The sequence below is a fragment of the Dendrobates tinctorius genome, unplaced genomic scaffold (assembly GCF_039654945.1).
Source record: "Dendrobates tinctorius isolate UK_male_01 unplaced genomic scaffold, ASM3965494v1 ptg000049l, whole genome shotgun sequence".
Lineage (NCBI taxonomy): Eukaryota > Metazoa > Chordata > Amphibia > Anura > Dendrobatidae > Dendrobates > Dendrobates tinctorius.
In genome coordinates, this window is record NW_027361717.1 from 23,992,692 (window position 1) to 24,244,814 (window position 252,123).

General features: G+C 44.7%; 1 protein-coding gene across 1 annotated transcript; it reads left to right on the plus strand.

Moving 5' to 3' along the window:
- Positions 1–105,169: 105,169 nt before the first annotated feature.
- LOC141091146 (saxiphilin-like) lies at positions 105,170–242,361 on the plus strand. Its single transcript, XM_073576544.1, has 20 exons — positions 105,170–105,314; positions 124,538–124,701; positions 126,313–126,418; positions 127,398–127,613; positions 137,884–138,090; positions 139,491–139,706; positions 145,159–145,350; positions 147,672–147,807; positions 161,999–162,054; positions 166,273–166,436; positions 174,917–175,064; positions 175,168–175,319; positions 175,432–175,528; positions 177,354–177,395; positions 183,202–183,366; positions 203,804–203,954; positions 220,522–220,586; positions 221,547–221,731; positions 223,661–223,862; positions 242,153–242,361. Exons 1-20 carry the CDS (start codon positions 105,272–105,274, stop codon positions 242,182–242,184), a joined length of 2,739 nt encoding a protein of 912 aa, XP_073432645.1. The 5' UTR covers positions 105,170–105,271; the 3' UTR covers positions 242,185–242,361.
- Positions 242,362–252,123: the final 9,762 nt, after the last annotated feature.

Consider the following 252,123-nt stretch of genomic DNA (forward strand, 5'->3'; position numbering starts at 1 on the left):
ATTACTTTCTACAGTAGAGACAAAATTTGGAGGGCACATGCACAGGAAATTAAAATTTTCTAGGCAGCAATTTTACCATCTAGAGAGAACAAAGGAGGCATTATTACAATGTAAGGGACACAGTGGTGGCATTACTATGTGGGGCAGTAAGAGGAGCTCTGTTTTTGTACCACACAGCAGGTGCAATAATAGGGACACATACGGCAGTAGCGGCTCAGTATTGGGATATCGGTAGGATGAGGAGTTTGTGCAGGTTGGGAATACATTTGCACATGGAAACATGAGAAGCTATGGGATGAGACTGAAAGAGAGAAGATACACATTAGATATCAGAAAACACTTTTTGACAGTAAGGGTGATCAATGAGTGGAACAGGCTGCCATGAGAGTTGGTGAGTTCTCCTTCCATGGAATTGTTGGCACAGAAGCTGGACAGACATCTGTCTGGGATGATTTAATGAATCCTGCATTGCTGCATTGAGCAAGGGGTTGGACTTGATGACCCCGGAGGTCCCTTACAACTCGAACATTCTAGAATTTCATGACTCTACATGTGAATGCTGCTGGAAATGTGAGATGTGTCTTTGTTGTAATCTCTGCAGATGAGTCCTGGCTGGAGAAGTCGACATGTCGGTCTGGGCCAGATGGAAAAGATGGGAAAAGTGAATAACTCCACCATAAAGAATGTCAGCTGTAAGTCACCATCTGTAACTGTGCAGTAATCTCTATATGTCCTGCAGGACTGGAATCTAACACTATATGTCACCATAAGGAGGTAATATCAGTGCTGGTCTTTGTATAGACTTTTATTTTCACTAACAGGGCGGTCATCTCCTGAGGTTCCCCTATACCACCAGTTATAATCATGATTACCTGGTTAGGGGCCACAGGTGGACACGGACAGAAAGGGCCCCTGTGCAAAAACAATATGTGATCCCTTCGCAGCCCAAGAGCTCCTAAAAATGCAAAATTGCACCTTTTTTGGAGTTAGAAATGGGCCCCTTATCAACTGATATGCCCTCCTGTTAGGGGCCCACTCAGATGTTTTGCCCCCCCCTGAGCTGAACCCCTAGCTACACCTCTGCTCCTACATCTATAGCTTTCACGCACAGTGCAAGTACAGTAACCTAGCTGCATGACTCATACTGTCACGTCTACTCCACCAGTGTCACCACTGATGAGAATTTTATCTAGACCCTACCAGATGCAGACCCCAGTGATAAGTCAGCCAGGGCCATATCATGGGCAGATGATAATGGGGGGTTTGACCCCCCCCATGTCTCCACAAATGTCAAATAGCCTGTTTGTGTATAACACCTCTATCCCCAAATATTATGTTGGAAATCATTACCCTGGTCTGACGGAGGAATCAACAGATTGTTTCTCACAGGGGTGAAGAAAACTATGTTAGTAATTCCCATGTGAGTCAGAATCCACAGTTACACAATTTGACACAATTTGACCCCAACTTCTATAAGAAATGAAGAAACATTTAACTTACAAACAAGCCCTACCCCTCCACAGAGTGACTAAAGGGTGGTATCAAAATTAGCTCTGGAGAAGGTAGAAGATGAGTGGAGATGTAAGGATGAAAGTCAGCTGTCAGTAGAGGCCCCTCACACACAAACTATAAATGATAGGGATGGGGGAACAGATCCATGCAATCCACAACATGGATCTGTGAGAAATGCGATAAGCAACAGAACAAGGATAAGACCCAATGTGAACATTGTGGCAATGGCAGGGAAAGAGACACAGTACCTACTTTCCCAGTCATAACACAAACCACTAGTAGACCCCCTGAGGGTGTAGGAGAAGATGTCCAGACAGATACCACTGCTTGATATATTCAGCCATGGAATACATCTGAACAGCTAGCCATGGCACAGTTTCCCAGATTCATATAAAAGCCCCCTTGGGTTCTAAAAGGCAGTGGAAGGGACAGCTGACAAATATGATGCTGCCTGGAATGACCTGGAACCTTTATGCCACATATCTGATGGAGTACTGCTAATTGATAAAATTAAGGCAGTGCCAGCTAATAGTGGAATAAAGGTAATCCCAGAAAACAAAAAGGAAATAGAGATATTACACAATGCCTTGGCAGAAATCTAAGTTATTCAATAGCTTGTCAAATACATCCTTGAACAAGTTGGATTAAAGGCCCCGTCACACTCAGCGACGCACCAGTGATCACGACAACGACACGACTTGGCAAAGATCGTTTGTTCGTCGTTACTTGGTCGCTAGTTAGCTGCCAAACAGGCAGATCTCCTAAACGATGCAGCAGCGATCAGCGATCTGTATAACGACCTCGGCGGTCGTTGGGAGCATGTAGTGTTTTAACGATTCAACCTAGTCCCGCCTGCGCCGCAGAGATATTAGTCGCCAACGAGGTCGCTCGTCGTTTATAAAGGGTGTCAAACTCAGCGATCCAGGCGCACCAGTGGGACGCCAACGATCAAAAAACAGCCCAGGACATTCGAGCACAATTAGCGACATCGCAGCGGGGGCCACATCGCCGCTGCATGTCACACATAGCGACATCGCTGACGATGTCGCTGTTGCGTCATCAAATTGGTGACGCTTAAGCGATCTCGCTAGCGATCTCGCTTAGTGTGACGGGGCCTTTAGTGTAAGAAATCTGGGCTAATTTCCTCTATGTCAAAATGACCCTGTACAAAGGTTGAAGTAAACAACAAGGCTTTTGGGGTGACATCCCATAACATCCCATGGCAAAAAATCCTTGGAATAAACAGCTTGCTGCGCTTTTACACGTTTGCTTTGCTTTTAATGGTGAAAAAAAACTTTGTACAGGAAATGTAATTTTATTATTTTAATACCTTATCTGGCCATGTGGTGTGTGAAACATGATCAGACACATCCTGTTTAATTTATGAAGGAGGGACTCTGAAAGTCAATTTTTTTTTCAGGGCTATTAGGCCGCTCTTACTATTGCTAGAGGGCCATCAGGTGGCACTCACTATTGTCAGAGGGCCAGCAGCCAGTCCTCACTGGGCATTTATGGAAGGCCAGTAGACGGATCTAAGGTGGGCATATTTTCTCTTTTGTATTAATACTGTAAAGTTTGGAACTTGGAAGGCCAGCAGGCAGCCCTCACATGCTGTATAAAATTTCACTGTTCAAAAAAAAACAAACCAGTATTACAATGCCAGCAAAATTTGCCCACTTCAGTTAGATGCATAAGATGAAAGATTTAACATAAATCTTTATTGTTATTTGACCAGAACAAGAAAGGAGGACAAGAGCATGGAAACAAAAATGGTAAGCACCAGCAATCTTATGCAAGCAGAGTACTCAAAAGACTCAAGTGAGAAGTAAACCTTAAATTGAGATTGTGAGCTATGTGTTATATGGAAATAAATCAATACCAATTCATGAATGAAATGTAAAGTGCATAGTGCATGAAGTAAATATTCATTATAAATCAGTATATTACCAAAGAAAACATGACTAAATCAGTATAAAAAAAGTGACCAATGCATGGACCGAACATGGCCACTATATATCTTATGATAAAGAATTATACCGAAATCAGTGCGAGTCACAGTAAGCCACAGACAAAATAAGGACGTTAACCCCTTCATCACCCAGCCTATTTTGACCTTAATGACCAGGCCATTTTTTGCAATTCTGACCAGTGTCCCAATATGAGGTAATAACTCAGGAACGCTTCAATGGATCCTAGCGATTCTGAGATTTTTTTTCGTGACATATTGGGCTTCATGTTAGTGGAAAATTTAGGTCAATAATTTTTGCATTTATTTATGAAAAAATCGGAAATTTGGTGAAAATTTTTAAAATTTAGCAATTTTCAAATTTTGAATTTTTATTCTGTTAAACCAAAGAGTTTTGTGACACAAAATAGATAATAAATAATAATTCCCACATCTCTACTTTACATCAGCACAATTTTGGAAACAAATTTTTTTTTGTTAAGTAGTTATAAGGGTTAAAACTTGACCAGCAATTTCTCATTTTTACAACAAAATTTACAAAACCATTTTTTTTAGGGACCACCTCACATTTGAAGTCAGTTTGAGGGGTCTATATAGAAAGAACACCGCGAGCACAACTCGAGATGGTGCTAAGGTTAGGTTCCCAAACCGTTAAAGCAACAAATATAAACCTAGCACTCAACATAAAGGTATTCGCAAGGCGGTTTATTGTAGTACACGAAAAAAGACGTTTCGGTCAATGTGACCTTCTTCAGTTACGTGTGGTCATCCCGGCCACCACATCTGGAGGCACGTTTGCCCCTCTCCTATATACTGACAAGCTCATTAAAGAGATTATTCTCCTCAATGCTTAAAGCACCATCGTCCTTTCTGATAGATGCCTATAAGCTCTACACAATCTATATACCACACGTAACTGAAGAAGTGCTAGGTTTATATTTGTTGCTTTAACGTTGAGGGGTCTATATGACTGAAAATACCCAAAAGTGACACCATTCTAAAAACTACACCCCTCAAGCTGATCAAAACCACATTCAAGAAGTTTATTAACCCTTCAGGTGTTTCACAGCAGCAGAAGCAGCATGGACATGGAAGGAAAAAATGAACAATTCTTTATCTTTATTGATACCAACACTGGAATTTTACTCAGTAATATTAAAGTGTCTTGGGTGCAACTTGGCTCCTTCTGCTGGTAGGTCAACATATATTAAGTCTTAGCACCATGAACAGCATATATATATATAGAGAGAGAGAGAGTTGAGCGACTTTGGTCTGATCGGGTTTCGTGAAACCCGAATGAAACAAAAGTCGCTCAACTCTACATATATATATGTATAAGCTTTATCTGTGTTTGCTATGGATAGATGTGGTGCCCCTGAAGCTCAGTCACCACAGAGGTACTGCACCTTCTCCTAAGGTGTGTTGCCCCACCATCCAGGTAAGGTGGGAACTCCTGACCACGCTCCAACACTCGCACCCCACACAATAGAGTTCAGCAAAACCACATTGCGGCTCCTTGCTTAGAGAGAGGCAGAACACCTTTGGTGGTTCCCTGCTTGGAACACTAAACGTGCTGGGAGGTGGGTGGAGTTGATGATACATAAAAGAGTGGGAAGGTTTAGGATTACAAGTCAGTCTGACAGGAGGTCAGTGAGGAAGGAAGCCACTCGGAGAGGAGTGTGGATCCCTGGAAGAGGGATGGAGGAAGGAGTGCTGCAGCAGGCCTGAGTGACCCGGGTCTGCTGGCATGGGAAACGAAAGAAGGAGAAAGATGTAGAACTGAAACCTGAACTTCCATAAGAAAGAGAGATTAGTAAGGAATGAAGGAGAAAGAGAACAGAGAGGACGTGGGTTAGGAGAGAACCCTGCCTAGAAGTTCTAAGCGCAAAGCCGGGGCCCAGTCGCCGAGGTTGTATGGACACTAATGGTTCTGCAGCAGACACCGGTGGAGTAGTGGGCTGTAAATGCACTACTCCCATCTAAGACTTGGGGGCACAACAGCAACACAGATAGAGAGCTGGGACTCAGGAGTAAGGAGTCCCCGAAGCAGGCTACAGCTGTCTGCTGTACAAGTAGAGTTCTTGGGAACATCTGATAGGAGGAACTCCAGTGTAACTCAGTACTAGGAGATCTTCACACTTAAAGGCACTATAGAGGAGACGTTCAGAAAAGGCACATAAGTTGGCGGAGTGTTGGAAGGGAGCATTCCATCTTGCCTGGAGGTTGACTGGGCCCCTCACCCGGAGGACACGGTACAGAAGCGGGCACTACAGACTGTGAGTAAAGCTTTGGAACTACATGCCCTGGTGTCCTCCATTCCTTCCTGCGTCTGCCAGCCTGGCACTGCTACATCCCCTGCGTCGGACACTACATCTAAGTGTCCCTTCACCTACACTGCCCTGGGACAACAGCCCTGCCTGTGGAGGGCTATACCATCATTTCTGCACCACACCATCTGTCCCAGAGGACCTGTCTGCAGCGTCGGCCTAACACCACACTTGCCGATCACCACAGGTGGCGTCACGAACTATTCATCTAATTGCATTCCCCGCCATTACTTGGGCGCCCAGGGCCACGGACCGGATCACCGCTGCTGTGACACATCCCGCTGACACCGGCCCGGTATCGAGTACCCCACAGCCCTGGGAGTATGACCCATAGAACACGTACCTATTATAGTCTATGAGGCTGTTAACATTACTGTTAATATTTTTTAGACCAAGTGGTCTGCGCCCAAAAAAATTACATATGTTCTTTTTTTTTTTTTTTTTTTTATAAATTATTTAAGAAATTTTTAACAAACAGGAAAAACATAACAGAAAGAATATATAGCATCTTTTCCAAGTCATGTAGAACAACCTACTATTTGAATGGCCAAATGTATTCAGAAAATAAACAGAGTTCACTAACTAAGGGAGAGTATAGAGGTAGAGGGGGTGGGGGTTGACTCTTGGGGAAAGTTGGAGGGTGGGGAGGGTTAAGAGTTTCAGAGTGTCCTGTTTAAAATTATACTGCTGAATAAGAGGTTTGAGAGTGCAGTCTTTCCAGCGAAGGTATAGACATGAGGAAATGATAGGATTGTAAAGGGCCTGTCACACTAAGCGATATCGTTAGCAATATCGCTATAACGTCACTGGTTTTGTGACGTAGCAGCTGGTGCATCGCTAAGTGTGACAGTACCTTAAGGCTATGTGCACATGCTGAGGATTCACCAGCGGATTTTTCCGTGTGGATCGGTAGGTGAAACCGCAGGTAAAGTGACTGCGGTTTTCACGCGGATTGGCCAGCGGTTTTCCCATGTAGTTTGACACCTTGACAATGGAATAGGTGTCAAACCGCAGCGGAATCCGAAGAAAGAATTGACATGTCAATTCTTTCTGCGGATTTAAAACCGCAGCTTTTCCGCAGTGAAAAACCGCAGCATATGCACTGCGGATTGCAAATCCCATAGACTTACATGGTACTGTACACTGTCTGCGGAACTGCTGCTGATCCGCAGAGGCCAAATCCGCATCAGATCCACAGCACAATACGCAGCATGTGCACATAGCCTTTAAGGTTTATGAATTTTCTTCTGGTGCTTTTTCTGAAGTAATTAGCCACTGGGTTCAGGAGTCAATAATTTCTGAGTTTTTGAAATTAGATAGTCTAAGTTTTTCATATATGCCTATTTGATTTGTTTCTTTTAGCCATTCTTTACATGAAGGGGTTTCAGCTTCTTTCCAATGTCGTGCAATAGTTATTTTGGCTGCATTGATCAAATGTGGAATTAGTGATTTCCTGCTTAGCAATGTATTGGAGGGGTCCAAGTTGAGAAGAATACAGATGGGTGTTATTGGTATGTCTATATTAAGGACCTTTTTAATAAATGCTTTAATATTTACCCAAAATTGTTTGATTTTTGCGCACTCTAGCCAAATGTGTGTTGGGGTACCTCTTTCTCAGGTGCATCTCCAACTTACATATGTTCTGAGTCATGGATCATATGCTCCAATAAAAGTCCACATTACCATAACAACATCGAACAGCACTCGAATGCCATCCGTTTGCAGTCAATGTGCTGCCCAATGTTCGTGTTTCATAGGAGACGCTTGAGAAAACTTTTTATACATAAAAAAATGAAACTTTGATGCTAAAAACTGGCACACTGACCAGAGACTGATGAAAATTTGATCCAAAACACCCAATAAAAATCGGTTCATTTCTTGCATATGACAAAAATAACTGACTTTAGAATTAGCGCATACAAAGGGTGTGCAAACTTTTTTAGTGTTTTTTTTTTTGTAGTGTAAATTGGACCCATTTTGGGCAGCCACAACAGAATGTTATTAATTTTGAGCTAAGCCGGACTCCTATTTGTTCCCCCGTTCAGTAGAGGTTTGGAAAGGCAAACAGAGAGGTGAGTCAATAGTTGTAGTGACCATCCAAAATAAGGTACACCTTTTCGTGTTTGGATGGCTTTTTTGTAACATCAATACTGCAGAAAATAACTGACACTGACAGCAGCGGCTAAGACTCAATGATGGACCTGAGAAGGTTGACTAAAACTCAGGTGTTTTTTAAAGAAACTGTAGACAGAGGTTTTCCAAAACTATAGATCCTTTTTTTAAAGCTTAAAGAGAATCTGTGAGCATGATTTTGTAATGTAGAATAGATGCATGGCTGTAATGGGGCTGTGATACTGATTAAATTTATACCTTTGGTGAAGAAATACTCTTAGTGGTTGTTCTTTAACCACAATTTGAAGTTTTCTGCTAATTAGATTTCGGTGCACAGGGGCCGGACTGTGCACTGGGACGTCTCCTCCCTGTCTGTGGTTTAGCCTGTCTGCCTGCCTTCAGCCTATGAATGATCTGCCTTTTCTCTTTGAAATGTCAGCAGTAACCTGTTAATCAAAGACCTGAGGCAGATGGAGAGGCCGGGGAATCACAGACCGGAGGCAGGTGAAGGGGAATCACAGACAGGGAGGAGAAGACCCAGTGCACAGTCTGGCCTCTGTGCACCAAAATCTAATTAGCAGAAAACTTCAAATGGTAATTAAAGACGAACAACAAAGTAATTTCTTCACCAAAGGTATTAATGTAATCAGTATTACAGCAACATCACAACAATGTCTTTACTTTACATTACAAAATCATGCTGACAGGTTCTCTTTAAATATCGAACTGTTCACTATAGTAGAGAGTCCCATGATATGTATATCATGCGGGCTGCCCTGTCCTGCGATTAACTGTTTCACCATATTATTTTGCATAGTGAGAAACTTGTCCATTTCCGGAGGATGGCATAATCAGAATATCATACATATCATTGAATAAACTAAAGCAATAAAACAAATTCGAAAGGGTTGGCCAGGGTCCATACTGTGTCATCACCACTAGGACATTGGTGTGGGATCAGGGAACATGATGAGCAGACCCATGGACGTTCGGTAGGTTTAACGAATACACTTGACCCCAAACTCAATACAAGTCAAAGGGAATCCAAAGTTTGGTACTGTAAAATGGTTGTAGTAAAAGCTAGGGGTCTGTAAAGAAAGCAAAATGGGGGTAGGAGCAGGACAACTGCCCTGCAAACAAATGTGGATAGGGAAATGACTTAAATTCCTTAGTCAGTAAATACTTAGTTAAGTAGTTTACCCAACAGACTAGATAGAATCAATAGAATGGTGTGAGGCAAGTAAACATACAGTCCAAAAACAATGTAAGTCAATGTAGACTATTCTTATCAATGTCATCCTTTCACTGAAACCAACCCAGAGTTAAATATACAGCAAAGGCCCCGTCTTACATAGTGAGATCATTAGCGAGATCGCTAAAACGTCACCAATTTTGCGACGCAACAGCGACCTCGCCAGCGATCTCGTTACGTGTGACATTTAGCAGCGACCGGGGCCCTGCTGCAATGTCGCTGATCGTGCTCCAATGTCCTGGGCCATTTTTTGATCGCTGGTGTCCCGCTGGCCAGCACGCATCGCTGTGTTTGACACCGATGAGCGACCTCATCAGCGACTCAGAAATCATGGACGCAGGCGTGAGGTTGTTATACGGATCGCTGGATCATTGCCGCTTCTTTGGATAAATCTGACTGTTTGACAGCTTACTAGCGACCATTTAGCGACGCACCAGCGATCCTTACCAGGTCGTATCGTTGTCGGGATCGCTGTTGCGGTGCTAAGTGTAACGGTACCCTAAGTAAGCAGACTGCTGTGAGATGGTGTTATTATCCTGGGAAGATGCCAATATCCATAAAGATTCCCAGTCTATTAACCCCTTCACTACCAAGGGTGGTTTGCACGTTAACTCCCGGGCCAATTTTTACAATTCTGACCACTGTACCTTTATGAGGTAATAACTCTGAAATGCTTCCATGGATCCCGGTGATTCTGACATTGTTTTCTCGTGACATATTGTACTTCATGTTAGTGGTAAAATTTCATTCAAATAACTTGCGTTTATTTGTGAAAAAAACGGAAATTTGGCGAAAATTTTTAAAATTTCGCAATATTCCAAATTTGAATTTTTATGCCCTTAAATCACAGAGATATGGCACACAAAAAATTTTACATCAGCACAATTTTGGAACCAAAATTTTTTTTTGTTAGGAAGTTATAAGGGTTAAAAATTGACCAGCGATTTCTCATTTTTGCAACATCATTTTATTTTTACGGACCACATCACATTTGAAGTCACTTTGCGGGGTGTATATGATAGAAAATACCCAAAAGTGACACCATTCTAAAAACTGCACCCCTTAAGGTGCTCAAAACCTCATACAAGAAGTTTATTAACCCTTTAGGTGCGTCACAGGAATTTTTTAAATATTTTAAAAAAAATTAACATTTAACTTTTTTTCACAAAAAAAATACTTCAGGTTCAATTTTTTTTATTTTACCAAGGGTAACAGGAGAAATTGGACTGCAAAGGTTATTGTGCAATTTGTCTTGAGTACGCTGATACCCGATATGTGGGGGGGAATCACTGTTTCGGCGCATGGCAGAGCTCAGAAGGGAAGGAGCGCCGTTTGACTTTTTCAATGCAAAAGTGGCTGGAATTCAGATCGGACGCCATGTCGCGTTTGGAGAGCCCCTGATGTGCCTAAACAGTGGAAACCCCCCACAAGTGACCCCATTTTGGAAACTAGACCCCACAAGGAACTGATCTAGATATGTGGTGAGAACTTTGAACCCACAAGGGCTTCACAGCAGTTTATAACGTACAGCGGTACAATTAAAAAATCATATTTTTTCCACAAAAATGATCTTTTCACCCCCAATTTTCATTTTATCAAGGGTAACAGGACCCTAAAACTTATTGTGCAATTTGTCCTGAGTACGCTGATACCCCACATGTTGGGGTAAACCACTATTTGGGCGCAAGGCAGAGCTCGGAAGGGAAGGAGCGCCATTTGACGTTTTTTGCTGGAATTGAGATCGGACACCATGTCGCGATTGGAAAACCCCTGATGTACCAAAACAGTGGAAACCCCCCACAAATGACACCATTTTGGAAACTAGACCCCCCAAGGAACTTATCTAGATGTGTGGTGAGAACTTTGAACCCACAAGGGCTTCACAGAAGTTTATAATGTCTGGGCATGAAAATAAAAAAATCGTATTTTTTCCACAAACATAATCTTTTAGTCACCAACTTTTTTATTTTCCCAATGGTACTAGGAGAAATTGGACCCCAAAAGTTGTTGTCCAATTTGTCCTGAGTACGCTGACACCCCATATGTGGGAGAAAACTACTGTATGGGCACATGTCGGGGCTCAGAAGGGAAGTAGTGACGTTTTGGAATGCAGACTTTGAAGGAATGGTCTGGGGGTGTCATGTTGCTTTTGGAGAGCCCCTGATGTACCTAAATTATTGAAACTCCCCACAAGTGACCCCATTTTGGAAACTAGACCCCCCATGGAACTTATCTAGATGTGTGGTGAGCACTTTGAACCCCCAAGTGCTTCACAGAAGTTTATAACGCCCGGGCGTGAAAATAAAAAAATCATTTTTTTCCACAAAAATGATATTTTTGCCCCCAATTTTTTATTTTCCTAAGGGTAACAGGAGAAATTGGACCCCAAAAGTTGTTTTGCAATTTGTCCTGAGTAGGCTGATACCCCATATGTGGGGGTAAAACACTGTTTAGGCGCATGGCAGAGTTTGGAAGGAGCACCATTTGACTTTTTCAACGCAGAATTGGCCAGAATTGAGATCAGACGCCATGTTGCATTTGGAGAGCACCTGATGTGCCCAAACAGTGGAAACCCCTAATTCTAACTCCAACCCTAACCCCAACACACCCCTAACCCTAATCCTAGCCCTAATCCTAGCCCTAATCCTAACCCTAGCCCTAACCCTAGCCCTAACCCTAGCCCTAACCCTAGCCTTAACCCTAACCCTAACCCTAACCCTAATGGGAAAATGGAAATAAATACATTTTAATTTTATTATTTTCCCTAACTAAGGGGGTGATAACAGGGGGTTTGATTTACTATTTATGGCGGTTTTTATGTTTGGAAGCGGTCACACGCTAAAAGACACTTTTATAGTTTTTGCAGCACCACATATTGAGAGCTATAATTTTTCCATATTTTGATCCACCGAGTCATGTGAGGTCTTATTTTTTGCGGGACGAGTTGACGTTTTTATTGGTACCATTTTCGGGCACGTGACATTTTTTGATCGCTTTTTATTTTGTTTTTTGGGACGCAGAATTTACAAAAACCAGCGTTTCATGAATTTCTTTTGGGTGGTGCGTTTACGCCGTTCCGGGTGCGGTAAAATTTATAAGGCGGTTTTATTCTTCGGGTCAGTACGGTTACAGCGATACCTCATTTAGGTTGTTTTTTTTATGTTTTGGTGCTTTTATGCTATGAAAACAATTTTATATAAAAAATAATTATTTTTGCATCACTTTATTCTGCGAGCTATAACTTTTTTATTTTTTTGCTGATGATGCTGTATGGTGGCTCGTTTTGTGCGGGACAAGATGAAGTTTTCAGCGGTACCATGGATATTTATATGCGTCTTTTTGATCGCGCGTTATTGCACTTTTTGTTCGGCGGTATGATAATAAATCATTATTTTTTGCTTTGTTTTTTATTTTTATTTTTTAAAGGGTTCGCTTAAGGGGTTAACTATTGGGACAGTTTTATAGGGCGGGTCGTTACGGACACAGCGATACCTAATATGTGTACTTTTATTGTTTTTTTTTTTATTTCCAAAAAATGAATTTATTGGGGAATTTTTTTTTTTTAATTTATTTAGCGATTTTTTTTTATTTTTACACTTTTTTTTTTTTTTTTACTTTATTACAATGTCCCAGGGGGGACATCACTGTCCTGTGACAGATCGCTGATCTGTCACATCACAGATCACTGTGACAGATCAGCGATCTGTCACAGGCAGTCCAGAAGGCTTCCTCATGCCTGCGCTTTGCAGGCACTGAGGAAGCCAGCTTCCTGCAGGCCCCCGGAGGTCCCCGCCGCCATATTGGATCCGGGGACCTGCAGGAAAGGAGCCCCCCGCAGCAGCGCTGCACATTGCGCTGCCGTGGGGGGCTCAGGGAAGCACGGAGGGAGCCCCCTCCCTGCCGATGCTTCCCTTTAACCCCCGGTACACCGCGATCGTGTTTGATCGCGGTGTGCAAGAGGTTAACGTGTCGGGGGCGGTCCGTGACCACCCCTGACACATTGTGCCGGGTGTCAGCTGTGATAATCAGCTGACACCCCGCCGCGATCAGCGGCGTTCACCACGTGGGCGCCGCTGATCGCTGTGATGTAATATTCCGTCCATGGTAATTAGGTCCAGGGTCACATGGATGGAATATTACGTCCATTGTAGGTAAGGGGTTAATAACAGGTCACAGCTGTCTGCATAGCCTTTACAGGTTATTAAAAGGTGGTCCCAAAAATGATGTGTAGTTCCCGTCTTTTTAAAAAAAAAAAAACAGCTAGGGGAATATTGACAGCTGTAAGCTGGTGTTATTATTCTGGGAAGGGTGCAATATCCATAAAGGTTCCCAGCCTATTAACCCCTTTACTCCCAAGGGTGGTTTGCATGTTAATGCCCTGGCCAATTTTTACAATTCTGACCACTGTCCCTTTATGAAGTAATAACTCTGGAACGCTTCAATGGATCCCGGTGATTCTGACATTGTTTTCTAGTGACATATTGTACTTCATGTTAGTGGTAAAATTTCATTCATATAACTTGCGTTTATTTGTGAAATAAACAGAAAGGGAACGAGCGCCCTTGGCACATTAACCCCTGGCACACTGCGATCAAACATGATCGCAGTGTACCGGGGGCACAGAGAAGAATCACACAAGGAGGGTGCTTAAACAGTAGTTTTCTCCCACATATGGGGTATCAGCGTACTCAGGAAAAATTGGACAACAACTTTTGTGGTCCAACTTCTCCTGTTACCCTTGGGAAAATAAAAAAATTGGGGACTAAAAGGTCATGTTTATGGAAAAAATGATTTTTTTATTTTCACGCCTGGGCCTTATAAAGTTCTGTGAAGCACTTGGGGGTTCAAAGTGCTCACCACACATCTAGATAAGTTCTTTGGGGGTCTAGTTTCCAAAATGGGGTCACTTGCGTGGGGTTTCCACGGTTTAGGCACATCAGGGGCTCTCCAAACGCGACATGACACCCACAGACCATTCCATCAAAGTCTGCATTCCAAAACGTCACTACTTCCCTTCCAAGTCCCAATGTGTGCCCATACAGTAGTTTTCTCCCACATATGGGGTATTAGCGTACTCAGGACAAATTGGACAACAACTTTTGGGGTCCAATTTCTCCTGTTACCCTTGGGAAAATTAAAAAATTGGGGACTAAAAGGTCATGTTTATGGAAAAAAAAATTTCATTTTCACACCCGGGCGTTATAAACTTCTGTGAAGCACTTGGGGGTTCAAAGTGCTCACCACACATCTAGATAAGTTCCTTGGAGGGTCTAGTTTCCAAAATGGGGTCACTTATGGGGGGGTTTCCACTGTTCAGGCACATCAGGGGCTCTCCAAATACGATATGGCACTCAATGTCAATTCCAGCCAATTTTGCGTCAAATGGCGCACTGTGACGACTCCTGGAGTGGACCCTCTGGGTCGTGGCACCAACCCTCCCAGGGTGAGCTGACCTAGTGAAGACCACTCCCTATACAGGGAGTGTCAGGGGCAAGCCCCAGGGGCTGAGGTACCATGACTGCTGGCACCAGGCGGCCGGCTCACAGGAGATACGAGTGACTGAGTGTGTCGGCAGGAACGTGTAAAGCATGGGCATGGGAACACGTGGTATACAGCGTCCGGGTGTGAGCAAAGCAGGATGCGTGCAAAGGAGCATGGCAGAGCACTGAGACAGGCCGCAGGTGTGCCAGGAGGTGTAACAGGGTACAGGAGCAGGGTGAGTGCCAGAGGGCACAACAGAGCATAAGACAGAGTGCAGGATTGGAGTATGTGCCTGGAGGCACAGCTGAGTGTAAGACAGAGCAAAGGATCAGAGTATGTGCCAGGAGGCACAACTGAGTATGAGACAGAGCACAGGATAATAATAATAATAATAATAATAATAATAATAATAATTTTTATTTATAAAGCGCCAACATATTCCGCAGCACTTTACAATTATGTGCCAGGAGACACAGCTGAGAGTAAGACAGAGTACAGGATTAGAGTGTGTGCCAGGAGGCACAACTGAGTACAAGACAGAACACAAGATCAGAGTATGTGCCAGGAGGCACAGCTGAGTGTAAGACAGAGCACAGGATCAGAGTATGTGCCAGGAGGCACAACTGAGTATGAGACAGAGCACAGGATCAGAGTATGTGCCAGGAGACACAGCTGAGAGTAAGACAGAGTACAGGGTCAGACCGTGTGCCAGGAGGCACAACCAAGTACAAGGCAGAGTGCAGGTTCAGAGCGTGTGTCAAGAGGCACAATAGAGTGCAAGGCAGAGGACCCAAAAACAGCGCACAGCCAGGCAGGGACACGGCAGACCAAGCCAGGAAGTACAACAATAATCAGGCACCTCCCCTAGGAAGAGGTAGCCTGATATAGGACATGATCGCTAGGGCTTCCGGGTCAAGTCCTCCAGTACCATAGAGAGGACGGACCCGGAGGCCGAACTGAGAGGAGCGCGCAAGCGCACACATAACGTGGGGGAGACAGGAATCTAGGTACGAGAGGTGCGCGTGCATACCCAGCGGGACCCCTGGAGCAACTGCGGACCCGGAAGAGATGATGTCGGGACCAAGGTCCCGCCCCCAGGTGAGCACGGCGTGACAGTACCCCCCCTTTACGCCCCCTCTTTCTAAAACTGGAGAGGAACTTTGACAAAATCTGGGGTGCGTGGATATTCTCCCTGGGTTCCCATGACCTTTCCTCGGGACAAAAACCCTTCCAATCGATCAAGAACATGGTCCTCCCTCTTACCTTCTTCATGGCCAAAATGTCATTCACCTCAAACTCATCCCCCATGCCAACAGGCTGGAGTGTGTGGCCTGGAGAAGGATGAAATTGGTTAAGTACCACAGGTTTAAGGAGTGACACATGGAAGGAATTGGGAATACGGAGTGAAGGATGTAGCTTCAGTTTGTATGCAACATCATTAATCCGCCTGAGGACCTCAAAAGGACCAAAGTAACGGGGACCCAGCTTGTAAGATGGTACCTTAAGGCAGATGTATTTGGTGGAGAGCCACACCTTGTCACCAGGGAGAAATGGAGGAAAGTCCAGGCGCCTCTTTTCAGCGTGTAATTTCATTCTGTCCCGTGCTTTCTCGAGAGCGGTTTTGGTCTCCTGCCATACCCTGGAGAACTCCACAGACACGGAATCGGCAACAGGTACCCCCGAAACAGGAAGTACCGCTGGAGGCACACTGGGATGCTGTCCTAAGATGATGAAGAACGAAGACTTGGTGAACGATTCACTGGAGTCATTATTTTAGGCGAACTCAGCCCAAGGAAGTAGACCGACCCAGTCATTCTGATGAGCATTAGAAAAGTGCCGGAGGTAGGATGTTAGGATCTGGTTGGTACGTTCCACCTGCCCATTGGTCTGGGGGTGATAGGCGGAAGAGAGACCCAATGACACCTTCATGAGTCCGCATAGAGCTCTCCAGAACCGATAGGTGAATTGGACTCCTCTGTCAGACACGATGTGCTGGGGAAAGCCGTGAATCCTGAAGATATGGGAAATGAAGATCTTCGCCAAGTCAGGAGCAGAGGGTAGTCCGGGAAGAGGAATGAAGTGAGCCATCTTTGAAAATCGGTCTACAACCACCAAGACCACAGTACAACCGGAGGAACAAGGCAGATCAGTAATGAAATCCATGGCTATGTGCTGCCATGGAGCCGACAGAACGGGAAGCGGGAGCAGAAGACCGGAGGATGGTTGTCTGGTTATCTTGTTCTGGGCACAGGACGGGCAGGATGCCACAAAGTCTTTAACGTCCTGGAACAGTGAAGGCCACCAATAATAGCGAGAGATTAAGCCCAAAGTCTTTTTGACACCAACATGGCCGGCGATCTTGGACGAATGTCCCCAGTTTAACACTCGTTTTCGGTTAGTCTCAGCCACAAAGGTTCTTCCCGGAGGTAACGTGGCTAACTTGACAGGAGCCACGGTAATTACTTTGGACGGATCAATGATATGAGAGGGTTCTTCCTCTGCATCAGATGACAGAAAAGATCTTGACAACACATCCGCTCTAACATTTTTATCGCCGGGCCGAAAGTGTAATTCAAAGTCAAAGCGGGAGAAGAATAAGGACCACCTGGCTTGCCGAGGATTGAGCCTCTGTGCGGTCTGGATGTACGCCAGGTTCTTATGGTCCGTGAAGATCTTGAATGGATGTATGGCACCTTCCAGTAAGTACGTCCACTCTTCCAAGGCCAATTTAATGGCCAATAGCTCTTTATCGCCAATGGAGTAGTTCTGCTCAGTGGAGGAAAATACTTTAGAAAAGAAGCCACAGCTGACAGAACGTCCAGAAGAGGTTTTCTGTAGAAGACTGCGCCAGCCCCGGTAGAGGATGCGTCCACCTCAAGGGTGAAAGGTCTGCTAACCTCAGGTCGATGAAGCGCCGGAGCAGCGGCAAAGGCTTGTTTCAATGACTGGAAGGCCTCTTCAACCTCAGAGGGCCAAGCCTTTGAGTTAGCCCCTTTGTGAATAAGGGACGAGATGGGGCGAACCAACGAGGAGAAATGGGGAACGAACTGTCGGTAGTAGTTCGCAAAACCAAGGAAAAGTTGGATTGCCTTCACCCCATTGGGCCGTGGCCAATCGAGGACGGTGGACACCTTCGCCGGATCCATGCGTAGGCCCGAGTCTGAGATAATGTACTCCAAGAATGGCAGGGACGTTTGCTCGAAGGCACATTTCTCAAGCTTGGCATAAAGGCGGTTCGCCCTCAGGCGCTGGAGGACTTGACGCATGTTCTTTCTGTGGACGGAGAGGTCTGGAGAAAAAACGAGGATGTCATCCAGGTGGACTACCACGCAGGAGTACAGCATATCCCGGAAGACGTCATTCATAAACTCCTGGAACACCGCTGGGGCATTGCAGAGGCCGAAGGGCATGACCAAGTACTCGTAGTGGCCGTCTCTGGTATTAAAGGCGGTCTTCCACTCATCACCGGCACGAATGCGGATCAAGTTGTAGGCCCCATGAAGATCCAGTTAGGTGAAAATTTGAGCCCCTCTAAGCCGGTCAAAGAGCTCCGGGATCAATGGCAATGGGTACTTGTTCTTGACCATGATAGCGTTCAGGCCTCGGTAGTCTATGTAGGGTGTTGTGAGTTCATTTTCCCCTTCATTACTGAGGCCTGAGGAACTCCCTCTTCTGGTAAAGAAAGGTAGTGAGCCTGATTATCAAACACCTGAGGCTGATGATGATGACTGGCTGAGTGGAGTTACTGACTGGATATAAGGCTGCCAACGCCCTTCTGCCCTGCGGGTGATTTCTCTGTGGGATCCTTGGAGACCAGTCTGAATTCCTGCTCCTCTAAAGCTAAGTTTGCTGCTCGGCCTTTTGCTTTGGTGCTTTGACTTTGTTTTGCTTTGTTTCTCTGGATTTCTGCCATTCCCTGCTGGGGTGTGCTGAATTCATTTAGCTCTGTCTTCTGAAAATACCTGAGTGCTGATTTAGTTTTTGAAGCCTAGCTGCTTCAGGGCCTTTTTCATATCAGCTTGTTGGCTTATGTCTTTGATAGGGTTTTGGCAGATTGCAGACAGCAGCCTTCCTGTCCTTTCCTATCTAGGTAGTTTTGGGCCCCGTCTTTGCTCAAGTCTATCTTTCTGTCTGTGTTAGTATTTTCATCTTGCTTCACCGTCATTATATGTTGGGGGCTGCCTATTGCTTTGGGGTCTGCTCTGGGGCAGTTTAGATTTCAGCTTTCTTTCTTTAGGCCTATGTAATTCTCCGGCTGTGATCGAGGGGTCTAGGGCATCGTAGGAACCCCCCACGGCTACTGCTAGTTGTGTTGATAGGTTCAGGGGTCTGCAATCTGATAGTTGCCAACTTCTCTGGTTTTCTGGACTTAGCTTGTATTTCTGCTTTTGCCTCCTACGGTGACTCATTCATAACAGAATCACCCGCCATACCGCAGATCCTAGGGTACTCAATAGCAGGAAAGAATTGTAAAAAAAAAAAAAAAAAAAAGTGTGTATATTTTTTCCTCTATATCTCTGAGGCCGTAGGGGGAATTTTTTTTTCTCTCAATGGAGATAAAGCAATTGTCTGATCGTGTGGAGCAGCTCGCTGCGGAAGTGCGGGGAATTTCCGCCTACCTTGCTCATTCACATGCTGCTGAACCAAAGATTCCTACACCTGATGTATTTTTTGGGGATCGGTCTAAATTTTTGAATTTCAAAAATTATTGTAAATTATTTTTTGCCTTGAAGCCTAACTCGTCAGGGAGCTCCGCGCAGCAGGTTAAAATTGTCATCTCTTTGCTGCGTGGCGATCCCCAGGATTGGGCGTTTTCTTTGAAACCAGATGATCCTATTCTGACTAATGTGAACGCATTCTATCAAGCTTTGGGGTTGTTGTATGACGAACCTAATGCCATTGATCAGGCTGAAAAGACCCTGCTGGCATTGAGCCAGGGTCGTGATTCTGCAGAATTGTACTGTCAAAAATTCCGAAAGTGGGCAGTACTTACTACCTGGAATGATAATGCCTTGGCTGCTCTCTTTCGGAAGGGGTTGTCAGAAACCATAAAAGATACTATGGTGGGATTTCCTGTTCCCTCTGGTTTTGACGATTCTATGTCATTAGCCATTCAGGTTGATCGGCGTTTGCGCGAACGCAAAGCTGCACGAGAGGTGTTGCCACCTGTTGAACAAGTGTCTGGGCCTATGCAATGTGATAGAGTTTTTTCCAGAGAGCGGCGTCAGGAGTTCAGAAGGCGTAATAAGTTGTGTTTTTTCTGTGGAGATGCCTCGCATATTATTTCTGTCTGTCCTAAACGAGAGAAACGCTTTGCACACACGTTTTCTGTTGGGGGTGTTCAATCTAAGTTTCTTCTGGCTATTACTCTGATCTGCTCCCTGTCCACATTTTCCGCCAAGGCTTTTGTGGATTCGGGAGCAGCCCTAAACCTAATGGACTTGGATTTTGCTAAACGTTGGGTATTTCCGATGACACCTCTCCAGATGCCTATTCCTTTGAGGGGGATTGATGCTACTCCTTTGGCTAAAAATAAACCCCTGTTTTGGACCCAGGTGGTAATGCGGGTCGCCCCAGACCATCAAGAAAATTGCAGATTTTTGGTGTTGCATAATCTGCATGATACTATTGTTCTGGGGTTTCCCTGGTTACAGATTCATAATCCAGTTTTGAATTGGAAATCTGTGTCTGTGGTGAGTTGGGGTTGTCGGTGTGCCTTTAGTGAGGCTCCGGTGTTTTCCACCTCTCCTCAGTCGCATGATGTTCCTGATTATTTGGCGGACTTTTATGATGTATTTAGTGAGAATGAGTCTGCGTCTCTGCCTCCTCATAGGAGTTATGACTGTGCAATTGAACTGAGCCCGGGGTGTAAATTTCCCAAGGGTCGGTTCTTCAATTTATCTGTACCCGAGCACGAGGCTATGCGATCCTATATTAAGGAGGCATTGGAGAAGGGTCATATTAGACCATCCTCGTCACCCTTAGGTGCCGTTTTTTTTTTTTGTAGCCAAAAAGGATGGATCATTAAGACCTTGTATTGATTATCGTGCCCTCAACAAAATTACTGTTAAATATCAGTATCCGTTACCCCTGATTTCTGATCTATTCTCTAGAGTTAAAGGTGCTTGCTGGTTTACCAAGCTTGACCTCAGGGGGCGTATAATCTTATTCGCATTAAGCATGGGGATGAATGGAAGACGGCGTTTAATACTCCGGAGGGACATTTTGAGTACCTGGTGATGCCTTTTGGGCTCACTAATGCCCTTTCTGTCTTCCAGTGCTTCATGAACGATATTTTCCGAGATTTTGTCGATAAATTTTTGATTATCTATCTGGATGATATTTTGATCTTCTCCAAGGATTGGGATTCTCATGTGGAACATATTCGGACTGTGTTCCGGATCTTGAGGGAGAATTCCCTGTATGTCAAAGGATCTAAATGCCTTTTTGGAGTACAGAGGATTTCTTTTTTGGGATTTATTTTGTCCCCGTCAACTATTGAAATGGACCCGGCCAAGGTAGAGGCCATTCACGATTGGGTTCAGCCCACTTCTTTGAAGGCCCTCCAGAAGTTTTTGGGTTTTGCTAATTTTTATCGGAAATTTATAGCAAAATTTTCTAGTATTGCCAAGCCATTGACTGATTTGACTAAAAAGGGTGCTGATGTGTTAAATTGGTCTCCGGAGGCTGTTTCTTCCTTTCAGGAGCTGAAGCGAAGATTCACCTCCGCCCCGGTTTTGCGGCAACCTGATGTCTCACTTCCATTCTAGGTAGAGGTGGATGCTTCTGAGATTGGTGCAGTAGCTGTTTTGTCCCAAAAGGATCCTGTAACATCTAAAATGAATCCCTGTGCTTTCTTTTCCCGAAAGTTCTCTCCATCTGAACGTAACTATGATGTGGGGAATAGGGAACTGTTGGCCATGAAATGGGCATTTGAGGAGTGGAGACATTGGTTGGAGGGAGCTAAGCATCAAGTCGTGGTCCTCACTGACCACAAGTATTTGATTTACCTAGAGTCGGCTAAGCGCTTGAACCTGAGACAGGCTAGGTGGGCCTTGTTTTTTACACGTTTTGATTTTGTGGTTTCTTTTCTTCCTGGAACAAAGAATGTCAAGGCGGACGCCCTCTCTAGGAGCTTCTTTGCTGATTCTCCTGTGGTGACCAAGCCTGCTACCATCTTAGGCGAAGTTCTTTCTGCCATCTCGCCCGATTTGAGACGTGCTCTGGAAGAGTTCCAGGAGGACAAACCTGAGCGTTGTCCCAGTGGAAAGTTGTATGTTCCTGACCAGTGGAAGAAGAGAGTCATGTCTGAAGTTCATTGCTCTGCTTTGGCTGGTCATCCAGGTATTTTTGGTACTAGAGATCTGGTGAGTCGGTTTTTTTGGTGGCCCTCCTTGTCTCGTGATGTCAGGAATTTTGTGCAGTCCTGTGGGACGTGCTCCCGGTCTAAGTCGTGTTCTCGCTCTAGTGGGTTGTTGATGCCTTTGCCTGTCCCCAAGAGGCCATGGACCCATATTTCAATGGATTTCATCTCTGATATGCCTGTCTCTCAGAGGATGACTGTTATTTGGGTGATTTGTGATAGGTTCTCTAAGATGGTTCATCTTGTACCACTCCCTAAGTTGCCGTCTTCCTCTGAGTTGGTGCCCCTGTTTTTACAACAGGTGGTTCGTTTGCACGGGATTCCTGAGAACATTGTATCTGACAGAGGAGTCCAGTTTGTGTCTAGATTTTGGAGAACTTTCTGTTCCAGGCTGGGAATTCAGTTGTCCTTCTCCTCTGCTTTTCACCCTCAGACCAATGGGCAGACGGAGAGAACAAACCAGTCCTTGGAGTCATATTTGAGATGTTTTATTTCTGCTGATCAGGATGATTGGGTTTCATTTTTGCCCTTGGCCGAATTTGCTTTAAATAATAGAGCTAGTTCTGCCACTTTGATGTCACCTTTTTTTTTGTAACTTTGGGTTTCATCCTCGATTTTCTTCAGGGCAGGTGGAGCCCTCTGCCTGCCCAGGTGTTGACACTGTGGTGGAGAGAATGCACCAGATCTGGGACCAAGTGGTGGATAAGTTATCTCTCTCCCAGGAAAAGGCCCAGCGGTTTTCCAACCGACATAGGACCATTGGTCCCCAGTTTAAGGTTGGTGATATGGTGTGGTTATCATCAAAAAATATTGCTATGAAGGTGCCTTCTCCTAAGTTTAAGCCTAGATTTATTGGACCTTACAAGATTGTGGAGATTATTAATCCGGTCTCTTTTCGTTTGGCTCTTCCTGTCACATTTAAAATCCATAATGTGTTCCATAAATCTTTGTTGAAGAGGTTTGTTGAACCTGTTGTTCCGGGGATGGCACCTCCAGACCCTGTATTGGTTGAAGGTAACATGGAATATGAGGTAGAGAAAGTACTGGATTCCCGTCTGGCTAGACGGAGACTCCAGTATTTGGTTAAGTGGAAGGGTTATGGTCAGGAGGATAATTCCTGGGTCTCTGCCTCTGATATTCATGCCAAAAGATTGGTGCGTGCCTTTCATCGGGCTCACCCTGATCGCCCTGGTGGCGTAGTTGAGGGTTCGGTGACCCCTCCTCAAGGGGGAGGTACTGTTGTGAGTTCATTTTCCCCTTCATTACTGAGGCCCGAGGAACTCCCTCTTCTGGTAAAGAAAGGTAGTGAGCCTGATTATCAAACACCTGAGGCTGATGATGATGACTGGCTGAGTGGAGTTACTGACTGGATATAAGGCTGCCGACGCCCTTCTGCCCTGCGGGTGATTTCTCTGTGGGATCCTTGGAGACCAGTCTGAATTCCTGCTCCTCTAAAGCTAAGTTTGCTGCTCGGCCTTTTGCTTTGGTGCTTTGACTTTGTTTTGCTTTGTTTTTCTGGATTTCTGCCATTCCCTGCTGGGGAGTGCTGAATTCATTTAGCTCTGTCTTCTGAAAATACCTGAGTGCTGATTTAGTTTTTGAAGCCTAGCTGCTTCAGGGCCTTTTTCATATCAGCTTGTTGGCTTATGTCTTTGATAGGATTTTGGCAGATTGCAGACAGCAGCCTTCCTGTCCTTTCCTATCTAGGTAGTTTTGGGCCCCGTCTTTGCTCAAGTCTATCTTTCTGTCTGTGTTAGTATTTTCATCTTGCTTCACCGTCATTATATGTTTTGGGCTGCCTATTGCTTTGGGGTCTGCTCTGGGGCAGTTTAGATTTCCCCTTTCTTTCTTTAGGCCTATGTAATTCTCCGGCTGTGATCGAGGGGTCTAGGGCATCGTAGGAACCCCCCACGGCTACTGCTAGTTGTGTTGATAGGTTCAGGGGTCTGCAATCTGATAGTTGCCAACTTCTCTGGTTTTCTGGACTTAGCTTGTATTTCTGCTTTTGCCTCCTACGGTGACTCATTCATAACACAGGGACGGAGGGAGCCATCCTTCTTTTTGACAAAGAAACATCCCGCTCCTGGGGGTGAGGAGGACTTACGGATAAAACCTCTTGCAAGGTTCTCCTGAATATACTCAGACATCGCTTGGGTCTCAGCAGGGGATAGCGGATATATTCTACCCCTGGGTGGCGCAGAACCAGGAATGAGGTCAATCGGACAGTCGTATGGCTGATGGAGGGGCAGAGTCTCGGCCTCCTTCTTGTCGAAGACGTCTGCAAAGGACCAGTAAGCCGACGGCAGACCTGTAGGTGCCGAGGACGGACAGGCAAAGTTCATCGGATGGACAGGCAACAGGCACTTCTCCTGACAGAACGGTCCCCAACGGAGTATTTTGCGCGACCGCCAGTCCAGGGTTGGCTCACGAATCCGTAGCCAAGGGAGACCTAGAAGAAGCGTGTGAGACATAGTAGACAAGACGTGGAAGGAGATCTCCCGATGCAGGGCTCTGATCTGCAGCTCCATCTCTTCGGTGGCCTGGGTAACGGTCTCCTGCAAGGATGTACCATTGACCGAAACTATCGACTGGGGAATCTACAGGGAACTGACAGGAATCCGGTATTTTTTAACCGCCTCGAGTGTAATAAAATTCCCATCCGTGCCAGAACCCAAAAAGCCTCCTCAGAGAAACGTTTGGCACCAAGATTCGGTAGCACGGACACAAGCAGAGAAGGAGAGGAGTCACGTCCACCTAGGGAGGCCTCTCCTACCAATCCTAGGCGGAGAAGTTTCCCGGCCTCTTGGGGCAGAAGTTTCCCGGCCTCTTGGGGCAGGAATGAGAGGAGCTTCTCTCTCTGGCTGATTCCGGGGCACGCTCCTAAAACCGCAGGTCAATGGGTATCGCCAGAGAGATCAGGTCCTCTAACGAGGTGGGAGTATCCCGACCTGCCAGTTCATCTTTGATCCGACCGGCCAGGCCACGCCAAAAGATCCCTATGAGGGCCTCGTTCCAACCGAGTTTGGAGGACAAGGTACGAAAACGGATGGCATACTGTCCCACCGGTAGCATCCCCTGATGGAGGTTAAAGAGGGACTCGGTGGTAGAAGCCAGACGACCCAGCTCGTCGAACACCTTACGGAAGGTGTCCAAAAAGGTGGAAAGCTGAGAAACGAGTGGGTCATTGCGTTCCCAGAGGGGGTTTACCCATGCTAACGCCTCCCCCTCTAAGTGTGAAACAATAAAGGCAACTTTGGCACGCTTGGTGGGATAGTGCTGCAGCAAAATCTCAAAATGTAACCGGCATTGGTTCAAAAATCCTCGACAAAACTTAGGATCCCCACTATATCGAAGCGTGGCAGCGAGTGCGGGACCGAGGGCTGGGCAGAAACGGATTGTATGGAAAGGAGCCGACTGTCTACCGACGCCATGTAGTTGAGGATATGGACCTGGGTGTCGCATTGCTGTGTGAGTTCTTGCTGGAGGCTGGCCAACTGGGAAGCATTCCCAGGGTCAGAGGGCTGCATGGCCGACAAACGGGACTCCATGGATTTCAAAAAGGCCATAATCATAGTTTGATTAGAAGACTGAATAGTCGACAAACGGGACTGCATAGATTTCAGAGAGGACATGATCCTGGTCTGACTCTCCTGTAGGAACACCAGTTCCTTTTGGGCAGAGGAGGTGGTACCAGCGGGGTCCATGGGCTGATTATACTGTGACGACTCCTGGAGTGGATCCTCTGGGTCGTGGCACCAACCCTCCCAGGGCGAGCTGACCTAGTGAAGACCACCCCCTATACAGGGAGTGTCAGGGGCAAGCCCCAGGGTGAGGTACCACGACTGCTGGCACCAGGCGGCCGGCTCACAGGCGACATGAGTGAGTGTGTCTGCAGGAACGTGTAAAGCGTGGGCATGGGAACACGTGGTATACAGCGTCCGGGTGTGAGCAAAGCAGGATGCGTGCAAAGGAGCACGGCAGAGCACTGAGTCAGGCCGCAGGTGTTCCAGGAGGTGTAACAGAGTACAGGAGCAGGGTGTGTGCCAGAGGGCACAACTGAGCATAAGACAAAGAGCAGGATTGGAACGTGTGCCAGTAAGCACAACTGAGTAAGAGACAGAGTACAGGATCAGAGCGTGTGCCAGGAGGCACAACTGAGTATAAGACAAGGCACAGGGTCCGAGTGTGTGCCAGGAGGCACAACTGAGCATAAGACAGCGCACAGGATTAGAGTGTGTGCCAGGAGGCACAACTGAGTACAAGACAGAACACAGGATCAGAGTATGTGCCAGGAGGCACAGCTGAGTGTAAAACAGAGCACAGGATCAGAGTATGTGCCAGGAGGCACAACTGAGTATGAGACAGAGCACAGGATCAGAGTATGTGCCAGGAGGCACAGCTGAGAGTAAGACAGAGTACAGGGTCAGAGCGTGTGCCAGGAGGCACAACCAAGTAAAAGGCAGAGTGCAGGTTCAGAGCATGTGCCAAGAGGCACAATAGAGTGCAAGGCAGAGGACCCGAATACAGCGCACAGCCAGGCAGGGACACGGCAGACCAAGCCAGGAAGTACAACAATAATCAGGCACCTCCCCTAGGAGGAGGTAGCCTGATATAGGACATGATCGCTAGGGTTTCCGGGTCAAGTCCTCCAGTACCATAGAGAGGACAGACCTGGAGGCCGAACTGAGAGGAGCGCACAAGCGCACACATAACGTGGGGGAGACAGGAACCTAGGTACGAGAGGTGCGCGTGTGCACCCGGCAGGACCCCCGGAGCGACCGCGGCTCCGGAAGAGATGACGTCGGGACCAAGGTCCCACTCCCAGTTGAGCGCGGCGTGACACCTGCCTTCCTTTCTGAGCTCTGCCATGCACACAAACAGTAGTTTACCCCACATATGGGGAATTAGCGCATTCAGGACAAATTGCACAATAACTTTTGGGGTCCAATTTCTCCTGTTACTCTTGGGAAAATAAAAATTGGGGTTGAAAAGATCATTTTTGTGGAAAAAATATGATTTTTTTAATTGTACGGCTGTACATTATAATTCTTCTGTGAAGCCCTTGGGGGTTCAAAGTTCTCACCACATATCTAGATAAGTTCCTTGGGGGGTTTAGTTTCCAAAATGGGGTCACTTGTGGGGGGTTTCCACTGTTTAGGCACATCAGGGGCTTTCCAAACGTGACATAGCGTCTGGTCTCAATTCCAGCCAATTTTGCGCTGAAAAAGTCAAACGGCGCTCCTTCCCTTCCAAGCTCTGCTGTGCACCCAAACAGAGGTTCCCCCCAACATTTCAGGTATCAGCGTACTCTTTTGCAATCCAGTTTCTCCTGTTACCCTTGGTAAAGTGAAACAAATTGGACCTGAAGTATTTTTTTTGTGAAAAATAGTTACATGTTAATTTTTTTTTTTTTTTTTTTAAACATTCAAAAAATTCCTGTGAAGCACCTGAAGGGTTAATAAACTTCTTGAATGTGGTTTTGAGCACCTTGAGGGGTGCAGTTTTTAGAATGGTGTCACTTTTGGGTATTTTCTATCACATAAACCCCTCAAAGTGACTTCAAATGTGATGTGGTCCCTAAAAAAAAAAATGGTGTTGTAAAAATGAGAAATCGCTGGTCAAATTTTAACCCTTATAACTTCCTAACAAAAAAAACAAATTTGGCTCCAAAATTGTGCTGATGTAAAGTAAACATATGGGAAATGTTACTTATTATGTGTTTTTTGTCTGCCATATCTCTGTGATTTAAGGGCATTAAAATTCAAAAGTTGGAAAATTGCGAAATTTTCGCCAAATTTCCATTTTTTTTCAAAAATAAACTCAAGTTATATGAAATGTTTCTACTAACAGGAAGTACAATATGTCACAAGAAAACAATGTCAGAATCACCGGGATCCATGGAAGCGTTTCAGAGTTATGACCTCATAAAGGGACAGTGGTCAGAATTGTAAAAATTGGCCCGGTCATGAACGTGCAAACCACCCTTGGGGGTAAGGGGTTAAAAAAATAATAATTTTTGGGCCCTCTGTTCCAGTTGTCACAGCTTCTAAGCAGTCCCACGTAACGTACCTGGATGGCGGGCGTGGAACAGGCCTTGGACACGCTGCGGGCGGCAGCGGCAGGGCAGCCTCCTGGCTGGCTGGAGGCGCAGGTGGCTGTCCCCCGACACATTCCCCGTCCGGGGGTGCGCGGCCTGGGAGGAATCCTTCCGGGCGGCGAGGCCCTGCGGCGGCGTCCGGACCTTCGCCCCGCGGCCGGAAGGGGGCGGGGCCGGCGCGCGCCTGACTTCCGGTTGGACCAGGATCTTCGGGGGGCCGCGGCGGCGGTGGACGAGCCGCGTGGCCTGCCTCGGGGGGCGCTTCGGCCGCGGGTGGAGGAGCGGCCTGCCAGGAGGGAGGGCCGAGCCGGGTCGGGTCCCCTGGCCGTGGGGGGGAGATCGTTGGTTCGGGGGGGCGCTGCTGCGGTGCCCCTGCAGCGGTGCTCGCCTCTGACCCCCCGAGACTGTGCCACAGCCCCATGGCTGCAGCGGGACCGGAGGGCAACCCGGCGGAGTCAGTGCCGGCTGCTAGAAGAATGGAGCGGAGGACACTGTCGGGCTCCCAGTTGCCGTGGGGGGCCTTGAGCGACCGGGTGCCTCGGGATGGCTGGGCCGAATCGACTCTCGGCGGGGGGAGGCAGGTGCCTTCATTTGGGCCCCGGCTCAGTCTGCAGGGGTTTCCGGGCCGCTGCAACGAGGCGGTGAGTTCGCCGCCGGGAGGCGCGAGGTCCACGAGGCGTCATCATCTGGGGATCCAGGATGTCCGGCTGAAGGGCACACAGCCCCCTCGCAGCCCGGTGAGTATGCGTCTATGTCCCCTGTTTGTCACCCGCTTTTGTCTTCGTCTGTGGTGGTAGGGGGCCCCTTAGCAGAGTCTGGGGGTGGTGGGGTTGCGGCTGGTTTTAGCAGTTCAGGATCGGCCGGGGGTGTATGTGATGTGTTGGCGGATGTGCGTAGCTTGCTTTTAAGTCTGGAGCGGGGTTTGGTGGGGTCGTCGCCGGTTGCAGCGTGGGTTGGGCCACAGGGTGGCGGGGTGGTGGGTCAGGGCGCGGCTGCGTCGGGCCCTGGTGTTGGCACGCCGGTTTCGGTGTCGGTGCAAACCGAGAAGGAAAAGGAGTGTCGTGTGCATCTGGATGATCGGGCGCATGGCGAGGTGTATGTGTGCTTTGAGGGTTCGTTAGGTGCCCATTTGAAAAAGGAGGTGAAAGAGCGGATTTGGAAGGATGAATATGTGGACATATTTTCGCTATTGCCGCTTGAGAAATTTAATTTGGACAAAAGTAGAAAAGAGGATAGCAAAAAGGAAGAGGAGGAAAAGCGGAGGTGGCACTTGATTCCTCAGACATTTGTAAATTGGCAGCAGGCTTTTGCTATTTTGGCGAGTGTGATCGGGGAACAGGCCCCTGAAAACTGCTCCGCGTTATTCTGTTATTTGGATGCTATCGGGGAGGCTTATAGAGTATATGGCGGTCAGGCGTGGCTGCGGTATGACGAGCAGTTTCGTCAGAGGAAAGCTGTGCGTCCGGCTATCCGCTGGGATCAAAAAGACATTGGCTTGTGGATGCGGGTGATAGCGCAAAATAAGTTTGGGAGTTCCTTTCTTGGGGGGGCTGGAAGCACCAGCCAGAATAGCGGCACTTCCGGTTCTACGAGTGGCGGGGGTCAAGGGCAGTCGGGAACGCACAAGGCGGGGGTGTGTTGGCAGTTTAACGATGGCCAGTGTAAGTTTGGGGCCAACTGTAAATTTAAACACCTCTGCTCAACCTGCAATGGTGCCTCACACGGGGCATCAAAGTGTTTTAAAAAAGGGAAGTCCAAATCCGGTGGGGGTAATTTGCAAGGGGGAGACTCCAGTGAATCTGGAAAGGATGGTCCCCTATCTAAATAGGTACCCTGATAGGGTAGGAGCGGGGCTGTTGTATTCTGTTTTTCAGGAGGGTTTTCGGATTCCGGATCCTCCGTTTGAAATCCCGTTTGTTTTAAAAAATTTGCGCTCTGCTTTGGAGCATCCGTCAGTCGTTTCGGAGAAGATCCAAAAAGAAGTTTCATTGGGGCGCATGGCGGGCCCTTTCGTGTCTCCTCCTTTTCCGAATTTGGTCGTTTCCCCGTTGGGGGTTGTTCCGAAGAAGGAGCCCAATAAGTTTCAGCTCATTCAGCATTTGTCTTACCCACGGGGGAGGTCGGTTAACGACGGTATTGATCCGGAGATTTGTTCAGTGGTATACTCCTCATTTGATGAAGCGGCAGGTTGGGTCCGGAAATGTGGTCGTGGGGCCCTTATGGCTAAGACTGATGTTGAGTCTGCGTTTCGTTTGCTTCCGGTTCACCCAGACAGCGTGAGGTTGTTGGGCTGTTTCTGGGAAGACAGGTTTTTTGTATATAGGTGTTTACCTATGGGTTGTTCCTTGTCTTGTGCGTATTTTGAGGCTTTTAGTTCTTTTCTTGAGTGGGTCGTGTGCGATGTCTCTGGGTGCGATTCCATAGTTCATTATTTGGACGATTTTTGTGTATCGGCCCGGCGGATTCTTCGCGTTGCCTCAGGATTTTGAAAGCGATTGAGTGGGTGGCGGATCGGTTCGGGGTTCCGTTGGCACCCGGGAAAACGGAGGGCCCTGGTACGTGTTTGCGTTTTCTGGGGATCGTCATCGATAGGGTTGAATGGGAATTCCGGTTGCCGGAGGACAAGCTTGCTGATTTGAGGGCTGAGGTCGTTTGCGCGCGTCGGTTGCGGAAAATATCATTGCGGGATCTTCAGTCGCTGTTGGGAAAGCTTAACTTCGCTTGTCGTGTAATGCCGATGGGTCGAGTTTTTTCACGTAGGCTGGCTAGCGCTACTTCGGGGGTTCGGGCTCCCCATCATTTTGTGAGATTGTCGGCGGAGCTCAGGGCCGATTTGGTGGTTTGGGAGTCCTTTTTGGAGAAGTACAACGGTCGGTCGTTGGTAATGGCTGATGTGGTCTGCAACGATGCTTTGGATTTGTTTACGGATGCGGCAGGCGGATTCGGTTTTGGTGCCTATTTTGGAGGGCAATGGTGCGCCACTCAGTGGCCTGCCGCTTGGGTTGCGGCTGGGTTGGTGCGTAACATCACGTTGTTGGAGATCTTTCCGATTCTGGTGGCAGTTCATTTGTGGGGTCAGGAGTTTCGGAATCGGCGCGTTCGTTTCAATTGCGACAACATGGGGGTTGTTAGCGCGATTAACGGTCTTACTGCGTCGTCGCCTCCAGTGGTCAGAGTTTTGCAGGAGTTGGTACTAGCATGCTTGTCTTTAAATGCGCATGTGACGGCGACACATGTGCCTGGAGTGAAGAACGAGATAGCTGACTCTCTTTCTCGCTTGCAGTGGGATCGTTTTCGTTTTCGTTCCTTGGCCCCAGAGGCAGAGTTCGAGGGTCTGGTTTGTCCAGAGGAGTTGTGGAGTGTGGCTTACGAGCCGCGGAGTCACTGATTGTATCGTCTTTGGCACCGAAAACCTGGGAGGCCTACCGGAATGTGTGGTGTGCGTGGGAAGAGGTCATTTAGGCTGGTTTCACCAGTGGGGCCAGGCTTGAGCAAGAGGGTCTGTTGTTGTCATGGTTGGGGCAGGGCGCAAGCGAAGGTTGGTCTCGGGCTAAGGTGACACGTTTGTTGGCTGGTTTGTCTTTCGGTTTTCGGTTGCGCGGGTACTGGGATTTGACAAAAACGTTTCTGGTTAGACAGGCGGCGAAAGGTTTTCACCGCTTTCGGGGGGGGGGGTGATTTAAGGCGGCCCGTGTCATTTAATATGCTTGAGCAATTGGGCGTGGTTCTGGGATCGGTCTGCGCGGATGGTTATGAGGTTGCGTTGTTTCGGCTGGCTTTTTCCTTTGCATTTTTTGGGGCGCTGCGGATCGGGGAGCTCGTGTCTCACAATAAAGAGTCTGTGGGCGGGTAACAACCCAGGGATGTGATGTTGACCGCCCAGGGCGTTGAATTTTGGCTACGGAGGTCGAAGACGGATCAGGATGGAAAAGGCCGTCGAGTCGTGTTGGGTGTTGTCTCTGACTCTGGAATGTGCCCGGCTCAGTGTTTGCATTGTTTTTGGGACCTTCGTCCTAGTCTGGGTGGATCTTTGTTGTGTCACGCAGACGGGGGAAGTCTGTCTCGATATCAGTTTGGCGCAGTGTTTAAGAAGTCAATTCGGTGTTTGGGATTGGATGAATCTAGGTTTGCTTCGCATTCTTTTCGGATTGGGGCGGCGACTGAGGCAGCTGAGCGTGGTTTGGGTCCCTCTTTCATACAGCGGATCGGGGGGTGGAGGTCTAATCGTTATCGGAGTTATGTTCGGCCTTTCGGCGTGCAGGAGCTGTGTCCGGTTCGTGTGGTCCATGGGGTTGATTAAATATTGCAAGTATTGGAGCGTTTTCTTGCAATATGTTTCTGTGACTGTCGTTTTGTGTTTCAGGTTCGGGGCTGCTGCTGGTTTGGATATTCGGTCACTCCTTTGTTTACTGGGGAGCGGTGAGGGCCGATGTCAGGACCGACGGCAGACAGTTGGGCATTTCCAGATCGGCGGCAGTGGTGCGATGGATCAGTTTTCGGGGCCTGGTGTGGCGTCGGGTGTTGCCGGAGATTCATGAGTGTGTTCGGTTGGACCGGGCACCAGATGTTCTCGTTATTCACGCTGGGGGTAATGATTTGGCTGTCCGTCCCTTCCGGGAGCTGACCAAGGACATTAAGCAGGATTGCTTGCGGCTGTGGGTGACTTATCGGGAAATCACGATTGTGTGGTCGGAGATCGTGCCGCGCAGGCGTTGGCGGTCCATGAGATCGTTGGAGAAGGTCAACCGGGCCAGGATCAAAGTCAACAGGGCGGTGTCCGCTTTTATAGTTAAAAATGGGGGAGTTGCCGTGCGACATTTTGATTTGGAGAAGGGTGATGGCGATTACTGGTTGGCGTACGTGATTCACTTGAATGCCGTCGGTTCCGATATTTGGGCCCTTGCCCTTCAGGAGGGTATAGAGAAGGCTGTCGCTTGGCGGGTTGTGGGGGTCTCGGGTCATTGAGGTGTCAAAGGCCCCTCGTTGTGGCGGTTTGGGGGAGGGGGAGTCATTGAAGTCGGTGGAAATTGGTTTGGGAGACTCTCTGGGTAGGGTCTCCTTCGTTTAAAGGTATGCTGGTCGTGATCTGGTGAGAGGTGGATGGGGAGTTTTCCGTCGGAAGAGGTCGGATCCCCAAGGAGTTTGTGGACAACATCTACTGGTGTGATGGTGCTCCCGAGCCTGTGGGGTAACGGCTGGGAGCAAATGGTTGGGGGTTGTCCACGATATTTGTACTATTTCACCACGATCTTGTGGCTTCAAGGACTCCTCCTTCCTGGGTTAAATTCATTGTATTGTTTATGATACAGTGTTTATTGTTTGTTTATTGTTATAATAAAAGGCTGCTGTGGCCATAAAATTCCAAAAGAAATACCGGTGTCTGTGTATTAGGCTGGTTTCACATTAGCGCTTTTTAAGCGCACGCACGGCCGGGGGTAGCTCCGCCCCCGAGCCGGCTCTCTGCCCGGCGTGCCCGCCCCTTGCTTGTAGCGCCGCCTCCTATCGCACAGCGGCGCCTGCGATCGGCGCACCCTATCTTTAGCATAGGGTGCGCAGATCGTGCGCAGGCCGTGCGCTAGTTGCGCTTTGACCTGCGCTGCGCACTTTTGACGGTGCGCCGTGCGCGCCAAAATCAAACTTTTCGGATTTTGGCGCGCACGGCGCACCGTCAACAGTGCGCAGCGCAGGTCAAAGCGCAACTAGCGCACGGCCTGCGCACGATCTGCGCACCCTATGCTAAAGATAGGGTGCGCCGATCGCAGGCGCCGCTGTGCGATAGGAGGCGGCGCTACAAGCAAGGGGCGGGCACGCCGGGCAGAGAGCCGGCTCGGGGGCGGAGCTACCCCCGGCCGTGCGTGCGCTTAAAAAGCGCTAATGTGAAACCAGCCTTAGTTGGCGCCAAGTTGGGGGTGGTCATTTTATGGTCACGGTGGCGTGGGGTGGGGGTTTTGGGGTAAGTCAAGACGTTTGATATCCCCTTACGAGGTAAATACTTGACAATACCAACGTCAAGGACAATTCATTGCAGTTGCACAAACATAAACTTAACATTGATGCAAATGATCAGAAAGACGACAAGGCAAACAAGAGTGGATTCTTACAGGGCATGTCGAGTCTTGTTAGATGGCAGACCGCTTACAGGAAGCCACTGCCAAATTCCAGAGCAAAGATTATGGCAGCTTGATTTATTTCATAGAAAGACATGGCTCCTTTTTAATAGACAATTATTCTTGGTGTCTGCTGTTTGAGAATAGGGTTTTGCTGTTATATTTTTCTGGGAGAAGGTGATAACCTGCTTAGGTGACCATCCTCCAAATTTCTATAAACTTTACAACTACCCCATACAGGCCTTACTGCACAAAATTTTCTCTAAAAAAATTCAGAACATGGCTATGGCCTCGTTTGTTTCAAAAGGATGTGTGCATTCAGGCTAAAGGCAGGTGCCGACGACAGTATTTTCTCTCATCCGAGAGAATCGGGCAGATTATACTACTTTGATGTGATCACAGAGTGATCCGATCCTCTAGGATGAAGAGAAGATGGAGAAAAAAAAATTAAATTCTGCACCTTCTCCATTCTGTCAGTCTGTGAATATTGGACTGCACTCAGATGTCATCCGAGTGTAGTCCGATGTTTTCCATAGACTCATTGACTGCGATCTGAATATCGGATCCAACGCGGGCATGCTGCAATTTTCCCTTGGATTGACACCGTCTGATGGCAAAAATGGGACATGTGCACAGTCCCATACACTAACCTTAGTCTACGTGCAATCTGATGTTTTGTTGGATCACACTTAGACCGAAACTAAGGTCATGTGCACGAGCCCTAAAAGAGGTCAATTGTCAGGTTAGCATTGTAGCACCTGTTCAGAATACCTTGAGGTGGACTTTCTCATAGGTTTTCAGCACTATTTGACAGATTCCAGACTTGAATTGGTCTTTGAACCTTTGTTTGCAATGTCTTTACTCAAACAGTGATGGCAGCGCATCCAGTCCAGATAAGTCATCGGCTATGTATATGCAGGTGTTACAGAAAGAAGCCACTGACCTGCTTGAAACTGAACTTTGCTTTGGCAAATCATTGATTGGTTTTTCTCTGTTTTTTATTAGTTTTCTTGTAAAAGTGATTCTCATTTACTAATACTGCTTCACGGCTAGTACCAGATTCTTAAAGGGAAAGAGTATTCAGAAAATGACTTAATGTTTAAATGGAGTTTATCTTTTATGTAAGTGGGGGAAATTTCTGATAAGATATAACTAGAGTCCTCCTCAGTAGAAAATTGTAATTTTTCATTTTCGTGGTCTAAGCTGTGAAACACACGTGTCAAAATACTCAATATACCCCTAGATGAATTGCAGTATATAAAATGGGTATCAATTCTGGGATGTGTTTTCTATTCTGGCACCTCAGGGACTTGGCACTTGCAAAGCGTTCCAGCAAATTATGTGCTGAAAAAGCACTCTTCCCCATCTGATCTCTACCGTGTGCCCAAACAGTACAGGGTGGGCCATTTATAGGGATACACCTAAATAAAATGGGAATGGTTGGTGATATCAACTTCCTGCTTGTGGAATATTAGTATATGGGAGGAGAAAACTTTTCAAGATGGGTGGTGACCATGGCGGCCATTTTGAAGTCGGCCATTTTGGACCCAACTTTGCTTTTTTGAATGGGCAGAGGGCCATGTGACACATCAAACTTATTGAGCATTTCACAAGAAAAACAATGTTGTGCTTGATTTTAACGTAACTTTATTCTTTCATGAGTTATTTCCAAGTTTATGATCACTTATAAAATGTGTTCAAAGTGCTGCCCATTGTGTTGAATGGTTAATGCGACCCTCTTCTCCCACTCTTGACACACTGATAGCAACACCGCAGAATAAATGCTAGCACAGGCTTCCAGTATCCGTTGTTTTAGATGCTGCACATCTCGTATCTTCACAGCATGGGCAATTGCCTTCAGATGACCCCAAAGATAAAAGTCTAAGGGGGTCAGATCGGGAGACCTTGGTGGCCATTCGGCTGGCCCACGACAATCAATCCACTTTCCAGGAGACTGTTCATGTAGGAATGCTTGGACCTGACACCCAAAATTGATGGTATGGTGTGGTATATGGGGTACAGAGATAGTGGGGCCATTCTTCATCAATGGAAACCTCAATGCCACTGGATATCTGAAATTGCTACATGATGATGTGTTGCCCTCTTATGTACTGAAGATGGCACGTTCCCTGAGTTTTTCCAGCAAGATGGTGCATCACCACATTATGGGTGTCAGGTCCGAGCATTCCTACAAGGAATCTGACCCACCAGCCATTCCCATTTCATTTAGGTGTATCCATATATATGGCCCACCCTGTAGTTGCCGAGCATAAATGTGAAACTGACATACTCAGGAGAAATTGATTTGCAAATTGTGGCCTTTTTTGCACTTTTGAAAATTAAAAATACAATTTTGGAACTGTAGCAACATTTTAGTCAAAAAATAAAAATGTTTCTTTTTCATGGCTCAATGTTATAAAATTCGGTGAATCACCTGTCAATTCAAAATGCTCAGTTACATAGGACTAAACTACTACCGTATATACTCGACTATAAGCCGAGGCACCTAATTTTGCCATGAAAAGCTTATTGACTTGAGTATAAGCCAGGTATGCTTTATCCCCTCATCTGTCCTTGTATGCATGGCTCCTTAGCCTCTATCCTTGTATGCATGGCTCCCGATCCCTGTACTTGCATGCATGGCTTCCCAATCGCTGTCCTGGTATGCATGGCTCCCCCATCCTTGTCCTTGTATGCATCACTCCCCCATCCCTGTCCTTGTATGCATGGCTCCTTATCCTCTATCCTTGTATGCATGGCTCCCGGGTCCCTGTCCTTGTATGCATGGCTCTTCATCCCCTCTCCTTGTATGCATGTTTCCTATTAAAAAAAAAACATCCTACTCACCCTGCCTACACACCCTCGATGCATCTCATTGGTTCCGGTGCCAGCAGCTCTTCCTGCCGGGCGATGACATGGCCCCGCTCAATAAGGTAATGAATATTCACTCCACGCCTATGGGAGTGGATAGGCGTGCATATTCATTACCTTAATGAGCGGGGCCACGTGATCGCTATTCAGGAAGAGCTGCTGGTGCTGGAACCAACCAGATACAGCAAGGGCGCGCAGGAAGGATGTCTTCTGGAAGCCGGCGGCTGCGTGTGTCACTGTGTGCACTATAAGATAAATTAATATTAATTTCTCCTTAGCAGCGGGCACAGTTACAGCCGCCGGTTCCTGCCTCCTGTGACTTGCTGCTTTGTCGTTTCCCCTCCCCCTGCTGGCCCTCTGGGACAATTGACTTGTGTATAAGCTGAGGGGGTGTTTTCAGCACAAAAAAAACCTCTGCTTATACACGAGTGTATACTGTAAATACATTCTTTAAAGGATGTGGGTGCGTATCCGCTGTTATCAAACCTTAGGTCCTTTGCTAATTCAACATGGCTTCTGCAATCTATTCTGACTAAATTTATATTCCAAAAGTCAATTATTTCTTCTTCCTTTCTGAGCTCTGCCATGTGCCCAAATGCTAGTTTCTAGAGATTAATGAATTGTTTGAGATGCAAGATCACCGGATGTGACAAAAAAGACTTGTATAACACCTTTAGGTCTCCTATGTCTGTCCTGAACCCTTTCAAGCTTTGTTAATCAAACACAGTCATAGAAATGTCCAAGTGATCGCAGCATACTGGTGTCTAGTGCGAGGGGTTGATTCACTCAGCTGCTTCCGAAGGTAGGCACAGGAACACTTCTTGTGGTAAATCACCTGCTGGTTTATTATGAGGCAGCATAAACCATAGCAGGGTTCAGCAAAGTAAACATGGCCTTTCTGGCCTAACGGCAAAACAAAAAGATAATGTATAGCAAAAACTGTATGTATGAGGGATTCACCCGCTCTGACCACCATGTGTCTTCAGCTCCACCTGGAGCCACCGTTTGGCGCCTTTTCCTGTCCAAACTACAACACACAGACTGCCTCTCAAGTCCAGCTATTTAAACCCATAACCTTGTGACTGATCACATGACTGTGACATCACACAGGTCCTATCAGCACACGGCTGTGCCGACTCTGCAGGTGGAGATAAGGTGGACATCTTCCCACCCTCTCTATAGATGTCCACATAAAACCAGCCCATATATGCAACTTTAATTTAACCCTCACAACACATAGTGTGCTGGATGAAAACACTCTGGTTTGGCAGTGTAACTAGCAATACACTGCACTAACAGAGTATTTCTGCATCTTCATTTATTAAAAATATGGTTAAAAATGATAATTTCTGGGGGGGACATATCTTAAACAAATTGTGGGGTACATTTTATCCTGTTATCTGTTATGTGAAAATACATTTTGAAGGTTAAGCAACATTTTAATAGATAAAAATTTAATTTTTCATATCTTTGTTCCACTTTCTGCTATTTCGCGCGAAGTACCTGAAGGTTAAACAAACTTCCTGAATGTGGTTTTCGCTGTTTTGAAGGAAAGAGTTTTCTAAAATTGGGTTCTTGCTTGAAGTTTTTTTTTACGTGTAGATTCCTCAAAGTCACTTCAAAAGAAAAGCGGTCCCTAAAAAAAGGTTCTGTAAATTTCCTTGAAAAAATGAAAAATTGCTGCTAAGTAGAGAGGGGCGAACTCGAACAGTAAAGTTCAGCGTCCGTACCGAACACCTACTGTTCAGTCACGGAAACCAAACACAGACTTCACCAGCAAGTCTGTGTTACTGTTTGGCTTCGGCTGCCTGAACACCGGGCACCCACGGAAGAAGGCTCATCCAGCCGAAACGTACGTAGGGAACTCTTGCACAACAGCACCTTAATGGTAAATACTTTATTTTACTTCCCTGCTTCTTTTCAGTGATTTATCTTCCAGATTTATTGCTACTTTACTTATATTATTACCTTTACCATTCCTGTCACTTTCCATGAGTAGGTTGCAGGCCATTTTTACTTGTACAGTTAGGTCCATATATATTTGGACAGAGCCAACATTTTTTTAATTTTAGTTCTCGACATTACCACAATGAATTTTAAACAAAACAATTCAGATGCAGATGAAGTTCAGAATTTCAGCTTTCATTTGAGGGTATCCACATTAAAATTGGATGAAGGGTTTAGGAGTTTCAGCTCCTTAACATGTGCCACCCTGTTTTTAAAGGGACCAAAAGTAATTGGACAATTGACTCCAAGGCTATTTCTTATGGGTAATCCCTTCATTATGTGATTCTCAGTTAAGCAGATAAAAGGCCTGGAGTTGATTTGAGGTGTGGTGCTTGCATTTGGAAGGTTTTGCTGTGAAGGAAACAAGCGGCCAAAGGAGCTCTCCATGCAGGTGAAACAAGCCATCCTTAGGGTATGTGCACACGTAGTGAAATCTGCTGCGTTGTACAGTACCTTTATTTTCAATGGAAAAAAAAAACGCTGTGCACATGCTGCGGATTTTTCCTTGCGGTTTTGCTGCGGTTTACAATCCGCAGCATGTCAATTGTTTGGTGCAGAAATGCTGCAGTTTTACACCTCATTCATTATGAGGCGTAAAACCGCAGGGCAAAATGGCAGGACTTTTGTCCTGCGGATTTACCTGCGGTTTTCTCTCCAAAATCCGCACACCCAAAAAACTACGTGTGCACATAGCCTTAAGCTGCAAAAACAGAAAAAACCCATCCAAGAAATTTCTACAACATTAGGAGTGGCACAATCTACAATTTGGTACATCGTTTGGTGCATCCTGAGAAAGAAAGAATGCACTGGTAAACTAATCAATGCAAAAAGACCTGGGCGCCCACGGAAGACAACAGTGGTGGATGATCGCAGAATAGTCTCCATGGTGAAGAGAAACCCCTTCACAACAGCCAACCAAGTGAACAACACTCTCCAGGAGGTAGGCGTATCAATATGCAAATCCACCATAAAGAGAAGACTGCATAGTAAATACAGAGGGTTCACTGCACGGTGCAAGCCACTCATAAGCATCAAGAATAAAAAGGCTAGACTGGACTTTGCTAAAAAAGCATCTAAAAAAGCCAGCACAGTTCTGGAAGAACATTCTTTGGACAGATGAAACCAAGATCAACCTCTACCAGAATGACGGAAAGAGAAAAGTATGGCAAAGGCGTGGTACAGCTCATGATCCAAAGCACACCACATCATCTGTAAAACACGGCGGAGGCAGTGTGATGGCTTGGGCATGCATGGCTGCCAGTGGCACTGGGTCACTAGTGTTTATTGATGATGTGACACAGGACAGACGCAGCCGAATGAATTCTGAGGTATTCAGAGCCATACTGTGTGCTCAGATCCAGCCAAATGCAACCAAACTGATTGGTCGTCTTTTCATACTACAGCTGGACAATGATCCAAAACATAAAGCTAAAGCAACCCAGGAGTTTATTAAAGCAAAGAAGTGGAATATTCTTGAATGGCCAAGTCAGTCACCTGATCTCAACCCAATTGAGTATGCATTTCACTTGTTAAAGACTAAACTTCAGACAGAAAGGCCCACAAACAAACAGCAACTGAAAACCACCGCAGTAAAGGCCTGGCAGAGCATCAAAAAGGAGGAAACACAGCGTCTGGTGATGTCCATGAGTTCAAGACTTCAGGCAGTAATTGCCAACAATGCGTTTTCAACCAAGTACTAGAAATTAACATTTTATTTACAATTATTTAATCTGTCCAATTACTTTTGGTCCCTTTAACCCCTTCACCCCCAAGGGTGGTTTGCACGTTCATGACCGGGTCAATTTTTACAATTCTGACCACTGTCCATTTATGAGGTCATAACTCCGGAATGCTTCCATGGATCCCCGTGATTCTGACATTGTTTTCTTGTGACACATTGTACTTCATGATAGTGGTAAAATTTCACTCAAATAACTTGCGTTTATTTGTGAAAAAAATGGAAATTTGGCGAAAATTTTGAAAATTTCGCAATTTTCCAACTTTGAATTTATATGCCCTTAAATCACAGAGATACGGCACACAAAAAACTTGATAACTAACATTTCCCACATGTTTACCTTACATCAGCACAATTTTGGAACCAAAATTTTTTTTTGTTAGTAAGTTATAAGGGTTAAAATTTGACCAGCGATTTCTCATTTTTGCAACACCATTTTATTTTTACGGACCACATCACATTTGAAGCCACTTTGAGGGGTCTATATGATAGAAAATACCCAAAAGTGACACCATTCTAAAAACTGCACCCCCTAAGGTGCTCAAAACCACATTTAAGAAGTTTATCAACCCTTTAGGTGCGTCACAGGAATTTTTTGAATATTTAAAAAAAAAAATGAACATCTAACTTTTTTTCACAAAAAAAATACTTCAGGTTCAATTTTTTTTATTTTACCAAGGGTAACAGGAGAAATTGGACTGCAAAAGTTATTGTGCAATTTGTCCTGAGTACGCTGCTACCTGATATGTGGGAGGGAACCACTGTATCGGTGCATGGCAGAGCTCAGAAGGGAAGGAGCGCCGTTTGACTTTTTCAATGCAAAATTGGCTGGAATTCAGATCGGACGCCATGTCACGTTTGGAGAGCCCCCTGATGTACCTAAACAGTGGAAATCCCCCACAATTGACCCCATTTTGGAAACTAGACCCCCCCCAAGGAACTTATCTAGATGTGTGGTGAGAACTTTGAACCCACATGGGCTTCACAGAAGTTTATAGCGTACAGCGATACAATTAAAAAATCATATTTTTTCCACAAAAATGATCTTTTCACCCCCAATTTTTATTTTCCCATGGGTAACAGGACCCTAAAAGTTATTGTGCAATTTCTCCTGAGTACGCTGATACCCCACATGTGGGGGTAAACCACTATTTGGGCGCATGGCAGAGCTCTGAAGGGAAGGGAAGGGAAGGGAAGCAGCGCCATTTGACATTTTTGGCTGGAATTGAGATCAGACACCATGTCGCGATTGGAAAACCCCTGATGTACCAAAACAGTGGAAACCCCCACAAATGACACCATTTTGGAAACTAGACCCCCCAAGGAACTTATCTAGATGTGTGGTGAGAACTTTGAACCCCCAAGGGCTTCACAGAAGTTTATGACATACATCTGTACAATTAAAAAATCATATTTTTTCCACAAAAATGATCTTTTCACCCCCAATTCTTATTTTTCCAAGGGTAACAGGACCCTAAAAGTTATTGTGCAATTTGTCCTGAGAACGCTGATACCCCACATGTGGGGGTAAACCACTATTTGGGCGCATGGCAGAGCTCGGAAGGGAAGCAGTGACATTTGACGTTTTTGGCTGGAATTGAGATCGGACACCATGTCGCGATTGGAAAACCCCTGATGTACCAAAACAGTGGAAACCCCCCACAAATGACCCCATTTTGGAAACTAGACCCCCCAAGGAACTTATAGGTGTGTGGTGAGCACTTTGAACAACCCAGTGCTTCACAGAAGTTTATAACGCCCGGGCATGAAAATAAAAAATTCGTATTTTTTCCACAAACATGATCTTTTAGTCACCAATTTTTTTTATTTTCCCAAGGGTACCAGGAGAAATTGGACCCCAAAAGTTGTTGTCCAATTTGTACTGAGTATGCTGATACCCAATATGTGGGAGAAAACTACTGTATGGGCACATGTCGGGGCTCGGAATGGAAGTAGTGACGTTTTGGAATGCAGACTTTGATGGAATGGTCTGCGGGTGTCATGTTGCCTTTGGAGAGCCCCTAATGTACCTAAACAGTGGAAACCCCCCACAAATGACCCCATTTTGGAAACTAGACCGCCTAAGGAACTTATCTAGATGTGTGGTGAGCACTCTGAACCCCCAAGGGCTTCACAGAAGTTTATAATGCCCGGGCATGAAAATAAAAAAATTGTATATTTTCCACAAACATGATCAATTAGTCCCCATTTTTTTTTATTTTCCCAAGGGTAACAGGAGAAAATGAACCCCAAAAGTTGTTGTCCAATTTGTCCTGAGTACGCTGACACCCCATATGTGGGAGAAAACTACTGTATGGACACGCGTCGGAGCTCGGAAGGGAAGTAGTGACGTTTTGGAATGCAGACTTTGATGGAATGGTCTGCGGGTGTCATGTGCGTTTGGAGAGCCCCTGATGTACCTAAACTATTGAAACTCCCCACAAGTGACCCCATTTTGGACACTAGACCCCCCATGGAACGTATCTAGATGTGTAGTGAGGACTTTGAATCCCCAAGGGCTTCACAGAAGTTTATAACGCAGAGCCGTGAAAATAAAAAATCATTTTTTCCTCAAAAAATGATTTTTTAGCCCGCATTTTTTATTTTCACAAGAGTAACAGAAGAAATTGGACCCCAAAAGTTGTTGTCCAGTTTGTCCTGTGTACGCTGGTACCACATATGTGGGGGGAACCACTGTTTGGGCACATGTCGGGGCTCGGAAGGGAAGTAGTGACGTTTTGAAATGCCGACTTTGATGGAATGGTCTGTGGGCATCATGTTACATTTGCAGAGCCACTGATGTGCCTAAACAGTAAAAAAAAACACAAGTGACCCCATTTTGGAAACTAGACCCCCCCAAGGAACTCATCTAGATGTGTGGTGAGCACTTTGAATCCCCAAGTGCTTCACAGAAGTTTATAACGCTCGGGCTTAAAAATAAAAAAATCATTTTTTTCCTCAAAAATGATATTTTTGCCCCCAATTTTTTATTTTCCTAAGGGTAACAGGAGAAATTGGACCCCAAAAGTTGTTTTGCAATTTGTCCTGAGTAGGCTGATACCCTACATGTGGGGGAAAAACACTGTTTGGGCGCATGGCAGAGCTTGAAAGGGAAGGAGCACCATTTGACTTTTTCAACTCAGAATTGGCTGGAATTGAGATCAGACGCCATGTTGCATTTGGAGAGCACCTGATGTGCCCAAACAGTGAAAACCCCCAATTCTAACTCCAACCCGAACCCCATCACACCCCTAACCCTAATCTCAGCCCTAACCCTAGCCCTAACCCTAAACCTAGCCGTAACCCTAGCCCTAGCCCTAACCCTAATGGGAAAATGGAAATAAATACATTTTTTTATTTTATTATTTTTCCCTAACTAAGGGGTTGATAACGGGGGGTTTGATTTACTATTTATGGCGGTTTTTATGTTTGGCAGCTGTCACACGCTAAAAGACGCTTTTTATTGTAAAAATAGTTTTTGCATCACCACATATTGAGAGCTATAATTTTTCCACATTTTGACCGACCGAGTCATGTGAGGTCTTATTTTTTGCGGGACGAGTTGACGTTTTTATTGGTACCATTTTCAGGCACATGAAATTTTTTGATCAATTTTTATTCCGATTTTTGGGACGCAGAATGAACAAAAAACAGCATTTCATGAATTTCTTTTGGGGGGTGCGTTTACACCGTTCTGCGTGCGGTAAAATTGATAAAGCAGTTTTATTCATCGGGTCAGTACGGTTACAGCGATACCTCACTTAGGTCATTTTTTTAAGTTTTGGCGGTTTTATGCAATGAAAACTATTTTATATAAAAAATAATTATTTTTGCATTGCTTTCTTCTGCGAGCTATAACTTTTTTATTTTTTCTCTAATGATGTTGCGTGGTGGCTCGTTTTTTGCGGGAGAAGATGACGTATTCAGCGGTACCATGGATATTTATATGCGTCTTTTTGATCGCGCGTTATTGCACTTTTTGTTTGGCAGTATGATAATAAATCATTATTTTTTGCTTCGTTTTTTATTTTTATTTTTTAAGAGGTTCGCTAAAGGAGTTAACTAATGGGACAGTTTTATAGGGCGGGTCGTTACGGACGCGGCAATACCTAATATGTGTACTTTTATTGTTTTGTTTTTTTTTATTTCCAAAAAATGGATTTATTGGGGGAATATTTTTTTTTTTTTTTCGAATTTATTTGGCGATTTTTTTAACACTTTTTTTTTTAACTTTATTACATAGTCCCAGGTAGGACATCACTGTCCTGTGACAGATCGCTGATCTGTCACATCACAGATCACTGTGACAGGTCAGCGATCTGTCACAGGCACTGCTGCAGACTTCCTCTTGCCTGCGCTTTGCAGGCACTGAGGAAGTCAGCTCCCTGCAGGCCCACGAAGGCCCCCGTCGCCATCTTGGATTCGGGGGCCTGTAGGGAAAGAGCCCCCCGCAGCAGCGCTGCACATTGCGCTGCTGTGGGGGGCTCAGGGAAGCACGGAGGGAGCCCCCTCCCTGCCGATGCTTCCCTTTCACCCCTGGTACACCGCAATCATGTTTGATCGCGGTGTGCAAGGGGTTAACGTGTCGGGGGCGGTCCGTGACTGCCCCTGACACATTGTGCCAGGTGTCAGCTGTGATAATCAGCTGACACACGGCCGCGATCAGCGGCGCTCACCACGTGGGCGCCGCTGATCGCGCTAGACGTACTATCCCGTCTATGGGCATAGGGGCCCGGGTCCCATGGACGGGATAGTACGTCTGATGTCAGAAAGGGGTTAAAAACAGGGTGGCACATGTTAAGGAGCTGAAACTCCTAAGGCTACGTGCACACTCTGCGGATTCCGCTGCGGTTCCACAGCGGTGTTGGCCGCTGCGGACCCGCAGCAGTTTTAGCTGCGGTGTACAGTACCATTCAAATGAATGGTAACCAAAAACCACTGTATAGATGGTGCGGATTTATCCGCGCGGTTTTCCTGCGGTTTTGAAACCGCAGAAAGAATTGACATGTCAATTCTTTCTGCGGAATCCGCAGCGGTTTCCTATCTCCACCATTGTGGAGATGGTGAAACCGCAGGACCAAACCGCAGGCTAAACCGCAGATAAACCGCAGGTCTTTTGACCTGCGGTTTTATCTGCGGTTTTTGCAAAATCAGCGCGGATGAATCCGCAGCGGATTCCGCAGCGTCTGCACACACCCTAAACCCTTCATCCAATTTTAATGTGGATACCCTCAAATGAAAGCTGAAAGTCTGAACTTCAACTGCATCTGAATTATTTTGTTTAAAATTCATTGTGGTAATGTCTAGAACCAAAATTAGAAAAATGTCTCTGTCCAAATATATATGGACCTAGCAGTAGCTATAAAATTTCTTGCTGTTGGGGCCATCTTGTGGCTAACCTTGTTATATATTTATATTCTGTTATTATTTGCGTTTTTGGTATCAACTTTAATTGACTTTCAATAAAAATACTTTTCAAATATATTTTGGTCTATACTTTAGTTTGTCCACACCTTTTTTTCTTTTTATGATTTCATTTGTATATTTCACATGATGCTTTATTTTGCTTATGCTGAAAATTCAAGTCCAACAATGGGACCAAGTTAAAAAAAAAGCTTAATAAAATTTCTAAAAATGTAAAAGAAATCATGGAAAAATGTTTTGCCATTAAAATCATAGCTTAAAACAAACAAACAAACACATAACTGATATTGCTGAATCCAGAATAACCCAAGCTATAAAAGTGTTGTTTTTAAACCCATACAATGACAATAAATTTAAAATCTACCAAAAAAAATCTTCTCATCTTGAAAAAATAAGCAAATAATTAAGCCCTCATATGACTCTGTGAATAGATAAAGTAAATAAAAGTTGTGGGTCCCAGAATATGACAGAGGAAAAACATTTTGTTTATCCAAAAAAGTATTTTTAGCATGCAAAAGTGTAAAACTATAACAAAACCTATATAAATCTGGAATAGATATCTCTGTAATCACACTAACCCGAAGAATAAAGCTGTCTTATCACTTTTATCGAACTGTGACCTATTAAAAAAGCAAATAAAAATTATTTTAGAATCTCAATTTTTTGTTTATACATTTCTCAAAAAATTGGAATAAAAGGTAATCAAAAACACGATACCCTTGATGTATGTGCTCAATGTAATGCACAGGATAAATGTGACAGGGGCGGACCTAACGCTCGTGCAGACCGTGCATTGCACGGGGGCCCCGGGGGAGAGGGGGCCCCTCCAGCCTCCAGCACCGCATGGCTAATTATGTCAAAATTCAAATTAGCCATGTGTAGTGCAATGAGGAGAGCAGCGCTGTGGGAGGCAAAGGGGCCCCTGTGAGACATGGGGGCCCGCCTGCCCCCCAGCGCCGACTCCACCCCCCCGCTCCCTGCATTGAAGGAGGCAATGATGGAGCCTGGAGGAGAGAGCGTCAGACGCTCCCTCTCCCATCATTCCCCGCTCTGCCTCTGACACAGCGGGTGCGCGATGACGTCATCACGCTCTCACTGTGTACCAGGCAGAGCAGGAGAGGAGACAGGAGCCACGCAGGCACGAGGAGAAGGTGAGGAGTGTTTTTCTTTTTTAAATCAGTGTGAGTACTGGACTGTGAGGCCATGCTGGGGGGGCTATATACCATGCTGGGGGGGCTAGATACCATGCTGGGGGGCTATATACCATGCTGGGCTGTATCATACCATGCTGGGGGGCTATATACCATGCTGGGCTGTATTATACCATGCTAGGGGGGGCTATATACCATGCTGGGCTGTATTATACCATGCTGGGGGCTATATACCATGCTGGGCTGTATTGTGCCATGCTGGGGGGGGCTATATACCATGCTGGACTGTATTATACCATGCTGGGCTGAATTATACCATGCTGGGGGGGCTATATACCATGCTGGGCTGTATTATACCATGGTGGGCTATATACCATGGTGGGCTGTATACCATGGTGGGCTGGGCTATATACCATGTGGTGCTGGGCTATATACAATGCGGCTGTGTAAAATACCATGGGGGGTACATTTTACATTATATTCTATAAGGGGAGGCTGTGTTATATAATATGGGGGGCTACATTATATTCTATGGGGAGGTGGGCTGTATTATATTCTATTTGGGGCTACATTATATTCTATAGGGGGGCTGTATTATACTTATTATATTCTTTGGAGTCTGCATTATACTATATGAGGAGGGCTACATTGTATTCTATGGAGGGGCTACATTATACTATATAAGGGGCTGCATTATATCCTATGGGGTGGTTGCCATATATTCTATGGAGGGGCTGCATTATACTATATGGGGGGGACTGCATTATATTCTATGGGGGTTACATTATGTTCTATACAGATATTATATCCAGCCCTGCATAGCCTCAATATCAGATAACAACAAATACCTTTGTTGCCCTATGAAGGGTTGGGGGGGGGCCCGAAAAAATTTCTTGCACAGGGGCCCACTACAGTCTGTGTCCGCCCCTGAAATGTGAAGTAAGCATTAAAAGCGATACAAATATGTTATGTAGCCCAAAATAGTCTGAATAAAATCTTCAACTCATAAAGCAAAAAACAAGCCTCCCCATCAAGGCTATTGTTTGTCAATGAGCAAATTGTGGGTTTTCATCTTACTGGAAATTGAAAGGTCTCTAAAAAAGAAACATGGCTCCCAAAAACTAATCCAATAAAATCCAATCCCCCAAAGCCAAAAACTGCACCCCTCAAGCTGATCAAAACCAAATTCAAAAAGTTGATTAACCCTTCAGGTGTTTCACAGCAGCAGAAGCAAGATGGAAGGAAAAAATGAACATTTAACTTTTTGGTCACAAAAATGATTTTTAGCAACATTTTTTTTATTTTCCCAAAGATAAAAGGAGAAAGTGGACTCCAAAAGTTGTTTTCCAATTTGTCCAGAGTACGTTGAAACCCCATATATGGGGGGAACCACGGCAGGACACGGAAGGGAGGGAGCGCCATTTGACTTTTTGAATGGAAAATTAGCTCCAATCATTAGCAGACACCATGTCGTGTTTGGAGAGCCCCTGTGTGCCTAAACTTTGGAGCTCCCCCACACATGTCCCCATTTTGGAAACTAGACCCCCTAAGGAACTTATCTAGATGCATAATGAGCATTTTAAACCCCAAGGTGCTTCACAAATTGATCTGTAAAAATGAAAAAGTACTTTTTTTTTGCAAAAATTTTCTTTTAGCCTCAATTATTTCATTTTCACATGGGCAACAGGATAAAATGGATCCCAAAATTTGTTGGGCAATTTCTCCTGAGTACACCGATACCTCATGTGTGGTCATAAACCACTGTTTGGGAGCACAGCAGGGCTCACAAGGGAAGGAGCGCCATTTGACTTTTTGAATGGAAAATTAGCTCCGTTAGCAGACACCATATTGTGTTTGGAGAGCCCCTGTGTGCCTAGACATTGGAGCTGCCCCACAAGTGACCCCATACTGGAAACTAGACCGCCCCAAGGAACTTATCTAGATGTGGCGTGAGCACTCTGAACACCCAAGTGCTTCACAGTAGTTTATAACAAAGCCGTGAAAATAAAAAATCATTTTTTTTCCTCAAAAAATGATTTTTTAGCCCACAAATTTTTATTTTCCCAAGGGTAACAGGAGAAATTAGACCCCCAAAGTTGTTGTGCAATTTTTACTGTGTACGCTGATACCCCATATGTTGGGGTAAACCACTGTGTGGGCACACATCGGGGCTCAGAATGGAGGGAGCACTGTTTGACTTTTTGAACGCAAAATTGACTGGAATCAAGGGTGGCGCCATGTCTTGTTTGGAGACGCCCTCATGTGCCTAAATAGTGGAAACCCCTCAATTCTAACTCAACTCTAACCTCAACACTCCCCTAACCCTAATCCCAACTCTAACCCTTCCCCTAACCACAAGCTTAACCCTAATCCCAACCCAACCCAAAACACCCCTAACCCTAATCTTAACCCTAACTCCAACCCCAACCCTAATCCCAACAATAATTCCAACCCCAACCCTAATTCCCACCCTAACCCTAATTCCAACCCTAACCCTAATGGAAAAATAAAAATAAATATATATTTTCTTTATTTCATTATTTTTCCATACCTATGGGGGTGATGAAGGGGGGTTATTTACTTTTTTTTATTTTGATCACTGTGATAAGTTTTATCACAGTGATCAAAATGTAACTGGAATGAATGAATGAATCTGCCGGCCGGCAGATTCGGCGGGCGCACTGCGCATGCACCCGCCATTTTGCAAAAACAGCCGTAAACTGGCCAAACTTTGAGCACGCACAGATAAGAGGTGGCATGGAAATACCACACCAAAAAATTTGTGGCCTGTATTCCAATTACACCTGGGGCTAGCTATATACAGCTAATATATCCCACAGGTAGCAGCAGCACCAGAACACAGGAAGGGAATGGACCTTCTTGATGTATGCAATGCTGTATATACACACATACAGTGCCTGCAGGCCTTGCACTGATGTGTATAGAGCAATGTACCCTGCCTGCCTAACACTGGAACCTATATACTCCGGAATTAGTCCTTAGAAGGACTGTTTGTTTAGCTGGATGTGAGTATTTAGGATGATAGACCCCACAGTAACTAATAAATCCCCAATTCTGACCCTATCAAGGCAGCCGCTCTCCCTACGCTCTCTCAATCCGGAGCTGAATGCGCCGAGCAGGGCGGCGTCCAGTCTCTTATACTCCTGCTGATGCTGTGCGGTCAGTCAATCACTGCACGACCACAACAAAGATGGCAGTGACGTTTCATAGCCTGGCAAACAATCCCTGCAGCGTGATTGGGTCTCTAAAGTCCGTCAAAAATGTTGGGTGGAGAACCAAGTTCCCGCCGAGTAATCCTGGAAATGCTCGGTGCTTACCGAGTATACCAAGCACAGTAATACTCGGGCGAATAACGACTAGTGGCGAGCATGTTCGCTCATCACTAGAGTTGAGCGACTTTTGGTTTTTTAGGGTCGCGTTTCGTTTCGTGAAACCCGACTTTTCCAAAAGTCGGGTCGAGCAAGATCGTCCGATTATAGGGAAAAGTCGGGGTCGTCCCGAAACACGAAACCCAATGTAAGTCAATGGGGAATAAAAGTCGGCAGTGAGAGGAGGACAGGAAACACACCTACAGTGCCCATTTGAATGCCAAAAGCATCAATTCTTCTTTCTTAAGCTTGTCAACCTTAATTAACTTCATAATACAAGTTACGCACTGAAAAATGGGGGTTATTTGGCTAAAGTTGTGGGGGGGGAGGGCTGGCTGCAGGTTTTCATGTGCCCTGGGCGAAAGAGCGCCCCTTTAACACATACCACAACTCATCATGCTCCGATACGGCAGAGAAATAGCGGTATAGTACAATGAAAAATACCTCACTTTTTACATCTCATGACGAGGCCCATCTATTTCTCCATACAGAATCATTGGTCCCATATAATGTTTGAAACAGTATATGATGAGCTCCACATAATGCTACAGTATATGTTGGTCCCCATGGATGAAGCTCCACTGTCTTATGGGCCCAAATAATGCTCCAAACATAATGGGCCCCATTTCTAATGCTCTAGTGTATAATGGGCCCTGTAAATGCTGCTCCAGTGTCTGATGTCCACCTTTGGAATGTTCCAGTGTATGGTGGGCCCCATCTATAATTCTCCAGAGTATAGTGCTCCCCAAAAATTGCTGTCCCAACATTGAAAACAATCAAATAAGTCTCCTCGCTAGGGAATCCCTGTACTTGTCTGGACAGGTGCTGTAGCTTGCTTAACAGCTCGCCAGCCGTTCTCACGCCCAGTATGGATTACACGTGATTGCACAAAGGTGAGAAAGGGTACCGTATCCCCAGATAACATGTATGGATAGCGTACACATTCAAAATATATGTCTCAGGAGGCAGGCTCAGACGGTGTTAGGCCCAGTATGGATTGCACGTGATTGCACAAAGGTTAGAAAGGGTACCGTATCCCTGGATAACATGTATGGATAGCGTACACATTCAAAATATATGTCTATACAGCATGAGGCAGGCTCAGACGGTGTTAGGCCCAGTATGGATTGCACGTGATTGCACAAAGGTTAGAAAGGGTACCGTATCCCCGAATAACATGTATGGATAGCGTACACATTCAAAATATATGTCTCAGGAGGCAGGCTCAGACGGTGTTAGGCCCAGTATGGATTGCACGTGATTGCACAAGGGTTAGAAAGGGTACTGTTTCGCCGGATAACATGTATGGATAGCGTACACATTCAAAATATATGTCTATACAGCATGAGGCAGGCTCAGACGGTGTTAGGCCCAGTATGGATTGCACGTGATTGCACAAAGGTTAGAAAGGGTACCGTATCCCCGGATAACATGTATGGATAGCGTACACATTCAAAATATATGTCTCAGGAGGCAGGCTCAGACGGTGTTAGGCCCAGTATGGATTGCACGTGATTGCACAAAGGTTAGAAAGGGTACCGTATCCCCGGATAACATGTATGGATAGCGTACACATTCAAAATATATGTCTATAGAGCATGAGGCAGGCTCAGACGGTGTTAGGCCCAGTATGGATTGCACGTGATTGCACAAAGGTTAGAAAGGGTACCGTATCCCCGGATAACATGTATGGATAGCGTACACATTCAAAATATATGTCTCAGGAGGCAGGCTCAGACGGTGTTAGGCCCAGTATGGATTGCACGTGATTGCACAAAGGTTAGAAAGGGTACCGTATCCCCGGATAACATGTATGGATAGCGTACACATTCAAAATATATGTCTCAGGAGGCAGGCTCAGACGGTGTTAGGCCCAGTATGGATTGCACGTGATTGCACAAAGGTTAGAAAGGGTACTGTATCCCCGGATAACATGTATGGATAGCGTACACATTCAAAATATATGTCTATACAGCATGAGGCAGGCTCAGACGGTGTTAGGCCCAGTATGGATTGCACGTGATTGCACAAAGGTTAGAAAGGGTACCGTATCCCCGGATAACATGTATGGATAGCGTACACATTCAAAATATATGTCTCAGGAGGCAGGCTCAGACGGTGTTAGGCCCAGTATGGAATGCACGTGATTGCACAAAGGTTAGAAAGGGTACCGTATCCCCGGATAACATGTATGGATAGTGTACACATTCAAAATATATGTTTATACAGCATGAGCCAGGCTCAGACGGTGTTAGGCCCATTATGGATTGCACGTGATTGCACAAAGGTTAGAAAGGGTACCGTATCCCTGGATAACATGTATGGATAGCGTACACATTCAAAATATATGTCTATACAGCATGAGGCAGGCTCAGACGGTGTTAGGCCCAGTATGGATTGCACGTGATTGCACAAAGGTTAGAAAGGGTACCGTATCCCCGGATAACATGTATGGATAGCGTACACATTCAAAATATATGTCTCAGGAGGCAGGCTCAGACGGTGTTAGGCCCAGTATGGATTGCACGTGATTGCACAAAGGTTAGAAAGGGTACCGTATCCCCGGATAACATGTATGGATAGCGTACACATTCAAAATATATGTCTATACAGCATGAGGCAGGCTCAGACGGTGTTAGGCCCAGTATGGATTGCACGTGATTGCACAAAGGTTAGAAAGGGTACCGTATCCCCGGATAACATGTATGGATAGCGTACACATTCAAAATATATGTCTCAGGAGGCAGGCTCAGACGGTGTCAGGCACAGTATGGATTTGACGGCCCAGATTACACAGCGGAGGAGCAGGGAAAGGTAAAGATTGCAAATGCTGGGGCCCTGCCCAAGCAAGGGGGGCCCACTCGTGGGCGTCGGTACTGGCACTGGGCCCCTCATAGTACAGCGGTGTGTCTGACGGCGGGTGTGCACCACCACCGTCAGAGACACTTGATTGCACTATGAGGGACCCTGTGCCAGTGCCTGCGCCCAAGAGTCGGCCTACCCACCTGTCCAGGGCAACGGCACTCGCACGGTGTCGTGCGGTAGGTGGTGACCCCGGCCATGGGGGGGGAAGCAGCACAGTTAGGGAGTTTTAGAAAGTGGCATATGTTGATGTTGGACATTCAGCTGATGCAAAAGGCGAAATAGGTGAAGTACCAGGAAGAGGTGGACCAAAGCAAGCCATTTTTCTGTCACCCTATGTGTCATCAGGGGAAGGTGGGACAAAATCCTTGGAAACCCATGCGTGGTTCATTTTAATGAAGGTTAGATCATCCACATTTTGGGTTGACAGACGGGTCCTTTTTTCTGTCAGGATTGATCCAGCTGCACTGAAGACTCTTTCCGATAGCACACTTGCAGCTGGGCAAGCGAGCTCCTGTAAGGCATATTGGGCCAATTCAGGCCAGGTGTCCAGTTTAGCGGCCCAATAGTCAAAGGGGAATGACCTGTGTGGGAGAACATCGATATGGGAGGAAAAGTAGTTTGTAACCATAGTTGACAACTGCTGTCTCCTGTCACTTTCCATCGATGCAGTATTACCAGTTGTGTGAGCGGTATTTGAAAAATCAGTCCACAACATTGTCATGAAACCCCTGTCTCCAACGCCACTTCTGCTGTGTGCACCACGAACACCTCTGCCAAGCTGCCCCCGGCCCGTACGGCTCGTGTGAGAACCATCACCGCTGCTGTGTGCTGGGAATGCCTCAAGCAACCGATTTACCAGAGTTGCTTGTTTATTAGCCAATATTAGGTCAAGGTTCTCCTGTGGCATGATGTTTTGTAATTTGCCTTTATAGCGTGGATCCAGGATGCTGGCCAACCAGTAGTAGTCGTCATCGTTCATCATTTTGGCAATGCGGGGGTCCCTTTTTAGGATCCGCAAGGCATAATCTGACATGTGGGCCAATGTTCCCGGTGTCAATGATGCACTGCGAGTGCTGGGTGGAGGAGCACTTTCTGGCAAATCCACATCCCTCCAGTCACGCACAAACCCTGTACCAGACCTTGCCACGCCAACATTTTCACTTGCCCCACGAGATGCATCCTTCTCCCCTAAGTAATCATCCCCATCATCCTCCTCCTCTTCTTCCTCCACCTCGTCCAGGAGAGGTCCCTGAGCAGACAATGGCTGAATGTCTTCAAGGATTCCCTCCTCCTCTTCCTCCTCATCAACATTGGCTGCAGACGCCTGCTCCTTAAGGTGCGTCAAAGTTTGCATGAGCAGACGCATAAGTGGGATGCTCATGCTTAGGATGGCGTCGTCTGCGCTTACCAGCCGTGTGCATTCCTCAAAACACTGAAGGACTTTACAAAGGTCTTTCAGCTTCGACCACTGCACACCTGTCAACTCCATGTCTGCTCTCAAAGTGCCTGGCCGTGTATCCTCCCACAAATGCATTATGGCCTGCCTCTGCTCGCACAGCCGCTCCACCATGTGCAGGGTGGAGTTCCACCTTGTTGCAATGTCGATAATGAGGCGGTGGTTGGGAAGGTGGAGCAATCGCTGCAGCTTCTGCATACGAACGGAGTGTACAGGCGACCGGCGGATGTGCGCGCACAGTCTTCGCACCTTCTGGAGCAGGGCTGTTAACTCCGGATAATTTTTGAGGAAGCACTGCACCACCAGGTTCAAGGTGTGAGCCAAGCAAGGTATGTGGCTGAGTTTTGAAAGGGCTATGGCTGCCACAAAATTACGGCCGTTATCACTAACTACCTTGCCTGCCTCAAGATGTACACTGCCCAGCCATGACTCAGTTTGTCGCTTCAAGTACTCGGCCAGCACCTCGGCGGTGTGTCTGTCGCCCAAACACATCATCTGCAACACAGCCTGCTGACGCTTTCCACTAGCTGCTCGATAGGGGGACACATCGTGTGCAACAGTGGCAGCTGCAGATGGAGTGCTCGTACGACTGCGCTCTGTGGACGAGCTTTCGCTTCTGGAGGAGGAGGAGGAGGAGGGTCGAACGCCTACAGCCAACTGTTTACTATACCGTGGGCTAGGCAGCACTGTCCCACCACTGCTGTCCCCTGTGGACCCTGCATCCACCACATTAACCCAGTGCGCAGTGATGGACACGTAATGGCCCTGGCCATGGCGACTGGACCATGCATCAGTTGTGAGGTGCACCTTTCCGCTCACTGACTGCTTGAGTGCATGGACAATGCGGTCTTTCACATGATGGTGGAGGGCTGGGATGGCTTTGCGAGAGAAGAAGTGGCGACTGGGTAGGTCATAGCGTGGTACTGCATAGGCCATGAGTTCGCGGAAAGCTGCGCTTTCCACCAACCGAAAGGGCATCATCTCAAACGAGATTAGTTTGGCAATGTGGGCGTTCAAACCCAGTGTACGCGGATGAGAGACTGAGTACTTTCTTGACCTACTCATAGTGTCTGGGAGGGTGAGCTGGACTTGAGAGCTGCATATGGTGGAAGTAGCGGTGGACAGGGCGGACTGAGAGAGGGTTGATGATGGTGATGGAGTTGGTGTTCTTTCTGATGGCCTAGAATCAGTCTTTCGTTGATATAACAGTGGGATTCCCTGACTGCTGTGGTCTTGCAATGACACCTCAACATTTGCTGCTGTGCTAACCGGTGGGCTTACAGTGGGGGAAACAATGTAGCGTTGCTGACTACCTTCGTTGTGATCAGTTGCACATGTGGCACTTGAGGTTTGGTGTTGTGTCCACGCTTGCAAGTGCATGCTGGTTAAATGTCTAAGCATGCAACTGGTATTCAAATTTTTCAGATTTTTCCCTCGGCTAAAGGTCTTTGCGCACTTCTTACAGATAACCTTGGCCTGATCATGAGGATTTTGTTCAAAAAAGTGCCACACTGCACTCTTCCTACTTTGGCAGACATTTTGCGGCCTAGCACGCTGTGATCTTTTGACCCTCTGGACAAGCTGTCCAGCAACTCTTTTGATGTTTGGAACCTGTCTTTGGAGTGCTCCGGGCCTGCCAGATAACAGCTGTTGCGATGTCGATGTCTGCTGTGGATGCTCCTCATCTGAGCTATTGGAAGCAGCACCCTCTTCCCCCAATGGATGCCAATCTGGGTCAACAACTGGGTCATCCATCACCTCCTCTTCTATGTCATGTGCACCTTCCTCTGTGTCACCGTGTATGGTGGTATAGTGTGCGGGAAGGGGCACCTGAGTCTCATCAGGGTCAGAATCTGGCTCTGTACACTGAGAGGACAATGTAGTGCTCTGAGTGAATGTACCAGCAGAATCATCCATCAGCGGCTGTGCATCAGTGCACTCCATGTCAGATTCATCTTGGCCTGGGTAATTCACCATTTGACTTGATAATCCAGGCATGGTATGTGAAAACAGCTCCATGGAGTAATCAGTAGTATGGCCTGCGTCATCCTTCAATCTTGGTTGGGGTGAAGGACACAAGGAAAGGTGTGGTTCATGAACATGAGCCTCCAATGACGACTCAGTGCTTTTATTTTTTACAACTGAAGAAGAGGAGGCGATAGAGCTGGAGGCTGAGTCAGCAATGTAAGACAAAACTTTTTCCTGATGCTCTGGCTTTAAAAGCGGTTTGCCAACTCCTAGAAAACTAAGCGTTCGAGGCCTTATGTAGCCAGACGATGACGCAGGGTCAGCACCTCCTGCATTCGGTCCTATTTTGCTCTTGCCACTACCATCAGATCCACCACCAACACCATCATTACCAGCTGCCAACCCCCGCCCAATTCCACGGCCTCTTCCACCAGCCTTCCTCATTTTTGGTAGAAATGTAGACAAAATCCAACAAACTATATAGTAATGTAAAACAAGGTACAAGGTGTCTATAGGACAGGGGAGATTTTGAATTTCTGCACACACTTTTGGACACTGGACACTTTTGGATTGTGTGAGGCCCAATGAATATCTGAGCGCTATGTGACAGGCTCGATGGCACAGCTGTGACAAAAGTGACTAGAGGATAAGGGAGATTTTGAATCTCTGCACACACTTTTGGACACTGGACACTTTTGGATTGTGTGAGGCCCACTGATATCTGAGCGCTATGTAACAGGCTCGATGGCACTGCTGTGACAAAAGTGACTAGAGGATAAGGGAGATTTTGAATTTCTGCACAAACTTGTGGACAGTGGACACGTTTGGATTGTGTGAGGCCCACTGATATCTGAGCGCTATGTGACAGGCTCGATGGCACTGCTGTGACAAAAGTGACTAGAGGATAAGGGAGATTTTGAATCTCTGCACACACTTTTGGACACTGGACACTTTTGGATTGTGTGAGGCCCAATGAATATCTGAATGCTATGTGACAGGCTCGATGGCACAGCTGTGACAAAAGTAACTAGAGGATAAGGGAGATTTTGAATTTCTGCACACACTTGTGGACAGTGGACACTTTTGGATTGTGTGAGGCCCACTGATATCTGAGCGCTATGTGACAGGCTCGATGGCACAGCTGTGACAAAAGTGACTAGAGGATAAGGGAGATTTTGAATCTCTGCACACACTTTTGGACACTGGACACTTTTGGATTGTGTGAGGCCCACTGATATCTGAGCGCTATGTGACAGGCTCGATGGCACTGCTGTGACAAAAGTGACTAGAGGATAAGGGAGATTTTGAATTTCTGCACACACTTGTGGACAGTGGACACTTTTGGATTGTGTGAGGCCCACTGATATCTGAGCGCTATGTGACAGGCTCGATGGCACTGCTGTGACAAAAGTGACTAGAGGATAAGGGAGATTTTGAATCTCTGCACACACTTTTGGACACTGGGCACTTTTGGATTGTGTGAGGCCCACTGATATCTGAGCGCTATGTGACAGGCTCGATGGCACTGCTGTGACAAAAGTGACTAGAGGATAAGGGAGATTTTGAATTTCTGCACACACTTGTGGACAGTGGACACTTTTGGATTGTGTGAGGCCCACTGATATCTGAGCGCTATGTGACAGGCTCGATGGCACAGCTGTGACAAAAGTGACTAGAGGATAAGGGAGATTTTGAATCTCTGCACACACTTTTGGACACTGGACACTTTTGGATTGTGTGAGGCCCAATGAATATCTGAGCGCTATGTGACAGGCTCGATGGCACAGCTGTGACAAAAGTGACTAGAGGATAAGGGAGATTTTGAATCTCTGCACACACTTTTGGACACTGGACACTTTTGGATTGTGTGAGGCCCACTGATATCTGAGCGCTATGTGACAGGCTCGATGACACTGCTGTGACAAAAGTGAATAGAGGATAAGGGAGATTTTGAATTTCTGCACACACTTTTGGACACTGGACACTTTTGGATTGTGTGAGGCCCACTGATATCTGAGCGCTATGTGACAGGCTCGATGGCACTGCTGTGACAAAAGTGACTAGAGGATAAGGGAGATTTTGAATTTCTGCACACACTTGTGGACAGTGGACACTTTTGAATTGTGTGAGGCCCACTGATATCTGAGCGCTATGTGACAGGCTCGATGGCACAGCTGTGACAAAAGTGACTAGAGGATAAGGGAGATTTTGAATCTCTGCACACACTTTTGGACACTTTTGGATTGTGTGAGGCCCAATGAATATCTGAGCGGTATGTGACAGGCTCGATGGCACAGCTGTGACAAAAGTAACTAGAGGATAAGGGAGATTTTGAATCTCTGCACACACTTTTGGACACTGGACACTTTTGGATTGTGTGAGGCCCACTGATATCTGAGCGCTATGTGACAGGCTCGATGGCACTGCTGTGACAAAAGTGACTAAAGGATAAGGGAGATTTTGAATTTCTGCACACACTTGTGGACAGTGGACACTTTTGGATTGTGTGAGGCCCACTGATATCTGAGCGCTATGTGACAGGCTCGATGGCACTGCTGTGACAAAAGTGACTAGAGGATAAGGGAGATTTTGAATCTCTGCACACACTTTTGGACACTGGACACTTTTGGATTGTGTGAGGCCCACTGATATCTGAGCGCTATGTGACAGGCTCGATGGCACTGCTGTGACAAAAGTGACTAGAGGATAAGGGAGATTTTGAATTTCTGCACACACTTGTGGACAGTGGACACTTTTGGATTGTGTGAGGCCCACTGATATCTGAGCGCTATGTGACAGGCTCGATGGCACTGCTGTGACAAAAGTGACTAGAGGATAAGGGAGATTTTGAATCTCTGCACACACTTTTGGACACTGGAAACTTTTGGATTGTGTGAGGCCCACTGATATCTGAGCGCTATGTGACATGCTCGATGGCACTGCTGTGACAAAAGTGACTAGAGGATACGGGAGATTTTGAATTTCTGCACACACTTGTGGACAGTGGACACTTTTGGATTGTGTGAGGCCCACTGATATCTGAGCGCTATGTGACAGGCTCGATGGCACAGCTGTGACAAAAGTGACTAGAGGATAAGGGAGATTTTGAATCTCTGCACACACTTTTGGACACTGGACACTTTTGGATTGGGTGAGGCCCAATGAATATCTGAGCGCTATGTGACAGGCTCGATGGCACAGCTGTGACAAAAGTGACTAGAGGATAAGGGAGATTTTGAATCTCTGCACACACTTTTGGACACTGGACACTTTTGGATTGTGTGAGGCCCACTGATATCTGAGCGCTATGTGACAGGCTCGATGGCACTGCTGTGACAAAAGTGACTAGAGGATACGGGAGATTTTGAATTTCTGCACACACTTGTGGACAGTGGACACTTTTGGATTGTGTGAGGCCCACTGATATCTGAGCGCTATGTGACAGGCTCGATGGCACAGCTGTGACAAAAGTGACTAGAGGATAAGGGAGATTTTGAATCTCTGCACACACTTTTGGACACTGGACACTTTTGGATTGTGTGAGGCCCAATGAATATCTGAGCGCTATGTGACAGGCTCGATGGCACAGCTGTGACAAAAGTGACTAGAGGATAAGGGAGATTTTGAATCTCTGCACACACTTGTGGACACTGGACACTTTTGGATTGTGTGAGGCCCACTGATATCTGAGCGCTATGTGACAGGCTCGATGGCACTGCTGTGACAAAAGTGACTAGAGGATAAGGGAGATTTTGAATCTCTGCACACACTTTTGGACACTGGACACTTTTGGATTGTGTGAGGCCCACAAAAGTGACAAAAGTGACTAGAGGATAAGGGAGATTGGATTGCTTTTAAAAAAGCAGTTTGCGGAGCAGTGGGTAAACAGCAATGCCAGCCTGTCAGGAAGCCTTAAAAGGCAGCCCAACAACCAACACCACTGATACACCACTATATAGCCTCCGCTTGCACTGCACACACAGTGACTGGTGTGTTGTGCAGGCCAAATTGCTAGCAGCAGAAGCAGTTTTTTTTTCTTCTCAGCAGGACAAAAAAAAAAAATTGGGATTGCTTTTAAAAAAGCAGTTTGCGGAGCAGTGGGTAAACAGCAATGCCAGCCTGTCAGGAAGCCTTAAAAGGCAGCCCAACAACCAACACCACTGATACACCACTATATAGCCTCCCCTTGCACTGCACACACAGTGACTGGTGTGTTGTGCAGGCCAAATCGCTAGCAGCAGAAGCAGTTTTTTTGTCTTCTTCCCTGCCTAACGCTCTCCCTACAGAATCAGCAGCAACCTCTCCCTATACTAAGATCGGCAGAAGTAAGATGGCGGTCGGCGTGCACGCCCTTTTATACCCCCTGTGACGCCCACCAAAGCAAGCCAATCACTTGCATGCCCTTCTGAAAGATGGTGGTGACCCGTGCCTATGTCATCACGTTGCCCACAGTGTCCGTGGATCCTGATTGGCTGAAAAAGAGCGCAAAACAAACTTTTGAAACGCGACTTTGGCGCGTAAGTCGCCAACCTCGTGGCCGACCTCATCCTAGGGTCGGGTTTCGTTTCATGAAACCCGACTTTGCCAAAAGTCGGGGACTTTTGAATTTTTTCGACCCGTTTCGCTCAACTCTACTCATCACTAAGACTATTCATTTCCCTGACAGTCTGATAGGCAGCAGCTGAGATGTGTATTGTTTAGCAATAATGTATCACCTGCAACAAGAAATGATAAAGAAAAACATTACATTCTGAAGCTATGTTCACACATTGCATTTTGATCCGTTTTTTCCACAGGCAAAACCTGCTTTCTTGGCAGTAAGAAACCTGCTTCAAAAAAGCAGGTTTTGCTTAGTTTTAGTTGTGTGTTTGGGGCGTTTTTCCTCCATTTTTGTCATGGTATATTTGTCTCTTCTGAATGTTGATAAAATTTAGTGGATAAAAAAAATGTCTGATTTTACTTCATCAGGTTTTGACACAAAAAACGCAGCAAAAACTGATACCTGCGTATCAGAAAAAGGCTGAAAAAACACTGAAAGTGACATGCTGCATCCTGCAAAACCCAAGGTATTGTATAAAATACTGAAGCCAAAAAACCAAGCTATGTGCATGAGAATCCTAAAATCTCACAGACTTTGCTGGTGCTGTAAAATGCAGCTGAAAATGTGCTAAAAACGCATTAAAAACGCTGACAAATCATGTGTGATCATAGCCTTATAGTTTACAGCAGAGGATAACTTATACCAGATATAATCTGTATATAATATCGACCAAAGCAAAAAATCTACTATTTACAAACATGGAGGAAACGGATTCTCAAATCTTTTCCAAGACAGATTTATATACATTTCTATTATATTAAAACAGATGGGATATTTCCATTCCCCATTCTCTGCCTCATTCACCAGTTGGCAGCAAACATGGCGGCCGGCTGCTCTGATGTCACAATGCTATGCTCAGGATTAGGGGGTCACGCTCAATTGTGATGTCATAATGGCATCATGGAATGTGCTGAGGGTATGTAATGTCTGAGCACTGTGACATCAGCGCCATTTGTAGAGTTGATGCTTTTGCTGACACTTCACGTTGGTTGCGGAAGAGCGAACTAGTTTGTGTTACACATCTGGTGATTACTTCCATTGCTACTTTTTGATCTTTGATCAGAGCACAATAACACCGGTGCCACCGGAGAGCTTAGTCCTCCAATATTCTATCAGCCAGTTTCAGGTAATTCAGTCATGAGCGCCCAAGAGCTGCGTCAGCTGATTGCCGACAATGAGGCATGGCTGCGCCGACCAGAAAATCAAGGTAAGTGATATTTGGGGGAGACAGACAATATTCCCACCCTATGGGGCTTTCTTGGGAGGCATTCTACCTGGGGTATGAAGGACCACATATCAGGACAGTTTAGGTTTACCAAGTCCAAAATAAAGGCAATTCTTTCTAGGATTCCCCTTTCCATAAACACCACAGCAGCAGATGGACCCATCACTATAGCCCAAAAGTGTTTGCTAAAATTGGGAATAATTCTGATAAATTCTCGTTTCTTTATAGGTCAGGCCATAATTGTCCACAGGTTGAGGTCTCATCAAAGAAACGAGGGAAGACCTTCTACCAGTTATGGACATCAGAGAGACAGCAATGCTGTCACGGAGAGGACAGGGAGACGGGCCCGAGATCCTCCAAGGCGTAGGGGAGAAGAAGAGAGAAGAGAAAGAAGCCGCTCTCCCCTAAGACCAGCCCCTGCGGAGCCCTCCAGAACAAGTGGAGAGAGCAGCAGGGATGGTTACCGTCCCCTACCACCCATTCAAGAGCAGGAAGTGGGTTTGATTACACCACCAGTGCCACAGGTGGCGCCACCTGCACAAAATATACCTGTGCCAGGGAGACAGCTGAATAGGGTAGCCAGGAGACAACTGCAAATTGCAAATCTCCCAGCAAGAGATGTAACCCCAGAGGAGGAGACCCAGTCATGTGTCATCTGTATGACCAAATATGAGATCGGAGAGCAGGTCACAGTCCTTCCATGTGACCACAGCTTCCATCAGGGCTGTATTTCTAGATGGCTCTGCTCCACCCCTCACTGCCCCCTGTGCCGTACCTACTGCTTCCAATGAAGCACCAGGTTCATGGTGCAGACAGTGGAAGAGACCATACTGAATTCCAGCCCAGGTAAGGGAGCCGTACATACATTAACACTACGTTCAGACTATGGTATCGTCATATATTACATTCATTACAGAATATTCCTAAAATAAATAATATTTTCCATCTCTATATCTGGTTGTGACTTTACTACATAGAACGATGCTACGTAACATTAGGAGCAGATAATGATAAGTGAGGGATTTACTGATTTTCTATCAGTTGGTATAGCGGTAGCGATAACAGTTAAAGGGGGAAATGGGATGATCAGCACTTTTATATTGGTGGCCAATCATTAAGAAAGATCATTAATGTCAGATTGATGGGGGTGCGACACCCAGTAAATCCGCCGATCAGCTGATATTGGTGCCGGTCGGATGTGATAATTTGTGGAGCTGAAGAGTACAGCTCTGATAACTGCATAGCGGCCATAGCGGGGTACTGCAGATCCACTCTTACATATGAATAGGGGCAGGTGTGTAGTACGCGGATATGGCCACCATACAGCTGTCAGAGCTGTGCCGTTCTGCTTCGCACTGCACTAGGAACAGCTGATCGGCGGGGGTGGAATTGAGATCGGACACCATGTCGCGATTGGAAAACCCCTGATGTACCAAAACAGTGGAAACCCCCAACAAATGACACCATTTTGGATACTAGACCCCCCAAGGAACTTATCTAGATGTGTAGTGAGAACTTTGAACCTCCAAGGGCTTCACAGAAGTTTATAACATACATTCGTACAATTAAAAAATCATATTTTTTCCACAAAAATGATCTTTTCACCCTCAATTCTTATTTTTCCTAGGGTAACAGGACCCTAAAAGTTATTGTGCAATTTGTCCTGAGAACGCTGATACCCCACATGTGGGAGTAAACCACTATTTGTGCGCATGGCAGAGCTCGGAAGGGAAGCAGCGCCATTTGACGTTTTTGGCTGGAATTGAGATCGGACACCATGTCGCGATTGGAAAACCCCTGATGTACCAAAACAGTGGAAACCCCCCACAAATGACACCATTTTGGAAACTAGACCCCCCAAGGAACTTATTTAGGTGTGTGGTGAGCACTTTGAACAACCCAGTGCTTCACAGAAGTTTATAACGCCCGGGCGTGAAAATAAAAAATTCGTATTTTTTCCGCAAACATGATCTTTTAGTCACCAATTTTTTTTATTTTCCCAAGGGTACCAGGAGAAATTGGACCCCAAAAGTTGTTGTCCAATTTGTCCTGAGTACGCTGATACCCAATATGTGGGAGAAAACTACTGTATGGGCACATGTCGGGGCTCGGAATGGAAGTAGTGACGTTTTGGAATGCAGACTTTGATGGAATGGTCTGCGGGTGTCATGTTGACTTTGGAGAGCCCCTAATGTACCTAAACAGTGGAAACCCCCCACAAATGACCCCATTTTGGAAACTAGACCGCCTAAGGAACTTATCTAGATGTGTGGTGAGCACTTTGAACCCCCAAGGGCTTCACAGAAGTTTATAATGCCCGGGCATGAAAATAAAAAAATTGTATATTTTCCACAAACATGATCAATTAGTCCCCAATTTTGTTTATTTTCCCAAGGGTAACAGGAGAAAATGAACCCCAAAAGTTGTTGTCCAATTTGTCCTGAGTACGCTGACACCCCATATGTGGGAGAAAACTACTGTATGGACACACGTCGGGGCTCGGAAGGGAAGTAGTGACGTTTTGGAATGCAGACTTTGATGGAATGGTCTGCGGGTGTCATGTGCGTTTGGAGAGCCCCTGATGTACCTAAACTATTGAAACTCCCCACAAGTGACCCCATTTTGGACACTAGACCCCCCCCGGAACTTGTCTAGATGTGTGGTGAGGACTTTGAATCCCCAAGGGCTTCACAGAAGTTTATAACGCAGAGCCGTGAAAATAGAAAATCATTTTTTCCTCAAAAAAAGATTTTTTTAGCCCGCATTTTTTATTTTCACAAGAGTAACAGGAGAAATTGGACCCCAAAAGTTGTTGTCCAGTTTGTCCTGTGTACGCTGGTACCACATATGTGGGGGGAACCACTGTTTGGGCACATGTCGGGGCTCGGAAGGCAAGGAGTGACGTTTTGAAATGCCGACTTTGATGGAATGGTCTGTGGGCATCATGTTACATTTGAAGAGCCACTGATGTGCCTAAACAGTAAAAAAAAAACACAAGTGACCCCATTTTGGAAACTAGACCCCCCCAAGGAACTCATCTAGATGTGTGGTGAGCACTTTGAATCCCCAAGTGCTTCACAGAAGTTTATAACGCAGAGTCTTGAAAGTAAAAAATCATTTTTTTCCACAAAAATCATTTTTTAACCCCCAAATTTTTATTTTCCCAAGGGTAACAGGAGAAATTAGACCCCCAAAGTTGTTGTGCATTTTTTCCTGTGTACGCTGATACCCCATATGTTGGGGTAAACCACTGTGTGGGCACACATCGGGGCTCAGAATGGAGGGAGCACTGTTTGACTTTTTGAACGCAAAATTGACTGGAATCAAGGGTGGCGCCATGTCTTGTTTGGAGACGCCCTCATGTGCCTAAATAGTGGAAACCCCTTAATTCTAACTCACCTCTAACCTCAACACTCCCCTAACCCTAATCCCAACTCTAACCCTTTCCCTAACCACAAGCTTAACCCTAATCCCAACCCAACCCCAAAACACCCCTAACCCTAATCTTAACCCTAATTCCAACCCCAACCCTAATCCCAACAATAATTCCAACCCCCACCCTAATTCCCACCCTAACCCTAATTCCAACCCTAACGGAAAAACATGGATTTTTGTGAGTACTCACCGTAAAATCCTTTTCTCCGAGACGCTCATTGGGGGACACAGAGACTGTGGGGGACACAGAGACTGTGGGTGTGTGCTTCTGCCGTCTGGAGGCTGACACTAAGTATACAAAAAAAGAGTTAGCTCCTCCTCCGCCGCATACACCCTCGCCCCCAGACCGCGCGTAACTCAGTTTAGTGCATAAGCAGTAGGAGAACGCGCCTTAAACTCAGGCAAGAAATTATACGTCTGGAAAAGGGACCACCCTGATCCTTACATAAGGATTTGTATAACTTAAAATAAGCAAAAGCCAGCTGGCTAGTAGGGTGGGTGCTGTGTCCCCCAATGAGCGTCTCGGAGAAAAGGATTTTACGGTGAGTACTCACAAAAATCCATGTTTCTCCTTCGTCTCATTGGGGGACACAGAGACTGTGGGACGTTCTAAAGCAGTCCCTGGGCGGGATCTTAGCTCACCCAATCCATGCTATTTTGCGCCCCTGATTATAGGTGCGCAACTGCTGCCTGAAGAATCTTTCTTCCCAGGCTTGCATCCGAGGATGCCTGGGTATGTACGTTATAATGTTTGACAAACGTATGCAAACTGGACCAGGTAGCTGCTTTGCACACCTGTTCCGCTGAAGCTTGGTGTCGAAGTGCCCATGAGGCACCCACTGCTCGAGCCGAGTGTGCCTTGATCCCTGCCGGAACCGGCGTGCCACTGATTTCATAAGATTCTTGAATCGTCAGGCGAACCCATCTGGCCAAAGTCGCTTTGGACGCAGCAAGCCCCTTCCGTCTCCCTTCTGGGATCACGAATAGAGAGTCTGTCCGGCGGAAAGATGCTGTCCTTGTCACATACCTCCTAAGAGCTCTTACCAGATCCAGTGTGTGCAAAGCCTTTTCTACCCTGTGTACCGGTGCCGGGCAAAACGAAGGTAAGACAATGTCTTCGTTGATATGGAATGCAGAGACAACCTTCGGCAAGAAGGGGGGAGCTGGCCTTAAAACTACCTTATCCTTATAAAAAGTCAAGAACGGCGGTTTACAAGATAAAGCCGCCAATTCCGAAACCCGCCTAATAGACGTAATAGCTACCAGAAAAACGACCTTTCTGGACAGGTAAGGTAAGGAGACTTCTTGTAAGGGTTCGAATGGGGGCTCCTGAAGGGCCCTGAGCACCAAGTTCAGGTCCCATGATTCCGTCGGCGCCTTATAGGGGGGTACTAAATGTGCGACCCCCTGTATAAACGTCTTAACCTGCCAGACCGAAGCGACCTTTCGTTGAAAAAGGACCGACAGGGCCGAGATTTGCGTCCTGAGCGAACTCGGAGCCAGCCCTGCGTCCAGCCCTGCCTGCAAAAAAGCCAGTACGTTGGGGATTGAAAAAACCAGAGGAGCCACTCCGCGATCCCTACACCAACGGAAAAAAACTTCCCAAGTCCGATGATATACCTTCGCCGAGGAAGGTTTTCGGGCACTCACCATCGTGGCCACCACATCGTGCCTGAATCCTGCCTGTGTTAACAGCCAAGATTCAATGGCCACGCCGTCAAACACAGGGCCCCTAAGTTCAGATGGTAGATCGGCCCCTGGGACAGCAAGTCCGGTCGATCTGGTAGACGCCAGGGTACGTCCACCACTAGCTGAACCAGATCTGCATACCAGGCCCTCCCGAGGCCAGTCTGGCGCTAGCAGAATTGCTGGAACCTTCTCTCTCCTTAACTTTCTGATGACCCTTGGAAGCAGAGGTAGCGGGGGGAACAAGTATGGGAGACGAAACTGGCTCCATGGAAGCACCAGAGCGTCTGCTGCGATCGCCTGCGGGTCGAGGGATCGAGCGACGAACCTTTGCACTTTGGCGTTCTCTCTGGATGCCATAAGGTCCACGTCTGGTGTCCCCCACCGTTGGCAGATCTGTTGAAAAACCTCGGGGTGCAGGGACCATTCCCCTGCCGCGACCCCCTGTCGGCTGAGAAAATCTGCCGCCCAGTTTTCGACTCCCGGAATGTGCACCGCTGAAATTACCACGTGGTTCTTTTCGGCCCAACGCAGTACCAGTCCAACCTCGCGCATGGCTGTTTGGCTGCGCATGCCCCCCTGATGGTTGACATATGCTACTGCTGTAGCATTGTCCGACTGAATGCGCACCGGCCGGTGTCTCAGGAAACACTGAAAATGTTGCAGGGCCAATCGTATTGCCCGTATCTCCAGAATGTTGATCGGGAGAATTATCTCCTGAATGGACCACCGCCCCTGGGCTGTGTGACTCTGGAAAACTGCTCCCCAACCTTGCAGGCTTGCATCGGTCGTCACCACCAACCACTGTTCCGGGGGAAAGGGTTTCCCCTGGACCAGAGACGAGTCGCGAGTCCACCATCGGAGTGATTGTCGGACCAGCGGAGACAAATTGCACCGATGACTGAGGGATAGCAGCCTTCTGTCCCATGCTGACAAGAGCGCATGCTGAAGCGGACGGAGATGGAACTGGGCAAACGGGATTGCCTCCATCGCCGCCACCATTCTGCCCAACACACTCATGCCGTACCGGATGGATCTGGAGCCTGGCTGTAGAAGGTTCCGTACCCCCTGTTTGATCTTTCGCGCTTTGTCCTGAGGGAGGATCACCAGCCCCCGGGAGGTGTTGAAAACCATGCCTAGGAATACGATTCTCTGGGCTGGAACCAGGGACGATTTGTTCCGATTGATCAACCAGCCTAGACGCGCCAGGGTATCCAGCGTGATACTGACATTCTCCTGGCACGCCTGAAACGACGGCCCCTTTACCAAAAGGTCGTCCAGGTAAGGTAGTACCGTTATGCCCCGAGCATGCAGGATGGCCATAACCACCGCCATTATCTTCGTAAAGACTCTGGGAGCAGTGGCCAGACCGAAGGGCAGAGCAACAAATTGAAAATGTCGCCCTCCGATCGCAAAACGCAGGAACCTCTGGTGTGGAGGAAAAATCGGAATGTGCAGATATGCATTCTGCACATCGATCGAGGCCAGGAACTCCCCTGGATCCATGGCTGCAATGACCGAACGGAGGGATTCCATCCGGAACCGCCTGACTCTGATGAATTTGTTCAGGATTTTTAGATCTAATACTGGCCTTACTGTCCCGTCCTTTTTGGGGACCGAAAACAGGTTGGAGTAAAAACCTTGTGTCTCTTCGCTTTTCGGTACTGGGACAATGACCCCGTTGCGCTGTAGCGACATTATGGCCTGTAACAAACTCTCCGCCTGCGACTCTGTTCCGGAAAGCCGGGAACGGAAGAATCGCCGTGGCGGGAGTCCGAGAAACTCTATCTTGTACCCGGACGATATCAATTCTGCCACCCAAGCGTCGCGTGCCACTGCGACCCAAACGTGGCTGAACCTTAGTAGGCGTCCGCCCACTCTGTCGTCCGTAGGTACGAAGCGCCTCGAGTCATTTTGCTGGAGGCTTTTGGGATCTGGCCCCCCTTGTTCTGGGCAAACGGCCTCGGCCTCTACCCAGCGGATTGGCTCTGTAAGAGATTTGCCTTTCCCTAATCTGACCATCATTTGCGGAGGTGGATGCTCTGGCCGAAGTCCCCCTCCAGGGGTTACGAAAAGGCCGAAAACGCCTCTGTGTCTGCCTGAATGCTGGCCAAGTCCTCTGCTGCGGGAGGAAACTACTCCTCCCCCCTGTGGCTTCTGAGATAAGCTTATCAAGCTTCTCACCGAACAACCGATTGCCCTGAAAAGGCAATGAGGTCAAGGACTTTTTGGAGATAGAATCCGCTTTCCACAATCTCAGCCATAATGCTCGCCTAATGGCGATCGCATTTGCTGCTGCCACCGCAGAACACTCGGCCGCATCCAGAGAGGCGCTGACGAGAAAATCACTTGCCCCTAAGATCTGATTTGTCACCTCCAAGACCTCCGCAGGCAGGTCTCTGTTTTGGAGGGCATTCTGCAGAGCGTCCGCCCACGAAACCATGGCCTTAGCCACCCAAGTAGCCGCAAAGGAGGGGGCTAGGGCCGACCCCGCTGCCTCATACACCGAGCGGGCAAGCCCCTCTATAAGGCGATCAGTTGGGTCCTTGATAGAAGAACCGCTGGGTATCGACAATAGCGATCTTGACGCTAAACGTGATACCGGTGGGTCCACTACTGGCGACTCCACCCATCCCCTATGGAGTTCAGGAGGAAACGGATACTTAGCTTGCAGCGCTTTTTGCATTGCAAAACGCTTATCCGGGTGTTCCCTATGTTTCTGAACTAGCTCCTCGAACTCCGGATGCGTGGCAAACCTTCTATGCGGTCGCCTGGTCTTTTTGAAGGAGACCTTGTGACCTGAGGTCGTGGACACATCGTCCTCGATCTCTAAAGTCTGGTTGACTGCCTCAATGAGGCTGTCCACCGAGTCTTGGTATCCCAGGCTTTCTGGATTCCAGGCCTCCTCCTCCTCCTCGCCCTCATCCTGCTCGCTTCCTGAGCTCGGCGACGGGGAACGAGATACCCTAATACCCGCCACCGAAGCCCCAGAGGGTCCGGCCGACGGGGAACGAGCTCTTTTGCTATGAGCTTGTCTGGTGCTGGAGCGGCCTCTAACGGTCGGAGGGTCCTGAGACGTGGACGAGCTGTCTTCCGCTGGCAGACCACCATCCTTGTCCCTGCCTGGGCCTTGGAGAGACTCAATTGCCTTTGTAAGGGACATCATAGAGTTTGATAAAGACACCGCCCATTCTGGAGGGTCCTGACCTCTGGGCTCTGCAACAATGGGGGGCTCCTGGGCTCGCTCCGACTCGCAGGCTTCACAAAATTTACCCGGCTGTGCTTTAGGCAGCCTGACCCCACAGGAAACGCAAACAGCGTATAGGAAAGAGTGAGCTTTCCCTTTGCCAGACATATTGCAAGGTAGGGTAGGAGGAGGAGGATAACCCCTTCCTTGACTACTAGTGCGGCACTCGCAACGGGGATGCACTTACCCACCGGTAATGGCCCAACTTTGCGTCTCTTCCGTGCGGCGTTACCCGCCGGGGCACTCGCACTCCGGGAGATAGGGGGCGGCTTCCGGCCCCACTTCGGCGAGGAAATGCAAGGAGGGGGGCGGGAGGTCCCCGGTAACTGTGCGCGCCCGCCGCTCTCCGCCCCCGGAAGTTAGTGGGCGGGGCTTCCGGCTATCCCCGGAAGTCGGCGGGCGGGCGCGCGGACTCCGGACCTCCCCATACAGCGGGGACCGTGGCCGCCCACGGGGCTCTGGCCGCACTCCACGTGCGGCGTTGGAGGGAGGGGGCGGGAGCTCCCCGGTCACTGTGCGCGGGACTCCGGCCGCGCTCCGCGTGCGGCGTTACCCGCCGGGGGCAGCGCCGGGTGAGAGGCGGACTACCTGGTCCCGGCCTATCAACAAAAGGTGAGCCGGGCCGCCGAGGGGGCTCTCTGGAGGTGCTTCTCAACCCCATCCCTGGGCAGGGAGGGGGAGGCTACTGTACCGCTCTCCGCTTCAATCCCTGGCTTACCTGCGCCTCCAACTCCACCCCTGGACTCACTACCTAGGGGTGGTAGGGGCATTTCCACGTTGCAGGAGAGAACAACGTGGAGGATCGCTCACACGTGCTCGCCCGTTGGGGACGATGGGGAAACCGCAATCCTCTTATCAGGATGCGTTGCCGCCTCTTTCAAAATAAAAAAGAAAAATGGTTGTCTGGGGAAAAAGTCCCAGATGTGTCCCTCGGTGCGGGAGAGAAACACGTGGAGGGTTACTCACACGTGGTCGCCCGTTGATGATTTGGGGAGATCGGACCCTCTCTATAGGATCCGTCGCCCCTGTCTTTTCTTCATAGAAAAAAAAAAAAAAAACCTAGTCTGGAGCTCCAGACTGCGTGTGCCTCCATCAGACACTAAGCAAAAAACTGAGTTACGCCCGGTCTGGGGGCGAGGGTGTATGCGGCGGAGGAGGAGCTAACTCTTTTTTTGTATACTTAGTGTCAGCCTCCAGACGGCAAAAGCACACACCCACAGTCTCTGTGTCCCCCACAGTCTCTGTGTCCCCCAATGAGACGAAGGAGAAATAAAAATAAATATATATTTTCTTTATTTCATTATTTTTCCATACCTATGGGGGTGATAAAGGGGGGTTATTTACTTTTTTTTATTTTGATCACTGTGATAAGTTTTATCACAGTGATCAAAATGTAACTGGAATGAATGAATGAATCTGCCGGCCGGCAGATTCGGCGGGCGCACTGCGCATGCACCCGCCATTTTGCAAAAACAGCCGTAAACTGGCCAAACTTTGAGCACGCACAGATATGAGGTGGCATGGAAATACCACACCAAAAAATGTGTGGCCTGTATTCCAATTACACCTGGGGCTAGCTATATACAGCTAATATATCCCACAGGTAGCAGCAGCACCAGAACACAGGAAGGGAATGGACCTTCTTGATGTCTGCAATGCTGTATATACACACATACAGTGCCTGCAGGCCTTGCACTGATGTGTATAGAGCAATGTACCCTGCCTGCCTAACACTGGAACCTATATACTCCGGAATTAGTCCTTAGAAGGACTGTTTGTTTAGCTAGATGTGAGTATTTAGGATGATAGACCCCACAGTAACTAATAAATCCCCAATTCTGACCCTATCAAGGCAGCCGCTCTCCCTACACTCTCTCAATCTGGAGCTGAATGCGCCGAGCAGGGCGGCGTCCAGTCTCTTATACTCCTGCTGATGCTGTGCGGCCAGTCAATCACTGCACGACCACAACAAAGATGGCTGTGACATTTCATAGCCTGGCAAACAATCCCTGCAGCGTGATTGGGTCTCTATAGTCCGCCAAAAATGTTGGGTGGAGAACCAAGTTCCCGCCGAGTAATCCTGGAAATGCTCGGTGCTTACCGAGTATACCAAGCACACTAATACTCGGGCGAATAACGACTAGTGGCGAGCATGTTCGCTCATCACTAAGACTATTCATTTCCCTGACAGTCTGATAGGCAGCAGCTGAGATGTGTATTGTTTAGCAATAATGTATCACCCGCAACAAGAAATGATAAAGAAAAACATTACATTCTGAAGCTATGTTCACACATTGCATTTTGATCCGTTTTTTTTCCACAGGCAAAACCTGCTTTCTTGGCAGTAAGAAACCTGCTTCAAAAAAGCAGGTTTTGCTTAGTTTTAGTTGTGTGTTTGGGGCGTTTTTCCTCCATTTTTGTCATGGTATATTTGTCTCTTCTGAATGTTGATAAAGTTTAGTGCATAAAAAAAATGTCTGATTTTACTTCATCAGGTTTTGACACAAAAAAACGCAGCAAAAACTGATACCTGCGTATCAGAAGAAGGCTGAAAAAACACTGAAAGTGACATGCTGCATCCTGCAAAACCCAAGGTATTGTATAAAATACTGAGGCCAAAAAACCAAGCTGTGTGCATGAGAATCCTGAAATCTCACAGACTTTGCTGGTGCTGAAAAATGCAGCTGAAAATGTGCTAAAAACGCATTAAAAACGCTGACAAATCGTGTGTGATCATAGCCTTATAGTTTACAGCAGAGGATAACTTATACCAGATATAATCTGTATAGAATATCGACCAAAGCAAAAAATCTACTATTTACAAACATGGAGAAAACGGATTCTGAAATCTTTTCCAAGACAGATTTATATACATTTCTATTATATTAAAACAGATGGGATATTTCCATTCCCCATTCTCTGCCTCATTCACCAGTTGGCAGCAAACATGGCGGCCGGCTGCTCTGATGTCACAATGCTATGCTCAGGATTAGGGGGTCACGCTCAATTGTGATGTCATAATGGCATCATGGAATGTGCTGAGGGTATGTAATGTCTGAGCACTGTGACATCAGCGCCATTTGTAGAGTTGATGCTTTTGCTGACACTTCACGTTGGTTGTGGAAGAGCGAACTAGTTTGTGTTACACATCTGGTGATTACTTCCATTGCTACTTTTTGATCTTTGATCAGAGCACAATAACACCGGTGCCACCGGAGAGCTTAGTCCTCCAATATTCTATCAGCCAGCTTCAGGTAACTCAGTCATGAGAGCCCAAGAGCTGCGTCAGCTGATTGCCGACAATGAGGCATGGCTGCGCCGACCAGAAAATCAAGGTAAGTGATATTTGGGGAAGACAGACAATATTCCCACCCTATGGGGCTTTCTTGGGAGGCATTCTACCTGGGGTATAAAGGACCACATATCAGGACAGTTTAGGTTTACCAAGTCCAAAATAAAGGCAATTCTTTCTAGGATTCCCCTTTCCATAAACACCACAGCAGCAGATGGACCCATCACTATAGCCCAAAAGTGTTTGCTAAAATTGGGAATAATTCTGATAAATTCTCGTTTCTTTATAGGTCAGGCCATAATTGTCCACAGGTTGAGGTCTCATCAAAGAAACGAGGGAAGACCTTCTACCAGTTATGGACATCAGAGAGACAGCAATGCTGTCACGGAGAGGACAGGGAGATGGGCCCGAGATCCTCCAAGGCGTAGGGGAGAAGAAGAGAGAAGAGAAAGAAGCCGCTCTCCCCTAAGACCAGCCCCTGCGGAGCCCTCCAGAACAAGTGGAGAGAGCAGCAGGGATGGTTACCGTCCCCTACCACCCATTCAAGAGCAGGAAGTGGGTTTGATTACACCACCAGTGCCACAGGTGGCGCCACCTGCACAAAATATACCTGTGCCAGGGAGACAGCTGAATAGGGTAGCCAGGAGACAACTGCGAATTGCAAATCTCCCAGCAAGAGATGTAACCCCAGAGGAGGAGACCCAGTCATGTGTCATCTGTATGACCAAATATGAGATCGGAGAGCAGGTCACAGTCCTTCCATGTGACCACAGCTTCCATCAGGGCTGTATTTCTAGATGGCTCTGCTCCACCCCTCACTGCCCCCTGTGCCGTACCTACTGCTTCCAATGAAGCACCAGGTTCATGGTGCAGACAGTGGAAGAGACCATACTGAATTCCAGCCCAGGTAAGGGAGCCGTACATACATTAACACTACGTTCAGACTATGGTATCGTCATATATTACATTCATTACAGAATATTCCTAAAATAAATAATATTTTCCATCTCTATATCTGGTTGTGACTTTACTACATAGAACGATGCTACGTAACATTAGGAGCAGATAATGATAAGTGAGGGATTTACTGATTTTCTATCAGTTGGTATAGCGGTAGCGATAACAGTTAAAGGGGGAAATGGGATGATCAGCACTTTTATATTGGTGGCCAATCATTAAGAAAGATCATTAATGTCAGATTGATGGGGGTGCGACACCCAGTAAATCCGCCGATCAGCTGATATTGGTGCCGGTCGGATGTGATAATTTGTGGAGCTGAACAGTACAGCTCTGATAACTGCATAGCGGCCATAGCGGGGTACTGCAGATCCACTCTTACATATGAATAGGGGCAGGTGTGTAGTACGCGGATATGGCCACCATACAGCTGTCAGAGCTGTGCCGTTCTGCTTCGCACTGCACTAGGAACAGCTGATCGGCGGGGGTGGAATTGAGATCGGACACCATGTCGCGATTGGAAAACCCCTGATGCACCAAAACAGTGGAAACCCCCCACAAATGACACCATTTTGGATACTAGACCCCCCAAGGAACTTATCTAGATGTGTAGTGAGAACTTTGAACCTCCAAGGGCTTCACAGAAGTTTATAACATACATCCGTACAATTAAAAAATCATATTTTTTCCACAAAAATGATCTTTTCACCCTCAATTCTTATTTTTCCAAGGGTAACAGGACCCTAAAAGTTATTGTGCAATTTGTCCTGAGAACGCTGATACCCCACATGTGGGAGTAAACCACTATTTGGGCGCATGGCAGAGCTCGGAAGGGAAGCAGCGCCATTTGACGTTTTTGGCTGGAATTGAGATCGGACACCATGTCGCGATTGGAAAACCCCTGATGTACCAAAACAGTGGAAACCCCCCACAAATGACACCATTTTGGAAACTAGACCCCCCAAGGAACTTATCTAGGTGTGTGGTGAGCACTTTGAACAACCCAGTGCTTCACAGAAGTTTATAACGCCCGGGCGTGAAAATAAAAAATTCGTATTTTTTCCGCAAACATGATCTTTTAGTCACCAATTTTTTTTATTTTCCCAAGGGTACCAGGAGAAATTGGACCCCAAAAGTTGTTGTCCAATTAGTCCTGAGTACGCTGATACCCAATATGTGGGAGAAAACTACTGTATGGGCACATGTCGGGGCTCGGAATGGAAGTAGTGACGTTTTGGAATGCAGACTTTGATGGAATGGTCTGCGGGTGTCATGTGCACTTTGGAGAGCCCCTAATGTATCTAAACAGTGGAAACCCCCCACAAATGACCCCATTTTGGAAACTAGACCGCCTAAGGAACTTATCTAGATGTGTGGTGAGCACTTTGAACCCCCAAGGGCTTCACAGAAGTTTATAATGCCCGGGCATGAAAATAAAAAAATTGTATATTTTCCACAAACATGATCAATTAGTCCCCAATTTTGTTTATTTTCCCAAGGGTAACAGAAAATGAACCCCAAAAGTTGTTGTCCAATTTGTCCTGAGTACGCTGACACCCCATATGTGGGAGAAAACTACTGTATGGACACACGTCGGGGCTCGGAAGGGAAGTAGTGACGTTTTGGAATGCAGACTTTGATGGAATGGTCTGCGGGTGTCATGTGCGTTTGGAGAGCCCCTGATGTACCTAAACTATTGAAACTCCCCACAAGTGACCCCATTTTGGACACTAGACCCCCCACGGAACTTATCTAGATGTGTGGTGAGGACTTTGAATCCCCAAGGGCTTCACAGAAGTTTATAACGCAGAGCCGTGAAAATAGAAAATCATTTTTTCCTCAAAAAAAGATTTTTTAGCCCGCATTTTTTATTTTCATAGAATCATAGAATCGTAGAGTTGGAAGGGACCTCCTGGGCCATCTGGTCCAACCCCCTGCTCAAAGCAGGATTCGCTAAATCATCCCAGTCAGATGTCTGTCCAGCCTCTGTTTGAAGACTTCCATTGAAGGAGAACTCACCACTTCTCGTGGCAGCCTGTTCCACTCATTGATCACTCTAACTGTCAAAAAGTTTTTTCTAATATCTAATCTGTGTCTCCTCCCATTCAGTTTCATCCCATTGCTTCTAGTCTTTCCTTGTGCAAATGAGAATAAAGTTGATCCTTCTACAATGTGACAGCCCTTTAGATATTTGTAGACAGCTATTAAGTCTCCTCTCAGTCTTCTCTTTTGCAAACTAAACATTCCCAAATCCTGCAACCTTTCCTCATAAGACAGGGTTTGCAGACCGGTCACCATTCTGGTCGCTCTTTTCTGAACTTGCTCCAGTTTGTTGATGTCTTTTTTAAAATGTGGTGCCCAAAACTGGACACAATATTCCAGATGAGGTCTGACCAAAGAGGAGTAGAGGGAAATAATGACTTCACGTGATCTAGACTGTATGCTTCTGTTAATACATCCTAGAATTGCATTTGCCTTTTTTGCTGCTGCATCACACTGTTGACTCATATTCAGTCTGTGATCTATTAGTATACCCAAGTCTTTTTCACATGTGCTGTCACTTAGCCCTATTCCTCCCATTCTATATATGTTTTTTCCATTTTTATTGCCCAGATGTAGTACTTTGCATTTCTCCCTGTTAAAAACCATTCTGTTAGTTGCTGCCCACTTCTCCAGTTTATTTAAATCTTTTTGAATCCTCTCTCTCTCTTCTCTAGTATTAGCTATCCCTCCTAGCTTTGTGTCATCAGCAAATTTAATCAGTTTACCCTCAATTCCTTCATCTAAATCGTTGATAAAGATGTTGAACAATACAGGGCCCAGGACAGAGCCCTGTGGTACCCCACTTGAGACATTCTTCCAACTGGATGTGCAGCCATTTCCGACCACTCTTTGGGTCCGATCACTAAGCCAGTTATGAATCCACCTAACAGTTGCCTTGTCCATTCCATACTTAATCATTTTTTCAATAAGGATTGTATGAGAGAATTTGTCAAATGCTTTGCTGAAGTCAAGATATACTATATCTACAGCATTTCCTTGATCCACCCAATCAGTGATACCGTCATAGAAGGAAATTAAGTTAGTCTGACATGACTTATTAGTTACAAACCCATGCTGACTCTGTTTAATCACTTCATTCTTATCCAGGTATTGACATACATGTTGTTTAATAATTTGTTCAAAGATCTTTCCTGGTATAGAAGTCAGACTCACCGGCCTATAGTTACCTGGGTCCACCTTCTTCCCCTTTTTGAAGATAGGAACAACATTTGCTCTTCTCCAGTCTTCTGGCACTTCTCCTGTTCTCCAAGAATTTTCAAAGATTATAGAGAGGGGTTCAAAAATTTCTTCTGCTATCTCCTTCAGTACTCTGGGGTGTAATTCATCTGGACCTGGAGACTTGAATTCATTTAGGCTAGCTAAGTGTTTCCTCACTATCTTTCTGTTTATAGATATCCTGGATTCTTCTATTCCCTTAATAGGACAGTGAATAACAGTTAATGTTACATTTCCTTTCTGAGAGAAAACAGATGCAAAATAGGAATTTAAAAGTTCAGCCTTCTCAACATCCTGTCTTACCATTTCATCATTTTCATCCTGTAAAAATCCTATAGCATCTTTGACTTTTCTTTTACTTTTGACATATCCCCAAAATCCTTTATTATTGCTTTTGACATCTCTTGCAAGCCTCAATTCATTTTCAGCTTTAGATAATCTGATTTGTGCCCTGCAGGTTCTGCAGACAGCATTATATTCTTCTTTAGATATGCCTCACTCTTTCCATTTCATAAACATTTTTTTCTTCCTTTTTAGCATGTGCTTAAGTTCTGTGTTCATCCATCCTGGTTTCCTTAACTGCTTCCTATTCTTCCCTCTTTTCGGAATTGTTAACAACTGTGCTTTGAGAATTTCATTTTTCAAGATTTCCCATCCTTCCTGGACATTTTTGTCTTTAAGGATATCCAGCCATTGGATCCCTCCAATTCTCTTTCTGAATCCCTTAAAATCTGCCTTTCTGAAATCTAACCTTGACGTCTGAGTCTTCACAGGTCTTCCGCCTCTAGTTATCCAAAATTCTAAAATAGCATGGTCGCTACCTCCTAGGGTCCCAGCCACTTTTACCTCCTCAACCATTTCCTCCCTGTTTATAAGGATTAGATCGAAGGTAGCAGTTCCCCTTGTTTTCTCCCTTACCTTTTGGAAGATAAAGTTGTCAGCAAGAGAGGATAAGAATTTCCTTGACCTGTTAGTTTTGCCTGAGAGAGATTCCCAACAAATGTCTGGATAGTTGAAATCTCCCATGACAACTATGTCATATTTTTTGGAGAACTTGGCCATTTGATGCATAAAGAGTTCATCCATAGCTTCAGCTTGCACAGGCGGCCTGTAGTAAATGCCTACAATGGTGTCCTTTCCATTGTTCTGTCCTTGTATTCTTACCCAAACAGTTTCCACAGAACTCCCAGTCTCTGAAGCTTCAATCTCTGTGCAGATATACGCGTTTCTAACATACAATGCGAAACCTCCTCCTCGTTTATCAAGTCTGTTTCTTGCAAATAAGTTGTATCCTTCTAGTCTTGTATTCCAATCATGTGTATTGTCCCACCAAGTTTCAGTGATTCCAATGACATCATATTTCTTTTCCTGTGTTAGTAGTTCCAATTCTCCTTGTTTGTTGCCCATGCTTTGTGCATTAGTATAGAAACATTTTAGTTTGTGATTGGTTTCTCTTTCTCCAATATTTTTATTAATTAGATTCTTTCGTCTTTGTTCTTCCTTTCCACTTCTAATAGCAGAGTTCTCAATAGCATTTGTCAGGTGTATGGCTTTTTCTGGTCTTTTGCTTCCCTTCCCATGTTGTTCTAGTTTAAAGCTCTCCTTACAAGTGTAGCAAGGCGACTTCCAAATACATGTTTTCCAGTCTTCGTAAGGTGCACCCCATCTCTAGCAAGTAGTCCATCGTATAAGTAGTTCACTCCGTGATCCAGAAATCCAAATCGTTGCTGATGGCACCATTGACGTAGCCAGTTATTCACCTGCAGAATCTTATTCCACCTCCTTGTTCCATGGCCATCCACTGGGAGGATGGAAGAGAAGACCACCTGCGCTCCCAGTTCTTTCACTTTCTTGCCTAAGTCTTCAAAGTCTCTGCAGATGGTTTCCAGGTCGTTTCTTGCAGTGTCATTTGTCCCCACATGTAGTAGCAGGAATGGGTAGTCATCTGTAGGTCTGAAGAGTCCTGATATCCTGTCAGACACATCTTTAATTTTTGCACCTGGAAGACAACACATTTCTCTTTAAGTTATATCCGGTCTGCAGATAGCGGCCTCAGTTCCTCTCAACAGGGAATCCCCCATGACCACCACTCTCCGTTTCTTCTTCACAACATTTTTCTTTCTCCATCCAGGAGGACTCTGAAGGCGTACAAGGTTGCTGCTTGTTGGCAAAGTCTTATCCTGATGTATTTCTTCATTGTTTTCCTGCGTGAGAGCCTGGTACTGGTTTCTGAGCAGTATGGGTGCTGACTGCCTCCTGATCCTCCTGCTTCTCTGGGTCACATGTCTCCATTCCTCTGTTTCTTCAGGTGCACTTCGAATTTCTTCTCTTTCTGTAACATGAGATAATTCTGCTCTGTCCAAGAACTCTTCACCTTCCTTAATGATCTTCAACGTAGCTAACCTCTCTTCGAGATTTTGCAACTTTTCCTCCAACAGGGACACAAGCTTGCATTTGTGGCATGTGAAGTTTGGTTTTTCCACTGGTAAGTCTGTGAACATGTAGCAAGAAATGCAGCTCACCAAATGGCTCCTGGCCTCTTCCATCTTGAGATTTCTTAAAAACGATGAAAGATGAGCCCAAATTCTATCGGCGCGCGGTTTTTCCGATTTCCTCTTTTCAGCTGCAACGGCCAAAACCCAGTGATCGTTGAGCTCGCGGAGACTCTTCACTTATCCCAGAAGGCACTGGGAATATGCAAATGATCTCCTCAAGACTCTTCCCCTGGTTTTCCGATTTCCTCTTTTCAGCTGCAACGGCCAAAACCCAGTGATCGTTGAGCTCGCGGAGACTCTTCACTTATCCCAGAAGGCACTGGGAATATGCAAATGATCTCCTCAAGACTCTTCCCCTGGTTTTCCGATTTCCTCTTTTCAGCTGCAACGGCCAAAACCCAGTGATCGTTGAGCTCGCGGAGACTCTTCACTTATCCCAGAAGGCACTGGGAATATGCAAATGATCTCCTCAAGACTCTTCCCCTGGTTTTCCGATTTCCTCTTTTCAGCTGCAACGGCCAAAACCCAGTGATCGTTGAGCTCGCGGAGACTCTTCACTTATCCCAGAAGGCACTGGGAATATGCAAATGATCTCCTCAAGACTCTTCCCCTGGTTTTCCGATTTCCTCTTTTCAGCTGCAACGGCCAAAACCCAGTGATCGTTGAGCTCGCGGAGACTCTTCACTTATCCCAGAAGGCACTGGGAATATGCAAATGATCTCCTCAAGACTCTTCCCCTGGTTTTCCGATTTCCTCTTTTCAGCTGCAACGGCCAAAACCCAGTGATCGTTGAGCTCACGGAGACTCTTCACTTATCCCAGAAGGCACTGGGAATATGCAAATGATCTCCTCAAGACTCTTCCCCTGGTTTTCCGATTTCCTCTTTTCAGCTGCAACGGCCAAAACCCAGTGATCGTTGAGCTCGCGGAGACTCTTCACTTATCCCAGAAGGCACTGGGAATATGCAAATGATCTCCTCAAGACTCTTCCCCTGGTTTTCCGATTTCCTCTTTTCAGCTGCAACGGCCAAAACCCAGTGATCGTTGAGCTCGCGGAGACTCTTCACTTATCCCAGAAGGCACTGGGAATATGCAAATGATCTCCTCAAGACTCTTTCCCTGGTTTTCCGATTTCCTCTTTTCAGCTGCAACGGCCAAAACCCAGTGATCGTTGAGCTCGCGGAGACTCTTCACTTATCCCAGAAGGCACTGGGAATATGCAAATGATCTCCTCAAGACTCTTCCCCTGGTTTTCCGATTTCCTCTTTTCAGCTGCAACGGCCAAAACCCAGTGATCGTTGAGCTCGCGGAGACTCTTCACTTATCCCAGAAGGCACTGGGAATATGCAAATGATCTCCTCAAGACTCTTCCCCTGTTTCACAAGAGTAACAGGAGAAATTGGACCCCAAAAGTTGTTGTCCAGTTTGTCCTGTGTACGCTGGTACCACATATGTGGGGGGAACCACTGTTTGGGCACATGTCGGGGCTCGGAAGGCAAGGAGTGACGTTTTGAAATGCCGACTTTGATGGAATGGTCTGTGGGCATCATGTTACATTTGCAGAGCCACTGATGTGCCTAAACAGTAAAAAAAAAAAACACAAGTGACCCCATTTTGGAAACTAGACCCCCCCAAGGAACTCATCTAGATGTGTGGTGAGCACTTTGAATCCCCAAGTGCTTCACAGAAGTTTATAACGCAGAGTCTTGAAAGTAAAAAATCATTTTTTTCCACAAAAATCATTTTTTAACCCCCAAATTTTTATTTTCCCAAGGGTAACAGGAGAAATTAGACCCCCAAAGTTGTTGTGCATTTTTTCCTGTGTACGCTGATACCCCATATGTTGGGGTAAACCACTGTGTGGGCACACATCGGGGATCAGAATGGAGGGAGCACTGTTTGACTTTTTGAACGCAAAATTGACTGGAATCAAGGGTGGCGCCATGTCTTGTTTGGAGACGCCCTCATGTGCCTAAATAGTGGAAACCCCTCAATTCTAACTCAACTCTAACCTCAACACTCCCCTAACCCTAATCCCAACTCTAACCCTTTCCCTAACCACAAGCTTAACCCTAATCCCAACCCAACCCCAAAACACCCCTAACCCTAATCTTAACCCTAATTCCAACCCCAACCCTAATCCCAACAATAATTCCAACCCCAACCCTAATTCCAACCCTAACGGAAAAATAAAAATAAATACATATTTTCTTTATTTCATTATTTTTCCATACCTATGGGGGTGATAAAGGGGGGTTATTTACTTTTTTTTATTTTGATCACTGTGATAAGTTTTATCACAGTGATCAAAATGTAACTGGAATGAATGAATGAATCTGCCGGCCGGCAGATTCGGCGGGCGCACTGCGCATGCACCCGCCATTTTGCAAAAACAGCCGTAAACTGGCCAAACTTTGAGCACGCACAAATATGAGGTGGCATGGAAATACCACACCAAAAAATGTGTGGCCTGTATTCCAATTACACCTGGGGCTAGCTATATACAGCTAATATATCCCACAGGTAGCAGCAGCACCAGAACACAGGAAGGGAATGGACCTTCTTGATGTCTGCAATGCTGTATATACACACATACAGTGCCTGCAGGCCTTGCACTGATGTGTATAGAGCAATGTACCCTGCCTGCCTAACACTGGAACCTATATATTCTGGAATTAGTCCTTAGAAGGACTGTTTGTTTAGCTAGATGTGAGTATTTAGGATGATAGACCCCACAGTAACTAATAAATCCCCAATTCTGACCCTATCAAGGCAGCCGCTCTCCCTACACTCTCTCAATCTGGAGCTGAATGCGCCGAGCAGGGCGGCGTCCAGTCTCTTATACTCCTGCTGATGCTGTGCGGCCAGTCAATCACTGCACGACCACAACAAAGATGGCTGTGGCATTTCATAGCCTGGCAAACAATCCCTGCAGCGTGATTGGGTCTCTATAGTCCGCCAAAAATGTTGGGTGGAGAACCAAGTTCCCGCCGAGTAATCCTGGAAATGCTCGGTGCTTACCGAGTATACCAAGCACACTAATACTCGGGCGAATAACGACTAGTGGCGAGCATGTTCGCTCATCACTAAGACTATTCATTTCCCTGACAGTCTGATAGGCAGCAGCTGAGATGTGTATTGTTTAGCAATAATGTATCACCCGCAACAAGAAATGATAAAGAAAAACATTACATTCTGAAGCTATGTTCACACATTGCATTTTGATCCGTTTTTTTCCACAGGCAAAACCTGCTTTTTTGGCAGTAAGAAACCTGCTTCAAAAAAGCAGGTTTTCCTTAGTTTTAGTTGTGTTTGGGGCGTTTTTCCTCCATTTTTGTCATGGTATATTTGTCTCTTCTGAATGTTGATAAAGTTTAGAGGATAAAACAAATGTCTGATTTTACTTCATCAGGTTTTGACACAAAAAAAACGCAGCAAAAACTGATACCTGCGTATCAGAAAAAGGCTGAAAAAACACTGAAAGTGACATGCTGCATCCTGCAAAACCCAAGGTATTGTATAAAATACTGAGGCCAAAAAACCAAGCTGTGTGCATGAGAATCCTGAAATCTCACAGACTTTGCTGGTGCTGTAAAATGCAGCTGAAAATGTGCTAAAAACGCATTAAAAACGCTGACAAATCGTGTGTGATCATAGCCTTATAGTTTACAGCAGAGGATAACTTATACCAGATATAATCTGTATATAATATCGACCAAAGCAAAAAATCTACTATTTACAAACATGGAGAAAACGGATTCTGAAATCTTTTCCAAGACAGATTTATATACATTTCTATTATATTAAAACAGATGGGATATTTCCATTCCCCATTCTCTGCCTCATTCACCAGTTGGCAGCAAACATGGCGGCCGGCTGCTCTGATGTCACAATGCTATGCTCAGGATTAGCGGGTCACGCTCAATTGTGATGTCATAATGGCATCATGGAATGTGCTGAGGGTGTGTAATGTCTGAGCACTGTGACATCAGCGCCATTTGTTGAGTTGATGCTTTTGCTGACACTTCACGTTGGTTGCGGAAGAGCGAACTAGTTTGTGTTACACATCTGGTGATTACTTCCATTGCTACTTTTTGATCTTTGATCAGAGCACAATAACACCGGTGCCACCGGAGAGCTTAGTCCTCTAATATTCTATCAGCCAGCTTCAGGTAATTCAGTCATGAGCGCCCGAGAGCTGCGTCAGCTGATTGCCGACAATGAGGCATGGCTGCGCCGACCAGAAAATCAAGGTAAGGCTGGTTTCACATTAGCGCTTTTTAAGCGCACGCACGGCCGGGGGTAGCTCTGCCCCCGAGCCGGCTCTCTGCCCGGCGTGCCCGCCCCTTGCTTGTAGCGCCGCCTCCTAGCGCACAGCGGCGCCTGCGATCGGCGCACACTATCTTTAGCATAGGGTGCGCAGATCGTGCGCAGGCCGTGCGCTAGTTGCGCTTTGACCTGAGCTGCGCACTTTTGACGGTGCGCCGAGCACGCCGAAATCCGAAAAGTTTGATTTTGGCGCGCACGGCGCACCGTCAAAAGTGCGCAGCGCAGGTCAAAGCGCAACTAGCGCACGGCCTGCGCACGATCTGCGCACCCTATGCTAAAGATAGTGTGCGCCGATCGCAGGCGCCGCTGTGCGCTAGGAGGCGGCGCTACAAGCAAGGGGCGGGCACGCCGGGCAGAGAGCCAGCTCGGGGGCGGAGCTACCCCCAGCCGTGCGTGCGCTTAAAAAGCGCTAATGTGAAACCAGCCTAAGTGATATTTGGGGCAGACAATATTCCCACCCTATAGGGCTTTCTTGGGAGGCATTCTACCTGGGGTATGAAGGACCACATATCAGGACAGTTTAGGTTTACCAAGTCCAAAATAAAGGCAATTCTTTCTAGGATTCCCCATTCCATAAACACCACAGTAGCAGATGGACCCATCACTATAGCCCAAAAGTGTTTGCTAAAATTGGGAATAATTCTGATAAATTCTCGTTTCTTTATAGGTCAGGCCATAATTGTCCACAGGTTGAGGTCTCATCAAAGAAACGAGGGAAGACCTTCTACCAGTTATGGACATCAGAGAGACAGCAATGCTGTCACGGAGAGGACAGAGAGACAGGCCCGAGATCCTCCAAGGCGTAGGGGAGAAGAAGAGAGAAGAGAAAGAAGCCGCTCTCCCCTAAGACCAGCCCCTGCGGAGCCCTCCAGAACAAGTGGAGAGAGCAGCAGGGATGGTTACCGTCCCCTACCACCCATTCAAGAGCAGGAAGTGGGTTTGATTACACCACCAGTGCCACAGGTGGCGCCACCTGCACAAAATATACCTGTGCCAGGGAGACAGCTGAATAGGGTAGCCAGGAGACAACTGCGAATTGCAAATCTCCCAGCAAGAGATGTAACCCCAGAGGAGGAGACCCGGTCATGTGTCATCTGTATGACCGAATATGAGATCGGAGAGCAGGTCACAGTCCTTCCATGTGACCACAGCTTCCATCAGGGCTGTATTTCTAGATGGCTCTGCTCCACCCCCCACTGCCCCCTGTGCCGTACCTACTGCTTCCAATGAAGCACCAGGTTCATGGTGCAGACAGTGGAAGAGACCATACTGAATTCCAGCCCAGGTAAGGGAGCCGTACATACATTAACACTACGTTCATTTGAAGGCTGTAAAAAAAAAATCACTTTTAATTTTCCTGCATTTCTGGTCTTTCGTTAGTTTAACATCAGCTTTGGTCATCATCTCACCAAGCGTGAAGGGCTATGATCAGGGAAATCATCTAATCACCAGATGGTAAGTTATCTACCATTACTTCTCCCTCCGCCCCATGATATGTATATTACATGTAACATAGAATTAATTGTTATTTTCTCCATTTTGTAGAAGGAAGATCCAAGTCTGGAGAACATTGAGGAATTAGATCAGAACGACCTGCACTTCATGTAAGTAGATATTAGACTTTCTTTCTTTTAGTCTCCAGCTCAGATTTAGTTACTTTTTATTAGGAATCTACTGATGGGATGTAATAACTTGGTGTCTTCTCTTTACAGAAATCTGCAGAAGGTACAGATCATTTCCATAATGATCCACAGATTCCTCATCTCTTCATAGAGTCGCTGACTCCATCATGTGCAGTGATGCTGATAACAGCTGCAGCCCCAGACTATGATATCGTCATATATTACATTCACTACAGAATATTCCTAAAATAAATAATATTTACCATCTCTATATCTGGTTGTGACTTTACTACATAGAATGATGCTACGTAACATTAGGAGCAGATAATGATAAGTGAGGGATTTACTGACTTTCTATCAGTTGGTATAGCGGTAGCGATAACAGTTAAAGGGGGAAATGGGATGTCCAGCACTTTTATATTGATGGCCAATCATTAAGAAAGGTCATTAATGTCAGATTGATGGGGGTGCGACACCCAGTAAACCCGCCGATTAGCTGTTATTGGTGGCGGTCGGATGTGATAATTTGTGGAGCTGAACAGTACAGCTCTGATAACTGCACAGCGGCCGTAGCGGGGTACTGCAGATCCACTCTTACATATGAATAGGGGCGGGTGTGTAGTACGCGGATATGGCCACCATACAGCTGTCAGAGTTGTGCCGTTCTGCTTCGCACTGCACTGGGAACAGCTGATCGGCGGGGGTGCACCACCACCAGTTTGATATCATTGACCTATACTGGATTGGCCATGAATATAAAAGTAGTGGACAGCCCCTATAAGCTCTAGCGCCAGGAACAGAAAGCAGCACATAGCTCATTACTTGGACCCGCACACTGCTTTACACTTTAAACACTAGGTGGAGCCATATTATTTAAGAAAATGTAACTATGGATCTATTTTTTGAGAATGTGTCAAATATTGTTAATTTTTATGTAATGTGGTAAAATCCTTTTAAAATGTGTTGTTTAGGCATTTCACAAGATCAGAAAGCTGCATGGTATGGAAAAGCTGTACCGATCCTCCGCCAATTTCTGTCCATACTTGCAGCTGATCACGTCCTGTCTATCCTATGGGAACACAAGGCCCACTTATTCCCTTTTAAATTAATAAAATTAATATAAATAATGCAAACTGACTCAGACTGATGTGGAATAAAATCTTGTGGCCGTGAGGCTTTATTAAGGTTTAAAACAGAATAAAATAATTAAATAAATACCATTTTATATCAAATTCCTCCAAAATTACCATAAACACCATACTTTCCAAAATAAAGTCCTTTAATCCACCATACTTTCCAAAATAGAGTCCTTTATTAAAACTGAAGACCAAAATCATCCCAATAAAATTGGGATATTTTTGCCCCAAAAGGCTGAACATCAAAGATGAGAAGTCCGCCACAGCCGAGAAAGACAAGATTCCACAGCAGTCTGAAGACTAAGATTAAAAATATCCAGGCCAATATCTTCCAAATGGACACCGTCCGGCCTATACGAACCCGGAAGATAACCCCCAAGATCGACATGATGATAAGACATATCACCTGTTGACTGTAAAAATCTTTCCAACACCTGTTGACCCTTTTTCTGATGTTCTCCATGAACTTTAACCTATCAGATGCCCAAATAAGGCGAGGAACGATCTCTGACAAGATCAACCAAGACCCAGGGAACATGGACTTGATCAAATGCAGGTCCCGCTTAAAATACCCTAAAAGGTCTAAGGTTGGGACCTTGCCAATATCGTTCCCGCCAACGTGCAATAAGATAACATCAGGAGGAGGGAAGACCCTTGAAAGTTGACTAAGGCACGGACAGACATGGGACAAACGCATGCCTCTCATCCCAAGCCAATAGATGGCCACTTGCGAGGTGTCAAATGATAGATTCTCACAATAAGACCGAACCAAAGCTCTCTTTCAGGCCCAAAAGATGACTGAGTGGCCAACAATCCATATGATAATAGGACCTATAAAAGAATAAAACAGTTAAACCAACAGAGCAGGACGTATGTACAATTTAGCTCTATTAGAATCCCAACGCCCCATACGCTGAATTTGCATATCCCCTAAACCTGCTCTAGCCGCCTCAGTGGCAGCCCCAATTGAATGTGACGAAAAATTAAAATGCCCTAAGTTCAAACGACCCAGGCATTTTTTAAGTACTGCAGAAAATTGAAAACAAGTAACAGGTTCCCCATTTTGATGACCAAACAGGGGACCTGCCATATGCGGCCGTATGGAACATCACTGATGAAGATTAGCTACCGGGCACACGGGAGAGCCCGGAATTTCCCAAAGCTTTATACTTACACCATATCCAAGTTAATCCATCTTAGAACGGCGAACCAGCAAAGTCACTGCAGAAGACAAAAATGAGAGATCCTCCGCTTGCAAGCCGGAGGCCCTATTACGACTATAACAGATCAATTCCCCAATATGAAAAGCCCCAAAGAATGCAGTGACAAAACAAGAACTAAACAGGCAAACTTCAAATGGGGTAAACAAAGATCCTTTAATGAAAACCAAAGCTTAAGCAATAAGTCTCAAGAAATCGTCCGGCACGCATCTGGGTCGCCCTCCCAGGGCAGCGGGGTACTCGGTACCGGGCCGGTGTCAAGGTGGGAATGTGTCACAGCAGCGGTGACCCGATCCGTGGCCCTGGGCGCCCAATATCAATGGCGGTGATGTTAATGGTGTTAAAGTTTATTACAATACTTCGTGATGCCACCCGTGGTGTTTGGCAAGTAAGATGTTGAGCCAACGCTGCATGCAGATCCGCTGGGACCGATGGTGTGGTGCAGCAAAGATGGTGTAGCTCCCCACTGGTGGAGCTGTAGTCCCAGGGCAGTGTAGGTGCAATGGATGAGGAGAGGCGCAGAATGCTATGGATGCTGGTGCCCAGGTGTAGTGGTGCGGGAATAACGGGAGGACACCTGAGTATGCGGTTCCAAAGCTTTACTCACTGTTTGCAGTTCACTCAACTGCCTGTCTCCGTACCGTGTTCTCCAGGTCAGGGCTACAGCCAACTTCCAGGCAGGATGGGATTCTCCCTTCCACACTCCGCCAACGACTCCTCCAATGAGCCTTTAGGTGCGAAGCACTCCAGTACTTAGTTACCCTGGAATGCCTCTCTCTAGGTGTTCCTAGTCTTTACTTGTATGACAGACAGCTGTAGCCTGCTTCGGGGACTTCTCACTGCATCCCGGCTCTCTTTTCAGTTGCTGTTGTGTCCCAAGTCTATGATGGGAGCTAGGCGTTAGCAGCTCACTACTCCTCCGGTGTCTGTTGCCAGACATAAAGATCCAAACAACCTCGGGGACCGGGCCCCAGCCTTTGCGCTCTCTGGACTGGAAGGGTTCTCTATCTTTCTTCAACCAGCTTCCCACTGTCCTTCTATTCTCCTTCGTTCCGATCTGTTCTCTCTTATGGAATCTGTAGTCTCCAGTCTACGTCTCTTTCTCCTTCTCTTCCTTCCCTAGGGAGCTCGTTCCACTAAGACCAGTCCTCAGCCTCTCCTGACTGACTGCCTTCCTCCGCCTTGAGCTCCTCTCAGGCTGACCTGCTGTCAGCCTGCTCTCTCTCTCAGACCCTCATCTGACTGACCTCCTTCTCTGGGACTCACCCCAGACTGACCTGAAATCCTGCAACTTCCCTCTCTTTTATATCTAACTCCACCCGCCTCCCCAGCACCTCTCGTATTACGAAGCCAGGGACCACAAAAGGCACCCTATGACCTTTCCAGCATAAAGCATGGATGGGTCCCTGCTGAACTATCCTGTGTGTGGGGTGCAGGTGTTGGAATGCGGAAAGGAGTTCCCAGCCTACCTGGATGGTGGGGCACTACACCTTAGGAGAAGGTGCAGTATCTCTGTGGCGACTGAAGCCTCAGGGGCGCCACACATCTGCCATAAAATGCAGCTTTTTCACACCTTTTAGGAACTGCCTAACAGAAAAAAGGCTCATCAATGAAGTTCCTCCATAAAGCTGAAGAAAAACGGAAACTCCAAAGAGCAGCTTAGACAAACTCGAATGGCGTAAGCCTCGATTGGCTAACATATCACAAAAAGATAGCACACAATCAGTTCTATTATTGAGGACATTAAAATCCCTAGAAACACAAAAAGTACACCACTCCTGCCAAGCAGCTGCATAAGCAGCCCAAGTTGAAGGAGCTAACGAATTCCTGACATAACTTATGGCTAATCTAGAATCAGAGACCACACCTCGGAAGGGACCACCATCCCATTGCGGTTCACTGTAGGGTAAGCCTCCTGAAAACAATTCCATTGCTGGTGAGAGAGGAAAACTGCAGGATTGTCATGCTAATCAGTGGTCAAGGCTGATCTCAGCCATATATTAAGACGTAAACATTTAAGAACAATATATCGGAGAAGCTTGTTAGCTATATACAGTTTGGACGAAAGAGTGTTAATGACCATGACGTCCCAGGGGAAGAAAAACGCAACAAAAACCGACGATTGGAAAAACAAGAACCCCGAAGCTCCACCCAAATTAGGATTAACAGCAAATCCAAAACCACAGCGTTAGAACTCAAATGTACCGCTGCAAAGAAAAGAGGCCACGAGGAAGCACACCATTCGTTCCCATACAGAATCCCAAAACCCCTTGAAGGAAGAACATGCCAAAAAAGCCTAAATCTTCCGCAGCCGAAAAAGGGGATTGGATACAGCAAATCCCATTAAAATCTTTTAAAAAACCTGACCAAACCAACAGGAGCAGTTATCCGAATATGGGATCACGGAGAAGACGCCCCTTTTGTAGCCTCATACATACGCCAAAGAAAAGGGTGGCCCATAGGCATTATACGAAGAGCGAAATTGAGGCTCCCCAATAAAGATTGGAAATCCCTCAAAGTCGCTTTATCCTTTCCCAGCATAGCAAAAAGCAGACCCTTCAGCTTACAAATTTTCTCATCAGATAAGCTGAATTCCATCTTGGTAGTATCGATGGTAATGCCCAGATACTAAAGGCAGCGACAAGGCTGCACAGTTTTATCGGGAACTAATGGGACTCCAAATTGGCCCATAAGCTCCACAAAATGATTCAAAAGAGAATGGCACTCAGAAGTGCAATCCCTACCAACAAACAAAAAGTCGTCGAGGTATTGGAGCACTCCGCCAACAGGGCAAATAGAGCTCACTGTCCACGCCAAAAAGGTTGAAAAAGCCTCAAAATAAAAACAAGATAACGAAAAGCCCATGGGCAAACAACAATCAAAATAAAAATGCCCATAAAAATAAAAATCGAGAGAATTAAAACTGGAAGGCCGTATTGGCAGTAAACGAAAAGCCAACTTAATGTCTGACTTAGCCAGCAAGCAGTTAGCGCCTGAACATTGTAAAAGCTCAACCGTACAATCAAAGGAGCTATAATAAACCAATAAGGTAGAAGGATCAACCTCATCATTGAGAGAACCCCATTTCGGAAATGACAAGTGATGAATGATACGAAATGCACCAAATTCCTTTTTAGGAACAACCCCTAAAGGGGATATCCTAAAATCCAGAAAGTGGGGCTCAGAAAACGGCCCAGAAATACGGCCAAGCCGCAATTCTTTAGCAATGTGCAACGCTACTGCCGACATATGAGAAAAAAACGATGACAAATTCCTTACTAACGAACAACCGTGGCCCCGAAAACTAGGAACCTTAAAACCAAAACTAAAACCTTCAATGAGACGGAGCGCCGTCTGTCTTTCTGGGAACCTGGCGAGCCACGGTAACATTTTTGCCAGATTCACTGGTGTCGTAGCTTTTAAGAAACTGCTCATGTCCCTGGACAGTTAACTGGCCCTGTTGCTGCTGTTTTTTAAAACATTTGAACGCAGCATGATTGCCCCCACAGAAAGAGCAATCATGGCGAAACCTCCAAGAATTCAACCACTTACAGGTAGATTCGTTAAACGCAAAACTAACTCCCTTACGAAGAGTCTGTCCAGCAGATGGTTTGGAAGATGGAGTACGCTGGGGTAACATCAGGTTAAGCCATAACCCGATGTCTTTCACACCCCAGTGTAATGAAGGATGAACCACCAGCTTCTGCCGGAACGATTCATCATATTGCAAACATGCGACACCGCCAAAATTGCGGTACGCCTCCATGATGATATCCAAATGCTGAAACAAACCACTCCACAAAGAAGGAGCCCGTTCTCCTAAAACCAAGGCGTAGATCACAAACGCCTGTAACCAAGAATGGAAAGACCGATAAGCCTTGCGCTTATCCGAATCTTGCTCAGATTTGTCATCCTTCTTGTCCCCTTTGTCCCTATTAACTGGCAATAGGGAAAAAATATCTATAATATTCCCTATTCCAGATTTTCTCTTTCACGGATGTGGATAGATGGAAACCCAAAGGGGACAATTCACATGTTAACACTTCTTTATAAATAGACTCAGACACATTAGACTGAGCAATTGGTAATGAAGGAGAAATCCCTGAGCCAATCCCACCCTGCCTCCCAGGGAACACATTAGCTAAAGCTTGACTAACTAAAGATTGAACTAATTCCAAAGAAAGACCCTGAGAAAAATTAGAAACTGCAGAGTTCTCACCACTAGTCTGAGGCAGACGAGGACGGGCACCAGCATAGAGACCGACAGCAGGAGACGCCGACCTCACAGGAGCAACAGCCGGGGCAGCAATGTTGTCACGACGATGAGGGAAGTCATCATCAGAGGAATCAGAGTTCGACATCCAGGCTCTATGAGCGACGTCCATCCTTGAATCCGGCAGAAGTTGGTGTCCAGAGGAGGATCCAGGTAGCTGCAAGTTCATGGGAGAAAAAGCAGAGGCTGAGACAAAAAAAAGCAGGCCTCTGGGTGGCACAGGCTAAACCATCCAAGCCTGTAGATGGCGCTCCCACAGCAGAAGACAGAGGCCTATGAGTGTCCATAACAGGAACCGCAGCAGGGAGAGACAACAGGTGAGCTGGACACAACAGTCCCGGGGCCTCTAGGCTGGTCTCGCGAGTTTCATTGAGACTCCCGTGGAGATGACCGGCGACGTGACGGTAAGACATCACGCTTATGCGGCCGCTTACCCCGCGAGGAAGAAGCAGGGGAAGGAGACCTCCGGTGTCTAGAAGGGGGCTGGCATCTCTTCCCTGGAGCTGGGGACGGTGAATAGCGTTCCCTGGGAGGCTTCTTCTTGCGCAGACTGCGCCCTGCAGCTTCAGGTAAATTACTGGCGGCTCCGGTGCTTGAAAAGGCATAACGGGGGCAGCAGGGCCCTGTGGTAAGACCAAACAGGTCCGCAGCCAGTCCTCACCCCCTGACTGACCGGCTCTGAGGAGAATGTCAGCCACCAGCTGGTCCATTGTTTGATGGTCAGAGCTGATAATGAGCTCTGACAGGAATAGCTGGCTATAAATAGCCCGCAACTTGCCGCCAAAAATTCACCAGCCAATCAAAAAACACACCTGGACTTACACATTTGATTGGCTGGACATAAACCAATTGTTAAACATACCTGACAGGAGATGGCTAGCAACAACAAAAAACATCCTATGCCTTTCGGCTGTAATAGATAAACCCATTAAAACAATAGGGGCCCGTGTTACCATACCCTCCCCCGTTAAACACTTAGGGGAGGTTTCATGACATCTGCAGTCAATCACTGGATCTAGCAAGTGCAGAGATTGCTGAGGGGTTTGTAAGGCTTTTTTGCTCAGATTTTTATCTTCTTCGGTTGGAAAATCTTTTATCGCCAGGTACAGACAGCTGTAGATTCTCTCATCCAAGAGAATCAGGTGGATAATGCAAATGACACTGATCAAACTCTGATCATAGTGTGATCCAATTCTCCCAGATGAGGAGAAGATGGGGAAAAAAAGTTCTCCATCTCCATTCTGTCAGTCTGCTGAAATCAGACTGCAATCAGATGTCATTCGAGATCAGTCTGATGTCTGCCCCCTTCTTGACGTGCATGGCTGAGTGCGATACGAATATTGGATCAAACTGGGCACACAGCGATTCTTTCGTCAGGCAATCTCTGTCAGAGGAAAGAAAAAATCAGCCATGTGCACCCCCCGATACACTACTAATATTGGTCTGAGTGTGATCCGATGTTTTGTCGCATCGCACTCAGACCGAAAATATGGTCATGTGTACGAGCCCTAAAGGGAACCTATTCTTAGGCCGGAGTCACACTAGCGACAAAAACGGACGAGTGTAATGCGATAAATAATCACATTGCAATCGTTCCAATGTTAATCTATGGGGCAGCTCCCATCATCCGATTTTTCCTCAGTCGTTTTCCTCGGGCCAAGACAATCGCCGCATGCTGCGATTGTCATCGATTATCGGATTGGACTCGCCAATGCAAGTCTATGGGTGCGATAAAAAATCGGATTACAAACGGACCCCAAGTGTGACTTGCGATAAAATCGCAAGACTTCTCCAGGTGACAGGAAATTGCATCAATTATAGAAAAGGGGCAAAGCAAACCAAGCCACCAGGAAACCAGATAATTTAATAGTATAAAACCTGAGGCAAAATCATTTTTACTTTGCAGAAAAATATATTTATTGAAGCATGGAACATAGACAATACAGATTCCCCAACGTTTCGGCTCAATCGAGCCTTTATCAAGGGTTTATCTGTGTGGTCATATGATCCCTTCTTAAATATTCTGTATAATCAATGTATTGCTGAAAGAAGACGGCGGCGTAGTCCCCTGTGCTCTTTGTTGCCATGATTACGAAGAAAAAAGCAAACCTGCATCCATCATGGCAGAAAAATATTATATCATCAATACTTCCACCATGGCGGACACAAATGACAGATTCTAATTATATTGTTACTAAAAGAAAAACTTTATTTCTGCCGTACAACAAAACGGCCCCCGGCGGAGATGGAAGGCCCCGCGGTCAGGCCGTAGGGCTGTCTGTGAGCTGCCTGTCCAGGGTGATCTCGTCCCATTGATTGAAATATCAGGAATTCTCAGACTGCAGGTATGAGTGGTACATGCGAGAACATGGCCAGGATTCTGGACCTTACACAGAGAACATATTTAGAACAATGAGATACTCACTATATACTATATTCTGTCATCAGAACACCAAAGAGAGCTTATATCCTCATAAAATAAAATATAGTACCATGGTAAAAAATTCACTAATCTCAATTATGCAAAAAAGTGCAAATAACTTTATTAAACAGGGCAAGAAAAGAGCATATAGTAATCACCATGTAAACATTACAGAGTTGATAAAAACCAGTGGACAATGATGCCACATACTGTATGTGTGGCTTACACAAACATCATTAATATGTGTCACCTCAGGGAACCAGGACAAGGGTTACAAAAATGCATGACATGATGTAACCTATAGTTTTCTCTGATGACGTGGGAGATTTGGCTTGATTTTGTGACATTTCGGACTTGGTAGATCTTTTTGAAATGCTTTATACTATGTTTTGTGACCCTTGGTATCTCTTTTCTTTGGATTGGAGACACTCTCACTTCAACATTCTGCCTGTCCATTTCACTTTTTGATATGTATGCCCATTTCTCACCACCCCATGGGGACAACCTTTTCTGCCTGTCTCAGTGGAACTATAGGTTATGTAATTACATGCATTTTTGTAACACTGGTCCTGGTTCCCTGAGGTGACATATATTAATGATGTTTGAGTTAGCCACACATATGTTGCATCATTGGCCACTGGTTTTCATTAACTCTGTAATGTTTACATGGTGATTACTATATGCACTTTTCTTGCCCTGTTTATACAATAAATTTGCACATTTTTGCATAATTGAAATTAGTGAATTTTTTTACCATGGTACTATAATTTTATGGGGATATAAGCTCTCTTTGATGTTCTGATGACTGAATGAGTGGTACACGTGGATTGGTGGCATCAGGGGGCACCACTGCCCCTCTGCGGCGGCTCCTGCAGCAGGTCACCATCTCCTCCTGGACCCATATTGCTGGTGTGAGGAGAGGGGACCCCCGATACATCATACACTCACCCCCCAGATGATAGATCACTGCAGCCATCAGCCCAGCAGAACAACGCAGCATGCTACAAGGGAATAGGACCATTCGTGATGTCAGCAGCATGTGATCAGTCACATGACTGGGAGGAGCCAGGCTGTGGGTATAGGCGTTCTGCAATAGGTAATTACGGAGCTCTGCACAGTGCAGCATGCACATGTGAGATGCAGCGGAGCTGTGTGTGCTGGCTGCTGCCATCACCTGTGTGTGTATAGCCTGCTGCAGGTGTCCCAGTGTGTCTCACGGCTGCTCAGTGGCGGATAATAATGGGGCAATTTACCCTGGGCTGTTGGGCCCCTCCACACCACTGGGCCCTGGGCTACGGCCCAGATTGACCTCATTATAATCCACCACTGAGTATATACCTAAATGGTTTGGCCTGAAATAATAATAGATCTTCTAACCCATACCTTAATACCTCTTCTTTTTCGTCCTTTTTCGTTAAAGTATGTTCTGATGAAGGTCCTTTGGCGCCCTGAAAACGTTAATGAATTTTTATTATTGGTCTTGAGCCATAAGAAATAGAAATTCTCTAATTTTGAACTTGCTTGCAAAATATATTTGTATATGTTGACAACATAGACATAGTCTGAACACTTGTGTTTTGTGTTACATTGCAGTGACTGATGTGACAAGGTGTTGGCGCAGCTGTAGGGACTCATATAGGAGGGAGAGACAGCTGCGGACCCGTAGTGGAGTGGCCGCAACCACAAAGAGGAAATGCCTCTACTACGACCGCCTCAATTTCCTAGCTCCTGTTATGGATCTGAGACCGTAACTGCATGGCTTTAAAAATTCTATTTTGTCTCAAATAGTAATGTTTTGCACTTTTTTTTTCAAATATAGCACAGAGTCAAACCTTACGGAGAGGGAGACGGGTTCCGACTCCGAGGTTCACATTTATCCAGTGGGTGATGGTGCTGAAGAGGCTGTTCCATCTTCAGCAGTTTCAAGATGCACCCAAAAACCACCACCAGAATCTGCAAGTCAGGCAGCACATCCCAAGGACCAGGGCAACAGTAGCAGTCCCACCATGCCTCTGGATACCTCTCCCCAGGCTTCTGCCATCCCACGATGAGGCAGGCGCAGGAGAGAAAAGCGCAACTTCTGGAACAAGGAGGCAGTTGGACAGAGGTGTTTTGGACTACTTGGCCACAGCTGCTCATGAAGATGGGGAGGAGGCTTATGGGCGCAGTCTGGCACGGTACCTCAGAGAAATTCCCTGTGAGTTCAGGCTGCATACCAGAGGGGCTCTACAAATAGTCCTTGTCACCGGCACACCACCCAATATTCCCAGCACAGTATTTTATTTTTTGGAAAGGTGGCAGCGTTCAGCCAAAAATCACATACATCTGCTGGGAAGCCATCAAGTGCCGAGTCAATCAGTCTCTGATCCTCCTCCTCTGCCACGGATGCCAACACCCCTCTGCCACAGCCAGCACCAATTCCAAATGTGCATCAACAGATCCAATATATGGGCCAGGGCGCACATGCCCAATATGGCCAATTTAACATACCCAATGTTGGAGGCTCGCCCTAACATGGACATGGTAGATGTCACGGGGCCTTTCTCCGATACCACACAATCAACAGAGCGAGGGAAGTGTGAGCAATCCCAAGACCTTTATTATAGGCAAAACTAAAAGGTCCATAAACAATCCACCACACTGAGGATACAATAGTCAAGAACACGAATGCAGTTCAGTATCAGGATGAATGTCCAAGGAGATCAGAGTCCAATAATCCAGCAGACAGAGGATAAAATGGGTCAATGTACAGCTCCTGTCCTCTCCAGCCCCCTCCTTATGTCCAGGAGTAGTCAGACAGGTTGGGGCAGTTTTCAGGCCTCCCAGACCTGACAAAGGTGCCTTGGGGACCCCCTTCCCGACCCATGACGCCTACGTAGGCATCATGAAAAGTAGTGCCCAAACGACACATGACGCCCCGTTGGCGTCATGGTATAAATAGCCCCCCTGCGGGTCGGGTGACCGGGATCAATGAAAGGTCACCCAACCCGCACACACAGGACCCTTTGTGCTTCACTACAGGGGGGGTGGCTTAGCTCCCACGTGGCTACCATCGCTCTGATTGACTGTTGAAAGTGAAACAGCCAATCAGAGCGATAGTAATATTTCATCAATGAAATTTGATGAAATATTACAATCCAGCCATGGCCGATGCTGCAGTGGCATCGGACATGGCTGGAGACACTGATCGCCCCCGCCACGGACTGAGCGGAGCAATTGCCCGCCGCTGTCACAATATGCTCCCCCTCCCCTTCGCTCCCCACCGCAGTCCGATCACCCCCACTCACACTTCACGGTGCCTCCGAGTCCCCGCTCTAGCTCTCAGTGCCCCACCATCCCGGATCATGGGCACCGCCATCTCGAAAATGGCAGGCGCATGTGCAGTATGATTGTAATATTTCACCAATGAAATTTAGTGAAATATTACAATCCAGCCATGGCCGATGCTGCAGTAGCAATGGACATGGCTGGATACACTAACCTGACCCCACCCCACACCGGCTGGCGAGGGGCGATCGCCCCCACCACGGACTGAATGCAGCGATCGGACGTTGCCGTCACGATCTGCCCCCCCTCCCCTTCCCTCTGCTCCACCCCACAGTCAGACCCCCTCCTCATCCTCCTCGGTACCTGCTCTGTCCCGCTCTGCCTCCCGATGTCCCGCCTTCCCTCCTGCATGGGCACAGTCATTTTGGAAAATGGTGGGTGCATGCGCAGTGCGCCTGCCGGAATATGCCGGCCAGCAGATTCAATCATTTATTTTGATCACTGTGATAAACTCTCACAGTGATCAAAATAAAAAAAGTAAATCACCGCCCCCTTTATCACCCCCATAGGCAGGCACATATAATAAAATAAAGAAAATATTTTTATTTTTCCATTTAGGGTTAGGGCTAGGGTTGGAATTAGGGTTAGGGTTGGAATTAGGGTTGGGATTAGGGTTAGGGTTGGAATTAGGGTTAAGATTAGGGTTAGGGGTGGGTTGGGGTTAGGGTTAGAGTTGGGATTAGGATTAGGGGTGTGTGGGGTTAGGGTTATGATTAGGGTTGCGATTAGGGTTGGGGGTGTGTTGGGGTTAGGATCGGAGTTAGAATTGAGGGGTTTCCACTGTTTAGGCACATCAGGGGGTCTCCAAACGCGACATGGCGCCACCATTTATTCCAGCCAATTTTGCGTTCAATAAGTCAAACAGTGCTCCCTCCATTACGAGCCCCAACGTGAGCCCAAACAGTTGTTTACCCCCACATATGGGATATCAGCATACTCAGGAAAAATTGCAGAACAACTTTGGGGGTCTAATTTCTTCATTTTCACTTGGGAAAATAAAAAATTGGGGGCTAAAAAAATTATTTTTGTGGAAAAAAAAAGTTATTTTTTATTTTCACGCCTGGGCGTTATAAAATTCTGTGAATCACTTGGGGGTTCAAAGTGCTCACCACACATCTAGATAATTTCCTTGGGTGGTCTAGTTTCCAAAATGGGGTCACTTGTGGGGGTTTCTACTGTTTAGGCACATCAGAGGCTCTGGAAATGTAACATGATACCCGCAGACCATTCCATCAAGTCGGCATTTCAAAACGTCACTATTTCCCTTCCGAGCCCCGACGTGTGCCCAAACAGTGGTTTACCCCCACATATGGGGTACCATCGTACTCAGGACAAACTGGACAACAACGTTTGGGGTTGAATTTCTCCTGTTACTCTTGTGAAAATAAAAAATTGTGGGCTACAAAATCATTTTTTGATGAAAAAAAATATTTTTTATTTTCACGGCTCTGCGTTATAAACTTCTGTGAAGAACTTGGGTGTTCAAAGTGCTCACCACACATCTAGATAACTTCCTTGGGGGGTCTAGTTTCCAGAATGGGGTCACTTGTGGGGGGTTTCTACTGTTTAGGCACATCAGGGGCTCTGCAAACGTAACATGACGCCCGCAGTCCATTCCATCAAGTTGGCATTTCAAAACGTCACTACTTCCCTTCCGAGCCCCGACGTGTGCCCAAACAGTGGTACAGCCCCCCATATGGGGTACCAGCATACTCAGGACAAACTGGACAACAACTTTTGGGGTCCAATTTCTCCTGTTACCATTGTGAAAATAAAAATTAGCGGGCTAAAAAATAATTTTTTGAGAAAAAAAAGTTATTTTTATTTTCACGGCTCTGCGTTATAAACTTCTGTGAAGCTCCTGGAGGTTCAAAGTGCTCACTATGCATCTAGATAAGTTCCTTAGGGGGTCTAGTTTCCAAAATGGGGTCTTTTGTGGGGGTGCTCCAAAGTTTAGGCACACAGGGGCTCTCCAAACAAGACTTGGTGTCCGCTAACGATTGGAGCTAATTTTCCATTCAAAAAGTCAAATGGCGCTCCTTCCCTTCTGAGCCCTGCCGTGCGCCCAAACAGTGGTTTATGACCACATATGAGATATCGGTGTACTCATGAGAAATTGCCCAACAAATTTTAGGATCCAATTTACCGGTGTACTCAGGAGAAATTGCCCAACAAATTTTAGGATCCATTTTACCCTGTGGCCCATGTGAAAATGAAAAAACTGAGGCTAAAAGAAAATTTTTGTGAAAAAAAGTACTTTTTTTACGGATCAATTTGTGAAGCACCTGGGGGTTCAAAGTGCTCACTATGCATCAAGATAAGTTCCTTGGAGGGTCTAGTTTCCAAAATGGGGTCACTTGTGTGGGAGCTCCAATGTTTTGGCACACAGGGACTCTCCAAACGCGACATGGCAACCGCTAAATATTCCAGTATATTTTCCATTCAAAAAGTCAAATGGTGCTCCTTCCCGTCTGAGCCCTGCTGTGCGCCCAAACAGTGGTTTATGACCACATATGAGGTATCGGTGTACTCAGGAGAAATTGCCCAACAAATTCTAGGATCCATTTTGCCATGTGGCTTATGTGAAAATGAAAAAACTGAGGCTAAAAATTTTTTTTGTGAAAAAAAGTACTTTCTTTTTTACGGATCAATTTGTGAAGCACCTGGGGGTTTAAGTGCTCACTATGCATCTAGATAATTTCCTTGGAGGGTCTAGTTTCCAAAATGGGGTCACTTGTGGGGGAGCTCCAATGTTTAGGCACACAGGGACTCTCCAAACGTGACATGGCAACCGCTAAATATTCCAGCATATTTTCCATTCAAAAAGTCAAATGGCGCTCCTTCCCTTCTGAGCCCTGTCGTGCGCCCAAACAGTGGTTTATGACCACATGTAAGGTGTCATTGTACTCAGGAGAAATTGGCCAACAAATTTTAGGATCCACTTTATCCTGTTACCCATGTGAAAATGAAAAAATTGATGCTAAAAGAAAATTTATGTTGGAAAAAATAAAATGTTCATTTTTTCCTTCCATGTTGCTTTAGTTCCTGTGAAGCACCTGAAAGGTTAATAATCTTCTTGAATGTAGTTTTGAGTAGCTTGAGGGGTGCAGTTTTTAGAATGGTGTCACTTTTGGGTATTTTCTGCCATATAAGACCCCTCAAAGTGACTTCAAATGCGAGGTGGTCCCTAAAAAAAAGGTTTTGTAAATTTTGTTGTAAAAATGAGAAATCGCTGGTCAACTTTTAACCCCTATAACTTCCTAACAAAAAAAAAATTTTGTTTCCAACATTGTGCTGATGTAAAGTAGACATGTGGGAAATGTTATTTATTAACTAGTTTGTGTAACATAATTCTCTGGTTTAACAGAATAAAAATTCAAAATTTGAAAATTGCAAATTTTTCACCAAATTTCTGTTTTTTTCACAAATAAACGCAAAAATGATCGACCTAAATTTACCACTAACATGAAGCCCAATATGTCACGAAAAACAATCTCAGGATCGCTAGGATGTGTTGAAGTGTTCCTGAGTTATTACCTCATAAAGGGACACTGGTCAGAATTGCAAAAAATGGCCAGGCCATTATGGTCAAAATAGGCTGGGTCATGAAGGGGTTAAGGCACTACAGGGGGTTCATCAAGAGGCATAGACACAGTCAGGCTGCAGACTGTAAGTGAGCTAATTCAATTATCAGACTTTTGGAAGGTAATTGAGACTAGACAATATGGGGAGTACACGGAATGATACAGGGCAACAAGAGAACACTATGGAAATCCGTAAAATATAAATAGTACACAAAATGATACCCACATAACATATCACACCATCACAGCGATGTACTATAGTGGGTGCAAATATTGGCGCAAAAGGGCAGCATTAAAACATAAAAAGAAAAATTGTTTAATTTATTGCATATTTTTCCTTTTTATGTTTTAATAAATAGCAATTTTTGATTGGAGAGCGCGGTTACACTTGGGGCCACGGAAATCAAATTGTGACTCGATTTTCCAAGATTTCCCTCTTAAACTCTGCTTTGCAGGTTGCGGGATGCAGTGACACAGGGAAGGCAGAGCAAGGGTTAACCGTTGAACAATTTAATTATAACAAGGGAATTCCTCGCAGGGCGATAACAGTTAAATTGAAAACAGGAATTGTAATGTAACAACAGTCCAGTTATTAAACTTACCGTGTCTTTAGGTTCCTCAGCTGCAGGCAGTCTACTGGGGGTGGTAGTATCAGCAACAGCTGGTATGGAGTCTTCTAGGTGGATCTCAACAGATCCCGGTTCGGCTTCTAGCGGCAATGGGCAGTCACCATTTCTGCCCGTTGAGCCCCTAGTCCATGAAGTTGTGCAGCCTAAGTGAGGATCGCTGTAGTGGTCTCTGTCCAGCACAGGTGCCGCTGCACATCCGTCAGCAATAGGGAACGTACCTCAGGGTCCTGAACTCGGCCCTTGCTCCTCCGTGCAAGCACTGCACTCTGCTTAGATTGGCGCACGGCGCTCTGCACATCCTCTGACTTAAGGGCACGTACATGAAGGCTCTGACGCAGTTCAGCTCCGCACTGTCTCTCACGCTGCAGGGTGCGCCACATCCTTGCCTCTCCTCTCGCTGCCAGCAGGAAACTGGAGACTTTCTAGCGCTTTCTGTTCACTACTCGGCTTAACCACGCCCCTTCCTCCCAGTTCAATGGACCTTTCTGGTCCCTCATTCTTTCCCCCTGGCAACACTGGGGACAGCTTTGATAGTTCTGGACCTGGTATCATGCAAGTACCCGCAGCCTGGTCTTCCACCTTACACGGTAACTATATACTGATTTGCATATGGTGAGGAACAGCGGTTGACACCTTACCAGTCCTTTATTTTTTGGTTAGAAAAGTTGTCTTGCAAAGTAAAATCAAAACCAAATTTCACTCATCTCACCAACACACAAGAACTTATTTCCAAAGGGTTTATATTCAAATTGAGGTTATGAATAAGTGAAATAAGGACCAAAAAATCCTCGAAAACTGATGGCCTATACAGCTTCATCAATGTGTAATATCCTACAAAACCCTTTCACTACAGTGGACCCTCAAGTTACAATGTTGTCAGGTTAACATACTGTATATAGAACATACAACGGTCTCCTCAAGGCCTTTGTACCATGAAACCACATTTATCATATGACATTGCAGACACTGTGGATCTGTGACGCCTGTGATCTGTAGGAAGATGCAAGCAATCATCAGCAAGTTCATTACACTGGCAAAACACCAGTAGTGGTGACCTACATGTCCTGGTTGGCATCTAGCAGTGCTGCTCTATAGTACCGGGCTACATGTTCCACTGACATGTGTTTCGTCACCTGTGCTGAACCCTCAGTCGTTCCTCTGCAGATAAGCATCTGCCAAATAGAGTTTCAAATTGGCAGAACTCTGTTGATGACACATGAAATAAAGAAATGTCTTTGTGCAAAATAAAACATATTCTATCAACAAAAAAGAGACAGAGGTGAACGGGTCTTATTGAGAAACATTTGTGTAAATAACACAAGGACCTCTGATCTGTTCCCTCAGCCGCCCCCTTATCAATAGAAAGCGAGGTTATAACAGGCGAACAGCAGCTGGATGAGACGCTCTTCGTATGGTGCCTAGTAAGAAATGAGGATGACTCCCCAAGTGCTGCTATGGCTCTGCCTGTTGGGTAAGTACATGTCCATCCAAGCTCATGAAGGAATCTGTCAATTTGCATATTTAGGATGTTTAGCCACCGGTTCCCAGCAGTGATAACCTCCACAATCTGCTGTTATTGCTGGAGCTGACACTGTACAATGATCCATGTAGGGAGCTAAAGCCTGCAAAAATATACCTAAGTGATGAGTAAATCTGACTATAATTGAATCCGACAGTTTGCTTGAATTTGGCAAGAAAATAACATTCCTATTAGTTATATTTGAAGCTAATGAAATGTATATTATTGTGCCCTGAGGTTTCTCCAGAACATAATAAACATATGTAAAAAAAATGATACTCGCCTGTCCCGCTGTGCAGCCCCGCTCTGGCCCAACCCTTCTCTCCGGTCCGGTCTCTGGTGCGGTCTTCACTGGGTTATCTTCGACATCTTCTAGCACCTGATATCTTTGGCATCTTCTGGCCACACTACTGATTGGACCAAAGATATGTGAGGGTTGGATGAGTATTAATTTTCTTAAATGTTTTTTAAATCCCTACACAGTCCTTGTAATTTTGTTGGATTCACATAAATGAAATTGCCAAAAAAAAAAAATTCTGATTCTGTCAAATCTGATATTTTTACAAAACTCAAGATGAATTGACTTTGCCTCAATAAGATCTTCTCATTTCTATAATTATAATTTTTTTTTATGAATAACATTATCTTTACAGAATAAAACAAAAATATATATTTGTCTTTGCATCTAATTTGTTTTAGGAATAATATATTATTTCTAACAATACACTTCAGGGCCCCACACTCCAAAATGATCATGAGCCTCTGTACTTCGGTTGAGTGCTGTGTCCCTTCTGAATATGTTCTTCTCCTGACAATGAATTGACAAATACCTGATAGCAATAGATTGATCTCAACATGGGAAATTTTAATTTATTTCTATGGATGAAGTAACCATTGATAGTTTTGAATGTATCAACTGTGACTCACTATTTAACCAATATTCATTACTATTTACGAATTCCACATTTCATTGGAAGCTCATGGGGACCTTCAGAGCACGACCATCCTCTCCCCAATGTGCATAACAGAGCTGCACATAGAATAGCTGAGCTGTGCTGCAACCCACTTGTCAGGGAAATGGCAATACTGTAGAAGGGTCTGGGGGGGGTTAGAAAAGGCTCATAGTGGGTCGCCCTCCCAGGGCTGTGGGGTACTCGGTACCGGGCCGGTGTCAGGGGGATGTGTCACAGCAGAGATGACCCGGTCCGTGGCCCTGGGCGCCCAAATCAATGGTGGTTTATGAGATAGTTTATATGGATAGTTCGTGACGCCACCTGTGGTGTTCGGCAAATATGGTGTTAGGCCGACGCTGCGAGCAGATCCTCTGGGACTGAAGGTGTGTGCAGCATAGATGGTGAAGCTCCCCAAAGGTGGAGTTGTAGTCCCAAGGCAGTGTAGATGTGGTGGGCACGGTGATGTAGCAGTGCCGACAGGGTAGGAAGCAGACAAGGCACAGTGGGGTGCAATTTTCTGTATCTTTACTTGGTAACTGCAGTCCAGGTTCCTGATTACAGATGGTAATGGAGCAGGTTAGCCTGGAAGCAACTCTAGGATTCTCTCTCACAGACGGGCTGTGCAGTCTCCTTCCTAGCGCTTTGTGGTGTGAAGCACTCCAGTCCTTAGTTACTCTGAAGTTCCTCCTGTCAATTGTTCCTAGAACTCTCACTTGCACGGCAGACAGCTGTAGCCTATCTCAGGGACGCCTAGCTCCCGGCTCTCTATCCGTTTCGCTGTTGTGCCTCAAGTCTGAAATGGGAGCAGGGCATTTACAGCCTCCTACCCCTCTGGTATCTGTGGTAGGACCTTTAGTATCCTTGCCACCTTGGAGACCAGGCTCCAGTTTGTGCGCTCTCAAGCTGAGGGAGCTCGCCTGCTGCAGCTCAACCTCTCAGCTTCATTCTCCACGTCTGCACACTTCACCCTCCGCAGACTAACTAACTCCACTTCCTCCTGGTCCTCAGAGGTCACTCCTCCCCTTCATCCAGGTTTAGAGCTCCCCCTGCTGACCCGGAGTGGAACTGTGTTGCATGTAAGGATTGACTGTGAGAGAGGTCCATCATTGCCTCCAAGCCTGGCATTACCCTCCCCTGGAGGAAGGCAAAGCCAGTGTGGCGACCTTACTCCTGGGGGCGCCACAATAGTTGCACTTGTTTTTTATTAAGCAGATAGGGTCATTAGATGTTAATGTAGCCGGTATCAGAGGGATTTTCAGCATAGCATAGCTGAGCTTTGCTTACAACCCAGATGTTAGATATTTTATTAGAGTAAAAATACAGGGCCCATACATCTTAAGTATTAATGTACAAATACATTAGGTAGGCAATATACAAAACATATACCTACACTATGCGCAGGCCGAGATTGGCCATCTTCCCGACCTGGCAGATACCCGGTGGGCAGCAGCAGTGAAGTAGAAAGTGGGCCAGGGCCCTGTTTTATGGATGCTGGCCCTTTAAATATTCTTCATAGTGTCAAGGCCTTATGTGTGTGCACACGCAACGCCACTGCGGTACATGGAGCTGTTTCTAAGCCTTTCCTTCTCTGTGCACACTGCAATAGACGCACTGAAGCCTTTCATCTGCCTTCATCTCCACGATCTGGGAAAATCCTGAGATGGCGCCTTTTTATGTATACTTCTGTCCTAATGTCTCATTTATGATGTTTATGCACCAACCCCAGTGTCTCCTATATAATGAATATACAGCAATTGCACTGCATCCTTTATGATGTATATACACTAATCTCAGTGTCTTCTATGTGATGTACAGTGGGTATGGAAAGTATTCAGACCCCTTTAAATTTTTCACTCTTTATTTCATGGCAGCCATTTGGTAAATTCAAAAAAGTTCATTTTTTCTCATTAATGTACACGAGTTCTACACCCCATCTTGACTGGAAAAAAACAAATGTAGAAATGTTTGCGAATTTATTAAAAAAGAAAAACTGAAATCTCACATGGCCATAAGTATTCAGTCCCTTTGCCCAGTATTGAGTGGCAGCACCCTTTTGAGCTAGTACACCCATGAGTCTTCTTGGGAATGATGAAACAAGTTTTTCACACCTGGATTTGGGGGTCCTCTGCCATTCTTCCTTGCAGATCCTCTCCAGTTCCGTCAGGTTAGATGGTGAACAGCTATGAAGCAAAAAGTAAAAAATTTAAAGGGGTCTAAATACTTTCCGTACTCACTGTATATACAAGTCTTCTATATACACTGTTTTCCAAATTATTATGCAAATGATATTTTTCTATGATTTTCCTAAATAGTCGGTGCAAATGACAGTCAGTCTAATAAAAGTCATCACCTGTTAGAAATACATCAAATTTTATTGAAGAAACCTCCCAATAATAACAGTATAATCTCCAAAATGAATAAAAACTCAAATTGCACTGTTCCAAATTATTAGGCACAGTAGAATTTCTAAACATTTGATATGTTTTAAAGAACTGAAAATGCTCATTTGTGGAATTTGCAGCATTAGGAGGTCACATTCACTGAACAAAAAAGCTATTTAACTCTAAAACATCCTAACAGGCCAAGTTACATGTTAACATAGGAACCCTTCTTTGATATCACCTTCACAATTCTTGCATCCGTTAAACTTGTGAGTTTTTGGAGAGTTTCTGATTGTATTTCTTTGCATGAAGTCAGAATAGCCTCCCAGAGCTGTTGTTTTGATGTGAACTGCCTTCCACCCTCATAGATCTTTTGCTTGATGATACTCCAAAGGTTCTCTATAGGGTTGAGGTCAGGGGAAGATGGTGGCCACACCATGAGTTTATCTCCTTTTATGCCTATAGCAGTCAATGACTCAGAGGTATTCTTTGCAGCATGAGATGGTGCATTGTCATGCATGAAAATGATTTTGCTCCTGAAGGCACGTTTCTGCTTTTTATACCATGGAAGACAGCTGTCAGTCAGAAACTCGATATACTTTGCAGAGGTCATTTTCACACCTTCAGGAACCTTAAAGGGCCCTACCAGCTGTTTCCCCATGATTCCGGCCCAAAACAAGACTCCTCCACCTCCTTGCTGATGTCGCAGCCTTGTTGGGACATAGTGGCCATCCACCAACCATCCATCTGGACCATCCAGGGTTGCTCGACACTCATCAGTAAACAAGACTGTATGAAAATTAGTCTTCATGTATGTCTGGGCCCACTGCAATCGTTTCTGCTTGTGAGCACAGTTTAGGGGTGGCAGAATAGTAGGTTTATGCACCACAGCAAGCCTTTGAAGGATCCTACACCTTGAGGTTTCGAGGGACCCCAGAGGCACCAGCAGCTTTAAATATCTGTTTGCTGGTTTGTAATGGCTTTTTAGCAGCCGCTCTCTTAATCTGATGAACTTGCCTGGCAGAAACCTTCCGCATTCTGCCTTTATCAGCACAAACATGTCTGTGCTCAGAATCAACCACAATCTCTTAACAGTACGATGATCACGTTTAAATTTTTGGGAAATATCTAATGTTTTCATCTCTTGACCAAGGCATTGCACTATTTGATGCTTTTCAGCAGCAGAGAGATCCTTTTTCTTTCCTAAATTCCTTGAAACCTGTGCCCTGCTTAATAATGTGGAACATCATTCTTAAGTAGTTTTCTTTATTGGGCTCACCTGGTAAACTAATTATCACAGGCATTTGAGATTGATTTCAGTGATCCAAAGAGCCCTGATACACAATACCATCTATGAGTTTATTTGAAAAACAAAAAATTACATCTTTATGACACTTAAATCCAATTTGCATAATAATTTGGAACACAGTGTAATGTATATATAGCAGTTGCAGTTTCCTATGTGATTTATATACAGCAGTCACAGTGTATCCTGAATGATGTATATACAGTAGTTGCGGTGGTTCCTATGAGATGTAAATACTGCAGTAGCAGTTTCTCCTATATGATGTACATACAGCAATCCCTGGGGCATCTGAGGGCTGGTGGTGTTAGTCTGAGAGGGGTAAATATGGAATATTTGGAATCCCAAACCATTTTTTTCTTTAACTTATTTATTAGCTAAATACATATACAGTAAAATACACACACAGTGCACTAATTATATGTGTCACTGACATCTTTCTATCTATTCTTTGTATATACAGTGGGGCAAAAAAGTATTTAGTCAGTCAGCAATAGTGCAAGTTCCACCACTTAAAAAGATGAGAGGCGTCTGTAATTTACATCATAGGTAGACCTCAACTATGGGAGACAAACTGAGAAAAAAAAATCCAGAAAATCACATTGTCTGTTTTTTTTTCATTTTATTTGCATATTATGGTGGAAAATAAGTATTTGGTCAGAAACAAGCAATCACGATTTCTGGCTCTCACAGACCTGTAACTTCTTCTTTAAGAGTCTCCTCTTTCCTCCACTTTACCTGTAGTAATGGCACCTGTTTAAACTTGTTATCAGTATAAAAAGACACCTGTGCACACCCTCAAACAGTCTGACTCCAAACTCCACTATGGTGAAGACCAAAGAGCTGTCAAAGGACACCAGAAACAAAATTGTAGCCCTGCACCAGGCTGGGAAGACTGAATCTGCAATAGCCAACCAGCTTGGAGTGAAGAAATCAACTGTGGGAGCAATAATTAGAAAATGGAAGACATACAAGACCACTGATAATCTCCCTCGATCTGGTGCTCCACGCAAAATCCCACCCCGTGGGGTCAGAATGATCACAAGAACGGTGAGCAAAAATCCCAGAACCACGCGGGGGGACCTAGTGAATGAACTGCAGAGAGCTGGGACCAATGTAACAAGGCCTACCATAAGTAACACACTACGCCACCATGGACTCAGATCCTGCAGTGCCAGACGTGTCCCACTGCTTAAGGCTGGTTTCACACTTGCGTTTTTTTTGCGGGATTTTAGCGCTAAAAAACGCATGTTTTTTTTTTCCTATATTTTGCATGGGATGCGCTTATGTGCGCATACACATGCGTTTGTATGCGTTTTTCCGCGCATGCGTTTTTGTGCGGAATGCGCTCGGGCGCACAAAATGCATCCTGTTGCATTTTTTGGGCGTCCGACTTGCCTCAAAAAAACGCATGCGCGCAATGCGTTTTTTTACAGCAAGACACCCATTATAAGTCTATGGTGAGCATATGTGCGCATTGGCATGCTTATGTATGCGTTTTTTTGCACATGCGTTTTTTTTTTTACCATTAGTTTAGACAATGGAATTTAGGGGTTTGGGTTAGAGTTAGTTAAGGGGGTTTAGGGTTAGGGTCAGGGTTAGGATCAGGGTATGGTTTGGTTAAGGGTTAGGGTCAGGGTTAGGGTCAGGGTTAGGGTTAGGGTTAGTAAAGTCATGGTTTGGGTTAGTGTGAGGGGCCACCTAATGTTGGAAAAAACCGCAAACGCACTAAAAACGCATACAAACGCATAAAAACGCTGCGTTTTTTTCATGCATGCTCATAAAAATGCTTGAAAAAAACGCAGCATCTGTATGCGTTTGTATGCGTTTTTTTGCGGGAAAAACGCGCTGCAAAACAAAGCAAGTGTGAAACTAGCCTAAGCCTGTACATGTCCGGGCCCATCTGAAGTTTGCTAGAGAGCATTTGGATGATCCAGAGGAGTTTTGGGAGAATGTCCTATGGTCTGATGAAACCAAACTGGAACTGTTTGGTAGAAACACAACTTGTCGTGTTTGGAGGAAAAAGAATACTGAGTTGCATCCATCAAACACCATACCTACTGTAAAGCATGGTGGTGGAAACATCATGCTTTGGGGCTGTTTCTCTGCAAAGGGGCCAGGACGACTGATCCGGGTACATGAAAGAATGAATTGGGCCATGTATCGTGAGATTTTGAGTGCAAACCTCCTTCCATCAGCAAGGGCATTGAAGATGAAACGTGGCTGGGTCTTTCAACATGACAATGATCCAAAGCACACCGCCAGGGCAACGAAGGAGTGGCTTCGTAAGAAGCATTTCAAGGTCCTGGAGTGGCCTAGCCAGTCTCCAGATCTCAACCCTATAGAAAACCTTTGGAGGGAGTTGAAAGTCCGTGTTGCCAAGCGAAAAGCCAAAAACATCACTGCTCTAGAGGAGATCTGCATGGAGGAATGGGCCAACATACCAACAACAGTGTGTGGCAACCTTGTGAAGACTTACAGAAAACGTTTGACCTCTGTCATTGCCAACAAAGGATATATCACAAAGTATTGAGATGAAATTTTGTTTCTGACCAAATACTTATTTTCCACCATAATATGCAAATAAAATGAAAAAAAAACAGACAATGTGATTTTCTGGATTTTTTTTTCTCAGTTTGTCTCCCATAGTTGAGGTCTACCTATGATGTAAATTACAGACGCCTCTCATCTTTTTAAGTGGTGGAACTTGCACTATTGCTGACTGACTAAATACTTTTTTGCCCCACTGTATCTATTCTATATATTCTATTCTGATGGTTCATGCTGTGAATATCTTGTACTTGACTGATGAAATGTTGGTTTCCTATCAGATGGGTGCCTAAAAATCGGACAACACATGTATGGTCCATGTGCTGTGCGATTTTTTTCCTCACACCCACTGACTTGCATTGGTGAGTTTTGTCTGATATACACGGCCACTCGCAGCATGCTGCAATTTTTTTTCTCAGTCCAATCTCAGTCGAGAAAAAAATTGCAGATTAACATATAATCATTCAATAACATTAGTCAGAGTGCAATCCGATTGCTTAATCAGATTGCACATGTCCGATTTAAACGCAACTGAGTATGAGCCCTAGTTCTGTATATATACACTGCACAGTACCACTTCTCCTGTCATGTATACGATTTTCAGGAACTGTATTATTCTGTATATACTCACTACATAGTACCACTCCTCCTGTCCTGTATATACACTGCACAGTTCCACTCCTCCTGTCCTGTATATACACTGCACAGTTCCACTCCTCCTGTCCTGTATATACACTGCACAGTTCCACTCCTCCTGTCCTGTATATACACTGCAGTACCACTTCTCCTGTCCTGTATATATACTGCAGTACCACTTCTCCTGTCCTGTATATATACACTGCTCAGTACTTCTCCTGTCCTGTATATCAGTACTTCTCCTGTCCTGTATATACACTGCACAGTACCACTCCTCCTGTCCTGTTTATACACTGCACAGTACCACTTCTCCTGTCCTGTATATACAATGTACAGTACCACTTCTCCTGTCCTGTATATACAATGCACAGTACCACTTCTCTTCTCTTTACTGTGTGTCATTTTCAGTATCTGCATAAATGTGTATACAGTATATGCATTGAACAGTACCCCTTCTCCTGTCCTGTATATATACACTGCACAGTACCACTTCTCCTGTCCTGTATATACACTGCACAGTACCACTCCTCCTGTCCTGTATATACACTGCAAAGTACCACTCCTCCTGTCCTGTATATATACACTACACAGTACCACTTCTCCTGTCCTGTATATACACTGCAGTACCACTTCTCCTGTTCTGTATATACACTGCACAGTACCACTTCTCCTGTCCTGTATATACACTGCACAGTACCACTCCTCCTGTCCTGTATATACACTGCAAAATACCACTCCTGTCCTGTATATATACACTACACAGTACCACTTCTCCTGTCCTGTATATACACTGCAGTACCACTTCTGTTCTGTATATACACTGCACAGTACCACTCCTCCTGTCCTGTATATATACACTGCACAGTACCACTTCTCCTGTCCTGTATATACACAGCACAGTACCACTTCTCCTGTCCTGTATATACACAGCACAGTACCACTTCTCCTGTCCTGTATATACACTGCACAGTACCACTCCTCCTGTCCTGTATATACACTGCACAGTACCACTCCTCCTGTCCTGTATATATACACTGCACAGTACCACTCCTCCTGTCCTGTATATATACACTGCACAGTACCACTCCTCCTGTCCTGTATATACACACTGCACAGTACCACTCCTCCTGTCCTGTATATATACACTGCACAGTACCACTCCTCCTGTCCTGTATATATACACTGCACAGTACCACTCCTCCTGTCCTGTATATATACACTGCACAGTACCACTCCTGTCCTGTATATACACTGACAGTACCACTCCTCCTGTCCTGTATATACACTACATAGTACCACTCCTCCTGTCCTGTATATACACTGCAAAATACCACTCCTGTCCTGTATATATACACTACACAGTACCACTTCTCCTGTCCTGTATATACACTGCAGTACCACTTCTGTTCTGTATATACACTGCACAGTACCACTCCTCCTGTCCTGTATATATACACTGCACAGTACCACTTCTCCTGTCCTGTATATACACAGCACAGTACCACTTCTCCTGTCCTGTATATACACAGCACAGTACCACTTCTCCTGTCCTGTATATACACTGCACAGTACCACTCCTCCTGTCCTGTATATACACTGCACAGTACCACTCCTCCTGTCCTGTATATATACACTGCACAGTACCACTCCTCCTGTCCTGTATATATACACTGCACAGTACCACTCCTCCTGTCCTGTATATACACACTGCACAGTACCACTCCTCCTGTCCTGTATATATACACTGCACAGTACCACTCCTCCTGTCCTGTATATATACACTGCACAGTACCACTCCTCCTGTCCTGTATATATACACTGCACAGTACCACTCCTGTCCTGTATATACACTGACAGTACCACTCCTCCTGTCCTGTATATACACTACATAGTACCACTCCTCCTGTCCTGTATATATATATATATATATATATATATATATACACTCACTGGCCACTTTATTAGGTACACCATGCTAGTAAGGGGTTGGACCCCCTTTTGCCTTCAGAACTGCCTCAGTTCTTCGTGGCAGAGATTCAACAAGGTGCTGGAAGCATTCCTCAGAGATTTTGGACCATATTGACATGATGGCATCACACAGTTGGCGCAGATTTGTCGGCTGCACATCCCTGATGCGAATCTCCCGTTCCACCACATCCCAAAGATGCTCTATTGGATTGAGATCTGGTGACTGAGGAGGCCATTTGAGTACAGTAAACTCATTGTCATGTTCAAGAAACCAATCTGAGATGATTCGAGCTTTATGACATGGCGCATTATCCTGCTGAAAGTAGCCATCAGATGTTGGGTACATTGTGGTCATAAAGGGATGGACATGGTCAGCAACAATACTCAGGTAGGCTGTGGCGTTGCAACGATGCTCAATTGGTACCAAGGGGCCCAAAGAGTGCCCAGAAAAAATTCCCCACACCATGACACCACCACCACCAGCCTGAACCGTTGATACAAGGCAGGATGGATCCATGCTTTCATGTTGTTTACGCCAAATTCTGACCCTACCATCCCAATGTCGCAGCAGAAATCGAGACTCATCAGACCAGGCAACGTTTTTCCAATCTTCTACTGTCCAATTTCGATGAGCTTGTGCAAATTGTAGCCTCAGTTTCCTGTTCTTAGCTGAGAGGAGTGGTACCCAGTGTGGTCTTCTGCTGCTGTAGCCCATCTGCCTCAAAGTTCGACGCACTGTGCGTTCAGAGATGCTCTTCTGCCTACCTTGGTTGTAATGGGTGGCAATTTGAGTCACTGTTGCCTTTCTATCAGCTCGAACCAGTCTGCCCATTCTCCTCTGACCTCTGGCATCAACATGGCATTTCCGGCCACAGAACTGCCGCTCACTGGATTTTTTTTCTTTTTCGGAACATTCTCTGTAAACCCTAGAGATGGTTGTGCGTGAAAATCCCAGTAGATCAGCAGTTTCTGAAATTCTCAGACCAGCCCTTCTGGCACCAACAATCATGCCACGTTCAAAGGCACTCAAATCACCTTTCTTCCCCATACTGATGCTCGGTTTGAACTGCAGGAGATTGTCTTGACCATGTCTACATGCCTAAATGCACTGAGTTGCCGCCATGTGATTGGCTGATTAGAAATTAAGTCTTAACACACAGTTGGACAGGTGTACCTAATAAAGTGGCCAGTGAGTGTATATATATACATTGCAGTACCACTCCTCCTGTCCTGTATATATACTGCACAGTACCACTTCTCCTGTCCTGTATATACACACTGCACAGAACCACTTCTCCTGTCCTGTATATATATACACTGCACAGTACCACTTCTCCTGTCCTGTATATATACACTGCACAGTACCACTTCTCCTGTCCTGTGTATATATATATATACTGTACAGTACCACTCCTCCTGTCCTTTATATACACTGCACAGTACCACTCCTCCTGTCCTGTATATATACACTGCACAGAACCACTTCTCCTGTCCTGTATATAGATACTGCACAGTACCACTTCTCCTGTCCTGTATATATATACTGCACAGTACCACTTCTCCTGTCCTGTATATATATACTGCACAGTACCACTTCTCCTGTCCTGTATATATACACTGCACAGTACCACTCCTCCTGTCCTGTATATATACACTGCACAGTACCACTCCTCCTATCCTTTATATACACTGCACAGTACCACTCCTCCTGTCCTGTATATACACTGCACAGTACCACTCCTCCTGTCCTGTATATATACACTGCACAGAACCACTTCTCCTGTCGTGTATACAGATACTGCACAGTACCACTTCTCCTGTGTATATACTGCACAGTAACACTTCTCCTGTCCTGTATATATATACTGCACAGTACTTCTCCTGTCCTGTATATATACACTGCACAGTACCACTCCTCCTGTCCTTTATATACACTGCACAGTACCACTCCTCCTGTCCTGTATATATACACTGCACAGTACCACTTCCCCTGTCCTGTATATATACACTGCACAGTACCACTCCTCCTGTCCTGTATATATACACTGCACAGTACCACTCCTCCTGTCCTGTATATATACACTGCAGTACCACTCCTCCTGTCCTGTATATATACACTGCACAGTACCACTCCTCCTGTCCTGTATATATACACTGCACAGTACCACTCCTCCTGTCCTGTATATATACACTGCAGTACCACTCCTCCTGTCCTGTATATACACTGCACAGTACCACTCCTCCTGTCCTGTATATATACACTGCACAGTACCACTCCTCCTGTCCTGTATATATACACTGTGCAGTACCACTCCTCCTGTCCTGTATATATACACTGCACAGTACCACTCCTCCTGTCCTGTATATATACACTGCACAGTACCACTCCTCCTGTCCTGTATATATACACACTGCACAGTACCACTCCTGTCCTGTATATACACTGCACAGTACCACTCCTCCTGTCCTGTATATACACTACATAGTACCACTCCTCCTGTCCTGTATATATATATATACATTGCAGTACCACTTCTCCTGTCCTGTATATACACTGCACAGTACCACTTCTCCTGTCCTGTATATACGCAGCACAGTACCACTTCTCCTGTCCTGTATATACACTGCACAGTACCACTCCTCCTGTCCTGTATATATACACTGCACAGTACCACTTCTCCTGTCCTGTGTATATACACTGCACAGTACCACTTCTGTCCTGTACATACACTGCACAGCACCACCCCTCATGTCCTTTATATATACACTGCACAGTACAACTTCTCCTGTCCTGTATATACACTGCACAGTACCACTTCTTCTGTCCTTTATATATACACTGCACAGTACCACTCCTCCTGTCCTGTATATACACTGCACAGTACCACTCCTCCTGTCCTGTATATATACACTGCACAGAACCACTTCTCCTGTCCTGTATATATACTGCACAGTACCACTTCTCCTGTCCTGTATATACACACTGCACAGAACCACTTCTCCTGTCCTGTATATATATCAGGGCTGTGGAGTCGGAGTCGGAGTCGTGGAGTTGGTGCTCATTTTCGTGGAGTCGGAGTCGGTATAAAATGGACCGACTCCGACTCCTAAAATATATAATAAATTGGGTACAGTAATTCAATGCAGGATGTGCTGAATATTTTTTAATAGGAGTTTGGGAAAGTTATGAAATATCCTATAAATGGCTGTTCTATTCCTGATCTAAGGCTACATTCACACACAGCGTTTTTCCTGTGTTTTTTGAGGATACGTTTTTCCGCTGCAAAAGCTGATCATCTTTTTAAAAAACTGCATCACCTGAAAGGTTTTTGAGCTCATAGATAATGTTTTCAATAGCAAAAGCAGATTAGAAATCTGCTCTATCTATCCATTTATCCATATCTGTCTATCCATATCGTATCTGTACCAAAAAGAATGAAAACCGGGTAGTACACCAATATATATTCTGTTCTATCTAAATATCTTGATTATTGGATCATAAAAATGATTAAATGTCTGAGGTTCACATTGTACTACAATACATTTTTCGCTTAAATATAAGCAATATGTGTGGGAGTCGGAGTCGTGGAGTCGGAGTCGGTGTAAGGGAAATTGAGGAGTCGGAGTCGCAGGTTTGGCTTACCGACTCCACAGCCCTGATATATATACTGCACAGTACCACTTCTCCTGTCCTGTATATATATATATACTGTACAGTACCACTCCTCCTGTCCTTTATATACACTGCACAGTACCACTCCTCCTGTCCTGTATATACACTGCACAGTACCACTCCTCCTGTCCTGTATATATACACTGCACAGAACCACTTCTCCTGTCCTGTATATAGATACTGCACAGTACCACTTCTCCTGTCCTGTATATATATATACTGCACAGTACCACTTCTCCTGTCCTGTATATATATACTGCACAGTACCACTTCTCCTGTCCTGTATATATACACTGCACAGTACCACTCCTCCTGTCCTTTATATACACTGCACAGTACCACTCCTCCTGTCCTGTATATATACACTGCACAGTACCACTCCTCCTGTCCTGTATATATACACTGCACAGTACCACTCCTCCTGTCCTGTATATATACACTGCACAGTACCACTCCTCCTGTCCTGTATATATACACTGCAGTACCACTCCTCCTGTCCTGTATATACACTGCACAGTACCACTCCTCCTGTCCTGTATATATACACTGCACAGTACCACTCCTCCTGTCCTGTATATATACACTGCAGTACCACTCCTCCTGTCCTGTATATATACACTGCACAGTACCACTCCTCCTGTCCTGTATATATACACTGCACAGTACCACTCCTCCTGTCCTGTATATACACTGCACAGTGCCACTCCTCCTGTCCTGTATATACACTGCACAGTACCACTCCTCCTGTCCTGTATATATACACTGCACAGTACCACTCCTCCTGTCCTGTATATATACACTCCACAGTACCACTCCTCCTGTCCTGTATATATACACTGCACAGTACCACTCCTCCTGTCCTGTATATATACACTGCACAGTACCACTCCTCCTGTCCTGTATATATACACTGCAGTACCACTCCTCCTGTCCTGTATACATACACTGCACAGTACCACTTCTCCTGTCCTGTATATATATACACAGCACAGTACCACTCCTCCTGTCCTGTATATATACAGTGCACAGTACCACTCCTCCTGTCCTGTATATATACACTGCACAGTACCACTCCTCCTGTCCTGTATATATACACTGCACAGTACCACTCCTCCTGTCCTGTATATATACACTGCACAGTACCACTCCTCCTGTCCTGTATATATACACTGCACAGTACCACTCCTCCTGTCCTGTATACACTGCACAGTACCACTCCTCCTGTCCTGTATATATACACTGCACAGTACCACTCCTCCTGTCCTGTATATATACACTGCACAGTACCACTCCTCCTGTCCTGTATATACACTGCACAGTGCCACTTCTCCTGTCCTGTATATACACTGCACAGTACCACTCCTCCTGTCCTGTATATATACACTGCACAGTACCACTCCTCCTGTCCTGTATATATACACTGCACAGTACCACTCCTCCTGTCCTGTATATATACACTGCACAGTACCACTCCTCCTGTCCTGTATATATACACTGCACAGTACCACTCCTCCTGTCCTGTATATATACACTGCACAGTACCACTCCTCCTGTCCTGTATACACTGCACAGTACCACTCCTCCTGTCCTGTATATATACACTGCACAGTACCACTCCTCCTGTCCTGTATATATACACTGCACAGTACCACTCCTCCTGTCCTGTATATACACTGCACAGTGCCACTTCTCCTGTCCTGTATATACATTGCACAGTACCACTCCTCCTGTCCTGTATATATACACTGCACAGTACCACTCCTCCTGTCCTGTATATATACACTGCACAGTACCACTCCTCCTGTCCTGTATATATACACTGCACAGTACCACTCCTCCTGTCCTGTATATATACACTGCACAGTACCACTCCTCCTGTCCTGTATATATACACTGCACAGTACCACTCCTCCTGTCCTGTATATATACACTGCACAGTACCACTCCTCCTGTCCTGTATATATACACTGCACAGTACCACTCCTCCTGTCCTGTATATATACACTGCACAGTACCACTCCTCCTGTCCTGTATATATACACTGCACAGTACCACTCCTCCTGTCCTGTATATATACACTGCACAGTACCACTCCTCCTGTCCTGTATATATACACTGCAGTACCACTCCTCCTGTCCTGTATATATACACTGCACAGTACCACTCCTCCTGTCCTGTATATATACACTGCACAGTACCACTCCTCCTGTCCTGTATATACACTGCACAGTACCACTCCTCCTGTCCTGTATATATACACTGCACAGTACCACTCCTCCTGTCCTGTATATATACACTGCACAGTACCACTCCTCCTGTCCTGTATATATACACTGCACAGTACCACTCCTCCTGTCCTGTATATATACACTGCACAGTACCACTCCTCCTGTCCTGTATATATACACTGCACAGTACCACTCCTCCTGTCCTGTATATATACACTGCACAGTACCACTCCTCCTGTCCTGTATATATACACTGCACAGTACCACTCCTCCTGTCCTGTATATATACACTGCACAGTACCACTCCTCCTGTCCTGTATATATACACTGCACAGTACCACTCCTCCTGTCCTGTATATATACACTGCAGTACCACTCCTCCTGTCCTGTATATATACACTGCACAGTACCACTCCTCCTGTCCTGTATATATACACTGCACAGTACCACTCCTCCTGTCCTGTATATATACACTACAGTACCACTCCTCCTGTCCTGTATATATACACTGCACAGTACCACTCCTCCTGTCCTTTATATACACTGCACAGTACCACTCCTCCTGTCCTGTATATATACACTGCACAGTACCACTCCTCCTGTCCTGTATATATACACTGCACAGTACCACTCCTCCTGTCCTGTATATATACACTGCAGTACCACTCCTCCTGTCCTGTATATATACACTGCACAGTACCACTCCTCCTGTCCTGTATATACACTGCACAGTACCACTCCTCCTGTCCTGTATATATACACTGCACAGTACCACTCCTCCTGTCCTTTATATACACTGCACAGTACCACTCCTCCTGTCCTTTATATACACTGCACAGTACCACTCCTCCTGTCCTGTATATATACACTGCACAGTACCACTCCTCCTGTCCTGTATATATACACTACAGTACCACTCCTCCTGTCCTGTATATACACTGCACAGTACCACTCCTCCTGTCCTGTATATACACTGCACAGTACCACTCCTCCTGTCCTGTATATACACTGCACAGTACCACTCCTCCTGTCCTGTATATATACACTGCACAGTACCACTCCTCCTGTCCTGTATATATACACTGCACAGTACCACTCCTCCTGTCCTGTATATATACACTGCACAGTACCACTCCTCCTGTCCTGTATATATACACTGCACAGTACCACTCCTCCTGTCCTGTATATATACACTGCACAGTACCACTCCTCCTGTCCTGTATATATACACTGCACAGTACCACTCCTCCTGTCCTGTATATATACACTGCACAGTACCACTTCTCCTGTCCTGTATATATATACACAGCACAGTACCACTTCTCCTGTCCTGTATTATGTATATACACTGCACAGTGCCACTCCTCCTGTCCTGTATATATACACTGCACAGTACCACTTCTCCTGTCCTGTATATACACTGCAGTACCACTTCTCCTGTCCTGTACATACACTGCACAGCACCACCCCTCCTGTCCTTTATATATACACTGCACAGTACCACTCCTCCTGTCCTTTATATATACACTGCACAGTACCACTCCTCCTGTCCTTTATATATACACTGCACAGTACCACTCCTCCTGTCCTGTATATACACTGCACAGTACCACTTCTTCTGTCCTGTATATATACACTGCACAGTACCACTCTTCCTGCCCTGTATATATACACTGCACAGAACCACTTCTCCTGTCCTGTATATATATACTGCACAGTACCACTTCTCCTGTCCTGTATATACACACTGCACAGAACCACTTCTCCTGTCCTGTCCTGTATATATGTACTGCACAGTACCACTCATCCTGTCCTGTATATACACTGCACAGTACCACTTCTCCTGTCCTGTATATATACACTGCACAGTACCACTCCTCCTGTCCTGTATGTATACACTGCACAGTACCACTTTTCCTGTCCTGTATATATACACTGCACAGTACCACTTCTCCTGTCCTGTATATATACACTGCACAGTACCACTTCTCCTGTCCTGTATATATACACTGCACAGTACCACTCATCCTGTCCTGTATATACACTGCACAGTACCACTTCTCCTGTCCTGTATATATACATTGCACGGTACCACTCCTCCTGTCCTGTATATATACACTGCACAGTACCACTCCTCCTGTCCTGTATATACACTGCACAGTACCACTTCTCCTGTCCTGTATATACACACTGCACAGAACCACTTCTCCTGTCCTGTATATATACACTGCACAGAACCACTTCTCCTGTCCTGCATATATACACTGCAAAGTACCACCCCTCCTGTCCTGCATATATACACTGCACAGTACCACTCCTCCTTTCCTTTATATACACTGCACAGTACCACTCCTCCTCTCCTGTATACATACACTTCACAGTACCACTCCTCCTGTCCTGTATATATACACTGCACAGTTCCACTCCTCCTGTCCTGTATATACAGTGCACAGTTCCACTCCTCCTGTCCTGTATAAATATACACTGCACATTACCACTTGTATACTGGGTGCAGTTCTCCGTATCTGAATTATTCTCCTGATCTGTTGATGGAGTGATGGCATTGGGCTTCAGGAGTGTCTGTATTGGTGGAGTTATCATTTTCTAATTACGGGTAGGGGATAACTTTCCAATTGCTGGGAACCCCCACGATCACGAGAACTGGAACTCTGAAGAGCACTATGTAGATGGAGCGGTTGTTGATCATGCGCACTGACGCACCATTCACATGTGTCTCCACATGTGACCAAGTAAAAAAAATTTCACCAGTTGGTGGGGGTAGGGGCCACTATAGTATGTGGGCTGGTGGGCCTAGTGTGCCAGGACAGCTCTTTTGTCCCAGTCTGGCCCCAACTACACATATCCCACTGGAGAACTGGGGTTGTGAAAGGAATCAAGGCATCGTTCACAACTAAAACCCTGTCTGGGAAAAATGTGTAGGTTAAAGATGATGAGGCTTGGAGAGTTGAAATGAGGCCTAGTATATCACATAGAGAGGTAGAATAATATTGTTACCGACCATTCATATTTAGGTACACCTTGACGTGGCTTGATGGCTTTTTCACTTTTTGTTAAAAAATATTATATGTACTTTATGTTTTTAGTAGCTGAGTTCATGTATTCATTAATCGCAGTGTGATGATGTATAATGTATGCATAGGGTCATTAGGGTCATCTGAACATGCTTGAATGTCAACAATCTATTGATGGATTCAGTAACAACAGGGTTTTTGGAGCTCTGGGGATCATCATAAAGAGGGTAATAGCTGCAAATCAGTGCAGAATGAAAATTAGGTTTTATTGATACACGTAACATGGCTAACTCTGTATATATACAAAACTGGGAATAGCCGTATAGATCATTGCAGTTTTAGGAAAATCAGAACTTTTGAGACAATAATATAGGCTTGTATTTATTAGAAATATACATTTTTTTATGAAAATGTTATTTCCTTGATTAATCGTTATTCTGCAATTTTCCAGCTCTGAGCTCTGCAGCTCCCAATATAAGAAATGTACGTTGGTGTGTGACGTCAGATACTGAAGAACAAAAGTGCAATGATCTGGTGACCTCTTGTCATGTAGATGAGATTCTACTCACGTGTGTGAAAAAATCCAGCACCGAGGACTGTGTGAGAGCGATCAGCGTGAGTACATCATCATGGAAGTCCACTTGTTGAAGGGTCCATTGACATTAGGCTGATCACAAAGTGTCTCACCTGCAGGGGGCAATGACTTTCGGGTGTAATCCTTGGGAAAATGAAGCATTACATAAAGCCCACTAAAATCAGTGGTTTGTGTGCTGCAGTACAGGACAGGTCCTCCCAGGTGTGAGACCATCTTTGTAGATAGTGGTACACACCATTCTGGCCACTGGATGAGATTGGGTATCTGAAAATGGATTGTCTAACTGATTCTTTCCAACTCTCCTAGAATATCTGAAAAACAGACCTCATGGATTTGCTTCTAGAATTGGCAAATCTCTCGAAACTTTCCAGTGTAAGGTTTAATTGAGTGGAGACCTGCCTCGCTATAAGGATTTTAGCTTTTACACACGACAAGTAGTGATTTATCATTTAGAGAGAAGATAACCACATGATACTGACCCTTTATTCCATTTTTTTATACGGCAATACATTTAATATTCAGTTATTTTGTTTTTTAGAAGAAAAAATTAATCTGTTATTTTGAAATAAGTATAACTATGATATTAACTTTTAATATTGATTAAAATATATTAGAAAATTATTAGAAGTAAATCATTTAACAATCAAAGAGTGAAGATCTGTTGTATTCACTGTCTAGTAAGAAACATTCCCGTCAAAGTTTTTATCTTCTTAATATATTGCAAAGTGAGAAGAACAGCAATCCTGTGACGTCTCTAGGTGCACGGATAGGGTCCTGACCCGTCACATACAAACAGTGCAAGAATCCAGCACCCAACCGGGTGACTCTATTTACAATGTGTAGAAGGTGTACAAAACGTTTCAGTCATCAGACCTTCATCAATTTTACATTAAATGGTTCAAATAGATTCAGAGAGATTCATATATACAGCATATGCGGCTTTTTTTATTTCCACCCAAAGCTTGTTTTAAGGCTATGGTGAGCCTATGGTAGCCTGCCGCCTGGCAACTCCTGTGGCTGCAGTGACCATTGCTCATTTTGCCTTTCTACCCAGCTAATTCTTCTCATTTTCCATTAGGTCTATGACATCACGTATTAAGAAAGACTAGCTAGATCCTTATAAGTTCTATATGGAAACAGGAGGTCTCTTTTCCCTGTATGAGTCACGAGTCACCGCAAAAGTCCCTGGCGGGAGGAGGAGCGGAGCAGCTGGGCCAAGAGTTGAAGAGGATTTTTACAGGAAACAGAAAGTCGCTGTTTGTATATAGAGCAGAGAAAAAAGATGAATTTATTGGGTAGAAAATGTTGATAAGAGTGCTTCTTTATTGATAACCGAGAAATTAAAATAAAAAATTTCTGGTGTAAGAAAGCTGTTTTCAAATAACCTTTCTGAACATTACAAAAGAGCTGGAATTTATTAGCCAAAGCACATTATGGCTACAAATTTACCACTCGCTCTAATGACTGTGTAATACTCAATCTATCCTCTTGGGGCACTGCACAAAAACTGGCATTTATTGATAGATTCACCTGATCGCTGCGGATTGTTGTGGTCACCTTATAGTCGGGGACCCACTTAAGAAAAGCGAATAGAAGAAATCATTATCAGTGATAACCCTTTTGCTTTTCAGAATGGAGAAGCAGATGCCATCTCTCTGGATAGTAAAGACGTTTACAAAGCTTCATTGGATCCTTTTAATTTGAAGCCCATCATGACTGAAGCTTATTCTGAGAGAGGTGAGCGCTAACATTAGTAGTCACCTCTAATCATTGCTGTGAAAGAACTAAACTATTTTATGTATCTAGAATCAACTCTCAACAATCAGAAATAAACCTTATTTCTATGGTCCTATCCTAACCAAGTTATTGGATTTATTACACACCATAAGGTCAGCTCACCAGCACTATGAAATAACAAAGAAGGTACAAGTACGAAAAAGAAGATGCTACAAAAGTCAGCAGAATCTCTGTGGCTTAAACGGATATATCAAACTTTCCAATTATTTTACATTTTTCTTGCTCAGCTACCCTTCAGGACTCCTGAATCTTATTTTTTTTCTATATTTAAAACTCTATTACCCCTGATTCAGGAGTAATGGAGTTTTAAAAACACAAAAAATATTTTTTTTTCTGAAATTAAACCTTAGCCATTGATGATTTGGTTTCATTGCCGAAACATAATAGCTTCATCAGAGGCTCCTGTTCTGTTTTCACGGTTTTACTGCAACAGGGAATAAAAGTGATGTTTGATAGGAAATACTTTCAATGCTGCATTTTCTTATATTTTTTTTTACAACTATCGTGTTAAAGCTATAAAAATGTTATGATTCATGCACTGTATTTCATGCATGGTATTCATCCTAATAGAAATGTAGATTAAAAATGCCAGAATAGTTATTTACTTGTCTCTTAAGGCTATGATCATGTTGTGTGCAGTCCACATGTCAGTGACTCTGTCGGGGCTTCTGTCTGAAGCTCTGGGAAACAGGATTTGTACAGAACCTCTGATGGAGCCAGTCGCTGTGAGGCAGACATAGTCAGGTGACCGCTCCCATCTGTCTCTGTAATATTTTGGAGATATTTACTTTTTATATCAGTTTCCTTAGAACTTATTATCTAGATCCTAAAACTCAGGGAATCTTCAATTCGCCTTGAAACATCATCTCTATTTTGTGACTAGTCTTTCTTGTCTGATCAATTTGTTTTATTTGGATAGAACATACCCCTTGTATGAGGCATCGGCAGAGTGTGCTCGGAGGAAAAAACATGAAAATAGGGGCATTTGTACCAAAATGTGATGAAAAGGGAAACTACGTTCCGAAGCAGTGTCATGGCAGCACCGGTTATTGTTGGTGTCTTAACGAAAATGGTGAAGAGATCGAGGGAACAAGAACTCCACCAGGAAATTCGGGACTGACATGTGAAAATAAAGGTAATAATCCATGCTATCAGTGTACTCACCTCAGTCTCTACATTGAGTTAGTTATGCCCTTACTTACTATAAGTCATTCCTTACAATTAGGAGTCAAATCAATCATCTACAGTAGATACAGAAATACATTTCCTAAGGTTAGGGATAAAATATTCAACATAATAAATAGCAAGTGGGGGTGAGTAGCATTCTCTGCAAAATTTGTGCCACCATAGGGCTATATAGGGAGTGACGCAGGGGAACATCTGAAAACAATTATTCTGAATACCTATAAGTGATCTAATTACTAAATGGCTCTCCTAATCAAAATATATAACCTATAAAAAAGAGGAATACTAAGCCAATGTAAAAAGTTAGTACCAAATGTATACGACTACATGACAGTGGACGTAGTCCCACTAAGAGTTATTTCCCATTAGTGTGTGTACTTGATTATACCACATGGCTCAAGAGTACTGTACTAAGAAAGATCAGAAATAATACAAAACATATAATACAAAACAGATATATGTAACTATATACAGTGGACATAGTCCTACATGGAGATATAACCATTAGTATACAGGTGCTTCTCACAAAATTAGAATTTCATGAAAAAGTTAATTTATTTCAATTCTTCAATGCAAAAAGTGAAACTCATATATAGAGTCTTTTACACACAGAGTAATCTCTTTCAAGTGTTTATTTCTGTTTACCCTGATGAATATGGCTTACAGCTAATGAAAACCCAAAAATCATTATCTCAGTAAACTAGAATAATTAATAAAAAAACACCTGCAAAGGGTTACTAAGAGTTTAAAAAGATCCCTTAGTCTGCTTCAGTAGCTCCACAATCATGGGGAAGACTGCTGACTTGACAGATGTCCAGAAGGCAGTCACTGACTCACTCCACAAGGAGGGGAAGCCACAAAAGGTAATTGCTAAAGAAGCTGGCTGTTCACAGAGGGCTGTATCCAAGCATATTAATGGACAGTTGTGTGGAAGAAAAAGGTGCACAAGCAACCGGGATAACCGCAGCCTTTGAAAGGATTGGTAAGAAAAGGCCATTCAAAAAATTGTAGGAGATTCACAAGGAGTGGACTGCTGCTGGAGTCATTGCATCAAGAGCCACCACACACAGACGCATCAAGGACATGGGCTACAAGTGTCGCATTCCTTGTGTCAAGCCACTCATGACCAATAGACAACACCAGAAGCGTCTTATCTGGGCCAAGGAGAAAAAGAACTGGACTGTTGCTCAATGGTCCAAGGTGTTGTTTTCAGATTAAAGTAAATTTTGCAAGGTTTCAGAGTCTGGAGGAAGAGTGGAGAGGCACACAATCCAAGCTGCTTGATGTCTAGTGTGAGGTATCCACAGTCAGTGATGGTTTAGGGAGCCATGGCATCTGCTGGTGTAGGTCCACTGTGTTTTATCAAGACCAAAGTCAGCGCAGCCGTCTACCAGGAAATTTTAGAGCGCTTCATGCTTCCCTCTGCTGACAAGCTTTTTGGAGATGGAAATTTCATTCTCCAGCAGGACTTTGCAGTGTTGGCACCTGCCAAAAGCACCAATACCTGGTTTACACACCACAGTATCACTGTGTTTCATTGGCCAGAAAACTCACCTGAACTTAACCCCATAGAAAATCTATGGGGTATTGTCAAGAAGAAGATGTGAGACACCAGACCCAACAATGCAGACAGATGAAGGCTGCTATCAAAGCAACTTGGGCTTCCATAACACCTCAGCAGTGCCACAGGATAATCGCCTCCATGCCACGCCGCATTGATGCAGTAATTAATGCAAAAGGAGCCACAACCAAGTATTGAGTGCATTTACTGAACATACATTTCAGTAGGTCAACATTTCGGATTTTAAAATCATATTTCAAGCTGGTGTTATAAAGTATTCTAATTTACTGAGATAATGACTTTTGGGTTTTCATTGGCTGTAAGCCATAATTATCATTAACAGAAATAAACACGTGAAATAGATCACTCTGTGTGTAATGACTATATAATATAGGAGTTTCATTTTTTATATTGAAGAACTGAAATAAATGTTTGATGATATTCAAATTTTGTGAGAAGCACCTGTATATGTATAAAACCCACAACCTAGTAGTGCCAGGGTCTGGATAGAAATGTTAGCATCTGATAAAAAGAAAAATCATGTGTAACATTGCTAACAGATAAATCGGCTGGAGATAGGCTAACACAAGAATATATAACACGCATAATGGAACATATACAAAGGATATCTGTTTTGTATTATTTCTGATCTTTCTGAGTACAGTACTCTTGAGCCATGAGGTGTAATCAAGTACACACATTAATGGGAAATGCCTCTTAGTAGGACTACATCCACTGTCATGTAGCCGTATACACTTGGTGCTAACTTTTTACAAAATATTGTATCCTAAGAGCTGCATTCTGTTCTGGGTAAAGGACATATTTGGATTATATGTACATAGGCCTATACTGTTTATTAGGTGTCACTACTTTTTTTGGTTACACCTATGTGGGAACTGGAATTAGTAAGGAATATATTCATATCATACTCACTTTTAGAGATGAGTAATGGTAATGTACTCTAGGGTATTCTGTGTGGTTCCTACTTCTGGTTGGCGTTGTCACGCCGTGCTCACCTGGGGGCGGGACCTCGGTCCCGACGCCATCTCTTCCGGAGCCGCGGTCACTCCGGGGGTCCCGTCGGGTGCGCACGCGCAGCTCTCGTTCCCGGGTCTCCTCCTACATGTCACATTTGCGCGCTCCTGTCAGTGCTGTATAGGGCTCGGTCCTCTATATGGTAATGGAGGACCTGACCCGATACCTGTAGTGGTCATGTGCTTTCTGGCTAGGTCCTGACCCGGAACCAGTAGTAGTCATGTGCTATATCAGACGACCTCCCCCTAGGGGAGGTGCCTGATTATTGTTGTGCTTCCTGGCTTGGTCTGCCGTGTCCCTGCCTGGCTGTGCGCTGTATTCAGGTCCCCTGCCTTGCACTCTGTTGTGCCTCTTGGCACACGCTCTGAACGTGCGCTCTGTCTCGTACTCGGTTGTGCCTCCTGGCACATGCTCTGACCCTGTACTGTCTCATACTCGGTTGTGCCTCCTGGCACACGCTCTTACCCTGTACTCTGTCTCATCCTCAGTTGTGCCTCCTGGCACACACTCTGATTCCGTGCTCTGTCTTATACTCAGTTGTGCCTCCTGGCACACACTCGGACCCTGTGCTTAGTCTCATACTCAGTTGTGCCTCCTGGCACATGCTCTGATCCTGTACTCAGTCTCTTACTCTGTTGTACCTCCTGGCACACGTACCAATCCTGCGCTCTGTCTTATGCTCAGTTGTGCCCTCTGGCACACACCCTGCTCCTGTACTCTGTTACACCTCCTGGCACACCTGCTGCCTGACTCAGTGCTCTGACATGCTCCTTGCACGCATCCTGCTTCACTCACACCCGGACAAACGAAGTCTCTGTATACCACGTGTTCCCGTGTCCACGCTTTACACGTTCCTGCAGACACACTCACCCACTCGTGTCTCCTGTGAGCCGGCCGCCTGGTGCCAGCAGTCATGGTGCCTCACCCCCTGGGGCTTGCCCCTGACACTCCCTGTATAGGGGGTGGTCTTCACTAGGTCAGCTCGCCCTGGGAGGGTTGGTGTCACGACCCAGAGGGTCCACTCCAGGAGTCGTCACAGTATAATCAGGCCATGGACCCCGCTGGTATCACCACCTCCATCCAAAAGGAACTGGTGTTCCTACGGGAGAGTCAGACCAGGATTATGGCCTTTTTGAAATCCATGGAGTCCCGTGTGTCGGCCATACAATCCGTTTCTGGCCAGTCCTCAGTCCCGCACCCGATGCCGCGCCTCGGCAAGCCACCCCGATATAGCGGGGACCCTAAGTTTTGTCGAGGATTGCTGAACCAATGCCGGTTACATTTCGAGCTTTTGCCGCAGCACTATCCCACTGAGCGCGCCCAAATTGCCTTTATTGTTTCACACTTAGAGGGGGAGGCGTTAGCATGGGTGAACCCCCTCTGGGAGCGCAATGACCCACTCGTCTCTCAGCTTTCCACCTTTTGGACACCTTCCGCAAGGTGTTCGACGAGCCGGGTCGGCTGGCCTCTATCACCGAGTCCCTCTTTAACCTCCATCAGGGTACGCTACCGGTGGGACAGTATGCCATCCGTTTTCGTACCTTGGCCTCCGAACTCTGTTGGAACAACGAGGCTCTCGTAGGGATCTTTTGGCGTGGCCTGTCGGGTCGGATCAAAGACGTACTGGCAGGTCGGGATACCCCCACCGCTTCAGAGGATCTGATCTCTCTGGCGACACGCATTGACCTGCGGTTTCAGGAACGTGCCCATGAATTAGCCAGAGAGAGGAGCTCCTCTCACCTCCTCCGTTCCTGCTCCAAGAAGCCGGGAAACTTCTCTGCCTAGGGTTGATAGGAGAGGCCTCCCTAGGTGTATGTGATTCCTCTCCTCCCCTGCTCGTGTCCGTATTATTGAATCTCAGTGCCAAGCGTTATTCTGAGGAGGCTTTTCTGGATTCTGGCATGGAGGGGAATTTTATCACACTCAAGGTGGTTAAAAAATACCGGATTCCTGTCAGATCCCTGGAGACTCCTCGGTCGATTGTTTCGGTCAATGGTACGTCCGTGCAGGAGACCGTTACCCAGGCCACCGAAGAGATGGAGCTGCAGATCGGAGCCCTGCACCTGGAGAAGATCTCCTTCCTCGTCTTGTCTACCATGTCTTACACACTTCTTCTAGGCCTCCTTTGGCTACGGACTCATGAGCCAACCCTGGACTGGCGGTCGGGCGAGATACTCCGGTGGGGACCATTCTGTCAGGAGAAGTGCCTGTTGCCCGTCTGTCCGATGAACTCTGCCGGTCCATCCCCGACACCTACAGGTCTGCCGTCGGCTTACTGGTCCTTTGCAGATGTCTTCGACAAGAAGGAGGCCGAGACTCTGCCCCTCCATTGGCCATATGACTGTCCGATTGACCTCATTCCTGGTTCTACGCCACCCAGGGGTAGGATATACCCGCTACCCCCTGCTGAGACCCAAGCTATGTCTGACTATATCCAGGAGAACCTTGTGAGAGGTTTTATCCGTAAGTCCTCCTCGCCCGCGGGAGCAGGATTTTTCTTTGTAAAAAAGGACGGTTCCCTCCGTCCTTGCATAGACTACCGAGGCCTAAACGATATCACGGTCAAGAACAAGTACCCATTGCCATTGATCCCGGAGCTCTTTGACCGACTTAGAGGAGCTCGAATTTTCACCAAACTGGATCTTCGTGGGGCCAACAACTTGATACGCATTCGTTCCGGGGATGAGTGGAAGACCGCCTTTAACACCAGGGACGGTCACTACGAGTACTTGGTCATGCCCTTCGGCCTCTGCAATGCCCCAGCAGTGTTCCAGGGGTTCGTGAATGACGTCTTCTGGGATATGCTGTACTTCTGCGTGGTAGTCTATCTGGATGACATCATCGTTTTTTCTCCAGACCTCTCCGCTCACAGAAAGAACATGCGTCAAGTCCTCCAGCGCCTGAGGGAGAACTGCCTTTATGCCAAGCTCGAGAAATGTGCCTTTGAGCAAACGTCCCTGCCATTCTTGGGGTACATTATCTCAGAATCAGGTCTACGCATGGATCCGGCAAAGGTGTCCGCCATCCTCGATTGGCCACAGCCCCATGGGGTGAAGGCAATCCAACGCTTCCTTGGTTTTGCGAACTACTACCGACAGTTCGTTCCTCATTTCTCCTCGTTGGTTCGCCCCATCTCGTCCCTTATCTGCAAGGGAGCTAACCCAAAGGCTTGGCCCTCTGAGGCTGAAGAGGCCTTCCATTCGTTAAAACAAGCCTTCGCCGCTGCTCCGGCGCTTCACAGACCTGAGGTTAGTAGACCTTTCACTCTCGAGGTGGACGCATCCTCTACTGGGGCTGGCGCAGTCCTTCTGCAGAAATCTTCTTCTGGACGTTTTGTCACCTGTGGCTTCTTTTCTAAAGTATTTTCCTCCACTGAGCAAAACTACTCCATTGGCGACAAAGAGCTATTGGCCATTAAGTTGGCCTTGGAGGAGTGGAGGTACTTACTGGAAGGTGCCATACATCCATTCAAGATCTTCACGGACCATAAGAACCTGGCGTACATCCAGTCCGCACAGAGGCTCAATCCTCGGCAAGCCAGGTGGTCCCTATTCTTCGCCCGCTTTGACTTTGAGCTACATTTTCGGCCCGGCGATAAGAACGTTAGAGTGGATGCGTTGTCAAGATCATTCCTGTCGTCTGATGCAGAGGAAGAACCCTCTCATATCATTGATATATCCAAAGTAATTACTGTGGCTCCTGTCAAGTTAACCACGTTACCTCCGGGAAGAACCTTTGTGGCTGAGAATAACCGAAAACGAGTGCTAAATTGGGGACATTCGTCCAAGATTGCCGGCCACGTTGGTGTCAAAAAGACTTTGGACTTAATCTCTCGCCATTATTAGTGGCCTTCACTCTCCCAGAATGTTAAAGACTTTGTAGCATCTTGCCCGTCCTGTGCCCAGAACAAGATACCCAGACAACCACCCTCTGGTCTTCTGTTCCCGCTTCCCGTTCCGTCGGGTCCATGGCAGCACATAGCCATGCATTTCATTACTGATCTGCCTTGTTCTTCAGGTTGTACTGTGGTCTTGGTGGTTGTAGACCGATTTTCAAAGATGGCCCACTTCATTCCTCTTCCAGGACTACCCTCTGCTCCTGACTTGGTGAAGATCTTCATTTCCCATATCTTCAGTATTCACGGCTTCCCCCAGCACATCGTGTCAGACAGAGGGATCCAATTCACCTCCCAATTCTGGAGAGCTCTATGCGGACTCATGAAAGTGTCATTGGATTTCTCTTCCGCCTATCACCCTCAAACCAATGGGCAGGTGGAACGTACCAACCAGATCCTTACATCCTACCTCCGGCATTTTTCTAATGCTCATCAGAATGACTGGGTCGGTCTACTTCCTTGGGCTGAGTTCGCCTACAATAATCACTCCAGTGAATCGTCTACCAAGTCTCCTTTCTTCATCGTCTTTGGTCAGCATCCCAATGTGCCTCTACCGGTACTTCCTGTCTCGGGGGTACCTGCTGCGGATTCTCTGTCTGTGGAGTTCTCCAGGGTATGGCAGGAGACCAAACCCGCTCTCGAGAAAGCACGGGACAGAATGAAATTACATGCTGACAAGAGGCGCCTGGACGTTCCTCCATTTCTCACTGGTGACAAGGTGTGGCTCTCCACCAAATACATCTGCCTTAAGGTACCATCTTACAAGCTGGGACCCCATTACATTGGTCCTTTTGAGGTCCTCAGGCGGATTAATGATGTTGCTTACAAATTGAAGCTGCCTCCTTCACTCCGTATTCCCAATTCCTTCCATGTGTCTCTCCTAAAACCTGTGGTTCTTAACCGATTTCATCCTTCTCCAGGCCACACACCCCAGCCTCTTGGCTTGGGGGATGAGTTTGAGGTGAATGACATTTTGGCCATGAAGAAGGTAAGAGGGAGAACCATGTTCTTGGTCGATTGGAAGGGTTTTGGCCCCGAGGAGAGGTCATGGGAACCCAGGGAGAATATCCACGCACCCCAGATTTTGTCTAAGTTCCTCTCCAGTTTTAGAAAGAGGGGTCGTAAAGGGGGGGTACTGTCACGCCGTGCTCACCTGGGGGCGGGACCTCGGTCCCGACGTCATCTCTTCCGGAGCCGCGGTCACTCCGGGGGTCCCGTCGGGTGCGCATGCGCAGCTCTCGTTCCCGGGTCTCCTCCTACATGTCACGTTTGCGCTTGCGCGCTCCTGTCAGTGCTGTATAGGGCTCGGTCCTCTATATGGTAATGGAGGACCTGACCCGGAACCTGTAGTGGTCATGTGCTTTCTGGCTAGGTCCTGACCCGGAACCAGTAGTAGTGATGTGCTATATCAGACGACCTCCCCCTAGGGGAGGTGCCTGATTATTGTTGAGCTTCCTGGCTTGGTCTGCCGTGTCCCTGCCTGGCTGTGCGCTGTATTCAGGTCCCCTGCCTTGCACTCTGTTGTGCCTCTTGGCACACGCTCTGAACCTGTGCTCTGTCTCATACTCGGTTGTGCCTCCTGGCACACGCTCTTACCCTGTACTCTGTCTCATCCTCAGTTGTGCCTCCTGGCACACACTGATTCCGTGCTCTGTCTTATACTCAGTTGTGCCTCCTGGCACACACTCTGTTTCCGTGTTCTGTCTTATACTCAGTTGTGCCTCCTGGCACACACTCGGACCCTGTGCTTAGTCTCATACTCAGTTGTGCCTCCTGGCACATGCTCTGATCCTGTACTCAGTCTCTTACTCTGTTGTGCCTCCTGGCACACGTACCAATCCTGCGCTCTGTCTTATGCTCAGTTGTGCCCTCTGGCACACACCCTGCTCCTGTACTCTGTTACACCTCCTGGCACACCTGCTGCCTGACTCAGTGCTCTGACGTGCTCCTTGCACGCATCCTGCTTCACTCACACCCGGACGAACGAAGTCTCTGTATACCACGTGTTCCCGTGTCCACGCTTTACACGTTCCTGCAGACACACTCACCCACTCGTGTCTCCTGTGAGCCGGCCGCCTGGTGCCAGCAGTCGTGGTGCATCACCCCCTGGGGCTTGCCCCTGACACTCCCTGTATAGGGGGTGGTCTTCACTAGGTCAGCTCGCCCTGGGAGGGTTGGTGTCACGACCCAGAGGGTCCACTCCAAGAGTCGTCACAGGCGTTTTCTGTTTTGTAAATGATTTCCTTTGTATATTTCCATTTAACTATATAATCAATAAAGATGAAATGTTTTACATTGGCTTAGTACTCCTCTTTTTTGTAGGTTAAACATTTACTCTGATTTGGTCAGTGTAGTTATCCCAGGTGAAGGAGAGAGGTTGATGACTGCCAACACTGAAGGGAGTGGGAGTGAAGATTGCATCCACCACTAGGGTAATGATTAGCCACCCTCATAGGGAGTATAAGGGGAACTACATCAGATGTGGCAGGATGACGGGCACATGTGTGTGGGAGGCATACAGTCCAGCCTATTCTACAGGGCTGTGGAGTCGATAAGCCAAACCTGCGACTCCGACTCCGACTCCTCAATTTCCCTTACACCGACTCCGACTCCACGACTCCGACTCCGACTCCCACACATATTGCTTATATTTAAGTGAAAAATTTATTGTAGTACAATGTGAACCTCAGACATTTAATCATTTTTATGATCCAATAATCAAGATATTTAGATAGAACAGAATATATATTGGTGTACTACCCGGTTTTCATTCGTTTTGGTACAGATACGATATGGATAGACAGATATGGATAAATGGATAGATAGAGCAGATTTCTAATCTGCTTTTGCTATTGAGTAACATTATCTATGAGCTCAAAAACCTTTCAGGTGATGCAGTTTTTTAAAAAGATGATCAGCTTTTGCAGCTGAAAAACGTATCCTCAAAAAACGCAGGAAAAACGCTGTGTGTGAATGTAGCCTTAGATCAGGAATATAACAGCCATTTATAGGACATTTCATAACTTTCCCAAACTCCTATGAAAAAATATTCAGCACATCCTGCATTGAATTACTGTACCCAATTTATTATATATTTTAGGAGTCGGAGTCGGTCCATTTTATACCGACTCCAACTCCGACTCCGACTCCACCAAAATGAGCACCGACTCCGACTCCACGACTCCGACTCCACAGCCCTGCTTTTCTAGTCACCCTACAGTTAGGTCCATATATATTTGGACAGAGACAACATTTTTCTAATTTTGGTTCTAGACATTACCACAATGAATTTTAAACAAAGCAATTCAGATGCAGTTGAAGTTCAGACTTTCAGCTTTCATTTGAGGGTATCCACATTAAAATTGGATGAAGGGTTTAGGAGTTTCAGCTCCTTAACATGTGCCACCCTGCTTTTAAAGGGACCAAAAGTAATTGGACAATTGACTCCAAGGCTATTTCATGGACAGGTGTGGGCAATCCCTTCGTTATGTCATTCTCAATTAAAACACATTGATATACAAGGAGTACAATGGAGCCGCCGTGTATACTGACTGTACACCTTTGGACTAAACCTTTACATTATATTAAAAGTAGCCATCCAATCAGAAACTACAACTTTAATCGCTATTTTAGAAAAAAAAAGACATGCAATGCTTCAGGACATGATATGATACCACATACACAGCAATAAGCGGCTTCATAAACTCTTGGTTATATATCCATTTTCAGCAAACAAACCTCCCTGCTTGAAGGAACGTCAGAAACTGCTCAGTGCTAAACCTTCACCAGCAGTTTTTGTACCGGAATGTGATGAAAAGGGCAACTATCGACCTCAGCAGTCCCATGTCTACACCTGGTGCGTGGATGAATATGGGGAAGAGGTTTTTGGTTCCAGAAATTTCCCTGGAAAACCTCCAAAACCATGTGAAGCTTCCGGTAAGAATCTACTTTACTCTTCCTTCCTCTCCCTGTGCATCGATGTTATTACAGGCAGTGATTACAGATATAAGACTATGTAAGGGGATTGGAGAATGTTACTGCTTTCCCTTTCCTTCTCAGGTGGTCCCGGTATCACATTTGCGCAAGTTTTTTTTTCTCGCATGTGTTAGTGTAATGTAAATTCTACGTATGTTTGTTGATATATTGTGGTATTGCTACATGAGTAAATGTATTACCGCCTATAAGTAATGGTAGTGCTATGCAGTTACGTGTATTACGATTTCCAGTAATATGTACATATCATATCTTGTTCTTTTATACTGTGTATTGTATCCATGTAAGTTATAGGGAGGGTGTATTGTCAGCTTTTGGCCACCAATGGGGGATATTCTAGTGGTATAGTTGTAACTAAGGAACTAGTATAGGTAACGGTTAAATATAGAAGGGGCTGCTGTGTAATAAGCAAGTGTAAGTGTTAGGTTAAGCCAGAGGGCGAGGGACACCCGAACCGTCTACAAGGGCTATAGGCCCCGGACAACACAGCAGCCACGCAAAGTTGAAGGGGTAAAGCCCAGTTATCCAACACAACAGGACATCACAGCAGCAGGCAGATACCGTTGGGGATCCAACAGCAGTTCCAGTATGTGGCAACTCATCGCATGGGCAGATACCCTCTTGGCTGGGGCAAAATGGCTAGAGGAACCTACAGATGCAGTGAGTCTGAACAGAAAGCATGTGGTGCAAGTGCAGGGAACAGCACAGAAGGGCAGATCGCTCTCCCAGTGGCTACTGACTCTGGTAAATAGTGATCTTGCATCTGGGGAAAAACAGACCAAGGGAAGCATATCCGTAGCAGAGCTGTGTAGAGAGGAACACTGTTATGCAAAGACTGTTGTAAAAGCTGTGATGACTTTGGATGTGCTGTGTAAGGAACCCAGTAAAGACGTTCTTGTTAAAGCTGAAATGGACTGTGTCTCAGTTAATATAAATCCACCTGGAGAGGTTCCCCCATGACATAGGGAAGATCCTGAAGGAGCTGGACCTGAAGACACAGGAATGCTGACTAGTGAACATTATTCTCCTGTGAAGGGAGGCCAGGACACTAATGCCCAGGTGTCCTCGGCCATGATTACGGTCCTGGCCAAACCTTACAACTACAATAATGACTTATCACTGATACATTGTGACTGTACAATTGTGTAACGTCATGAAAACCCATTGTTGGGCTCCTTGTCATTGTATGCTGAAGTGATAGAGAAGAAGGTGGATCTAAGCTCGGACTACATCAGCTCTGACGGACTGAGAAATATATGATGAAAGTTCAGTATGAAGGTCACCCTACAATATAGTCATGCATATACAGATAATAACACCAATTCTTCTATATTTGTTATCAGGTGAAACAGCCTGCATAAAAGAACGTAATAAAGTGCTGAGTGTCGCAGAACCTTTACTCGGAGCCTTTCTACCTGACTGTGATGAAAACGGCTACTTTAGTCCATTGCAGTTCCACGGCAGCACCGGATACAGTTGGTGTGTTACCAAAAATGGTGAAGAGATAAAGGGTACAAGAACTGGACCGGGACAGACACCCCCTACATGTGAGGTCTCAGGTGAGGAACTACAGAGTATGTCAGGCATTACGTTTGTGGGAAACCGGCTGACCAAGGCCTCTTTTCTAAGCTCCAACACATCTACTGAATGTACAATAGATAAAATGGTTGTCCGACACAAAATCACGAAAAAATACTACTTTTTGCTCAAATATACCATATTTTGCAACTTCTTAACACTATAAATCTGTCCTAAAGATTTAATAAATTCTCTTCTTAAAGTTCAATTCAACATGAAAGATCACAAATTCTTTGCCCTGATTTTTACGCCCTCTTTTTGGACCTTTGCCTGCCACGTCATCCATTTTTTAAATCGGAAAACCTTTTTATTAAAATGTTTTGTTACACAAACAGAAAAACAAACCCCCCCCCCCCAATCCCGCCCTACGCTCAGCCATTTGGTGTTACAGTGAAGCATCATACTTGGCAGTGGAAAGTGCTATAAGCCGTCCCCGCTTAATTGTAAAGTGCTGTGGAATATGTCGGCGCCGCGAAAATAAAATTCATAATATTATTATTAGGCTCTAGTATTTTATACTGTGGTTATCTACTTCGACATTGTGTATGCCACCTTTGTCTACGCCATGTTAACTATTTTACCTGCCTAAGTGGATCAAGAATGAGAAGTACTAGTCATAGTCTCTATATTTGCTTTAGTTTTTGTTTTTATAAATATAACATGAACATAAGTCTTATCTTTTCCTGTCTGTTCCAATTGAAACAATGATTAGAGAGAGAGGCCTCATTCAGACGACTGTGTTGCACGTCCCTGTTCTGCCAGTGTTTTTCACAGATTCAGTGTATGGGGTGAACTGACCCATGGACCTGTCTGAGATGGAAAGAACATGTAAAGGATGATGTGCACTATGCTTCATCGTATGTGTATGGTTAACAGCTGGGAATTAGTGCAGGACGACGTAGTACCGGGTTTTGGCCACAAGATGGAGTGAGAAAAGGACTAAGGCTACTTTCACACATCAGTTTTTTGCCATCAGGCAGGATCCGGCTATTTTTAGAAAAAACGGATCCGGCATAAATTTTGGAGAACTGTAGAAACGGATCCGTTTTTCTGCCGGATCCGTCTAGCAGGTTATATCTGTTTCCTGGGGGCTGGCCAATTGGATCTGAGCATGCGCAGACTTAAAAAAACGGATCTGGTGGCTGGATCCGTCTTTTTCTGGATCCGGCGCATTCCGGCGCCCATAGACTTTCATTGTGGCAAAAAGCCGGAAGCGTCGGATCCGGCGCTTCCGGCTTTTTCGCCGGAGACAAAAAACGTTACAGTAGCCTTTTTTCCAGACGCCGGAATGAGACAAATAGCCGGATCCGGCAAAAAACGGATGAAACGCAATGCCATCCGGCGCGATCCGGCACTAATGCAAATCAATGGGGAAAAACTGGATCCGGCATTGCATTTCGCCGGATCCGGTTTTACAAAAAAAAGCCGGATCGCGCCTGACGGCGAAAAACTGATGTGTGAAAAAGGCCTTAACAGCAAGCCTTAGGCTGGTTTCACATTTGCGTTTTTTTGCGCTGGAAAAAAACGCATACGTGCGCATGCGTTTTTTCCCCTATATTTAACATGGGTGCGCATACCTGCACGCTGGTAAGCGCATGTATGCGATTTTCATGCGCTGCGTTTTTTTGGGGTGTGCGTTTGTATTTTCCAGACACAGCATGTTGCATTTTTTGGCCCTGCAAAAAAGCGCATGCGCACGTATGCGCACGTTTTGCGCTAAAAATGGCCATTATAGCCTATGGATGCGCATACATGCGCACTGGCATGCTCATGTATGCGTTTTTTTGCACATGCGTTTTTTTTTGTTAACCATGGAATTTAGGGGTTTGGGTTAGAGTTAGGGTTAGTTAAGGGGGTTTAGGGTTAGGGTTAGGGTCAGGGTCAGGGTTAGGGTTAGGGTTGGGGTTAGGGTCAGGGTTAGGGTTAAGTATGGTTTGGTTAAGGGTTAGGGTTAGGGTTAGGGTCAGGGTTAGGGTTAGGGTTAAGGTTAGTTAGGGTTTGGGTTAGGGTTAAGTATGGTTTGGTTAAGGGTTAGGGTCAGGGTTAGGGTTAGGGTTAAGGTTAGTTAGGGTTTGGGTTAGGGTTAAGTATGGTTTGGTTAAGGGTTAGGGTCAGGGTTAGGGTTAGGGTTAAGGTTAGTTAGGGTTTGGGTTAGGGTTAAGTATGGTTTGGTTAAGGGTTAGGGTCAGGGTTAGGGTTAGGGTCAGGGTTAGGGTTAGGGTTAAGGTTAGTTAGGGTTTGGGTTAGGGTTAAGTATGGTTTGGTTAAGGGTTAGGGTCAGGGTTAGGGTTAGGGTTAGGGTCAGGGTTAGGGTTAGGGTTAGTTAGGGTTTAGGGTTTGGGTTAGGGTTAAGTATGGTTTGGTTAAGGGTTAGGGTCAGGGTTAGGGTTAGGGTCAGGGTTAGGGTTAGGGTTAGGGTTAGTAAAGTCATGGTTTGGGTTAGTGTGAGGGGCCACCTAATGTTGGAAAAAAACGCAAACGCGGTAAAAACGCACTAAAAACGCATACAAACGCATAAAAACGCTGCGTTTTTTTCATGCATGCTCATAAAAATGCTTGAAAAAAACGCAGCAGTTGTATGCTTTTGTATGCATTTTTTCAATGCGTTTTTTTGTGGGAAAAACGCGCTGCAAAAAAAAGCAAGTGTGAAACTAGCCTTAGGCTGGGAAAACTGCATAGTCAAGGTGGGCGGAGTTACGGGACTGAGAAGGGGATTTCCAGAGAGAGGAGATATAAGAGAGGAGAGTCCCAGGGGCAGGGCAGAGAGACACCCACGGGGAAGAAAGAAGTGAGAAGAGCTCAGGAGAGGACGGAGAGAGGAAAATCTCAAGAAGGACAGAGAAGAGCCAGAGACGGTTACTCAGAAAGGGGGGTGGCCCTGAGGAAGCAGCCGCAGGAAGGGTCGGCAGCGACTGATGGAAGGTTTGGGTACCGGACGGCTGGGACACTGAAGAGTGAGTAGGTGTACAGCGGGCAGACTTAGCCAGGGGGAAGCTCCATGGCCGTGGGCCTAACGGCAGCCATGGTGAAATAACCCGGAGGGTCTTCACCAATCGAAGCAGAAGGAAGGTGACAGGTACCCAGGCCAGGGAGCAGAAGCTGGTGTGTCTGCTGTGGATGTCAAGAGGACACTGAATAAAGTTTGGACCTGATTGAACGGATTTCTGCCTCTGCCTCCAGTCTGTTCTGCAGCCGAAAGGGACCACCCCCCAGTCGGCACATGTATTACAACAGCACCTACTAATTATAGTCTATGGGCCTATTCACATGTTCATTTTTTTACTGCAACACATGAAAAGGGCCAATACAAGTCTATTAACATTGTAAAGTAAACTAGAAGTTTTGTAATCTAATTATTTATCCATATGTGAAAAATACTTAAGACACAGTGAAGACACACTAACCAAATACTGATGACACATGGATCGAAAACACTGATGGCACACAACACCAAACACTGAGGACTCACAAGACCAAACACTGATGGCACATAAGACTAAACACTGATGACACATAAGACCAAACACTGGGAATACACAAGACCAAACACTGAGAACACACAAGACCAAACACTGAGGACACACAAGACCAAACACTCATGACACACTGACGAAACACTGATGAAACACTCTACAAACAACTGATGAAGCACTGACCAAACACTGATGACACACTAAAAAAACTGACCAGCACATCCCAACTAGTGTGAACAGGTGCCAGCTAACACAAGTGTGGGGAAGGTGACTTGACGGACAGACTTGACTGGAAGTAGGAGGGAACGGTTGGTGCACTATGGACGGAGATTGACAAGGACAGCAGGGTGATAGCTGGGAAAGACAGACAAGAGAGTGCAGTACCTAGAAATGACCACAAGATGGCAGGGTGGAGTAGTTCAGGACTCAACAGCAGCTTAGGGCTTGAGAAACGCTAAGTCAAGGGGGGCGGGGAGATAGGAACCCAGGAGGGGAATTTCCGGTGAGGGGATAAATAGGACTGGTTGGGGTTCCAGGCAGGCTAGTCCCGGGAGGAGCTCGGCAGAAGACGGAGAACAGCGAAGAGCTCGGCGAGGGGACTGACAGGAAAGAGACAGTCAGGGGGATGGCCCTGACCCGACGGACCGCAGGACAGACGAGGCCCCGGGGGTACCAACTGGATGACGACCGCGGGCAGGTGAAGCGCTGGCGGTAGATTGGTTTAGGACAGCCCCAGCGAAAGATCCGCAAGGGACGTTACTTCGACTGGAGGAAAGGTACAGGTACCCGGGCCTGGAGACGGAGAACTGTAAAGAACTGCGGTGCGTGGTTGTGGTCGTCAGGAGGACGACGAATAAAATCCAGAACTTTTACAACTGAACTCGGCCTCTGTCTTGTCCTTGCTTCGCTGGTGCCTGTGTCGTCCGGACGTGGTAAGCAGTGGACCACCCCCCAATCCCGGCCCCTACCACACAAGAATTGTAAGAAAATACAAAGCTGCGCCTGGATTGTTTAGAATGGTAAATCTAGAAAATTGGGACTGCATTACTGCCATAGAAAATAGGTAAGTGCTGCATGATGTACATATGGAATTTCTGAAAATTGGAAATGCAATATTGCTATAGGAAAATTTATAGTAAAAGAAGGTACTTATTACATAAATTGGCCAATGTATTTGAACCCAACTGCAACATCATTGGCCAATTATATGCTAAGTGCCTTCATTTTACTGAAAATTTTCTTCCAGCAATATTGCATTTCCAATTTTCTAAAATTCCATATGTACATAATATAGCACTTACCTATTTTCTATGGCAGTAATACAGTCTCTAGGAAAAAAGAATCTACGATCGAGTGTCCCTAGCCTAGAGGCATCATCTAGATTATTACATGGTATAGAAGGTCTTTCCTCTGATGTGAGATTAGAAAAATTGGGATTATTTAACTCGGTAAAAAAGACGTCTCAGAGGAGATCTCATTTATATGTATAACATGTGTGGTCAATTTAAAAGACTCACATGTGACTTACTCCTTTTAAAGACCTTACAAAGGACCAGGTGACATTCATTAATTCATTATGGGTGAAAGAAAGGCGAATCTGGCTGCCAAATAGGAAAGGGTTCTTTCCAGTTAGAGCAGTCAGACTGTGGAATTCCTGACCGCAAGACGTAGTGATGGCAGATATATCAGTATTTGAAAAAGGTTGGATGCTTTTCTCTCAACAAATAGCATTGTGGGTATAGATAATCTAGAGATAGAGGTGAACCTGATGGACCTGTGTCTTTTTTCAGTATATGTAGCTATATGTTGTTGTTTCAAAGCCTAACAGGTGTTTCCTTTCTATACTATTAAAGGTGTAACCATGTAATCAAGTTTTTTTTCCCATTTTTTTCATGAAAAATAATTATAAAATGTTTATAACATTCTTGGTCATTATTACATCATTAATTGTGTGTTCCAGCTCCTGTGACGCTGCACTATGCCGTCGCTGTGGTGAAAAAATCGAGTAGCTTCCAACTTGATCAATTGAAAGGCAAGAGATCCTGTCATTCTGCGGTGGGAGAGGCGGCAGGCTGGGTCGCTCCTTTGAATGTTCTCCTAAAGAAGAAATTACTCTTGTGGGAAGAACCGGAACAAAAATCTATTGAAAAAGGTACAAGCGGGTGCGGGTACAACAGAGTATGAGGGAAGCACCAACATCAAAGTGTAATACCATTGTATAAGCTAATACAATGAAATGCAGAATTTAGTGCGGTATGACCATGGCCGAGCGGATGGCTCAATGCCGCTAGCGGAAGCAACGATGACTCCGCAGCATCGACAAAGTGCTCCAGACAGCATCGGGAGCTAGAGATTCGGCCAACTTCATATCAGCGCTTACAAGATGAATGCCAGTCAGCTTACAAGTGCTATATCCTTCCGTATATCCTTTCCTCTGAGGTGGCCGGTAACCTAGGCAATGTGCAGTAAACTATAGAATTAAATATCTCTTCATTCTTGAGAGCAAAAACATTTTGTAATAAGAAGTAAATCGCAAAATAGCTTCTTTTTACAAGGAATTGATAATTTATCCATTTTAGAAAATAAGATAATACCTTTCACAGATCCAAAATTTGCAATCCATAGAAATGTATTGGCCCAGACTGCACCCATGTGCATGGAGAAAATAGGCCCTCTGCATGTTTAATGTATGGATTCTTGTACACCATATCATATTGTTGTGTGAAAGGGGCCAATTTGATTAGTAAAAATCACTGAATCTACATTTGGAAATATCTTTACTGAAACAACAAATATAGAGAATCGCTTCAAGCGTAAAGTTCTCTCCTGCAGATTTCCAGGCTATTGACTAATTTAGAGATGAGCGGATCAGGCAAAATTCTAATTAATTTTTCCCAGGAAATTCAATTCGTAGTTAAGATTTTCTCCACTAATTTATTCTTCTTTATTATAATCTGGGATCTAGAGAGACCCCAGTGCATACTAAACATAAGATGTAAAAATACTGATACTCACCTTACCTTTCACCTCTCCGGCTCCTCCACTTCTTTTCATCACCTGTTCTGTCCTGACAGTGTAGGGTCGTGGGCAGGGCTGGGGGGTGGTCCCTCTGTATACCGCGCAGTGACGTATAGACACAAGATGGAGGCAGATTTCAGGTGCAACAGGTCCAAGTTTATTTTCCGCCGTCCGACTGACAGCCCTCACGATACACCGCAATTCTCTTCACGGCCCTCTGTGTCCAGGCCCCGTTACACACTCACACACCGTACTTTTCCACCAGGGATGTAATTACACATACCGTCCCTTTTTCGCTTAGCGACGATCCTGTCTGCGCAGTCACTGTGGCCGCCTTAGGCCCGTTCACCATCAGCACTTTTACTGGTCAGTTATCGTCTTCAATACGGTACGCTTCTCTCCGGGGCCTCGTCTGTACTGCGGTACTCCCTGTCAGGACCACCCCCCTGACTTCCTCTCTCCTCAGTCCCCTGGTTTGGCTCTCCTCACAGCACACAAACTGTCACAGACTCCTTGTCTCTTGAGCACCTCCCGGGGACTGGAACTTTCTGGAACCCTCCTGTCAAATTTATAACTTTCCCGGTTCCCTGTAACTCCGCCCCCATGACCAACGGTTTCTAAAGCCCTAAGCTGCTGTTAAGTCCTGAACTTACACTCCTCCCTGCCATCTAGTGGTCAACCCAAGGTACTGCACGTCATCTACACTTTCCTAGCTGTTTCCCCACTGTCATAACTGCTATCTGCCTAAACTGTGCAAACCCTCCTTTCTTCTTACTAATAAGTCCGTCCGTCAGGTCACCTTCCCTACAACCACATCTTCTTATTACCGCTGAATCCCCTAGCTAACTTACAATAGGGTTTTGCGTGATCTCATATAACGACATTCACCGTGACCTTCCACGCACAGGTGCAGAACTCTCCTGGGCCTCTCACTAAGCTGGGACTTCCAGCTCTGATTCAGCTCAGGACAAATCTGCGCAATCAGCTTCATTGGAACCCTAGCGTGAGGAGGCCCTGGGATTTCAGGGCTCGTGGCGGTGGTAAGAAGCTGTAACGAGAGGTGGATGGGTGATGTTGAGAATAGAGGGGCCAGAGAGGTAAGCAATAAAGGGAGCATAAGTATTTTTCTAATATTTTTATGATCTTTTTTCGGAACAGAAAAATGGAGGCCAGAGATCACCATATTATTGGAATATTACAGAAGCAATTTACAAAAATGTGTGTAAAATTCCACTCCACTCGAACATACAGTATTTACAGTATTCATCTCCTCTAATAATTTATTCTTTTAGTTGCAATGTACTATCAGGTCCTTTCCAGGTTATCTTTTAATACCAAATAACAGATGATGTTTAAAGTTTTTTACCGGTATTCAAGTAAAAAATAAATAGTGCTGAACAATCTGTATTAGTGACATCATTTCTAGAAATTAACTACACTCCGTTTCCACCATAGTTGCCTCAGAGATCTTCTCTGCGAGCTGTGCCCCAGGAGCCCAAGAGGCGAACCTGTGTGAGCAGTGTGCCGGTCAGGAAGATCAGTGCACACGTGGTCCTGGAGAGCCGTACTATGGGGATGAAGGAGCCTTTAGGTGAAGTACTATGCAACTTTTATGGTTGTGTTTCTATGAGGAGTTTTTAGTGAGTTTTTGATGCTACTTATTTTTGCTGCATCACAATTTAATGTTTGTGTAACTTTTTGAAATTTACCATTTGACTCTTATTATCCTCTGAGAATTTTTTTTCTCGTATCTTGTCTGACAATGCAACTATAACCATGTTAAAGAGAGCTTGACAGAGCAAAATTCCATTCTAAAGAAACAACAGAACCAAGTAAGGCATTTTTTCTCAAAGAAAATTCAGTCACACCTTTATATTCCAAATCTGTCGCTGAGATTAATAGAGAATAAAAAAATCTAGCCAATCTATTGAGTGGAAATCTGTTCTATAGTGAAGCCTGCAGCAAATCAGCAACCTCTGGTGGGCTGAAGAGGCCACGTGACACCAATGTCAAGTGACTCCTGGGATTTGCAGCATCAACATCATTGCAATGGCATTGCTTTGTGAGGTCAGCATCAAGCGTTTTTCCTTTTTGAGGGGCATTGGAACAAATAAGGAGCAATTGTCTAGAAGTATTCAGCTCCTTCAATGAACCCATGTACATTAGATCAAAGTAGTCCAAATGTTCTGATTTTGATGGGATCGATCCATGATGTAATGCTTTGTTTCCCAACTCAGGTCCTCAAGATCCACCATCTGGTCATGCTTTCAGAATTTCCTTAGTATTGCACAGGTAATAATTCCATCACCTGTGCAATACTAAGGAAATCTTGGAGACATGACCTGGTGGTGGGCCTTGAGGATGGAAGTTGGGAAGCACTGATCTAATGTGTATGAAGCCCTCCCGACTCCACCCTGAGAGATGATGTTGGAGAAGATAAGAATCAGGCGTTTTGAATTAAAAATCCAATCTTTTTGATATGTTGCACCAAAGCACATGAGTATTCTACCGAGCATTCATGTACATGGGGGTGTCAGGAGGGATAGCGTTCGTCCAACAGTTATTTAAACCTTTTGGCTATGTTACTATGTAGAAAAAAATACTGCTTCTTTTTGATGCGTCTTTTTGCTCAGATTTTAATTGCATTTAACTGTACAAGGGTGTATGTAATTCTTGAAAAGTCACACCCACTGAGAATTTAAAGACGCTGTTGACTTATGCATTTTTCGTGTTTTTTCCCTATAGGCTTCTATGGGGAGGCTTAGAAACACACGTAAAAAAATGTTATGTTTTGAAGTGTAGAATCAGAAACTTCTATAATAATAATCTAATAAAATAATCATGTTTATAGCGCTAACATATCCCACAGGACTTAGCAATTCAAAGGGTACTTGAACAAACAAGATAATACTTTACAGAGTAAAGGGGGCTTCACACGTAGTGATATCGTTAGCAATATCGCTAAAGCGTCACCGATTTTGTGACGCAGCAGCAATATTGCTAGCGATATCGCTATATGTGACACTTACCTCCGACCAGCTTCCCCACTGGCTATTGCTGATCATGCGAGAACGTCCTGGGCCGTTTCTCGGTGGCGGCTTCCTGCTGGCGCCGACGAGCGACGCGTGGACGCGGGCGGAGGACGTCATCATCGCTGCGTCTGACAGGTAAGTAACGACTGCTGCTGCGTCGCTGCATCGCTGGTGAGACCTGCCTGTTTGGTAGCTCACTAGCGACCATTTAGCGATGCACCAGCGATCCTGACCGGGTCGTATCGCTACAAGGCCGTAACACATACTGTAGGTCAACACATACCAAGGTGAATGAGGGCCCTGCTCACAAGCTTACAATCTATGAGGAAAAATGGGGGGCACAAAATGCAAAAAGTGCTTGTCATGTATCAGGTGTACACCAAAAATGCATAAGAAATGCAATGATGCTCATTTTTCCAGGTGCCGGCCGTCGGGTTCCTGGATGCGCAGTCCGCGGGGTCCCCCTGGGGCTTCCTGTTCATGCGGGCATGGCAGGCAGCTCCTGAGCCCTGGACGCTTCGCCGCGCCTCCCTCCCCTCGCGCGCCCCCGGGCCAGCTCCCTCTGAGAGCCTGACATGGGAAGGACCGGGGGCGTCTTCCGGTCGCTGACGTCGGTGGCGCCATGTATTCTGGTAGCGTGCCAGGCTGACGTTGGCAAGGCGACGGCAACATAGCGCCCTGTATGACTCTGGCCGGCTTTTTTTGTGGAGGCGGTCGGCCGACGGTCGCATGGGGAGGGGAAAGATGCTCACCGGGACTAAGGCAGCCTATTTAAAGGCGGATGTCGGGGTTAGTACTGCCGGGTAACCATGAGGTCAGAGCAGGATTTTGTATGCCTGGATTTCATACATCGTATTAGGCCAAACTACTATATTGCCGCCTTTGTCAGCCATTTTGAAGACAACATCATCCCATTCCTTCAATTGTTGTAAGGCCTCCCTTTCAACCCTACTCAAATTATGAAAGGACTCATTGTTAGACTTTTTAATCTCCTCAATTTCCAATGAAACCATCTTGGTAAAAGTGTCTACCGCAGGTACCAAAGTTAGTGATGGAAATTTTTTTTGATTTATTGAATTTCCTCACTGGGAAATCAATACTCACTGTTGGGCTGTTTTCATCAATTAATGATTCAAGAGTCTCCAAAGCCTGCTGTTCCTCTATACTAGAAAGATCTGCTCCCCCCTCCCCTCTGTGATGCAGCATCTTCAAAATCAATTTTCTTGAAAAAAGGTGGAGATCCATTATAACTGTAAATAAATCAAGATCAGATGAAGGAGAGAAGGTCAGGCCCCTAGATAGAACATTTTCCTGAGCTATTGTGAGCTGATGTGTAGATAGATTTATTACCTTAATGCCATCCTTTTCTCTCTTCCTCGCTACTGGATTTTTCTTAAACATCTTGGGCCATGCCTTTCCTCATAAGTTGATCCACCCCCTTCACTCATGGAAGAACCAGAAACAATTGAGGAACTCCTGGAGTAACTCCTCTAAATTGGTTCTTTCTTCATCTGCCAGCGAAAAATTTTGTTTCACTCAAAGTCTCCAACATCACTCTCATATTTCTTCTGTTTATTTGTAATAATATTGTTCTCCCATTTCTCCACCTCTTTATCCAGATTTTTAATCATTTCTTGAAAATGTTCTGCACTTAGTCCCTGTTGGAGGGTTTTCTGTAACGTGTCATTTCCATTTCAATAGCTTTTAATGACATAATATTCTTTTCAATAATAATTGAAATAAATTCAAGGGAGCACGTATTAGCTGCTTTAATCCAACGGTTAATAAGATTCTCGTCGCCCAAGTCAAAAGTTGGAAACACATTAATCCGCAGACCCCTAAGGACAATTTTCTGCGAGTGACAAAAGCAGCAGTCATCCCAGCCACAGGTCTGGGGACTCCACGATGTCCAGCGAGCACACGTCACGTGCCCCTCCACAGCCTCCAAGTCCGGTACCCTTGGTTGCGGGTGGTGAGTGACCTTCGTGAATGTTAGTAAACTGATTAATAGGCCCCTTCTTTTGTGTATTTAATTCCTTAGGAAAGGCCTAAAAAATCAGGGAGTAAGAAGAATAATAAGGATTGTGCCATATGTAAAAGTCCCCTAGCAAGAGATTGGCAGAAGGACCTTTGTTCCAGCTGCATCCAGCGAACCATGGCGGAGGAAGCCCCCCAGCTTCACAGCCAGCCTTAGATCAGTCATCAGGTCGGAAGTGGAGGGGTCCCTTAAAGCGTTATTAAAAAAAAGGGAAAAAGAATGGGAAGGATCCTCCATCTAGCTCTATCTCAGACTCTTCCTCGGCCTTATCTCAGGCCGAACCCCCATCCTCCTCCTCCTCCTCCTCCTCAGATAGTGACGCGGGTGGTAAGCTGTGTTTTCCAATAGAAGATACGGATGCACTCCTCAAGGCCATTAGAGTGACTATAGGCCTACAGGAGGAAAAAACAGCTAAATCCCTGGAGGATGTCATGTTTGGGGGACTACAGGAAAGGAAAAAATGGACCTTTCTAGTCAAAGAGAAGGTCCAGGCACTCATTGAAAAAGAATGGAAGGAGCTGGAGAAGTCGGGAGCCCTCCCCTCCTCCTCCAAAAGGATATAACCCTTTGAGCATAAGGACGCAGAAATATGGGACAAGGTCCTGAAGATTGACGTGGCAGTGTCCAGGTCATCAAAAAAATCGGAGCTGCCCCTAGAGGACTCAGGGGTACTCAGGGACCCACAAGACAAAAAAGCAGATTCCTATTTGAGACATACATCAGCAGCGGGTGATTGAAGCCCGCAGTAGCCGGAACCTGCACGACGCGTTTCTGGCTGCAGCAGCTGGAGGAACGACTTGCCACCAAAGTTTCAAGAGAAAAAATCCTGGCAGATATGTATCTACTACATGGGGCAGCAGTTTTTCTGATGGACACCTCCGCTGACTCCATGAGATTGACAGTGAGAGCAGCAGGATTATCAAACGCCACGAGACGTGCGTTGTGGCTTAGGGCTGTCCGGTTGATCTACAATCTAAGAGAGAGCGCATTTTTCATCGGCTCCCACCCGTTACTGCACAGCGCTTCTGTATCAGATTGTCTCCTATGACCTATTCATGATTCTCCCGTGATTTCTCTCTTCTAATGGGCTTCAATCTTAAACCTATTATCACCTTGTGACAACCTTAATTTCTAATTAAGAATAGGTGCCACACAATGGTACATCTTAAATAAACAAATTTTTATTGTACAAAAATACACAATCGAAACCGGTTAAAAAGAAGGTGCCAGACAAAATTGACAGAGACCCATAAGTTATGGAAGTACACCACTACAGCGATAAAGGCATAAATGTATGGCATAACATTGGATATAAATTCATTGCATTCCCAGATGGGGAAAGGCACAAAAAGAGCATGAATAATGCAAAATGATGTAGTCCCCTATAACAACTTACAACTACCTCCAGGCATATTACTGAATTTAGTGGGACAATCACGTGTAGCCCCTAAGTGTCCTCCCTATCGGTATCACATGCTTAATGAACAAGCCAGATGTATCTATAGTTGCCATTACTACATACCGCAAGCTGGTGGTGCTTCCTAGGCATCCCTTATGCCCCGACACGCGTTTCGCACTGCTTCATCATGGAGGCGTGTCAGAACAGGGGGCCATCCCATTTAAATACAAAAAGACCACTATCAAAATGTCACACCTGACTAAAAAGCGTCATCACCCTGTGTCTACTCACTGTGCCTGCGTGAAAAAAGGTCCTGTGCCTTCCAAATAAAACCACAAACGGCGCATGCACGGAATCACGTCACCTCCGCCAACCAATGGGAGGAACGATTGGCGGTCACGTGGTCCGGGTAACGCCAGGTCCTATTAGGACACTGGGATACCGAGGAACACTGCTGACCGCTGCAAATTCCTCAAGGCATTGCACGATCCCGGCATGCGCACAGTCTCTCAGCACAAGGAACCACGTGGGCTAATAAAAGGGGCTGTCAAATCAATTAAAGTGCAAATGCAAGATATTAGTGTAAATTAGGATAAGATGGAAAGGCAGCAACTAACATAGTGTATATGGCAAAAGAAGGACTATATTCAGGGCACAAAGTTTAAATAAGTTACCCTAACCTATCATTAGTATTTATTTTTCTTTTTTCAATGAGAAACCATTGCACACTTACAAATAAAATACTAGCATACATTAGCCATTGCTGAGAAAAAATTCCCTTTTCATCAAAAAAGCCTAATGTGTCCATGTAACCACCATTAATAAATCCAAGTGCCTTACAAGGCACAATTCATTACTGCAATCCCACGTAATAATTTGAACAGTATACCCATTACAAATTACACCATAATAACAACATGCACCAATATCGCACTATATTTTTATATATGTAATACACATATGGGGTATCAGGGTACTCAGGACAAACTGGACAACAACTTTTGGGGTCCATTTTCTCCTGGTACCCTTGGGAAAATAAAAAAATTGGGGACTAAATGATCATGTTTGTGGAAAAAATATGATATTTTTATTTTCACGCCCGGGCATTATAAACTTCTGTGAAGCCCTTGGGGGTTCAAAGTGCTCAGCACACATCTAGATAAGTTCCTTAGGAGGTCTAGTTTCCAAAATGGTGCATGTGTGGGGGGTTTCCACTGTTTAGGTACATCAGGGGCTCTCCAAAGGCAACATGACACCCGCAGAGCATTCCATCAAAGTCTGCATTCAAAAACATCACTACTTCCCTTCCGAGCCCCGACATGGGCCCATACAGTAGTTTTCTTCCACATATGGGGTATCAGGGTACTCAGCACAAATTGGACAACAACTTTAGGGGTCCATTTTCTCCTGGTACCCTTGGGAAAATTAAAAAATGGGGACTAAATGATCATGTTTGTGGAAAAAATACTATTTTTTATTTTCACGCCCGGGCGTTATAAACTTCTGTGAAGCACTGGGGGAGTTAAAAGTGCTCACCACACATCTAGATAAGTTCCTTAGAGGGTCTAGTTTCCAAAATGGGGTCACTTGTGGGGGGATTCCACTGTTTAGGTACATCAAGGGCTTTCCAAACGCGACATGGTGTCCGATCTCAATTCCAGCCAAAAAAGTCAAATGGCACTGCTTCCCTTCCAAGCTCTGCCATGCGCCCAAATAGTGGTTTACCCCCACATATGGGGTATCAGCGTACTCAGGACAAATTGCACAATAACTTTTAGGGTCCTGTTACCCTTGGGAATGTAAGATTTGAGGGTGAAAAGATCATTTTTGTGGAAAAAATATGATTTTATAATTGTACGGCTGTACGTTATAAACTTCTGTGAAGCCCTTGGGGGTTCAAAGTTTTCACCAAACATCTAGATAGGTTCCTTGGGGGGTCTAGTTTCCAAAATGGTGTCATTTGTGGGGGGTTTCCACTGTTTTGGTGCATCAGGGGCTTTCCAAACGCAACATGGTGTCCGATCTCAATTCCAGCCAAAAAGTCAAATGGCGCTGCTTCCCTTCCGAGCTCTGCCATGCACCCAAATAGTCGTTTACACCCACATATGGGGTATCAGCGTACTCAGGACAAATTGTACAATAACTTTTAGGGTCCTGTTACCCTTGGGAAAATAAAAATGGGGGGTGAAAAGATCATTTTTGTGGAAAAAATATGATTTTTTAATTGTACCACTGCACGTTATAAACTTCTGTGAGGCCCTTGTGGGTTGAAAGTTCTCACCACATATCTAGATAAGTTCCTTGGGGGGTCTAGTTTCCAAAATGGGGTCACTTGTGGCGGGTTTCCACTGTTTAGGTACATCAGGGGCTCTCCAAATGTGACATGGCGTCCGATCAGAATTCCAGCCAATTTTGCATTTAAAAAGTCAAACGGCGCTCCTTCCCTTCTGAGTTCTGCCATGGGCCGAAAGAGTGGTTCCCCCCACATATCAGGTATCAGCGTGCTCAGGACAAATTGCACAATAAATTTTCCAGTCCAGTTTCTCCTGTTACCCTTGGTAAAATAAAAAAAATTGAACCTGAAATATTTTTTTTGCGAAAAAAAAGTTAAATGTTCTTTTTTTAAAAAATATTCAAAAAATTCCTGTGAAGCACCTGAAGGGTTAATAAACTTCTTGAATGTGGTTTTGAGCACCTTGAGGGGTGCAGTTTTTAGAATGGTGTCACTTTTGGGTATTTTTTATCATATAGACCCCTCAAAGTGGCTTCAAATGTGATGTGGTCCGTAAAAATAAAATGGTGTTGTAAAAATGAGAAATCGCTGGTCAGATTTTAACCCTTATAACTTCCTAACAAAAAAAAAAATTTGGTTCCAAAATTGTGCTGATGTAAAGTAAACATGTGGGAAATGTTACTTATTAAGTTTTTTGTGTGCTGTATCTCTGTGATTTAAGGGCATAAAAATTCAAAGTTAGAAAATTGCGAAATTTTCAAAATTTTTGCCATTTTTTCGTTTTTTTCACAAATAAACGTAAGTCATATGAATGAAATGTTACCACTAACATGAAGTACAATATGTCACGAGAAAACAATGTCAGAATCACCAGGATCCATGGAAGCGTTCCAGAGTTATTACCTCATAAAGGGACAGTGGTCAGAATTGCAAAAATTGGCCCAGTCATGAACGTGCAAACCACCCTTGGGGGTAAAGGGGTTAATGGGACAATCGTGCGCACGATGTGGGGGTAGTTCCTGACTCCCCCTCTCCGAAAAGACATCCTCAAAGCCCTTCAGAAATCCTAGCAAGATTTCAGCAGAGACTGCAGAGAGGGAAACATTCAGACAGTTCTCCTGACAGTAATCTCCCCATTCAATGATTTCCCTGGCTTGTCAATCCACTACAGGATTATGTCTGACCAGCCAGGGTAGGCCCAACACAATAGGAGTGGGGAGCCCCTCTAAAACATAGCATGGAATTATTTCAGAATGAGTCGGCCCCACCCTCAGTTTTATATTATGAACAATTTGTGCGAGAGTCTTCTGTGCAAGTGGAGCTGAATCAACGGTGAAAATGGAAATAGGCTTAGCTAATGTACAGCAAGCAAGACCATGAGTTCTCACAAACTCGGCGTCCACCATATTGACTCCAGCTCCACTGTCAACAAACACCGAAATGTTCTCGGCCTTGCTCTCAAGCACCACCTCTGCTGACAGGACAAATCGGGAACTGCGAGCAAAAGAAAAATGCATGGCCTGCTTATCTAACTCCAGACCACCAAGGGTTAACAGAGTACCCTTTTGCCTTGGTACCAAAGGGCAGGCTCCAATATAATGGCCCCTTTTCCCGCAGAAAAAACAAACACCTTTTTCTTGCGACTATCAGCGGAGAAGTACGGGGTTGCGGCCCCTCCTAACTGCATGGGTTCTACCTCCTCCCCCAACACAGGTTCACTGCCAGGCTGATCCCCGGACAGAGGGAAATGACTCTCACCAGAGGGACCTGGGGAAAGTGGCCTTACCCACCGATCCCGAAGGGGTCTATCCACACGTATAGCAAGTGAAATAGCCGCCTCCAATGACACAGGAGCCTCATACATAGCCAAAACATCTTTTAGTTTTTCAGAAAGACCCTCACAAAATTGGCTCTTAAGAGCTGCATAGTTCCATTTTGTGTCAGTTGCCCACCTACGGAATTCAGAGCTATATGACTCTACTGACCGGTTTCCCTGCAGGAGGCGGCAAAGTCTAGACTCCGCCAGGGTCACTCGGTCAGGGTCATCATAAATGACGGCCAGGGCCCCAAAAAATCCTTCCACAGACTGGAGACACACAGAGTCCTGTGGTAAGGAAAAAGCCCAGTATTGTCGATCTCCCTGCAATAAAGAAATCACAATCCCTACTTTTTGCTCCTCACTGCCAGATGAGTAGGAACGAAGTTTGAAATACAATTTGCAGGCCTCTTTAAACACAAAAAACTTGTCCCTGCCTCCTGAAAATCTGTCAGGGAGAGCAATCTTAGGTTTAGGCCGACCCGGCCCAGCAGCAGAGGCCCCAACACTGGCGACCTGCAGCTGCTGCTGCTGCAGAACCTCCCGACGGAGATCAGTCACTTACAGAGACAGACAGCGAAGTCACTCAGCCAACTCAGTGACTGCATCCATCTCCAAAGGGAGAGAGAGAGGGGAAAAAAACCCAACAAAAAAAAACACAAAACTAACAAAACACATGCACAAATGAACCAAGTGTCAATTTTGTTTTTTTGTTGTTTTTTTTCTCTAAACGGTGTGGCGGGTAATAATGTCACGCCCGGTGAGGGAAAACCAAGTGTAACATAGAGGGAAGTGGGGATGGGTGCCCAGACACTAAGGAAGGGATTTGGAGACCCCTAGGCTAGATCTAATCTCTTCCTAGAACTCCTACCGAGTCCCTATATTGGTTCCTCACCAATTGCCGAACTGGAACCTGAGACCCTGAGTCTCCCTGGGGCCTAGTTCTGAATAGGGAACAGGAGGGAGATCGCACTAGGCAATCTCCGCTAAACTAAAGACGGTAAGGTGAGACAAACAGGGGAACACTTAGCTGAATCGCCAGATACGGTTACCAGAAGAGGGATTCCAGACACCAACCTGGAGCACTCTGAGGAGGTCCAACACTCTAGCAAGCAGAAGTGGAAATGAAACTATTACCCGCACTGGGTCACAGCTGAGCCACTAACTAAATAGATCCAGACTTCTCAGGGCAGGAGGAGGTCGACACTGGGTCCTAGAGGCAGATGGTTCAGGGAGCAGTCTGTATGGACAGGCACTCAGACCTGAGGCCTGACGCCGGATGATAGCCTGTCACCTCCGAAGCGCTCATGACACAGTCCCAATAGTTCCGGTCCCAAAGTGTATCGGGAACCGCTGACTCTGTTCTGGCTCATCTTCTTACAGATGCACCTCTAGGTCAGAAAGCATTTAACAAGCTACTGGAGGAGAGCCGATGGTCGATCTGAATATATTCATGACGAGCCAGGATCTAAGCTGCAAGGACGATTTGGTGCTGATGTCGCTTAGTTGAAAAGGAAGATCAAAGTCTGTGGAAGATCAAAATCTGTTGAGATATCAAAACATTTGAAACTTGGAATATGCAAACCATGAACCAAGACAAATTCAACATTGTCAAAGCCGAAATGGCCAAAACAGGACTCGACTTAAACGGAATTAGCGAGCTAAGATGGAATCAATCTAAACATTTCTAGTCAAACGAACATTGGTTCTACTATTCTGGCAATGATAACCAAACAAGAAATGGTGTTGCTTTTATTCTCTACAAAAGATTGGCCGCCACTGTCCCGAAGTACAATACAGTCATTGATATAGTCATCTTGATATGACTACAAGGAGTGCCAATCTATTTCACAATTATACATGTCTACTCACCAACAATAGATGTTGAAGTTGAATTATTCTGTGATAAAGTTCTAGAAGAAATCAATGCAAAAACAAAACTTACTCATTATCATAGGAGACTCTAATGCTAAATTGGGCAAACATGGAACCATTTTTGGAAACTTTGAATTTGCTGAATGAAGCAAGGCTATAATGAAGAGTCATTGACTTTTTTATGACAAATCAACTGTCCATCATGAACGCCTTCTTCCAAAATCACAAACGGAGAATTTACACATTGACATTACCGAATGGGGCCTATAAGAATCAGATTCACCAAAGAAGGATGTAATTGATCATTACTATTAAAATTAGGCCAGGAGCTGACTGTGGTACTGATAATTGACATCAGAGATTAGCGTTAAGCTGCACAAATGGACTAGACAACAGGTCATTTTCCAACTTTCATTTGAGCAACATAACTGAAGTTTTTGGAATGGTCGGCACAACCGATTTTCATCGCTGGACATGGATGAAAGAAAGCCTGAGTCATAATGGACACATATAAAGGCTATCATTAATGAGATAAGAATCTAGTAAGACAATAAACAAGAGGCAGAAGAGACCCCCCTCATCCATGGTTAACAGAAGAGACCCTAAATGATCATCGAAGAAAGACTGCTAAAAGCAAAAGTTAACAAGCAGGATATAGACAACATCAGTAAAAGACTAAATACAGCCATTCAAGCAGAGAAAGAACTTTATTACCAAAAGATATTTACAGAGATAAAAAGCGAACATATGAGGGGTAACACCAGGAAGGCATACCTAAAAATCAAAGAGATACAATGAAAGTTTCAACCATGAGTGGGCATGTTGAAAGATTCCAACAGGAGCAAATTAACTGAGAAAGGACAGATCAAAGAAAGATAGAAAGGGTACACCTCTACAAGAAGTACTCAGTGATACAAGAAGAAAAAGACAGGAAATGATAGATTCGAACATCCTGAAAGAAGAAGTTGTTGCTTTGATAAAGCTTCTGTCAAGCAAAAAAGTGCCTGGATGTGATAATATTCCAATAGAACTAATAAAGTCTTCTGATGCTACAGTTGATGTCATCACATGTCTGTGTCAGCAGATGTGGACAACTGGTAAATGCCCCAAGTACTGGACAAAATCGTTGTTTAATCCTATCCGGAGGAAGGGAGATTCTACTGACTGTGGCAACTATCGGACTATTGCGCTCTTGCCTCATGCCAGCAAAATACTACTGAATAACCTACAAAGACGTTACAGCCTTACTTTAACAAAGAGCTGGCAGAAGAACAAGCAGGATTCATAAAAGGCAGAGAAACAAGAGATGTAATTGCTAATATTAGATGGATAATGGAAATTTTTGCTTCATTGACTACAGAAAAGCCTCTTAGACTGTGTTGATCACCAGAAGCTATATAATAGCATTAATGATATAAGGCTATGTGTGTGTCGTGCCATCTGATTAGCTTCAGGAATCTTTAAATTGAGAAAGAAGCAACAGTCCAAACGGAACATGGTACATGGCATGGTTCAAAGTAGAGAGAGGCGTCAGACAAAGCTGCACCATTTCTCAATTTATATACAGAAGGTATTGTCAGGAAGGCTGAACTTACAGAAAAAGAAGGAATCAAAATTGCTAGACAAATCACCAACATTCTTAAATACGCAGTCGATACAACACTGATAACAACAAATGTAGAATGAAGGAATTATTGTATTAAGGAGTGTTAAAACATGGGAGTGCAACTCAATACAAAGAAGAAAAGAAAAAAAAACATCAAAGAGTTGTAAATCCAGATAGGGGAAAGGTGTCTTAAGAGGCAGTATCAGCCATAGCAATGCTTCGTCAGACATTTGTGAAACGTGTGTCGGGTGTTTAGTGGGTAGGGTATTTTTACTAGTTATTGTACTTTGTATCTGATATTCTCTGCTATGTTTATCTGTAGGATGTACTGTATATAACTCCTCTATAGCCATTTGTATATGGTCATAGTGATTGGGTCACTATATGTTAGAATTATTAATATATACTATGTACTTTATTTAATATTATATATATGTCACATTGCAATGGAGAATTTTTATATTACTGGGGTTCCTACAGTGGCTCATCCACCAGTTTGCCCTTGTGTCTGCGCTTTGAGATTTTAACGATGTATTTTTTATATTCTGTATTCAATAAAGTTCATAACTTTTTAATCAATTAATGTTATTATTTTAGTCTTGGCACTTGTTTTGTTTTTGTTTTTTCAATACAAAGAAGACAAAGAAATTGACTACTGACGGGTATGAACGGGACTCGTGTGAGATGGACGACGACAAACTGAAAGTTGTAAAAGACTTCAACCTACTCAGATCAATAATCAGCCAAAATGCAGCGATGATATTGGATGTTAATAGGAGAATAGCTATGGGAAAATCAACAATGAAGTCACTGGACAAGGTCTTCAAATCAAGGAACATTTCACTGGTGATGAAGACACTGCTAGTTCATAGTCTTGTCAACTCTGTAGTAACATATGAGTGTGAAACCTGGACAATAAAGAAACAAGACAGAAGAATAAATGACTATGAAATGTGGTGCTGAAGATTTATGATAGCGAGTGTCATGTCGGGAACTAATCAAGCCAGACCTGACACTGAAAGCCAGAATCACCAAGCTACGACTTTCCTATCTTGGATAAATCATGCGCAGAGAACAAATCACTGGAGAAGGGCATTAAGGTATAGAAGGAACATGGCAAAGAGGAAGACCAGCAATCTGATGGCTTGATACAATCAAAATAACGGCGTAGAAGACCCTGGTGAACTTATCTAGGTTTGCACAAGATTGATCTTCCTACAGATCCTTCATTCATCGAGAGACCATAGTTCGAGAATGAGCCATAGGCCATTAAATAAATAATTATTGAAATAAAAAAAACCAACAACTCTTGCCTGTGTCTCCTTTTCTCACTTCCACAGCACTGTGGTCACTCAATTAATACATTATACATAATTACTACAAACTTAGTGTATCTTAAAATAAATTATCTTTTTAGCAAATATCTCCCCAGTGGGACAATCTATAGGTATCAACCATCTATCACATTAGATGGCTGTCTGACGAACAGTGTTTCTCAGCCGATAGTCGCATATTCTGATAGTTCCCCGACTGAATGATCGTTTCTGTGTTCTCTATAAATCTGCTGGCTGACACCTTGGCAGCTCCACTCACATTAGTCGGCTGAACCTGTTGATATCGGTGGTTTTGGCAGGTATTAGGCTAATGTGTATGGGGGCCTTTATGGTGAATCTAGTTCTGGCAGGCAATAAGTCATATATTTATTATGGCTAAATGTTTTTTTTGTAGCAGGAGAGTATACAATAAAGACTTATGAATACATGCTTTTTTTCCCTTTGGTCAGGTGTTTGAGGGATGGTAAAGGAGATGTGGCTTTTGTAGAAGACACGGCATTAACAGGTAATGTTGTCATTTAGGTGTCATTTTTATTGTTGTACTAGGACCTATGCCGCCATATCACTAGGGCCCGGCAGAGTGACAAGAGCAACCCTACAGTATTCTAGCACAACATCTCCACTGCATTTCACTTTTATAATGTCTGACTGCTATTGAACAGTGTGCAGGTATAAACCAACAGCAGGTTGTCGCCTATTCTTAGCGTATAAATACAAACTGTGTGTGTGCAGGTAGACCAAGACTGAATGGTCAAAGAACTTCCTTCTTTACAAATCACAATTTTAATAAAGGAAGTTCATTTAAAATGTAATTTTTAGTGAATACTCTTAAAAATGACCACTGATTGCCATACTAGCAAGTTTACTCACAGGAAACAAGAATAATACGTATGCTCCAAACAAAGGCAGCAAACGTACGCTCAATGTATATTATTATTTACAATAGCGCCAAATAAATAATCAATGATAAAAGGATCTTATCAAGGCAGATAGGATCGTGTGGATCGCCACTGGCAATGTCATTGTTACTCATGCTTTCTTCTTATTCAGCCATCATCTGTCGCTAACAGCCGCGAGTGGAGTGGAGCTCATTCCATGCTCTCGTCGGCCCACTTGTGACAATATCATACGGCACCGAATGCTTGCCACGACAGTTAGGGGTCTGCTGAAGACCCACATGCCATGAATTATGGTACCCCTGTGACAATCAGCCTGTAGCTGGCGTTCATAGAGGACCATGATTTCCGTTAAACATGGCAGAGCTGTAGCACTGAAATCGGATGATCGTTAAGTCCCTAAGGGGACTAACAAATACAATAAAAAGTTTAAAAAATGTTTTTAAAAATATGAAATAAAAATAATATAAAAGTTTGAATCACACCCCCTTTAGTCCCATTAAAAATAAAGCAATTAAAAAAAAAAAAATCAAAACATATTTCGCATCGTTTCACTTGTAAAAGTCCGATCTATCAAAGCGTAAAATAAATTAATGCGATAGATAAATGTTATAAGTAGAAGAAGAAACCGAAACTCCAGAATTTCTGTTTTTCAGCTGTTGCAACATTGCAGTAAAATGCAATAAGAGGCAATCAATACATCGTATCTATTCAAAATGGTATCAGTAAAAACATCAGCTCAAGTCACAAGAAATAAGCCGTCACTCAGATCTATATTCCAAAAATTAAAAATGTTATGGGTCTTGGAAAATAGAGACACAAGCAATTTTTTTTTTCGTTAGCAAATTTCTGAAATTTCTGATTTTTTCTCCACAACGCAAATAAAAAAAACTAGACATGTTTAGTATCTGCGTAATTGTACTGACCCATATTGCCAGGTCAGTTTTACTATATAGTGAACGTGGTAAATAAAAAGCAAAAAAACAATAGTGGATTTGCACTTTTTTTGGCAATTTTGACGCACTAGGAATTTTTTCTCAGTTTCCACTGCGTCACGTGATGAAATGAATGGTGTCATTGAAAGTACGTTTTGTTCCACAAAAGAAGCCATCGTATCGATATGTGGACAGATAAATAAAAAAGTTACGGCTCCTGGAAGAAGGGGAGGAAAAAAGGAAAACGAGAAAACAGAGATTTGCTCCTGCTTAAAGAGACTAAAAATGATAACCTTTTACGCATCGATTGCTCTTGTCTCCTTGTCTCCTCACCCTTTTACTCTCAATTTTTCTATTCTACTCCTCAAGGCTAAGGAGGGTGGGAAAATACTAAGGAATAAGTTCAATAACAAGGGAAAGTTGTTACAGAATTCTTACATTGTGAGGGATATATACATTTATATACATTTGCTAAAACATATATGTCAGGTGACAGGTGCGCTTAAAGGGAAACTGTCACCAGGTACTTGCTACCTATTTTTAGAACAGAAAATCAAACAAGGAAAGAGCACAGCTCATGCAAAAGTACAACATATATTAAAGATACAACATAGCATACAAAGACATATGGTAACTACAAGGATGACAGTGGTACAGACAACCAAGAGGAGCCACGGTTGAAAAAAGTAGGCAAACCAGTCAGGACAAATCTATAATTTATAGGTAAAGTCCACTTAGGAAAGGGCAAGTGCACTGTGCTGACATAAAGATCCTATGCAAAAAGTAGGGATATAGTGTTATCCATATAAACCAGCACTTGAATTGTTATAAAGGACCTGAAAAGGTAAAACATCACAAAAGTAGATAAGCAGAACAGTTCTGCAAAGTAAAGTATAAGTGCCCAAAGGGTTTTGAGGGACGGTGGCTCCTCCCACCCCAACGCGCGTTTCGGCGCAGTGCCCTCTTCTGGGGGGGTTAGGTGTCTCTGAAAAATTGCACTATATATATGGGAAGGTAGCCAATCACAACGAGGACAGGAAAACTGCAGCTCATATATGGCGCATGCGCTATTGGCGATACTCTGAAGTTGTCAACCCAGAGGTCATCAGATGGACAGGAGTGAGTCACTGAAGGCACGCCTCCATGAGAAGAGCGATGACGCGATTATGTCCAGAGCCAGAAAAAAAAAGATGCCATCGGCATTGTAAAAAACGGGAAGCCAATGCGCAGGGAGCGTCACTCAAAGAACGCCCCCACAAGTCACATGAGCGAGGCAATAACGTGAGCTATGCAATAGCCAAGAAAGCCTGTACTAGCAGCATTATAAGTAAGAAATCAGTGTGGTTAACACACAGAGTGAAGAGCATTATAAGAAAGCAGTGCGATTAACGCACAAAGTGCAAAGCAAGTGAAGGGCGAGGTGAAAGTCAGTAGAGAAGTCAGTAGATGACAAAAACTAACAAAAATGCCCTGAATATGAAAGTGCACAATAATAAAGTGAAAATATTATATTATGAATAAATACATTTATATTCATATAATATGCAATATTATATTACAGAAAAGTGCAGATGACCAATAATTGAAAATGCATAATGCATATGGAAAAATTGCACAGTGAGAATGTGACATAAAATATATATATAATATATAAGTCCATCCGCCATGAATAGATGAAGCCAAAATGTCTTCAAAAAGACACATATAACGTCAAATCCACGACAAATCCATCCTCGAAAATGGAGCTTGAGACAAAAGAGAGAGCCACCTAAATAAGAATAAAAAAAACATAAAATCTGCAAGAATAAAAAGAAAGAAAAATTGCAAAAAGGATAAAAACAGTGCAAGAGAGACACCAATAAAAAAAACATGATAAGGGTGATTATAAAAAAGGGGCAAAACTCAAATTTTCATTTTAGCCACAGGGTTGCAGGGTTGCTATTATACTCCTCAAGGCTACGAAAGGTGGGAAAAATAATAAGGAATAAGTTCAATAACAAGGGAAAGTTGTTACAGAATTCTTACATTGTGAGGGATATATACATTTATATACATTTGCTAAAACATATATGTCAGGTGACAGGTGCGCTTAAAGGGAAACTGTTACCAGGTATTTGCTACCTAATTTTAGAAAAGCATAACAGTGGCAGAAGCCCGAATTACAGTGATATGTCACTTACCGGACTGCTTGCTGTAGTATTAATAAAATCACTATTTTATCAGGAGGAGATTTGCACTAGAGGACTAAAAAGCCTGCTGCCAAGTAGTCAAGCATGTTGATGAGCTCTGTATAACCCTGCCCCCAGCACTGATTGGTAGCTTTCTGTGTACAATGTGCATAGGCAGAAATCTGCCAATCAGAGGTGTGGGCAGGGTTATCCAGAACTCGGCATTCAGAGAACTGCTAGATCTGCAGCAGGTGAAACAGTGATTTTATCAAAAGTACAGCAAGCAGCTCAGTAAGTGACACATCTCTGGAATCAGGGTCTCCGCCCCTACATTATGGTGCTCTGAGATGTGGTAGCAAAAACCTGGTGACAGATTCATATTAATGTCTCTTCTCCAGATCTCAGATTAAAAACTGATTCATAGATAAGTTCGGATGTGTTTAGGTTTTTTCTTTCTTCATATAAAGTACCATTATTTTGATAATTATCTCACATTGTTTTAGCAAAATATAATCAGAACCTCACAGTTAGTACTAAGGTTATTTCTAGTTAACGAACATTTAATCCTAAAAATCTCTCATATCATTTAGCGCATACATGGCGTCTCCAAAATCTATAAACCTGATACACTTTTACATTTATTTCACCATACATCAGATTTCAGTGACAGATTTAATATACTGTATATCTTCTTCCCATATAAATTCCATGTGTTGTTCTTCAGGACAATACTCGGACAATTTTGAGCTGCTGTGTCCAGACAATACTAGAAGACCACTAAGCCAATACAAAATCTGTAACTTTGGAAGAATCCCCAGACATTCTGTGGTGACCAGGAGCACCGGAGACAAGATGCAGGATATCACCGAGTATCTTCTTCAGGCTCAGGTAACATTATAAGCATCATCTGAAATTATTAGTATAGTCATATAAGGCGAGTGTGACTAACGGGTAGGCTGGTGGTGCATTTGCATATACACTTCTCTTCTAGAGTTCATTTAGAAAATCTTCAGCTTTTCAATCAGGAATTCATTTGAAATAAACTGAAGCTAATTTATTTCCAGTGATGGTATAAAAAATTTCAAATGCAAGTGAAAAGGTTTTAGAAACTCAGTTTACATGTATAGGATGTAGAGTGTCATCATATAAAGGTAGAGAAGTCTTTTAGACATCCTTTCAGATTATTTCTCATGTTTGTTGTCTGACCTGCTGCTTTATTGTGCCTGATTTTATGTGAGCTGCAGTTTTCGTGGACATTTCAGAATGACAGGGTTAACTGTTAGTGACTGTGTAGGAGGGTGGACTGACAGATGGACCTGTCTGATTAAGAAGGAACATGTAAAATATGTTGTGTACACTGTTTGATGAGAATTCGTATACATGTCTAAGGAAACAGCTAGAATTAGTAAAAGACAATGTAGTACCTGGTTTTGGCCACTAGATGGAGACAAAGGATAGTGAGTAAAGGAACCTAACAGGAGCTGAAGCTAGGATATGCAGTCATGGTGGGCGGAGTTATGGGACTAAGGAGGGGAATTCCCAAGAAATGGGATAAGAGGAAAGAGTCCCAGGGTCAGGAAGAACATTCTGGAGGAGAGAAAGGAGAGAAGAGCTCAGGAGAAGACTGAGGAAGGAAGAGCTCAGGAAGAGAGAGGCAGAGGAGAGAGAGACAGATAGCCGGGGGGTGACCCTGACAGGACAGCTGCTGACTGAAGGAAGCCTAGGATACCGGACGGCTGAACACAGAAGGGGCAGTAAGTGTCACAGCGGGCAGACTCGACTGGGGGAAGCGCTGTGGCCGTGGGCCTACTGGCAACCATGGTGAAAGAACCCAGAGGGTCATCGCTGACAGGAGTAGGAGGAGGTGACAGGTACCCGGGCCAAAGCGCAGAAACTGTCATTTTGCTGTGGATGTCAAGGAAGACACCCAATAAAGTGGACCCGATTGAACGAGTTTCTGCATCTGTCTTCAGTCTCTTGCAACCGAAAGGGAAAACCCTCCAGTCGGCACACGTACTACAACAGCCCAGGTGGGGAGGCGTTAATTGGGCATTTTAGGAACTAAGTTCTTGTTTCCAAATGCTGTTAAGACAAGTAAGAGAAGTAACCTCAACATTGAAGACCAGCACAGCTCTGGGTTTTGTGTAGAAGAGAGAGAGATCATTCTGGAGTGCTAACATAGTAACATAGTTTTGAAGGCTGAAGGAAGACCTTATGTCCATCTAGTTCAGCCTATTTTTAGTGCAGCTGTTCTGCATTGTTGATCCTGGGGAAGGCAAAAAACCCACAGAGTAGAAGCCAATTTTTTCCATATGTAAAAAAATTCCTTCCCCTAAGCTGGGTCAACCATCTACCTATAATATTATGTTATTCGTAACCTTCTATACTGTTACTCACAAGAAAAGCATCCATTCCTTTCTTAAATTCATTCAGTGAGTTGGCCATCACCACTTCCTCAGGAAGAGATTTCCAGAGCCTCACTGCTCTTACCGTGAAGAACCCTCTTCTATGCTGGTGCAGAAATTGTCTTTCCTCCAAACGAAGAGAATGCCCCCTTGTTCTTGTCACAGTCCTTGGTACAAACAGTTCATTGGAGAGATCTCTGTATTGCCCTCTGATATACTTGTACATATATATTAGGTCTCCCCTAAGTCTTCTCTTTTCTAGAGTAAATAGACCTAATTTTGATAACCTTTCTGGGTATTGTAGTGAACCAACTCCATTTATCATTTTAATAGCCCGCCTTTGAACCCTTTCAAGTTCAGTAATGTCTTTCTTGAGCACCGGCGTCCAAAATTGCACACAATACTCCAAGTGTGGTCTGACGAGTGATTTGTACGGAGGGAGAATTATGTTTTCATAACTGGTAGCAAGAGTCCTGAAAACAACCAACCAAAGAGTGGCAAAAGTTCTTACATACAGTAGGCAAATAGAGTGTCTATAGTTACTGCAGAAGTGAACATCAGCCAGACAGAAAGCAAGTTCTATCAACCCAGAATGCTACAAGAAAGTGGCAGAAGCATTATCCTAGAAGTGCGAACAGCTTAGTGGGAAGCTGAGAGAAGCCCGAATATACAGGTGCGTCTCACAAAATTAGAATATTATCAAAAAGTTCATTTATTTCAGTTCTTCAATACAAATAGTGAAACTCATATATTATATAGAGTCATTACAAACAGAGTGATTATATCAAGTGTTTATTTCTGTTAATGTTGATGATTGTGGCTTACAGCCAATGAAAACCCAAAAGTCATTATCTCAGTAAATTAGAATACTTTATAACACCAGCTTGAAAAATTATTTTAAAACCCGAAATGTTGGGCTACTGAAATGTATGTACAGTAAGGCTGGTTTCACATTTCCATTCAGGAGGGCTGCGGATGGCTGCCTACTTCCATGTCCACTATGCGTGCATAGTCACCTGTGGATCACCCTCAGAGACTGACATGTGGCGCGTCTTTTAAGATCGCAGCATGTCAATTTCTAATGTCTCTGCAACAGAAATTACATCAATAGAAATGTTCTAGTTCAGTGAATACATACGGATTTACCTGTGTTCAATAGACGGCAGCGCTTTGGACGCGGCGAACATGCGTTGCGTCCGTAGAGCTTCTAGTTCAGGATCGTGGGCATCCGTCCTTACAAGTCCTAAGACTGCTGTAGGTTAGACAAGGTAGCCTGTATACATGCAGTGGTGAACTACCAATGCTAAATTAGTGTGTAAGATTTAGAGAATAAATTATAATTCTTGCCTCATGGGAGGATTTGGAAAAGTACCTGCTGGAGCCGTTGTGCAGAAAGTAGTAAAAATTGATTGTTCTAAGATGGATTCATGTGACTGAGATTGTACTGGGGAAGAAGTGTAAACTATTGCCATGTACAAACATCTGTATGGAAACTATCAAATCCAAGTGTGAAAATCAATCTAATGTCAGTTATCTGTTATACTAGATGTCACATTGGGAGGGCAGTGACCTCATGATGGGGGCAGCTCTGTGGCGATGGGGGTGGCGGCTGTCTCTCCCCCACCGTGCTCTCCGGGCAGTCACAGCCGGCAGGAAAGACGGTGGTTTCGCCCTGTGCTGGAGATGGGGTGCGGCGCCACCAGAGGGCACCCGCACCCCATCTCCAGCACAGGCCGCGAGCCACGGTCTTTCCTGCCAGCTGTGACTGCACGGAGGTGGGTGGGCAGGCAGCAGCGGGATCCGGCGTATGTAGTCAGGCGGCGGTTGGTCCTAGCGGGGGTCCAGCGACTGGTCCTGCTGGCGATCTGGCGGGGGTCCGGCGGTGGGTCCTGGTGGGGGTCTGGCGGTGGGTCCAGTGGCGGCGGTGGAGGGGTCCGGCGTAGGTGTCCCGCTGGTGGTTCTGCACAAGGGCCTGGTACCACCATCACTTGGGTATTCCAATATGGCAGTCGGTGTACTTCCGGTGCGGCGCGGAGGATTGTGGGATTCGAGGAAGTCCGGACGGAAGTGGATGATGGACAATTTTAGGTAAGTAGATAATAGATTCTTCCAAGTTCATCTACCTCAGTAAAAGAAGTTCTGTTGATAACTATAATGACCTCTCCTCTCCTGCTTTTTAGTCCATTGCTTCCACTACACTACATCACAGACCATTGCCATCGACCCTAAATCGTGAAATACCATTTGTGTGAGCAAGAATTTGTCAGCACATCATGTTTCACTTGTGTTAATGGTTTCCACATCACACTCCGTGTCTCCACCTTCGGCCTCTCCTCCTGTGATCTATCACCTCCCAGTAATTTTCTTATCTATCTGCTGATGCGCACTTCCCCACATAGTTTGGGTTGTCTTCACAGGGTATACCCTTTTCTTGGCCAGACTTTTAGTCGGCTGGGCATTTCTTCACGCTCTATTGTGCCCTCCACTCCCAAGATCAGCTGCTCTTCTTTCCATAGTGCAACACCATCTTCACTGTTCCAGGAGTCTTCCCAAAAAAATGTTCCTGCAGGGCAAACCGATCATGCCGACTATGGCAATTTAGGTGTAAGGGACCTGGCAAAGCTTTCTAGCTCTGTTTTTACTTTCTTTATCCTCAACTGTAATGGGCGCCTTGTGTTCCTTCCGGGTTGGAATAGGACTTCTCTAAATTTCCAGAATCGGTTTACACGTTGCCTTTCTATTGCCCACTCCTTTTAGCTGCTTGGAGGAATTACGCCTCCCCCAGCTCTGTCTATTTCTATGGCTGGTACTCACTGATAGTGAAAGAAACCTTCTGGGTACTCCTCTAATCTCTGCACTCCAGCCATATAGGAAATCAGTTGTAGAATACTTTAGTCTGGAACTTTCTATCCCTTTAACAAAAATCTCTGTCGCTGAACACTCTTCCCAACTTATGGCCTTTTCCCTCTTAACAAACAATGCTTCTTATTTCTTCAATATCTATTCATCAACTGCTTAACAAACAGGAATTAGCTTCCTACAGTAGGTATGGGAAGTATTCGGACCCCTTTAAATTTTTCACTCTTTGTTTCATTGCAGCCATTAGGTACATTTAAAAAAGTTCATTTTTTTTTCTCATTAATGTACACTCTGCACCCCATCTTGACTGAAAAAAAGCAGAAATGTAGAAATTTTTGCAAATTTATTAAAAAAGAAAAACTGAAATATCACATGGTTATAAGTATTCAGACCCTTTGCTCAGTATTGAGTGGCATCACCCTTTTGAGCTAGTACAGCCATGAGTCTTCTTGGGAATGATGCAAGTTTTTCACACCTGGATTTGGGGATTCTCTGCCATTCTTCCTTGCAGATCCTCTCCAATTCCGTCAGGTTGGATGGTGAATGTTGGTGGACAGCCATTTTCAGGTCTCTCCAGAAATGCTCAATTGGGTTTAGGTCACGACTCTGGCTGGGCCACTCAAGAATGGTCACAGAGTTGTTCTGAAGCCACTCCTTTGTTATTTTAGCTGTGTGCTTAGGGTCATTGTCTTGTTGGAAGTTGAACCTTTGGCCAAGGTCCAGAGCACTCTGGAAGGTTTTCACCCAGGATATCTCTGTACTTGGCCGCACTCATGTTTCCTTCAATGGCAACCAGTCGTCCTGTCCCTGCAGCTGAATAACACCCCCATAGCATGATGCTGTAACCACTATGCTTCACTGTTGGGATTGTTTTGAGCAGGTGATGGTTTTCTCCATACATACTGCGCCTTAGAATTATCTCCAAAAAGTTCTATCTTCGTCTCATCAGACCAGAGAATCTTATTTCTCATAGTCTGGGAGTCCTTCAAGTGTTTTTTAGCAAACTCTATGCGGACTTTCATATATCTGGCACTGAGGCTTCCGTCAGGCCACTCTGCCATAAAGGCCCAACTATTGGAGGGCTGCAGTGATCATAGAATCATAGAATCGTAGAGATGGAAGGGACCTCCTGGGCCATCTGGTCCAACCCCCTGCTCAAAGCAGGATTCGCTAAATCATCCCAATCAGATGTCTGTCCAGCCTCTGTTTGAAGACTTCCATTGAAGTAGAACTCACCACTTCTTGTGGCAGCCTGTTCCACTCATTGACCACTCTAACTGTCAAAAAGTTTTTTCTAATATCTAATCTGTGTCTCCTCCCACTCAGTTTCATCCCATTGCTTCTAGTCTGTCCTTGTGCAAATGAGATAGTTGACTTTGTGGAACTTTCTCCCATCTCCCTTCCGCATCTGTGGAGCTCAACCACAGTGATCTTGGGGTTCTTCCTTACCTCTCTCACCAGGGCTCTTCTCCCACAATTGCTCAGTTTGGCTGGACGGCCTGGTCTAGGAAGACTTCTGGTGGTCCCAAACTTCTTCCATTTAAGGATTATGGAAGCCACTATGCTCTTAGGAACCTTGAGTACTACAGAAATTCTTTTGTAACCTTGGCCAGATATGTGCCTTGCCACAATTCTGTCTCTGAGCTCCATGGCAAGTTCCTTTGACCTCATGATTCTCATTTGGTCTGACATGCACTGTGAGGTCTCATATATAGGTGTGTGCCTTTACAAATCAAGTCCTATCAGTTTAACCCCTTAATGACAGCCAATACGTCTTTTTACTGACCTGAGATATAAGAGAATAGCATCGCCATACAGGTGACAATCCATCAGCTGATAGCTGTACACTATAGCTGACAACTTGCTGTATCACAAATGATCAGTGTTGGCACCATTCAGATCTGTTTAACCGCTGCTGTCAAAAGTGACTACATCAAATAAATGGTTAATAGATTGTGGGGGCTTGCACTTTAATCTAATTGACACACCGAGATCATGATTGTGTGGTCCTGATGTTTGCCATAGCAGTTCATGGCCAAATAGCGGCCTTAAGGGGGTTTTACACATAGCGATATCACTAGCAATATCGCTAAAGCATCACCGATTTGGTGACGCAGCAGTGATATTGCTATGTGTGATACTTACCTCCGACCGGCTCCCCCGCTGTCTGTTGCTGATCGCGCGAGATCGCGCAGCTCCATTTCTCGTCGGGCGCTTCCTGCTGGCACCGACGAGCGACGCGTGGACGGAAGGACGTCAGGATTGCCTCATCTGAAAGGTAAGTAACGACCGCCTGTGTGGCAGCTCACTAGCGACCATTTATGACCGGGTCGTATCGTTGTCGGGATCACTGGTGCATCACTAAATGTAAAGGGGCCTTTAGAGTCTGCTGGCTCTAGCAGTCAGTTCAGAAGTTAGGGTACCGTTACACTAAGCGATGCATCAGCGATCCCGACAACGATATGGATCGCTGGTGCATCGCTAAGTGGTCGCTAGTGAGCTGCCACGCAGGCAGATCTCACCAGCGACATAGCAGGGGTCGGGGGTCGCTACTTACCTGTCAGACGCGGCGATCCTGACGTCCTCCCGCCCGCATCCACGCGTCGCTCGCCGGCGCCACAGGAAGCCCAGCAGGAAACGCCCGACGAGAAATGGTCCAGGACATTCTCGTGCGACCAGTGATGAGAAGCAGGGGAGCTGGTCGGAGGTAAGTATCAGACATAGCAATATCGCTGCTACGTCACGAAATCGGTGACGTTACAGCGATATTGCTAGCGATATCGCTATGTGTAACGGGGGCTTTAGTGACATTTAGGTGGTAAACAAACACTTTTTCATTCCGGCTATACCACTTTGCATTAATTCCTGAAAATAACCTGAAGGGTTAATAAACTATTTGACAGCAGTTTTCAATATGTCGAGGGGTGCTGTTTTTAAAATGGTATCACATTTGGGGTCTTCCAATACATAGGACCCCCAAAGTCACTTCCAACCTGGATAGGTCCCTCAAAAAAATAAATTTTGTAAATTTCCTTGAAGAAATGAAAAATTACTGCTACATTATTAAACCTCCTAAAAGCCTAACAAAATAAATTAGCGTTTTAAAAATGGTGCTGATGTAAAGCAGTCATGAGGGAAATGTTATTTATTAATGTTTTTTTTGTGTGATATGACTGTCTAGAGTAAAGGGATAATCATTCAACTTTTGAAAATTGCAATTTTTTTACATTTTTGTCAAATTTCTGAAACTTTATGTAAATAAACACAAAACTTATCGACCTAAATTTACCATTATCATAAATTATAATGTACCACGAAAAAACAGTCTCAAAATCAATGAGATTTGTTGACGCGTTCCAGAATTATCACCACATAAAGTGACATTGGTCACTAAGGGGTTAATTAAACACGGCTAGACTCCAATGAAGAAGTAGAACCATCTCAAGGAGGATCACAAGGAAATGGACAGCATGTGTCTTAAATATGAATGTCTGAGCAAAGGGTCTGAATACTTATGACCATGTGATATTTCAGATTTTCTTTTTTAATAAATTTGCAAAAATTTCTACATTTCTGCTTATTTCAGTCAAGATGGGGTGCAGAGTGTACATTAATGAGAAAAAAATGAACTTTTTTGAATTTACCAAATGGCTGAAATGAAACAAGGAGTGAAAAATGTAAAGGGGTCTGAATACTTTCTATACCCACTGTATGTCCCCACTTAACTCCTCCTAACCTGGGCTGGCACTGTTAACCATATCCAAGCTAATCACACTGTTGCAAATCACAGTATATACAACCACATATGAAACAGATTAATGAATCACATTCATGGACATGTTTTTCAGCAAATTTTCAGAAGCGGTGCCGACACTTCTTCCACATCTTTACAATCAGACTCTATGCTGATTTGAGGATTGGCGAATTAAATGTGTCAAGCAGAACACATTTAAACATTCTCTAAACCTAGGCCACTAGTAATAAATACGATGAAGTGCAAAGCCCGTGAACAACACAAGGGGAGGATTGTGTCAGTCACCTTTCTAATGAAGATTTGGAGTTTGTAGTAACTTATAGATTATGTTATTTTTCGCAAAATCACAGAAAAAAGAGTGCAAACTATTCAGCTCCACTCATGGGAAGGATTTGCTGTTTGAAGACACCACCAGCGCTCTGATAGCTCTTCCATCAGCAATGGACACTTTCCTCTTTTTGGGACCAGACTTGTTTAACGGCATGAAAACACTTAACGGTAGGAAGCATATGTGGGGTAGTTCTGGTTTTGCATGACCTTAATAATCTCTAAATCATCAGTTTCAATTTACTTATGGTGGAATTTATTTTTTTTCCATTAGGAGCTCGTCCTCCTCGTGTTAAACAGCAAATCCGCTGGTGTCCACAGAGCAAAAATGAGCATAAAAAATGTGAGGACTGGTCCTCAGTAAGTGGTGGCGCCATTAAATGCACAGAACCATCATCTGCCCTGGAGTGTGTCAAAAAGATTCTGGTAGGTGATCTTTACTAGCAGAAAGAAACACCATATGTGGTCTCTCAGAGATGGCGAGTAGATGGGGTGAGGACTGAGGACATCAGTAACATGACTTTTCTATAATTTGCAGAAAGATGAAGCGGATGCAGTAAATCTTGATACAGCACACACATACACGGCACTGAAATGTGGACTGCTGCCATCACTTGATGAGTACCGCAATAAGGGTAACTTCAATTAGACCCAAAACATTTTCAATTTAACGCACCATGAGCATCTTAGTTTTGCCCAAAAAGGGAACATTTGCACATCTCATACTTCACAATGGATAACGCGGGACATAGGGCCGGCACCAGCATCTAGTGAACGTAGTCAGGTGCCAGGGCCCAGTTCTTTCGGGAGACCTACTCAATGCTGTGGGCACCTCATGTATAGAATGGGCTCAGGAGCGGAATCCGCTCCATACAGCACGGATGCCAACTGTGTTGTACAGCCAGCAATTGAGTGTAACTGCTGAGATCACAGCCAGCTCTGCAAAATGGTTTAACACATTAGATGCTGCTGGCCCGGTACTTGAGTCTAACTACTGTGATCAGAGGTCGCAACAGTTTAACTCCTTAAAGGAACTATTCCAGGAAATGCACCATTGGAAATTTAAATAAAGAACTTTTTGTTACAAAAGACATTTCCACAGTGAGTCTTACACGACGTTGACAATCTATTGGGCTATCCAACAATTCCCAAGTGTTATATTTTCTCCAAAACCATAAACTTATTTATGCTTTATGGATGCATCACTGGCCATATTAGTCCTTAACTAGCGATACCGGCCATATTAGTCCTTAACTAGCGATACCGGCCACATTAGTCCTTAACTAGCGATACCGGCCATATTAATCGTTGACTAGAGATCTTGCGCTTGGACAATAAACGGCAACAACGGAACCACTTCCTCCCCATATGTGAAAAAGAGAGGAACAGCTTATCTACCCAGGTACCTTAATCATAATTACACGAGGTGCCATTTTCTCTTTTTTTGATATCTTCCTAGCACACTGAATATTTTTTACCCCTAAAATGTAAAAAAATTAAATTATTACCATGATATCGCTGTATGTGTTCTGACCTGGAGAATCACATTTGTTGGTCATTTTTACACAATGTATACTATAAAAAAGCAATGAAAAAAACATTAATTGCGTTTTCTTCACCATTACACCAAACTTGGAACTTTTTTCTCAATTTTCAGTGCATTTTATGTTAAAACCAAACTCAAAATTACAACTCAACCTGCTAAAAAAAACATGCCCGATATGGCTATGTCAAGGGAAAAATAAAAATGTTATGGTTCTTAGAAGATGGTGAGAAAATAGTGAAAGTCAAAAAGTAAATAATTACATTCGTATCTATGTATATATAGAGAATGAACCCTTCAGTTTAGGAGACCGGGGCAGGAAGAGGCCACGGGGAACCTGCATGTTGGAGTAGTCAGCCTATATGCATAGTCTCCACAGGTTTTTCAAAGTATATTTTAGGCTGTGTGCCCACGTTGCGTTTTTTTAAGCATTTTTGATGCGTTTTTCAGGGTCAAAGAGCCTCAAAAACGCTAAAAAGAAGCATCCCATTCATTTTAATGCATTTTGGCCATTTTGTGCCAATGGATGCGTTTTTTACCGCTAAGGAAACGCTTAGCGGTAAAAAACGCAGCATGTTCATTAATTTCCGCTTAGGTCTGCGTTTTTTGCTATTTCCTATAGTCCAAAAGACGCGCGGAAAAAAATGCATCAATAATGCACGTTTTTTGCGCCAAAAAAATCGCAGGAAAAAAACGCACGTTTTCTGGGAAGGAGTGTTTAAAAACGCTAACGTGGGCACTTAGCTTTACTGCAGCATTTTGGAGTAAAACATACATGGCTGCAATAATGTTGCCAGACTCATGCGGTTTGGTCAGCATGATTCTCCTGAGGGGTTTTAAAAACATATCGTACATACTGTTTTAAAAAAAGTTATGTGTAAAAAATGGCTAGTGTTTCTTTTTTTTTTTTTCCGTAGATGATTTGATCCCGTGCCAGATACCTGGGGCAGATTATACAGGTAATATGCAGTATACATAATATACAAAGAAGAGAAAACTGTTCGGCACACCGACCATAAAAATAGAAAAACTTTATTCGGCTATTATGCCATATTAAAATGTAGAAAACACCTGATGTGTTTCTGGTGCACAAGAGGCACCCATAGTCATAGGTAATTAAAAACAAAATACATAGAAATAATATAGAGGTAGTGAACCAATCAGAAAACACATACCATTAATTACAAGAAGTGACAACACCTGAAAAGTTGTAAAAGTTGCTTGCGAAAATATAATTAAATACAGCCAGTTAGTAAATATAATACAGATCGTTCCTAAAATTCATGCCACCAGGAAATTTGGTATCAAGCTTTAGGATCCAAAAAGCTTCTCCTATATTCAGCAATTTCTGTCTATCTCCACCTCACACAGGAGTATTAACTCTTTCCAAACCATAGAATGCAAATGATTCCATAATACTATGATGAATTTGAACAAAATGCTTCACCGCTCCAGAATAAGAAGCGTTTTTTGGTTCAATATTTTTAACATGTTCCGCTATTCTCTTTTTTATTTTTCTTATAGTGCAACCAATATATTGAATTTTACATGTTGTGCAGCAAATGCAATAAACTATTAATTGGCTATCACAATTCATGAAAGACATAATTTGCTGGGAAAAACCTCTATAAGAAAAAATAAATTTAGTTTTGTCTATGGCATATATGCACACATTACATCTGGAACCGGCGTATTTATGAAATCCAGTGGAGGTTAACCAAGTATTAATACTATCCGGTGATTTAAGAAGACTTGGAGATAAATAATTCGCTAGACTTGTTCCTCTCCGGGCAACATATCGCCATCCAGTCGTATAATTTGTCTCAGTTTGTCATCTTGGTTTATGACGGGCAAATATTTTCTCACAATTTCCCGGATTTCATTGAATTGGGGGCTGAAAGGGGTCGAAAAGGTGACTACTGAGTTATATGAATTTGGACGTTTTTCTCTAAGATTAGAAAATCTAGGTTTATTTGATGCTCTATGAAACGCATCATTTACATTTCGATAATTATATCCTCTGTCATATAACCGTTTCTTAATGACATTGCTTTCCTGGAGAAAAAGAACATGATCTGAGCATAGTCGGTTTGGTTTTCTTCTTCTGACTACAATGTCTGATCCAGACTTGGATAATTCCACCCGGACTCTACCAAACCGGCCTTTTGATTTTCATAATTCTTCTGGTGCCACAGCAAAAAACGGAGATGCAGGAGAGGTAGTAGGAGGAAGAGAAAAACGCGCATGGACATGCTATCCAACGCGGAACAAGAGAACTGTGTTCCAAACCCTGCGTCTAATGTCATAGTTTTGACTCCGTTTATTTTATCCTAGGCACAGACGAATGTCTTACAAAAGGGATTGAACTTTGTTCCTACCAAAAGATTCAACCTTTTTCAAATGATAAAAGGCGTGAATAAATTCACTAGACTTCTTACAGTCAAAAGACATTTTTTTCAGAGCGATTCCAGCGATAACGTGACCGTCAATCCTAACATCATACCTCATGATGATTATTCTGCTTCTCTTTCTTTTAAAGAGCAATTTGCAGTAGCTACCCTTTCTTCCTTACAGGATCCACAAAACAATTTGGAACGTGTCCGAGATAAAGACCTTCATATTGTCCCTCACAATTTATCGTACTATCCATTACAATCAAGGGTACCCAGTTTGGATTTTTTTCAATCCTTGGTATAGATTTGCGCCATTTAGATAAAAATACTAAATCTACAGATTTCTTCAATAATTTAACTTCTATTCAATCTCAAGCTATCAATGATTTACAAAATAATCTTAATACACTGATAAAGCAATCGGATAAGGGGGGGGGTTGCACGGTGATATTAGATACAGATTTGTATATTAAATCTTTATTCAGTATGTTGAATGACTCATGCACCTATTCTGTGCTAAAATGTGACCCTTCCCTTACTTTCAAATGTGAATTGACAAAGTTGGTACAGGATGGTTTAAAAATGAATGTATTTAATTCAAAAATAGCCAAGTGGCTTTTGCCCGATCATCCCATAATTCCAATTTTTCACGGACTAACCAAAATTCACAAACATAATTTTCCAACTTCACTCCGTCCTATTATTTCCAGCATAGGCTCACTCAACGAAAATTTAAGTGTCTGGGTGGATCAGTTTCTACATACATTAACTGTTCGTGTTCCAGGGTATTTAAAGGATTCCTCTTCTGTTATTCATGCTTTTGACAATTTTGTCTGGCAAGAGAATTTCCGTTTTCTCACCTGTGATGTAACCAATTTATATTCTTCAATTCCCCATTCTCTTGCTATTCGTGCCGTAACGCATCACATGGACAATTACAGCAATTACTCATGTGAATTAAAATCATTCATCATCAGATCGACCACATATCTGCTAAGCCATAATTTTTTTATGTTCAACAAATTATTTTTTCTTCAGATTTTGGGTGCCCCTATGGGGTTAAATTTCTCACCGTCTCTTGCCATATTATATATGGCTTGGTGGGAAGAACAATTTCTTTTTCATGATTTAAATTCATTTTTCAATGACATTTTTTGGTTTGGCAGATATGTGGACGATCTGATGTTTGTTTGGCAGGGTGATTCCACTCATTTGTCCCTTTTCCACTCCTACCTCAATTCTAACAATTTAAATTTGTTTTTTACCATCAGTAGTGTAGGTACTCAAGTATCTTTCCTAAGTATATTTCTCACAGGTGATTCTGTTACTGGCAAAGTTCACACTACTATTTTCAGAAAGGAAACCGCAGGCAATTCATTATTGCTTTCTTCTTCATGTCATCCCCAAAACACCATTAAATCCATCCCCTATGGGGAATTTAATAGGGCTAAAAATGCTCAGATCATGTTCTTTTTCTCCAGGAAAGCAATGTCGTTAAGAAACGGTTATATGACAGAGGATATAATTATCGAAATGTAAATGATGCGTTTCATAGAGCATCAAATAAACCTAGATTTTCTAATCTTAGAGAAAAACGTGCAAATTCATATAACTCAATAGTCACCTTTTCGACCCCTTTCAGCCCCCAGGTCAATGAAATCAGGGAAATTGTGAGAAAATATTTGCCCGTCATAAACCAAGATGACAAAGTGAGACAGATTATACGACTGGATGGCGATATGTTGCCCGGAGGGGAACAAGTCTAGCGAATTATTTATCTCCAAGTCTTCTTAAATCACCGGATAGTATTAATACTTGGTTAACCTCCATTGGATTTCATAAATACGCCGGTTCCAGATGTAATGTGTGCATATATGCCATAGACAAAACTAAATTTATTGTTTCTTATAGAGGTTCCCAGCAAATTATGTCTTTCATGAACTGTGATAGCCAATTTATAGTTTATTGCATTTGCTGCATAACATGTAAAATTCAATATATTGGTTGCACTATACGAAAAATAAAAAAGAGAATAGCGGAACATGTTAAAAATATTGAACCAAAAAACGCTTCTTATTCTGGAGTGGTGAAACATTTTGTTCAAATCCATCATAGTATTATGGAATCATTTGCATTCTATGGTTTGGAAAGAGTTAATACTCCTGTGCGAGGTGGAGATAGACAGAAATTGCTGAATATAGGAGAAGCTTTTTGGATCCTAAAGCTTGATACAAAATGTCCTGGTGGCATGAATTTTAGGAACGATCTGTATTATATTTACTAACTGGCTGTATTTAATTATATTGTCGCAAGCAACTTTTTCAACTTTTCAGGTGTTGTCACTTCTTGTAATTAATGGTATGTGTTTTCTGATTGGTTCACTACCTCTATATTATTTCTATATATTTTGTTTTTAATTACCTATGACTATGGGTGCCTCTTGTGCACCAGAAACGCGTCAGGTGTTTTCTACATTTTAATATGGCATAATAGCCGAATAAAGTTTTTCTAATTTTATGGTCGGTGTGCCGAACAATTTTCTCTTCTTTGTGGATTCCTGCTGTGCTCACCAGCGAAACGTGCACACACCTGTGCAAGATTGCACTCAGCCCAGAGTGGCTTTTATTTGGATGCGATGCAAGCTCCCAGTCCTCCCTCTTCCTATACATAATATAGTGTGGAAGGTTGACTCTCTTAGCTGTTCCCCGAGGTAGACACAGGAACACTTTAACCTAAAAGTCTCTAGGTGGATTATTACTTCATAAACCATAAAGCCCAAAATAGTAACAAAAACAGCCTTTCTGGCACAAATGAAAATAAAATGTCCATACAAATTCCTTTCCCAGTATGGCTCCCGCCTTCTGGGACAAACACACACACAGCAGCTCTCACTGAAACTTCAGCCTGGAGGCTTCCTTCCTCCAAACAGAACAGACAGAAAAAACAGTGGCTGGACATTTAACTCTTTCCAACCACACTGTCACGTGGACCCGTCCTGTGTGATGCGACCAGCAGGCCAGTAACTAAAACAACAAGACGCGGCACATGATACTGTCCTGTGTGACACGGCTCGCAGGCCGGTAACTAAAACAACAAGACAAGGGGAAGGGAAAACAGTTACAACGGTGGGCCCTGCGATAGGGAACGGGGACGTGGAGACCTCCTGCACTCCCCTGAGTCAGTGTCCCTAACGCTCCTAACGTTCCCTATGCCGATTCCGCACCGGGCGCCAATCAGAAACCTGTCGCCCTAGCACACCCTACACCTATCCCTTGCTAGGGAGCTGGGTGGCGCAGGCACTGGCCCCACCGCTGTACTAATACACACTAAGGAAAAACACAAACGGGGAAACACCACTTAGCTTTGCTCTGAGTCCACCACCAGAATGCAGCTTTCCTCCTGAATAGCTGCCACCAAGCTCTGTCAGAGCTGCAAGGAAATCCCCTCTGACTCCTTCCACAATAGGGCTCTGACTGAGCTGCCAGGACCTCTCTCTAGATCCTTCCTCCACCAAGGATGGTTGAAATGAACACTATCACCAACCGTGATTGCAACACCTGAATCTCTTTTATAGGTAAGAGCCAGCAAATCACACTTGCTTTATAATCACATGCACTAAAGAAACCAGAGTGCAATGACGCTCACCACCACCGGGGGCAAACTAGAACAAAAGACACCACTGTGTAATAATCCTAATGGCCACCGGGGGCAAAACCAAAACTTAAGCACACGCTTAAGGAAAAAAAATGTTACCTGTGCTTTTTATCTGTCATGATCCAGCATGGATCATGACACACACACTTGAGGTGGAGATATAGTGAGTAGGCGTCCCACCCATCTCTGACCTACTCACTATGAAAGCCAGACCCTGAGAACGACTGATTTACTCTCCGCACATATCATGCTGGAAGAAAACTTATGGCTTTCACATCACACGATAATAACCTTTGCGACATATATCTCCCCTCACATACGGCACCAGTGACCCTGTCACAATAGGTACAGTACAGACTCTAGTGAATACTGTAGTTATAGATCTGCTGATATCACTGACATAAAACCTTACACTTTACACCAGAATATCACTGCCAGATTTATCAGCGTGTCTTGAACATTACCTACAGGTCTCTGTAAGGCAGATATGTGTATGGGGATCTCTATTACTAAATCTGTGAATTTTTTGTGCTGAATTAATTACAGATTTTACCCTTCATATTACACAGAGGAAAATCCACTCCAAATGTTACATGTAAAACATATGAATCATGTCTCTGATTTGCCACTGTTTTCCCTCCAAATGAAATATCCAGCTCATTACTGAGGTATTTTAGAGGTGACCTGTATTTACTATGAATCTTTATTTTTTATGCAGAGTTTGGCTCATACAGAATTGTAGCCATAGTGAAGAAGAAGGATAAAGATATCACATGGAACAATCTTCAAGGCAAAAAGTCCTGTCACACCGGTGTTGGGGACATGATGGGATGGAATATCCCTGTCTATCTGATTTCTAAGAAGACCAAAAATTGTGACCTTGGTAAGTATCAGCTGTATATACTGTATACCTGTATATGCCATACATCTGTATCAGCTGCGTATAGTGTACATGTGTATCAGCTGTATATACTGTATATCTGTATCAGCTGTATATACTGTACATCTGTATCGGCTGTATATACCATACATCTGTATCAGCTATATATACTGTATATATATCTGTATCAGCTGTATATACTGTATATCTGTATCAGCTGTATATACCGTATATCTGTATCATCTGTATATAACGTACATCTGTATCAGCTGTATATACTGTATATCTGTATCAGCTGTATATACCGTACATCTGTATCAGCTGTATATACTGTATATCTGTATCCGCTGTATATACTGTACATCTGTATCCGCTGTATATACTGTACATCTGTATCATCTGTATATACTGTACATCTGTATCAGCTGTATATCTGTATCAGCTGTATATACTGTATACCTGTAACAGCTGTATATAAAGTAGATCTGTATCAGCTGTATATACTGTTCATCTGTTTCAACTGTATATACTGTATATCTGTATCAGCTGTATATACCGTACATCTGTATCAGCTGTATATACTGTATATCTGTATCCGCTGTATATACTGTACATCTGTATCCGCTGTATATACTGTACATCTGTATCATCTGTATATACTGTACATCTGTATCAGCTGTATATCTGTATCAGCTGTATATACTGTATACCTGTAACAGCTGTATATAATGTAGATCTGTATCAGCTGTATATACTGTTCATCTGTTTCAACTGTATATACTGTACATCTGTATCAGCTGTATATACTGTATACCTGTAAAAACTGTATATAACGTAGATCTGTATCAGCTGTATATACTGTATATCTGTATCAGCTGTATATACCGTACATCTGTATCATCTGTATATACTGTACATCTGTATCAGCTGTATATACTGTATATCTGTATCAGCTGTATATACTGTATATCTGTATCAGCTGTATATACCGTACATCTGTATCAGCTGTATATACTGTATATCTGTATCAGCTGTATATCTGTATCAGCTGTATATACTGTGCATCTGTATCAGCTGTATATACAGTACATCTGTATCAGCTGTATATACTGTACACCTGTAACAGCTGTATATACCGTACATCTGTATCAGCTGTATATACTGTACATCTGTATCAGCTGTATATACTGTACATCTCATCAGCTGTATATACTGTACCTCTGTCTCTGCTATATATACTGGAAGCCTGTATTAGTGTATATACTGTATACCTGTATCATCTGTATATACCGTACATCTCTATCAGCTGCATATCTATAATATAACGCTGTAATCGTCACTCTGTCCAAAGCCTTTATAGACTGCGCAAGCGCGACACGCCTGCGCAGTCTGGCTCCAGACAGAATGAGGCATCCAGCGGTGAGGAGTGTGTATGGCGCCGGAGATGGCGGTACCGTACATACTGCATACCGCCATCTCCGACGCCATACTTACATACTTCTTCACCAGCAAGCTAGACAAATACAAGAAATTAAAACTAATAAACTTTATTCTAAATAGATTAAAAAAGGACTTAGTCCATTTTAAAAAATGCACATGTACAAAAACACAAACACAAACATAAAACCGCTGAATGCGGTAAGACCAAACTTCAAAAACTTTCCGGTTTACTCTTAGTGTCGTAGTCCAAATAGTACATAGGCACTCCTTCAGAGTATCCGCTTAGTATAAATTTGTTTGGAACAAGCACTCTCTTATAGTGCCATAAATTGTCTATATTAAATCCATTGCTTTTGAATCGATGTGTTACTACTGTATTACATCTATCATTCACACTCACAATGATTTTTGACAATTTTTACAACAACAGCCTATATTATACACAATGGCATGGCACACAGTCTGAGCTTCTTCAACTAAGGTGTGAACCTATACATTGCTCTAGTTATGGAGTTCACCACCTCCACAGACTTCTTTTAGAAAAAATAACGTATATCATGGAGAGATCTCACCCAGATGTTTTTCAGTAATGGGTTCCTCCATGTGACGCTCCCTTCTCCCTACGCGTTTCACCGTCCAGATCATCAGGGGAGTCTCTGGGTCAAACCTAATGCCTTCATAGAAAAAGTGCCATCACAGGGCTGTTCATTTGGTTGCTTTTTATAACATGCACTCATTAGTATGTTCCCGCCTCCTACAAGTAGGTGGGTGTATGCCCATGACCACTTCCTGTTGATGTGTTACTATAGTGATAGGCCTATTGCTCATATGTTTCTAATGCCACCTTCTGACTCATTCAAATAAAACCTTTATCACAAGTATACTCAGACATATATGATTGCGCAGGAATCAACCTTCTCATAAGGTATACACTCATGCGCGCTCTATATACTTCATTCAGCTTATCGGGTTGCCTGGTAACGCGCTGACGTCACTCCTCTCTCCTTCCTTTCTGGCGTGGGCACACCGCGCCTGCGCGCTCTTCACGTGTCAAATCCAACCCTCCTTCCTATGTCAGAGCGCTTGTTTCCTCCCATCGCTGAGTCACCATCCAGGGACACAACGCGCCTGCGCACTCCATATGCGGCCGCTTCTTACAAGCTTCATCCTCTAAGTGCATATAATCCCATCACAGGGTTATCACCCGGGAACACTTGTATATCTATCTACCCTTCATATGCGCTTCATCTAGTACTTTCCTTGCGTCTGTCAACTTATGTCAATTTTCATATAAGTATAATTAGCGTTATTTAGCGAAGCGACAGTATATGTGAACTTTAGTATTTTTTTTTAAAAAAATTACATGGCATATATACACTTTAATCACTATTAGTAACGGAAGTGTTCCCTCTACAATCCCCAGGATACATGTGGGCATAGATTTTACCCTTGTGTAAGATATATAACAGTCATTTTGGGCATACTTCACAGATTCATCATCCGATATTGAGATCTTTAAGTAATAAATCTAAAGTATTAAACTCTGTTTCAATACTCCTTGATTTTCTCTTTTCAACTATCTCAATCGATCACCTAGGGCTATATACAGTACTTGACTTGGACTTGATACATCTCCCTTCGAGACGAAACTTCTTGTCGTCTCTTTGTCTCACTCTAGTTTATTTAACGGCTTAACTCCGCACTTAAGGGAACAAAAAAAAGACCATAAGTCCTATTAAAAAGGTGTAACCCCTTCAGTCTCCCTCCTGAGTAACCCCACTACCCTTTAACCCCTACACAGGGATCTGGCTTTACGTGGGGCACAGTGGAGCTTGTCCTCTGGGGTTCAGTACTCATTATATGTGGTAGGATAAGTTATAAAAAAGCCGCAAAGGATAGTTGGTCGTTCAGGCCTGTTGGTTGGAGTGTCCTCAACCAGAAAATCCATTTACATTCCTTCTGGAGGATCACTCTATCCCAATCTCCTCCTCTATGGGGGTAGGGAACTTTCTCTATCCCAATAAATTGGATTTTACTATAATCACCTTGATGTATCCTATTGATGTGGTTCGCTATGGCTGTATCTCTTCGATTCACCACATCACCAACATGTTCACGTATCCTCTTCCTGAACTCTCTTCTGGTTTTCCCTACATATTCCATCCCACATATACAAGTTGCCTTATAAATCACCCCACTAGTGCGACAATTAATAAACTGTCTAATGGTGTAAGTTTTCTTGTTGTTCGTACTCATAAAAGTCTTCCCTTGCGTTACTGACTGACATGCTATACAGTTGCCGCATCTATAGCACCCTTTTACCTCCCTTTCTAACCAGGTGCGTGTTGGAATCTCTCTAAAATGACTGTGCATGAGTCTATCTTTTAAAGATTTATTCTTTTTATATGTCACTTGCGGTTTAGAGCCTAACGTTTTCTCGATATCTGTATCCATTTTAAGGACTGGCCAGTGTCGTTCTAAAATTTCTTTAAATTTTTCTGACCCATTCGAGAAAGGGGTAAATTTAATAGAGGCTCCCATAAGAGGTCACCGAAGAGAGATTTTTTAGATCTAAGTTATCCATTAAGACACCGCTTAAATCCACACAGCGGACCAGAGGGCCAGAGGTAATTAATTTATCACAACGCCCCCTGACTGAAACTGAGATGTGTGTGCTTAGTAAAGGTCTTTCTTTTGTACCAACATCAGACATAGACATCTTTGAAACCGTGAAAGATCTACACCTGTTTGCCCGTAAATTAAAATGGAAAAAACATTTTTCTAAACAAGATCAGAGGTTTTCCCAAGAACTGGGTATCTCCGAAGATTTATTACAGGATGTACGGTTCCTGTTTCACCTGGGGGATGATAATCCTAATCTTAAAGGCGAGGGCCCATTTACAGATCTAAAGAAAAAAAGTACGGTTATGCCCCCTCCCACAGGTGATGTTAACTCAATTGATATCTTTGTTAATCTTGTTACAAATGATTTGATGAAATCAGGAGATCTTTTGAACTCAAGGTTCTATAACTTGGGGAAAGAGGAGATGGAAAGTCTTAAGAGACTTGAGAATGACAGGAGTGTCATTATAAAAAGTTCCGACAAAGGAGGGAACATTGTTGTTATGGATACATCTAGTTATAAGAACATGTGCCTTTCTATATTAGAAGACAGGTTGAGTTATGAGATATTATCATCTAACCCCATAGTGAGTATATCTGATTCTCTTAGGACGTTAGTTAATGAAGGCTTTGACTCGGAAGTCATCGATAAAAAAGAAAAAGACTTCTTGATTCCCTTACATCCTACTATGGCGACTTTTTATTGCCTCCCAAAAATCCATAAAGGTCTTACCCCTTTAAAAGGTCGACCTATAGTGGCAGGTATTAATAGTGTGACCCAGAATCTAGGAATGTATCTTGACCAGATATTAAGACCTTTTGTAACGAACTTGAGTTCATATATTAGAGATACAGGTGATCTTCTATGTAGATTAGATGGTATATGCCTTGAGGAAGACATGATTTTTGGGAGCATAGATGTGGAGGCATTGTACTCCTCGATACCCCGTGAAAAAGGCCTGATGGCTGTGGAATACTATCTTAAATCTCGGGGACGCTTCTTTATGAAACATAACGATTTCGTTTTAAAAGCTTTGAAATTCTGCCTTACAAATAATGTCTTTCTCTTTGGGAATAAGTACTTCCACCAGCTCAGGGGCACTGCAATGGGCTGCCCTTGTGCGCCCACTTATGCAAATTTGCTCCTGGGCTGGTGGGAAGAAAAAATTGTGTTTAACGATATGAATTCTCGACATGATAGCGTAGCCCTATGGCTACGCTATATTGATGATATTTTTGTGATTTGGAGGAGTACAGAATCTGAGTTTGTCTCTTTTGTGAATGACCTTAATTGTAATGATTTAGGCCTTAGATTCACATATGAGGTACATAGATCAGAAATGAGATTTTTGGATGTGTGTGTCAAAAAGGGAATTGATGGAATCCTAGAAACGAGCAATTATAGGAAACCAACAGCTACTAACTCACTTCTAAGATGGGAGAGCAATCATCCTCTTCCACAAAAAGAGGGATACCAAAAGGACAATATTTGAGGTTACGCCGTAACTGCTCAAACCCTCAGAAATTTAAATAACAGGCTGATGACATGAGGGAGAGATTCCGGGAGAGAGGATACCCAGATCACGTTTTGAAGGCCGCTTATGGGGAATCTTTAAAGAAAGATCGAAAAGAACTATTAAGGAAGGGGGAAAAAAAAGAGGACAGAGAGGTTACACGTTTTATTACCAAGTTCTCGAATGGGTCAGAAAAATTTAAAGAAATTTTAGAACGACACTGGCCAGTCCTTAAAATGGATACAGATATCGAGAAAACGTTAGGCTCTAAACCGCAAGTGACATATAAAAAGAATAAATCTTTAAAAGATAGACTCATGCACAGTCATTTTAGAGAGATTCCAACACGCACCTGGTTAGAAAGGGAGGTAAAAGGGTGCTATAGATGCGGCAACTGTATAGCATGTCAGTCAGTAACGCAAGGGAAGACTTTTATGAGTACGAACAACAAGAAAACTTACACCATTAGACAGTTTATTAATTGTCGCACTAGTGGGGTGATTTATAAGGCAACTTGTATATGTGGGATGGAATATGTAGGGAAAACCAGAAGAGAGTTCAGGAAGAGGATACGTGAACATGTTGGTGATGTGGTGAATCGAAGAGATACAGCCATAGCGAACCACATCAATAGGATACATCAAGGTGATTATAGTAAAATCCAATTTATTGGGATAGAGAAAGTTCCCTACCCCCATAGAGGAGGAGATTGGGATAGAGTGATCCTCCAGAAGGAATGTAAATGGATTTTCTGGTTGAGGACACTCCAACCAACAGGCCTGAACGACCAACTATCCTTTGCGGCTTTTTTATAACTTATCATACCACATATAATGAGTACTGAACCCCAGAGGACAAGCTCCACTGTGCCCCACGTAAAGCCAGATCCCTGTATAGGAGTTAAAGGGTAGTGGGGTTACTCAGGAGGGAGACCGAAGGGGTTACACCTTTTTAATAGGACTTATGGTCTTTTTTTTTGTTCCCTTAAGTGCGGAGTTAAGCCGTTAAATAAACTAGAGTGAGACAAAGAGACGACAAGAAGTTTCGTCTCGAAGGGAGATGTATCAAGTCCAAGTCAAGTACTGTATATAGCCCTAGGTGATCGATTGAGATAGTTGAAAAGAGAAAATCAAGGAGTATTGAAACAGAGTTTAATACTTTAGATTTATTACTTAAAGATCTCAATATCGGATGATGAATCTGTGAAGTATGCCCAAAATGACTGTTATATATCTTACACAAGGGTAAAATCTATGCCCACATGTATCCTGGGAATTGTAGAGGGAACACTTCCGTTACTAATAGTGATTAAAGTGTATATATGCCATGTATTATTAAATAGCAGGGGACATCTGCCATATAACGCTAAAATATGTTAATCGTAATTATATGCGGGTATAGATCAATATCGTTTTTTTTAAAAAAAAAAATACTAAAGTTCACATATACTGTCGCTTCGCTAAATAACGCTAATTATACTTATATGAAAATTGACATAAGTTGACAGACGCAAGGAAAGTACTAGATGAAGCGCATATGAAGGGTAGATAGATATACAAGTGTTCCCGGGTGATAACCCTGTGATGGGATTATATGCACTTAGAGGATGAAGCTTGTAAGAAGCGGCTGCATATGGAGTGCGCAGGCGCGTTGTGTCCCTGGATGGTGACTCAGCGATGGGAGGAAACAAGCGCTCTGACATAGGAAGGAGGGTTGGACTTGACAAGTGAAGAGCGCGCAGGCGCGGTGTGCCCACGCCAGAAAGGAAGGAGAGAGGAGTGACGTCAGCGCGTTACCAGGCAACCCGATAAGCTGAATGAAGTATATAGAGCGCGCATGAGTGTATACCTTATGAGAAGGTTGATTCCTGCGCAATCATATATGTCTGAGTATACTTGTGATAAAGGTTTTATTTGAATGAGTCAGAAGGTGGCATTAGAAACATATGAGCAATAGGCCTATCACTATAGTAACACATCAACAGGAAGTGGTCATGGGCATACACCCACCTACTTGTAGGAGGCGGGAACATACTAATGAGTGCATGTTATAAAAAGCAACCAAATGAACAGCCCTGTGATGGCACTTTTTCTATGAAGGCATTAGGTTTGACCCAGAGACTCCCCTGATGATCTGGACGGTGAAACGCGTAGGGAGAAGGGAGCGTCACATGGCTGAACCCATTACTGAAAAACATCTGGGTGAGATCTCTCCATGATATACGTTATTTTTTCTAAAAGAAGTCTGTGGAGGTGGTGAACTGCATAACTAGAGCAATGTATAGGTTCACACCTTAGTTGAAGAAGTTCAGATTGTGTGCCATGCCATTGTGTATAATATAGGCTGTTGTTGTAAAAATTGTCAAAAATCATTGAGAGTGTGAATGATAGATGTAATACAGTAGTAACACATCGATTCAAAAGCAATGGATTTAATATAGACAATTTATGGCACTATAAGAGAGTGCTTGTTCCAAACAAATTTATACTAAGCGGATACTCTGAAGGAGTGCCTATGTACTATTTGGACTATGACACTAAGAGTAAACCGGAAAGTTTTTGAAGTTTGGTCTTACCGCATTCAGCGGTTTTATGTTTGTGTTTGTGTTTTTGTACATGTGCATTTTTTAAAATGGACTAAGTCCTTTTTTAATCTATTTAGAATAAAGTTTATTAGTTTTAATTTCTTGTATTTGTCTAGCTTGCTGGTGAAGATATTATTTCTAGCTAGTAGATCACTTGCTGAAAACCATACTTACATACTTACCTGACCGGGAGGAGAGTTGCCGCAGCGCTTCTCTTCGGCCGGAGACCGGGGCAGGAGTGCGGCCGGAATCGCGCATGCCCATAGCGCGATCTGGTGCCATTTTACTGAAGACACACTTGCAGTGTGTCTTCAGCAATATGGCGCCGGACAGCGCTATGGGCATGCGCGATTCCGGCTGCACTCCTGTCCCGGCCTCCAGCAGAACGTGACACCGCTGGAGCACAGGAAAGAAGGGTGAGTATAATTGTTTGTTTTTTTTTGTATGTGTGTAGTTTTAATAGGAGTGAGGGGACCATGCATACCAGGATAGGGGAGGTGAGAGGACCATACATACCAGGATAGGGGGTGAGGGGACCATGCATACCAGGATAGGGGGGTGAGAGGACCATACATACCAGGATTGGGGGATGAGGGGTACCATGCATACCAGGATTGGGAGATGAGGTATACCATGCATACCAGGATAGGGGGGTGAGAGGACCATGCATACCAGGATAGGGGGGTAAGAGGACCATGCATACCAGGATAGGGGGGTAAGAGGACCATGCATACCAGGATTGGGGGATGAGGGGTACCATACATACCAGGATAGGGGGTGAGGGGACCATACATACCAGGATGGGGATGAGGGAGTACCATGCATACCAGGATTGGGGGTGAGGGGACCATACATACCAGGATGGGGATGAGGGAGTACCATGCATACCAGGATTGGGGCATGAGGGAGTACCATGCATACCAGGATTGGGGGATGAGGGGTACCATGCATACGAGGATTGGGGGATGAGGGGTACCATGCATACCAGGATAGGGGGTGAGGGGACCATGCATACCAGGATAGGGGGGTGAGAGGACCATGCATACCAGGATAGGGGGTGAGGGGACCATACATACCAGGATAGGGATGAGGGAGTACCATGCATACCAGAATTGTGGGATGAGGGGTACCATGCATACCAGGATAGGGGGTGAGGGGACCATGCATACCAAGATAGGAATGAGGGAGTACCATGCATACCAGGATTGGGGGGATGAGGGGGCCATGCATACCAGGATGAAGAATGGGGTGCCATGCATACCAGGATGGGGGGGTGAGGATACGAAGCATACCAGGATAGGAATGAGGGGTGCCATGCATACCAGGATAGGAGGGTGGCAGCACATACCAGGATGGGAGACCATATACCAATAAAAATGCTCGCCACCCGGGCGTAGAACGAGTTCATAGCTAGTATTGTATATCTGTATCAGCTGTAACTGCTGTACATCTGCTGTGTCTTCAGTATAATTCAATGGCTATGAAATGAGACATTTGTTTTATCCAAAGCGAACTTGATTCGCTTTCTATTAGTAGCTGAAGGATGTTTCCATATGTACAGAATAAACATACCCTGCAACTGAGATTTTGCACCAATATGTAGGCAAAGTAGACTAGAGGAAACAAGAAGAGTACGCATGAGCGGACCCGTGGATGTTCGGGATCGTCCGAACTTTAGTCCAAAGTTCAGTTTGGACACCAGAACTTGACCCGAACGTGACCCTAAACCCCATATAAGTCTATGGAGACGCAAACTTTGGTGCTGTAAAATGGTTGTAGTAAGGGCTAGGGGACTGCAAAAGGAAGCAAAATGGGGGTAAGAGCAGGACTATTTCCCTGCAAACAAATGTGGCTAGGGAAATTACTTAAAATAATATAGAATTTTAAAAAATAATAAAAATAATCTTGAACCAGGAGGCGGAGGTCCAGGTGGAAGAGTAGAGCAGTGCCTTGTGTGTACTTAATAAATAAATGGAAAAAACAACATGATTTTTAATAACCAGACAAGGGAAAGCAGACAGGTGTAAGTTGGTCTTACTATGTTGGGAAAGGGCCAATATCCATGGACCTTTTGATTCTATCTTTTTTGCCTTTGCTGGTGTGACGTCCGTCTGCGGTTCTGGGCTGCAGCCAGACAACACCCCGAGAAACACTGATACCCTTTACCCCTATACAGGGATCTGGATTTACAGCAGAGCCCAGGAGGTAGCTGTCTCAATATGAGCAGCGGCCAGAGCAGGACGATCGCCAGAAAGGGATTAATAGACGAGACCAAAAGCGTAGTCGGGAATCCGAGTCTTAACCAGGCGAACAGCAGAAGAACAAGAAACGGCAGGCAATAGCAGAGTCAAATTCAGGCCAAGGTCAGAGTCAAAAACCAGGAGGACGGCAGAGGTACAGAATCGTTAGGCAGAAGCAGAGTCAGAATATCCAGGCCAAGGTCACAAACCGGGAGAATAGCAGAACTACAGAATCGTCAGGCAATAGAGGGGTCAGAAATCCAGGCTGAGGTCAGAGTCAAACAATAGTCAATCACCAAGTAGCACACAGGGGAGCCAAGAATATATCCGGCGGCTTGCAAGACCAGTCCCAAGGTATTTGAGGGATCAGGTCACCCCTCACAGGTTCCTGGACTGATGATGTCATCAGTACCGCCCCCAGGACCAGACCAGATGATGATGCAGTAACCTTCTGATGACTGACAGAGGGGCGGAGCCTGCGTCCACCAGATGCCTGCGCAGGTGCCCTTACTCTGTCAGCACCATAACTCCCGGGCGAGCCATGGCGCCTCCTAGTGACCGCGACCGGAACAGCAGACCCCGAATTTAAAGGCAACGTGACAGACCGGCGCCTCCTAGAGGCTAAAGCCGGGACAGTAGGCCCTGAGTCTGATGTGACGGAACCACGGCCCCTCCCAGTGGCCGAGGCAGGAACAGCCGTCCCTGAGTCTGGCGACGAAGTAGCGGTCCAGCGCCTCCTAGTGGCCGCGACCGGAACAGCAGGCCCCAAGTCTGGCGGCGATGTGACAGCTGGTTATTAAAAATAGGGAGACCCAAAATAAATGACATGGAGTCCCCCCTACTTAATAACCAGCTGAGGCAAAGTACATAGGCTGTGAAGGTCCGTGGATATTAGCCCCTTTCAAGCCTAATAAGGCCAGTCCTCAGCCACCTCAGAAATGTTGCATCTATTAGATGTGTCAATTCTGGCTCTTAGCCTCGGCTCTTCCCAATTGCCCTGGAGCGGTGGCAATCGGGCTAATAGTTTTTGGGGTTGATGTCAGCTGTGTAATGTCAACTGGCATCAAACCCAGAGGTTAGTAATGGAGGGGCATCTATCTGATACCCCCATAACTAACCCCATATTTAAAAATTAAAACACAAGCCCAGGAAAAAAATTACTAGAATAAAGACTCCCCCACATTCTCTGGTTTACCCATTTATAATTAAAATAATTCTAACAGTTCCAATTTAATCCAATAGGGTTCCCACGATGTCCAGTGATTCTCTCCTGCAACCTATGGAGCATCATTCTGAGAATGAGGCTTCATAGGTTACTCTCGGTCATGTCTCAAGGACGATGACGTCAGTAACTTCATCACCCATGAGACATGAGCGGGATGGACCTATGGATCCTCATTCTTGAGATTGCATAGGTCACTTGTGGTCATGTCTCATGGGTGATGACTTCAGTAATGTCTTTGACCGTGAGATATAACTATGAGTAACCTATGGAGCCTCATTCTCAGAATGAGACTCCATTTTTTGCAGGAGAGAATCGCTGGATGTAATGGGAACCCCAATTGATTACATCAGAGTTGCTGGAATTATTTTATAAAAATAAATGGGTAAACCAGGGAATGTGTGGGAAAATCTTCATTCAATAAACTTTTTTTCCTGTATGTGTCTTTTTATTTTTTAAAATTGGGGCTTAGTAATGTGGTTGTCTGATAGATGCCTCTACATTACTCACCCCCTGGCTTGATGCCAGCTAACATTATACAGCTGACATCAACCCCAAAAGCTTGACATTGCGCCAGGGCAATTGGGAAGAGCTAAGGGCCAGAACTGCTTCATATAACGCATTTCTGGTGTGGGTGAAGGCTGGTCTTATTAGGTTGGGAAGGGGTCAATATCCATGGACCTTCCCAACCCATTAATATCAGCCCCCAGCAGTCTCCTTTGCCTTAGCTGGTTTTTAAAATTAAGGAGGATTCCACATCATTTTTTTAGGGCTGATATTAATAGGCTGGGAAGGTCCATGGATATTGGACCTTTCCCAGCAAAAGACTAACTCACAGCTGTCTGCTTTCCCTTGGCTGATTATTAAAAATAATATTTTGTTTTAATTGTTTATTTATTTATTTTACACAGTTCCTACGCTAGTCAGAGCACAATGGTGGCGCAACCTGTGATCCAGTGTTTATTCAGACTAAGTCACGTGTTGTGCCAGCCAATTACAGCCATGCCAATTCTTCACATGGCTGTGATGGCTCCAGAAATGCCCACAGCCTTAAAGCTTGTTGATTGGCTGCACTGTAGCATTTCAACAAACTTTATTCTGCACCGAACCTGATCAGTAAAACATAATTCTGTTGAAAAAGTCCATGTTCGGAGTTTAGTACTGGAGACTAGGTGTCCGGTATGAACCCTGACCTTTTGGCTATGTGCACACTTTGCAGATTTGTTGCATTTCCGCAGCATTTTTTCCGTGCGGAAATGCTCCAAAAATGCAATGGATTACTTAAGCAATGTTAATCAATAGCATTCCTGAATTGTTGTGCACATGCTGTGGAAATTTCAGTCCTTCTTTGCAGCGTTTTATTTCCGCAGCATGTCAATTTTTTTTGCCGATCTGCAGCGTTTTTTTACCTATTGACTTCCATTGATTCAGTCAAATCTGCAGCAAAAACGCAGGTGTAAAAAGGTTTGCGGATTTGCTGCCAAAAATGCTTCAGAATTGTCAAAGGAATTTATGTCAGAAGGAGGAAGAGTGTGTGGGCAGAGAATATGTGTGGGCGTAGAATATGTGTGAGCGGAGAATATGTGAGAGTGGAGAATATGTGTGTGTCCATCTGTGGGTGTCTGCGTCTGTCTGCGCCTGTCTGTGGGTGTGATTGTACTTAGGTGTCGTCTAATGGAACCACTACTCCAATCTGGCTACGTCAGCTGTCACATATAACAGACAGCTTGAGCCGATGATGAGAGAATAGTCTCATCTTCCGGCGTCTGAGTTCAATCGTAAAATAAAAATCAAAACATTGACATAATCACATACAATATACATACTCATTGAACAACTAATCTCCAACACCTGCGTCTCCTGCAAGCAATCAAAAATAATACGATGAATAGAAAAATCCAGCTCTTGGTTCTTCCAGGGTTAAATTTGTTCAAAGAGAAATTTTTTAAAAGTCCAACTTCATAAAGACAGCATGAATGTCACCACCATACTTAGGGACACAAGAACAGACTCGTTTTGAGCTTACAAGCAATGATTAAGAGGTTGTAAGCTCCAAACGCGTCTGTTCTTGTGTCCCCAAGCATGGTGGTGACATTCATGCTGTCTTTATGAAGTTGGACTTTTAAAAAATTTCTCTTTGAATAAATTTAACCCTAGAAGAACCAAGAGCTGGATTTTTCTATTCATTGGATTCCCCTCCTGCTACACTGCAGACTTCCGTGCTTGGGTCTCCTGGATCTACTAAGGGGTGAGCTGATGGTTTTTGTCTTTCTTATCAAAAATAAACCAATATATACTCCCTGTCTGCCGTAGTCCATTTAATACCAAGTGTCCCACATTGATGTCACCCGGCTACCGGCAATACACTGACAGGAGGTAATCGCTCCCGCAGTGTATCACTGCGCCGCTGTGAGAGTTCACCGGAGTACATCAGCTGATCAGCGCTGATGCTCTCACACAGCAGTAGTGCCGTGAGTGAGAGCACTAGAGCTGATGAACTCCAGTGAACTCTCACGGCAGCTCAGTGATACACTGCGAGAGAGATTACCTCCTGTCAGTGTATCACCGGCGGCGATGTGACTGTTCTATACGTGAGATCGCCGTGGGACACTCGGTATTAAATGGACTATGTCGAACATGATAGTATTTTATGCTGGTTTATTATTTTGCTTTTGTTGCAGGAGACGAGGGCATTGGGGATTAGGTGTTCAGTAAGTATGGTTAATTAAGATTCAATAAAGGAGTCTGTGTGATTATTTCAAATAAAGGACTTTATTCTGGTTGTGTGCTTATTTACCATATCCTATATGAGAAAGTTGGTCATTCAAAACACGAATATAATCCCGCAATTTGGTGAGACCGTTCTTTTTGCACACATGCTATGAGATTTTTGTGTCATGAAAAATACCTCAAACAAAAGGATGAGGCGTGCAATGGTAAAATAAGGTTATAGGCATGTATATGTTAAATACAATACCTCAGCTGAGGTGATATGCTCTGATATGTTAAATGTAATACCTCAAATGTGACACAAATGAAGCATTATGATGTCATGAATACCTGTGCATTTATGTACAGTATATAAATAGAGCTTGCAGTTACACATAACTGAAGTTTATAAAATGTAAAGCTGGTCTGTGGTTTTAATCCACTAATATATGTCAGTGTATAAGCAGGGGTTTGCAAAATTAGGATGCGGATATACCCTTTATGCTTTATTAAAATACCATAAGATGAATGTATCTTTATATGCCAAATGTAAGCACGGATCAGTAGGCATTTTGTCTGTTTGTTAGATGTTCATTCTCATTGGATATCACTGACTGATGGCCTGGTGGGCAAACTGTAATAGAGAGTATCAGGGTATTATTGTTTTTTTTTTGGGCTACGCCTGTCTATTATACCCAATGCTTGAAGGCAGCTATTCTGCACAGGGTCATATATAGTGTCTATCTAGAAATATATGATTGAAGGACACTTTCAATCAAGGAATTGTTGATTGATGTTGTATATACCAGTTTTTCTTGTTGCACGTTAGCTATTTGAGCACCTTGCACTTTTTTAGATTTTATAATTTGAAGCAAAAGTTATATTTTATTGCTATCCAATTGCTGGTTCCCCTGTAAACTAGCCAGTAAAGGCTAAGCAAAAAGCTGTCAGCTGATATTAATAGCCTGGAATCTTTGTAGCTATTGGCTCCTTCCCAGAATATTAACATCAGCCCTCAGCCGTCAGCTTTCCCTGTGCTGGTTATGAAAATTATGCAGTAGCCCACGCAATTTTCTTAACAAATTTTTTTTAAAATTGACAGATATTGCATTTCACGCAGATTTCATGTGTGTGTGTCTTTATTTAACTCTTTATGTACCATTTTATTAATGAGGGTATCTGATTGACACCTGTTCATTACTAAATCTCGGGCTTGGTATTACATATATTTATATATACAGTATATACATTCACTTATATTTTTTTGTGTGTAAACATTATAAATTTGAACATGGTATGTAGTGATATTATGGTCTTCAATAGAGATTGAAAAAGAAGAGGTTGAACAAGGAAATGACAGCACAATTTTTTTTTAAATAAAATATATTTATTTAGCTCTATGTATTTACAAAAATGCATACAAAATCGCTTGAATATCTGCATGAAAAACCACAACAAAAACGCATAAAAAAGCACGGAATTTCCACTGCAATTTCTGCCAAGAGATGCAGAAACCGTGCAGAAATTTCTGCAAGAAACTCTGCAACGTGCGCACATAGCCTACAGTTCAGTTTCACTCATCTCTAAAGAGTAGGTAAACAAAAGTGAAAATATTTCAGACTTACCCAACATCCTACACATGTGCTAATGTCTTTTTAAAAATTCAAACTTTTCTGGATAAATTGTTGCTGATTCACTTTTTAGTCTAGTCAATTTAGAGCGAAAATCCATAACGGGAAGTAATAATCAGAAAATTACCTATTGCTTAAATTTGTTTTTTTTGTGTTAAATGTATTTTTTTTTAATTTTAGCATTTTTTTTCCTTATCAAATCTATATTACAAAAAATAGAATTCTTCCAATTTTCACACTGACCACTGAAGATAGATATTGTAGAGTTGTGGTGTTTGCAGGTACGCAGGATGCAGCGTCGAGTCACGAGACAACTACGGTGCTTTTAAAGATTCGTTTATGGGACTTGAGGGGACTTCCCTCAGTCACGGCCTGATCACCGAAACAGGGGTAACACAGGTTGCCCACGCAGGGGCTCTAAACAAGCAAACACGGTAATGTAGAACACGACTACTCCCGGCAACGGCCGGTCACTATAGGGCCGCGGTGTGGCCAACTGCGGGTCCTTAAGTCTAGAGTCTACTTAGCTGTCCCGACGTCCCTCGCCGTTCTGGCTGCTGGCCTTTCGACGTAAGAGTTGCTGGGCCCAGTTGTTGAGGCGCTGTTGGAATCTTCGCGCTCGTTGGCGTGCTGAGGCCTTTGGAAGCCCACGGGCCCCAGCGGAGTCCTGGGACGAGTAGGCCGCAGCCCCTGGAGCCTGGCAGGTGGCAGGCGTGTACGGTGGCGAGTGACAGGCCACCTGCGCAGCTAACGGCTGCGACGGGGAGTCCGCAGTCAGGAGTGGCCCGGCCCCTGATGCAGCCCGGAGCGGGACAGTGGTGGCCACCGACGTCGCGGTGCTGGTCGCGGCTGCTGGTGTGCGCAGGGTGGCTGCAGGTGATTGGGCATGGGCTGCGGATCCGAGCTAAGGGGAAGCGGCCGCTGCAGCCGCGGGCAGAGGGGAGATAACAGCGGCCGCGAGCTGTGCTGGAGCAGCAGTGGCCGCGGGCTGTGGAGAGGCAGCAAGTCTGGGACGATTTGCTGGATACCGTCCCCCTGGAGTCCTCAGTCGGAGTCCTCCCTGGCGCTGGTCAGTCACTCTGGTTGGCAGTCGCTCCAACGCTCTCCTATTCTCTCTGTCCCGGTCTGCTGACTCATCGTCTGGGGAATTCCCCGCCCCTTTATACTGGTCCCTCCCCTAGCTCTCCTGTCTGTCACAAGGGTGCGTCGCTGAACATTGTCCCCCGGGGACAGTTTCCACCGGAACCTGGATAATGGCCCCCTTGCTTCCGGCCCGGGCATCCGACAGGGGGGGCCGCTCCTCCCACAGAGTCATAACTTATGTTGTTCACAGAAGACTTTTCAGAGATCTCCTTATCATCAGAGGCAAGATTACAATGACAGAAAACACTTCCATGGAGATCTGATAACTCAGAATCTAACAATAGGTGATGTAACTCCCTTTAGAATGACCTTTGCACACACTCATTAGATGTTTTGAAACAAAAGATAGAGTCTGAGTTAAGGTACTGTCACACTTAGCGATGCACCAGCGATCCCGACAAACGATATGACCCGGTCAGGATCGCTGGTGCATCGCTAAGTGGTCGCTAGTGAGCTGCCACACAGGCAGATCTCACTAGCGACATAGCAGCGGTCGGCGGTCGCTACTCACCTGTCAGACGAGGCGATGAAGACGTCCTCCTGCCCGCGTCGCTCGTCGCCACAGCAGGAAGCCCCACAGGAAGCTGACGACGAGAAACGGCTCAGGCTGTTCTCGTGCGATCAGCGATAATCAGCGGGGGAGCCGGTCGGAGGTAAGTATCACACATAGCGATATCGCTGCTGCGTCACAAAACCAGTGATGTTATAGCGATATTGCTAGCGATATCGCTTAGTGTGATGGGCCCTTTAGGCTATTGCTGCTAATGTACATGTACATTTCCTAAACAAACAGAAAGTATGAGTTCAGAATAGTCCCAGTAGGCAGTATGAAAACTGCACAATTTCTAATTTTTTTTTTTTAAAATACAGATCATATTATTAAAAATAAACATTGAGAAAAAGTACATTTAACATAAAAACCTGATGTAACAACAGGTCATATTATGATGACACATTCCTTTTCACTCCTTCGTGACTGAGAAAGTTTCCGTTTTTGCATCCCTCTTCCGAGAACCATAAGCTTATTTTTTGCCTCTTGAGGTATTGTTGCATAATGTAGTTACTTACTGTAGTTGGAGTTTTGCATGCCACCGTTCATTTTGCAATACAGTTTTCTGGAAAATGAAGAAAAAATTCCAATTGTTTAGAAATAGGAAAAAAAGGCCATTCTGCGATTGTTTTTTTTACAGGGTTCAATATGCGGTATAGATGGCTTAGACCTGTCAGCATGATTTTTCAAGTCAGTATAATTATGGTGATACCAAACTTGTAAAGTTTTATTCTAAGTGATGAAAAAAAAACAGTATGAAAAAGAGGTTTGTGTCTTTGTTATCTGAATCCCACAACAGTTTTATTTGTTTCTCGATGAAGCAGTATAGGGGTTGGGAAAAGATTATTAATTTGAATTTTCTGATTTTAGATTTTTAAAACCTTTTTTTCTGTTTATTTTTAGTCCCCCTAGTGGACTTGAACCTGCGATCTATTCCAGTATGTAGGTAAATTAAAAGTCTGGTTAGGGTGCCCAATACATCACAACAACGCAATTGGCACCACTCCTGCCACTGCGAGAGACTGACAGAAGCACTTAAAGGGAATCTGTCACCTATTTTTCGCCTATCAGCTGTCGTCACCACCATCAGGGCTTATCTACAGCATTCTGTAATGCTGTAGATAAGCCCCCGATGTAACCTGAAAGATAAGAAAAATGAGTCAGATTATACTCACCGGAGGGCGTTCCGGGTCCGGTTTTGGTCCGATGGGTGTCATAGTCCGGTCCGGCGCCACCCATCTTCTAAGGCTGTGTGCACACGCTGCGGATTTTGCTGCGGTTCCGCAGCGGTTTTGGCCGCTGCGGACCAGCAGCAGTTTTTGCTGCGGTGTACAGTACCATGATTCCCTATGGGAATCAAAAACCGCAGTGCAGACGGTGCGGATTTTTCCGCGCGGATTATCTGCGGTTTTCAATCCGCAGAAAGAATTGACATGTCAATTCTTTCTGCGGATTCCCCTGCGGTTTGCCATCTCCTCCATTGAGGAGATGAAAAACCGCAGAGCAATCCGCAGGTAAAACCGCAGGTCTTTTGACCTGCGGTTTCACCTGCAGATTTTACAAAATCCGCGCGGATGAATCCGCACATAATCCGCAGCGTGTGCACACAGCCTTACTGTGACGTCTTCTTTGCTGCCTGTCGTGGCTCCTGCACAGGCGCACTGCTCTGCCCTGTTGAGTGCAGAGCAGAATACTGCAGTGCGCAGGCGCCGGACTGAAGGAAAGAAGAGGACGTCATCTTTAGAAGAAGGAAGGCGCCGGACCGGACCGTGACACCCATCGGACCAAAACCGGACCCGGACCGCCCCTGGGTGAGCATAGTCTAACTCATTTTTTTCATCTTTCAGGTTACATCGGGAGCTTATCTATCTACCTTACAGAATGCTGTAGATAAGCCCCTGATGGCAGTGCCGGCAGCTGATACTCGAAAAATGTGGTGACAGATTCCCTTTAAGAGGTTCACAGTAAGAAGCACAGCTAGTATAACTCAGCCAGATATACACTATAGAAAAAATATTAACCCCTTGGTGACCACAGATACGCCTTTTAACGGTGGCAGTGAAATCTTGGAGAGTGAAAAAAGACAGACATAGGCGACCAAAGCATCGTCACTTGAGTAGGTGGTAGGTATCTTCTACTTCAAACAATTGTTGACATATCACATTAACATATCAGGAGTTGATCTGTGATGATGAGACTAATTAGATTTCCACCAGTTGATAAAATGAAAGGTAGAAGCTCTCAGCTGAGCACTATGCCATTTCGATTCTAATTTTACTTGGGTAAATCCATACAATGGATCCACAGATGGCCCTAAACCCCCACTGATCAAGACTTCTGAAATGTCTGGTATATATGACATTATGAGATATCGTAAAACAGGTAACTCCTGTTTATTTATGGATAATTTAGACACCAAGATATTCGTAATAATTTTCGATAATTAATGCTTAGGACTGGGTGTAATGCAGAGTGAAAACAGCTACAAAATTTATTACAAAATCTATTTCAAATTCTGTAATGCACGACGATTAGTATTGTGAATTCTAAGCGGGAAAACTTGCTCTTAGCCCCGATAACGCTGATTATATTCCCACACAAATATTATTGGAAGTACAAGTTTTTCCAATGGTGATTAAAAATCATGGACTTATCAATATTTTACTCTGATTTGTAGCCAAAAGTTCCGTGTTTTTAAGGACTGTCTGTAATTTATGGCTGGTTGGTACTGATAATACTGCTGAGAAAATAAATGAACATGTTGATATATTTATGTCCTCAATAGGGTCCTACTTCAGTCAGAGCTGCGCTCCAGGATCCCCCATTGGTTCCAATCTCTGCAAACTGTGTATTGGTGATCCACAAAACACCGAGGCAAATACGAAATGTTCTCTAAGCGACAAAGAGGCGTATTACGGCAATGAAGGGGCCGTCAGGTAAAATAGTCTAGTAGGATCATCCTATCCATCCTGCTCTTGTCATTTTACATGTAGTGGAGGCCGATTCTTGAGTCTTTATTATATGGAGATAGAAAATTCATAGTCTGCAGCAAATTCCACATTCTGTTAAAAAAGAATGGTTTGCATATCTGTGGCGCCCCTGAGGCTTCAGTCGCCACAGAGGTACTGCACCTTCTCCTAAGGTGTAGTACCCCACCATCCAGGTAAGGTGGGAACTCCTGACTACACTCCACATCTGCATTCCACACACAGGATAGTTCAGTGGGGACACCTAACAGCTTCAGGCTGGGGGTAGCAGAGCACCCCTTGTGGAACTCTGCTTCGTAACACAAGATGTGCTGGGAGGCGGGTGGAGCGAGATGATACAAAAGAGTGGGAAGAGTGAGAGTTAGGGAGTTGGTTAGTGAGAGAGGAGAGAAGATGGATGTCTGAAGGACGTGCTGCAGCAGGTCCCAGTGATCTGGGCTGCTGGCACGAGAAAGACAGAGAAAGAGACTGATAAGATTGATAACCTAACCATCCATAAGAGAGAGAGAACAGATCGGAACGAAGGAGAATAGAAGGACGGTGGGAAGCTGGTTGAAGAAAGATAGATAACCCTTCCAGTCCAGAGCGCAAAGGCCGGGGCCAAGTCCCCGAGGTTGATCGGATCTTTATGTCCAGCAACAGACACCAGTGGAGTAGTGAGCCGCTAATGCCTTGCTCCCATCATAGACTTGGGACACAACAGCACTTGGATAGTGAGCCGGGATGCGATAGTGGAGTCCCCGAAGCAGGCTACAGCTGTCTGTCATACAAGTAAAGACTAGGAACACCTAGAGAGAGGCATTCCAGGGTAACTAAGTACTGGGGTGCTTCGCACCTAAAAGCGCATTGGAGGAGTCGTTCAGGAAGGTACATGCTGGCGGAGTGTGGAAAGGAGAATCCAATCTTGCCTGGAGGTTGGCTGGAGCCCTGACCTGGAGAACACAGTACGGAGGCAGGCATGTGTGTGAACTGCAAACAGTGAGTAAAGCATTGGAACCGCACACCCTGGTGTCATCCTGTTATTCCGCACCGTTACACCTGAGTACCTGTACCTACACCATCTACACCTCCCCACCTTTACTGCATCTACACTGCCCTGGGACTACAGCTCCGCCTGTGGGGAGCTTTACCATCTATGCTGCACACACCATCAGTCCCAGTGGATAGTGGATCTGCCCGCAGCGTCGGCCTAGCACCACACTTGCCGAGCACCACAGGTGGCGTCACGAACTATTCCTATAAACTGTAATATAACTACATCTCCCGCCAATTCATTGGGCGCCCAGGGTCACGGACCGGGTCACAGCTGCTGTGACACGTCCCCCTGATACCGGCCCGGTACCGAGTACCTCGCAGCCCTGGGACGAGGGGCGACCCATATCCCACAAATGATTTGACCCACAATATAAACTAAAATAATAGCAGACAAAATGGGATGTGATGAGTGTACTGAAGGAACTGGATTTAATCCTTTAGTGAAGGATAGGGGTCATCATAAGTTATCAATATAATGGTCTTAGGAGCGTTTCTTACTCTGTACAGTGTGGGTGCTGGCTGTATTACATACCTGACAGTAACTGATGCAATGAAAGCTAGCTTTAATTGCCTCAGTTTAACCTCTTAACTGCCACTGTGCGTCAAAAGCCTGTAATAGTCAATATCCCAATCAAGGCAAAAATGGAAGCTGGCACGTTTAGGCAGGTTGTGATGCAGAAATGAAGAGCTTAGGGATTACAGAAAGGATTTTATTAATACCAATACATTTCTGTGTCAGACGAGTGTCTTTCTCAATGTATAAAACTAAATGTCGCTTCTTGATTTCTCAAGCTAACTAGTGCGCTCTTTTTTTTTGCGGAATGTACCAAACTGTTGATTTGGCCACTCCTAACATTTCTGCTATCTCTTCGATGTATTTCTTCATTTTTTTCAGCCTAATGATGGTTTGTTTTCCTTCCATTAAGAGCTCCATTGACTTCATGTTGTGAGTTCACAGCAACAGCTTTCATACGTAAATGCCACACCTGGAATCAGCCCCAGACCTCTTACCTGCTTAATTGATGATAGGTTAATGAGGGAATAGCCCATGCAATCCCTTAAGGAGCTTTTGAGATAATTGTCCCACTACTTTCAGCCCCTTTAAAAAGAGGCAGTTGTATATTAAAGAGCTTTAATCCCTAAACCCTTACTCCACTTAGGCTGTGAATACCCTCAAATTAAAGCTGAGGGTCTGCAGTTTAAGCCCATATATTGATCATAAAACTGTATCTTGATTATGTTTTAGTAAACATCTAAAATAACAAACCTTGTGTTGCTATCCAAATATGGACCTAACTGCTCGTAAGTATATGGGAAAAAATCTACCGAGTTCAATGTCTGTGTAATTTTTTTAATGTGATTTTTAGCTAAGATCCATTCCCCTGCTGTGGTTTGTACGGTTATTTGGCCTTAGTTATCAGAACGGTATTATAGTTTTGCGCTGCTTTCAATTTTACCAGAGGAGTGTAAAAAACTGATGTTATCCTTCCGGTCAGTCGTTTGTTTCTCTGCAAACTATTGTGATGTGTATATGTGTCCAACATGAAGTATTGAGATAGCGGAGGCCGATGTACAGTGGGGAAAAAAGTATTTAGTCAGTCACCAATTGTGCAAGTTCTCCCATTTAAAAAGATGAGAGAGGCCTGTAATTGACATCATAGGTAGACCACAACTATGAGAGTCACAATGAGAAAACAAATCCAGAGAATCACCTTGTCTGATTTGGCAAGATTTATTTTGCAAATTATGGTGGAAAATAAATATTTGGTCATTAACAAAAGTTCATCTCAATATTTTGTTATCTAGCCTTTGTTGGCATTGACAGAGGTCAAACATTTCTGTAAGTCTTCACAACATTGGCACACGCTGTTGGTGGTATGTTAGCCCATTCCTCCATGCAAATCTCCTCTAGAGGAGTAATGTTTTGGGCCTATCACTGGGCAACACGGACTTTCATATCCCTCCAAAGGTTTTCTATGGGGTTGAGATCTGGAGACTGGCTAGGCCACTCCAGGACCTTCATATCATACGTAGACACTCCTTCGTTGTCTTGGCGGTGTGCTTCGGATCATTATCAAGCTGAAAGACCCCATCCACGTTTCATCTTCAATGCCCTTGCTGATGGAAGGAGGTTTGCACTCAAAATCTCATGATACATGGCCCCATTCGTTCTTTCATGTACACGGATCAGTTGTCCTGGTCCCTTTGCAGAGAAACAGCCCCAAAGCATAATGTTGTCACCCCCATGCTTCACAGTAGGTACGGTATTCTTTGAATGCAACTCAGCATTCTGTCTCCTACAAACACGACAAATTTTGTTTCTACCAAACAGTTCTACTTTGGTTTCATCAGACAATATCACATTCTCCCAATACTCTTCTGGATAATATACTGTAAATGCTCTCTATCAAACTTCAGACTGGCCCGGACATGTACAGGCTTAAGCGGGGGGACAAGTCTGGCACTGCAGGATCTGAGTCCTTGGCGGCGTAGTGTGTTACTGATGGTAGCCTTTGTTACGGTGGTCCCAGCTCGATGCAGATTCTGGGATTTTTGCTCACCGTTCTTGTGATCATTTTGACCCCACGGGTGAGATCTTGTGTGAAGCCCCAGATCGAGGGAGATTATCAGTGGTCTTGTATGTCTTCCACTTTCTAATTATTTCTACCACAGTGATTTCATCACACCAAGTTGCTTGCCTATTGCAGATTCAGTTTTCCCAGCCTGATGCAGGGCTACAGTTTTGCTTCTGGTGTACTTCGACAGCTCTTTGGTCTTCACCATAGTGGAGTCTGGAGTGTGACTGTTTGAGGTTGTAGACTGGTGTCTTTTATGCTGATAACAAGTTCAAACAGGTGTCATTACTACAGGTAATGAGTGGAGGACAGAGGAGCCTCTTAAAGAAGACGTTACAGGTCAGTGAGAGACAGAAATCTTGCATGTTTTTAGGTGACCAAGTATTTATTTTCCACCATAATTTGCAAAATAAATTTTGCCAAATCAGACAAAGTGATTTTCTGGATTTGTTTTCTCATTTTGACTCTCATAGTTGTAGTCTCCCTATGATGTCAATTACAGGCCTCTCTCATCTTTTTAAGTGGAAGAACGTGCACAATTGTTGGCTGGCTAAAACTTTTTTTCCTCACTGTACACACTGGATCATTCACAGAAGCACAAATTTTCTGCTGGTCAACATCTGTATTTTCTTGTTCCAGCAAAACACAATATATCTGGTTTGGTGTGGAAATGGTGTAACACAGGATTGGTGCAATGAAAAAAAAAATATGTAGACAGACGTGTTTGGGCACAGGTTGTGTCATGAATTTTAAGAAAGAATAATGAGAAGTCTGAAGAAATTATTGCAAAAATGATCCCAGAAAGGAAACATCAGCTGTTATGTCTCACTGGTGAAGTGGATCTTCTAAGCCCCAGATCCAGGAGAGCAGTTCTAGAACATCACATGCAGGAGGCAGCAGGATGGAGCAGTGGGCTGTACAGTCATGGCCAAAAGTTTAGAGAATGACACAAATATTATATTTTCACATGATCTGCTGCCCTCTGGTTTTTATGTGTTTGTCAGATGTTTTTATCACATACAGAAATATAATTGCAATCATATTATGAGTAACAAAAGGTTATATTGACAGTTAGAATGAGTTAATGCAGCAAGTCAATATTTGCAGTGTTGACCCTTCTTCTTCAGGACCTCAGCAATTCTCCCTGGCATGCTCTCAATCAACTTCTGGATCAAATCCTGACTGATAGCAGTCCATTCTTGCAAAATCAATGCTTTTATTTTGTCTGAATTTGAAGGTTTTTGTTTGTCCACCCGTCGCTTGATGATTGACCACAAGTTCTCAATGGGATTAAGATCTGGGGAGTTTCCAGGCCATGGTCCCAAAATCTCTATGTTTTGTTCCCTGAGCCATTTAGTTATCACCTTTGCTTTATGGCAAGGTGCTCCATCATGTTGAAAAAGGCATTGTTGATCGCCAAACTGCTCTTGGACGGTTGGGAGAAGTTGCTCTTGGAGGACATTCTGGTACCATTCTTTATTCATGGCTGTGTTTTTAGGCAAGAGTGAGAGAGAGCCCATTCCTTTGGCTGAGAAGCCACCCCACACATGAATGGTTTCAGGATGCTTGACAGTTGGCATGAGACAAGACTGGTGGAAGCGCTCACCTGGTCTTCTCCGAATAAGCCGTTTTCCAGATGTTCCAAACAATCGAAAAGGGGATTCATCAGAGAAAATGACTTTACCCCAGTCCTCAGCAGTCCACTCCCTGTACCTCTTGCAGAATATCTGTCTGTCCATGATGTTTTTTCTGGAGAGAAGTGGCTTCTTTGCTGCCCTCCTTGAGACCAGGCCTTGCTCCAAGAGTCTCCGCCTCACAGTGCGTGCAGATGCACTCACACCTGCCTGCTGCCATTGCTGAGCAAGCTCTGCACTGCTGGTAGCCCGTTCCCGCAGCTGAAACACTTTTAAGAGACGGTCCTGGCGCTTGCTGGTCTTTCTTGGGCGCCCTGGAGCCTTTTTGGCATCAAGGGAACCTCTCTCCTTGAAGTTGTTGATGATGCGATAGATTGTTGACTGAGGTGCAATCTTTCTAGCTGCGATACTCTTCCCTGTTAGGCTATTTTTGTGCAGTGCAATGATGACTGCACGTGTTCCTTTAGAGATAACCATGGTTAACAGAAGAGAAACAATGATGCCAAGCACCAGCCTCCTTTTAAAGTGTCCAGTGTTGTTATTCTTACTTAATCATGACAGATTGATCTCCAGCCCTATCCTCATCAACACCCACACCTGTGTTAATGGAGCAATCACTGAAACGATGTTAGCTGGTCCTTTTAAGGCAGGGCTGCAATGATGTTGAAATGTGTTTTGGGGGATAAAGTTAATTTTCTAGGCAAATATTGACTTTGCAAGTAATTGCTGTTAAGCTGATCACTCTTTATAACATTCTGCAGTATATGCAAATTGCCATTAGAAAAAATGAAGCAGTAGACTTTGTAAAAATTAATATTTGTGTCATTCTCTAAACTTTTGGCCATGACTGTAGAACAGATGTCGCGCTGATCTGTAGTAGAGTTGAAACAATAACCGTTTTAGCAGAGCTGGATCAGCAAATTCTTATCAGTTGATATAATAATATGGCACAGTTGTTATCACGATATAGCAGAGTTGGAAATATGATAAAGCAAAGAGAGTACAACAATGTAAAATGGTCATTACTGAGTTTTAGCAGAGTAGCAGAGTTGTAATGCACCGTAGCATTCCTGGAACAGCAATGTAGCAGAACTGAGGCTGAGAGATGATTCACAGCACGAAGGTGTGCTAATAGGTCACAGACTGCACATGAGTCAACGGTCTGATGTAGCAGCAAAAAAGGAAAACACAGTTCTAGGATGTACAGTATTAAGAGAAGCATAGGATCTAGATCATGTGAAGTAATTATCCTCCTCTACTCCTCTTTGGTCAGGCCTCATCTGGGCACATTTTAAAAAAGACATTGAAAAACTGGAGCCAGTTCAGAGAAGAGCTACCAGAATGGTAACAACTGCCAAGTATGCCCTTCAAAGAACGGTTAAAGGATCTGAGAATGTTTAGCCTTCAAAAAAGAAGGCTAAGAGGAAACTTAATAGCTGTCTACAAATATCTGATGGGATATCACACTGTTTGCACATGGAAACACGAGAAACAAATTAAACTGAAAGAAGATACAGATTAGATATTAGAAAAAACGTATTTGGGTCGCCCTCCCAGGGCTGTGGGATGCTCGGTACCGGGTCGGCAACTCAGCGGGGAAGGTGTCACAGCAGCGGTGACCCGGTCCTTGCCCCTGGGCGCCCAATGTAAAAAGGGGAATTGAATGGTGGAATGTAGTGGATTAAATGAATAGTTCGTGACACCACCTGTGGTGTTCGGCAATAGATATGTAAGCCGACGCTGCAGGCAGATCCTCTGGGACTGATGGTGTGGTGCAGCAATGATGTTATAGCCCTCCACAGGCAGGGCTGTAGTCCCAGGGCAGAGTAGAAGTGACACGTAGATGGTGTAGTGTCTGGCGCAAGGGATGTGTCAGTGCTGGGCAGGTTCTCCCAGGAATGAGTGGAGGACACCAGGGCATGTAGTTCCAAAGCTTTACTCACAGTCTGTTGCACAAACAGGTGCCTGCCTCCGTGCCGTGTCCTCTGGGTCAGGGAGTCAGTCAACCTCCAGGCCAGATGGAATACTCCTTTCCAACACTCCGCCAACATGTGCCTTTCTGAACGTCTCCTCTTAAAGCGCCATTAAATGAAGTACTCCTAGTACTGTGTTATGGAACCAAATAAACTCCAGGATTTATAAAAAAAATCCCGCAGGGAAAACCAATAAAATTAAAATTCTTAAAATATGTCTGTATCCATACAAAATAAAATTATTTATGTTTATAATGAAAAAGTTCCGGGAACACAATGCTCAATAAAAAATGCCTTTATTAAAATTTTGGCACAACATACAAGCGCATAAAAAGAAAAATACACAACCACATTAGCAATATATGTATGGAAACAGAAAATGCCAGTCCATAACATAAGGCTTAATTAATAAACCAGGTAATTAATCATAATGTGTACATAATTGATTAACCATACCTATGTGTAAAAACATGTTCTCAAAGTGCTGTAGTGCAACTGTGCAAGCATTAATACACACTATAATAGTGTCAAAAAACAACAAATAACGTGCTATGTAATGATTAATACCTGTATGTAAGCCTATATGCGCTGTGTGGCGTGTCCTAGAAAGCGCCCCAACGCGCGTTTCGGAAAATAGATCCCCCTGACGAAGGAGATCTATTTTCCGAAACGCGCGTCGAGGCGCGTTTTGGGACACTCCACACAGTGCATATAGGCTTACAGGTATTAATCATTACATAGCACGTTGTTGTTTTTTTGACACTATTATAGTGTGTATTAATGCTTGTACGGCAGACAGCTGTAGCCTGCTTCGGGGACTCCTTGCTACTAAGTCCCGGCTCACTATCCAGTTGCTGTTGTGCCCCCAAGTCTTGTTTGGGAATAAAGTGGTCACTACTTCTATTCCTCCGGTGTCTGCTGCAGGACCATTAGTATCCATACAACCTCGGGGACCGGGCCCCGGCCTTGCGCTTAGAACTTCTAGGAAGGGTTCTCTTCTAACCCACGTCCTTTTTTCTCTTTTACTCCTCACGTTCCGTACTGATCTTCCTGTCTATGGAGAGTCAGGCTTTCAGTCTATGTTGCTCTCTCTCCCTTCCCTGTGCCAGCAGACCCAGGTCACTGGGATCTGCTGCAGCACTTCCATCCATCTATCCCTCTCTCTGGGGATTTTCTTCTCTCTCCAACAACTACTGACTACTCTGCTCAACTCTTCCCCCCCTTTGTAATGTAAACTAACTCCACCCACCTCCCAGCACGTTTCGTGTTCCAAGAAAGGAGCCACTAATGGGTGCTTTGCTATACTCCAAGCAGGGAGCCGCCGAAGGTGCTTTGCTACACTACTTTGTGGTGTGGGGTGCAGGTGTTGGAGTGTGGTCAGGTGTCTCCACCTTACCTGGATGGTGGGGCACCACACCTCAGGAGGAGGTGCAGTACCTCTGTGGCGACTGAGTCTCAGGGGCGCCACATGACAGTGAGGGTGATCAATGAGTGGAGCAGGCTGCCACAACAGATGGTGAGAGTTCTCCTTCAATGGAAGTCTTCATACAGAGGCTGGACAGACATCTGTCTGAGATGGTTTAGTGAATCCTGCAATAAGCAGGGGGTTGGACACGCGTCCCTTCCAACTCCAACATTCTGATTCTATGCCTTCAGCATTAACTTTTCATTATTGAGTTTGTTTGCAGTACACATGCTCCATCTAGGGGCTGAATTTATTTATTGCCTTTTTACCCAGCTAATTAGTCTGTTTACTCTATGTAGAAACAGGAAGGCTCTTGTCCCTGCATAACTTATTCCCTCTCCAACTTCTGACTCAGCTGCTCCGCTCCTCCTCCCTGCCATAGACTTTTGCAGTGTCTCAAGATTTGTGCAAACAAAATTTTGATGGGAGTGCTTTTTTAAAGTTTGCCAGTAGGTGGAGCGAAGTTTTACTGCAACATATTCTTGATTTTTGGCTTGGAATGCGGTCCCTATGTGTTGAGTAGATTCCTCAATGTCCAAAATTCCACAAGGGCATTTGATCAAGTAAAATACAAAATTGCTATCACAAGTGAAGCATCCTTTCGCCGGGTATGTGGAATGTGGTCACATTATACAATGCTAAAAAAAAGGGCCGGATCTTGTGCTGCCTAGGAATTGTTGGCAGGGTTGGTGCTTAAGAGACTATCAATGTTCGCTCTGACTAGGTGATGTTCCATTGTCTCTGGAGACATATTATGGGAGAACCCTGAAATTCGTGATTCTGTCAGTAGGCCCTGCCAAGGAGTGGCCAGTGATAATGATAATGTGTTGGAACGATCGAATGATGGGTGTGTGCAAGGGGGATTCTGTTGGTGTTGTCACGTGGTTGTTGTGTGGTGTGTTCAAGTTACGCTCCAGTAGTTTCTTTGGTAGCCTCTCTCGTCGAATTTCTCTGCCAGGTCTGCAAGTCTTGTGTTCAGCAGTGAGGGGTCAGTAAGTATCTTGTGTACCCTGTAGAATTGGGAGCGAGGTAAGGACTTTTTAAAAGAAAAAAGTACATGATAGGAAATAAGCCTCACCGTGTAATGAATTGATCGTTGCTTCTCAAAAGTGCAGCCAGGATCCAAGTCCATCGGAAAAATTTCGGGAAAAAAGGGGAAAATGATCCATAGGCTGAATGTGAATAAAATTAGATTTTACCCTTCGCCACGACAGCACCCACCGGAGAGAGGGATCCGCCCATAGGAACAGGAAACCTACAGAGATAAAAGAGGGCGGTCCGCCTCTCCTCCTCAGTTGGTTTCCTGTTCCTATCGGAACCGCAGGATTCTCCTACAGACTCTTACCTGGGCCAAGGAACCACCTGTGCAGTCTCTGCGGGAATGGCAGGGGTTCCGGTCCGGAAGCAGCGACGGGGGAGTGCTGTGAATCGGCTCCCTACTTGCCTGGGGCCGCAGCAGCGCGGGCAGAAAACGCTGGTATCGGGTGAGGCCGACCGGGGTTCCCCTGCAGATTTACACACCACCGGGATTCGGGGATGATCCATCCCGGTCTGTGTGGGAGCGCGAACCGGAGGGGGAGCGGTATCCTCCAGCGTTCAGGAGAGCTTCAGTGTCCAGGAAGAGACGCACATGCAGCGCAGGCAGGAAATGGTAAGGAGGAACTTCCGGGTTACCGGAGGTTCCTCAGCACAGAGTGCACACGCGGCTGCAGTGACATGAAGAGGCGCTCCCCGCCCCCTCCTGTGAGGAAAAAAAAAAAAGGGAAACAGTTTTAATTGATAAAGCGTCCGGCGGCTGTATCCAGGCCGGACGCAGACAAATTAGCGGCACCTAGGATAAGCAGGCGCACCTGGGGGGGGAGGGTACCTGCATATGGAAGAGCATATATAAGGCTTTGGGGATATGATTACTGCGTGCAAACATGTCTTCACCAAGACAGGACACGCATCCCCAGGCAGATGATACAGCGGCAGCCAAGGATCGCTCTCACCGAGGTTCCTCGGATAGAAGCCACAGAAGCCACGCTAACAAGCCTCCTTCTCAGCCTCCTGAGCCGGTACCTACAGCTTCTCTGGGTGAGTGGACGACTCTCTGCCTACAAAGCTGATAAATGTCTCTCTCTTTCTTTCTCTCTCTCTCCTACGCTACATCTCTGACTTAGGCTAAGAGAAGGGAAAAAACAAAAAATAGAGAATGTGCCCTCTGTACACGTCCCCTACCGGACTCTTACACGAAAAGGCTGTGCAAAAAATGTATTAATGAAACAGCAAAACAAGCATCAACATCAGCCGTGGACATAAGGGCCATAATAAGGGAAGAATTACAGGCCCTAACCAAGGCTAGTAGTACACCTATAAGTACGGAGATTAGCAAACCAACTACGGTCAGCGTAGACTCTGAGGACGAAGCAATAGCCTTCGATAGTTCTGATGCATTTATATCATCATCTTCCTCAGATATGGAGGGGCGTTCGTGCTTTCCTTTAGAAAACATGGACAATTTGGTTAAATCCGTGAGGAATACCATGGGCTGCACAGAAACAAAGGAGCCGCAAACAACACAGGAAATTATGTTTGCTGGCCTAACAGATTGGAAAAGGAGAGTTTTTCCTGTTATACCAGCTATTAAAGCTCTGGTTAAGAAAGAATGGGAGAAGCAGGACCAGAGAGGATATCTCCCCTCCGCCTCAAAAAGAAGGTACCCCTTCAGCGACGAGGAGTTAGCAACATGGTCTAAAGTGCCGAAAGTGGACGCAGCGGTCGCTTCCGCCTCAAAACAAACGGCCTTGCCAGTGGAGGACGCAGGGGTTGTAAAAGATCCACTCGACCAAAAAGCTGATGCCTCGCTAAAAAGGGCATGGGAGGCAGCTACGGGCACGTTTAAACCGGCAATAGCTAGTACTTGCTCAGCTCGTTCTATGATGGTCTGGATTGATCAGCTAGACCAACAAATAGAGCAAAAGATCTCCAGAGACAAGCTACGAGCCACTATACCACTGATCCGTGGTGCGGCTGCGTACATAGCAGAAGCTTCTGCGGATTCTTTACGTATGGCAGCCAGAACAGCAGGCCTGCTTAATAACGCCAGGCGTAGCCTATGGCTTAAAAGCTGGAGAGGTGACACCCAATCCAAGGCAAAGCTTTGTTCCATACCTTGTGAGGGTGAGTTCTGTTTGGGAAAACTTTAGATGAAATCCTTACCAAGGCAAAGGAAAGGAAAAAAGGATTCCCTAACCCCTCTCTCCCGTTTTATAGGAGGGCATTTAGGAGATGACCATTTGGCAGAGGAAGACCAGCAGAAAATCAAAATCGCTGGGCCACAAAGGAGGAAAAGGGCAAAGGTGCCATGTTTAGAGGATCCTCCTTCCGCAGAGACAAAACTAAGGAGCCAATTCCTCCAGTAGGGGGAAGATTAAAATTTTTTCTGCAAGAATGGGAGAAAATCACAGCCAGTCCCTGGGTTCTGGGCATTATTAGGGAGGGGTTAAAAATAGAGTTCCACCACGTACCCCATAGCTCAGTTATCATAACATCTCTCAGCTCGCCAATCCAACAGCGGGCCCTAGAGACTGAGATTATGAGTCTTCTGAATAAAAAAGTATTGATCCATGTGCCTGAGGGACAGGAAGGAAGGGGGTTTGTACTCCCCTCTCTTTTTGGTACCTAAGCCAGATGGCTCATTCAGGACTATAATCAACCTGAAAAAACTAAACTCATATATAATAAATCACAAATTTAAAATGGAATCCATCAGATCTACGATTAAGCTTCTCTTCCCCAATTGTATGATGGCAGGCTTGGATCTGAAAGATCCTTATTATCATCTCCCAATCCATTGCAGATTTCAGAAATACCTCAGAGTGGCAGTCTCCCTCGATGGCACCGTACAGCATCTCCAGATTACAGCCATGCCATTCGGCCTTTCCATCGCACCACGAGTTTTCACAAAGGTGATGCTGGAAGTGATGGCCTTCTTACGCCAGAAGGACACATTGATAATACCCTATCTGGATGACTTTTTAATAATAGGAAACTCAACTCAACAATGTAATAGACGGGTTGCTGACGCAATCTTATCTCTGCAGGCTTTAGGTTTGATAATAAATTTCAAGAAGTCCAGAATCGAGCCACAATCCGTCCAGTCCTTCCTGGGTCTTCAGCTAGACTCCATAAAACAAAAATGCCTATTGCCACAGGTAAAAATTGAGACAATTAAAAGTAAGGTCAAGTTAGCAATAGACAGGCCGTATATATTTTTAAGAGATGCGATGTCTCTCCTGGGGTCCCTCACTTCCTGCATCCCAGCAGTTCAGTGGGCCCAGTTCCACACGAGGGAACTACAACATCAAATTCTCATAGAGGGAAACCATGACCGAGGGAATTTGACAAACAAAATTACTTTATCCCAAACGGTCCTAATCTCCCTTACATGGTGGCTAGAGGAAGATAATCTATCGGGAGGCGTACCATGGGTGATAACACCTTCCCGTACAATTACTACCGATGCCAGCCCCACAGGATGGGGAGCCCATATGGGAGACAACTTCGGCCAAGGCTTGTGGGATAAAAGTGAGCATCAGGATTCCTCAAACTTGAAAGAGCTAAAGGCGGTTAGTCATGCATTATATTATTTATTTCCGCAGTTACAAGGGGAAAACGTGAGGATCCTGTCAGACAACACTACGGTGGTCGCATATCTGAACAGACAAGGCGGGACTCGATCAGTCGCCTTAATGTCTTCCGCAAGAAAGATCTTGTCCTTAGCCGAAAAACATTTTTTGTCTCTCTCAGCCCTCCATATAAGGGGAAGAGACAATTTGGAAGCAGATTATCTCAATCGCCATACACTACGACAAGGAGAGTGGTGCCTGAACCAGCAGATATTCTCACGCATCGTGTCACTATGGGGTCTTCCCCAAATAGATCTCTTCGCCACCAGGGTAAACAGGCAGGTGCGAAGGTTCGCCTCTTTAAACGTGGTAGACAATCCGGAAATTCTGGATGCCCTTCAAGCCCCATGGCAGTTCAAACTGGCATATGCATTTCCCCCAATCATACTACTACCGCAGGTGATCATGAAGATCAGGGCAGAGAAAGCGCGAATAGTTTTAATAGTGCCATTCTGGCCCAGGAGGCCATGGTTTTCATGCCTGCAGGCAATGTCAGTGACAGACCCTTGGGTGCTTCCTTCAACCCCGAAGCTCCTCTCGCAGGGGCCATTCTTCCATCCTCAAGTGGACAATCTCCACTTGACGGCCTGGAACTTGAAAGGGAAATGTTGAGAGCAAGGGGATTCTCGGAAGGATTAGTCAATACTCTTCTGCAGAGTCGAAAATTGGCTACGACAAAAACTTACACCAGGGTATGGAGGAAATTCCTAGAGTTTCACACAGCCCCCGATTCTAGAGAAATTCCGATAACACCAATCCTAGAATTTCTACAGAAAGGGAAAGATTTAGCACTATCGGTTAACACACTAAAGGTCCACGTGTCGGCTCTAGGGGCCCTCTATAGTTATAACGTGGCAGGCAATAGATGGATAGCCAGATTTATCTCGGCCTGTGAGCGAAGCGAACTGGTGCACATACCCAGAGTTCCTCCTTGGGACTTGAATCTTGTACTGGAGGCCCTAACACGTCCTCCTTTTGAACCATTAGATTCAATATCCCTAAAACACCTATCTCTCAAAACAGTACTACTAGTTGCACTAAACTCAGCCAGAAGAGTTAGCGACATATAAGCTCTTTCAATAGAACCCCCTTTTCTGTTGACATTCCAGGATCAGCTAATATTAAAACCGGACCCCTCATACTTACCAAAAGTAGCAGGGAAGTTTCATAGGTCACAAGAGATCCACCTCCCTTCATTTTTTAGTAACCCTTCTACTCCAGAGGAAGAAAAGTTCCATACACTAGACGTTAGAAGAGCAGTATTACAATACATTGAAAGGTCTAGCAGCTGGAGGAAGAATAGGGCTCTATTTATTTCCTTCCAGGGCCAAAAGAAGGGATATGAGGTCACAAGGGGTACCTTGTCTCGGTGGATCAGAGACGCGATCAGTCTGGCATACTCTGAGAGCAATGAAGAACCTCCGGAGGGTATCAGAGCGCATTCCGCCAGAGCTATGGCTTCCTCTTGGGCAGAAAGGGGAGACGTCGCAATCGAGTCTATATGTAAGGCTGCTACTTGGTCTACACCCTCTACCTTTTATAACCACTATAGGCTTGATTTATCATGCTCATCTGACCTAGCCTTTGGTAGAGCGGTCCTCGGCACGGTGGTCCCTCCCAGGTGAAGGTCTCTGAAAGTCTCTCCGGTGGGTGCTGTCGTGGCGAAGGGTAAAAAGCCGGATTACTTACCGGTAATGCTCTTTTAATGAGTCCACGACAGCACCCGTTCACTAACCCTCCCTAGAAGTTAACATAATGTATATACACCTTCTTACTTGTAAAGATAGAATGATCATATGGAATAATATAATGGCCTAATAATTGGCCGTCCTCCAGGTACTCTGAAATCCAACTGAGGAGGAGAGGCGGACCGCCCTCTTTTATCTCTGTAGGTTTCCTGTTCCTATGGGCGGATCCCTCTCTCCGGTGGGTGCTGTCGTGGACTCATTAAAAGAGCATTACCGGTAAGTAATCCGGCTTTTTTATTTCATTCCATTAAAAGTGAAAGATGTTGTCCAGACAGGTTAAAACGAATCCAACATTCTAACGTGTTTCTGGACATAGCCCTTAGTCGTAGAATATTCTACAACTAAGGGCTACAGCCAGAAACACATTAGAATGTTGGATTCTTTTTAACCTGTCTAGAAAAAACATCTTTCCCTTTTCATGGCATGGCAGTATTAGGTCCCGGAGAATGAAAATCGCCTTAACGTGGCTTCCAGGTACACATGAATTGGCCAATTTATGCGCTAAGCTTTCTCAATTTTTCATATTTCTAGTGCAGTAATGCAGTTCAATTTTCATCTTTAATGTTTGCATGCTATAGCGCTACAGAGTGCTGCCTTATTTATTTGATTAAAGAATCAATGGAGCCATTCCATATGCAAAAGATGTCAATATAGCGATGCTAGCAAGTGGCAAGTGATTTAAGTAAGTAATATGTGTACATGAACGCATCTTCAACAAAGGCTTATGTAGCTGTTTGCATAACATCGGTGCTAAGTTTGAACACATAGAAGTGGAATTAAGTACTAGGGATAAAATACTTATATATTCCTATAAAACACTAGTTCCTTGTTAATTTCTAGGGCTTCTTCCACACATACACCTACTACCATTTGTACAGAATTGGCTTGCCAGATCATAGACCTTCCTGTTACACTTAGAATTTAATAAGTAAATACAGTATATGTATATAAGTTTATATTACATTTTTATTGTTTATTTAATTTTTCCTACTGACAATTTTGGTAAAGGTTTCACAAATCGATACGTCAATAACATTGTCACAATCAAGGAACAAATTTTCATATATGAACCTTAACCTTTATAAGTAAGGCTTCATCACTTCTACTTCACCTACTGAGTGTGAACTTTTCTCTTTGAGTTTACAAATTCACTCAGAAAATTGAAAATTTAAAAATATTTAAAAAATGTAAATATGGAATGTTTGGTGTTCCAGAAGGTGAATATGATGAGGCGGAAGCATCTGTGAGTAACCACTGACGAAAAGCACTTCCAGCCTTCCTGAAATAGGTCATTCCTCCATTATCTGTTACCATGTACAAACCACAAGTGAAGCAGGGATTTATTGTTCACTGTCCACCATGTAACTTACATCTATTTTACTTCCAGTCAGTTAAACTTTTCCCTTTGATTTTAGGTGTCTAGTGGAGAAGGGAGATGTGGCGTTTGTGCCGCACACGGCTGTATTTGAAAACACTGACGGTAAGAGAACAAGTATCTGACAGCGCTCCTCACAGTCATGTTAAGCAATGAGGTCAGTAGAGCTGCCCTTATACACCACATCAGATTGCTGGAAGACCCCCTCTCACCCCACACTTCAAAATTGTCCATAATTATGGGTCTCCATATAATATCTTTACCAGTGAGATTTAATTTTATTGATTTGCGTTATTAAAGTGTTTTTAGATTTCTGATAGCTGAGAATGAATGAAATATCATTCTTTACATTTAGAATGAAAACCCCTATCTTAAAGGGAATCTGTCATCAATTTTTTTTGCCTATCAGTGCACAGGCGCAGGACCTCTTCTGGCGCCTGCGCACTGCATTAATCTGCTCTGCCCTCAACAGGGCAGAGCAGTGCGCCTGCGTCTGAGCCGCAACGGCCAGGAATGAAGAGGACGTCATCGCTGCAATATGGGAGGCGCCGGACCGGACCACGACTCCCTTCGGACCCGAACCGGACCCGGAACGCCCCTGGGTGAGTATAATCTAACTCTTTTTTCTTCTCTTTCAGGTAACATCGGGGCTTATCTACAGCATTACAGAATGCTGTAGATAAGCCCCTGATGCTGGTGGCCACAGCTGATAGGCAAAAATTTAATGACAGATTCCCTTTAATAAATGAGGTTAATGAATATTCAATTCACTGACAGCCAGCAGAAATTCTGTATACAGTGGGAAACAGAAAACAACGGTCATTACCAGGTTAATTTGTGAATTCATTATTTCATAGGTAAAGGATCACTTCAGATACAATGGAGACATATCCAAATTTCCCTGATCTCTTTATTGTCATATGTCCCCATATCTGTGTCTCCATGGAGCGCTCAATGGGTTTGTGTTTTCTTCAACAAATATATCCCTCATTCTGAGTCTGACTAATGCGGGTGGCTCTGATTATTACGGGATAGTGTGTACAAATGATGTTATTTGTCCTTCAGGTAAAAATCCGGCACTTTGGGCGAAGGATTTAAAATCCGCAGATTTTGAGTTGTTATGTCCTGATGGATCTCGTGCTCCTGTCAGCAACTACAAAACATGTAAACTTTCAGGCATCGCAAATCAAGTTACCGTCACCAGACCGGAGAGTGTCAAAGATGTTGTAAGAATTACACAAAATCAGCAAGTAAGTGACTTACATGGCTGCCGAGCCAATAAATGCAGAAATGGATTTCATCGTGGTGAAAATTAGCATTTTGTGTCACTACATGGCAATGTTTTCTCTCACAAACAAAATAAGACACATTGGCCCCGATTCAGCAAAGCCATTAAGTCAAAATCGCGTTGAAAGATCACAAAATTTGTGTTGAGTTGGGGAAAAATTTAGCGATTACTGGAGTTTTATGACCAATTTAACTTGACTCCTCCAAAATGACAAGTTGTTGTGTTACTTACACCAGGAATCTTACTACAGTCCATAACTAGAGTAAGATTTTTGGTGAGGCACAAAGAGGCGCACGGCACTTGTCAGACTCTCTTGATTCATTAACTATCATGCTTCTTTGAATGACTCAGGATCGTCTGACTCCAACATGCCCCCTCAACAAGACCAACGTGAACATTGCGAATCTTGATTAATTGGGGCCACTGTAGTGTTATTATACTTTTTCTGTATAAACACAAAGCTCAAATATTTCTATCTATATATCATGTGACATAGCAGTGTTACAGGCTGTGGCCTGTTGTTATGCTGCACAATAGTTTGTGTAGTTATAGGTCAGAAACGATATAACAAGGCCTAATACTACCTCTGCTTTTGTGGCCTAGTAGCCTTTGGTCTACTTAGGCAACTGAGCCTGGATGTGACTGTACCATCTATAGTCATACCTCTTTATAAGTGGTTTTACAAGGTGAAATCACAGTGGTATGTGCATATTAACAGGTGGCTGTGTTGTCTGATTAAAGTGGTTGTCTACTACTTGGACATCTGCTTTTTAAATAAAGATTGTCCCCGTAGGAAATAAAAACAACATATACTCACCTCCCATCCGAGGACCGTTACAGTGATGTCGGCACCGGAGATAGAGTGACATTGTAATGCCACGTGAGCCCTGCAGACAAACAGCGGCCGCTTATGGCTGCTGCACTCTCATTTCTTACGTTTTTGTCCGCAATTCACACTTTTGGACAAACCTCAGAAAAAATGGAACAAGGAAGGTGAAAGTTTAAACCAGCAAAAGCGGTCTTGGAGCCATAAACCACAAGATACCTTCGTTGGTCTTATGGAGCCCACTGTTTGGGTGGAACAATGGGGATCTACACAAGGTTAGACAGGTGGTTTTTAATGTCATGGCCTATCATTATATATTTATTATGCAGTGCTTTTATAGCGCTATCTTATTCCACAGCGCTTTACAGACATTATTGGCACTGTCCCTGATGGGGCTCACAAACTAGATTCCCTATCAGTATGTCTTTGGAATATGGAGATCCCATAGGAAACCCATGCAAACACAGGGAGAACATGCAAACTCCTGGCAGATGTTGTCCTTGGTGGGATTTGAACCCAGGACCCCAGCGCTGCAAGGCTGCACTGCTATCCACTGAGCCACCGTGTTGCCCATGTCTACATGTCCTGTCTATGACTAGTTGAGATGCAATATACAGATTTAGGCCGGTGTCACACAAGCATATATTCTCTCGTGCAAGAGAATCGGGCAGATTGTTAATGACACTCGGATAAAACTCTGTCAGAGTTGGATCCAAGTGTCACTTTGGTGTGATCAGATTCTTTCGCATTAGAGAATCGTAGCAAAGGTGCGATGAAGATGGAGAAATTAATTTCTCCATTTTCTCCATTCCCTGGGTCTGTGGCAATTAGACTGCACTCAGATAACATGTTTTACACACACCCATAGACTTGAATGGGAGAGGGTGATCCGAATATAGTATGCACCCGCAGCGTGCTGCCCCACAGAATAACACTGGTCCTTGTGCTATGCGGTAAAACATGGCATAGCGCTCGGACGTGTTATATGCTCATGTGACTGAGTCCTTCTACAGATATATGTGCAAAAGTTGGATTTCTAATCCCAATATTTGTGCTTTCCTTTAGTCTCTCTATGGACGGACAGGATCCCTGAAGGACATATTTCAGATGTTTTCTACCAGTTACGGCCAGAACCTCCTCTTCAGTGATCGCACACAATGCTTGGTTGAGTTTGACCGGATGCTGGATAGAGATATTATGGATGATTATTTTGGCAAACCCTTTCACAAACATTTGATCAGAGACAACGACTGCTTTCCAATATCAGGTACATATTTTGAATCAGGTACATTACTTGCTCTTATGTGTAAATATTAAAAGGTCTGAACAACCATGTATGAGACCTGATGAATTTACAGTTTCTATCATAGTGAGTAAAAAATGAAAACAGTGTAGGACCTCCCTTGCTGGTTCCATATATCTTACTCCATATATATCCCTCTAATCACATACCTATGGCATATCCAATAGATACTGCAGATGTAGGGAATATTGTTGAGCGAAACAGGTCGGTAAAATTGATAAGTGGCCGACTTTCGCTAAAGTCGGGTTTCGCCGATCAAAACCTGACCATATCGTGAGGTTGGCCATGAGGTCGACGACCCGTGCGCCAAAGTCGCGTTTCCCATGATGCTCCAGCGCCTTTTCTCATCCAATCATCAAGTATGCACACTGTGGGCAACGCTATGACATTGGCAGCGGCCAACACCATCTTAGAGAAGGGCATTCGTGTGATTGGCTTGCTTTGTGTGGCGTCACAGTGGCTATAAAAACCATGACCGCCATTTTACTTCTGCCGATCTTGGCATAGGGAGAGGTTGCTGCTGGTAATTCTCAATAGGGAGAGCGTTAGGCAACAAAGAAAAAAAACTGTGCTTCTTCTGATAACGATTTCAACTGTACAGTTAGTGTGCATTGACAGGGGAGGATTTATGTGTGTGCAGCAGTGCTGGTGGTTATTAGGCTGCCTTATAAGGCTACCTGATAGCTGCATTGCTGTGTGCACACTGCTGTGCAGACTGCTTTTTTAAAAGCAAAAAAACTTTTATTCTGATTTTCTGCAGTTGCAGAGCGTTCATTTTTTCCCACACCATATAGAGGTGTACGCTCCTCACACACTACCGTGTACCGGCTGGTATCACGGACATATACATGCTATCTGTGTGTGACTCCGTAAAAAAATAGACGGAGATTTTAAATTTTCCATACATACACTGTATAGAGCTGTCCGCTTCTCAAACAGTATCGTATATCTGCTGTTTGAACACGGTCAAATCTATCCAGAGACAGCGTGTGTGTTTGACTCCTTAAAAAAATATGAGTTCAATATAGAGTCACTGCACACGTGGAATATGCTCAAAGTAAACTTTTTATTTTGACGGTGATGAAGCGACAGCTGACGTTTCGGCCAAACAATGGCCTTTATCACATAGTTGCCCATGAAGAGTTTCAGTAGTCACCGGGTAATTATGATCACTGCTAGGCAATATTTCAAAAAGATGCGGATTATCCAATGTGGTCAAAGGTCTTGCTTACGGAAGATCAGAGCTCCTGGGAGTATTGGTGGCGCAGTGGGGGATGCAGGCACCGCCGTGCCTCCGCAGTGAAGCAGTGTTTATAATTACCCGGTGACTACTGAAACTCTACTTTAAAGGGCGACTATGTGATAAAGGCCATTGTTAGGCCGAAACATCAGCTGTCGCTTCATCCACGTGTGCAGTGACTCTATATTGAACTCATGTTTATGGGGCCACTGGCTCCTTCTTACTAGCACCGTATTCTCAACTCTTCAGTCGAGTGCTAACCATCTCTAGTATCTTCCATAAAAAATAGACGGAGATTTAAAAATTTCCATACATACACCGTATAGAGCTGTACGCGCCTCACACACTACCATGTACCGGCTGGTATCATGGACAAATACATGCTATCTGTGTGTGACTCTGTAAAAAAATAGACAGAGATTTAAAATTTTCCATACATACACCACATACAGTTGCCCACTTGTCAAACAGTATTGTATATCTGCTGTTTGGATTCCGGCCAATCTATACAGAGACAGCGCGTGTGTGTGAGTGCGTAAATACATAGATGGACATTTCCATTTTTTCATACACCGTATAGAGCTGTCTGCTTGTCTAACAGAATTGTATATCTGCTGTTGACTCCGTCAAAAAACAGAGATTTAAAATTTTCCATACATACATCGTATAGAGCTGTCCGCTTCTCAAACAGTATCGTATATCTGGCATTTGTCTTAAATCTATACAGAGACAGCGTGTGTGTGACTCCATAAAAAAAATAGACGGAGATTTAAAATTTTCCATACATACACCGTATAGAGCTGTACGCTCCCCACACACTACTATGTACCGGCTGGTATCATGGACAAATACATGCTATCTGGGTGTGAATCCATTAAAAATAGATGGAGATTTTCATTTTTCCATACATACACCGTATAGAGCTGTCCGCTTCTGATACAGTACCGTATATCTGCTGGTTGGATAACGGTCAAATACATACTGGGAGAGCATCTGTGACTAAGGAAATAAACAGAGATTTTTAAATTTTTACCTACACCTTATACAGCTGTACGCTCCTCATACAGTACCATATATCTGCTGGTATTTTTGTTACATTTTCACAAATATGAGGAAGTATGGTGGAAGAAGCCGTGAACGTGGGCGGGGGGGGCAGCTGGTACTGATGGTGGTGGTGGTGGTGCATCTGCTGGTTGTGCCAAAAACACAATAGCAGCTAAGGCAGGAGGTGTTGAGTGTTGTGAATTCGCTTTCTGGCCTACCTCTGGTTACTACTGAAGGTAGTGGAGCTGGTCATATTGACAGAGGAGTTGCGAGTTCTCTTTCTGGGCTCCCTCTGGTGGTTACTGGAGGTAATGGAGCTGATCTGATTAACAGAGGCTTGCCATCTGATAATGAGGAGGACAATTGGAGATCTGGGGTTTCAGACTGGATTTAAGACAGCCAACTCCCTCTATCCCTGCTGGTGATTTTTTCCTGCCTCCTGAGGTCTTAGTTTCCAGCTCAGTCCCTGCATGCTCAGCTAAGTGTTCTTTTGCTATTGCTCACATTTGATCTGGTTTTGTCTATTTCAGTTTTGTGTGGGTCAGCCAGCTCCGGCTGGGGCTGTGCTGAATCACCATCCATATGTTACTGCTTGTGCCAGTTTGTTTTTGTCCCTTATTAGATTGGCCTCTCTTTGCTCTGCTTTCAGAATATTCCAGAGTGCTGATATAGTGGGCGAAGTCGTGTGACTTCAGTATTTTTCTATCAGACGTGTTGGACATTTTTGCAGGGTTTTTTGCGTGATTGCAGACAGTGTCTTTCCTTTCCTGTCCTGTCTAGTCAGTATGGGCCCATCATTTGCTCAGTCTATTTTTCTACCTGTATTTGTGTTTTCATCTTCTGTCACCAACAATATATGTTTGGGGGCTATCTATTGCTTTGCGGTCTGCTCTGGGGCAGTTTAGATTTCCACTTTCTTGCTTTAGGCTTATTTAGCTCTCCAGCTGTGCCGAGGCGTCTAGGGTCATCGTAGGCACGCTCCACGGCTACTGCTAGTTGGGTGGATAGGATCAGGGGTCTGCAATCCCCATAGTTATCAACCTCTCTGGTTTTCTGTGGCTTAGCCTGGTCTTGCTCTCCTCCTCGGTGACCCAATCATAACAGTTGAGCCTGCATAATCGTCTGGCACAAGAAGGCCTGTAAGGTTCCCTTTTCTGGGAGTAGGAAAACCGCTTTTAAAGCCGGAGCATCAGGAACAGGTTTTGGCTTACATTGCCGAAACAGCCACCAGCTCTATTGCCTCCTTCTGAACTTTCAAAACCTGCAAGCACTGAGTCGTCAGTGCAGGATTCTGGTCAGGTAAAACACCTTTCCTTGTGTCCTTCACCCCCACCAAAAGTGAAGGATGCGGCAGCCCACACTTCAGATTACTCCATGGAGCTCTTTTCACATACCATGCCTGGCTTATCCAGTCAAATCCTGAATTTCCCAGTCCAAGATGAATCTGACATGGAGTGCACTGATGCACAGCCACTGCTAGATGATTCTGCTGGTACATTGACCCACAGCACTACATTGCCCTCGTAGTCTACTGAGCCAGAATCTGACCCTGATGAAACTCAGGTTCCCCTTCCCGCATACTATACCACCTTACAAGGTGACACAGAGGAAGGTGCTGATGAAATTGAAGAGGAGGTGATGGATGACCCAGTTGTTGACCCGGATTGGCATCCATTGGGGGAAGAGGGTGCCGCTGGCAATAGCTCAGATGAAAAGAAGGATCCGCAGCAGGCATTGACATCTCAGCAGTGGTTATCTGGCAGGCCCGTAGCTGTCCAAAAACGTGGAACAAAAACCAAAAGAGGTGCAGGACAGCTTGGCCACACGGTCAAATTAGCACAGCGTGCAAGCCCTGAAAATTTATACCATAGTAGAAAGAGTGCAGTGTGGCACTTCTTTGTCCAAAATCCTACTGATGAGGCAAAGGTTATCTGTAAGAAGTGTGGAAGGATCTTTAGCCGAGGAAAAAATCTCAGAAATTTGAATACCAGTTGCATGCTTAGACATTTAACCACCATGCACTTGCAAGCGTGGACAGACTACAAAACCTCAAGTACCACATGTGCACCTGCTCCGACTGAAGGTAGCCAGCAACGCTCCATCGCTTCCCCCACTGTAAGACCACCGCCACCGGTAAGCACACCACCAGCAAGAAATGTTGAGGTGTCGTCGCAAGGCCAAAGCAGTCAGGGAATCACAATGGTTTTGCAACGAAACACTGAATCTAGGCCATCACCAACCCCCTCTCAGTCCGTCCGGTCCACCGCTATTTCCCCCATATGCAGCTCTCAAGTCCAGCTCACCCTAGCAGACACTCTGAGTAGGACAAGAAAGTACTCATCCTCTCATCCATGTACACTGGCTTTGAACACCTACATTGCCAAACTGATCTCATTAGAGATGATGCCCTTCCGTTTGGTTGAAAGCGAAGCTTACGCTGTCCCACGCTATGACCTACCCAGTTGGAACTTCTTTTCTCGAAAAGCCATCCCTGCCCTCCATCTGCATGTGAAGACCGCATTCTCGATGAACTCAAACAATCAGTGAGTCGAAAGGTGCACCTCACAACAGATGCATGGTCCAGTAGGCATGGCCAGGGCCGCTACGTGTCCATCACTACGCACTGGGTTAATGTGGTGGATGCAGGCTCCATAGGGGACAGCAGCGATGGAACAGTGCTGCCTAGCCCACGGCATAGGAAACAGTTGGTTGTAGGCGTTCGACCCTCCTCCTCCTCCAGAAGCAAAAGCTCATCGACAGAGCGCAGTCGCATGAGCACTCCATCTGCAGCTGCCAGTGTTGCACACGAGGTGTCCCACTATTGAACAGCTAGTCGTAAGCAGCAGCAGGCTATTTTAAAGATGATGTCTTTGGGTGACAACAGACACACCGCGGAGGTACTGGCAGACTACTTGCAGCGACAAACTGAGTCATGGCTGGGCAGTCTACATTTTGAGCCAGACAAGGTAGTCAGTGATAACGGCTGGAATTTTGTGGCAGCCATAGCCCTTGAAAATCTCACACACATACTGTTATAAGCTCATTTTCTGCTCCACCAGTTGAGAGCTCTCCTTCCGTTCTCCCTCTGGTGGTGACAGGAGGTAGTGAGGTTGGTTTAAGTGGTAGTGATCTGCCACCTGATGAGGAGGATAACGATTGAATCTCTGGAGTATCAGACTGGATATAAGACAGCTGACGCCCTATCCTGGTGCTGGTGATTCAGTCTGCTTCTCAGGTCTTGGACTTCAGTTCTCTTCCAGTCTTCTCAAGTTAAGTTTGTTTTTTGCTAATGTTCACACTTGCGCTTGTTGGTCAATTCAGTTTCTTGTGCGGTCAGCCTGCCCCTGCTGGGGCTATGCTGAACTTCCACTCCTATTTAACTGTATTTGCCAATTTGCCTTTTTGTCCCTTATTAGATTGGCCTCTTTTTGCTCTGTTTCAGAATATTTCAGAGTGCTGATATAGTGGGAGAAGTCTAGTGACTTCAGGGTTAATTTTACTATCTGACGTGTTGGACATTATTTTGGTAGGGTTTTTTGGCAGATTGCAGACAGTGGCTTTCCTTTCCTGTCCTTTCTAGTTAGTCGGGCCCCATCGTTTGCTCAGCCTATTTTCCTGCCTTTGTTTGTGTTTTCATCTTGTTTCACCGTCAATACATGTGGTGGGCTGTCTTTCCTTTGGGGTCTGCTCTGGGGCAGTTAGTTTTCCTCTTTTCCTGCTTTAGGCTTATGTAGCTCTCCGGTTGTGACGAGGCGTCTAGGACCATCATAGGTACGCTCCACGACTGCTGCTAGTTGTGTGGTTAAGATCAGGGATCTGCAATCTGCATAGTTACCAACATCTCTGGTTTTCTGAGACTTAGCTTGTTTTTTTTTCCTCCTCGGTGACCCATTCATAACACATACCTTGCCTGGCTCACACTTTGAACCTGGTGGTGCAGTGCTTCCTAAATAATTATCCAGAGTTAACAGCCCTGCTCCAAAAGGTGCGAAGACTGTGCTCGCACATCTGTCGCTCGCCCGTACACTCCAGTCGTATGCAGAAGCTGCAGCGGTTGCTCCACCTCCCCAAGCACCGCCTAATCATAGACGTTGCAACAAGGTGGAACTCCACCCTGCACATGGTTGAGAGGCTGTGCGAACAGAGGCAGACTGTAATGCATTTTTCGGAGGATACACGGGCAGGCAGTTTGAGGGCAGACATGGAGTTGTCGGGTGTGCAGTGGTCAAAGCTGAAAGACCTCTGTAAAGTCCTTCAGTGTTTTGAGGATTGCACATGGCTGATAAGCGCAGACAACGCCATCATAAGCATGAGCATCCCACTTATGCGTCTGCTCATGCAAGGTTTGACGCACATTAAGGATCAGGCGTCTGCAGTGGAGGAGGAACAGGAGGAGGAGCAGGGAAGCCTTGATGACAGTCAGCCATTATCTGGTCAGGGAACTGTCCTGGACGAGGTGGAGGAAGAAGAGGAAGAGGAGGAGGAGGATGAGGGGGATGATTATTTTGGGGAGGAGGATGCTTCTCTGGGGGCAAGAGAAAATGTTGGCGTGGTAAGGTCAGGTACAGGGTTTGTGCGTGACAGGAGGGATGTGGATTTGCCAGAAAGTGCTCCTCCACCCACCACTGCCAGTGCCTCATTGACACCTGGAACATTGGCCCACATGTGTGATTATGCCTTGCGGATCCTAAAAAGGGACCCCCACATTGCCAAAATGATGAAGGATGACGACTACTGGTTGGCCAGCATCCTCGATCCACGCTATAAAGGCAAATTACACAACATCATGCCACAGGAGAACGTAGAGCTATATTGGCTAACAAACAAGCAACTCTGGTGAACCATTTGTTTGAGGCATTCCCAACACACAGCAGCGGTGCTGGTTCTCCCACAAGCTGAAGTGGGCAAAATGGAAGAGGTGTTCATGGTGCACACAGCTGAAGTGGCGTTGGAGACAGGGGTTTCATGACCATGTTGTGGACTGATTTCTCAAGTACCGCTCACACGACTGGAAATACTGCATCGATTGCAAGTGACAGGAGACAGCAGTTGTGAACTATGGTTACAAACTACTTCTCCTCCTATATCAATGTTCTCCCTCACAGGTCATTCCCCTTTGACTACTGGGCCTGTAAACTGGACACCTGGCCTGAATTGGCACAATATGCCTTACAGGAGCTCGCTTGCCCTGCTGCTAGTGTGCTATCTGAAAGAGTCTTCAGTGCTGCTGGATCAATCCTGACAGAAAAAAGGACCCGTCTGTCAACCCAAAATGTTGATAATCTAACCTTCATTAAAATGAACCATGCATGGGTTTCAAAGGATTTTGTCCCACCTTCCCCTGATGACACATAGGTTGCCAGAAATTTGACTCGCTTTTGTCCTCCTCTTCCTCGGACTTGTCAAATTCCTCCATTTGCAGCTGTTGAATGTACAGCCTACACATCAACATATGCCATTTTTTAAACCTCCCAAACTAGGCTGCCCCCCCAAGGGCTGGGTTCACCACCTGGGGCACCCGGGCACGTGCCGTTGCTCTGAACAGGTGGGTGGGCCCACTCTTGGCCGACGGCACTGGCACAGGGCCCCTCATAGTACAATACAGTGTCTCTGACGGTGAAGGGGCCCACTCGCTGTCAGACACACCGGCGTACTATGATGGGCCCTGTGCCAGTACTGTCGCCCATGAGTGGGCCCCCCTGCTTGCTCATGGCCACAGCACTTGCAAGTTGCAATACTTACCTCTCCCTGCTCCACCACTGTGTAGTCTGGGCAGTTAAATCCTTCACAGGGACAGCCACTACAAATTTGGTGAACTGATCGATGATGGTTAAGTAGCTATGGCCTGTCCTGCTGGCCTCTACCTTCAGATAATAATAATAATAATAATAAATTTTATTTCTATAGCGCTGACATATTCCGCAGCACTTTACATTTCAGAGGGGACTTGTACAGACAATATACATTACAGCATAACAATAATCACATAGATCATAACAGATGCCAAGAAGAATGAGGGCCCTGCTCGCAAGCTTACAATCTATGAGGAAAAAAAGGGGAGACACGAAAGGTGGGTGGTAACAGTTGCCCTGATTGTATGGACTAGCCATAATGTTAAGTGTGTAACAGTACAGATGCAGAGGGCTAATGGATGCATAAAGCATGTGGGAACATGATGCGGGGAACCTGGTTATGGTAATACTTTTGGCTGTGCCACACAGGGATAGATTAGGTTAATATGTTGAGACGATAGGCCAGTCTGAATAAATGCGTTTTCAGGACACGCTTAAAATTGTGGGGGTTGGGGACTAATCGTATTGACCTGGGAAGTGCATTCCAAATAATTGGCGCAGCATGTGTATAGTCTTGAAGATGAGAGTGGGAGGTTCTGATTATTGGGGATGCTAATCTCAGGTCATCAGCAGAACGGAGGGCGCGGGTAGGATGGTATACTGAAACAAGGAAGGAGATGTAGGGTGGTGCTGAGCCATGGAGGGCTTTGTGGGTGAGGGTAATAAGTTTGTACTGGATTCTGGAGTGGATGGGTAGTCAGTGTAATGACTGGCACAAGGTAGAGGTATCGGTGTAACGATTGGTGAGGAATATGATCCTGGCAGCTGCATTCAAGACAGATTGGAGGGGGGAGAGTTTGGTAAGAGGGAGACCGATTAGAAGGGAGTTACAATAGTCGAGATGAGAATGAATAAGAGAAACAGTAAGAGTTTTTGCAGAGTCAAAAGTAAGAAAAGGTCGAATGATGATCAGATGATCAATGGCTACCATTTGTAATGGACGTCAACTCACAATCGGATACAGTGGTGCTTTATGATCAGCTTTCACAGTTTTCCCAGTCACAGACGTGTGACATTCCTGCCACGATTTTTCAATGTCTCCTCTCATGCCAATCCAATAGAATCACCTACAGCCTGTGGCTTCTGTCTTTTGAACTCCAAAGTGACCAGACACATCATGATAGGCAGTGAGGACCATGTCTACATCTCTCCCTGTGATCACAATTTGATGGAGACGAGTAACGGTGATGGGATCCACGCTACTGCGATACAGCAATCCTTTTTTCCGCTTTCTCCACAGACAAAGTAATTGAGGGTCAGCATCGCCTCTGTGAAGTCTACCGGGAGGTTTTCCAGTGATCAGTAATTCCCAAATTTCTGCAAACACTCGACTTTACTTCTGTACTTGTATCCATCTAGTTTCCAGTAGCGTAGAGTCTGGACTGGCTTACTGAGACTGAAATATATACGAAGATTTAAAAGTACCCCAACTGTTGTGAACTCATTTTCTGGTCTGCCTCTGGTTTCTGGTGAGGGAGCTGGGTGTGCTGACAGAGGAGTTGTGAGTTCCCTTTCTGGGCTCCCTCTGGTGGTGGCAGGAGGTAATGAAGCTGATCTAATTAACAGAGACCTGCCACCTGATAATGAGGATGAGGATTCGACATCTGGAGTCTCAGACTGGATTTAAGACAGCCGACTCCCTATTCCCATGCTGGTGATTTTGGAGATTCTTAATCCTGTTTCTTTTCGATTGGCTCTTCCAGTTACGTTTAAGATCCATAACGTATTTCACAAATCTCTGTTGAAGAGGTTTGTTGAGCCAGTAGTTCCTATGGCGGCACCTCCTGACCATGTATTGGTTAAAGGCAATGTGGAATATGAGGTAGAGAAAATATTGGATTCTCGTTTGGCTAGACGGAGACTGCAGTATTTGGTCAAATGGAAGGGTTATGGCCAGGAGCATCATTTTTGGGTCTCTGCCTCTGACATTCATGCCAATAGATTGGTTTTGCTTTTCCCCAGACCCATCCTGATCGGCCTGGTGGCATGGATGAGGGTTCGGTGACCCCTCATCAAGGGGAGGATACTGTTGTGAACTCATTTTCTGGTCTGCCTCTGGTTTCTGGTGAGGGAGCTGGTTGTGCTGACAGAGGAGTTGTGAGTTATCTTTCCGGGCTCCCTCTGGTGGTGGCAGGAGGTAATGAAGCTGATCTAATTAACAGAGACCTGTCACCTGATAATGAGGATGAGGATTGGACATCTGGAGTCTCAGACTGGATTTAAGACAGCCGACTCCCTATTCCCATGCTGGTGATTTTTTCCTGCCACCTGAGGTCTTAGTTTCCAGTTCAGTTCCTGCCTTCTCAAGCTAAGTGCTCTCTGCTACTGTTCACATTTGATTTGGTTTGGTCTATTCAGTTTTTTGTGTGGTCAGCCAGCCCCGGCTGGGGCTGTGCTGAATTTCCATTCTTATGTCACTGTATGTGCCAGTTTGCTTTTTGTCCCTTATTAGATTGGCCTCTTTTTGCTCTGTTCTCAGAATATGCCAGAGTGCTGATATAGTGGGAGAAGTCTAGTGACTTCAGGGTTTTTTTGCTATCAGAAGTGTTGGACATTTTTCCAGGGTTTTTTGGCGTGATTGCAGACAGTGTCTTTCCTTTCCTGTCCTTTCTAGCTAGTGTGGGCCCCATTGTTTGCTCAGCCTATTTTCCTACCTGCTGTGTTTGTGCTTTCATCTTGTCTTACCGTCAATACGTGTGGGGTCTGCTCTGGGGCAGTTTAGATTTCCCCTTTTCTTGCTTTAGGCTTATTTAGTCCTCCGGCTGTGACGAGGTGTCTAGAATCATCGTAGGTACGCTCCACGGCTACTGTTAGTTGTGTGGTCAGGATCAGGGTCTGCAATCTGCATAGTTACCAACCTCTCTGGTTTTTCTGTGACTTGGCTTGGTCTTGTTTTCCTCCTCGGTGACCCATTCATAACACTCAACAATGTATACTGGTGTACGCTTCAAATACATTTCCGTTTCTATTTTTTATATTCTGGTGTAATCCATACTGAGCCTGTGAGTGTCTGACTCCGGAAATATAAACGGAAATTTACAATTACCCCTAGACTGGATACACCAGGTATCTGCTGATACAGTACCTTTGTTCAAAATTTTTTATTATGGTATAATCCATCCTGAGTGAGCGTGTGTGGTTTCCTCCTTCTATATATACGGAGATAAAAATTTTACCCTATACTATATACAGCTTCTATCTTGTTATACAGTACCTTTGTTTGACATTTAGTATTACGGCCAAATACATACTGAGTGAGCGTCTCAAGGTGACTACGGGAATATCTATACGGAGATTTAAAAATTGTACCCTATAATATATATACTTGCTATCTTGTTATCCAGTACCTTTTTTTTCAACATTTTTTTTCAACATTTTGTATTATGGTCAAATCCAGACTGAGTGAGCGTCTGAGGGTGACTCCGGAAATATATACCGAGATTTCAAATTTGCCCAGCACTGTATACAGCTCTACGCTTCTGATACAGTACCCTTTTTTTCTATTTTGATTCTGGTGTAATCCATAATGAGCCTGTGAACGTCTGTCTGTTACTCCAGAAATACAGTTTGAGATTTAAGATTACACCCACACTGTGTACAGCTTGTGATACATTACCCATTTACTGCTTTTTATATTCTTGTCTAATCCATACTGGGCCTGAGAGTGTTTGTGTCTGCCTCCTGAAATGTATACGGAGATTCAGAATGTTTAAACTATACTATATATACCTTGTATCTGGTGATACTGTACCCTTTTTCAACTTTTTATATTATTCTGTAATCCATACTGAGCCTGTGAGCGTCTGTATATGACTCATGAAATATATACGGAGATTTACAATTATCCCTAGACTGTATAGAGCTGTACGCTTCTGACACAGTACCATATATCTGCTGGTATTTTAGGTACATTTTCACAAAAATTAGTAAGTATGGTGGAAGAGGCCGCGGACCTGGGCTTGGGGGGCCAGATGGTACTGATGGTGGTGGTGGTGCATCTGCTGGTAGTGCCAAAAGCACAATAGCAGCTAAGGCAGGAGGTGTTGAGCCTGCATCATGATCTGGCTCCGGAAGGCCTGTAAAGGCTCCCTTTTCTGGGAATAAGTAAACTGCTTTTAAAGCCGGAGCATCAGGAACTGGTTTTGCCTTACATTGCTAAAACAGTCTCCAGCTCTATCGCCTCTTCTGAAGTTTCAAAAAATGCAAGCACTGAGTCGTCAGTGCAGGCTTCTGGTCAGGAGTAACCCCTTTCCTTGGGTCCTTCACCCACACCAAAAGTGAAGGATGCGGCAGCCCACACTTCAGATTACTCCATGGAGCTCTTTTCACATACCAAGCCTGGGTTCATTCTAAATGGGGCACATTATATATGGAGCATTATTTGGGCCCATCATACACTGGAGCATCATCCATGAGGCCCATCATATACTGGAGCATTCCAAATGGGGGACATCAGACACTGGAGCAGCATTTACGGGGCCCATTATACACTGGAGCATTAGAAATGGGGCTCATTATATATGGAGCATTATTTGGGCCCATAAGACACTGGAGCATCATCCATGGGGCCCATCATATACTGGAGCATTCTAAATGGGGCAGATCAGACACTGGAGCAGCATCTATGGGGCCCATTATATACTGGAGCATTAGAAATGGGGCCCATTATATATGGAGCATTATTTGGTCTCATCATACATTGGAACATCATCCATGAGGCCCATCATACACTGGAGCACTCCAAATGGGGCAGATCAGACACTGGAGCAGCATCTATGGGGCCCATTATACACTGGAGCATTAGAAATGGGGCCCATTATATATGGAGCATTATTTGGGCCCATAACACACTGGAGCATCATCCATGGAGACCATCATATACTGTAGCATTATGTGGAGCCCATCATACAGTTGTGGCCAAAAGCATTGACACCCCTGCAATTTTGTCAGATAATACTCAGTTTCTTCCTGAAAATGATTGCAAACACAAATTCTTTGGTATTATCTTCATTTAATTTGTCTTAAATGAAAAAACACAAAAGAGAATGAAGCAAAAAGCAAAACATTGATCATTTCACACAAAACTCCAAAAATGGGCCAGACAAAAGTATTGTCACCCTCAGCCTAATACTTGGTTGCACAACCTTTAGCCAAAATAACTGCGACCAACCGCTTCCGGTAACCATCAATGCGTTTCTTACAATGCTCTGCTGGAATTTTAGACCATTCTTCTTTGGCAAACTGCTCCAGGTCCCTGATATTAGAAGGGTGCCTTCTCCAAACTGCCATTTTTAGATCTCTCCACAGGTGTTCTATGGGATTCAGGTCTGGACTCATTGCTGGCCACTTAGAAGTCTCCACTGCTTTCTCTCAAACCATTTTCTAGTGCTTTTTGAAGTGTGTTTTGGGTCATTGTCCTGCTGGAAAACCCATGACCTCTGAGGGAGACCCAGCTTTCTCACACTGGGCCCTACATTATGCTGCAAAATTTGTCGGTAGTCTTCAGACTTCATAATGCCATGTACACGGTCAAGCAGTCCAGTGCCAGAGGCAGCAAAGCAACCCCAAAACATCAGGGAACCTCCGCCATGTATGACTGTAGGGACCGTGTTCTTTTCTTTGAATGCCTCATTTTTTCTCCTGTAAACTCTATGTTGATGCCTTTGCCCAAAAAGCTCTACTTTTGTCTCATCTGACCAGAGAACATTCTTCCAAAACGTTTTAGGCTTTTTCAGGTAAGTTTCGGCAAACTCCAGCCTGGCTTTTTTATGCCTCGGGGTAAGAAGTGGGGTCTTCCTGGGTCTCCTACCATACAGTCCCTTTTCATTCAGATGCCGACGGATAGTACGGGTTGACACTGTTGTACTCTCAGACTGCAGGGCAGCTTGAACTTGTTTGGATGTAAGTCGAGGTTCTTTATCCAACATCCACACAATCTTGCGTTGAAATCTCTTGTCAATTTTTCTTTTCCGGCCACATCTAGGGAGGTTAGCCACAGTGCCATGGGCTTTAAACTTCTTGATGACACTGCGCACGGTAGACACAGGAACATTCAGGTCTTTGGAGATGGACTTGTAGCCTTGAGATTGCTCATGCTTCCTCACAATTTGGTTTCTCAAGTCCTCAGACAGTTCTTTGGTCTTCTTTCTTTTCTCCGTGCTCAATGTGGTACACACAAGGACACAGGACAGAGGTTGAGTCAACTTTAATCCATGTCAACTGGCTGCAAGTGTGATTTAGTTATTGCCAACACCTGTTAGGTGCCACAGGTAAGTTACAGGTGCTGTTAATTACACAAATTAGAGAAGCATCACATGATTTTTCGAACAGTGCCAATACTTTTGTCCACCCTCTTTTTTATGTTTGGTGTGGAATTATATCCAATTTGGCTTTAGGACAATTCTTTTTGTGTTTTTTCATTTAAGACAAATTAAATGAAGATAATAATACCAAAGAAATTGTGTTTGCAATCATTTTCAGGAAGAAACTGAGTATTATCTGACAAAATTGCAGGGGTGTCAATACTTTTGGCCACAACTGTATACTGTATAGAACATTATATGGGACCAATAATTCTGTATGGAGAAATATATGGGGCTCATTATTCTGTATGGCACACCATGTGGTGGCCATAATACTGTATGGAGTAATATACTGTCCTTTTTTTGAGCTATTGTAGAATTTAAAATAGATATATCAGTCATGTCATGTAAGAAGTGAAGTATTTTTCATTGTACTATACCTATATTTCTGTGCCGTATCGGAGCATCATGAATTGTAGTTTGTGTTAAAGGGGCGCACTGACACTCTTTGGCCCGGGGCACACAACAACCTGGATCCAGCCCTACCCCCCCCCCACAACTTTAGCCAAATAACCCCCAGTTTTCAATGCATAACTATTATTATAAAGTAAATTAAGGTTGACAAGCTTAAAGGGAAGGTGCCATCCAAAAAAATTTTTTTCAGCAATTGAAAAAATGTAAAGAATTAATGTTTACATTTTCTTAAAAAATATTATCGTTTGTTTTTAATTTTGCAAAATATGAAAAATAATTTTAAAAAGTTTGGCATTTCCACTTGTTAACACTAGGGGGAGCAGCTACTGAAATCTGGCACAAAAACCTATGACATCTATAGACACAGTGAGCAGCCATTTTGATGGGGCTTGCAAAGTTACTGACTGTCTTTGCATGTAAAGTCTGGATCAGAACAGGCCATCAATCAGCAGACATGTTTCCTGGATTTCTGTGGAGCAGACAAGCAGACGGTCCATCCATGTGAATAAAACACAGCGCTCTTTGTACAATCCCTGGCACCGAACAGGGCGCCCCCCACAGACCAGCACACTGCTCTCCTGAAATACTCTGTGCTGCTGTCGCCCTGCTCCTTCCACCATACATCAGGCCCCTGTCCCCTCGGTTTCACACATTGCCAGGACGGGATCTGAGGAGAGGAATGGGGTCTTCGGTCACCGAGGATGGCAGGCAGCAAGGATTCTGGGAGCAGAGTGACAGCAGCACAGAGTATTTCAGGAGAGCAGTATCACACGGGATAGGATTAGATACACGGCTCAGCAGGCAGCATCACACAGGAGAGGATTAGATACACGGCTCAGAATACAGTATCACACAGGATAGGATTAGATACACGGCTCAGCAGGCAGTATCACACAGGAGAGGATTAGATACACGGCTCAGCAGGCAGTATCACACAAGAGGATTAGATGCACGGCTCAGCAGGCAGTATCACACAGAAGAGGATTAGATGCACGGCTCAGCAGGCAGTATCACACAGGAGAGGATTAGATACACGGCTCAGCAGTCAGTATCACACAGGAGAGGATTAGATACACGGCTCAGCAGAAAGTATCACACAGGAGAGGATTAGATACCCGGCTCAGAATACAGTATCACACAGGATAGGATTAGATACACAGATCAGCCGACAGTATCACACAGGAGAGGATTAGATACACGGCTCAGCAGACATTATCACACAGGAGAAGATTAGATACATGGCTCAGCAGAAAGTATCACACAGGAGAGGATTAGATACCCGGCTCAGAATACAGTATCACACAGGATAGGATTAGATACACCGCTCAGCAGTCAGTATCACACAGGAGAGGATTAGATACCCGGCTCAGAATACAGTATCACACAGGATAGGATTAGATACACAGCTCAGCAGACAGTATCACACAGGAGAGGATTAGATACACGGCTCAGCAGACAGTATCACACAGGAGAGGATTAGATACACGGCTCAGCAGAAAGTATCACACAGGAGAGGATTAGATACCCGGCTCAGAATACAGTATCACACAGGATAGGATTAGATACACGACTCAGCAGTCAGTATCACACAGGATAGGATTACATACACGGCTCAGCAGTCAGTATCACACAGGAGAGGATTAGATACACGGCTCAGCAGGCAGTATCACACAGGATAGGGTTAGATACACGGCTCAGCAGGCAGTATCACACAGGATAGGGTTAGATACACGGCTCAGCAGGCAGTATCACACAGGAGAGGATTAGATACACGGCTCAGCAGGCAGTATCACACAGAAGAGGATTAGTTGCACGGCTCAGCAGGCAGTATCACACAGGAGAGGATTAGATACACGGCTCAGCAGGCAGTATCACACAGAAGAGGATTAGTTGCACGGCTCAGCAGGCAGTATCACACAGAAGAGGATTAGATGCACGGCTCAGCAGGCAGTATCACACAGGAGAGGATTAGATACACGGCTCAGCAGACAGTATTACAGATATGCCCACACTGGTGAAACTTCCAGCCCCCCCCAATTATACACAAGACTATGGGCTGTATAAGTCACTATCCTCCTCAGACAGCCATAAAAGCAAAGGTGTCAGATTACCGTAGATCACTGGGGCTGTGTGTGAGGAGGCGGAGACAGAGCAGGAGGACGCTGGAGCAGGAAGCACAGGGCTGAGCCTGGAGTAAGCAGTACAGAGGAGCATAGATGAAAGTCACCCGCACTCACCACTCTCCATCCTCCGGCTCCAGTGAGCGCTTCTCTCCTCTGCTGACCACCTTCTCCATATCTACAGCCTCTCCTCACAACACAGGACCCGTTATGCCACAAGTGGTCCTGTGATAGAGGGTAAGTGGAGCTCAGCAGATAGCACTGGGCTACAGTAAAATGGCGCCCAGCCACAACTACAGCAGTGAATGGTGCAGCCCACAGGGGCGTGCCCAGTTCTCTGCTACTGAGGCTGCAATGTGCGGTCGGAAGCCGACCGCAGTTTCCTATGTGCAGGGACGGCCATATTTGCAGACTGTATGAGTCCTCCACAGATCTGCAAATCAAGATGTCAGCGCCCAGTGGCTACATGAAAACATTATTACAAACAAACCATAAATCCTGGTTAGTACAACATTTGCTGAAACAACATGTTTTGTAACTTACTATTTTTTTGCAAATTATATAAAATTGCGGCACCTTCCCTTTAAGTAATAAGAATTGATATTGTTGGCATTGAAATGGGCACTGTAGGTGTGTTTACTGTCCTCCACTCCCTGCCGACTTTGCTTCCCGATTGACTTGCATTGGGTTTTGAGTTTCAGTCGGACCGCCGACTTTTCACTATAGTCGTCCGATTTCATTCGACTCGACTTTTGAGAAAGTCGGGTTTCATGAAACCCGACTCGACCCTAAAAAAGGTAAGGTCGCTCATCTCTAGTAGGGAATATTGGAAGGACATTAGTAAGATCTGTTAGGATTTGAGAGGAGCGAATTTGTTCGGATTTTGCCCCGAATCTGATTGTGAAATATAAGGGCCATATTTGAACACTTCGTGTTGATTATTTGTCTTATGATCGGTTCTGAACATATTCGGTAATTTCTACTCTCATTGACTCTAATGACGTTTAGTTGTGTTCAACGAATATTGCAAAAACAATATTCTATTCTGATCGTATACAGAACCGAATCCGAACAAATTTGCTCATCTCTAGTTAGGATCTGTCCGAACCCCTAAATCAGCAGTCCTGGGAAGGTACATAGCGGGAAGTCATCTTTTATATTTCTACTAGTGTACCATTAACTTTTATATAAAATAGTAATTTTCATTTTCTTTTGTCTACAGCTTTGGCCACTGCTTGCTCGTTCCATCACTGATGAGAAGACTTAGTAATGGACACTGGGTCATTGAGCTGCCATTATTCTTGCTATGTTTGCTGTTTTATCCCTTCATTTTACTATTTTCAGTTTTCGCTGTCATAATACAATAATTATCATATAAGATTTATAGTTTGTTTTATTAAAAACATATTTCATTAAACAGATTAAAAAACAGGCACCCACAAAGGACTGATTGCTGAGACCACAGAGTTACAAAGTAAGGTGCAGTGCAAATAAATCAGATATATTACAGGGCTTCAAATAGCCAAAACATGCACAGTATAGGAATGTAAGTACCAAGCAGAATAAATAACAATCTCCTTAAATCCAAAACTAACATTTATTTTAATCTTAAATGTCTGTCTATTTAATGCCATAATCTAATAATTTTTTCTATATACTTTAATTAAAAAACCGCTACCGTTCCCTCACTACTCTACCTGCTTTGTTTTTATTTTTTGCCTACTGCTTTTTGACGATACGTTATCAAAGGGCAGAGGCTACATTCACGGCAGCCGTCTATTTCATGTCATAATTTAATCTGTTTTCTAATATATTTTAATAATAAAGTCTCTATCATTCCCTCCAAATGTTATGTTTTATTTTTTCCTGCTTTCTATTTGATGATGCTTTTTTGAGAATCCTTAGTGCATGCTGAAATACTCAAGAAAGTCATCATCAGGGGTCATTTCCACAGACTCTGCCCCCCCACCCCACCCCATCCTGAAATAAAGTGTCATCAGTGACTTCACTTTCAAGGGCTGGACTGGTTTCTGCTCAAAAGGTCTTCTCCTTACAAAGCACACTAACAGTGCGCTCTCTTGCCGGCTTGTCACTTCTCATCAGAGCTGGCGAGGGAGTGCACTGTCACTGTGCATAAAAAAGAATATTGCACAATAACAAGATCCTACTGAGAATCTGTCAGAATTGACAACCAACGCATGCTCAGTACAGCAGGGACAGCTGAAGCAGATGTCACTGATGCTTTATTTCAGGAAGGGTGGGGACAGAGGCTGTGGAAATGACCCGATGATGACTTTCTTGAGTATTTCAGCATGCACTATAAATTCTAAAACAAAGCATCATCAAAGCAGGAAAAAATAAAACATAACATCGAGAGGGAAAGACAGGGACGTTATTAAAATATATTAGAAATCAGATTAGATTAGGACATTAAATATACACACATTCATGATTTAAATAAATGTTAGGACCACCCCTTTAATGTTATTGATGTTAAAACAGGCAAAAGTCTTAGTATCTAAATTTTTCTTTTTTCCTTCCATATGCCCGTGTAATAATTAGATATCAATATTAATCAATTACATTATTAATATGATTTTGATTTCTTTATATAATAATAATCTTTATATAGCGCCAACATATTCCACAGCGCTTTACAGTTTAACAGTTTCAAAACACAATTCATAAGTAATAACGTTAACAATACAGTAATTAAAGCAAAATAAGACGACCCTGCTCGTGAGAGCTTACAATCTACAATGAGGTGGGGAAGATACAAAGCACAGGTGTGTATTTACAATGATGGTCCAGCCATCTTGAGGGAGTGAGGGATGGATGGAGATAGTGAATGGGCTACACATGCACACTTACACATAGAATGACTTTGATTAGTGAACGTGATAGGCCGCTCTGAACAAATGTGTTTTGAGGGAGCACCTGAAATTATGCAAATTTTGGATAGTCCTATTTTCTTGGGATACAGCATTCCAGAGGATTGGCGCAGCACAGGAGAAGTCTTAGAGTCGGGAGTGGGAGGTACGGATTAGTACAGAGGTTAGTCGAAAGTCATTTGCAGAGCGCATTGGTCGGTTAGGCCGATAGACAGAAATGAGGGAGGAGATGTAGGGGGGTGCTGCACTGTGGGGAGCTTTGTGGGTGAGAACAAGTACTTTGAATTGGATCCTATAATGAATGGGCAGCCAATGTAAGGACTGGCGAAGAGCGGACGCGTCCGAGTACCGATTAGCCAGATAGATTACTCTGGCTGCTGCATTAAGTATGGACTGGAGAGGGGATAATCGAGTAACAGGGAGGCCAATTAATAGAGCGTTGCAGTAGTCCAGGCGGGAGTGGATCAATGCTACAGTGAGGGTTTTTGTTGTTTCCTGGTGAGAAAAGGGCAAATTTTAGAGATGTTCTTTAGGTGTACTGTAAGTGGCAAGAGCGGGCAAGAGATTGTATATGGGATGTGAAGGAGAGATTGGTGTTAAACATAACACCCAGACAGCGCGACTGCTGCCGGGGTGTTATTGTGGTGCCACCCACGGAGAGGGAAATGTCAGATTTACGGAGGTCAGTAGATGGTGGGAGCAGAAGAAGTTCAGTTTTGGAGAGGTTGAGTTTCGGCTAGAGAGCGGACATAATGTTGGAGACTGCGGAGAGACAGTCACTGGCGTTCTGTAGTACAGCGGGGGTAAGGTCGGGGAATGACTTATATAGTTGTGTCATCAGCATAAAGATGATACTGAAAGCCAAATCTGCTGATGGTCTGTCTAATTGGGGCTGTGTAGAGAAAGAAGAGAAGGGGGCCAAGGACTGAGCCCTGAGGTACCCCAACAGCGAGAGGAAGAGATGATGTGGAGCCAGAGAACAAAACACTGAAGGAGCGGTCAGAAAGATAGGACGAGAACCAGTAGAGAGCAGTGTCCTTAATGCCTAGTGACTGGAGCCTAGAGAGTAGGAGATGGTGGTCAACAGTGTCGAAAGCTGCAGATAGGTCGAGAAAAATGATCAGAGAGTGATCACTGTTACGTTTTGCTGTCAGAAGGTCATTGGTCACTTTGATGAGTGCAGTTTCTGTCAATGTAGGTGGCGGAAGCAGGACTCTGAAGGGTCTAGAAGGGAGTGAGTGGAGAGGTAACGGGTAAGGCAGGAGTAAACTAGGCGCTCCAAAAGTTTAGAGATGAAGGGGAGATTGGAGACTGGTCTTTAGTTGTTTGTGCAGGATGGGTCGAGAGCGGGTTTCTTTAGTAATAGAGTAACGATGGCGTGTTTGAAGGCAGATGGGAAAATGCCTGAGGAAAGGGAGAGATTAAAGATTGCAGTTAGGTGAGTTGTGACGACTGGAGAGAGACTGGAGGAGATGTGAGGGAAAAGGGTCGGTAGTGCATGTGGTCGGACGAGAGGAAGAAAGGAGTCTGGAGACTTCTATTTCTGTGATGGGATCAAATGTGGAAAGAGAGCCAGGGGAGAGATGCAGGAAGGGATGGGAGTCACAGCACTTGGTGGTTGGGAGCAGATTTCCTGATGGATATTATCTATTTTTTCTGTAAAGTGGGAGGCCAGGTCATCAGCACAAATGTCTGTGATAGGGGCTTGTGCTTTCGGCCTGAGGAGGGAGTGAAAGGTGTCAAAAAGTTTCTTGGGGTTGTTGGCTAGTGAGATCAGGGTGGTGAAGTAGGTCTGTTTGGCAAGGTGAAGGGCAGCGTTATAGGTTCTTAACATAAATTTGAAGTGGATGAAGTCTTCTGGTGTACGGGTTTTTCTCCATAGGTGTTCAGCACTCCTAGAACATCTCTGGAGAAGTTGAGTTTAAAATGTGAGCCAGGACTGTTTTACTCTGTGCTTGGAGGTGCTGAGGGTGAGGGGAGCTACTTGGTCAAGGGTGCTTCTGAGAGTGTTGTTGTAGTGATGAACAGCCAGATCAGGACAGGAAAAAGAGGAGATTGGGGACAGTGATGAGTGCAGGGAGTCTGAAAGTGTCTGAGGGTTAATGGCTTGTAGATTTCTGACTGTGTGGTAGGTAGGAGTAAGCTGGGGTGGGCGAGGATTTGTGAGCATGAAGGAGAGAATGTTGTGGTCAGAGAGTGGAAGCGGTGAGTTATTTAGGTGGGAGATTGAACAGAGCCGGACAAAGACCAGATCAAGGGTGTTACCGTCCTTGTGTGTCTCAGAGGTTGAAAGCTGCGAGAGGCCTAGATAGGTGGTTAGTGATAGAAGCTGGGATGCAGATGTGGAAGTAGGGCTGTTAATGAGGATGTTGAAGACTTCCAGGATAAGAGTTGGTAGTTCTGAGGACATGAAGTGCGGCAGCCAGGCAGGGTGGGTGAGCCTTGGGGCCAGTATATGACGGCTACTCTGAGGGAGAGGAAATGGAAGAGCCTGATGGTGTGGACCTCAGAAGAAGGGAATATGAGTGATGGAACTGGGGGAATGACCTGGAAAGTGCATTGTGGGGACAGGAGTATGCCGACTCCACCACCATGTCTGTTATGAATGAGTCACAGAAGGAGGAAAAAACAAAAATACAAGCTAAGTCCAGAAAACCGGAGAGGTTGGTAGCTATCGGATTGCAGACCCCTGATCCTATTCACCACAACTAACAGTAGCCGTGGGGGGTTCCTACGGTGCCCTAGACCCCTCGTTCACAGCCGGAGAACTAAATAAGCCTAAAGAAAGAAAGGGGAAATCTAAACTGCCCCAGAGCAGACCCCAAAGCAATAGACAGCCCCCAACATGTATTGTCGGTGAAAAGCAGATGAAAACACAAACACAGACAGAAAGACAGGTTGAGCAAATGATGGGGCCCAACTAACTAGGAAAGGACAGAAAAGATGCTGGCTGCAATCCGCAAAAAACCCTACCAAAAATGTCCCAACCGTCTGATAGGGAAAAAGGCCCTGAAGTCGCTAGACTTCAAAATCACTTCCATTTAACCAAATTCTGGAGTCTCCGCCTAGCCAGGCGAGAATCCAGTATCTTCTCAACCTCATATTCCACATTACCTTCCACCAATACAGGGTCAGGAGGTGCCACCACATGAACTACTGGCTCAACAAACATCTTTAACAGAGACTTATGAAACACGTTATGGATCTTAAATGTAACAGGAAGAGCCAATCGAAAAGAGACAGGATTAAGAATCTCCAAAATCTTGTAAGGTCCAATAAATCTAGGTTTATACTTTGGAGAAACCACCTTCATAGAGATATTCTTTGATGACAACCAAACCATATCACCCACCTTAAACCGGGGACCAATGGTCCTATGACGGTTGGAAAACCGCTGGGCCTTTTCCTGGGAGAGAGACAACCTATCCACCACTTGGACCCAGATCTGGTGCATTCTCTCCACCACAGTGTCAACACCTGGGCGGGCAGAAGATTCCACCTGTCCTGAAGAGAATCGAGGATGAAACCCAAAGTTACAAAAAAAAGGTGACATCAAAGTGGCAGAACTAGCTCTATTATTTAAAGCAAATTCGGCCAAGGGCAAAAATGAAACCCAATCATCCTGATCAGCAGAAATAAAACATCTCAAATACGACTCCAAAGTCTGGTTTGTTCTCTCCGTCTGCCCACTGGTCTGAGGGTGAAACGCAGAGGAGAAAGACAACTGAATTCCCAGCTTGGAACAGAAAGTCCTCCAAAATCTAGAAATAAACTGAACTCCTCTGTCAGATACAATGTTCTCAGGAATCCCGTGCAAGCGAACCACCTGTTGCAAAAACAAGGGCACCAACTCTGAGGAAGATGGCAACTTAGGGAGTGGTACAAGATGGACCATCTAAGAGAATCTATCACAAATCACCCAAATAACAGTCATTCTCTGAGAGACAGGAATATCAGAGATAAAATCCATTGAAATATGGGTCCATGGCCTCTTGGGCACCGGCAAAGGCATCAGCAGCCCACTAGAGCGAGAACAAGGTTTAGACCGGGAGCAAGTCCCACAGGACTGCACAAAACTCCTGACATCACGAGACAAGGCGGGCCACCAAAAAGACCGACTCACCAAATCTCTAGTACCAAAAATACCTGGATGACCAGCCAATGCAGAGCAATGAACTTCAGACATCACTCTCTTCCTCCACTGGTCAGGAACATACAATTTTCCAATGGGACAACGCTCAGGTTTGTCCTCCTGAAACTCTTCCAGAGCACGTCTCAAATCGGGCGAGATGGCAGAAAGAACTACCCCCTCACCTAAGATGGTAGTAGGCTTGGTCACAACAGGAGAATCAGCAAAGAAACTCCTAGAGAGGGCGTCTGCCTTGACATTCTTAGTGCCCGGAAGAAAAGAGACCACAAAATCAAAACGTGTGAAAAACAAGGCCCACCTAGCCTGTCTAGAATTCAAGCGTTTGGCCGACTCCAGGTAAATCAAATTCTTGTGGTCAGTAAGGACCACGACTTGATGTCTAGCTCCCTCCAACCAATGTCTCCACTCCTCAAATGCCTATTTAGAGGCTAACAGTTCCCGATTCCCCACATCATAGTTACGTTCAGATGGGGAGAACTTTTGTGAAAAGAAAGCACAGGGATTCATTTTAGATGTTACCGGATCTTTTTGGGACAAAACAGCTCCTGCACCAATCTCAGAAGCGTCCACCTCTACCTGAAACGGGATTGAGACATCAGGTTGCCGCAAAACCGGAGCAGAAGTGAACCTTCGCTTCAGCTCCTGAAAGGAAGAAACAGCCTCCGGAGACCAATTCAGCACATCAGCACCTTTCTTAGTCAAATCAGTCAATGGTTTGGCAATACCAGAAAAATTAGCTATAAATTTACGATAAAAATTAGCAAAACCCAAAAACTTCTGGAGGGCCTTCAAAGAAGTGGGCTGAACCCAATCATAAATGGCCTGTTCCTTGGCCGGGTCCATTTCAATAGTTGACGGAGACCAAATAAATCCCAAAAATTAAATCCTCTGTACCCCAAAAAGGCATTTCGATCCCTTGACATACAGGGAATTCTCCCTCAAAATCTGGAACACAGTCCGAACATGTTCCACATGACAGTCCCAATCCTTGGAAAAGATCAAAATATCATCCAGATAGATGATCAAAAATTTATCCACAAAGTCTCGGAAAATATCATTCATGAAGCACTGGAAGACAGAAGGGGCATTAGTGAGCCCAAAAGGCATCACCAGGTACTCAAAATGTCCCTCTGGAGTATTAAACGCCGTCTTCCATTCATCCCCATGCTTAATGCGAATAAGATTATACGCCCCCCTGAGGTCAAGCTTGGTAAACCAGCCAGCACCTTTAACTCTAGAGAATAGATCCGCAATCAGGGGTAACGGATACTGATAGTTAACAGTAATTTTGTTGAGGGAACGATAGTCAATACAAGGCCTTAATGAACCATCCTTCTTGGCCACGAAAAAAAAAACAGCACCTAAGGGTGAAGAGGATGGTCTAATATGGCCCTTCTCCAACGACTCTTTAATATAGGATCCATCGCCTCGTGCTCGGGTACAGATAAATTGAAAAGTCGACCCTTGGGAAATTTACACCCCGGGCTCAGCTCAATTGCACAGTCATAACTCCTATGAGGAGGCAAAGACGCAGACTCATTCTCACTAAATACATCATAAAAATCAGCCAAATAGTCAGGAACATCATGCGACTGGGGAGAGGTGGAGAAAACAGGAGCGTCACTAAGGGCACACTGACAACAACAACTCACCACAGACACAGATTTCCAATCCAAAACTGGATTATGGATTTGTAACCAGGGAAACCCCAGAACAATGGTATCATGCAGATTATGCAACACCAAAAATCTTAGAAACAAAATCAGTGTGCATGAAAATGCACAGGATGACATCACCACCTGGTGAGCCTCCCAGCAAACAAATTCACCAACTCCAATAAATTATGCCATAACAAGAGAAAATGGAGTACACGATGACAGCGAGAAAGATACTTTTTTGTATAAAAATATAAATGTTTATTTATGCATACAAAATATATAAGTAATTATACATAATAAGATAGTGCACCAAGGAGCATACAAGCAAAACACAAGGGCCACCCCTCTGGCAAAGCAATCCTGTTGCAAGCAAATCCACAGGTCAAGTGACCAGACGAAAAAATGTATAAGGGGCAAGTCAGGGAGTTCCCATCGTGGACCGCAACATAACCGAGATATATCCTGAATAGCCAAATTAAGTAAATAAATGATGCCGCTTACCGGGATCTGAGAAGCCAGAGAGGGAGCCCCAGGTGCCTGATGTCCACCCCCGACGCGCGTTTCGCGGGCTCTGAAGCCTGCTTCCTCAAGGGGATAGTGAATAGTGAGGAATAGGACCTTAAAATAGCTCATGTGAAGGATCACGTGATGCAGAAGAGCCAATAGCGGTGGTTTGTGACGGCGCATGCGCGGTATGCGCGCCAGGTCCTCCACACAGCCCGGGCGTCATGCCATCCCATGCACAAACAGGACAGCAATTATCCCGCTGTGCATGGAGGCATAGAGACGCCCTGCAGCCAAAGGACACAAGCGCCCACCACCACGAACGCGCACAACCACCTTGGCTCCACAAAATCTGCCACCATTAATATAGTAATACATATGGGTGAACCCAAAGGTACATAATACACAGAAAGGCAGATAGTCCGCCCCAATAATGATATCACAAAATAAACACCCAAAAAATAAAAAAAGGGTACAAAAAAAGCAAAGCAGAAAAAACAATAAAAGACAAAAATAAATAAATGCACCAACAACATTACAATATAGACAAAAAATAAATAATACAAAATGATATAAGGCTCAACAGATATATATATAAGTAGAAAACAGGCTGCAGAGAAGGTGAAGAGGGAATCATCACAATATATCCATCTGTTCGGGTTTTTCTTCCCCTCTTTTCAAAAATTCTGCAGCCGTTTCAAATTTTGAGAGCTCTAAATATATCACAAGTTGAGAGAAAAGGAATCCTATAATACACACAAAAAATTCAAAGAGTTAAAAACAGTAAAATAAAAACAAAATTAAGACAAAGGACATAAGGCAGTGATAGAACCAGCAGATGACAAACATAGACCATTTATACAGAAACTAGAACTCATAGGAAAGGTGCAAAACTGAGATGTTCATTTAGGCCCCTAGGGGCCATGGTGTCCAACAGAACAATCCAACGAGTCTCCATCTGGGCCAAGATCTTTTTATAATTACCCCCTCTAATCCCCAGATGGAGAATATCAATGCCACGTATTTTAAGAGACCCTGCATCACAATTGTGGTGGGTTTTAAAGTGGCGCGGGATTGTTTTTAGTTCCGAGGGGTCCATAACTGCTTTTGCAGCGCCAATATCACGGACATGTTCACGCACCCGTACACGCAGTTCCCTTGTTGTCAAACCAACGTATATCCTGGGGCAGCCACAAGTGGCATAATAGACCACATTAGTGCTGCCGCAGGAAATACGATGGCGAATGTCAAAGGTGCGTAGACCATCCGAAGCACTGAAATTTGTACTCCGTTGAACATTGGCGCATGCGAGGCAGTGGCCACAGGGAAAAAAACCCGGAGTTGGACCACGAGAGCTGAAAACATTACGAGTTGCCGGAACATAATGGCTCTTGACCAATAAATCACCCAAGTTTTTGGAACGTCGAGATGTCATAGCGGGGAGGTCACCCAAAAAGGACTCAAGAACCGGATCAGCTTTTAAGACATCCCAATGCTTAATGAGAATCTGTCGCATGTTCGTCCATTGATGATTAAAAGTTGTGATAAATCGAATGGGACCATCAAGTCCAGCTTTATCTTGGCCCTTTTTGGAATGCAATAGAGTATTACGTGGAGTTTTCCTGGCCCGATCATAACCTTGTTTGATAGATCTGCCACTGTAACCCCGGGCTCGAAAACGTTGTTTAAGGTCGGCAGCCTGGGCCTCAAAAAGAACATCAGAGGAGCAAATGCGCCTCACTCTTAGGAACTGTCCAACCGGGACGGCCCTAATGGTAGAGGGATGATGTGCAGATTCTGCATGGATCAGAGAATTGACCGAGGTGGGCTTCCTGAACACATCTGTCCTGACCCGACGTGAAGGGTCAACCTCCAAAGATATGTCCAGGAAGTCCACTTTAGTACTACTATGATGATAGGTCAATCTAATATTAAAAGAATTTTGATTAAGTTGGTCCATGAAGTCTCCGAGCTGCTGCACCGTCCCGTC

Coding starts and splice junctions, on each gene's coding strand:
- LOC141091146 (XM_073576544.1), top strand. CDS start 105,272: ATGAGGATGACTCCCCAAGTGCTGCTATGGCTCTGCCTGTTGG. Junction 145,351..147,671: donor ACAAAAATCTATTGAAAAAG/GTACAAGCGGGT, acceptor TTTCCACCATAG/TTGCCTCAGAGATCTTCTCT. Junction 175,529..177,353: donor TGATGAGTACCGCAATAAGG/GTAACTTCAATT, acceptor TTTTTTCCGTAG/ATGATTTGATCCCGTGCCAG.